The sequence below is a fragment of the Rhineura floridana genome, chromosome 5, assembly GCF_030035675.1.
Source record: "Rhineura floridana isolate rRhiFlo1 chromosome 5, rRhiFlo1.hap2, whole genome shotgun sequence".
NCBI lineage: Eukaryota > Metazoa > Chordata > Lepidosauria > Squamata > Rhineuridae > Rhineura > Rhineura floridana.
In genome coordinates, this window is record NC_084484.1 from 59,679,596 (window position 1) to 59,967,953 (window position 288,358).

A 288,358-nucleotide genomic window follows, 5' to 3' on the forward strand; every position below is an offset into this window, starting at 1 on the left:
TGTCCTGTTCTCCTCACCCTGACTATAAAAGTTGTAAGCTGTGGCCCATGAAGGACCCTGCTTCTTGCCAATAAAGGTCGTCGCTTCTGGCCGATAACGGAACCAGCTTAAGACTATGAAGGAAACAGGTTTTTTCCCCAGCATCAAGTATGATGCAAACTAAACCTTTGTGGGGCAGTTTGTCACCAGCAATGTCCTCTTTGCCTCAACCTGACAATAAAAGATGTAAGCTGTGGCCCATGAAGGACCCTGCTTCTAGCTCATCAAGGACCTCACTTCTGGCCCATAAAGGAACCAGGTTTTCGCCCCAGCACCAAGTATGATGCAAGCTAAAGCATTGTGGGGCAGTTAGACACCAACAATGTCCTCTTTGCCTCAAGCTGACAATAAAAGAAGTAACCTGTGGCCCATGAAGGACCTCGCTTCTGGCCCATGAAAGAACCAGGTTTTAACTCCAGCACCAAGAATTATGCAACCTAAATCATTGTGGGGCAGTTAACAATCAACAATGTCCTGTTCTCCTCACCCTGACAATAACAGTTGTAAGCTGTGGCCCATGAAGGACCCTGCTTCTGTCCGATAAAGGACCCCGCTTCTGGCCTATGAAGGAAACAGGTTTTTGCCCCAGCACCAAGCATGATGCAAACTAAACGATTGTGGGGCTGTTAGACACCAGCAATGTCCTCTTTCCCTCAACCTGACAATAAAAGATGTAAGCTGTGCCCCATGAAGGACCCTGCTTCTGGCCCATAAAGGACCTCGCTTCTGGCCCATAAAGGACCCCGCTTAAGCCTATGAAGGAAACAGGTTTTTGCCCCAGCACCAAGCATGATGCAAACTAAACCATTGTGGGGCAGTTAGCCACAAGCAATGTCCTCTTTGCCTCAACCTGACAATAAAAGTTGTAAGCTGTGGCCCATGAAGGACCCCGCTTCTGGCTCATCAAGGACCTCGCTTCTGGCCCATAATGGAACCAGGTTTTCGCCCCAGCACCAAGTATGATGCAAGCTAAATCATTGTGGGTTAGTTAACTGTCAACAATGTCCTGTTCTCAACCTGACAATAAAAGTTGTAAGCTGTGCCCCATGAAGGACCCTGCTTCTGGCCCATAAAGGACCTCGCTTCTGGCCCATAAAGGACCCCGCTTAAGCCTATGAAGGAAACAGGTTTTTGCCCCAGCACCAAGCATGTTGCAAACTAAACCATTGTGGGGCAGTTAGCCACCAGCGATGTCTTCTTTGCCTCAACCTGACAATAAAAGATGTAAGCTGTGGCCCATGAAGGACGCCGCTTCTGGCCCATAAAGGATCCCGCGTCTGGCCCATGAAAGAACCAGGTTTTCACTCCAGCACCAAGTATGATGCATGCTAAATCATTGTGGGGCAGTTATCCACCAACAATGTCCTCATTGCCTCAACCTGACAATAAAAGATGTCAGCTGTGGCCCATGAAGGACCCCGCTTCTGGCCCATGAAAGAACCAGGTTTTAACTCCAGCACCAAGTATGATGCAAGCTAAATCAATGTAGGGCAGTTAACCATCAACATTATCCTCTTCTCCTCACCCTGACAATAAAAGATGTAAGCTGTGGCCCATGAAGGACCCCGCTTCTGGCCCATAAAGGGCCCCGCTTCTGGCCCATGAAAGAACCAGGTTTTCACTCCAGCACCAAGTATGATGAAAGCTAAATCATTGTGGGGCAGTTAACCATCAACAGTGTCCTGTTCTCCTCAACCTGGCAATAACAGATGTAATCTGTGGCCCATGAAGGACCCTGCTTCTGGCTCATCCAGGACCTCGATTATGGCCCATAATGGAACCAGGTTTTCGCCCCAGCACCAAATATGATGCAAGCTAAACCATTGTGGGGCAGTTAAACATCAACAATGTCCTGTTCTCCTCACCCTGACAATAAAAGTTGTAAGCTGTGGCCCATGAAGGACCCTGCTTTTGGCCTATAAAGGACCTCGCTTCTGGCCCATTAAGGACCCCGCTTAAGCCTATGAAGGAAACAGGTTTCTGCCCCAGCATCAAGTATGATGCAAACTAAACCTTTGTGGGGCAGTTAGTCACCAGCAATGTCCTCTTTGCCTCAACCTGACAATAAAAGATGAAAGCTGTGGCCCATGAAGGACCCTGCTTCTAGCTCATCAAGGACGTCGCTTCTGGCCCATAAAGGACCCCGCTTAAGCCCATGAAGGAACCAGGTTTTTGCCCCAGCACCAAGTATGATGCAAGCTAAACCACTGTGGGGCAGTTAGCCACCAACAATGTCCTCTTTGCCTCAACCTGACAATAAAAGATGTAAGCTGTGGCCCATGAAGGACCCCGCTTCTGGCCCATAAAGGACCCCGCTTCTGGCCCATGAAAGAACTAGGTTTTCACTCCAGCACCAAGTATGATGCATGCTAAATCATTGTGGGGCAGTTAGCCACCAACAATGTCCTCTTTGCCTCAACCTGACAATAAAAGATGTCAGCTGTGGCCCATGAAGGACCCCGCTTCTGGCCCATGAAAGAACCAGGTTTTAACTCAAGCACCAAGTATGATGCAATCTAAATCAATGTAGGGCAGTTAACCATCAACAATATCCTCTTCTCCTCACCCTGACAATAAAAGTTGTAAGCTGTGGCCCATGAAGGACCCTGCTTCTGGCCCATAAAGCACCTCGCTTCTGGCCCATAAATGACCCCACTTAAGCCTATGAAGGAAACAGGTTTTTTCCCCAGCACCAAGTATGATGCAAGCTAAACCATTGTGGGGAAGTTAGCCACCAACAATGTCCTCTTTGACTCAACCTGACAACAAAATACGTAAGCTGTGGCCAATGAAGGACCCTGCTTCTGGCCAATAAAGGACCCCGCTTCTGGCCCATGAAAGAACCAGGTTTTCACTCCAGCACCAAGTATGATGCAAGCTAAATCACTGTGGGGCAGTTAACAATCAACAATGTCCTGTTCTCCTCACCTTGACAATAAAAGTTGTAAGCTGTGGCCCATGAAGGACCCTGCTTCTGGCCCATAAAGGACCTCGCTTCTGGCCCATAAAGGACCCCGCTTCTGGCCTATGAGGAAAACAGGTTTTTGCCCCAGCACCAAGCATGATGCAAACTAAACCATTGTGGGGCAGTTAGTCACCAGGAATGTCCCCTTTGCCTCATCCTGACAATAAAAGATGTAAGCTGTGGCCCATGAAGGACCCTGCTTCTGGCCCATAAAGGACCTTGCTTCTGGCCCATAAAGGACCCCGCTTGTGGCCTATGAAGGACACAGGTTTTTGCCCCGGCACCAACCTTGATGCAAACTAAACCATTGTGGGGCAGTTAGGCACCAGTAATATCCTCTTTCCCTCAACCTGACAATAAAAGATGTAAGCTGTGGCCCATGAAGGACTCCGCTTCTGGCCCATAAAGGACCGCGCTTCTGGCCCATGAAAGAACCAGGTTTTCACTCCAGTACCAAGTATGATGCAAGCTAAATCATTGTAGGGCACTTAACCATCAACAATGTCCTGTTCTCCTCACCCTGACAATAAAAGTTGTAAGCTGTGGCCCATGTAGGACCCTGCTTCTGGCCCATAAAGGACTGTGCTTATAGCCCATAAAGGACCCCGCTTCTGGCCTATGAAGGAAACAGGTTTTTGCTCTAGCACCAAGCATGATGCAAACTAAACCACTGTGGGGCAGTTAGCCACCAGCAATGTCTTCTTTGCGTCAACCTGACAATAAAAGATGTCAGCTGTGGCCCATGAAGGACCCCGCTTCTGGCCCATAAAGGGCCCCGCTTCTGGCCCATAAAGGAACCAGCTTTTCGCCCCAGCACCAAGTATTATGCAAGCTAAATCATTCTGGGTTAGTTAACCATCAACCATGTCCTGTTCTTCTCACCCTGACAATAAAAGTTGTAAGCTGTGGCCCATAAAGGACCCTGCTTCTGGCCCATAAAGGACCTCGCATCTTACCCATACAGGACCCTGCTTGTGGCCTATGAAGGAAACAGGTTTTTGCCCCAGCACCAAGTATGATGCAAACTAAACCATTGTGGGGCAGTTAGCCACCAGCAATGTCTTCTTTGCCTCAACCTGACAATAAAAGATGTACGCTGTGGCCCATGAAGTATCGTGCTTCTGGCCAATAAAGGACCTCGCTTCTGGCCCAGAAAGAAACCAGGTTTTCGCCCCAGCACCAAGTATGATGCAAGCTAAACCATTGTGGGGCAGGTAGCCACCAACAATGTCCTCTTTGCGTCAACCTGACAATAAAAGATGTAAGCTGTCGCCCATGAAGGACCCCGCTTCTGGCCCATAAAGGACCCTGTTTCAGGACCATGAAAGAACAAGGTTTTCACTCCAGCACCAAGTATGATGCAAGCTATATCATTGTGGGGCAGTTAACAATCAACAATTTCCTGTTCTCCTCAACCTGACAATAAAAGTTGTAAGCTGTGGCCCATGAAGGACCCTGCTTCTGGCCCATAAAAGACTATGCTTCTGGCCCATAAAGGACCCCGCTTCTGGCCTATGAAGGAAACAGGTTTTTGCCCCAGCACCAAGCATGATGCAAACTAAACCATTGTGGGGCAGTTAGCCACCAGCAATGTCTTCTTTGCCTCAACCTGACAATAAAAGATGTAAGCTGTGGCCCATGAAGGACCCCGATTCTGGCCCATAAAGGACCCCGCTTCTGGCCCATAAAGGACCCCGCTTCTGGCCCATGAAAGAACCTGGTTTTCACTCCAGCACCAAATATGATGCAAGCTAAATCATTGTGGGGCAGTTATCCACCAACAATGTCCTCATTGCCTCAACCTGACAATAAAAGATGTCAGCTGTGGCCCATGAAGGACCCCGCTTCTGGCCCATAAAGGGCCCCGCTTCTGGCCCATGAAAGAACCAGGTTTTAACTCCAGCACCAAGTATGATGCAAGCTAAATCAATGTAGGGCAGTTAACCATCAACAATGTCCTGTTCTCCTTACCCTGACAGTAAAAGTTGTAAGCTGTGGCCCATGAAGGACCCTGCTTCTGGCCCATCAAGGACCCCGCTTCTCCCCTATAAAGGAAACAGGTCTTTGCAGCAGCACCAAGCATAATTCAAACTAAACCATTGTGGGGCAGTTACGCACCAGCAATGTCCTCTTTCCTTCATCCTGACAATAAAAGATGTAAGCTGTGGCCCATGAAGGACCCCGCTTCTGGCCCATAAAGGACCCCGCTTCTCGCCCATGAAAGAATCAGGTTTTCACTCCAGCACCAAGTATGATGCAAGCTATATCATTGTGGGGCAGTTAACAATCAACAATGTCCTGTTCTCCTCACCCTGACAATAAAAGTTGTAAACTTTGGCCCATAAAGGACCCTGCTTCTGGCCCATAAAGGACTGTGCTTATGGCCCATAAAGGACCCCGCTTGTGGCCTATGAAGGAAACAGGGTTTTGCCCCAGCACCAAGCATGATGCAAACTAAACCATTGTGGGCAGTCGGCCACCAGCAATGTCTTCTTTGCCTCAACCTGACAATAAAAGATATAAGCTGTGGCCCATGAAGGACCCCGCTTCTGGCCCATAAAGGACCGGGCTTCTGGCCCATGAAAGGCCCCGCTTCTGGCCCATAAAGGGCCCCGCTTCTGGCCCATGAAAGAACCAGGTTTTCACTCCAGCACCAAGTATGATGCAAGCTAAATCACTGTGGGGAGTTAACAATCAACAATGTCCTGTTCTCCTCACCTTGACAATAAAAGTTGTAAGCAGTGGCCCATGAAGGACCCTGCTTCTGGCCCATAAAGGACCTCGCTTCTGGCCCATAAAGGACCCTGCTTCTGGCCTATGAGGTAAACAGGTTTTTGCCCCAGCACCAAGCATGATGCAAATTAAACCACTGTGGGGCAGTTAGTCACCAGCAATGTCCCATTTGCCTCATCCTGACAATAAAAGATGTAAGCTGTGGCCAATGAAGGACCCTGCTTCTGGCCCGTAAAGGACCTTGCTTCTGGCCCATAAAGGACCCCGCTTCTGGCCTATGAAGGACACAGGTTTTTGCCCCAGCACCAGGCTTGATGCAAACTAAACCATTGTGGGGCAGTTAGGCACCAGTAATATCCTCTTTCCCTCAACCTGACAATAAAAGATGTAAGCTGTGGCCCATGAAGGACTCCGCTTCTGGCCCATAAAGGACCGCGCTTCTGGCCCATGAAAGAACCAGGTTTTCACTCCAGTACCAAGTATGATACAAGCTAAATCATTGTAGGGCACTTAACCATTAACAATGTCCTGTTCTCCTCACCCTGACAATAAAAGTTGTAAGCTGTGGCCCATGTAGGACCCTGCTTCTGGCCCATAAAGGACTGTCCTTATAGCCCATAAAGGACCCCGCTTCTGGCCTATGAAGGAAACAGGTTTTTGCTCCAGCACCAAGCATGATGCAAACTAAACCATTATGCGGCAGTTAGCCATCAGCAATGTCTTCTTTGCCTCAACCTGACAATAAAAGATGTAAGCTGTGGCCCATGAAGGACCCCGCTTCTGGCCCATAAAGGACCTCGCTTCTGGCCCATAAAGGAACCAGGTTTTCGCCCCAGCACCAAGTATGATGCAAGCTAAACTAACGGTTAGTTAACCGTCAACAATGTCCTGTTCTTCTCACCCTGACAATAAAAGTTGTAAGCTGTGGCCCACGAAGGACCCTGCTTCTGGCCCATAAAGGACCTCGCTTCTGGCCCATAAAGGAACCAGGTTTTCGCCACAGCACCAAGTATGATGCAAGCTAAACCATATTGGGGCAGTTAACCATCAACAATGGCCTGTTCTCCTCACCCTGACAATAAAAGTTGTAAGCTGTGGCCCATAAAGGACTCTGCTTCTGGCCCATAAAGGACCTCGCTTCTGGCCCATAAAGGACCCCGCTTAAGCCTATGAAGGAAACAGGTTTTTGCCCCAGCACCAAGCATGATACAAACTAAACCATTGTGGGGCAGTTAGCCACCAGCAATGTCTTCTTTGCCTCAACCTGACAATAAAAGATGTAAGCTATGGCCCATGAAGGACCCCGCTTCTGGCCCATAAAGGACCCCGCTTCTGGCCCATGAAGGAACCAGGTTTTCACTCCAGCACCAAGTATGATGAAAGCTAAATCATTGTGGGGCAGTTAACAATCAACAATGTCCTGTTCTCCTCAACCTGACAATAAAATATGTAAGCTGTGGCCCATGAAGGACCCTGCTTCTGGCCTATAAAGGACTGTGCTTATGGCCCATAAAGGACCCCACTTCTGGCCTATGAAAGAAACAGGTTTTTGACCCAGCACCAAGCATGATGCAAACTAAACCATTGTGGGGCAGTTAGCCACCAGCAATGTCTTCTTTGCCTCAACCTGACAATAAAAGATGTCAGCTGTGGCCCATGAAGGACCCCGCTTCTGGCCCATAAAGGGCCCCGCTTTTGGCCCATAAAGGGCCCCGCTTCTGGCCCATAAAGGGCCCCGCTTCTGGCCCATAAAGGGCCCCGCTTCTGGCCCATGAATGAACCTGGTTTTAACTCCAGCACCAAGTATGATGCAAGCTAAATCAATGTAGGGCAGTTAACCATCAACAATGTCCTGTTCTCCTCACCCTGACAATAAAAGTTGTAAGCTGTGGCCCATGAAGGACCCTGCTTCTGGCCCATAAAAGACCCCGCTTCTGGCCTATGAAGGAAACAGGTTTTTGCCCTAGCACCATGCATGATGCAAACTAAACCATTGTGGGGCAGTTAGCCACAAGCAATGTCCTCTTTGCCTCAACCTGACAATAAAAGTTGTAAGCTGTGGCCCATGAAGGACCCCGCTGCTGGCTCATGAAGGACCTCACTTCTGGCCCATAAAGGAACCAGGTTTTCGCCCCAGCACCAAGTATGATGCAAGCTAAACCATTGTGGGGCAGTTAGCTACCAGCAATGTCCTCTTTGCCTCAACCTGACAATAAAAGATGTAACCTGTGGCCCATGAAGGACCCCGCTTCTAGCTTATCAAGGACCTCACTTCTGGCCCATAAAGGAACCAGGTTTTAGCCCCAGCACCAAGTATGATGAAATCTAAACCATTGTGGGGCAGTTAGCCACCAACAATGTCCTCTTTGCGTCAACCTGACAATAAAAGATGTAAGCTGTGGCCCATGAAGGACCCCGCTTCTTGCCTATACAGGACCCCGCTTCTGGCCCATGAAAGAACCAGGTTTTCACTCCAGCACCAAGTATGATGCAAGCTAAATCTTTGTGCGGCAGTTAATCATCAACAATGTCCTCTTCTCCTCAACCTGAGAATAAAAGTTGTAAGCTGTGGCCCATGAAGGACCCTGCTTCTGGCGCATAAAGCACCTGGGTTCTGGCCCATAAAGGACCCCGCTTCTGGCCTATGAAGGAAACAGGTTTTTGCTCCAGCACCAAGCATGATGCAAACTAAACCATTGTGGGGCAGTTAGCCACAAGCAATGTCCTCTTTGCCTCAACCTGACAATAAAAGTTGTAAGCTGTGGCCCATGAAGGACCCCGCTTCTGGCTCATCAAGGACCTCGCTTCTGGCCCATAAAAGAACCAGGTTTTTGCCCCAGCACCAAGTATGATGCAACCCAAATCATTGTGGGGCAGTTAATTATCAACAATGTCCTCTTTGCCTCAACCTGACAATAAAAGATGTAAGCTGTGGCCCATGAAGGACCCTGCTTCTGGCCCATAAAGGACTTCGCTTCTGGCCCATAAAGGAACCAGGTTTTCGCCCCAGCACCAAGTATGATACAAGCTGAACCATTGTGGGGCAGATAACCATCAACAATGTCCTGTTCTCCTCACCCTGACAATAAAAGTTGTAAGCTATGGCACATGAAGGACTCTACTTATTGCCCATAAAGGACCTCGCTTCTGGCCCACAAAGGACCCCGCTTAAGCCTATGAAGGAAACACGTTTTTGCCCCAGCACCAAGCATGATGCAAACTAAACCATTGTGGGGCAGTTAACCACCAGCAATGTCTTCTTTGCCTCAACCTGACAATAAAAGATGTCAGCTGTGGCCCATGAAGGACCCCGCTTCTGGCCCATAAAGGGCCCCGCTTCTGGCCCATGAAGGGCCCCGCTTCTGGCCCATAAAGGGCCCCGCTTCTGGCCCATAAAGGGCCCCGCTTCTGGCCCATAAAGGGCCCCGCTTCTGGCCCATAAAGGGCCCCGCTTCTGGCCCATGAAAGAACCTGGTTTTAACTCCAGCACCAAGTATGATGCAAGCTAAATCAATGTAGGGCAGTTAACCATCAACAATGTCCTGTTCTCCTCACCCTGACAATAAAAGTTGTAAGCTGTGGCCCATGAAGGACCCTGCTGCTGGCTCATAAAGGACCCCACTTCAGGCCTATGAAGGAAACAGGTTTTTGCCCCAGCACCATGCATGATGCAAACTAAACCATTTTGGGGCAGTTAGCCACAAGCAATGTCCTCTTTGCCTCAACCTGACAATAAAAGTTGTAAGCTGTCGCCCATGAAGGACCCCGCTTCTGGCTCATCAAGGACCTCACTTCTGGCCCATAAAGGAACCAGGTTTTCGCCCCAGCATCAAGTATGATGCAAGCTAAACCATTGTGGGGCAGTTAGCTACCAGCAATGTCCTCTTTGCCTCAACCTGACAATAAAAGATGTAAGCTGTGGCCCATGGAGTACCCTGCTTCTGGCCTATAAAGAACCCTGCTTCTGGCCCATGAAAGAACCAGGTTTTCACTACAGCACCAAGTATGATGCAAGCCAAACCTTTGTGGGGCAGTTAACTATCAACAATGTCCTCTTTGCCTCAACCTGACAATAAAAGTTGTAAGCTGAGGCCCATGAAGGACCCTGCTTCTGGCCCATAAACGACCTCGCTCCTGGCCCATAAAGGAACCAGGTTTTCGCCCCAGCACCAAGTATGATGCAAGCTAAACCATTGTGGGGCAGTTAACCATCAACAATGTCCTGTTCTCCTCACCCTGACAATAAAAGTTGTAAGCTGTGGCCCATGAAGGACGCTGCTTCTCGCCCATAAATGACCTGGCTTCTGGCCTATAAAGGACCCCGCTTAAGCCTATGAAGGAAACAGGTTTTTGCCCCAGCACCAAGCATGATGCAAACTAAACCATTGTGGGGCAGTTAGCCACCAGCGATGTCTTCATTGCCTCAACCTGACAATAAAAGATGTAAGCTGTGGCCCATGAAGGACGCCGCTTCTGGCCCATAAAGGATCCCGCTTCTGGCTCATGAAAGAACCAGGTTTTCACTCCAGCACCAAGTATGATGCAAGCTAAATCATTGTGGGGCAGTTATCCACCAACAATGTCCTCATTGCCTCAACCTGACAATAAAAGATGTCAGCTGTGGCCCATGAAGGACCCCGCTTCTGGCCCATGAAAGAACCAGGTTTTAACTCCAGCACCAAGTATGATGCAAGCTAAATCAATGTAGGGCAGTTAACCATCAACAATATCCTGTTCTCCTCACCCTGACAATAAAAGTTGTAAGCTGTGGCCCATGAAGGACCCTGCTTCTGGCCCATAAAGCACCTCGCTTCTGGCCCATAAAGGACCCCGCTTAAGCCTATGAAGGAAACAGGTTTTTTCCCCAGCACCAAGTATGATGCAAGCTAAACCACTGTGGGGAAGTTAGCCACCAACAATGTCCTGTTCTCCTCACCTTGACAATAAAAGTTGTAAGCTGTGGCCCATGAAGGACCCTGCTTCTGGCCCATAAAGGACCTTGCTTCTGGCCCATAAAGGACCCCCTTCTGGCCTATGAAGGACACAGGTTTTTGCCCCAGCACCAAGCTTGATGCAAACTAAACCATTGTGGGGCAGTTAGGCACCAGTAATATCCTCTTTCCCTCAACCTGACAATAAAAGATGTAAGCTGTGGCCCATGAAGGACTCCGCTTCTAGCCCATAAAGGACCGCGCTCCTGGCCCATGAAAGAACCCGGTTTCCGCTCCAGTACCAAGTATGATGCAAGCTAAATCATTGTAGGGCACTTAACCATCAACAATGTCCTGTTCTCCTCACCCTGACAATAAAAGTTGTAAGCTGTGGCCCATGTAGGACCCTGCTTCTGGCCCATAAAGGACTGTGCTTATAGCCCATAAAGGACCCCGCTTCTGGCCTATGAAGGAAACAGGTTTTTGCTCTAGCACCAAGCATGATGCAAACTAAACCATTGTGGGGCAGTTAGCCAACAGCAATGTCTTCTTTGCCTCAACCTGACAATAAAAGATGTAAGCTGTGGCCCATGAAGGACCCCGCTTCTGGCCCATAAAGGACCCCGCTTCTGGCCCATGAAAGAACCAGGTTTTCACTCCAGCACCAAGTATGATGCATGCTAAATCATTGTGGGGCAGTTATCCACCAACAATGTACTCATTACCTCAACCTGACAATAAAAGATGTCAGCTGTGGCCCATGAAGGACCCCGCTTCTGGCCCATAATGAACCAGGTTTTCGCCCCAGCACCAAGTATGATGCAAGCTAAATCATTCTGGGTTAGTTAACCGTCAACCATGTCCTGTTCTTCTCACCCTGACAATAAAAGTTGTAAGCTGTGGCCCATAAAGGACCCTGCTTCTGGCCCATAAAGGACCTCGCATCTTACCCATACAGGACCCTGCTTGTGGCCTATGAAGGAAACAGGTTTTTGCCCCAGCAGCAAGTATGATGCAAACTAAACCATTGTGGGGCAGTTAGCCACCAGCAATCTCCTCTTTGCCTCAGCCTGACAATAAAAGATGTACGCTGTGGCCCATGAAGTACCGTACTTCTGGCCAATAAAGGACCTCGCTTCTGGCCCAGAAAGGAACCAGGTTTTCGCCCCAGCACCAAGTATGATGCAAGCAAAACCATTGTGGGGCAGTTAGCCACCAAGAATGTCCTCTTTGCGTCAACCTGACAATAAAAGATGTAAGCTGTGGCCCATGTAGGACCCTGCTTCTGGCCAATAAAGGACTGTGCTTCTGGCACATAAAGGACCCCGCTTCTGGCCTATGAAGGAAACAGGTTTTTGCCCCAGCACCAAGCATGATGCAAACTAAACCATTGTGGGGCAGTTAGCCACCAGCAATGTCTTCTTTGCCTCAACCTGACAATAAAAGATGTAAGCTGTGGCCCATGAAGGACCCCGCTTCTGGCCCATAAAGGACCCCGCTTCTGGCCCATGAAAGAACCTGGTTTTCACTCCAGCACCAAATATGATGCAAGCTAAATCATTGTGGGGCAGTTATCCACCAACAATGTAATCATTGCCTCAACCTGATAATAAAAGATGTCAGCTGTGGCCCATGAAGGACCCCGCTTCAGGCCCATAAAGGGCCCCGCTTCTGGCCCATGAAAGAACCAGGTTTTAACTCCAGCACCAAGTATGATGCAAGCTAAATCAATGTAGGGCAGTTAACCATCAAAAATGTCCTGTTCTCCTCACCCTGACAATAAAACTTGTAAGCTGTGGCCCATGAAGGACCCTGCTTCTGGCCCATAAAGGACCTCTCTTCTGGCCCATAAAGGACCCCGCTTCTGGCCTATAAAGGAAACAGGTTTTTGCAGCAGCACCAAGCATGATGCAAACTAAACCATTGTGGGGCAGTTACTCACCAGCAATGTCCTCTTTGCCTCATCCTGACAATAAAAGATGTAAGCTGTGGCCCATGAAGGATCCCGCTTCTGGCCCATAAAGGACCCCGCTTCTGGCCCATGAAAGAACCAGGTTTTCACTCCAGCACCAAGTATGATGCAAGCTAAATCACTGTGGGGCAGTTAAATATCAACAATGTCCTGTTCTCCTCACCTTGACATTAAAAGTTGTAAGCTGTGGCTCATGAAGGACCTCACTTCTGGCCCATAAAGGACCCCGCTTCTGGCCTATGAGGTAAACAGGTTTTTGCCCCAGCACCAAGCATGATGCAAACTAAACCATTGTGGGGCAGTTAGTCACCAGCAATGTCCCATTTGCCTCATCTTGACAATAAAAGATGTAACCTGTGGCCCATGAAGGACCCTGCTTCTGGCCCATAAAGGACCTTGCTTCTGGCCCATAGAGGACCCCGCTTCTGGCCTACGAAGGACACAGGTTTTTGCCCCAGCACCAAGCTTGACGCAAACTAAACCATTGTGGGGCAGTTAGGCACCAGTAATATCCTATTTCCCTCAACCTGACAATAAAAGATGTAAGCTGGGGCCCATGAAGGACTCCGCTTCTGGCCCATAAAGGACCGCGCTTCTGGCCCATGAAAGAACCAGGTTTTCACTCCAGCACCAAGTATGATGCAAGCTAAATCAATGTAGGGCAGTTAACCATCAACAATGTCCTGTTCTCCTCACCCTGACAATAAAAGTTGTAATCTGTGGCCCATGAAGGACCCTGCTTCTGGCCCATAAAGGACCTCGCTTCTGGCCCATAAAGGACCCCGCTTCTGGCCTATAAAGGAAACAGGTTTTTGCAGCAGCACCAAGCATGATGCAAACTAAACCATTGTGGGGCAGTTACTCACCAGCAATGTCCTCTTTGCCGCATCCTGACAATAAAAGATGTAACCTGTGGCCCATGAAGGACCCCGCTTCTGGCACATAAAGGAAACAGGGTTTCGCCCCAGCACCAAGTATGATGAAATCTAAACCATTGTGGGGCAGTTAGCCACCAACAATGTCCTCTTTGCGTCAACCTGACAATAAAAGATGTAAGCTGTGGCCCATGAAGGACCCCGCTTCTTGCCTATACAGGACCCCGCTTCTGGCCCATGAAAGAACCAGGATTTCACTCCAGCACCAAGTATGATGCAAGCTAAATCTTTGTGCGGCAGGTAATCATCAACAATGTCCTCTTCTCCTCAACCTGAGAATAAAAGTTGTAAGCTGTGGCCCATGAAGGACCCTGCTTCTGGCCCATAAAGCACCTGGCTTCTGGCCCATAAAGGACCCCGCTTCTGGCCTATGAAGGAAACAGGTTTTTGCCCCAGCACCAAGCATGATGCAAACTAAACCATTGTGGGGCAGTTAGCCACCAGCAACGTCTTCTTCGCCTCAACCTGACAATAAAAGTTGTAAGCTGTGGCCCATGAAGGACCCCGCTTCTGGCCCATAAAGGACCCCGCTTCTGGCCCAGTAAAGAACCAGGTTTTCACTCCAGCACCAAGTATGATGCAAGCTAAATCATTGTGGGGCAGTTATCCACCAACAATGTTCTCATTGCCTCAACCTGACAATAAAAGATGTCAGCTGTGGCCCATAAAGGGCCCCGCTTCTGGCCCATAAAGGGACCCGCTTCTGGCCCATGAAAGAACCAGGTTTTCGCTCCAGCACCAAGTATGATGCAAGCTAAATCAATGTAGGGCAGTTAACCATCAACAATGTCCTGTTCTCCTCACCCTGACAATAAAAGTTGTAATCTGTGGCCCATGAAGGACCCTGCTTCTGGCCCATAAAGGACCTCGCTTGTGGCCCATAAAGGACCCCGCTTCTGGCCTATAAAGGAAACGGGTTTTTGCAGCAGCACCAAGCATGATGCAAACTAAACCATTGTGGGGCAGTTGGCCACCAACAATGTCCTCTTTGCGTCAACCTGACAATAAAAGATGTAAGCAGTGGCCCATGAAGGACCCCGCTTCTGGCCCATAAAGGACCCCGCTTCTGGCCCATGAAAGAACCAGGTTTTCACTCCAGCACCAAGTATGATGCAAGCTAAATCACTGTGGGGCAGTTAACAATCAACAATGTCCTGTTCTCCTCATCTTGACAATAAAAGTTGTAAGCTGTGGCCCATGAAGGACCCTGCTTCTGGCCCATAAAGGACCTCGCTTCTGTCCCATAAAGGACCTCGCTTCTGGCCTATGAAGGACACAGGTTTTTGCCCCAGCACCAAGCTTGATGCAAACTAAACCATTGTGAGGCAGTTAGGCACCAGTAATATCCTCTTTCCCTCAACCTGACAATAAAAGATGTAAGCTGTGGCCCATGAAGGACTCCGCTTCTGGCCCATAAAGGGCCTCGCTTCTGGCCCATAAAGGAACCAGGTTTTCACCCCAGCACCAAGTATGATGCAAGCTGAACCATTGTGGGGCAGTTAACCATCAACAATGTCCTGTTCTCCTCACCCTGACAATAAAAGTTGTAAGCTGTGGCCCATGAAGGGCCCCGCTTCTGGCCCATAAAGGGCCCCGCTTCTGGCCCATAAAGGGCCCCGCTTCTGGCCCATAAAGGGCCCCGCTTCTGGCCCATAAAGGGCCCCGCTTCTGGCCCATAAAGGGCCCCGCTTCTGGCCCATGAAAGAACCTGGTTTTAACTCCAGCACCAAGTATGATGCAAGCTAAATCAATGTAGGGCAGTTAACCATCAACTATGTCCTGTTCTGCTTACACTGACAATAAAAGTTGTAAGCTGTGGCCCATGAAGGACCCTGCTTCTGGCCCATAAAGGACCCCGCTTCAGGCCTATGAAGGAAACAGGATTTTGCCCCAGCACCATGCATGATGCAAACTAAACCATTGTGGGGCAGTTAGCCACAAGCAATGTCCTCTTTGCCTCAACCTGACAATAAAAGTTGTAAGCTGTGGCCCATGAAGGACCCCGCTTCTGGCTCATCAAGGACCTCACTTCTGGCCCATAAAGGAACCAGGTTTTCGCCCCAGCACCAAGTATGATGCAAGCTAAACCATTGTGGGGCAGTTAGCTACCAGAATGTCCTCTTTGCCTCAACCTGACAATAAAAGTTGTAAGCTGTGGCCCATGAAGTACCCTGCTTCTAGCCTATAAAGGACCCTGCTTCTGGCCCATGAAAGAACAAGGTTTTCACTCCAGCACCAAGTATGATGCAAGCCAAATCTTTGTGGGGCACGTAACTATGAACAATGTCCTCTTTCCCTCAACCTGACAATAAAAGTTGTAAGCTGTGGCCCATGAAGGACCCTGCTTCTGGCCCATAAACGACCTCGCTTCTGGCCCATAAAGGAACCAGGTTTTTGCCCCAGCAACAAGTATGATTCAAGCTAAACCACTGTGGGGCAGTTAACCATCAACAATGTCCTGTTCTCCTCACCCTGACAATAAAAGTTGTAAGCTGTGGCCCATGACAGACACTGCTTCTGGCCCATAAAGGACCCCGCTTAAGCCTATGAAGGAAACAGGTTTTTGCCCCAGCACCAAGCATGATGCAAACAAAACCATTGTGCGGCAGTTAGCCACCAGCGATGTCTTCTTTGCCTCAACCTGACAATAAAAGATGTAAGCTGTGGCCCATGAAGGACGCCACTTCTGGCCCATAAAGGATCCCGCTTCTGGCCCATGAAAGAACCAGGTTTTCACTCCAGCACCAAGTATCATGCATGCTAAATCATTGTGGGGCAGTTAGCCACCAGCAATGTCCCCTTTGCCTCATCCTGACAATAAAAGCTGTAAGCTGTGGCCCATGAATGACCCTGCTTCTGGCCTATGAAGGACACAGGTTTTTGCCCCAGCACCAAGCATGATGCAAACTAAATCATTGTGGGGCAGTTATGCACCAGTAATATCCTCTTTCCCTCGACCTGACAATAAAAGATGTAAGCTGTGGCCCATGAAGGACTCCGCTTCTGGCCCATAAAGGACCCCGCTTCTGGCCCATGAAAGAACCAGGTTTTCACTCCAGTACCAAGTATGATGCAAGCTAAATCATTGTAGGGCACTTAACCATCAACAATGTCCTGTTCTCCTCACCCTGACAATAAAAGTTGTAAGCTGTGGCCCATGAAGGACCCTGCTTCTGGCCCATAAAGGACCTCGCTTCTGGCCCATTAAGGACCCCGCTTAAGCCTATGAAGGAAACAGGTTTCTGCCCCAGCACCAAGTATGATGCAAACTAAACCTTTGTGGGGCAGTTAGCCACCAACAATGTCCTCTTTGCCTCAACGTGACAATAAAAGATGTAAGCTGTGGCCCATGAAGGACCCCGCTTCTGGCCCATAAAGGACCCTGCTTCTGGCCCATGAAAGAACTAGGTTTTAACTGCAGCACCAAGTATGATGCAAGCTAAATCATTGTGGGGCAGTTAACAATCAACAATGTCCTGTTCTCCTCACCCTGAAAATAAAAGTTGTAACCAGTGGCCCATGAAGGACCCTGCTTCTGGCCCATAAAGGACCTTGCTTCTGGCCCATAAAGGACCCCGCTTCTGGCCTATGAAGGACACAGGTTTTTGCCCCAGCACCAAGCTTGATGCAAACTAAACCATTGTGGGGCAGTTAGGCACCAGTAATATCCTCTTTCCCTCAACCTGACAATAAAAGATGTAAGCTGTGGCCCATGAAGGACTCCGCTTCTGGCCCATAAAGGACCGCGCTTCTGGCCCATGAAAGAACCAGGTTTTCACTCCAGCACCAAGTATAATGCAAGCTAAATCATTGTAGGGCACTTAACAATCAACAATCTCCTGTTCTCCTCACCTTGACAATAAAAGTTGTAAGCTGTGGCCCATGAAGGACCCTGCTTCTGGCCCATAAAGGACTGTGCTTATAGCCCATAAAGGTCCCCGCTTCTGGCCTATGAAGGAAACAGGTTTTTGCCCCAGCACCAAACATGATGCAAACTAAACCATTGAGGGGCAGTTAGCCACCAGTAATGTCTTCTTTGCCTCAACCTGACAATAAAAGATGTAAGCTGTGGCCCATCAAGGACCCCGCTTCTGGCCCATAAAGGACCCCGCTTCTGGCCCATAAAGGACCCCGCTTCTGGCCCATGAAAGAACCAGGTTTTCACTCCAGCACCAAGTATTATGCAAGCTAAATCACTGTGGGGCAGTTAACAATCAACAATGTCCTGTTCTCCTCATCTTGACAATAAAAGTTGTAAGCTGTGGCCCATGAAGGACCCTGCTTCTGGCCCATAAAGGACCTCGCTTCTGTCCCATAAAGGACCCCGCTTCTGGCCTATGAAGGACACAGGTTTTTGCCCCAGCACCAAGCTTGATGCAAACTAAACCATTGTGAGGCAGTTAGGCACCAGTAATATCCTCTTTCCCTCAACCTGACAATAAAAGATGTAAGCTGTGGCCCATGAAGGACTCCGCTTCTGGCCCATAAAGGACCGCGCTTCTGGCCCATGAAAGAACCAGGTTTTCACTCCAGTACCAAGTATGATGCAAGCTAAATCATTGTAGGGCACATAACCATCAACAATGTCCTGTTCTCCTCACCCTGACAATAAAAGTTGTACGCTGTGGCCCATGTAGGACCCTGCTTCTGGCCCATAAAGGACTGTGCATATAGCCCGTAAAGGACCCCGCTTCTGGCCTATGAAGGAAACAGGTTTTTGCTCCAGCACCAAGCATGATGCAAACTAAACCATTCTGGGGCAGTTAGCCACCACCAATGTCTTCTTTGCCTCAACCTGACAATAAAAGATTTAAGCTGTGGCCCATGAAGGACCCCGCTTCTGGCCCATAAAGGACCCTGCTTATGGCCCATGAAAGAACCAGGTTTTCACTCCAGCACCAAGTATGATGCATGCTAAATCATTGTGGGGCAGTTATCCACCAACAATGTCCTCATTACCTCAACCTGACAATAAAAGATTTCAGCTGTGGCCCATGAAGGACCCCACTTCTGGCCCATAAAGGGCCCCGCTTCTGGCCCATAAAGGAACCAGGTTTTTGCCCCAGCACCATGCATGATGCAAACTAAACCATTGTGGGGCAGTTAGCCACAAGCAATGTCCTCTTTGCCTCAACCTGACAATAAAAGTTGTAAGCTGTGGCCCATGAAGGACCCCGCTTCTGGCTCATCAAGGACCTCACTTCTGGCCCATAAAGGAACCAGGTTTTCGCCCCTGCACCAAGTATGATGCAAGCTAAACCATTGTGGGGCAGTTAGCTACCAGCAATGTCCTCTTTGCCTCAACCTGACAATAGAAGATGTAAGCTGTGGCCCATGAAGGACCCCGCTTCTAGCTTATCAAGGACCTCACTTCTGGCCCATAAAGGAACCAGGTTTTTGCCCCAGCACCAAGTATGATGAAAGCTAAACCATTGTGGGGCAGTTAGACACCAACAATGTCCTCTTTGCGTCAACCTGACAATAAAAGATGTAAGCTGTGGCCCATGAAGGACCCTGCTTCTGGCCCATAAAGGGCCTCGCTTCTGGCCCATAAAGGAACCAGGTTTTCGCCCCAGCACCAAGTATGATGCAAGCTGAACCATTGTGGGGCAGTTAACCATCAACAATGTCCTGTTCTGCTCACCCTGACAATAAAAGTTGTAAGCTGTGGCCCATGAAGGGCCCCGCTTCTGGCCCATAAAGGGCCCCGCTTCTGGCCCATAAAGGGCCCCGCTTCTGGCGCATAAAGGGCCCCGCTTCTGGCCCATAAAGGGCCCCGCTTCTGGCCCATGAAAGAACCTGGTTTTAACTCCAGCACCAAGTATGATGCAAGCTAAATCAATGTAGGGCAGTTAACCATCAACTATGTCCTGTTCTGCTTACACTGACAATAAAAGTTGTAAGCTGTGGCCCATGAAGGACCCTGGTTCTGGCCCATAAAGGACCCCGCTTCAGGCCTATGAAGGAAACAGGATTTTGCCCCAGCACCATGCATGATGCAAACTAAACCATTGTGGGGCAGTTAGCCACAAGCAATGTCCTCTTTGCCTCAACCTGACAATAAAAGTTGTAAGCTGTGGCCCATGAAGGACCCCGCTTTTGGCTCATCAAGGACCTCACTTCTGGCCCATAAAGGAACCAGGTTTTCGCCCCAGCACCAAGTATGATGCAAGCTAAACCATTGTGGGGCAGTTAGCTACCAGAATGTCCTCTTTGCCTCAACCTGACAATAAAAGTTGTAAGCTGTGGCCCATGAAGTACCCTGCTTCTAGCCTATAAAGGACCCTGCTTCTGGCCCATGAAAGAACCAGGTTTTCACTCCAGCACCAAGTATGATGCAAGCCAAATCTTTGTGGGGCACGTAACTATGAACAATGTCCTCTTTCCCTCAACCTGACAATAAAAGTTGTAAGCTGTGGCCCATGAAGGACCCTGCTTCTGGCCCGTAAACGACCTCGCTTCTGGCCCATAAAGGAACCAGGTTTTTGCCCCAGCACCAAGTATGATTCAAGCTAAACCATTGTGGGGCAGTTAACCATCAACAATGTCCTGTTCTCCTCACCCTGACAATAAAAGTTGTAAGCTGTGGCCCATGACAGACACTGCTTCTCGCCCATAAAGGACCTCGCTTCTGGCCCATAAAGGACCCCGCTTAAGCCTATGAAGGAAACAGGTTTTTGCCCCAGCACCAAGCATGATGCAAACAAAACCATTGTGGGGCAGTTAGCCACCAGCGATGTCTTCTTTGCCTCAACCTGACAATAAAAGATGTAAGCTGTGGCCCATGAAGGACGCCACTTCTGGCCCATAAAGGATCCCGCTTCTGGCCCATGAAAGAACCAGGTTTTCACTCCAGCACCAAGTATCATGCATGCTAAATCATTGTGGGGCAGTTAGCCACCAGCAATGTCCCCTTTGCCTCATCCTGACAATAAAAGCTGTAAGCTGTGGCCCATGAATGACCCTGCTTCTGGCCTATGAAGGACACAGGTTTTTGCCCCAGCACCAAGCATGATGCAAGCTAAACCATTGTGGGGCACTTAACAATCAACAATGTCCTGTTCTCCTCACCCTGAAAATAAAAGTTGTAACCAGTGGCCCATGAAGGACCCTGCGTCTGGCCCATAAAGGACCTTGCTTCTGGCCCATAAAGGACCCCGCTTCTGGCCTATAAAGGACACAGGTTTTTGCCCCAGCACCAAGCTTGATGCAAACTAAATCATTGTGGGGCAGTTATGCACCAGTAATATCCTCTTTCCCTCGACCTGACAATAAAAGATGTAAGCTGTGGCCCATGAAGGACTCCGCTTCTGGCCCATTAAGGACCGCGCTTCTGGCCCATGAAAGAACCAGGTTTTCACTCCAGTACCAAGTATGATGCAAGCTAAATCATTGTAGGGCACTTAACCATCAACAATGTCCTGTTCTCCTCACCCTGACAATAAAAGTTGTAAGCTGTGGCCCATGAAGGACCCTGCTTCTGGCCCATAAAGGACCTCGCTTCTGGCCCATTAAGGACCCCGCTTAAGCCTATGAAGGAAACAGGTTTCTGCCCCAGCACCAAGTATGATGCAAACTAAACCTTTGTGGGGCAGTTAGCCACCAACAATGTCCTCTTTGCCTCAACGTGACAATAAAAGATGTAAGCTGTGGCCCATGAAGGACCCCGCTTCTGGCCCATAAAGGACCCTGCTTCTGGCCCATGAAAGAACTAGGTTTTAACTGCAGCACCAAGTATGATGCAAGCTAAATCATTGTGGGGCAGTTAACAATCAACAATGTCCTGTTCTCCTCACCTTGACAATAAAAGTTGTAAGCTGTGGCCCATGAAGGACCCTGCTTCTGGCCCATAAAGGACTGTGCTTATAGCCCATAAAGGTCCCCGCTTCTGGCCTATGAAGGAAACAGGTTTTTGCCCCAGCACCAAACATGATGCAAACTAAACCATTGAGGGGCAGTTAGCCACCAGTAATGTCTTCTTTGCCTCAACCTGACAATAAAAGATGTAAGCTGTGGCCCATCAAGGACCCCGCTTCTGGCCCATAAAGGACCCCGCTTCTGGCCCATAAAGGACCCCGCTTCTGGCCCATGAAAGAACCAGGTTTTCACTCCAGCACCAAGTATGATGCAAGCTAAATCACTGTGGGGCAGTTAACAATCAACAATGTCCTGTTCTCCTCATCTTGACAATAAAAGTTGTAAGCTGTGGCCCATGAAGGACCCTGCTTCTGGCCCATAAAGGACCTCGCTTCTGTCCCATAAAGGACCCCGCTTCTGGCCTATGAAGGACACAGGTTTTTGCCCCAGCACCAAGCTTGATGCAAACTAAACCATTGTGAGGCAGTTAGGCACCAGTAATATCCTCTTTCCCTCAACCTGACAATAAAAGATGTAAGCTGTGGCCCATGAAGGACTCCGCTTCTGGCCCATAAAGGACCGCGCTTCTGGCCCATGAAAGAACCAGGTTTTCACTCCAGTACCAAGTATGATGCAAGCTAAATCATTGTAGGGCACATAACCATCAACAATGTCCTGTTCTCCTCACCCTGACAATAAAAGTTGTACGCTGTGGCCCATGTAGGACCCTGCTTCTGGCCCATAAAGGACTGTGCATATAGCCCGTAAAGGACCCCGCTTCTGGCCTATGAAGGAAACAGGTTTTTGCTCCAGCACCAAGCATGATGCAAACTAAACCATTCTGGGGCAGTTAGCCACCACCAATGTCTTCTTTGCCTCAACCTGACAATAAAAGATTTAAGCTGTGGCCCATGAAGGACCCCGCTTCTGGCCCATAAAGGACCCTGCTTATGGCCCATGAAAGAACCAGGTTTTCACTCCAGCACCAAGTATGATGCATGCTAAATCATTGTGGGGCAGTTATCCACCAACAATGTCCTCATTACCTCAACCTGACAATAAAAGATTTCAGCTGTGGCCCATGAAGGACCCCACTTCTGGCCCATAAAGGGCCCCGCTTCTGGCCCATAAAGGAACCAGGTTTTTGCCCCAGCACCATGCATGATGCAAACTAAACCATTGTGGGGCAGTTAGCCACAAGCAATGTCCTCTTTGCCTCAACCTGACAATAAAAGTTGTAAGCTGTGGCCCATGAAGGACCCCGCTTCTGGCTCATCAAGGACCTCACTTCTGGCCCATAAAGGAACCAGGTTTTCGCCCCTGCACCAAGTATGATGCAAGCTAAACCATTGTGGGGCAGTTAGCTACCAGCAATGTCCTCTTTGCCTCAACCTGACAATAGAAGATGTAAGCTGTGGCCCATGAAGGACCCCGCTTCTAGCTTATCAAGGACCTCACTTCTGGCCCATAAAGGAACCAGGTTTTTGCCCCAGCACCAAGTATGATGAAAGCTAAACCATTGTGGGGCAGTTAGACACCAACAATGTCCTCTTTGCGTCAACCTGACAATAAAAGATGTAAGCTGTGGCCCATGAAGGACCCTGCTTCTGGCCCATAAAGGGCCTCGCTTCTGGCCCATAAAGGAACCAGGTTTTCGCCCCAGCACCAAGTATGATGCAAGCTGAACCATTGTGGGGCAGTTAACCATCAACAATGTCCTGTTCTGCTCACCCTGACAATAAAAGTTGTAAGCTGTGGCCCATGAAGGGCCCCGCTTCTGGCCCATAAAGGGCCCCGCTTCTGGCCCATAAAGGGCCCCGCTTCTGGCCCATAAAGGGCCCCGCTTCTGGCCCATAAAGGGCCCCGCTTCTGGCCCATAAAGGGCCCCGCTTCTGGCCCATGAAAGAACCTGGTTTTAACTCCAGCACCAAGTATGATGCAAGCTAAATCAATGTAGGGCAGTTAACCATCAACTATGTCCTGTTCTGCTTACACTGACAATAAAAGTTGTAAGCTGTGGCCCATGAAGGACCCTGGTTCTGGCCCATAAAGGACCCCGCTTCAGGCCTATGAAGGAAACAGGATTTTGCCCCAGCACCATGCATGATGCAAACTAAACCATTGTGGGGCAGTTAGCCACAAGCAATGTCCTCTTTGCCTCAACCTGACAATAAAAGTTGTAAGCTGTGGCCCATGAAGGACCCCGCTTCTGGCTCATCAAGGACCTCACTTCTGGCCCATAAAGGAACCAGGTTTTCGCCCCAGCACCAAGTATGATGCAAGCTAAACCATTGTGGGGCAGTTAGCTACCAGAATGTCCTCTTTGCCTCAACCTGACAATAAAAGTTGTAAGCTGTGGCCCATGAAGTACCCTGCTTCTAGCCTATAAAGGACCCTGCTTCTGGCCCATGAAAGAACCAGGTTTTCACTCCAGCACCAAGTATGATGCAAGCCAAATCTTTGTGGGGCACGTAACTATGAACAATGTCCTCTTTCCCTCAACCTGACAATAAAAGTTGTAAGCTGTGGCCCATGAAGGACCCTGCTTCTGGCCCGTAAACGACCTCGCTTATGGCCCATAAAGGAACCAGGTTTTTGCCCCAGCACCAAGTATGATTCAAGCTAAACCATTGTGGGGCAGTTAACCATCAACAATGTCCTGTTCTCCTCACCCTGACAATAAAAGTTGTAAGCTGTGGCCCATGACAGACACTGCTTCTCGCCCATAAAGGACCTCGCTTCTGGCCCATAAAGGACCCCGCTTAAGCCTATGAAGGAAACAGGTTTTTGCCCCAGCACCAAGCATGATGCAAACAAAACCATTGTGGGGCAGTTAGCCACCAGCGATGTCTTCTTTGCCTCAACCTGACAATAAAAGATGTAAGCTGTGGCCCATGAAGGACGCCACTTCTGGCCCATAAAGGATCCCGCTTCTGGCCCATGAAAGAACCAGGTTTTCACTCCAGCACCAAGTATCATGCATGCTAAATCATTGTGGGGCAGTTAGCCACCAGCAATGTCCCCTTTGCCTCATCCTGACAATAAAAGCTGTAAGCTGTGGCCCATGAATGACCCTGCTTCTGGCCTATGAAGGACACAGGTTTTTGCCCCAGCACCAAGCATGATGCAAGCTAAACCATTGTGGGGCACTTAACAATCAACAATGTCCTGTTCTCCTCACCCTGAAAATAAAAGTTGTAACCAGTGGCCCATGAAGGACCCTGCGTCTGGCCCATAAAGGACCTTGCTTCTGGCCCATAAAGGACCCCGCTTCTGGCCTATAAAGGACACAGGTTTTTGCCCCAGCACCAAGCTTGATGCAAACTAAATCATTGTGGCGCAGTTATGCACCAGTAATATCCTCTTTCCCTCGACCTGACAATAAAAGATGTAAGCTGTGGCCCATGAAGGACTCCGCTTCTGGCCCATTAAGGACCGCGCTTCTGGCCCATGAAAGAACCAGGTTTTCACTCCAGTACCAAGTATGATGCAAGCTAAATCATTGTAGGGCACTTAACCATCAACAATGTCCTGTTCTCCTCACCCTGACAATAAAAGTTGTAAGCTGTGGCCCATGAAGGACCCTGCTTCTGGCCCATAAAGGACCTCGCTTCTGGCCCATTAAGGACCCCGCTTAAGCCTATGAAGGAAACAGGTTTCTGCCCCAGCACCAAGTATGATGCAAACTAAACCTTTGTGGGGCAGTTAGCCACCAACAATGTCCTCTTTGCCTCAACGTGACAATAAAAGATGTAAGCTGTGGCCCATGAAGGACCCCGCTTCTGGCCCATAAAGGACCCCGCTTCTGGCCCATGAAAGAACTAGGTTTTAACTGCAGCACCAAGTATGATGCAAGCTAAATCATTGTGGGGCAGTTAACAATCAACAATGTCCTGTTCTCCTCACCCTGAAAATAAAAGTTGTAACCAGTGGCCCATGAAGGACCCTGCTTCTGGCCCATAAAGGACCTTGCCTCTGGCCCATAAAGGACCCCGCTTCTGGCCTATGAAGGACACAGGTTTTTGCCCCAGCACCAAGCTTGATGCAAACTAAACCATTGTGGGGCAGTTAGGCACCAGTAATATCCTCTTTCCCTCAACCTGACAATAAAAGATGTAAGCTGTGGCCCATGAAGGACTACGCTTCTGGCCCATAAAGGACCGCGCTTCTGGCCCATGAAAGAACCAGGTTTTCACTCCAGCACCAAGTATAATGCAAGCTAAATCATTGTAGGGCACTTAACAATCAACAATGTCCTGTTCTCCTCACCTTGACAATAAAAGTTGTAAGCTGTGGCCCATGAAGGACCCTGCTTCTGGCCCATAAAGGACTGTGCTTATAGCCCATAAAGGTCCCCGCTTCTGGCCTATGAAGGAAACAGGTTTTTGCCCCAGCACCAAACATGATGCAAACTAAACCATTGAGGGGCACTTAGCCACCAGCAATGTCTTCTTTGCCTCAACCTGACAATAAAAGATGTAAGCTGTGGCCCATCAAGGACCCCGCTTCTGGCCCATAAAAGACCCCGCTTCTGGCCCATAAAGGACCCCGCTTCTGGCCCATGAAAGAACCAGGTTTTCACTCCATCACCAAGTATGATGCATGCTAAATCATTGTGGGGCAGTTATCCACCAACAATGTCCTCATTGCCTCAACCTGACAATAAGAGATGTCACCTGTGGCCCATCAAGGACCCCTCTTCTGGCCCATAAAGGGCCCCGCTTCTGGCCCATGAAAGAACCAGGTTTTCGCCACAGCACCAAGTATGATGCAAGCTAAATCAATGTACGGCAGTTAACCATCAACAATGTCCTGTTCTCTTCACCCTGACAATAAAAGTTGTAAGCTGTGGCCCATGAAGGACCCTGCTTCTGGCCCATAAAGCACCTCGCTTCTGGCCCATAAAGGACCCCGCGTCTGGCCTATGAAGGAAACAGGTTTTTGCCCCAGCACCAAGCATGATGCAAACTAAACCATTGTGGGGCAGTTAGCCACAAGCAATGTCCTCTTTGCCTCAACCTGACAATAAAAGTTGTAAGCTGTGGCCCATGAAGGACCCCGCTTCTGGCTCATCAAGGACCTCGCTTCTGGCCCATAATGGAACCAGGTTTTCGCCCCAGCACCAAGTATGATGCAAGCTAAATCATTGTGGGTTAGTTAACTGTCAACAATGTCCTGTTTTCAACCTGACAATAAAAGTTGTAAGCTGTGGCCCATGAAGGACCCTGCTTCTGGCCCATAAAGGACCTCGCTTCTGGCCCATAAAGGACCCCGCTTCTGGCCTATGAAGAAAACAGGTTTTTGCACCAGCACCATGCATGATGCAAACTAAACCATTGTGGGGCAGTTAGTCACCAGCAATGTCCTCTTTGCCTCATCCTGACAATAAAAGATGTAACCTGTGGACCATAAAGGACCCCGCTTCTAGCTCATCAAGTACCTCACTTCTGACCCATAAAGGAACCAGGTTTTCACCCCAGCACCAAGTATGATGCAACCTAAACCATTGTGGGGCAGGTAGCCACCAACAATATCCTCATTGCCCCAACCTGACAATAAAAGATGTCAGCTGTGGCCCATGAAGGACCCCGCTTCTGGCCCATGAAAGAACCAGGTTTTCACTCCAGCACCAAGAATTATGCAACCTAAATCATTGTGGGGGAGTTAACAATCAACAATGTCCTGTTCTCCTCACTCTGACAATAAAAGTTGTAAGCTGTGGCCCATGAAGGACCCTGCTTCTGGCCCATAAAGGAACCCGCTTCTGGCCTATGAAGGAAACAGGTTTTTGCCCCAGCACCAAGCATGATGCAAACTAAACCACTGTGGGGCTATTAGACACCAGCAATGTCCTCTTTCCCTCAACCTGACAATAAAAGATGTAAGCTGCGGCCCATGAAGGACCCTGATTCTGGCCCATAAAGGACCCCGCTTCTGGCACATGAAAGAACCAGGATTTCACTCCAGCACCAAGTATGATGCATGCTAAATCATTGTGGGGCAGTTAGCCACCAACAATGTCCTCTTTGCCTCAACCTGACAATAAAAGATGTAAGCTGTGGCCCATGAAGGACCCCGCTTCTGGCCCATAAAGGGCCCCGCTTCTGGCTCATGAAAGAACCAGGTTTTCACTCCAGCACCAAGTATGATGAAAGCTAAATCATTGTGGGGCAGTTAACCATCAACAATGTCCTGTTCTCCTCAACCTGACAATAAAAGATGTAAGCTGTGGCCCAGGAAGGACCCTGCTTCTGGCTCATCAAGGACCTCGCTTCTGGCCCATAAAGGAACCAGGTTTTCGCCCCAGCACCAAGTATGCTGCAAGCTAAATCATTGTGGGGCAGTTAACCATCAATAATGTCCTGTTCTCCTCACCCTGACTATAAAAGTTGTAAGCTGTGGCCCATGAAGGACCCTGCTTCTTGCCAATAAAGGTCGTCGCTTCTGGCCGATAACGGAACCAGCTTAAGACTATGAAGGAAACAGGTTTTTGCCCCACCATCAAGTATGATGCAAACTAAACCTTTGTGGGGCAGTTTGTCACCAGCAATGTCCTCTTTGCCTCAACCTGACAATAAAAGTTGTAAGCTGTGGCCCATGAAGGACCCCGCTTCTGGCTCATCAAGGACCTCACTTCTGGCCCATAAAGGAACCAGGTTTTCGCCCCTGCACCAAGTATGATGCAAGCTAAACCATTGTGGGGCAGTTAGCTACCAGCAATGTCCTCTTTGCCTCAACCTGACAATAAAAGATGTAACCTGTGGCCCATGAAGGACCCCGCTTCTAGCTCATCAAGGACCTCACTTCTGGCCCATAAAGGAATCAGGTTTTCGACCCAGCACCAAGTATGATGCAAGCTAAAGCATTGTGGGGCAGTTAGACACCAACAATGTCCTCTTTGCCTCAACCTGACAATAAAAGAAGTAACCTGTGGCCCATGAAGGACCTCGCTTTTGGTCCATGAAAGAACCAGGTTTTAACTCCAGCACCAAGAATTATGTAACCTAAATCATTGTGGGGCAGTTAACAATCAACAATGTCCTGTTCTCCTCACCCTGACAATAACAGTTGTAAGCTGTGGCCCATGAAGGACCCTGCTTCTGTCCGATAAAGGACCCCGCTTCTGGCCTATGAAGGAAACAGGATTTTGCCCCAGCACCAAGCATGATGCAGACTAAACATTTGTGGGGCATTTAGCCACCAACAATGTCCTCTTTGCCTCAACCTGACAATAAAAGATGTAAGCTGTGGCCCATGAAGGACCCTGCTTCTGGCCCATAAAGGACCTCGCTTCTGGCCCATAAAGGACCCCGCTTCTGGCCTATGAAGGAAACAGGTTTTTGCCCCAGCACCAAGCATGATGCAAACTAAAGCATTGTGGGGCTGTTAGACACCAGCAATGTCCTCTTTCCCTCAACCTGACAATAAAAGATGTAAGCTATGGTCCATGAAGGACCCTGATTCTGGCCCATAAAGGACCCCGCTTCTGGCCCATGAAAGAACCAGGTTTTCACTCCAGCACCAAGTATGATGCATGCTAAATCATTGTGGGGCAGTTATCCACCAACAATGTCCTCATTGCCTCAACCTGACAATAAAAGATTTCAGCTGTGGCCCATGAAGGACCCCGCTTCTGGCCCATGAAAGAACCAGGTTTTAACTCAAGCACCAAGTATGATGCAAGCTAAATCAATGTAGGGCACTCAACCATCAACCATATCCTCTTCTCCTCACCCTGACAATAAAAGTTGTAAGCTGTGGCCCATGAAGGACCCTGCTTCTGGCCCATAAAGCACCTCGCTTCTGGCCCATAAAGGACCCCGCTTAAGCCTATGAAGGAAACAGTTTTTTTCCCAAGCACCAAGTATGATGCAAGCTAAAACACTGTGGGTAAGTTAGCCACCAACAATGTCCTCTTTGACTCAACCTGACAATAAAATACGTAAGCTGGGGCCAATGCAGGACCCTGCTTCTGGCCAATAAAGGACCCCGCTTCTGGCCCATGAAAGAACCAGGTTTTCACTCCAGCACCAAGTATGATGCAAGCTAAATCACTGTGGGGCAGTTAACAATCAACAATGTCCTGTTCTCCTCACCTTGACAATAAAAGTTGTAAGCTGTGGCCCATGAAGGACCCAGCTTCTGGCCCATAAAGGACCTCGCTTCTGGCCCATAAAGGACCCCGCTTCTGGCCTATGAAGGACACAGGTTTTTGCCCCAGCACCAAGCTTGATGCAAACTAAACCATTGTGGGGCAGTTAGTCACCAGCAATGTCCCCTTTGCCTCATCCTGACAATAAAAGATGTAAGCTGTGGCCTATGAAGGACCCTGCTTCTGGCCCATAAAGGACCTTGCTTCTGGCCCATAAAGGACCCCGCTTCTGGCCTATGAAGGACACAGGTTTTTGCCCCAGCACCAAGCTTGATGCAAACTAAACCATTGTGGGGCAGTTAGGCACCAGTAATATCCTCTTTCCCTCAACCTGACAATAAAAGATGTAAGCTGTGGCCCATGAAGGACTCCGCTTCTGGCCCATAAAGGACCGCGCTTCTGGCCCATGAAAGAACCAGGTTTTCACTCCAGTACCAAGTATGATGCAAGCTAAATCATTGTAGGGCACTTAACCATCAACAATGTCCTGTTCTCCTCACCCTGACTATAAAAGTTGTAAGCTGTGGCTCATGTAGGACCCTGCTTCTGGCCCATAAAGGTCCCCGCTTCTGGCTTATGAAGGAAACAGGTTTTTGCTCTAGCACCAAGCATGATGCAAACTAAACCATTGTGGGGCAGTTAGCCACCAGCAATGTCTTCTTTGCGTCAACCTGACAATAAAAGATGTCAGCTGTGGCCCATGAAGGACCCCGCTTCTGGCCCATAAAGGGCCCCGCTTCTGGCCCATAAAGGAACCAGGTTTTCGCCCCAGCACCAAGTATGATGCAAGCTAAATCATTCTGGGTTAGTTAACCGTCAACCATGTCCTGTTCTTCTCATGCTGACAATAAAAGTTGTAAGCCGTGGCCAATGAAGGACCCTGCTTCTGGCCCATAAAGGACCTCGCATCTTACCCATACAGGACCCTGCTTGTGGCCTATGAAGGAAACAGGTTTTTGCCCCAGCACCAAGTATGATGCAAACTAAACCATTGTGGGGCAGTTAGCCACCAGCAATGTCCTCTTTGCCTCAACCTGACAATAAAAGATGTACGCTGTGGCCCATGAAGGACCCCGCTTCTGGCCCATAAAGGACCCCGTTTCAGGACCATGAAAGAACAAGGTTTTCACTCCAGCACCAAGTATGATGCAAGCTATATCATTGTGGGGCAGTTAACAATCAACAATGTCCTGTTCTCCTCAACCTGACAATAAAAGTTGTAAGCTGTGGCCCATGAAGGACCCTGCTTCTGGCCCATAAAAGACTGTGCTTCTGGCCCATAAAGGACCCCGCTTCTGGCCTATGAAGGAAACAGGTTTTTGCCCCAGCACCAAGCATGATGCAAACTAAACCATTGTGGGGCAGTTAGCCACCAGCAATGTCCTCTTTGCCTCATCCTGACAATGAAAGATGTAAGCTGTGGCCCATGAAGGACCCCGCTTCTGGCCCATACAGGACCCCGCTTCTGGCCCGTGAAAGAACCTGGTTTTCACTCCAGCACCAAATATGATGCAAGCTAAATCATTGTGGGGCAGTTATCCACCAACAATGTCCTCATTGCCTCAACCTGACAATAAAAGATGTCAGCTGTGGCCCATGAAGGACTCCGCTTCTGGCCCATAAAGGGCCCCGCTTCTGGCCCATGAAAGAACCAGGTTTTAACTCCAGCACCAAGTATGATGCAAGCTAAATCAATGTAGGGCAGTTAACCATCAACAATGTCCTATTCTCCTCACCCTGACAATAAAAGTTTTAAGCTGTGGCCCATGAAGGACCCTGCTTCTGGACCATAAAGGACCCCGCTTCTGGCCTATAAAGGAAACAGGTTTTTGCAGCAGCACCAAGCATGATTCAAACTAAACCATTGTGGGGCAGTTACTCACCAGCAATGTCCTCTTTCCCTCATCCTGACAATAAAAGATGTAAGCTGTGGCCCATGAAGGACCCCGCTTCTGGCCCATAAAGGACGCCGCTTCTGGCCCATGAAAGAACCAGGTTTTCTCTCCAGCACCAAGCATGATGCAAGCTATATCATTGTGGGGCAGTTAACAATCAACAATGTCCTGTTCTCCTCACCCTGACAATAAAAGTTGTAAGCTGTGGCCCATAAAGGACCCTGCTTCTGGCCCATAAAGGACTGTGCTTATGGCCCATAAAGGACCCCGCTTCTGGCCTATGAAGGAAACAGGTTTTTGCCCCAGCACCAAGCATGATGCAAACTAAACCATTGTGGGGCAGTTAGCCACCAGCAATGTCTTCTTTGCCTCAACGTGACAATAAAAGATGTAAGCTGTGGCCCATGAAGGACCCCGCTTCTGGCCCATAAAGGACCCTGCTTCTGGCCCATGAAAAAACCAGGTTTTCACTCCAGCACTAAGTATGATGCAAGCTTAATCATTGTGGGGCAGTTATCCACCAACAATGTCCTCATTGCCTCAACCTGACAATAAAAGATGTCAGCTGTGGCCCATAAAGGACCCCGCTTCTGGCCCATAAAAGGCCCCGCTTCTGGCCCATAAAGGGCCCCGCTTCTGGCCCATGAAAGAACCAGGTTTTCACTCCAGCACCAAGTATGATGCAAGCTAAATCACTGTGGGGCAGTTAACAATCAACAATGTCCTGTTCTCCTCACCTTGACAATAAAAGTTGTAAGCTGTGGCCCATGAAGGACCCTGCTTCTGGTCCATAAAGGACCTCGCTTCTGGCCCATAAAGGACCCTGCTTCTGGCCTATGAGGTAAACAGGTTTTTGCCCCAGCACCAAGCATGATGCAAACTAAACCACTGTGGGGCAGTTAGTCAACAGCAATGTCCCATTTGCCTCATCCTGACAATAAAAGATGTAAGCTGTGGCCAATGAAGGACCCTGCTTCTGGCCCATAAAGGACCTTGCTTCTGGCCGATAAAGGACCCCGCTTCTGGCCTATGAAGGACACAGGTTTTTGCCCCAGCTCCAGGCTTGATGCAAACTAAACCATTGTGGGGCAGTTAGGCACCAGTAATATCCTCTTTCCCTCAACCTGACAATAAAAGATGTAAGCTGTGGCCCATGAAGGACTCCGCTTCTGGCCCATAAAGGACCGCGCTTCTGGCCCATGAAAGAACCAGGTTTTCACTCCAGTACCAAGTATGATGCAAGCTAAATCATTGTAGGGCACTTAACCATCAACAATGTCCTGTTCTCCTCACCCTGAAAATAAAAGTTGTAAGCTGTGGCCCATGTAGGACCCTGCTTCTGGCCCATAAAGGACTGTGCTTATAGCCCATAAAGGACCCCGCTTCTGGCCTATGAAGGAAACTGGTTTTTGCTCCAGCACCAAGCATGATGCAAACTAAACCATTATGGGGCAGTTAGACACCAGCAATGTCTTCTTTGCCTCAACCTGACAATAAAAGATGTAAGCTGTGGCCCATGAAGGACCCCGCTTCTGGCCCATAAAGGACCCCGCTTCTGGCCCATAAAGGAACCAGGTTTTCGCCCCAGCACCAAGTATGATGCAAGCTAAACTAACGGTTAGTTAACCGTCAACAATGTCCTGTTCTTCTCACCCTGACAATAAAAGTTGTAAGCTGTGGCCCATGAAGGACCCTGCTTCTGGCCCATAAAGGACCTCGCTTCTGGCCCATAAAGGAACCAGGTTTTCGCCACAGCACCAAGTATGATGCAAGCTAAACCATTGTGGGGCAGTTAACCATCAACAATGTCCTGTTCTCCTCACCCTGACAATAAAAGTTGTAAGCTGTGGCCCATAAAGGACCTCGCTTCTGGCCCATAAAGGACCCCGCTTAAGCCAATGAAGGAAACAGGTTTTTGCCCCAGCACCAAGCATGATACAAACTAAACCATTGTGGGGCAGTTAGCCACCAGCAATGTCTTCATTGCCTCAACCTGACAATAAAAGATGTAAGCTATGGCCCATGAAGGACCCCGCTTCTGGCCCATGAAAGAACCAGGTTTTCACTCCAGCACCAAGTATGATGCAAGCTAAATCATTGTGGGGCAGTTAACAATCAACAATGTCCTGTTCTCCTCAACCTGACAATAAAACATGTAAGCTGTGGCCCACGAAGGACCCTGCTTCTGGCCCATAAAGGACTGTGCTTATGGCCCATAAAGGACCCCACTTCTGGCCTATGAAGGAAACAGGTTTCTGCCCCAGCACCAAGCATGATGCAAACTAAACCATTATGGGGCAGTTAGACACAAGCAATGTCTTCTTTGCCTCAACCTGACAATAAAAGATGTCAGCTGTGGCCCATGAGGGACCGCGCTTCTGGCCCATAAAGGGCCCCGCTTTTGGCCCATAAAGGGCCCCGCTTCTGGCCCATAAAGGGCCCCGCTTCTGGCCCATAAAGGGCCCCGCTTCTGGCCTTGAAAGAACCTGGTTTTAACTCCAGCACCAAGTATGATGCAAGCTAAATCAATGTAGGGCAGTTAACCATCAACAATGTCCTGTTCTCCTCACCCTGACAATAAAAGTTGTAAGCTGTGGCCCATGAAGGACCCTGCTTCTGGCCCATAAAGGACCCCGCTTCTGGCCTATGAAGGAAACAGGTTTTTGCCCCAGCACCATGCATGATGCAAACTAAACCATTGTGGGGCAGTTAGCCACAAGCAATGTCCTCTTTGCCTCAACCTGACAATAAAAGTTGTAAGCTGTGGCCCATGAAGGACCCCGCTTCTGGCTCATCAAGGACCTCACTTCTGGCCCATAAAGGAACCAGGTTTTCGCCCCAGCACCAAGTATGATACAAGCTAAACCATTGTGGGGCAGTTAGCTACCAGCAATGTCCTCTTTGCCTCAACCTGACAATAAAAGATGTAACCTGTGGCCCATGAAGGACCCCGCTTCTAGCTTATCAAGGACCTCACTTCTGGCCCATAAAGGAACCAGGTTTTCGCCCCAGCACCAACTATGATGAAATCTAAACCATTGTGGGGCAGTTGGCCACCAACAATGTCCTCTTTGCGTCAACCTGACAATAAAAGATGTAAGCTGTGGCCCATGAAGGACCCCGCTTCTTGCCTATACAGGACCCCGCTTCTGGCCCATGAAAGAACCAGGTTTTCACTCCAGCACCAAGTATGATGCAAGCTAAACCTTTGTGCGGCAGTTAATCATCAACAATGTCCTCTTCTCCTCAACCTGAGAATAAAAGTTGTAAGCTGTGGCCCATGAAGGACCCTGCTTCTGGCCCATAAAGCACCTGGCTTCTGGCCCATAAAGGACCCCGCTTCTGGCCTATGAAGGAAACAGGTTTTTGCCCCAGCACCAAGCATGATGCAAACTAAACCATTGTGGGGCAGTTAGCCACAAGCAATGTCCTCTTTGCCTCAACCTGACAATAAAAGTTGTAAGCTGTGGCCCATGAAGGACCCCGCTTCTGGCTCATCAAGGACCTCGCTTCTGGCCCATAAAAGAACCAGGTTTCTGTCCCAGCACCAAGTATGATGCAACCCAAATCATTGTGGGGCAGTTAACTATCAACAATGTCCTCTTTGCCTCAACCCGACAATAAAAGATGTAAGCTGTGGCCCATGAAGGACCCTGCTTCTGGCCCATAAAGGACTTCGCTTCTGGCCCATAAAGGAACCAGGTTTTCGCCCCAGCACCAAGTATGATGCAAGCTGAACCATTGTGGGGCAGTTAACCATCAACAATGCCCTGTTCTCCTCACCCTGAAAATAAAAGTTGTAAGCTGTGGCCCATGAAGGACACTACTTATGGCCCATAAAGGACCTCGCTTCTGGCCCACAAAGGACCCTGCTTAAGCCTATGAAGGAAACAGGTTTTTGCCCCAGCACCAAGCATGATGCAAACTAAACCATTGTGGGGCAGTTAGCCACCAGCAATGTCTTCTTTGCCTCAACCTGACAATAAAAGATGTCAGCTGTGGCCCATGAAGGACCCCGCTTCTGGCCCATAAAGGACCCCGCTTCTGGCCCATAAAGGACCCCGCTTCTGGCCCATAAAGGACCCCGCTTCTGGCCCATAAAGGGCCCCGCTTCTGGCCCATAAAGGGCCCCGCTTCTGGCCCATAAAGGGCCCCGCTTGTGGCCCATGAAAGAACCTGGTTTTAACTCCAGCACCAAGTATGATGCAAGCTAAATCAATGTAGGGCAGTTAACCATCAACAATGTCCTGTTCTCCTCACCCTGACAATAAAAGTTGTAAGCTGTGGCCCATGAAGGACCCTGCTTCTGGCCCATAAGGGACCCCACTTCAGGCCTATGAAGGAAACAGGTTGTTGCCCCAGCACCATGCATGATGCAAACTAAACCATTGTGGGGCAGTTAGCCACAAGCAATGTCCTCTTTGCCTCAACCTGACAGTAAAAGTTGTAAGCTGTGGCCCATGAAGGACCCTGCTTCTGGCCCATAAGGGACCCCACTTCAGGCCTATGAAGGAAACAGGTTGTTGCCCCAGCACCAAGTATGATGCAAGCTAAACCATTGTGGGGCAGTTAGCTACCATCAATCTCCTCTTTGCCTCAACCTGACAATAAAAGATGTAAGCTGTGGCCCATGAAGTACCCTGCTTCTGGCCTATAAAGAACCCTGCTTCTGGCCCATTAAAGAACCAGGTTTTCACTCCAGCACCAAGTATGATGAAAGCCAAATCTTTGTGGGGCAGTTAACTATCAACAATGTCCTCTTTGCCTCAACCTGACAATAAAAGTTGTAAGCTGTGGCACATGAAGGACCCTGCTTCTGGCCCATAAACGACCTCGCTTCTGGCCCATAAAGGAACCAGGTTTTCGCCCCAGCACCAAGTATGATGCAAGCTACACCATTGTGGGGCAGTTAACCATCAACAATGTCCTGTTCTCCTCACCCTGACAATAAAAGTTGTAAGCTGTGGCCCATGAAGGACGCTGCTTCTCGCCCATAAAGGACCTCGCTTCTGGCCCATAAAGGACCCCGCTTAAGCCTATGAAGGAAACAGGTTTTTGCCCCAGCACCAAGCATGATGCAAACTAAACCATTGTGGGGCAGTTATCCACCAGCGATGTCTTCTTTGCCTCAACCTGACAATAAAAGATGTAAGCTGTGGCCCATGAAGGACACCGCTTCTGGCCCATAAAGGATCCCGCTTCTGGCTCATGAAAGAACCAGGTTTTCACTCCAGCACCAAGTATGATGCAAGCTAAATCAATGTAGGGCAGTTAACCATCAACAATGTCCTCATTGCCTCAACCTGACAATAAAAGATGTCAGCTGTGGCCCATGAAGGACCCCGCTTCTGGCCCATGAAAGAACCAGGTTTTAACTCCAGCACCAAGTATGATGCAAGCTAAATCAATGTAGGGCAGTTAACCATCAACAATATCCTGTTCTGCTCACCCTCACAATAAAAGTTGTAAGCTGTGGCCCATGAAGAACCCTGCTTCTGGCCCATAAAGCACCTCGCTTCTGGCCCATAAAGGACCCCGCTTAAGCCTATGAAGGAAACAGGTTTTTGCCCCAGCACCAAGTATGATGCAAGCTAAACCACTGTGGGGAAGTTAGCCACCAACAATGTCCTCTTTGACTCAACCTGAAAATAAAATACGTAAGCTGTGGCCCATGAAGGACCCTGCTTCTGGCCAATAAAGGACCCCGCTTCTGGCCAATGAAAGAACCAGGTTTTAACTCCAGCACCAAATATGATGCAAGCTAAATCACTGTGGGGCAGTTAACAATCAACAATGTCCTGTTCTCCTCACCTTGACAATAAAAGTTGTAAGCTGTGGCCCATGAAGGACCCTGCTTCTGGCCCATAAAGAACCTCGCTTCTGGCCCATAAATGACCCCGCTTCTGGCCCATGAAAGAACCAGGTTTTCACTCCAGTACCAAGTATGATGCAAGCTAAATCATTGTAGGGCACATAACCATCAACAATGTCCTGTTCTCCTCACCCTGACAATAAAAGTTGTAAGCTGTGGCCCATGTACGACCCTGCTTCTGGCCCATAAAGGACTGTGCTTATAGCCCATAAAGGACCCCGCTTCTGGCCTATGAAGGAAACAGGTTTTTGCTCCAGTACCAAGCATGATGCAAACTAAACCATTGTGGGGCAGTGAGCCACCAGCAATGTCTTCTTTGCCTCAACCTGACAATAAAAGATGTAAGCTGTGGCCCATGAAGGACCCCGCTTCTGGCCCATAAAGGACCCCGCTTCTGGCCCATGAAAGAACCAGGTTTTCACTCCAGCACCAAGTATGATGCATGCTAAATCATTGTGGGGCAGTTATACACCAACAATGTCCTCATTACCTCAACCTGACAATAAAAGATGTCAGCTGTGGCCCATGAAGGACCCCGCTTCTGGCCCATAAAGGGCCCCGCTTCTGGCCCATAAAGGAACCAGGTTTTCGCCCCAGCACCAAGTATGATGCAAGCTAAATCATTCTGGGTTAGTTAACCGTCAACAACGTCCTGTTCTTCTCCCCTGACAATAAAAGATGTAAGCTGTGGCCCATGAAGGACCCCTCTTCTGGCCGATGAAAGAACCAGGTTTTCACTCCAGCACCAAGTATGATGCAAGCTAAATCATTGTGGGGCAGTTATCCACCAACAATGTCCTGTTCTCCTCACCCTGACAATTAAAGTTGTAAGCTGTGCCCATGAAGGACCCTGATTCTGGCCCATAAAGGTCCCCGCTTCTGGCCCATGAAAGAACCAGTTTTTAACTCCAGCACCAAGTATGATGCAAGCAAAATCAATTTAGGGCAGTTAACCATCAACAATGTCCTGTTCTCCTCACCCTGACAATAAAAGTTGTAAGCTGTGGCCCATGAAGGACCCTGCTTCTGGCCCATAAAGGACCTCGCTTCTGGCACATAAAGGACCCCGCTTCTGGCCTATAAAGGAAACAGGTTTTTGCAGCAGCACCAAGCATGATGCAAACTAAACCATTGTGGGGCAGTTACTCACCAGCAATGTCCTCTTTGCCTCATCCTGACAATAAAAGATGTAAGCTGTGGCCCATGAAGGACCCCGCTTCTAGCTCATCAAGGACCTCACTTCTGGCCCATAAAGGAACCAGGTTTTTGCCCCAGCACCAAGCATGATGCAAACTAAAAAATTGTGGGGCAGTTAGCCACCAGCGATGTCTTCTTTGCCTCAACCTGACAATAAAAGATGTAAGCTGTGGCCCATGAAGGACGCCGCTTCTGGCCCATGAAGGATCCCGCTTCTGGCCCATGAAAGAACCAGGTTTTAACTCCAGCACCAAGTATGATGCAAGCAAAATCAATTTAGGGCAGTTAACCATCAACAATGTCCTGTTCTCCTCACCCTGACAATAAAAGTTGTAAGCTGTGGCCCATGAAGGACCCTGCTTCTGGCCCATAAAGCACCTCGCTTCTGGCCCATAAAGGACCCCGCTTAAGCCTATGAAGGAAACAGGTTTTTGCCCCAGCACCAAGTATGATGCAAGCTAAACCATTGTGGGGAAGTTAGCCAAAAACAATGTCCTCTTTGACTCAACCTGAAAATAAAATACGTAAGCTGTGGCCCATGAAGGACCCTGCTTCTGGCCCATAAAGGACCTCGCTTCTGGCACATAAATGACCCCGCTTCTGGCCTATGAGGTAAACAGGTTTTTGCCCCAGCACCAAGCATGATGCAAACTAAACCATTGTGGGGCAGTTAGTCACCACCAATGTCCCCTTTGCCTCATCCTGACAATAAAAGATGTAAGCTGTGGCCCATGAAGGACTCCGCTTCTGGCCCATAAAGGACCGCGCTTCTGGCCCATGAAAGAACCAGGTTTTCACTCCAGTACCAAGTATGATGCAAGCTAAATCATTGTAGGGCACATAACCATCAACAATGTCCTGTTCTCCTCACCCTGACAATAAAAGTTGTAAGCTGTGGCCCATGTAGGACCCTGCTTCTGGCCCATAAAGGACTGTGCTTATAGCCCATAAAGGACCCCGCTTCTGGCCTATGAAGGAAACAGGTTTTTGCTCCAGCACCAAGCATGATGCAAACTAAACCATTGTGGGGCACTTAGCCACCAGCAATGTCTTCTTTCGCTCAACCTGACAATAAAAGATGTAAGCTGTGGCCCATGAAGGACCCCGCTTCTGGCCAATAAAGGACCCCGCTTCTGGCCCATGAAAGAACCAGGTTTTCACTCCAGCACCAAGTATGATGCATGCTAAATCATTGTGGGGCAGTTATCCACCAACAATGTCCTCATTACCTCAACCTGACAATAAAAGATGTCAGCTGTGGCCCATGAAGGACCCCGCTTCTGGCCCATAAAGGGCCCCGCTTCTGGCCCATAAAGGAACCAGGTTTTCGCCCCAGCACCAAGTATGATGCAAGCTAAATCATTCTGGGTTAGTTAACCGTCAACAATGTCCTGTTCTTCTCCACAGACAATAAAAGTTGTAAGCTGTGGCATATGAAGGACCCTGCTTCTGGCCCATAAAGGACCTTGCTTCTGGCCCATAAAGGACCCCGCTTCTGGCCTATGAAGGACACAGGTTTTTGCCCCAGCACCAAGCTTGATGCAAACTAAACCATTGTGGGGCAGTTAGGCACCAGTAATATCCTCTTTCCCTCAACCTGACAATAAAAGATGTAAGCTGTGGCCCATGAAGGACTCCGCTTCTAGCCCATAATGGACCGCGCTTCTGGCCCATGAAAGAACCAGGTTTTCACTCCAGTACCAAGTATGATGCAAGCTAAATCATTGTAGGGCAGTTAACCATCAACAATGTCCTGTTCTCCTCACCCTGACAATAAAAGTTGTAAGCTGTGGCCCATGTAGGACCCTGCTTCTGGCCCATAAAGGACTGTGCTTATAGCCCATAAAGGACCCCGCTTCTGGCCTATGAAGGAAACAGGTTTTTGCTCCAGCACCAAGCATGATGCAAACTAAACCATTGTGGGGCAGTTAGCCACCAGCAATGTCTTCTTTCCCTCAACCTGACAATAAAAGATGTAAGCTGTGGCCCATGAAGGACCCCGCTTCTGGCCCATAAAGGACCCCGCTTCTGGCCCATGAAAGAACCAGGTTTTCACTCCAGCACCAACTATGATGCATGCTAACTCATTGTGGGGCAGTTATCCACCAACAATGTCCTCATTACCTCAACCTGACAATAAAAGATGTCAGCTGTGGCCCATGAAGGACCCCGCTTCTGGCCCATAAAGGGCCCCGCTTCTGGCCCATAAAGGAACCAGGTTTTCGGCCCAGCACCAAGTATGATGCAAGTTAAATCATTCTGGGTTAGTTAACCGTCAACCATGTCCTGTTCTTCTCACCCTGACAATAAAAGTTGTAAGCTGTGGCCCATGAAGGACCCTGCTTCTGGCCCATAAAGGACCTCGCATCTTACCCATACAGGACCCTGCTTGTGGCCTATGAAGGAAACAGGTTTTTGCCCCAGCACCAAGCATGATGCAAACTAAACCATGGTGGGGCAGTTAGCCACAAGCAATCTCCTCTTTGCCTCAGCCTGACAATAAAAGATGTACGCTGTGGCCCATGAAGTACCGTGCTTCTGGCCAATAAAGGACCTCGCTTCTGGCCCAGAAAGGAACCAGGTTTTCGCCCCAGCACCAAGTATGATGCAAGCTAAACCATTGTGGGGCAGTTAGCCACCAAGAATGTCCTCTTTGCGTCAACCTGACAATAAAAGATGTAAGCTGTGGCCCATGAAGGACCCCGCTTCTGGCCCATAAAGGACCCCGTTTCTGGCCCATGAAAGAAAAAGGTTTTCACTCCAGCACCAAGTATGATGCAAGCTATATCATTGTGGGGCAGTTAACAATCAACAATGTCCTGTTCTCCTCAACCTGACAATAAAAGTTGTAAGCTGTGGCCCATGAAGGACCCTGCTTCTGGCCAATAAAGGACTGTGCTTCTGGCCCATAAAGGACCCCGCTTCTGGCCTATGAAGGAAACAGGTTTTTGCCCCAGCACCAAGCATGATGCAAACTAAACCATTGTGGGGCAGTTAGCCTCCAGCAATGTCCTATTTGCCTCAACCTGACAATAAAAGATGTAAGCTGTGGCCCATGAAGGACCCCGCTTCTGGCCCATAAAGGACCCCGCTTCTGGCCCATGAAAGAACCTGGTTTTCACTCCAGCACCAAATATGATGCAAGCTAAATCATTGTGGGGCAGTTATCCACCAACAATGTCCTCATTGCCTCAACCTGACAATAAAAGATGTCAGCTCTGGCCCATGAAGGACCCCGCTTCTGGCCCATGAAAGAACCAGGTTTTAACTCCAGCACCAAGTATGATGCAAGCTAAATCAATGTAGGGCAGTTAACCATCAACAATGTCCTGTTCTGCTCACCCTGACAATAAAAGTTGTAAGCTGTGGCCCATGAAGGACCCTGCTTCTGGCCCATAAAGGACCTCGCTTATGGCCCATAAAGGACTCCGCTTCTGGCCTATAAAGGAAACAGGTTTTTGCAGCAGCACCAAGCATGATGCAAACTAAACCATTGTGGGGCAGTTACTCACCAGCAATATCCTCTTTGCCTCATCCTGACAATAAAAGATGTAAGCTGTGGCCCATGAAGGACCCTGCTTCTGGCCCATAAAGGACCCCGCTTCTGGCCCATGAAAGAACCAGGTTTTAACTCCAGCACCAAGTATGATGCAAGCTAAATCACTGTGGGGCAGTTAAAAATCAACAATGTCCTGTTCTCCTCACCTTGACAATAAAAGTTGTAAGCTGTGGCCCATGAAGGACCCTGCTTCTGGCCCATAAAGGACCTCGCTTCTGGCCCATAAAGGACCCCGCTTCTGGCCTATGAGGTAAACAGGTTTTTGCCCCAGCACCAAGCATGATGCAAACTAAACCATTGTGGGGCAGTTAGTCACCAGCAATGTGCCATTTGCCTCATCTTGACAATAAAAGATGTAACCTGTGGCCCATGAAGGACCCTGCTTCTGGCCCATAAAGGACCTTGCTTCTGGCCCATAAAGGACCCCGCTTCTGGCCTATGAAGGACACAGGTTTTTGCCCCAGCACCAAGCTTGACGCAAATTAAACCATTGTGGGGCAATTAGGCACCAGTAATATCCTCTTTCCCTCAACCTGACAATAAAAGATGTAAGCTGTGGCCCATGAAGGACTCCGCTTCTGGCCCATAAAGGACCGCGCTTCTGGCTCATGAAAGAACCAGGTTTTCACTCCAGCACCAAATATGATGCAAGCTAAATCATTGTGGGGCAGTTATCCACCAACAATGCCCTCATTGCCTCAACCTGACAATAAAAGATGTCAGCTGTGGCCCATGAAGGACCCCGCTTCAGGCCCATAAAGGGCCCCGCTTCTGGCCCATGAAAGAACCAGGTTTTAACTCCAGCACCAAGTATGATGCAAGCTAAATCAATGTAGGGCAGTTAACCATCAACAATGTCCTGTTCTGCTCACCCTGACAATAAAAGTTGTAAGCTGTGGCCCATGAAGGACCCTGCTTCTGGCCCATAAAGGACCTCGCTTATGGCCCATAAAGGACTCCGCTTCTGGCCTATAAAGGAAACAGGTTTTTGCAGCAGCACCAAGCATGATGCAAACTAAACCATTGTGGGGCAGTTACTCACCAGCAATATCCTCTTTGCCTCATCCTGACAATAAAAGATGTAAGCTGTGGCCCATGAAGGACCCCGCTTCTGGCCCATAAAGGACCCCGCTTCTGGCCCATGAAAAAACCAGGTTTTAACTCCAGCACCAAGTATGATGCAAGCTAAATCACTGTGGGGCAGTTAAAAATCAACAATGTCCTGTTCTCCTCACCTTGACAATAAAAGTTGTAAGCTGTGGCCCATGAAGGACCCTGCTTCTGGCCCATAAAGGACCTCGCTTCTGGCCCATGAAGGACCCCGCTTCTGGCCTATGAGGTAAACAGGTTTTTGCCCCAGCACCAAGCATGATGCAAACTAAACCATTGTGGGGCAGTTAGTCACCAGCAATGTGCCATTTGCCTCATCTTGACAATAAAAGATGTAACCTGTGGCCCATGAAGGACCCTGCTTCTGGCCCATAAAGGACCTTGCTTCTGGCCCATAAAGGACCCCGCTTCTGGCCTATGAAGGACACAGGTTTTTGCCCCAGCACCAAGCTTGACGCAAATTAAACCATTGTGGGGCAATTAGGCACCAGTAATATCCTCTTTCCCTCAACCTGACAATAAAAGATGTAAGCTGTGGCCCATGAAGGACTCCGCTTCTGGCCCATAAAGGACCGCGCTTCTGGCCCATGAAAAAACCAGGTTTTCACTCCAGTACCAAGTATGATGCAAGCTAAATCATTGTAGGGCACTTAACCATCAATAATGTCCTGTTCTCCTCACCCTGACAATAAAAGTTGTAAGCTGTGGCCCATGTAGGACCCTGCTTCTGGCCCATAAAGGACTGTGCTTATAGCCCATAAAGGACCCCGCTTCTGGCCTATGAAGGAAACAGCTTTTTGCTCCAGAACCAAGCATGATGCAAACTAAACCATTGTGGGGCAGTTAGCCACCAGCAATGTCTTCTTTGCCTCAACCTGACAATAAAAGATGTAAGCTGTGGCCCATGAAGGATTCCGCTTCTGGCCCATAAAGGACACCGCTTCTGGCCCATGAAAGAACCAGGTTTTCACTCCAGCACCAACTATGATGCATGCTAAATCATTGTGGGGCAGTTATCCACCAACAATGTCCTCATTACCTCAACCTGACAATAAAAGATGTCAGCTGTGGCCCATGAAGGACCCCGCTTCTGGCCCATAAAGGGCCCCGCTTCTGGCCCATAAAGGAACCAGGTTTTCAGCCCAGCACCAAGTATGATGCAAGCTAAATCATTCTGGGTTAGTTAACCGTCAACAATGTCCTGTTCTTTTCACCCTGACAATAAAAGTTGTAAGCTGTGGCCCATAAAGGACCCTCCTTCTGGCCCATAATGGACCTCACTTCTCACCCATACAAGACCCTGCTTGTGGCCTATGAAGGAAACAGGTTTTTGCCCCAGCACCAAGTTTGATGCAAGCTAAACCATTGTGGGGCAGTTAGCCACCAAGAATGTCCTCTTTGCCTCAACCTGACAATAAAAGATGTAAGCTGTGGCCCATGAAGGACCCCGCTTCTGGCCCATAAAGGACCCCGTTTCTGGCCCATGAAAGAACCAGGTTTTCACTCCAGCACCAAGTATGATGCAAGCTATATCTTTGTGGGGCAGTTAACAATCAACAATGTCCTGTTCTCCTCAACCTGACAATAAAAGTTGTAAGCTGTGGCCCATAAAGGACCCTGCTTCTGGCCCATAAAGGACTGTGCTTATGGCCCATAAAGGACCCCGCTTATGGCCTATGAAGGAAACAGGTTTTTGCCCCAGCACCAAGCATGATGCAAACTATACCATTGTGGGGCAGTTAGCCACCAGCAATGTCTTCTTTGCCTCAACCTGACAATAAAAGATGTAAGCTGTGGCCCATGAAGGACCCCGCTTCTGGCCCATAAAGGACCCCGCTTCTGGCCCAGGAAAGAACCAGGTTTTCACTCCAGCACCAAGTATGATGCAAGCTAAATCACTGTGGGGCAGTTATCCACCAACAATGTCCTCATTGCCTCAACCTGACAATAAAAGATGTCAGCTGTGGCCCTTAAAGGACCCGGCTTCTGGCCCATAGAAGGCCCCGCTTCTGGCCCATAAAGGGCCCCGCTTTTGGCCCATGAAAGAACCAGGTTTTAACTCCAGCACCAAGTATGATGCAAGCTAAATCAATGTAGGGCAGTTAACCATCAACAATGTCCTGTTCTCCTCACCCTGACAATAAAAGTTGTAATCTGTGGCCCATGAAGGACCCTGCTTCTGGCCCATAAAGGACCCTGCTTCTGGCCCATAAAGGACCTCGCTTCTGGCCCATAAAGGACCCCGCTTCTGGCCTATAAAGGAAACAGGTTTTTGCAGCAGCACCAAGCATGATGCAAACTAAACCATTGTGGGGCAGTTACTCACCAGCAATGTCCTCTTTGCCGCATCCTGACAATAAAAGATGTAACCTGTGGCCCATGAAGGACCCCGCTTCTAGCTCATCAAGGACCTCACTTCCGGCCCATAAAGGAAACAGGGTTTCACCCCACCACCAAGTATGATGAAAGCTAAACCATTGTGGGGCAGTTAGCCACCAACAATGTCCTCTTTGCGTCAACCTGACAATAAAAGATGTAAGCAGTGGCCCATGAAGGACCCCGCTTCTGGCCCATAAAGGACCCCGCTTCTGGCCCATGAAAGAACCAGGTTTTCACTCCAGCACCAAGAATGATGCAAGCTAAATCACTGTGGGGCAGTTAACAATCAACAATGTCCTGTTCTCCTCACCTTGACAATAAAAGTTGTAAGCTGTGGCCCATGAAGGACCCTGCTTCTGGCCCATAAAGGACCTCGCTTCTGGCCCATAAAGGACCCCGCTTCTGGCCTATGAAGGACACAGGTTTTTGCCCCAGCACCAAGCTTGATGCAAACTAAACCATTGTGGGGCAGTTAGGCACCAGTAATATCCTCTTTCCCTCAACCTGACAATAAAAGATGTAAGCTGTGGCCCATGAAGGACTCCGGTTCTGGCCCATAAAGGACCGCGCTTCTGGCCCATGAGAGAACCAGGTTTTCACTTCAGTACCAAGTATGATGAAAGCTAAATCATTGTAGGGCACTTAACCATCAAAAATGTCCTGTTCTCCTCACCCTGACAATAAAAGTTGAAAGCTGTGGCCCATGTAGGACCCTGCTTCTGGCCCATAAAGGACTGTGCATATAGCCCATAAAGGACCCCGCTTCTGGCCTATGAAGGAAACAGGTTTTTGCTCCAGCATCTAGCATGATGCAAACTAAACCATTGTGGGGCAGTTAGCCACCAGCAATGTCTTCTTTCCCTCAACCTGACAATAAAAGATTTAAGCTGTGGCCCATGAAGGACCCCGCTTCTGGCCCATAAAGGACCCTGCTTCTGGCCCATGAAAGAACCAGGTTTTCACTCCAGCACCAAGTATGATGCATGCTAAATCATTGTGGGGCAGTTATCCACCAACAATGTCCTCATTACCTCAACCTGACAATAAAAGATTTCAGCTGTGGCCCATGAAGGACCCCGCTTCTGGCCCATAAAGGGCCCCGCTTCTGGCCCATAAAGGAACCAGGTTTTTGCCCCAGCACCATGCATGATGCAAACTAAACCATTGTGGGGCAGTTAGCCACAAGCAATGTCCTCTTTGCCTCAACCTGACAATAAAAGTTGTAAGCTGTGGCCCATGAAGGACCCCGCTTATGACCCATAAAGGACCCCGTTTCTGGCCCATGAAAGAACCAGGTTTTCACTCCAGCACCAAGTATGATGCAAGCTATATCATTGTGGGGCAGTTAACAATCAACAATGTCCTGTTCTCCTCAACCTGACAATAAAAGTTGTAAGCTGTGGCCCATGAAGGACCCTGCTTCTGGCCCATAAAGGACTGGGCTTATGGCCCATAAAGGACCCCGCTTCTGGCCTATGAAGGAAACACGTTTTTGCCCCAGCACCAAGCATGATGCAAACTAAATCATTGTGGGGCAGTTAGCCACCAGCAATGTCTTCTTTGCCTCAACCTGACAATAAAAGATGTAAGCTGTAGCCCATGAAGGACGCCGCTTCTGGCCCATAAAGGACCCCGCTTCTGGCCCAGGAAAGAGCCAGGTTTTCACTCCAGCACCAAGTATGATGCAAGCTAAATCATTGTGGGGCAGTTATCCACCAACAATGTCCTCATTGCCTCAACCTGACAATAAAAGTTGTCAGCTGTGGCCCATGAAGGACCCCGCTTCCGGCCCATAAAGGGCCCCGCTTCTGGCCCATAAAGGGCCCCGCTTCTGGCCCATGAAAGAACCAGGTTTTAACTCCAGCACCAAGTATGATGCAAGCTAAATCAATGTAGGGCAGTTAACCATCAACAATGTCCTGTTCTCCTCACCCTGACAATAAAAGTTGTAATCTGTGGCCCATGAAGGACCCCGCTTCTGGCTCATCAAGGACCTCGCTTCTGCCCATAAAGGAACCAGGTTTTCGCCCCAGCACCAAGTATGATGCAAGCCAAATTATTGTGGGGCAGTTAACTATCAACAATGTCCTCTATGCCTCAACCAGACAATAAAAGATGTAAGCTTTGGCCCATGGAGGACACCGATTCTGGCCCATAAAGGACCCCGCTTCTGGCCCATGAAAGAACCATGTTTTCACTCCAGCACCAAGTATGATGCATGCTAAATCATTGTGGGGCAGTTATCCACCAACAATGTTCTCTTTGCCTCAACCTGACAATACAAGATGTAAGCTGTGGCCCATGAAGGACCCCGCTTCTGGCCCATGAAAGAACCTGGTTTTCACTCCAGCACCAAATATGATGCAAGCTAAATCATTGTGGGGCAGTTATCCACCAACAATGCCCTCATTGCCTCAACCTGACAATAAAAGATGTCAGCTGTGGCCCATGAAGGACCCCGCTTCAGGCCCATAAAGGGCCCCGCTTCTGGCCCATGAAAGAACCAGGTTTTAACTCCAGCACCAAGTATGATGCAAGCTAAATCAATGTAGGGCAGTTAACCATCAACAATGTCCTGTTCTGCTCACCCTGACAATAAAAGTTGTAAGCTGTGGCCCATGAAGGACCCTGCTTCTGGCCCATAAAGGACCTCGCTTATGGCCCATAAAGGACTCCGCATCTGGCCTATAAAGGAAACAGGTTTTTGCAGCAGCACCAAGCATGATGCAAACTAAACCATTGTGGGGCAGTTACTCACCAGCAATATCCTCTTTGCCTCATCCTGACAATAAAAGATGTAAGCTGTGGCCCATGAAGGACCCCGCTTCTGGCCCATAAAGGACCCAGCTTCTGGCCCATGAAAGAACCAGGTTTTAACTCCAGCACCAAGTATGATGCAAGCTAAATCACTGTGGGGCAGTTAAAAATCAACAATGTCCTTTTTCTCCTCACCTTGACAATAAAAGTTGTAAGCTGTGGCCCATGAAGGACCCTGCTTCTGGCCCATAAAGGACCTCGCTTCTGGCCCATAAAGGACCCCGCTTCTGGCCTATGAGGTAAACAGGTTTTGGCCCCAGCACCAAGCATGATGCAAACTAAACCATTGTGGGGCAGTTAGTCACCAGCAATGTGCCATTTGCCTCGTCTTCACAATAAAAGATGTAACCTGTGGCCCATGAAGGACCCTGCTTCTGGCCCATGAAGGACCCTGCTTCTGGCCCATGAAGGACCTTGCTTCTGGCCCATAAAGGACCCAGGTTTTTGCCCCAGCACCAAGCTTGACGCAAATTAAACCATTCTGGGGCAATTAGGCACCAGTAATATCCTCTTTCCCTCAACCTGACAATAAAAGATGTAAGCTGTGGCCCATGAAGGACTCCGCTTCTGGCCCATAAAGGACCGCGCTTCTGGCCCATGAAAGAACCAGGTTTTCACTCCAGTACCAAGTATGATGCAAGCTAAATCATTGTAGGGCACTTAACCTTCAATAATGTCCTGTTCTCCTCACCCTGACAATAAAAGATGTAAGCTGTGGCCCATGAAGGACTCCGCTTCTGGCCCATAAAGGACCGCGCTTCTGGCCCATGAAAGAACCAGGTTTTCACTCCAGCACCAAGTATGATGCAAGCTAAATCATTGTAGGGCACTTAACCTTCAATAATGTCCTGTTCTCCTCACCCTGACAATAAAAGTTGTAAGCTGTGGCCCATGTAGGACCCTGCTTCTGGCCCATAAAGGACTGTGCTTATAGCCCATAAAGGACCCCGCTTCTGGCCTATGAAGGAAACAGCTTTTTGCTCCAGAACCAAGCATGATGCATACTAAACCATTGTGGGGCAGTTAGCCACCAGCAATGTCTTCTTTGCCTCAACCTGACAATAAAAGATGTAAGCAGTGGCCCATGAAGGATTCCGCTTCTGGCCCATAAAGGACACCGCTTCTGGCCCATGAAAGAACCAGGTTTTCACTCCAGCACCAACTATGATGCATGCTAAATCATTGTGGGGCAGTTATCCACCAACAATGTCCTCATTACCTCAACCTGACAATAAAAGATGTCAGCTGTGGCCCATGAAGGACCCCGCTTCTGGCCCATAAAGGGCCCCGCTTCTGGCCCATAAAGGAACCAGGTTTTCACCCCAGCACCAAGTATGATGCAAGCTAAATCATTCTGGGTTAGTTAACCGTCAACAATGTCCTGTTCTCCTCACCCTGACAATAAAAGTTGTAATCTGTGGCCCATGAAGGACCCTGCTTCTGGCCCATAAAGGACCTCGCTTCTGGCCTATAAACGAAACAGGTTTTTGCAGCAGCACCAAGCATGATGCAAACTAAACCATTGTGGGGCAGTTACTCACCAGCAATGTCCTCTTTGCCGCATCCTGACAATGAAAGATGTAACCTGTGGCCCATGAAGGACCCCGCTTCTAGTTCATCAAGGACCTCACTTCCGGCCCATAAAGGAAACAGGGTTTCACCCCAGCACCAAGTATGATGAAAGCTAAACCATTGTGGGGCAGTTAGCCACCAACAATGTCCTCTTTGCGTCAACCTGACAATAAAAGATGTAAGCAGTGGCCCATGAAGGACCCCGCTTCTGGCCCATAAAGGACCCCGCTTCTGGCCCATGAAAGAACCAGGTTTTCACTCCAGCACCAAGTATGATGCAAGCTAAATCACTGTGGGGCAGTTAACAATCAACAATGTCCTGTTCTCCTCACCTTGACAATAAAAGTTGTAAGCTGTGGCCCATGAAGGACCCTGCTTCTGGCCCATAAAGGACCTCGCTTCTGGCCCATAAAGGACCCCGCTTCTGGCCTATGAAGGACACAGGTTTTTGCCCCAGCACCAAGCTTGATGCAAACTAAACCATTGTGGGGCAGTTAGGCACCAGTAATATCCTCTTTCCCTCAACCTGACAATAAAAGATGTAAGCTGTGGCCCATGAAGGACTCCGCTTCTGGCCCATAAAGGACCGCGCTTCTGGCCCATGAGAGAACCAGGTTTTCACTCCAGTACCAAGTATGATGCAAGCTAAATCATTGTAGGGCACTTAACCATCAACAATGTCCTGTTCTCCTCACCCTGACAATAAAAGTTGTAAGCTGTGGCCCATGTAGGACCCTGCTTCTGGCCCCTAAAGGACTGTGCATATAGCCCATAAAGGACCCCGCTTCTGGCCTATGAAGGAAACAGGTTTTTGCCCCAGCATCTAGCATGATGCAAACTAAACCATTGTGGGGCAGTTAGCCACCAGCAATGTCTTCTTTCCCTCAACCTCACAATAAAAGATTTCAGCTGTGGCCCATGAAGGACCCCGCTTCTGGCCCATAAAGGATCCTGCTTCTGGACCATGAAAGAACCAGGTTTTTGCCCCAGCACCATGCATGATGCAAACTAAACCATTGTGGGGCAGTTAGCCACAAGCAATGTCCTCTTTGCCTCAACCTGACAATAAAAGTTGTAAGCTGTGGCCCATGAAGGACCCCGCTTATGGCCCATAAAGGACCCCGTTTCTGGCCCATGAAAGAACCAGGTTTTCACTCCAGCACCAAGTATGATGCAAGCTATATCATTGTGGGGCAGTTAACAATCAACAATGTCCTGTTCTCCTCAACCTGACAATAAAAGTTGTAAGCTGTGGCCCATGAAGGACCCTGCTTCTGGCCCATAAAGTACTGGGCTTATGGCCCATAAAGGACCCCGCTTCTGGCCTATGAAGGAAACACGTTTTTGCCCCAGCACCAAGCATGATGCAAACTAAATCATTGTGGGGCAGTTAGCCACCAGCAATGTCTTCTTTGCCTCAACCTGACAATAAAAGATGTAAGCTGTAGCCCATGAAGGACGCCGCTTCTGGCCCATAAAGGACCCCGCTTCTGGCCCAGGAAAGAACCAGGTTTTCACTCCAGCACCAAGCTTGATGCAAGCTAAATCATTGTGGGGCAGTTATCCACCAACAATGTCCTCATTGCCTCAACCTGACAATAAAAGTTGTCAGCTGTGGCCCATGAAGGACCCCGCTTCCGGCCCATAAAGGACCCCGCTTCTGGCCTATGAAGGAAACACGTTTTTGCCCCAGCACCAAGCATGATGCAAACTAAATCATTGTGGGGCAGTTAGCCACCAGCAATGTCTTCTTTGCCTCAACCTGACAATAAAAGATGTAAGCTGTAGCCCATGAAGGACGCCGCTTCTGACCCATAAAGGACCCCGCTTCTGGCCCAGGAAAGAACCAGGTTTTCACTCCAGCACCAAGTATGATGCAAGCTAAATCATTGTGGGGCAGTTATCCACCAACAATGTCCTCATTGCCTCAAACTGACAATAAAAGTTGTCAGCTGTGGCCCATGAAGGACCCCGCTTCCGGCCCATAAAGGGCCCCGCTTCTGGCCCATAAAGGGCCCCGCTTCTGGCCCATGAAAGAACCAGGTTTTAACTCCAGCACCAAGTATGATGCAAGCTAAATCAATGTAGGGCAGTTAACCATCAACAATGTCCTGTTCTCCTCACCCTGACAATAAAAGTTGTAATCTGTGGCCCATGAAGGACCCCGCTTCTGGCTCATCAAGGACCTCGCTTCTGCCCATAAAGGAACCAGTTTTTCGCCCCAGCACCAAGTATGATGCAAGCCAAATCATTGTGGGGCAGTTAACTATCAACAATGTCCTCTTTGCCTCAACCAGACAATAAAAGATGTAAGCTCTGGCCCATGGAGCACACCGATTCTGGCCCATAAAGGACCCCGCTTCTGGCCCATGAAAGAACCATGTTTTCACTCCAGCACCAAGTATGATGCAAGCTAAATCATTGTGGGGCAGTTATCCACCAACAATGTCCTCTTTGCCTCAACCTGACAATAAAAGATGTAAGCTGTGGCCCATGAAGGACCCTGCTTCTGGCCCAAAAAGGAACCAGGTTTTTGCCCCAGCACCAAGTATGATGCAAGCTAAACCATTGTGGGGCAGTTAACCATCAACAATGTCCTCTTGTCCTCACCCTGACAATAAAAGTTGTAAGCTGTGGCCCATGAAGGACGCTGCTTCTGGCCCATAAGGGACCTCGCTTCTGGCGCATAAAGGACCCCGCTTAAGCCTATGAAGGAAACAGGTTTTTGCCCCAGCACCAAGTATGATGCAACCTAAACCATTGTGTGGCAGGTAGCCACCAAGAATGTCCTCATTGCCTCAACCTGACAATAAAAGATGTCAGCTGTGGCCTATGAAGGACCCCGCTTCTGGCCCATAAAGGACCACGCTTCTGGCCCATGAAAGAACCAGGTTTTCACTCCAGCACCAAGTATGATGCAAGTTAAATCAATGTAGGGCAGTTAACCATCAACAATGTCCTGTTCTCCTCAACCTGACAATAAAAGTTATAAGCTGTGGCCCATGAAGGACCCTGCTTCTCACCCATAAAGGACCTCGCTTCTGGCCCATAAAGGACCCCGCTTCTTGCCTATGAAGGAAACAGGTTTTTCTCCAGCACCAAGCATGATGCAAACTAAACCATTTTGGGGCAGTAACCCACCAGCAATGTCCTCCTTGCCTCAACCTGACAATAAAAGTTGTAAGCTGTGGCCCATGAAGGACCCCGCTTCTGGCTCATCAAGGACCTCGCTTCTGGCCCATAAAGGAACCAGGTTTTTGCCCCAGCACCAAGTATGATGCAAGCTAAACCACTGTGGGGCAGTTAGCAACCAGCGATGTCTTCTTTGCCTCAACCTGACAATAAAAGATGTAGGCTGTGGCCTATGAAGGACCCCGCTTCTGGCCCATAAAGGACCCCGCTTCTGGCCCATGAAAGAACCAGGTTTTAACTCCAGCACCAAGTATGATGCAAGCTAAATCAATGTAGGGCAGTTAACCATCAACAATATCCTGTTCTCCTCACCCTGACAATAAAAGTTGTAAGCTGTGGCCCATGAAGAACCCTGCTTCTGGCCCATAAAGCACCTCGCTTCTGGCCCATAAAGGACTCCGCTTAAGCATATGAAGGAAACAGGTTTTTTCCCCAGCACCAAGTATGATGCAAGCTAAACCATTGTGGGGAAGTTAGCCACCAACAATGTCGTCTTTGACTCAACCTGACAATAAAATACGTAAGCTGTGGCCCATGAAGGACCCCGCTTCTGGCTCATCAAGGACCTCGCTTCTGGCCCATAAAGGAACCAGGTTTTCGCCCCAGCACCAAGTATGATGCAAGCCAAATCATTGTGGGGCAGTTAACTATCAACAATGTCCTCTTTGCCTCAACCTGACAATAAAAGATGTAAGCTGTGGCCCATGAAGGACCCTGCTTCTGGCCCATAAAGGACCTCGCTTCTGGCCCATAAAGGAACCAGGTTTTCGCCCCAGCACCAAGTATGATGCAAGCTAAACCATTGTGGGGCAGTTAACCATCAACAATGTCCTGTTCTCCTCACCCTGACAATAAAAGTTGTAAGCTGTGGCCCATGAAGGACGCTGCTTCTGGCCCATAAACGACCTCACTTCTGGCCCATAAAGGACCCCACTTAAGCCTATGAAGGAAACAGGTTTTTCCCCAGCACCAAGTATGATGCAACCTAAACCATTGAGGGGCAGGTAGCCACCAAGAATGTCCTCATTGCCTCAACCTGAAAATAAAAGATGTCAGCTGTGGCCTATGAAGGACCCCGCTTCTGGCCCATAAAGGACCCCGCTTCTGGCCCATGAAAGAACCAGGTTTTCACTCCAGCACCAAGTATGATGCAAGCTAAATCAATGTAGGGCAGTTAACCATCAACAATGTCCTGTTCTCCTCACCCTGACAATCAAAGTTGGAAGCTGTGGCCCATGAAGGACTCGGCTTCTGGCCCATAAAGCACCTCGCTTCTAGCCCATAAAGGACCCCGCTTCTGGCCTATGAAGGAAACAGGTTTTTGCTCCAGCCCCAAGCATGATGGAAACTAAACCATTGTGGGGCAGTTAGCCACAAGCCATGTCCTCTTTGCCTCAACCTGACAATAAAAGTTGTAAGCTGTGGCCCATGAAGGACCCTGCTTCTGGCCCATGAAGGACCTCGCTTCTGGCCCATAAAGGAACTAGGTTTTCGCCCCAGCACCAAGTATGATGCAAGCTAAACCATTGTGGGGCAGTTAACCATCAACAATGTCCTGTTCTCCTCACCCTCACAATAAAAGTTGTAAGCTGTGGCCCATGAAGGACGCTGCTTCTCGCCCATAAAGGACCTCGCTTCTGACCCATAAAGGACCCCGCTTAAGCCTATGAAGGAAACAGGTTTTTGCCCCAGCACCAAGCATGATGCAAACTCAACCATTGTGGGGCAGTTAGCCACCAGGGATGTCTTCTTTGCCTCAACCTGACAATAAAAGATGTAAGCTGTGGCCCATGAAGGACCCCGCTTCTGGTCCATAAAGGACCCCGCTTCTGGCCCATGAAAGAACCAGGTTTTCACTCCAGCACCAAGTATGATGCATGCTAAATCATTCTGGGGCAGTTATCCACCAACAATGTCCTCATTGCCTCAACCTGACAATAAAAGATGTCAGCTGTGGCCCATGAAGAACCCTGCATCTGGCTCATCAAGGACCTCGCTTCTGGCCCATAAAGGAACCAGGTTTTTGCCCCAGCACCAAGTATGATGCAAGCTAAATCATTGTGGGTTAGTTAACCGTCAACAATGTCCTGTTTTTCTCACCCTGAAAATAAAAGTTGGAAGCTGGGGCCCATGAAGGACTCTGCTTCTGGCCCATAAAGGACCTCGCTTCTTGCCCATACAGGACCCCGCTTCTGGCCTATGAAGGAAACAGGTTTTTGCCCCAGCACCAAGTATGATGCAAACTAAACCATTGTGGGGCAGTTAGCCACCAGCAATGTCCTCTTTGCCTCAACCAGACAATAAAAGATGTAAGCTGTGGCCCATGAAGTACCCTGCTTCTGGCCTATAAAGGACCCGGCTTCTGGCCCATGAAAGAACCAGGTTTTCACTCCAGCACCAAGTATGATGCAAGCCAAATCTTTGAGGGGCAGTTAACTATCAACAATGTCCTCTTTGTCTCAACCTGACAATAAAAGTTGTAAGCTGTGGCCCATGAAGGACCCTGCTTCTGGCCGATAAACGACCTTGCTTCTGGCCAATAAAGGAACCAGGTTTTCGCCCCAGCACCAAGTATGATTCAAGCTAAACTATTGTGGGGCAGTTAACCATCAACAATGTCCTGTTCTCCTCACCCTGACAATAAAAGTTGTAAGCTGTGGCCCATGACGGACGCTGCTTCTCGCCCATAAAGGACCTCGCTTCTGGCCCATAAAGGACCCCGCTTAAGCCTATGAAGGAAACAGGTTTTTGCCCCAGCACCAAGCATGATGCAAACTAAACCATTGTGGGACAGTTAGCCACCAGCGATGTCTTCTTTGCCTCAACCTGACAATAAAAGATGTAAGCTGTGGCCCATGAAGGACGCCACTTCTGGCCCATAAAGGATCCCGCTTCTGGCCCATGAAAGAACCAGGTTTTCACTCCAGCACCAAGTATGATGCAAGCTAAATCAATGTAGGGCAGTTAACCATCAACAATGTCCTGTTCTCCTCACCCTGACAATAAAAGATGTAAGCTGTGGCCCATGAAGGACCCTGCTTCTGGTCCATAAATGACCTTGCTTCTGGCCCATAAAGAACCCCGCTTCTGGCCGATCAAGGAAACAGGTTTTTGCCCCAGCACAAAGCATGATGCAAACTAAACCATTGTGGGGCAGATACCCACCAGCAATGTCCTCTTTGCCTCAACCTGACAAGAAAAGTTGTAAGCTGTGGCCCATGAAGGACCCCGCTTCTGGCTCATCAAGGACCTCACTTCTGGCCCATAAAGGAACCAGGTTTTCGCCCCAGCACCAAGTATGATGCAAGCTAAACCACTGTGGGGCAGTTAGCCACCAACAGTGTCCTCTTTGCCTCAACCTGACAATAAAAGATGTAAGCTGTGGTCTGTGAAGGACCCCGCTTCTGGCCCATGAAGGACCCCGCTTCTAGCCAATGAAAGAACAAGGTTTTAACTCCAGCACCAAGTATGATGCAAGCGAAATCATTGTGGGGCAGTTATCAATCAACCATGTCCTGTTCTCCTCACCCTGACAATAAAGTTGTAAGCTGTGGCCCATGTAGGACCCTGCTACTGGCCCATAAAGGACCTCGCTTCTGGCCCATAAAGGACCCCGCTTCTGGCCTATGAAGGAAACAGGTTTTTGCCACAGCACCAAGCATGATGCAACCTAAACCATTGTGGGGCAGTTAGCCACCAGCAATGTCCTCTTTGCCTCAACCTGACAATAAAAGATGTAAGCTGTGGCCCATGAAGGACCCCGCTTCTGGCCCATAAAGGACCCCGCTTCTGGATCATGAAAGAACCAGGTTTTCACTCCAGCACCAAGTATGATGCATGCTAAATCATTGTGGGGCAGTTATCCACCAACAATGTCCTCATTGCCTCAACCTGACAATAAAAGATGTAAGCTGTGGCCCATGAAGGACCCTGCTTCTGGCCCATAAAGGACCTCGCTTCTGGCCCATAAAGGACCCCGCTTCTGGCCTATGAAGGAAACAGGTTTTTGCCCCAGCACCAAGCATGATGCAAACTAAAGCATTGTGGGGCTGTTAGACACCAGCAATGTCCTCTTTCCCTCAACCTGACAATAAAAGATGTAAGCTATGGTCCATAAAGGACCCTGATTCTGGCCCATAAAGGACCCCGCTTCTGGCCCATGAAAGAACCAGGTTTTCACTCCAGCACCAAGTATGATGCATGCTAAATCATTGTGGGGCAGTTATCCACCAACAATGTCCTCATTGCCTCAACCTGACAATAAAAGATTTCAGCTGTGGCCCATGAAGGACCCCGCTTCTGGCCCATGAAAGAACCAGGTTTTAACTCAAGCACCAAGTATGATGCAAGCTAAATCAATGTAGGGCACTTAACCATCAACCATATCCTCTTCTCCTCACCCTGACAATAAAAGTTGTAAGCTGTGGCCCATGAAGGACCCTGCTTCTGGCCCATAAAGCACCTCGCTTCTGGCCCATAAAGGACCCCGCTTAAGCCTATGAAGGAAACAGGTTTTTTCCCCAGCACCAAGTATGATGCAAGCTAAAACACTGTGGGTAAGTTAGCCACCAACAATGTCCTCTTTGACTCAACCTGACAATAAAATACGTAAGCTGTGGCCAATGCAGGACCCTGCTTCTGGCCAATAAAGGACCCCGCTTCTGGCCCATGAAAGAACCAGGTTTTCACTCCAGCACCAAGTATGATGCAAGCTAAATCACTGTGGGGCAGTTAACAATCAACAATGTCCTGTTATCCTCACCTTGACAATAAAAGTTGTAAGCTGTGGCCCATGAAGGACCCAGCTTCTGGCCCATAAAGGACCTCGCTTCTGGCCCATAAAGGACCCCGCTTCTGGCCTATGAGGTAAACAGGTTTTTGCCCCAGCACCAAGCATGATGCAAACTAAACCATTGTGGGGCAGTTAGTCACCAGCAATGTCCCCTTTGCCTCATCCTGACAATAAAAGATGTAAGCTGTGGCCTATGAAGGACCCTGCTTCTGGCCCATAAAGGACCTTGCTTCTGGCCCATAAAGGACCCCGCTTCTGGCCTATGAAGGACACAGGTTTTTGCCCCAGCACCAAGCTTGATGCAAACTAAACCATTGTGGGGCAGTTAGGCACCAGTAATATCCTCTTTCCCTCAACCTGACAATAAAAGATGTAAGCTGTGGCCCATGAAGGACTCCGCTTCTGGCCCATAAAGGACCGCGCTTCTGGCCCATGAAAGAACCAGGTTTTCACTCCAGTACCAAGTATGATGCAAGCTAAATCATTGTAGGGCACTTAACCATCAACAATGTCCTGTTCTCCTCACCCTGACTATAAAAGTTGTAAGCTGTGGCTCATGTAGGACCCTGCTTCTGGCCCATAAAGGTCCCCGCTTCTGGCTTATGAAGGAAACAGGTTTTTGCTCTAGCACCAAGCATGATGCAAACTAAACCATTGTGGGGCAGTTAGCCACCAGCAATGTCTTCTTTGCGTCAACCTGACAATAAAAGATGTCAGCTGTGGCCCATGAAGGACCCCGCTTCTGGCCCATAAAGGGCCCCGCTTCTGGCCCATAAAGGAACCAGGTTTTCGCCCCAGCACCAAGTATGATGCAAGCTAAATCATTCTGGGTTAGTTAACCGTCAACCATGTCCTGTTCTTCTCATGCTGACAATAAAAGTTGTAAGCCGTGGCCAATGAAGGACCCTGCTTCTGGCCCATAAAGGACCTCGCATCTTACCCATACAGGACCCTGCTTGTGGCCTATGAAGGAAACAGGTTTTTGCCCCAGCACCAAGTATGATGCAAACTAAACCATTGTGGGGCAGTTAGCCACCAGCAATGTCCTCTTTGCCTCAACCTGACAATAAAAGATGTACGCTGTGGCCCATGAAGTACCGTGCTTCTGGCCAATAAAGGACCTCGCTTCTGGCCCAGAAAGGAACCAGGTTTTCGCCCCAGCACCAAGGAAGATGCAAGCTAAACCATTGTGGGGCAGGTAGCCACCAACAATGTCCTCTTTGCGTCAACCTGACAATAAAAGATGTAAGCTGTGGCCCATGAAGGACCCCGCTTCTGGCCCATAAAGGACCCCGTTTCAGGACCATGAAAGAACAAGGTTTTCACTCCAGCACCAAGTATGATGCAAGCTATATCATTGTGGGGCAGTTAACAATCAACAATATCCTGTTCTCCTCAACCTGACAATAAAAGTTGTAAGCTGTGGCCCATGAAGGACCCTGCTTCTGGCCCATAAAAGACTGTGCTTCTGGCCCATAAAGGACCCCGCTTCTGGCCTATGAAGGAAACAGGTTTTTGCCCCAGCACCAAGCATGATGCAAACTAAACCATTGTGGGGCAGTTAGCCACCAGCAATGTCCTCTTTGCCTCATCCTGACAATGAAAGATGTAAGCTGTGGCCCATGAAGGACCCCGCTTCTCGCCCATACAGGACCCCGCTTCTGGCCCATGAAAGAACCAGGTTTTAACTCCAGCACCAAGTATGATGCAAGCTAAATCATTGTGGGGCAGTTATCCACCAACAATGTCCTCATTGCCTCAACCTGACAATAAAAGATGTCAGCTGTGGCCCATGAAGGACTCCGCTTCTGGCCCATAAAGGGCCCCGCTTCTGGCCCATGAAAGAACCAGGTTTTAACTCCAGCACCAAGTATGATGCAAGCTAAATCAATGTAGGGCAGTTAACCATCAACAATGTCCTATTCTCCTCACCCTGACAATAAAAGTTTTAAGCTGTAGCCCATGAAGGACCCTGCTTCTGGACCATAAAGGACCCCGCTTCTGGCCTATAAAGGAAACAGGTTTTTGCAGCAGCACCAAGCATGATTCAAACTAAACCATTGTGGGGCAGTTACTCACCAGCAATGTCCTCTTTCCCTCATCCTGACAATAAAAGATGTAACCTGTGGCACATGAAGGACCCCGCTTCTGGCCCATAAAGGACGCCGCTTCTGGCCCATGAAAGAACCAGGTTTTCTCTCCAGCACCAAGCATGATGCAAGCTATATCATTGTGGGGCAGTTAACAATCAACAATGTCCTGTTCTCCTCACCCTGACAATAAAAGTTGTAAGCTGTGGCCCATAAAGGACCCTGCTTCTGGCCCATAAAGGACTGTGCTTATGGCCCATAAAGGACCCCGCTTCTGGCCTATGAAGGAAACAGGTTTTTGCCCCAGCACCAAGCATGATGCAAACTAAACCATTGTGGGGCAGTTAGCCACCAGCAATGTCTTCTTTGCCTCAACGTGACAATAAAAGATGTAAGCTGTGGCCCATGAAGGACCCCGCTTCTGGCCCATAAAGGACCCTGCTTCTGGCCCATGAAAGAACCAGGTTTTCACTCCAGCACCAAGTATGATGCAAGCTAAATCATTGTGGGGCAGTTATCCACCAACAATGTCCTCATTGCCTCAACCTGACAATAAAAGATGTCAGCTGTGGCCCATAAAGGACCCCGCTTCTGGCCCATAAAAGGCCCCGCTTCTGGCCCATAAAGGGCCCCGCTTCTGGCCCATGAAAGAACCAGGTTTTCACTCCAGCACCAAGTATGATGCAAGCTAAATCACTGTGGGGCAGTTAACAATCAACAATGTCCTGTTCTCCTCACCTTGACAATAAAAGTTGTAAGCAGTGGCCCATGAAGGACCCTGCTTCTGGTCCATAAAGGACCTCGCTTCTGGCCCATAAAGGACCCTGCTTCTGGCCTATGAGGTAAACAGGTTTTTCCCCCAGCACCAAGCATGATGCAAACTAAACCACTGTGGGGCAGTTAGTCAACAGCAATGTCCCATTTGCCTCATCCTGACAATAAAAGATGTAAGCTGTGGCCAATGAAGGACCCTGCTTCTGGCCCATAAAGGACCTTGCTTCTGGCCGATAAAGGACCCCGCTTCTGGCCTATGAAGGACACAGGTTTTTGCCCCAGCTCCAGGCTTGATGCAAACTAAACCATTGTGGGGCAGTTAGGCACCAGTAATATCCTCTTTCCCTCAACCTGACAATAAAAGATGTAAGCTGTGGCCCATGAAGGACTCCGCTTCTGGCCCATAAAGGACCGCGCTTCTGGCCTATGAAAGAACCAGGTTTTCACTCCAGTACCAAGTATGATGCAAGCTAAATCATTGTAGGGCACTTAACCATCAACAATGTCCTGTTCTCCTCACCCTGAAAATAAAAGTTGTAAGCTGTGGCCCATGTAGGACCCTGCTTCTGGCCCATAAAGGACTGTGCTTATAGCCCATAAAGGACCCCGCTTCTGGCCTATGAAGGAAACTGGTTTTTGCTCCAGCACCAAGCATGATGCAAACTAAACCATTATGGGGCAGTTAGACACCAGCAATGTCTTCTTTGCCTCAACCTGACAATAAAAGATGTAAGCTGTGGCCCATGAAGGACCCCGCTTCTGGCCCATAAAGGACCCCGCTTCTGGCCCATAAAGGAACCAGGTTTTCGCCCCAGCACCAAGTATGATGCAAGCTAAACTAACGGTTAGTTAACCGTCAACAATGTCCTGTTCTTCTCACCCTGACAATAAAAGTTGTAAGCTGTGGCCCATGAAGGACCCTGCTTCTGGCCCATAAAGGACCTCGCTTCTGGCCCATAAAGGAACCAGGTTTTCGCCACAGCACCAAGTATGATGCAAGCTAAACCATTGTGGGGCAGTTAACCATCAACAATGTCCTGTTCTCCTCACCCTGACAATAAAAGTTGTAAGCTGTGGCCCATAAAGGACCTCGCTTCTGGCCCATAAAGGACCCCGCTTAAGCCAATGAAGGAAACAGGTTTTTGCCCCAGCACCAAGCATGATACAAACTAAACCATTGTGGGGCAGTTAGCCACCAGCAATGTCTTCATTGCCTCAACCTGACAATAAAAGATGTAAGCTATGGCCCATGAAGGACCCCGCTTCTGGCCCATGAAAGAACCAGGTTTTCACTCCAGCACCAAGTATGATGCAAGCTAAATCATTGTGGGGCAGTTAACAATCAACAATGTCCTGTTCTCCTCAACCTGACAATAAAACATGTAAGCTGTGGCCCACGAAGGACCCTGCTTCTGGCCCATAAAGGACTGTGCTTATGGCCCATAAAGGACCCCACTTCTGGCCTATGAAGGAAACAGGTTTCTGCCCCAGCACCAAGCATGATGCAAACTAAACCATTGTGGGGCAGTTAGCCACCAGCAATGTCTACTTTGCCTCAACCTGACAATAAAAGATGTCAGCTGTGGCCCATGAAGGACCGCGCTTCTGGCCCATAAAGGGCCCCGCTTTTGGCCCATAAAGGGCCCCGCTTCTGGCCCATAAAGGGCCCCGCTTCTGGCCCATAAAGGGCCCCGCTTCTGGCCCATAAAGGGCCCCGCTTCTGGCCCATAAAGGGCCCCGCTTCTGGCCTTGAAAGAACCTGGTTTTAACTCCAGCACCAAGTATGATGCAAGCTAAATCAATGTAGGGCAGTTAACCATCAACAATGTCCTGTTCTCCTCACCCTGACAATAAAAGTTGTAAGCTGTGGCCCATGAAGGACCCTGCTTCTGGCCCATAAAGGACCCCGCTTCTGGCCTATGAAGGAAACAGGTTTTTGCCCCAGCACCATGCATGATGCAAACTAAACCATTGTGGGGCAGTTAGCCACAAGCAATGTCCTCTTTGCCTCAACCTGACAATAAAAGTTGTAAGCTGTGGCCCATGAAGGACCCCGCTTCTGGCTCATCAAGGACCTCACTTCTGGCCCATAAAGGAACCAGGTTTTCGCCCCAGCACCAAGTATGATGCAAGATAAACCATTGTGGGGCAGTTAGCTACCAGCAATGTCCTCTTTGCCTCAACCTGACAATAAAAGATGTAACCTGCGGCCCATGAAGGACCCCGCTTCTAGCTTATCAAGGACCTCACTTCTGGCCCATAAAGGAACCAGGTTTTCGCCCCAGCACCAACTATGATGAAATTTAAACCATTGTGGGGCAGTTGGCCACCAACAATGTCCTCTTTGCGTCAACCTGACAATAAAAGATGTAAGCTGTGGCCCATGAAGGACCCCGCTTCTTGCCTATACAGGACCCCGCTTCTGGCCCATGAAAGAACCAGGTTTTCACTCCAGCAAAAAGTATGATGCAAGCTAAACCTTTGTGCGGCAGTTAATCATCAACAATGTCCTCTTCTCCTCAACCTGAGAATAAAAGTTGTAAGCTGTGGCCCATGAAGGACCCTGCTTCTGGCCCATAAAGCACCTGGCTTCTGGCCCATAAAGGACCCCGCTTCTGGCCTATGAAGGAAACAGGTTTTTGCCCCAGCACCAAGCATGATGCAAACTAAACCATTGTGGGGCAGTTAGCCACAAGCAATGTCCTCTTTGCCTCAACCTGACAATAAAAGTTGTAAGCTGTGGCCCATGAAGGACCCCGCTTCTGGCTCATCAAGGACCTCGCTTCTGGCCCATAAAAGAACCAGGTTTTTGTCCCAGCACCAAGTATGATGCAACCCAAATCATTGTGGGGCAGTTAACTATCAACAATGTCCTCTTTGCCTCAACCCGACAATAAAAGATGTAAGCTGTGGCCCATGAAGGACCCTGCTTCTGGCCCATAAAGGACTTCGCTTCTGGCCCATAAAGGAACCAGGTTTTCGCCCCAGCACCAAGTATGATGCAAGCTGAACCATTGTGGGGCAGTTAACCATCAACAATGCCCTGTTCTCCTCACCCTGAAAATAAAAGTTGTAAGCTGTGGCCCATGAAGGACACTACTTATGGCCCATAAAGGACCTCGCTTCTGGCCCACAAAGGACCCTGCTTAAGCCTATGAAGGAAACAGGTTTTTGACCCAGCACCAAGCATGATGCAAACTAAACCATTGTGGGGCAGTTAGCCACCAGCAATGTCTTCTTTGCCTCAACCTGACAATAAAAGATGTCAGCTGTGGCCCATGAAGGACCCCGCTTCTGGCCCATAAAGGACCCCGCTTCTGGCCCATAAAGGACCCCGCTTCTGGCCCATAAAGGGCCCCGCTTCTGGCCCATAAAGGGCCCCGCTTCTGGCCCATAAAGGGCCCCGCTTCTGGCCCATAAAGGGCCCCGCTTGTGGCCCATGAAAGAACCTGGTTTTAACTCCAGCACCAAGTATGATGCAAGCTAAATCAATGTAGGGCAGTTAACCATCAACAATGTCCTGTTCTCCTCACCCTGACAATAAAAGTTGTAAGCTGTGGCCCATGAAGGACCCTGCTTCTGGCCCATAAGGGACCCCACTTCAGGCCTATGAAGGAAACAGGTTGTTGCCCCAGCACCATGCATGATGCAAACTAAACCATTGTGGGGCAGTTAGCCACAAGCAATGTCCTCTTTGCCTCAACCTGACAGTAAAAGTTGTAAGCTGTGGCCCATGAAGGACCCTGCTTCTGGCCCATAAGGGACCCCACTTCAGGCCTATGAAGGAAACAGGTTGTTGCCCCAGCACCAAGTATGATGCAAGCTAAACCATTGTGGGGCAGTTAGCTACCATCAATCTCCTCTTTGCCTCAACCTGACAATAAAAGATGTAAGCTGTGGCCCATGAAGTACCCTGCTTCTGGCCTATAAAGAACCCTGCTTCTGGCCCATTAAAGAACCAGGTTTTCACTCCAGCACCAAGTATGATGAAAGCCAAATCTTTGTGGGGCAGTTAACTATCAACAATGTCCTCTTTGCCTCAACCTGACAATAAAAGTTGTAAGCTGTGGCACATGAAGGACCCTGCTTCTGGCCCATAAACGACCTCGCTTCTGGCCCATAAAGGAACCAGGTTTTCGCCCCAGCACCAAGTATGATGCAAGCTACACCATTGTGGGGCAGTTAACCATCAACAATGTCCTGTTCTCCTCACCCTGACAATAAAACTTGTAAGCTGTGGCCCATGAAGGACGCTGCTTCTCGCCCATAAAGGACCTCGCTTCTGGCCCATAAAGGACCCCGCTTAAGCCTATGAAGGAAACAGGTTTTTGCCCCAGCACCAAGCATGATGCAAACTAAACCATTGTGGGGCAGTTATCCACCAGCGATGTCTTCTTTGCCTCAACCTGACAATAAAAGATGTAAGCTGTGGCCCATGAAGGACACCGCTTCTGGCCCATAAAGGATCCCGCTTCTGGCTCATGAAAGAACCAGGTTTTCACTCCAGCACCAAGTATGATGCAAGCTAAATCAATGTAGGGCAGTTAACCATCAACAATGTCCTCATTGCCTCAACCTGACAATAAAAGATGTCAGCTGTGGCCCATGAAGGACCCCGCTTCTGGCCCATGAAAGAACCAGGTTTTAACTCCAGCACCAAGTATGATGCAAGCTAAATCAATGTAGGGCAGTTAACCATCAACAATATCCTGTTCTGCTCACCCTCACAATAAAAGTTGTAAGCTGTGGCCCATGAAGAACCCTGTTTCTGGCCCATAAAGCACCTCGCTTCTGGCCCATAAAGGACCCCGCTTAAGCCTATGAAGGAAACAGGTTTTTGCCCCAGCACCAAATATGATGCAAGCTAAACCACTGTGGGGAAGTTAGCCACCAACAATGTCCTCTTTGACTCAACCTGAAAATAGAATACGTAAGCTGTGGCCCATGAAGGACCCTGCTTCTGGCCAATAAAGGACCCCGCTTCTGGCCAATGAAAGAACCAGGTTTTAACTCCAGCACCAAATATGATGCAAGCTAAATCACTGTGGGGCAGTTAACAATCAACAATGTCCTGTTCTCCTCACCTTGACAATAAAAGTTGTAAGCTGTGGCCCATGAAGGACCCTGCTTCTGGCCCATAAAGAACCTCGCTTCTGGCCCATAAATGACCCCGCTTCTGGCCCATGAAAGAACCAGGTTTTCACTCCAGTACCAAGTATGATGCAAGCTAAATCATTGTAGGGCACATAACCATCAACAATGTCCTGTTCTCCTCACCCTGACAATAAAAGTTGTAAGCTGTGGCCCATGTACGACCCTGCTTCTGGCCCATAAAGGACTGTGCTTATAGCCCATAAAGGACCCCGCTTCTGGCCTATGAAGGAAACAGGTTTTTGCTCCAGTACCAAGCATGATGCAAACTAAACCATTGTGGGGCAGTGAGCCACCAGCAATGTCTTCTTTGCCTCAACCTGACAATAAAAGATGTAAGCTGTGGCCCATGAAGGACCCCGCTTCTGGCCCATAAAGGACCCCGCTTCTGGCCCATGAAAGAACCAGGTTTTCACTCCAGCACCAAGTATGATGCATGCTAAATCATTGTGGGGCAGTTATCCACCAACAATGTCCTCATTACCTCAACCTGACAATAAAAGATGTCAGCTGTGGCCCATGAAGGACCCCGCTTCTGGCCCATAAAGGGCCCAGCTTCTGGCCCATAAAGGAACCAGGTTTTCGCCCCAGCACCAAGTATGATGCAAGCTAAATCATTCTGGGTTAGTTAACCGTCAACAACGTCCTGTTCTTCTCCCCTGACAATAAAAGATGTAAGCTGTGGCCCATGAAGGACCCCTCTTCTGGCCGATGAAAGAACCAGGTTTTCACTCCAGCACCAAGTATGATGCAAGCTAAATCATTGTGGGGCAGTTATCCACCAACAATGTCCTGTTCTCCTCACCCTGACAATTAAAGTTGTAAGCTGTGCCCATGAAGGACCCTGATTCTGGCCCATAAAGGTCCCCGCTTCTGGCCCATGAAAGAACCAGTTTTTAACTCCAGCACCAAGTATGATGCAAGCAAAATCAATTTAGGGCAGTTAACCATCAACAATGTCCTGTTCTCCTCACCCTGACAATAAAAGTTGTAAGCTGTGGCCCATGAAGGACCCTGCTTCTGGCCCATAAAGGACCTCGCTTCTGGCACATAAAGGATCCCGCTTCTGGCCTATAAAGGAAACAGGTTTTTGCAGCAGCACCAAGCATGATGCAAACTAAACCATTGTGGGGCAGTTACTCACCAGCAATGTCCTCTTTGCCTCATCCTGACAATAAAAGATGTAAGCTGTGGCCCATGAAGGACCCCGCTTCTAGCTCATCAAGGACCTCACTTCTGGCCCATAAAGGAACCAGGTTTTTGCCCCAGCACCAAGCATGATGCAAACTAAAAAATTGTGGGGCAGTTAGCCACCAGCGATGTCTTCTTTGCCTCAACCTGACAATAAAAGATGTAAGCTGTGGCCCATGAAGGACGCCGCTTCTGGCCCATGAAGGATCCCGCTTCTGGCCCATGAAAGAACCAGGTTTTAACTCCAGCACCAAGTATGATGCAAGCAAAATCAATTTAGGGCAGTTAACCATCAACAATGTCCTGTTCTCCTCACCCTGACAATAAAAGTTGTAAGCTGTGGCCCATGAAGGACCCTGCTTCTGGCCCATAAAGCACCTCGCTTCTGGCCCATAAAGGACCCCGCTTAAGCCTATGAAGGAAACAGGTTTTTGCCCCAGCACCAAGTATGATGCAAGCTAAACCATTGTGGGGAAGTTAGCCAAAAACAATGTCCTCTTTGACTCAACCTGAAAATAAAATACGTAAGCTGTGGCCCATGAAGGACCCTGCTTCTGGCCCATAAAGGACCTCGCTTCTGGCCCATAAATGACCCCGCTTCTGGCCTATGAGGTAAACAGGTTTTTGCCCCAGCACCAAGCATGATGCAAACTAAACCATTGTGGGGCAGTTAGTCACCACCAATGTCCCCTTTGCCTCATCCTGACAATAAAAGATGTAAGCTGTGGCCCATGAAGGACTCCGCTTCTGGCCCATAAAGGACCGCGCTTCTGGCCCATGAAAGAACCAGGTTTTCACTCCAGTACCAAGTATGATGCAAGCTAAATCATTGTAGGGCACATAACCATCAACAATGTCCTGTTCTCCTCACCCTGACAATAAAAGTTGTAAGCTGTGGCCCATGTAGGACCCTGCTTCTGGCCCATAAAGGACTGTGCTTATAGCCCATAAAGGACCCCGCTTCTGGCCTATGAAGCAAACAGGTTTTTGCTCCAGCACCAAGCATGATGCAAACTAAACCATTGTGGGGCACTTAGCCACCAGCAATGTCTTCTTTCCCTCAACCTGACAATAAAAGATGTAAGCTGTGGCCCATGAAGGACCCCGCTTCTGGCCCATAAAGGACCCCACTTCTGGCCCATGAAAGAACCAGGTTTTCACTCCAGCACCAAGTATGATGCATGCTAAATCATTGTGGGGCAGTTATCCACCAACAATGTCCTCATTACCTCAACCTGACAATAAAAGATGTCAGCTGTGGCCCATGAAGGACCCCGCTTCTGGCCCATAAAGGGCCCCGCTTCTGGCCCATAAAGGAACCAGGTTTTCGCCCCAGCACCAAGTATGATGCAAGCTAAATCATTCTGGGTTAGTTAACCGTCAACAATGTCCTGTTCTTCTCCACAGACAATAAAAGTTGTAAGCTGTGGCATATGAAGGACCCTGCTTCTGGCCCATAAAGGACCTCGCTTCTTACCCATACAGGACCCTGCTTGTGGCCTATGAAGGAAACAGGTTTTTCCCCAGCACCAAGTATGATGCAAACTAAACCATTGTGGGGCAGTTAGCCACCAGCAATGTCCTCTTTCCCTCAACCTGACAATAAAAGATCTACGCTGTGGTGCATGAAGTACCCTGCTTCTGGCCAATAAAGGACCTCGCTTCTGGCCCATAAAGGAACCAGGTTTTCGCCCCAGCACCAAGTATGATGCAAGCTAAACCATAGTGGGGCAGTTAGCCACCAAGAATGTCCTCTTTGCGTCAACCTGACAATAAAAGATGTAAGCTCTGGCCCCTGAAGGACCCCGCTTCTGGCCCATAAATGACCCCGCTTCTGGCCCATGAAAGAACCAGGTTTTCACTCCAGCACCAAGTATGATGCAAGCTATATCATTGTGGGGCAGTTAACAATCAACAATGTCCTGTTCTCCTCAACGTGACAATAAAATATGTAAGCTGTGGCACATGAAGGACCCTGCTTCTGGCCCATAAAGGACTGTGCTTATGGCCCATAAAGGACCCCACTTCTGGCCTATGAAGGAAACAGGTTTCTGCCCCAGCACCAAGCATGATGCAAACTAAACCATTGTGGGGCAGTTAGCCACCAGCAATGTCTACTTTGCCTCAACCTGACAATAAAAGATGTCAGCTGTGGCCCATGAAGGACCCCGCTTCTGGCCCATAAAGGACCCCGCTATTGGCCCATAAAGGGCCCCGCTTCTGGCCCATAAAGGGCCCCGCTTCTGGCCCATAAAGGGCCCCGCTTCTGGCCCATAAAGGGCCCCGCTTCTGGCCCATAAAGGGCCCCGCTTCTGGCCCATTAAAGAACCTGGTTTTAACTCCAGCACCAAGTATGATGCAAGGTAAATCAATGTAGGGCAGTTAACCATCAACAATGTCCTGTTCTCCTCACCCTGACAATAAAAGTTGTAAGCTGTGGCCCATGAAGGACCCTGCTTCTGGCCCATAAAGGACCCTGCTTCTGGCCTATGAAGGAAACAGGTTTTTGCCCCAGCACCATGCATGATGCAAACTAAACCATTGTGGGGCAGTTAGCCACAAGCAATGTCCTCTTTGCCTCAACCTGACAATAAAAGTTGTAAGCTGTGGCCGATGAAGGACCCCGCTTCTGGCTCATCAAGGACCTCACTTCTGGCCCATAAAGGAACCAGGTTTTCGCCCCAGCACCAAGTATGATGCAACCTAAACCATTGTAGGGCAGTTAGCTACCAGCAATGTCCTCTTTGCCTCAACCTGACAATAAAAGATGTAACCTGTGGCCCATGAAGGACCCCGCTTCTCGCTTATCAAGGACCTCACCTCTGGCCCATAAAGGAACCAGGTTTTCGCCCCAGCACCAAGTATGATGAAATCTAAACCATTGTGGGGCAGTTAGCCACCAACAATGTCCTCTTTCCGTCAACCTGACAATAAAAGATGTAAGCTGTGACCCATGAAGGACCCCGCTTCTTGCCTATACAGGACCCCGCTTCTGGCCCATGAAAGAACCAGGTTTTCACTCCAGCACCAAGTATGATGCAAGTTAAATCTTTGTGCGGCAGTTAATCATCAACAATGTCCTCTTCTCCTCAACCTGAGAATAAAAGTTGTAAGCTGTGGCCCATAAAGCACCTGGCTTCTGGCCCATAAAGGACCCCGCTTCTGGCCTATAAAGGAATCAGGTTATTGCCCCAGCACCAAGCATGATGCAAACTAAACCATTGTGGGGCAGTTAGCCACAAGCAATGTCCTCTTTGCCTCAACCTGACAATAAAAGTTGGAAGCTGTGGCCCATGAAGGACCCCGCTTCTGGCTCATCAAGGACCTCGCTTCTGGCCCATAAAAGAACCAGGTTTTTCCCCCAGCACCAAGTATGATGCAACCCAAATCATAGTGGGGCAGTTAACTAACAACAATGTCCTCTTTGCCTCAACCTGACAATAAAAGATGTAAGCTGTGGCCCATGAAGGACCCTGCTTCTGGCCCATAAAGGACTTCGCTTCTGGCCCATAAAGGAACCAGGTTTTCGCCCCAGCACCAAGTATGATGCAAGCTGAACCATTGTGGGGCAGTTAACCATCAACAATGTCCTGTTCTCCTCACCCTGACAATAAAAGTTGTAAGCTGTGGCCCATGAAGGACTCTACTTATGGCCCAGAAAGGACCTCGCTTCTGGCCCACAAAGGACCCTGCTTAAGCCTATGAAGGAAACAGGTTTTTGCCCCAGCACCAAGCATGATACAAACTAAACCATTGTGGGGCAGTTAGCCACCAGCAATGTCTTCTTTGCCTCAACCTGACAATAAAAGATGTCAGCTGTGGCCCATGGAGGACCCCGCTTCTGGCCCATAAAGGGCCCCGCTTCTGGCCCATAAAGGGCCCCGCTTCTGGCCCATAAAGGGCCCCGCTTCTGGCCCATAAAGGGCCCCGCTTCTGGCCCATAAAGGGCCCCGATTCTGGCCCATGAAAGAACCTGGTTTTAACTACAGCACCAAGTATGCTGCAAGCTAAATCAATGTAGGGCAGTTAACCATCAACAATGTCCTGTTCTCCTCACCCTGACAATAAAAGTTGTAAGCTGTGGCCCATGAAGGACGCTGCTTCTCGCCCATAAAGGACCTCGCTTCTGGCCCATAAAGGACCCCGCTTCTGGCCCATAAAGGGCCCCGCTTCTGGCCCATAAAGGGCCCCGCTTCTGGCCCATAAAGGGCCCCGATTCTGGCCCATGAAAGAACCTGGTTTTAACTCCAGCACCAAGTATGATGCAAGCTAAATCAATGTAGGGCAGTTAACCATTAACAATGTCCTGTTCTCCTCACCCTGACAATAAAAGTTGTAAGCTGTGGCCCATGAAGGACGCTGCTTCTCGCCCATGAAGTACCCTGCTTCTGGCCTATAAAGAACCCTGCTTCTGGCCCATGAAAGAACCAGGTTTTCACTCCAGCACCAAGTATGATGCAAGCCAAATCTTTGTGGGGCAGTTAACTATCAACAATGTCCTCTTTGCCTCAAACTGACAATAAAAGTTGTAAGCTGTGGCCCATGAAGGACCCTGCTTCTGGCCCATAAACGACCTCGCTTCTGGCCCATAAAGGAACCAGGTTTTCGCCCCAGCACCAAGTATGATGCAAGCTAAACCATTGTGGGGCAGTTAACCATCAACAATGTCCTGTTCTCCTCACCCTGACAATAAAAGTTGTAAGCTGTGGCCCATGAAGGACGCTGCTTCTCGCCCATAAAGGACCTCGCTTCTGGCCCATAAAGGACCCCGCTTAAGCCTATGAAGGAGACAGGTTTTTTCCCCAGCACCAAGTATGATGCAAGCTAAACCATTGTGGGGAAGTTAGCCACCAACAATGTCCTCTTTGATTCAACCTGACAATAAAATACGTAAGCTGCGGCCAATGAAGGACCCTGCTTCTGGCCAATAATGACCCCGCTTCTGGCCCATGAAAGAACCAGGTTTTCACTCCAGCACCAAGTATGATGCAAGCTAAATCACTGTGGGGCAGTTAACAATCAACAATGTCCTGTTCTCCTCACCTTGACAATAAAAGTTGTAAGCTGTGGCCCATGAAGGACCCTGCTTCTGGCCCATAAAGCACCTCGCTTCTGGCCCATAGAGGACCCCGCTTCTGGCCTATGAGGTAAACAGGTTTTTGCCCCAGCACCAACCATGATGGAAACTAAACCACTGTGGGGCAGTTACTCACCAGAAATGTCCCCTTTGCCTCATCATGACAATAAAAGATGTAAGCTGTGGCCCATGAAGGACCCTGCTTCTGGCCCATAAAGGACCTTGCTTCTGGCCCATAAAGGACCCCGCTTCTGGCCTATGAAGGACACAGGTTTTTGCCCCAGCACCAAGCTTGATGCAAACTAAACCATTGTGGGGCAGTTAGGCACCAGTAATATCCTCTTTCCCTCAACCTGACAATAAAAGATGTAAGCTGTGGCCCATGAAGGACTCCGCTTCTAGCCCATAATGGACCGCGCTTCTGGCCCATGAAAGAACCAGGTTTTCATTCCAGTACCAAGTATGATGCAAGCTAAATCATTGTAGGGCAGTTAACCATCAACAATGTCCTGTTCTCCTCACCCTTACAATAAAAGTTGTAAGCTGTGGCCCATGTAGGACCCTGCTTCTGGCCCATAAAGGACTGTGCTTATAGCCCATAAAGGACCCCGCTTCTGGCCTATGAAGGAAACAGGTTTTTGCTCCAGCACCAAGCATGATGCAAACTAAACCATTGTGGGGCAGTTAGCCACCAGCAATGTCTTCTTTCCCTCAACCTGACAATAAAAGATGTAAGCTGTGGCCCATGAAGGACCCCGCTTCTGGCCCATAAAGGACCCCGCTTCTGGCCCATGAAAGAACCAGGTTTTCACTCCAGCACCAACTATGATGCATGCTAACTCATTGTGGGGCAGTTATCCACCAACAATGTCCTCATTACCTCAACCTGACAATAAAAGATGTCAGCTGTGACCCATGAAGGACCCCGCTTCTGGCCCATAAAGGGCCCCGCTTCTGGCCCATAAAGGAACCAGGTTTTCGGCCCAGCACCAAGTATGATGCAAGCTAAATCATTCTGGGTTAGTTAACCGTCAACCATGTCCTGTTCTTCTCACCCTGACAATAAAAGTTGTAAGCTGTGGCCCATGAAGGACCCTGCTTCTGCCCCATAAAGGACCTCGCATCTTACCCATACAGGACCCTGCTTGTGGCCTATGAAGGAAACAGGTTTTTGCCCCAGCACCAAGCATGATGCAAACTAAACCATGGTGGGGCAGTTAGCCACAAGCAATCTCCTCTTTGCCTCAGCCTGACAATAAAAGATGTACGCTGTGGCCCATGAAGTACCGTGCTTCTGGCCAATAAAGGACCTCGCTTCTGGCCCAGAAAGGAACCAGGTTTTCGCCCCAGCACCAAGTATGATGCAAGCTAAACCATTGTGGGGCAGTTAGCCACCAAGAATGTCCTCTTTGCGTCAACCTGACAATAAAAGATGTAAGCTGTGGCCCATGAAGGACCCCGCTTCTGGCCCATAAAGGACCCCGTTTCTGGCCCATGAAAGAAAAAGGTTTTCACTCCAGCACCAAGTATGATGCAAGCTATATCATTGTGGGGCAGTTAACAATCAACAATGTCCTGTTCTCCTCAACCTGACAATAAAAGTTGTAAGCTGTGGCCCATGAAGGACCCTGCTTCTGGCCAATAAAGGACTGTGCTTCTGGCCCATAAAGGACCCCGCTTCTGGCCTATGAAGGAAACAGGTTTTTGCCCCAGCACCAAGCATGATGCAAACTAAACCATTGTGGGGCAGTTAGCCTCCAGCAATGTCCTATTTGCCTCAACCTGACAATAAAAGATGTAAGCTGTGGCCCATGAAGGACCCCGCTTCTGGCCCATAAAGGACCCCGCTTCTGGCCCATGAAAGAACCTGGTTTTCACTCCAGCACCAAATATGATGCAAGCTAAATCATTGTGGGGCAGTTATCCACCAACAATGCCCTCATTGCCTCAACCTGACAATAAAAGATGTCAGCTCTGGCCCATGAAGGACCCCGCTTCAGGCCCATAAAGGGCCCCGCTTCTGGCCCATGAAAGAACCAGGTTTTAACTCCAGCACCAAGTATGATGCAAGCTAAATCAATGTAGGGCAGTTAACCATCAACAATGTCCTGTTCTGCTCACCCTGACAATAAAAGTTGTAAGCTGTGGCCCATGAAGGACCCTGCTTCTGGCCCATAAAGGACCTCGCTTATGGCCCATAAAGGACTCCGCTTCTGGCCTATAAAGGAAACAGGTTTTTGCAGCAGCACCAAGCATGATGCAAACTAAACCATTGTGGGGCAGTTACTCACCAGCAATATCCTCTTTGCCTCATCCTGACAATAAAAGATGTAAGCTGTGGCCCATGAAGGACCCTGCTTCTGGCCCATAAAGGACCCCGCTTCTGGCCCATGAAAGAACCAGGTTTTAACTCCAGCACCAAGTATGATGCAAGCTAAATCACTGTGGGGCAGTTAAAAATCAACAATGTCCTGTTCTCCTCACCTTGACAATAAAAGTTGTAAGCTGTGGCCCATGAAGGACCCTGCTTCTGGCCCATAAAGGACCTCGCTTCTGGCCCATAAAGGACCCCGCTTCTGGCCTATGAGGTAAACAGGTTTTTGCCCCAGCACCAAGCATGATGCAAACTAAACCATTGTGGGGCAGTTAGTCACCAGCAATGTGCCATTTGCCTCATCTTGACAATAAAAGATGTAACCTGTGGCCCATGAAGGACCCTGCTTCTGGCCCATAAAGGACCTTGCTTCTGGCCCATAAAGGACCCCGCTTCTGGCCTATGAAGGACACAGGTTTTTGCCCCAGCACCAAGCTTGACGCAAATTAAACCATTGTGGGGCAATTAGGCACCAGTAATATCCTCTTTCCCTCAACCTGACAATAAAAGATGTAAGCTGTGGCCCATGAAGGACTCCGCTTCTGGCCCATAAAGGACCGCGCTTCTGGCTCATGAAAGAACCAGGTTTTCACTCCAGCACCAAATATGATGCAAGCTAAATCATTGTGGGGCAGTTATCCACCAACAATGCCCTCATTGCCTCAACCTGACAATAAAAGATGTCAGCTGTGGCCCATGAAGGACCCCGCTTCAGGCCCATAAAGGGCCCCGCTTCTGGCCCATGAAAGAACCAGGTTTTAACTCCAGCACCAAGTATGATGCAAGCTAAATCAATGTAGGGCAGTTAACCATCAACAATGTCCTGTTCTGCTCACCCTGACAATAAAAGTTGTAAGCTGTGGCCCATGAAGGACCCTGCTTCTGGCCCATAAAGGACCTCGCTTATGGCCCATAAAGGACTCCGCTTCTGGCCTATAAAGGAAACAGGTTTTTGCAGCAGCACCAAGCATGATGCAAACTAAACCATTGTGGGGCAGTTACTCACCAGCGATATCCTCTTTGCCTCATCCTGACAATAAAAGATGTAAGCTGTGGCCCATGAAGGACCCTGCTTCTGGCCCATAAAGGACCCCGCTTCTGGCCCATGAAAGAACCAGGTTTTAACTCCAGCACCAAGTATGATGCAAGCTAAATCACTGTGGGGCAGTTAAAAATCAACAATGTCCTGTTCTCCTCACCTTGACAATAAAAGTTGTAAGCTGTGGCCCATGAAGGACCCTGCTTCTGGCCCATAAAGGACCTCGCTTCTGGCCCATAAAGGACCCCGCTTCTGGCCTATGAAGGAAACAGCTTTTTGCTCCAGAACCAAGCATGATGCATACTAAACCATTGTGGGGCAGTTAGCCACCAGCAATGTCTTCTTTGCCTCAACCTGACAATAAAAGATGTAAGCAGTGGCCCATGAAGGATTCCGCTTCTGGCCCATAAAGGACACCGCTTCTGGCCCATGAAAGAACCAGGTTTTCACTCCAGCACCAACTATGATGCATGCTAAATCATTGTGGGGCAGTTATCCACCAACAATGTCCTCATTACCTCAACCTGACAATAAAAGATGTCAGCTGTGGCCCATGAAGGACCCCGCTTCTGGCCCATAAAGGGCCCCGCTTCTGGCCCATAAAGGAACCAGGTTTTCACCCCAGCACCAAGTATGATGCAAGCTAAATCATTCTGGGTTAGTTAACCGTCAACAATGTCCTGTTCTCCTCACCCTGACAATAAAAGTTGTAATCTGTGGCCCATGAAGGACCCTGCTTCTGGCCGATAAAGGACCTCGCTTCTGGCCTATAAACGAAACAGGTTTTTGCAGCAGCACCAAGCATGATGCAAACTAAACCATTGTGGGGCAGTTACTCACCAGCAATGTCCTCTTTGCCGCATCCTGACAATAAAAGATGTAACCTGTGGCCCATGAAGGACCCCGCTTCTAGCTCATCAAGGACCTCACTTCCGGCCCATAAAGGAAACAGGGTTTCACCCCAGCACCAAGTATGATGAAAGCTAAACCATTGTGGGGCAGTTAGCCACCAACAATGTCCTCTTTGCGTCAACCTGACAATAAAAGATGTAAGCAGTGGCCCATGAAGGACCCCGCTTCTGGCCCATAAAGGACCCCGCTTCTGGCCCATGAAAGAACCAGGTTTTCACTCCAGCACCAAGTATGATGCAAGCTAAATCACTGTGGGGCAGTTAACAATCAACAATGTCCTGTTCTCCTCACCTTGACAATAAAAGTTGTAAGCTGTGGCCCATGAAGGACCCTGCTTCTGGCCCATAAAGGACCTCGCTTCTGGCCCATAAAGGACCCCGCTTCTGGCCTATGAAGGACACAGGTTTTTGCCCCAGCACCAAGCTTGATGCAAACTAAACCATTGTGGGGCAGTTAGGCACCAGTAATATCCTCTTTCCCTCAACCTGACAATAAAAGATGTAAGCTGTGGCCCATGAAGGACTCCGCTTCTGGCCCATAAAGGACCGCGCTTCTGGCCCATGAGAGAACCAGGTTTTCACTCCAGTACCAAGTATGATGCAAGCTAAATCATTGTAGGGCACTTAACCATCAACAATGTCCTGTTCTCCTCACCCTGACAATAAAAGTTGTAAGCTGTGGCCCATGTAGGACCCTGCTTCTGGCCCCTAAAGGACTGTGCATATAGCCCATAAAGGACCCCGCTTCTGGCCTATGAAGGAAACAGGTTTTTGCCCCAGCATCTAGCATGATGCAAACTAAACCATTGTGGGGCAGTTAGCCACCAGCAATGTCTTCTTTCCCTCAACCTGACAATAAAAGATTTCAGCTGTGGCCCATGAAGGACCCCGCTTCTGGCCCATAAAGGATCCTGCTTCTGGACCATGAAAGAACCAGGTTTTTGCCCCAGCACCATGCATGATGCAAACTAAACCATTGTGGGGCAGTTAGCCACAAGCAATGTCCTCTTTGCCTCAACCTGACAATAAAAGTTGTAAGCTGTGGCCCATGAAGGACCCCGCTTATGGCCCATAAAGGACCCCGTTTCTGGCCCATGAAAGAACCAGGTTTTCACTCCAGCACCAAGTATGATGCAAGCTATATCATTGTGGGGCAGTTAACAATCAACAATGTCCTGTTCTCCTCAACCTGACAATAAAAGTTGTAAGCTGTGGCCCATGAAGGACCCTGCTTCTGGCCCATAAAGTACTGGGCTTATGGCCCATAAAGGACCCCGCTTCTGGCCTATGAAGGAAACACGTTTTTGCCCCAGCACCAAGCACGATGCAAACTAAATCATTGTGGGGCAGTTAGCCACCAGCAATGTCTTCTTTGCCTCAACCTGACAATAAAAGATGTAAGCTGTAGCCCATGAAGGACGCCGCTTCTGGCCCATAAAGGACCCCGCTTCTGGCCCAGGAAAGAACCAGGTTTTCACTCCAGCACCAAGTATGATGCAAGCTAAATCATTGTGGGGCAGTTATCCACCAACAATGTCCTCATTGCCTCAACCTGACAATAAAAGTTGTCAGCTGTGGCCCATGAAGGACCCCGCTTCCGGCCCATAAAGGACCCCGCTTCTGGCCTATGAAGGAAACACGTTTTTGCCCCAGCACCAAGCATGATGCAAACTAAATCATTGTGGGGCAGTTAGCCACCAGCAATGTCTTCTTTGCCTCAACCTGACAATAAAAGATGTAAGCTGTAGCCCATGAAGGACGCCGCTTCTGACCCATAAAGGACCCCGCTTCTGGCCCAGGAAAGAACCAGGTTTTCACTCCAGCACCAAGTATGATGCAAGCTAAATCATTGTGGGGCAGTTATCCACCAACAATGTCCTCATTGCCTCAACCTGACAATAAAAGTTGTCAGCTGTGGCCCATGAAGGACCCCGCTTCCGGCCCATAAAGGGCCCCGCTTCTGGCCCATGAAGGACCCTGCTTCTGGCCCAAAAAGGAACCAGGTTTTCGCCCCAGCACCAAGTATGATGCAAGCTAAACCATTGTGGGGCAGTTAACCATCAACAATGTCCTCTTGTCCTCACCCTGACAATAAAAGTTGTAAGCTGTGGCCCATGAAGGACGCTGCTTCTGGCCCATAAGGGACCTCGCTTCTGGCGCATAAAGGACCCCGCTTAAGCCTATGAAGGAAACAGGTTTTTGCCCCAGCACCAAGTATGATGCAACCTAAACCATTGTGTGGCAGGTAGCCACCAAGAATGTCCTCATTGCCTCAACCTGACAATAAAAGATGTCAGCTGTGGCCTATGAAGGACCCCGCTTCTGGCCCATAAAGGACCACGCTTCTGGCCCATGAAAGAACCAGGTTTTCACTCCAGCACCAAGTATGATGCAAGTTAAATCAATGTAGGGCAGTTAACCATCAACAATGTCCTGTTCTCCTCAACCTGACAATAAAAGTTATAAGCTGTGGCCCATGAAGGACCCTGCTTCTGGACCATAAAGGACCTCGCTTCTGGCCCATAAAGGACCCCGCTTCTTGCCTATGAAGGAAACAGGTTTTTCTCCAGCACCAAGCATGATGCAAACTAAACCATTTTGGGGCAGTAACCCACCAGCAATGTCCTCCTTGCCTCAACCTGACAATAAAAGTTGTAAGCTGTGGCCCATGAAGGACCCCGCTTCTGGCTCATCAAGGACCTCGCTTCTGGCCCATAAAGGAACCAGGTTTTCGCCCCAGCACCAAGTATGATGCAAGCTAAACCACTGTGGGGCAGTTAGCCACCAGCGATGTCTTCTTTGCCTCAACCTGACAATAAAAGATGTAAGCTGTGGCCCATGAAGGACCCCGCTTCTGGTCCATAAAGGACCCCGCTTCTGGCCCATGAAAGAACCAGGTTTTCACTCCAGGACCAAGTATGATGCATGCTAAATCATTCTGGGGCAGTTATCCACCAACAATGTCCTCATTGCCTCAACCTGACAATAAAAGATGTCAGCTGTGGCCCATGAAGGACCCTGCATCTGGCTCATCAAGGACCTCGCTTCTGGCCCATAAAGGAACCAGGTTTTTGCCCCAGCACCAAGTATGATGCAAGCTAAATCATTGTGGGTTAGTTAACCGTCAACAATGTCCTGTTTTTCTCACCCTGAAAATAAAAGTTGGAAGCTGGGGCCCATGAAGGACTCTGCTTCTGGCCCATAAAGGACCTCGCTTCTTGCCCATACAGGACCCCGCTTCTGGCCTATGAAGGAAACAGGTTTTTGCCCCAGCACCAAGTATGATGCAAACTAAACCATTGTGGGGCAGTTAGCCACCAGCAATGTCCTCTTTGCCTCAACCAGACAATAAAAGATGTAAGCTGTGGCCCATGAAGTACCCTGCTTCTGGCCTATAAAGGACCCGGCTTCTGGCCCATGAAAGAACCAGGTTTTCCTTCCAGCACCAAGTATGATGCAAGCCAAATCTTTGAGGGGCAGTTAACTATCAACAATGTCCTCTTTGTCTCAACCTGACAATAAAAGTTGTAAGCTGTGGCCCATGAAGGACCCTGCTTCTGGCCGATAAACGACCTTGCTTCTGGCCAATAAAGGAACCAGGTTTTCGCCCCAGCACCAAGTATGATTCAAGCTAAACTATTGTGGGGCAGTTAACCATCAACAATGTCCTGTTCTCCTCACCGTGACAATAAAAGTTGTAAGCTGTGGCCCATGACGGACGCTGCTTCTCGCCCATAAAGGACCTCGCTTCTGGCCCATAAAGGACCCCGCTTAAGCCTATGAAGGAAACAGGTTTTTGCCCCAGCACCAAGCATGATGCAAACTAAACCATTGTGGGGCAGTTAGCCACCAGCGATGTCTTCTTTGCCTCAACCTGACAATAAAAGATGTAAGCTGTGGCCCATGAAGGACGCCACTTCTGGCCCATAAAGGATCCCGCTTCTGGCCCATGAAAGAACCAGGTTTTCACTCCAGCACCAAGTATGATGCAAGCTAAATCAATGTAGGGCAGTTAACCATCAACAATGTCCTGTTCTCCTCACCCTGACAATAAAAGATGTAAGCTGTGGCCCATGAAGGACCCTGCTTCTGGTCCATAAATGACCTCGCTTCTGGCCCATAAAGAACCCCGCTTCTGGCCGATCAAGGAAACAGGTTTTTGCCCCAGCACAAAGCATGATGCAAACTAAACCATTGTGGGGCAGATACCCACCAGCAATGTCCTCTTTGCCTCAACCTGAAAAGAAAAGTTGTAAGCTGTGGCCCATGAAGGACCCCGCTTGTGGCTCATCAAGGACCTCACTTCTGGCCCATAAAGGAACCAGGTTTTCGCCCCAGCACCAAGTATGATGCAAGCTAAACCACTGTGGGGCAGTTAGCCACCAACAGTGTCCTCTTTGCCTCAACCTGACAATAAAAGATGTAAGCTGTGGTCTGTGAAGGACCCCGCTTCTGGCCCATGAAGGACCCCGCTTCTAGCCAATGAAAGAACAAGGTTTTAACTCCAGCACCAAGTATGATGCAAGCGAAATCATTGTGGGGCAGTTATCAATCAACCATGTCCTGTTCTCCTCACCCTGACAATAAAGTTGTAAGCTGTGGCCCATGTAGGACCCTGCTACTGGCCCATAAAGGACCTCGCTTCTGGCCCATAAAGGACCCCGCTTCTGGCCTATGAAGGAAACAGGTTTTTGCCACAGCACCAAGCATGATGCAACCTAAACCATTGTGGGGCAGTTAGCCACCAGCAATGTCCTCTTTGCCTCAACCTGACAATAAAAGATGTAAGCTGTGGCCCATGAAGGACCCCGCTTCTGGCCCATAAAGGACCCCGCTTCTGGATCATGAAAGAACCAGGTTTTCACTCCAGCACCAAGTATGATGCATGCTAAATCATTGTGGGGCAGTTATCCACCAACAATGTCCTCATTGCCTCAACCTGACAATAAAAGATGTCAGCTGTGGCCAATGAAGGACCCCACTTCTGGCCCATAAAGGGCCCCGCTTCTGGCCCATGAAAGAACCAGGTTTTAACTCCAGCACCAAGTATGATGCAAGCTAAATCACTGTGGGGCAGTTAAAAATCAACAATGTCCTTTTTCTCCTCACCTTGACAATAAAAGTTGTAAGCTGTGGCCCATGAAGGACCCTGCTTCTGGCCCATAAAGGATCTCGCTTCTGGCCCATAAAGGACCCCGCTTCTGGCCTATGAGGTAAACAGGTTTTTGCCCCAGCACCAAGCATGATGCAAACTAAACCATTGTGGGGCAGTTAGTCACCAGCAATGTGCCATTTGCCTCGTCTTCACAATAAAAGATGTAACCTGTGGCCCATGAAGGACCCTGCTTCTGGCCCATGAAGGACCCTGCTTCTGGCCCATGAAGGACCTTGCTTCTGGCCCATAAAGGACCCAGGTTTTTGCCCCAGCACCAAGCTTGACGCAAATTAAACCATTCTGGGGCAATTAGGCACCAGTAATATCCTCTTTCCCTCAACCTGACAATAAAAGATGTAAGCTGTGGCCCATGAAGGACTCCGCTTCTGGCCCATAAAGGACCGCGCTTCTGGCCCATGAAAGAACCAGGTTTTCACTCCAGTACCAAGTATGATGCAAGCTAAATCATTGTAGGGCACTTAACCTTCAATAATGTCCTGTTCTCCTCACCCTGACAATAAAAGTTGTAAGCTGTGGCCCATGTAGGACCCTGCTTCTGGCCCATAAAGGACTGTGCTTATAGCCCATAAAGGACCCCACTTCTGGCCTATGAAGGAAACAGCTTTTTGCTCCAGAACCAAGCATGATGCATACTAAACCATTGTGGGGCAGTTAGCCACCAGCAATGTCTTCTTTGCCTCAACCTGACAATAAAAGATGTAAGCAGTGGCCCATGAAGGATTCCGCTTCTGGCCCATAAAGGACACCGCTTCTGGCCCATGAAAGAACCAGGTTTTCACTCCAGCACCAACTATGATGCATGCTAAATCATTGTGGGGCAGTTATCCACCAACAATGTCCTCATTACCTCAACCTGACAATAAAAGATGTCAGCTGTGGCCCATGAAGGACCCCGCTTCTGGCCCATAAAGGGCCCCGCTTCTGGCCCATAAAGGAACCAGGTTTTCACCCCAGCACCAAGTATGATGCAAGCTAAATCATTCTGGGTTAGTTAACCGTCAACAATGTCCTGTTCTCCTCACCCTGACAATAAAAGTTGTAATCTGTGGCCCATGAAGGACCCTGCTTCTGGCCCATAAAGGACCTCGCTTCTGGCCTATAAACGAAACAGGTTTTTGCAGCAGCACCAAGCATGATGCAAACTAAACCATTGTGGGGCAGTTACTCACCAGCAATGTCCTCTTTGCCGCATCCTGACAATAAAAGATGTAACCTGTGGCCCATGAAGGACCCCGCTTCTAGCTCATCAAGGACCTCACTTCCGGCCCATAAAGGAAACAGGGTTTCACCCCAGCACCAAGTATGATGAAAGCTAAACCTTTGTGGGGCAGTTAGCCACCAACAATGTCCTCTTTGCGTCAACCTGACAATAAAAGATGTAAGCAGTGGCCCATGAAGGACCCCGCTTCTGGCCCATAAAGGACCCCGCTTCTGGCCCATGAAAGAACCAGGTTTTCACTCCAGCACCAAGTATGATGCAAGCTAAATCACTGTGGGGCAGTTAACAATCAACAATGTCCTGTTCTCCTCACCTTGACAATAAAAGTTGTAAGCTGTGGCCCATGAAGGACCCTGCTTCTGGCCCATAAAGGACCTCGCTTCTGGCCCATAAAGGACCCCGCTTCTGGCCTATGAAGGACACAGGTTTTTGCCCCAGCACCAAGCTTGATGCAAACTAAACCATTGTGGGGCAGTTAGGCACCAGTAATATCCTCTTTCCCTCAACCTGACAATAAAAGATGTAAGCTGTGGCCCATGAAGGACTCCGCTTCTGGCCCATAAAGGACCGCGCTTCTGGCCCATGAGAGAACCAGGTTTTCACTCCAGTACAAAGTATGATGCAAGCTAAATCATTGTAGGGCACTTAACCATCAACAATGTCCTGTTCTCCTCACCCTGACAATAAAAGTTGTAAGCTGTGGCCCATGTAGGACCCTGCTTCTGGCCCCTAAAGGACTGTGCATATAGCCCATAAAGGACCCCGCTTCTGGCCTATGAAGGAAACAGGTTTTTGCCCCAGCATCTAGCATGATGCAAACTAAACCATTGTGGGGCAGTTAGCCACCAGCAATGTCTTCTTTCCCTCAACCTGACAATAAAAGATTTCAGCTGTGGCCCATGAATGACCCCGCTTCTGGCCCATAAAGGATCCTGCTTCTGGACCATGAAAGAACCAGGTTTTTGCCCCAGCACCATGCATGATGCAAACTAAACCATTGTGGGGCAGTTAGCCACAAGCAATGTCCTCTTTGCCTCAACCTGACAATAAAAGTTGTAAGCTGTGGCCCATGAAGGACCCCGCTTATGGCCCATAAAGGACCCCGTTTCTGGCCCATGAAAGAACCAGGTTTTCACTCCAGCACCAAGTATGATGCAAGCTATATCATTGTGGGGCAGTTAACAATCAACAATGTCCTGTTCTCCTCAACCTGACAATAAAAGTTGTAAGCTGTGGCCCATGAAGGACCCTGCTTCTGGCCCATAAAGTACTGGGCTTATGGCCCATAAAGGACCCCGCTTCTGGCCTATGAAGGAAACACGTTTTTGCCCCAGCACCAAGCACGATGCAAACTAAATCATTGTGGGGCAGTTAGCCACCAGCAATGTCTTCTTTGCCTCAACCTGACAATAAAAGATGTAAGCTGTAGCCCATGAAGGACGCCGCTTCTGGCCCATAAAGGACCCCGCTTCTGGCCCAGGAAAGAACCAGGTTTTCACTCCAGCACCAAGTATGATGCAAGCTAAATCATTGTGGGGCAGTTATCCACCAACAATGTCCTCATTGCCTCAACCTGACAATAAAAGTTGTCAGCTGTGGCCCATGAAGGACCCCGCTTCCGGCCCATAAAGGACCCCGCTTCTGGCCTATGAAGGAAACACGTTTTTGCCCCAGCACCAAGCATGATGCAAACTAAATCATTGTGGGGCAGTTAGCCACCAGCAATGTCTTCTTTGCCTCAACCTGACAATAAAAGATGTAAGCTGTAGCCCATGAAGGACGCCGCTTCTGACCCATAAAGGACCCCGCTTCTGGCCCAGGAAAGAACCAGGTTTTCACTCCAGCACCAAGTATGATGCAAGCTAAATCATTGTGGGGCAGTTATCCACCAACAATGTCCTCATTGCCTCAACCTGACAATAAAAGTTGTCAGCTGTGGCCCATGAAGGACCCCGCTTCCGGCCCATAAAGGGCCCCGCTTCTGGCCCATGAAGGACCCTGCTTCTGGCCCAAAAAGGAACCAGGTTTTCGCCCCAGCACCAAGTATGATGCAAGCTAAACCATTGTGGGGCAGTTAACCATCAACAATGTCCTCTTGTCCTCACCCTGACAATAAAAGTTGTAAGCTGTGGCCCATGAAGGACGCTGCTTCTGGCCCATAAGGGACCTCGCTTATGGCGCATAAAGGACCCCGCTTAAGCCTATGAAGGAAACAGGTTTTTGCCCCAGCACCAAGTATGATGCAACCTAAACCATTGTGTGGCAGGTAGCCACCAAGAATGTCCTCATTGCCTCAACCTGACAATAAAAGATGTCAGCTGTGGCCTATGAAGGACCCCGCTTCTGGCCCATAAAGGACCACGCTTCTGGCCCATGAAAGAACCAGGTTTTCACTCCAGCACCAAGTATGATGCAAGTTAAATCAATGTAGGGCAGTTAACCATCAACAATCTCCTATTCTCCTCAACCTGACAATAAAAGTTATAAGCTGTGGCCCATGAAGGACCCTGCTTCTGGACCATAAAGGACCTCGCTTCTGGCCCATAAAGGACCCCGCTTCTTGCCTATGAAGGAAACAGGTTTTTCTCCAGCACCAAGCATGATGCAAACTAAACCATTTTGGGGCAGTAACCCACCAGCAATGTCCTCCTTGCCTCAACCTGACAATAAAAGTTGTAAGCTGTGGCCCATGAAGGACCCCGCTTCTGGCTCATCAAGGACCTCGCTTCTGGCCCATAAAGGAACCAGGTTTTCGCCCCAGCACCAAGTATGATGCAAGCTAAACCACTGTGGGGCAGTTAGCAACCAGCGATGTCTTCTTTGCCTCAACCTGACAATAAAAGATGTAGGCTGTGGCCTATGAAGGACCCCGCTTCTGGCCCATAAAGGACCCCGCTTCTGGCCCATGAAAGAACCAGGTTTTAACTCCAGCACCAAGTATGATGCAAGCTAAATCAATGTAGGGCAGTTAACCATCAACAATATCCTGTTCTCCTCACCCTGACAATAAAAGTTGTAAGCTGTGGCCCATGAAGAACCCTGCTTCTGGCCCATAAAGCACCTCGTTTCTGGCCCATAAAGGACCCCGCTTAAGCATATGAAGGAAACAGGTTTTTTCCCCAGCACCAAGTATGATGCAAGCTAAACCATTGTGGGGAAGTTAGCCACCAACAATGTCGTCTTTGACTCAACCTGACAATAAAATACGTAAGCTGTGGCCCATAAAGGACCCCGCTTCTGGCTCATCAAGGACCTCGCTTCTGGCCCATAAAGGAACCAGGTTTTCGCCCCAGCACCAAGTATGATGCAAGCCAAATCATTGTGGGGCAGTTAACTATCAACAATGTCCTCTTTGCCTCAACCTGACAATAAAAGATGTAAGCTGTGGCCCATGAAGGACCCTGCTTCTGGCCCATAAAGGACCTCGCTTCTGGCCCATAAAGGAACCAGGTTTTCGCCCCAGCACCAAGTATGATGCAAGCTAAACCATTGTGGGGCAGTTAACCATCAACAATGTCCTGTTCTCCTCACCCTGACAATAAAAGTTGTAAGCTGTGGCCCATGAAGGACGCTGCTTCTGGCCCATAAACGACCTCACTTCTGGCCCATAAAGGACCCCACTTAAGCCTATGAAGGAAACAGGTTTTTCCCCAGCACCAAGTATGATGCAACCTAAACCATTGAGGGGCAGGTAGCCACCAAGAATGTCCTCATTGCCTCAACCTGAAAATAAAAGATGTCAGCTGTGGCCTATGAAGGACCCCGCTTCTGGCCCATAAAGGACCCCGCTTCTGGCCCATGAAAGAACCAGGTTTTCACTCCAGCACCAAGTATGATGCAAGCTAAATCAATGTAGGGCAGTTAACCATCAACAATGTCCTGTTCTCCTCACCCTGACAATCAAAGTTGGAAGCTGTGGCCCATGAAGGACTCTGCTTCTGGCCCATAAAGCACCTCGCTTCTAGCCCATAAAGGACCCCGCTTCTAGCCTATGAAGGAAACAGGTTTTTGCTCCAGCCCCAAGCATGATGGAAACTAAACCATTGTGGGGCAGTTAGCCACAAGCCATGTCCTCTTTGCCTCAACCTGACAATAAAAGTTGTAAGCTGTGGCCCATGAAGGACCCTGCTTCTGGCCCATGAAGGACCTCGCTTCTGGCCCATAAAGGAACCAGGTTTTCGCCCCAGCACCAAGTATGATGCAAGCTACACCATTGTGGGGCAGTTAACCATCAACAATGTCCTGTTCTCCTCACCCTGACAATAAAACTTGTAAGCTGTGGCCCATGAAGGACGCTGCTTCTCGCCCATAAAGGACCTCGCTTCTGGCCCATAAAGGACCCCGCTTAAGCCTATGAAGGAAACAGGTTTTTGCCCCAGCACCAAGCATGATGCAAACTAAACCATTGTGGGGCAGTTAGCCACCAGCGATGTCTTCTTTGCCTCAACCTGACAATAAAAGATGTAAGCTGTGGCCCATGAAGGACCCCGCTTCTGGTCCATAAAGGACCCCGCTTCTGGCCCATGAAAGAACCAGGTTTTCACTCCAGGACCAAGTATGATGCATGCTAAATCATTCTGGGGCAGTTATCCACCAACAATGTCCTCATTGCCTCAACCTGACAATAAAAGATGTCAGCTGTGGCCCATGAAGGACCCTGCATCTGGCTCATCAAGGACCTCGCTTCTGGCCCATAAAGGAACCAGGTTTTTGCCCCAGCACCAAGTATGATGCAAGCTAAATCATTGTGGGTTAGTTAACCGTCAACAATGTCCTGTTTTTCTCACCCTGAAAATAAAAGTTGGAAGCTGGGGCCCATGAAGGACTCTGCTTCTGGCCCATAAAGGACCTCGCTTCTTGCCCATACAGGACCCCGCTTCTGGCCTATGAAGGAAACAGGTTTTTGCCCCAGCACCAAGTATGATGCAAACTAAACCATTGTGGGGCAGTTAGCCACCAGCAATGTCCTCTTTGCCTCAACCAGACAATAAAAGATGTAAGCTGTGGCCCATGAAGTACCCTGCTTCTGGCCTATAAAGGACCCGGCTTCTGGCCCATGAAAGAACCAGGTTTTCCTTCCAGCACCAAGTATGATGCAAGCCAAATCTTTGAGGGGCAGTTAACTATCAACAATGTCCTCTTTGTCTCAACCTGACAATAAAAGTTGTAAGCTGTGGCCCATGAAGGACCCTGCTTCTGGCCGATAAACGACCTTGCTTCTGGCCAATAAAGGAACCAGGTTTTCGCCCCAGCACCAAGTATGATTCAAGCTAAACTATTGTGGGGCAGTTAACCATCAACAATGTCCTGTTCTCCTCACCCTGACAATAAAAGTTGTAAGCTGTGGCCCATGACGGACGCTGCTTCTCGCCCATAAAGGACCTCGCTTCTGGCCCATAAAGGACCCCGCTTAAGCCTATGAAGGAAACAGGTTTTTGCCCCAGCACCAAGCATGATGCAAACTAAACCATTGTGGGGCAGTTAGCCACCAGCGATGTCTTCTTTGCCTCAACCTGACAATAAAAGATGTAAGCTGTGGCCCATGAAGGACGCCACTTCTGGCCCATAAAGGATCCCGCTTCTGGCCCATGAAAGAACCAGGTTTTCACTCCAGCACCAAGTATGATGCAAGCTAAATCAATGTAGGGCAGTTAACCATCAACAATGTCCTGTTCTCCTCACCCTGACAATAAAAGATGTAAGCTGTGGCCCATGAAGGACCCTGCTTCTGGTCCATAAATGACCTCGCTTCTGGCCCATAAAGAACCCCGCTTCTGGCCGATCAAGGAAACAGGTTTTTGCCCCAGCACAAAGCATGATGCAAACTAAACCATTGTGGGGCAGATACCCACCAGCAATGTCCTCTTTGCCTCAACCTGAAAAGAAAAGTTGTAAGCTGTGGCCCATGAAGGACCCCGCTTCTGGCTCATCAAGGACCTCACTTCTGGCCCATAAAGGAACCAGGTTTTCGCCCCAGCACCAAGTATGATGCAAGCTAAACCACTGTGGGGCAGTTAGCCACCAACAGTGTCCTCTTTGCCTCAACCTGACCATAAAAGATGTAAGCTGTGGTCTGTGAAGGACCCCGCTTCTGGCCCATGAAGGACCCCGCTTCTAGCCAATGAAAGAACAAGGTTTTAACTCCAGCACCAAGTATGATGCAAGCGTAATCATTGTGGGGCAGTTATCAATCAACCATGTCCTGTTCTCCTCACCCTGACAATAAAGTTGTAAGCTGTGGCCCATGTAGGACCCTGCTACTGGCCCATAAAGGACCTCGCTTCTGGCCCATAAAGGACCCCGCTTCTGGCCTATGAAGGAAACAGGTTTTTGCCACAGCACCAAGCATGATGCAACCTAAACCATTGTGGGGCAGTTAGCCACCAGCAATGTCCTCTTTGCCTCAACCTGACAATAAAAGATGTAAGCTGTGGCCCATGAAGGACCCCGCTTCTGGCCCATAAAGGACCCCGCTTCTGGATCATGAAAGAACCAGGTTTTCACTCCAGCACCAAGTATGATGCATGCTAAATCATTGTGGGGCAGTTATCCACCAACAATGTCCTCATTGCCTCAACCTGACAATAAAAGATGTCAGCTGTGGCCAATGAAGGACCCCACTTCTGGCCCATAAAGGGCCCCGCTTCTGGCCCATGAAAGAACCAGGTTTTAACTCCAGCACCAAGTATGATGCAAGCTAAATCAATGTAGGGCAGTTAACTATCAACAATGTCCTGGTCTCCTCAACCTGTCAATAAAAGTTGTAACCTGTGGCCCATGAAGGACCCTGCTTCTGACCCATAAAGCACATCGCTTCTGGCCCATAAAGAACCACGCTTAAGCCTATGAAGGAAACAGGTTTTTGCCCCAGCACCAAGTATGATGCAAGCTAAACCGTTGTGGGGAAGTTAGCCACCAAGAATGTCCTCTTTGCCGCAACCTGACAATAAAATACGTAAGCTGTGGCCCATGAAGGACCCTGCTTCTGGCCCATAAAGGACCTCGCTTCTGGCCATAAAGGACCCCGCTTCTGACCTATGAAGGAAACAGGTTTTTGCTCCAGCACCAAGCATGATGCAAACTAAACCATTGTGGGGCAGTTAGCCACAATCAATGTCCTCTTTGCCTCAACCTGACAATAAAAGTTGTAAGCTGTGGCCCATGTAGGACCCCGCTGCTGGCTCATCAAGGACCCCGCTTCTATCCCATAAACGACCCCGCTTCTGGCCGATTAAAGAACCAGGTTTTCACTCCAGCACCAAGTATGATGCAAGCTAAATCATTCTGGGGCAGTTATACACCAACAATGCCCTCATTGCCTCAACCTGACAATAAAAGATGTCAGCTGTGGCCCATGAAGGACACCGCTTCTGGCCCATAAAGGATCCCGCCTCTGGCCCATGAAAGAACCAGGTTTTCACTCCAGCACCAAGTATGATGCATGCTAAATCATTGTGGGGCAGTTATCCACCAACAATGTCCTCATTGCCTCAACCTGACAATAAAACATGTCAGCTGTGGCCCATGAAGGACCCCGCTTCTGGCCCATGAAAGAACCAGGTTTTAACTCCAGCACCAAGTATGATGCAAGCTAAATCAATGTAGGGCAGTTAACCATCAACAATGTCCCGTTCTTCTCACCCTGAAAATAAAAGTTGGAAGCTGTGGCCCATGAAGGACTCTGCTTCTGGCCAATAAAGGACCTCGCTTCTTGCCCATACAGGACCCCGCTTCTGGCCTATGAAGGAAACAGTTTTTGCCCCAGCACCAAGTATGATGCAAACTAAACCATTGTGGGGCAGTTAGCAACCAGCAATGTCCTCTTTGCCTCAACCAGACAATAAAAGATGTAAGCTGTGGCCCATGAAGTACCCTGCTTCTGGCCAATAAAGGACCCCACTTCTGGCCCATGAAAGAACCAGGTTTTCACTCCAGCACCAAGTATGATGCAAGCCAAATCTTTGTGGGGCAGTTAACTATCAACAATGTCCTCTTTGCCTCAACCTGACAATAAAAGTTGTAAGCTGTGGCCCATGAAGGACCCTGCTTCTGGCTGATAAACGACCTCGCTTCTGGCCCATAAAGGAACCAGGTTTTCGCCCCAGCACCAAGTATGATGCAAGCTAAACTATTGTGGGGAAGTTAACCATCAACAATGTCCTGTTCTCCTCACCCTGACAATAAAAGTTGTAAGCTGTGGCCCATGACGGACGCTGCTTCTCGCCCATAAAGGACCTCGCTTCTGGCCCATAAAGGACCCCGCTTAAGCCTATGAAGGAAACAGGTTTTTGCCCCAGCACCAAGCATGATGCAAACTAAACCATTGTGGGGCAGTTAGCCACCAGCGATGTCTTCTTTGCCTCAACCTGACAATAAAAGATGTAAGCTGTGGCCCATGAAGGACCCCGCTTCTGGCCCATGAAAGAACCAGGTTTTAACTCCAGCACCAAGTATGATGCAAGTTAAATCAATGTAGGGCAGTTAACCATCAACAATATCCTGTTCTCCTCACCCTGACAATAAAAGTTGTAAGCTGTGGCCCATGAGGAACCCTGCTTCTGGCCCATAAAGCACCTCGCTTCTGGCCCATAAAGGAACCAGGTTTTTGCCCCAGCACCATGCATGATGCAAACTAAACCATTGTGGGGCAGTTAGCCACAAGCAATGTCCCCTTTGCCTCATCCTGACAATAAAAGATGTAAGCTGTGGCCCATGAAGGACTCCGCTTCTGGCCCATAAAGGACCGCGCTTCTGGCCCATGAAAGAATCAGGTTTTCACTCCAGTACCAAGTATGATGCAAGCTAAATCATTGTAGGGCACATAACCATCAACAATGTCCTGTTCTCCTCACCCTGACAATAAAAGTTGTAAGCTGTGGCCCATGTAGGACCCTGCTTCTGGCCTATGAAGGAAACAGGTTTTTGCTCCAGCACCAAGCATGATGCAACTAAACCATTGTGGGGCAGTTAGCCACCAGCAATGTCTTCTTTCCCTCAACCTGACAATAAAAGATGTAAGCTGTGGCCCATGAAGGACCCCGCTTCTGGCCCATAAAGGACCCCGCTTCTGGCCCATCAAAGAACCAGGTTTTTACTCCAGCACCAAGTATTATGCATGCTAAATCATTGTGGGGCAGTTATCCACCAACAATGTCCTCATTACTTCAACCTGACAATAAAAGATGTCAGCTGTGGCCCATGAAGGACCCTGCTTCTGGCCCATAAAGGACCTCGCTTCTTACCCATACAGGACCCTGCTTGTGGCCTATGAAGGAAACAGGTTTTTCCCCAGCACCAAGTATGATGCAAACTAAACCATTGTGGGGCAGTTAGCCACCAGCAATATCCTCTTTCCCTCAACCTGACAATAAAAGATCTACGCTGTGGCGCATGAAGTACCCTGCTTCTGGCCAATAAAGGACCTCGCTTCTGGCCCATAAAGGAACCAGGTTTTCGCCCCAGCACCAAGTATGATGCAAGCTAAACCATTGTGGGGCAGTTAGCCACCAAGAATGTCCTCTTTGAGTCAACCTGACAATAAAAGATGTAAGCTCTGGCCCCTGAAGGACCCCGCTTCTGGCCCATAAATGACCCCGCTTCTGGCCCATGAAAGAACCAGGTTTTCACTCCAGCACCAAGTATGATGCAAGCTATATCATTGTGGGGCAGTTAACAATTAACAATGTCCTGTTCTCCTCAACCTGACAATAAAAGTTGTAAGCTGTGGCCCATGAAGGACCCTGGTTCTGGCCCATAAAGGACCTCGCTTATGGCCCATAAAGGACCCCGCTTATGGCCTATGAAGGAAACAAGTTTTTGCACCAGCACCAAGCATGATGCAAACTAAACCATTGTGGGGCAGTTAGCCACCAACAATGTCCTATTTGCCTCAACCTGACAATAAAAGATGTAAGCTGTGGCCCATGAAGGACCCCGCTTCTGGCCCATAAAGGACCCCGCTTCTAGCCCATGAAAGAACCAGGTTTTCGCTCCAGCACCAAGTATGATGCAAGCTATATCATTGTGGGGCAGTTAATAATCAACAATGTCCTGTTATCCTCAACCTGACAATAAAAGTTGTAGGCTGTGGCCCATGAAGGACCCTGCTTCTGGCCCATAAAGGACCTTGCTTCTGGCCCATAAACGACCCCGCTTCTGGCCTATGAAGGAAACAAGTTTTTGCACCAGCACCAAGCATAATGCAAACTAAACCATTGTGGGGCAGTCAGCCACCAACAATGTCCTATTTGCCTCAACCTGACAATAAAAGATGTAAGCTGTGGCCCATGAAGGACCCTGCTTCTGGCCAATAAAGGACCCCGCTTCTGGCCCATGAAAGAACCAGGTTTTAACTCCAGCACCACGTATGATGCAAGCTAAATCATTGTGGGGCAGTTAACAATCAACAATGTCCTGTTCTCCTCACCTTGACAATAAAAATTGTAAACTGTGGCACATGAAGGACCCTGCTTCTGGCCCATAAAGGACCTCGCTTCTGGCCCATAAAGGACCTTACTTCTGGCCTATGAAAAAAACAGGTTTTTGCCCCAGCATCAAGCATGATGCAAACTAAACCATTGTGGGGCAGTTAGTCACCAGCAATGTCCTCTTTGCCTCATCCTGACAATAAAAGATGTAAGCTGTGGCCCATGAAGGACCCCGCTTCTAGCTCATGAAGGACCTCGCTTCTGGCCCATAAAGGAACCAGGTTTTCACCCCAGCACCAAGTATGATGCAACCTAAACCATTGTGGGGCAGGTAGCCACCAAGAATGTCCTCATTGCCTCAACCTGACAATAAAAGATGTCAGCTGTGGCCCATGAAGGACCCTGCTTCTGGCCCATAAAGGACCCCGCTTCTGGCCCATGAAAGAACCAGGTTTTCACTCCAGCACCAAGTATGATGCAAGCTAAATCAATGTAGGGCAGTTAACCATCAACAATGTCCTGTTCTCCTCAACCTGACAATAAAAGTTGTAAGCTGTGGCCCATGAAGGACCCTGCTTCTGGCCCATAAAGGACCTCGCTTCTGGCCCATAAAGGACCCCGCTTCTGGCCTATGAAGGAAACAGGTTTTTGCCCCAGCACCAAGCATGATGCAAACTAAACCATTGTGGGGCAGTTACCCACCAGCAATATCCTCTTTGCCTCATCCTGACAATAAAAGATGTAAGCTGTAGTCCATGAAGGACCCCGCTTCTGGCTCATCAAGGACCTCGCTTCTGGCCCATAAAGGAACCAGGTTTTTGCCCCACAACCAAGTATGATGCAAGCTAAACCACTGTGGGGCAGTTAGCCACCAACAGTGTCCTCTTTGCCTCAACCTGACAATAAAGGATGTAAGCTGTGGCCCATGAAGGACCCCGCTTCTGGCCCATAAAGGACCCCGCTTCTGGCCAATGAAAGAACCAGGTTTTAACTCCAGCACCAACTATGATGCAAGCGAAATCATTGTGGGGCAGTTAACAATCAACAATGTCCTGTTCTCCTCACCCTGACAATAAAAGTTGTAAGCTGTGGCCCATGTAGGACCCTGCTTCTGGCCCATAAAGGACCTCTCTTCTGGCCCATAAAGGACCCCGCTTCTGGCCTATGAAGGAAACAGGTTTTTGCCCCAGCACCAAGCATGATGCAAACTAAACCATTGTGGGGCAGTTAGCCACCAGCAATGACCTCTTTGCCTCACCCTGATAATAAAAGATGTAGGCTGTGGCCCATGAAGGACCCTGCTTCTGGCCCATAAACGACCCCGCTTCTGGCCTATGAAGGAAACAAGTTTTTGCACCAGCACCAAGCATGTTGCAAACTAAACCATTGTGGGGCAGTTAGCCACCAACAATGTCCTATTTGCCTCAACCTGACAATAAAAGATGTAAGCTGTGGCCCATGAAGGACCCTGCTTCTGGCCAATAAAGGACCCCGCTTCTGGCCCATGAAAGAACCAGGTTTTAACTCCAGCACCATGTATGATGCAAGCTAGATCATTGTGGGGCAGTTAACAATCAACAATGTCCTGTTCTCCTCACCTTGACAATAAAACTTGTAAGCTGTGGCCCATGAAGGACCCTGCTTCTGCCCATAAAGGACCTCGCTTCTGGCCCATAAAGGACCCCACTTCTGGCCTATGAAGAAAACAGGTTTTTGCCCCAGCATCAAGCATGATGCAAACTAAACCATTGTGGGGCAGTTACTCACCAGCAATGTCCTCTTTGCCTCATCCTGACAATAAAAGATGTAAGCTGTGGCCCATGAAGGACCCGCTTCTAGCTCATCAAGGACCTCGCTTCTGGCCCATAAAGGAACCAGGTTTTCACCCCAGCACCAAGTATGATGCAACCTAGACCATTGTGGGGCAGGTAGCCACCAAGAATGTCCTCATTGCCTCAATCTGACAATAAAAGATGTCAGCTGTGGCCCATGAAGGACCCCGCTTCTGGCCCATAAAGGACCCCGCTTCTGGCCCATGAAAGAACCAGGTTTTCACTCCAGCACCAAGTATGATGCAAGCTAAATCAATGTAGGGCAGTTAACCATCAACAATGTCCTGTTCTCCTCAACCTGACAATAAAAGTTGTAAGCTGTGGCCCATGAAGGACCCTGCTTCTGGCCCATAAATGACCTCGCTTCTGGCCCATAGAGGACCCCGCTTAAGCCTATGAAGGAAACTGGTTTTTGCCCCAGCACCAAGTATGATGCAACCTAAACCACTGTGGGGCAGGTAGCCACCAAGAATGTCCTCATTGCCTCAACCTGACAATAAAAGATGACAGCTGTGGCCCATAAAGGGCCCCGCTTCTGGCCCATAAAGGGCCCCGCTTGTGGCTCATGAAAGAACCTGGTTTTAACTCCAGCACCAAGTATGATGCAAGCTAAATCAATGTAGGGCAGTTAACCATCAACAATGTCCTGTTCTCTTCACCCTGACAATAAAAGTTGTAAGCTGTGGCCCATGAAGGACCCTGCTTCTGGCCCATAAAGGACCCCACTTCAGGCCTATGAAGGAAACAGGTTTTTGCCCCAGCACCATGCATGATGCAAACTAAACCATTGTGGGGCAGTTAGCCACAAGCAATGTCCTCTTTGCCTCAACCTGACAATAAAAGTTGTAAGCTGTGGCCCATGAAGGACCCCGCTTCTGGCTCATCAAGGACCTCACTTCTGGCCCATAAAGGAACCAGATTTTCGCCCCAGCACCAAGTATGATGCAAGCTAAACCATTGTGGGGCAGTTAACCATCAACAATGTCCTGTTCTCCTCACCCTCACAATAAAAGTTGTAAGCTGTGGCCCATGAAGGACGCTGCTTCTCACCCATAAAGGACCTCGCTTCTGACCCATAAAGGACCCCGCTTAAGCCTATGAAGGAAACAGGTTTTTGCCCCAGCACCAAGCATGATGCAAACTCAACCATTGTGGGGCAGTTAGCCACCAGCGATGTCCTCTTTGCCTCAACCTGACAATAAAAGATGTAAGCTGTGGCCCATGAAGGACCCCGCTTCTGGCCCATAAAGGACCCCGCTTCTGCCCCATGAAAGAACCAGGTTTTCACTCCAGCACCAAGTATGATGCATGCTAAATCATTCTGGGGCAGTTATCCACCAACAATGTCCTCATTGCCTCAACCTGACAATAAAAGATGTCAGCTGTGGCCCATGAAGGACCCTGCATCTGGCTCATCAAGGACCTCGCTTCTGGCCCATAAAGGAACCAGGTTTTTGCCCCAGCACCAAGTATGATGCAAGCTAAATCATTGTGGGTTAGTTAACCGTCAACAATGTCCTGTTCTTCTCACCCTGAAAATAAAAGTTAGAAGCTGTGGCCCATGAAGGACTCTGCTTCTGGCCCATAAAGGACCTCGCTTCTTGCCCATACAGGACCCCGCTTCTGGCCTATGAAGGAAACAGGTTTTTGCCCCAGCACCAAGTATGATGTAAACTAAACCATTGTGGGGCAGTTAGCCACCAGCAATGTCCTCTTTGCCTCAACCAGACAATAAAAGATGTAAGCTGTGGCCCATGAAGTACCCTGCTTCTGGCCTATAAAGGACCCGGCTTCTGGCCCATGAAAGAACCAGGTTTTCACTCCAGCACCAAGTATGATGCAAGCCAAATCTTTGAGGGGCAATTAACTATCAACAATGTCCTCTTTGCCTCAACCTGACAATAAAAGTTGTAAGCTGTGGCCCATGAAGGACCCTGCATCTGGCTCATCAAGGACCTCGCTTCTGGCCCATAAAGGAACCAGGTTTTTGCCCCAGCACCAAGTATGATGCAAGCTAAATCATTGTGGGTTAGTTAACCATCAACAATGTCCTGTTCTCCTCACCCTGACAATAAAAGTTGTAAGCTGTGGCCCATGACGGACGCTGCTTCTCGCCCATAAAGGACCTCGCTTCTGGCCCATAAAGGACCCCGCTTAAGCCTATGAAGGAAACAGGTTTTTGCCCCAGCACCAAGCATGATGCAAACTAAACCATTGTGGGGCAGTTAGCCACCAGCGATGTCTTCTTTGCCTCAACCTGACAATAAAAGATGTAAGCTGTGGCCCATGAAGGACGCCACTTCTGGCCCATAAAGGATCCCGCTTCTGGCCCATGAAAGAACCAGGTTTTCACTCCAGCACCAAGTATGATGCAAGCTAAATCAATGTAGGGCAGTTAACCATCAACAATGTCCTGTTCTCCTCACCCTGACAATAAAAGTTGTAAGCTGTGGCCCATGAAGGACCCTGCTTCTGGTCCATCAATGACCTCGCTTCTGGCCCATAAAGGACCCCGCTTCTGGCCTATCAAGGAAACAGGTTTTTGCTCCAGCACCAAGCATGATGCAAACTAAACCATTGTGGGGCAGTTAGCCACCAGCAATGTCCTCTTTGCCTCAACCTGACAATAAAAGATGTAAGCTATGGCCCATGAAGGACCCCGCTTCTGGCCCATAAAGGACCCCGCTTCTGGACCATGAAAGAACCAGGTTTTCACTCCAGCACCAAGTATGATGCAAGCTAAACCACTGTGGGGCAGTTAGTCACCAACAGTGTCCTCTTTGCCTCAACCTGACAATAAAAGATGTAAGCTGTGGTCCGTGAAGGACCCCGCTTCTGGCCCATAAAGGACCCCGCTTCTAGCCAATGGAAGAACAAGGTTTTAACTCCAGCACCAAGTATGATGCAAGCGAAATCATTGTGGGGCAGTTATCAATCAACCATGTCCTGTTCTCCTCATCCTGACAATAAAGTTCTAAGCTGTGGCCCATGTAGGACCCTGCTTCTGGCCCATAAAGGACCTCGCTTCTGGCCCATAAAGGACCCCGCTTCTCGCCTATGAAGGAAACAGGTTTTTGCTCCAGCACCAAGCATGATGCAAACTAAACCATTGTGGGGCAGTTAGCCACCAGCAATGTCCTCTTTGCCTCAACCTGACAATAAAAGATGTAAGCTGTGGCCCATGAAGGACCCCGCTTCTGGCCCATAAAGGACCCCGCTTCTGGACCATGAAAGAACCAGGTTTTCACTCCAGCACCAAGTATGATGCAAGCTAAATCAATGTAGGGCAGTTAACCATCAACAATGTCCTGTTCTCCTCACCCTGACAATCACAGTTGGAAGCTGTGGCCCATGAAGGACTCTGCTTCTGGCCCATAAAGCACCTCACTTCTGGCCCATAAAGGACCCCGCTTCTGGCCTATGAAGGAAACAGGTTTTTGCCCCAGCCCCAAGCATGATGCAACCTAAACCATTGTGGGGCAGTTAGTCACCAGCAATGTCCTCTTCGCCTCAACCTGACAATAAAAGTTGTCAGCTGTGGCCCATGACGGACCCCGCTTCTGGCCCATAAAGGACCCCGCTTCTGGTCCATGAAAGAACCAGGTTTTCACACCAGCACCAAGTATGATGAAAGCTAAATCAATGTAGGGCAGTTAACCATCAACAATGTCCTGGTCTCCTCAACCTGTCAATAAAAGTTGTAAGCTGTGGCCCATGAAGGACCCTGCTTCTGGCCCATAAAGCACCTCGCTTCTGGCCCATAAAGAACCCCGCTTAAGCCTATGAAGGAAACAGGTTTTTGCCCCAGCACCAAGTATGATGCAAGCTAAACCGTTGTGGAGAAGTTAGCCACCAAGAATGTCCTCTTTGCTGCAACCTGACAATAAAATACGTAAGCTGGGGCCCATGAAGGACCCTGCTTCTGGCCCATAAAGGACCTCACTTCTGGCCCATAAAGGACCCCGCTTCCGGCCTATGAAGGAAACAGGTTTTTGCTCCAGCACCAAGCATGATGCAAACTAAACCATTGTAGGGCAGTTAGCCACAAGCAATGTCCTCTTTGCCTCAACCTGACAATAAAAGTTGTAAGCTGTAGGCCCATGAGGGACCCCGCTGCTGGCTCATCAAGGACCCCGCTTCTGGCCCATAAACGACCCCGCTTCTGGCCCATGAAAGAACCAGGTTTTCACTCCAGCACCAAACATGATGCATGCTAAATCATTCTGGGGCAGTTATACACCAACAATGTCCTCATTGCCTCAACCTGACAATAAGAGATGTCAGCTGTGGCCCATGAAGGACGCCGCTTCTGGCCCATAAAGGATCCCGCCTCTGGCCCATGAAAGAACCAGGTTTTCACTCCAGCACCAAGTATGATGCATGCTAAATCATTGTGGGGCAGTTATCCACCAACAATGTCCTCATTGCCTCAACCTGACAATAAAACATGTCAGCTGTGGCCCATGAAGGACTCTGCTTCTGGCCCATAAAGTACCTCGCTTCTGGCCCATAAAGGACCCCGCTGAAGCCTATGAAGGAAACAGATTTTTGCCCCAGCACCAAGTATGATGCAAGCTAAACGACTGTGGGGAAGTTAGCCACCAACAATGTCCTCTTTGACTCAACCTGAAAATAAAATACGTAAGCTGTGGCCCATGAAGGACCCTGCTTCTGGCCAATAAAGGACCCCGCTTCTGGCCAATGAAAGAACCAGGTTTTAACTCCAGCACCAAATATGATGCAAGCTAAATCACTGTGGGGCAGTTAACAATCAACAATGTCCTGTTCTCCTCACCTTGACAATAAAAGTTGTAAGCTGTGGCCCATGAGGGACCCTGCTTCTGGCCCATAAAGAACCTCGCTTCTGGCCCATATATGACCCCGCTTCTGGCCTATGAGGTAAACAGGTTTTTGCCCCAGCACCAAGCATGATGCAAACTAAACCATTGTGGGGCAGTTAGTCACCAGCAATGTCCCCTTTGCCTCATCCTGACAATAACAGATGTAAGCTGTGGCCCATGAAGGACTCCGCTTCTGGCCCATAAAGGACCGCGCTTCTGGCCCATGAAAGAACCAGGTTTTCACTCCAGTACCAAGTATGATGCAAGCTAAATCATTGTAGGGCACATAACCATCAACAATGTCCTGTTCTCCTCACCCTGACAATAAAAGTTGTAAGCTGTGGCCCATGTAGGACCCTGCTTCTGGCCCATAAAGGACTGTGCTTATAGCCCATAAAGGACCCCGCTTCTGGCCTATGAAGGAAACAGGTTTTTGCTCCAGTACCAAGCATGATGCAAACTAAACCATTGTGGGGCAGTTAGCCACCAGCAATGTCTTCTTTGCCTCAACCTGACAATAAAAGATGTAAGCTGTGGCCCATGAAGGACCCCGCTTCTGGCCCATAAAGGACCCCGCTTGTGGCCCATGAAAGAACCAGGTTTTCACTCCAGCACCAAGTATGATGCATGCTAAATCATTGTGGGGCAGTTATCCACCAACAATGTCCTCATTACCTCAACCTGACAATAAAAGATGTCAGCTGTGGCCCATGAAGGACCCCGCTTCTGGCCCATAAAGGGCCCCGCTTCTGCCCATAAAGGAACCAGGTTTTCGCCCCAGCACCAAGTATGATGCAAGCTAAATCATTCTGGGTTAGTTAACCGTCAACAATGTCCTGTTCTTCTCCCGACAATAAAAGATGTAAGCTGTGGCCCATGAAGGACCCCGCTTCTGCCCATAAAGGACCCCGCTTCTGGCCGATGAAAGAACCAGGTTTTCACTCCAGCACCAAGCATGATGCAAGCTAAATCATTGTGGGGCAGTTATCCACCAACAATGTCCTGTTCTCCTCACCCTGACAATTAAAGTTGTAAGCTGTGGCCCATGAAGGACCCTGATTCTGGCCCATAAAGGGCCCCGCTTCTGGCCCATGAAAGAACCAGTTTTTAACTCCAGCACCAAGTATGATGCAAGCAAAATCAATTTAGGGCAGTTAACCATCAACAATGTCCTGTTCTCCTCACCCTGACAATAAAAGTTGTAAGCTGTGGCCCATGAAGGACCCTGCTTCTGGCCCATAAAGGACCTCGCTTCTGGCACATAAAGGACCCCGCTTCTGGCCTATAAAGGAAACAGGGTTTTGCAGCAGCACCAAGCATGATGCAAACTAAACCATTGTGGGGCAGTTACTCACCAGCAATGTCCTCTTTGCCTCATCCTGACAATAAAAGATGTAAGCTGTGGCCCATGAAGGACCCCGCTTCTAGCTCATCAAGGACCTCATTTCTGGCCCATAAAGGAACCAGGTTTTTGCCCCAGCACCAAGCATGATGCAAACTAAAAAATTGTGGGGCAGTTAGCCACCAGCGATGTCTTCTTTGCCTCAACCTGACAATAAAAGATGTAAGCTGTGGCCCATGAAGGACGCCGCTTCTGGCCCATAAAGGATCCCGCTTCTGGCCCATGAAAGAACCAGGTTTTCACTCCAGCACCAAGTATGATGCATGCTAAATCATTGTGGGGCAGTTATCCACCAACAATGTCCTCATTGCCTCAACCTGACAATAAAACATGTCAGCTGTGGCCCATGAAGGACCCCGCTTTTGGCCCATGAAAGAACCAGGTTTTAACTCCAGCACCAAGTATGATGCAAGCTAAATCAATGTAGGGCAGTTAACCATCAACAATATCCTGTTCTCCTCACCCTGACAATAAAAGTTGTAAGCTGTGGCCCATGAGGGACCCTGCTTCTGGCCCATAAAGCACCTCGATTCTGCCCCATAAAGGACCCCGCTTAAGCCTAAGAAGGAAACAGGTTTTTGCCCCAGCACCAAGTATGATGCAAGCTAAACCATTGTGGGGAAGTTAGCCAAAAACAATGTCCTCTTTGACTCAACCTGAAAATAAAATACGTAAGCTGTGGCCCATGAAGGACCCTGCTTCTGGCCAATAAAGGACCCCGCTTCTGGCCAATGAAAGAACCAGGTTTTAACTCCAGCACCAAATATGATGCAAGCTAAATCACTGTGGGGCAGTTAACAATCAACAATGTCCTGTTCTCCTCACCTTGACAATAAAAGTTGTAAGCTGTGGCCCATGAAGGACCCTGCTTCTGGCCCATAAAGGACCTCGCTTCTGGCCCATAAATGACCCCGCTTCTGGCCTATGAGGTAAACAGGTTTTTGCCCCAGCACCAAGCATGATGCAAACTAAACCATTGTGGGGCAGTTAGTCACCAGCAATGTCCCCTTTGCCTCATCCTGACAATAAAAGATGTAAGCTGTGGCCCATGAAGGACTCCGCTTCTGGCCCATAAAGGACCGCTCTTCTGGCTCATGAAAGAATCAGGTTTTCACTCCAGTACCAAGTATGATGCAACCTAAATCATTGTAGGGCACATAACCATCAACAATGTCCTGTTCTCCTCACCCTGACAATAAAAGTTGTAAGCTGTGGCCCATGTAGGACCCTGCTTCTGGCCCATAAAGGACTGTGCTTATAGCCCATAAAGGACCCCGCTTCTGGCCTATGAAGGAAACAGGTTTTTGCTCCAGCACCAAGCATGATGCAAACTAAACCATTGTGGGGCAGTTAGCCACCAGCAATGTCTTCTTTCCCTCAACCTGACAATAAAAGATGTAAGCTGTGGCCCATGAAGGACCCCGCTTCTGGCCCATAAAGGACCCCGCTTCTGGCCCATAAAGGAACCAGGTTTTCGCCCCAGCACCAAGTATGATGAAAGCTAAACCATTGTGGGGCAGTTAGCCACCAACAATGTCCTCTTTGCGTCAACCTGACGATAAAAGATGTAAGCTGTGGCCCATGAAGGACCCCGCTTCTGGCCCATAAAGGACCCCGCTTCTAGCCCATGAAAGAACCAGGTTTTTGCTCCAGCACCAAGTATGATGCAAGCTATATCATTGTGGGGCAGTTAACAATCAACAATGTCCTGTTCTCCTCAACCTGACAACAAAAGTTGTAAGCTGTGGCCCATGTAGGACCCTGCTTCTGGCCCATAAAGGACCTCTCTTCTGGCCCATAAAGGACCCCGCTTCTGGCCTATGAAGGAAACAGGTTTTTGCCCCAGCACCAAGCATGATGCAAACTAAACCATTGTGGGGCAGTTAGCCACCAGCAATGACCTCTTTGCCTCACCCTGACAATAAAAGATGTAAGCTGTGGCCCATGAAGGACCCCGCTTCTGGCCCATAAAGGACCCCGCTTCTAGCCCATTAAAGAACCAGGTTTTCGCTCCAGCACCAAGTATGATGCAAGCTATATCATTGTGGGGCAGTTAACAATCAACAATGTCCTGTTATCCTCAACCTGACAATAAAAGTTGTAGGCTGTGGCCCATGAAGGACCCTGCTTCTGGCCCATAAACAACCCCGCTTCTGGCCTATGAAGGAAACAAGTTTTTGCACCAGCACCAAGCATGTTGCAAACTAAACCATTGTGGGGCAGTTAGCCACCAACAATGTCCTATTTGCCTCAACCTGACAATAAAAGATGTAAGCTGTGGCCCATGAAGGACCCTGCTTCTGGCCAATAAAGGACCCCGCTTCGGGCCCATGAAAGAACCAGGTTTTAACTCCAGCACCAAGTATGATGCAAGCTAAATCATTGTGGGGCAGTTAACAATCAACAATGTCCTGTTCTCCTCACCTTCACAATAAAACTTGTAAGCTGTGGCCCATGAAGGACCCTGCTTCTGGCCCATAAAGGACCTCGCTTCTGGCCCATAAAGGACCCCACTTCTGGCCTATGAAGAAAACAGGTATTTGCCCCAGCATCACGCATGATGCAAACTAAACCATTGTGGGGCAGTTAGTCACCAGCAATGTCCTCTTTGCCTCATCCTGACAATAAAAGATGTAAGCTGTGGCCCATGAAGGACCCCGCTTCTAGCTCATCAAGGACCTCGCTTCTGGCCCATGAAAGAACCAGGTTTTCACTCCAGCACCAAGTATGATGCATGCTAAATCATTGTCGGGCAGTTATCCACCAACAATGTCCTCATTGCCTCAACCTGACAATAAAACATGTCAGCTGTGGCCCATGAAGGACCCCGCTTTTGGCCCATGAAAGAACCAGGTTTTAACTCCAGCACCAAGTATGATGCAAGCTAAATCAATGTAGGGCAGTTAACCATCAACAATATCCTGTTCTCCTCACCCTGACAATAAAAGTTGTAAGCTGTGGCCCATGAAGGACCCTGCTTCTGGCCCATAAAGCACCTCGCTTCTGCCCCATAAAGGACCCCGCTTAAGCCTAAGAAGGAAACAGGTTTTTGCCCCAGCACCAAGTATGATGCAAGCTAAACCATTGTGGGGAAGTTAGCCAAAAACAATGTCCTCTTTGACTCAACCTGAAAATAAAATACGTAAGCTGTGGCCCATGAAGGACCCTGCTTCTGGCCAATAAAGGACCCCGCTTCTGGCCAATGAAAGAACCAGGTTTTAACTCCAGCACCAAATATGATTCAAGCTAAATCACTGTGGGGCAGTTAACAATCAACAATGTCCTGTTCTCCTCACCTTGACAATAAAAGTTGTAAGCTGTGGCCCATGAAGGACCCTGCTTCTGGCCCATGAAGGACCCTGCTTCTGGCCCATAAAGGACCTCGCTTCTGGCCCATAAATGACCCCGCTTCTGGCCTATGAGGTAAACAGGTTTTTGCCCCAGCACCAAGCATGATGCAAACTAAACCATTGTGGGGCAGTTAGTCACCAGCAATGTCCCCTTTGCCTCATCCTGACAATAAAAGATGTAAGCTGTTGCCCATGAAGGACTCCGCTTCTGGCCCATAAAGGACCGCGCTTCTGGCCCATGAAAGAATCAGGTTTTCACTCCAGTACCAAGTATGATGCAAGCTAAATCATTGTAGGGCACATAACCATCAACAATGTCCTGTTCTCCTCACCCTGACAATAAAAGTTGTAAGCTGTGGCCCATGTAGGACCCTGCTTCTGGCCCATAAAGGACTGTGCTTATAGCCCATAAAGGACCCCGCTTCTGGCCTATGAAGGAAACAGGTTTTTGCTCCAGCACCAAGCATGATGCAAACTAAACCATTGTGGGGCAGTTAGCCACCAGCAATGTCTTCTTTCCCTCAACCTGACAATAAAAGATGTAAGCTGTGGCCCATGAAGGACCCCGCTTCTGGCCCATAAAGGACCCCGCTTCTGGCCCATAAAGGAACCAGGTTTTCGCCCCAGCACCAAGTATGATGAAAGCTAAACCATTGTGGGGCAGTTAGCCACCAACAATGTCCTCTTTGCGTCAACCTGACGATAAAAGATGTAAGCTGTGGCCCATGAAGGACCCCGCTTCTGGCCCATAAAGGACCCCGCTTCTAGCCCATGAAAGAACCAGGTTTTTGCTCCAGCACCAAGTATGATGCAAGCTATATCATTGTGGGGCAGTTAACAATCAACAATGTCCTGTTCTCCTCAACCTGACAACAAAAGTTGTAAGCTGTGGCCCATGTAGGACCCTGCTTCTGGCCCATAAAGGACCTCTCTTCTGGCCCATAAAGGACCCCGCTTCTGGCCTATGAAGGAAACAGGTTTTTGCCCCAGCACCAAGCATGATGCAAACTAAACCATTGTGGGGCAGTTAGCCACCAGCAATTACCTCTTTGCCTCACCCTGACAATAAAAGATGTAAGCTGTGGCCCATGAAGGACCCCGCTTCTGGCCCATAAAGGACCCCGCTTCTAGCCCATGAAAGAACCAGGTTTTCGCTCCAGCACCAAGTATGATGCAAGCTATATCATTGTGGGGCAGTTAACAATCAACAATGTCCTGTTATCCTCAACCTGACAATAAAAGTTGTAGGCTGTGGCCCATGAAGGACCCTGCTTCTGGCCCATAAACAACCCCGCTTCTGGCCTATGAAGGAAACAAGTTTTTGCACCAGCACCAAGCATGTTGCAAACTAAACCATTGTGGGGCAGTTAGCCACCAACAATGTCCTATTTGCCTCAACCTGACAATAAAAGATGTAAGCTGTGGCCCATGAAGGACCCTGCTTCTGGCCAATAAAGGACCCCGCTTCGGGCCCATGAAAGAACCAGGTTTTAACTCCAGCACCAAGTATGATGCAAGCTAAATCATTGTGGGGCAGTTAACAATCAACAATGTCCTGTTCTCCTCACCTTCACAATAAAACTTGTAAGCTGTGGCCCATGAAGGACCCTGCTTCTGGCCCATAAAGGACCTCGCTTCTGGCCCATAAAGGACCCCACTTCAGGCCTATGAAGAAAACAGGTATTTGCCCCAGCATCACGCATGATGCAAACTAAACCATTGTGGGGCAGTTAGTCACCAGCAATGTCCTCTTTGCCTCATCCTGACAATAAAAGATGTAAGCTGTGGCCCATGAAGGACCCCGCTTCTAGCTCATCAAGGACCTCGCTTCTGGCCCATAAAGGAACCAGGTTTTTGGCCCAGCACCAAGTATGATGCAACCTAAACCATTGTGGGGCAGGTAGCCACCAAGAATGTCCTCATTGCCTCAACCTGACAATAAAAGATGTAAGCTGTGGCCTATGAAGGACCCCGCTTCTGGCCCATAAAGGACCCCGCTTCGGGCCCATGAAAGAACCAGGTTTTACCTCCCGCACCAAGTATGATGCAAGCTAAATCAATGTAGGGCAGTTAACCATCAACAATGTCCTGTTCTCCTCAACCTGACAATGAAAGTTGTAAGCTGTGGCCCATGAAGGACCCTGCTTCTGGCCCATAAAGGACCTCGCTTCTGGCCCATAAAGGACCCCGCTTCTGGCCTATGAAGGAAACAGGTTTTTGCCCCAGCACCAAGCATGATGCAAACTAAACCATTTTGAGGCAGTTAGCCACAAGCAATGTCCTCTTTCCCTCAACCTGACAATAAAAGTTGTAAGCTGTGGCCCATGAAGGACCCTGCTTCTGGCTCATCAAGGACCTCGCTTCTGGCCCATAAAGGAACCAGGTTTTCACCCCAGCACCAAGTATGATGCCAACTAAACCATTGTGGGGCAGTTAGCCACCAGCAATGTCCTCTTTCCCTCAACCTGACAATAAAAGATCTACGCTGTGGCGCATGAAGTACCCTGCTTCTGGCCAATAAAGGACCTCGCTTCTGGCCCATAAAGGAACCAGGTTTTCGCCCCAGCACCAAGTATGATGCAACCTAAACCATTGTGGGGCAGTTAGCCACCAACAGTGTCCTCTTTGCCTCAACCTGACAATAAAAGATGTAAGCTGTGGCCCATGAAGGACCCTGCTTCTGGCCTATAAAGGACCCCGCTTCTGGCCCATCAAAGAACCAGGTTTTCACTCCAGCACCAAGTATGATGCAAGCTAAATCAATGAAGGGCAGTTAACCATCAACAATGTCCTGTTCTCCGCAACCTGACAATAAAAGTTGTAAGCGGTGGCCCATGAAGGACCCTCCTTCTGGCCCATAAAGGACCTCGCTTCTGGCCCATAAAGGACCCCGCTTCTGGCCTATGAAGGAAACAGGTTTTTGCCCCAGCACCAAGCATGATGCAAACTAAACCATTGTGGGGCAGTTACCCACCAGCAATGTCCTCTTTGCCTCAACCTGACAAGAAAAGTTGTAAGCTGTGGCCCATGAAGGACCCCGCTTCTGGCTCATCAAGGACCTCGCTTCTGGCCCATAAAGGAACCAGGTTTTCGCCCCACAACCAAGTATGATGCAAGCTAAACCACTGTGGGGCAGTTAGCCACCAACAGTGTCCTCTTTGCCTCGACCTGACAATAAAAGATGTAAGCTGTGGCCCATGAAGGACCCCGCTTCTGGCCCATAAAGGACCCCGCTTCTGGCCAATGAAAGAACCAGGTTTTAACTCCAGCACCAAGTATGATGCAAGCGAAATCATTGTGGGGCAATTAACAATCAACAATGTCCTGTTCTCCTCACCCTGACAATAAATTTGTAAGCTGTGCCCATGTAGGACCCTGCTTCTGGCCCATAAAGGACCCCGCTTCTGGCCTATGAAGGAAACAGGTTTTTGCCCCAGCACCAAGCATGATGCAAACTAAACCATTGTGCGGCAGTTAGCCACCAGCAATGACCTCTTTGCCTCACCCTGACAATAAAAGATGTAAGCTGTGGCCCATGAAGGACCGCGCTTCTGGCCCATAAAGGACCCCGCTTCTAGCCCATGAAAGAACCAGGTTTTCGCTCCAGCAGCAAGTATGATGCAAGCTATATCATTGTGGGGCAGTTAACAATCAACAATGTCCTGTTATCCTCAACCTGACAATAAAAGTTGTAAGCTGTGGCCCATGAAGGACCCTGCTTCTGGCCCATAAAGGACCTCGCTTATGGCCCATAAAGGACCCCGCTTATGGCCTATGAAGGAAACAGGTTTTTGCCCCAGCACCAAGCATGATGCAAACTAAACCATTGTGGGGCAGTTAGCCACCAGCAACGTCTTCTTTGCCTCAACCTGACAATAAAAGATGTAAGCTGTGGCCCATGAAGGACCCCGCTTCTGGCCCATAAAGGACCCCGCTTCTGGCCCATGAAAGAACCAGGTTTTCACTCCAGCACCAAGTATGATGCAACCTAAACCATTGTGGGGCAGGTAGCCACCAACAATGTCCTCATTGCCTCAACATGACAATAAAAGATGTCAGCTGTGGCCCATGAAGGACCCCGCTTCTGGCCCATAAAGGACCCCGCTTCTGGCCCACGAAAGAACCAGGTTTTCACTCCAGCACCAGGTATGATGTAAGCGAAATCAATGTAGGGCAGTTAACCATCAACAATATCCTGTTCTCCTCACCCTAACAATAAAAGTTGTAAGCTGTGGCCCATGAAGGACCCTGCTTCTGGCCCATAAAGGACCTCGCTTCTGGCACATAAAGGACCCCGCTTCTGGCCTATAAAGGAAACAGGTTTTTGCAGCAGCACCAAGCATGATGCAAACTAAACCATTGTGGGGCAGTTACTCACCAGCAATGTCCTCTTTGCCTCATCCTGACAATAAAAGATGTAAGCTGTGGCCCATGAAGGACCCCGCTTCTAGCTCATCAAGGACCTCGCTTCTGGCCCATAAAGGAACCAGGTTTTCACCCCAGCACCAAGTATGATGCAACCTAAACCATTGTGGGGCAGGTAGCCACCAACAATGTCCTCATTGCCTCAACCTGACAATAAAAGATGTCAGCTGTGGCCCATGAAGGATCCCGCTTCTGGCCCATAAAGGACCCCGCTTCTGGCACACGAAAGAACCAGGTTTTCACTCCAGCACCAAGTATGATGCAAGCTAAATCAATGTAGGGCAGTTAACCATCAACAATGTCCTGTTCTCCTCAACCTGACAATAAAAGTTGTAAGCTGTGGCCCATGAAGGACCCTGCTTCTGGCTCATAACTGACCTCGCTTCTGGCCCATAAAGGACCCCGCTTAAGCCTATGAAGGAAACTGGTTTTTGCCCCAACACCAAGTATGATGCAACCTAAACCATTGTGGGGCAGGTAGCCACCAAGAATGTCCTCATTGCCTCAACCTGACAATAAAAGATGTCATCTGTGGCCCATGAAGGACCCTGCTTCTGGCCCATAAAGGACCTCGCTTCTGGCCCATAAAGGACCCCGTTTCTGGCCTAAGAAGGAAGCAGGTTTTTGCCCCAGCAGCAAGCATGATGCAAACTAAACCATTGTGAGGCAGTTAGCCACAAGCAATGTCCTCTTTGCCTCAACCTGGCAATAAAAGTCGTAAGCTGTGGCCCATGAAGGACCCCGCTTCTGGCTCATCAAGGACCTCGCTTCTGGCCCATAAAGGAACCAGGTTTTCGCCCCACAACCAAGTATGATGCAAGCTAAACCACTGTGGGGCAGTTAGCCACCAACAGTGTCCTCTTTGCCTCAACCTGACAATAAAAGATGTAAGCTGTGGCCCATGAAGGACCCCGCTTCTGGCCCATAAAGGACCCCGCTTCTGGCCCATGAAAGAAACAGGTTTTAACTCCAGCACCAAGTATGATGCAAGCGAAATCATTGTGGGGCAGTTAACAATCAACAATGTCCTGTTCTCCTCACCCTGACAATAAAAGTTGTAAGCTGTGGCCCATGTAGGACCCTGCTTCTGGCCCATAAAGGACCTCTCTTCTGGCCCATAAAGGACCCCGCTTCTGGCCTATGAAGGAAACAGGTTTTTGCCCCAACACCAAGCATGATGCAAACTAAACCATTGTGGGGCAGTTAGCCACCAGCAATGACTTCTTTGCCTCACCCTGACAATAAAAGATGTAAGCTGTGGCCCATGAAGGACCACGCTTCTAGCCCATAAAGGACCCCGCTTCTAGCCCATGAAAGAACCAGGTTTTCGCTCCAGCACCAAGTATGATGCAAGCTATATCATTGTGGGGCAGTTAACAATCAACAATGTCCTGTTATCCTCAACCTGACAATAAAAGTTGTAGGCTGTGGCCCATGAAGGACCCTGCTTCTGGCCCATAAAGGGCCCGGCTTCTGGCCCATTAAGGAACCAGGTTTTCGCCCCAGCACCAAGTATGATGCAAGCTAAATCATTCTGGGTTAGTTAACCGTCAACAATGTCCTGTTCTTCTCCCCTGACAATAAAAGATGTAAGCTGTGGCCCATGAAGGACCCCGCTTCTGGCCCATAAAGGACCCCGCTTCTGGCCGATGAAAGAACCAGGTTTTCACTCCAGCACCAAGTATGATGCAAGCTAAATCATTGTGGGGCAGTTATCCACCAACAATGTCCTGTTCTCCTCACCCTGACAATTAAAGTTGTAAGCTGTGGCCCATGAAGGACCCTGATTCTGGCCCATAAAGGGCCCCGCTTCTGGCCAATGAAAGAACCAGTTTTTAACTCCAGCACCAAGTATTATGCAAGCAAAATCAATTTAGGGCAGTTAACCATCAACAATGTCCTGTTCTCCTCACCCTGACAATAAAAGTTGTAAGCTGTGGCCCATGAAGGACCCTGCTTCTGGCCCATAAAGGACCTCGCTTCTGGCACATAAAGGACCCCGCTTCTGGCCTATAAAGGAAACAGGTTTTTGCAGCAGCACCAAGCATGATGCAAACTAAACCATTGTGGGGCAGTTACTCACCAGCAATGTCCTCTTTGCCTCATCCTGACAATAAAAGATGTAAGCTGTGGCCCATGAAGGACGCCGCTTCTGGCCCATAAAGGATCCCGCTTCTGGCCCATGAAAGAACCAGGTTTTCACTCCAGCACCAAGTATAATGCATGCTAAATCATTGTGGGGCAGTTATCCACCAACAATGTCCTCATTGCCTCAACCTGACAATAAAACATGTCAGCTGTGGCCCATGAAGGACCCCGCTTCTGGCCCATGAAAGAACCAGGTTTTAACTCCAGCACCAAGTATGATGCAAGCTAAATCAATGTAGGGCAGTTAACCATCAACAATATCCTGTTCTCCTCACCCTGACAATAAAAGTTGTAAGCTGTGGCCCATGAAGGACCCTGCTTCTAGCCCATAAAGCACCTCACTTCTGGCCCATAAAGGACCCCGCTTAAGCCTATGAAGGAAACAGGTTTTTGCCCCAGTACCAAGTATGATGCAAGCTAAACCATTGTGGGGAAGTTAGCCAAAAACAATGTCCTCTTTGACTCAACCTGAAAATAAAATACGTAAACTGTGGCCCATGAAGGACCCTGCTTCTGGCCAATAAAGGACCCCGCTTCTGGCCAATGAAAGAACCAGGTTTTAACTCCAGCACCAAATATGATGCAAGCTAAATCACTGTGGGGCAGTTAACAATCAACAATGTCCTGTTCTCCTCACCTTGACAATAAAAGTTGTAAGCTGTGGCCCATGAAGGACCCTGCTTCTGGCCCATAAAGGACCTCGCTTCTGGCCCATAAATGACCCCGCTTCTGGTCTATGAGGTAAACAGGTTTTTGCCCCAGCACCAAGCATGATGCAAACTAAACCATTGTGGGGCAGTTAGTCACCAGCAATGTCCCCTTTGCCTCATTCTGACAATAAAAGATGTAAGCTGCGGCCCATGAAGGACTCTGCTTCTGGCCCATAAAGGACCGCGCTTCCGGCCCATGAAAGAACCAGGTTTTCACTCCAGTACCAAGTATGATGCAAGCTAAATCATTGTAGGGCACTTAACCATCAACAATGTCCTGTTCTCCTCACCCTGACAAAAAAAGTTGTAAGCTGTGGCCCATGTAGGACCCTGCTTCTGGCCCATAAAGGACTGTGCTTATAGCCCATAAAGGACCCCGCTTCTGGCCTATGAAGGAAACAGGTTTTTGCTCCAGCACCAAGCATGATGCAAACTAAACCATTGTGGGGCAGTTAGCCACCAGCAATGTCTTCTTTGCCTCAACCTGACAATAAAAGATGTAAGCTGTGGCCCATGAAGGACCCCGCTTCTGGCCCATAAAGGACCCCGCTTCTGGCCCATGAAAGAACCAGGTTTTCACTCCAGCACCAAGTATGATGCATGCTAAATCATTGTGGGGCAGTTATCCACCAACAATGTCCTCATTACCTCAACCTGACAATAAAAGATGTCAGCTGTGGCCCATGAAGGACCCCGCTTCTGCCCATAAAGGGCCCCGCTTCTGGCCCATAAAGGAACCAGGTTTTCGCCCCAGCACCAAGTATGATGCAAGCTAAATCATTCTGTGTTAGTTAACCGTCAACAATGTCCTGTTCTTCTCCACAGACAATAAAAGTTGTAAGCTGTGGCCCATGAAGGACCCTGCTTCTGGCCCATAAAGGACCTCACTTCTTACCCATACAGGACCCTGCTTGTGGCCAATGAAGGAAACAGGTTTTTGCCCCAGCACCAACTATGATGCAAACTAAACCGTTGTGGGGCAGTTAGCCACCAGCAATGTCCTCTTTCCCTCAACCTGACAATAAAAGATCTACGCTGTGGCGCATGAAGTACCCTGCTTCTGGCCAATAGAGGACTTCGCTTCTGGCCCATAAAGGAACCAGGTTTTCGCCCCAGCACCAAGTATGATGCAAGCTAAACCATTGTGGGGCAGTTAGCCACCAAGAATGTCCTCTTTGCGTCAACCTGACAATAAAAGATGTATGCTGTGGCCCATGAAGGACCCCGCTTCTGGCCCATAAATGACCCCGTTTCTGGCCCATGAAAGAACCAGGTTTTCACTCCAGCACCAAGTATGATGCAAGCTATATCATTGTGGGGCAGTTAACAATCAACAATGTCCTCCTCAACCTGACAATAAAAGTTGTAAGCTGTGGCCCATGAAGGACCCTGGTTCTGGCCCATAAAGGACCTCGCTTATGGCCCATAAAGGACCTCGCTTATGGCCTATGAAGGAAACAGGTTTTTGCCGCAGCACCAAGCATGATGCAAACTAAACCATTCTGGGGCAGTTAGCCACCAGTAATGTCTTCTTTGCCTCAACCTGACAATAAAAGATGTAAGCTGTGGCCCATGTAGGACCCCGCTTCTGGCCCATGAAGGACCCCGCTTCTGGCCCATAAAGGACCCCGCTTCTGGCCCATGAAAGAACCAGGTTTTAACACCAGCACCAAGTATGATGCAAGCTAAATCAATGTGGGGCAGTTATCCACCAACAATGTCCTGTTCTCCTCACCCTGACAATTAAAGTTGTAAGCTGTGGCCCATGAAGGACCCTGCTTCTGGCCCATAAAGGGCCCCGCTTCTGGCCCATGAAAGAACCAGGTTTTAACACCAGCACCAAGTATGATGCAAGCGAAATCAATGTAGGGCAGTTAACCATCAACAATGTCCTGTTCTCCTCACCCTGACAATAAAAGATGTAAGCTGTGGCCCATGAAGGACGCCGCTGCTGGCCCATAAAGGATCCCGCTTCTGGCCCATGAAAGAACCAGGTTTTCACTCCAGCACCAAGTATGATGCATGCTAAATCATTGCGGGGCAGTTATCCACCAACAATGTCCTCATTGCCTCAACCTGACAATAAAACATGTCAGCTGTGTCCCATGAAGGACCCCGCTTCTGGCCCATGAAAGAACCAGGTTTTAACTCCAACACCAAGTATGATGCAAGCTAAATCAATGTAGGGCAGTTAACCATCAACAATGTCCCGTTCTTCTCACCTTGAAAATAAAAGTTGGAAGCTGTGGCCCATGAAGGACTCTGCTTCTGGCCCATAAAGGACTGTGCTTATAGCCCATAGAGGACCCCGCTTCTGGCCTATGAAGGAAACAGGTTTTTGCTCCAGTACCAAGCATGATGCAAACTAAACCATTGTGGGGCAGTTAGCCACCAGCAATGTCATCTTTCCCTCAACCTGACAATAAAAGATGTAAGCTGTGGCCCATGAAGGACCCCGCTTCTGGCCCATAAAGGACCCCGCTTCTGGCCCATGAAAGAACCAGGTTTTCACTCCAGCACCAAGTATGATGCATGCTAAATCATTGTGGGGCAGTTATCCACCAACAATGTCCTCATTACCTCAACCTGACAATAAAAGATGTCAGCTGTGGCCCATGAAGGACCCCGCTTCTGGCCGATAAAGGGCCCCGCTTCTGGCCCATAAAGGAACCAGGTTTTCGCCCCAGCACCAAGTATGATGCAAGCTAAATCATTCTGGGTTAGTTAACCGTCAACAATGTCCAGTTCTTCTCCCCTGACAATAAAAGATGTAAGCTGTGGCCCATGAAGGACCCCGCTTCTGGCCCATAAAGGACCCCGCTTCTGGCCCATGAAAGAACCAGGTTTTCACTCCAGCACCAAGTATGATGCAAGCTAAATCATTGTGGGGCAGTTATCCACCAACAATGTCCTGTTCTCCTCACCCTGACAATTAAAGTTGTAAGCTGTGGCCCATGAAGGACCCTGCTTCTGGCCCATAAAGGGCCCCGCTTCTGGCACATAAAGGACCCCGCTTCTGGCCGATCAAGGAAACAGGTTTTTGCAGCAGCACCAAGCATGATGCAAACTAAACCATTGTGGGGCAGTTACTCACCAGCAAAGTCCTCTTTGCCTCATCCTGACAATAAAAGATGTAAGCTGTGGCCCATGAAGGACCCCGCTTCTAGCTCATCAAGGACCTCACTTCTGGCCCATAAAGGAACCAGGTTTTCGCCCCAGCACCAAGTATGATGCAAGCTAAACCATTGTGGGGCAGTTAGCCACCAAGAATGTCCTCTTTGCCTCAACCTGACAATAAAAGATGTAAGCTCTGGCCCCTGAAGGACCCCGCTTCTGGCCCATAAATGACCCCGCTTCTGGCCCATAAACGACCCCGCTTCTGGCCTATGAAGGAAACAAGTTTTTGCACCAGCACCAAGCATAATGCAAACTAAACCATTGTGGGGAAGTTAGCCACCAACAATGTCCTATTTGCCTCAACCTGACAATAAAAGATGTAAGCTGTGGCCCATGAAGGACCCTGCTTCTGGCCCATAAAGGACCCCGCTTCTGGCCCATGAAAGAACCAGGTTTTAACTCCAGCACCAAGTATGATGCAAGCTAAATCATTGTGGGGCAGTTAACAATCAACAATGTCCTGTTCTCCTCACCTTGACAATAAAAGTTGTAAACTGCGGCACATGAAGGACCCTGCTTCTGGCCCATAAAGGACCTCGCTTCTGGCCCATAAAGGACCCCGCTTCTGGCCTATGAAGAAAACAGGTTTTTGCCCCCGCATCAAGCATGATTCAAACTAAACCATTGTGGGGCAGTTTGTCACCAGCAATGTCCTCTTTGCCTCATCCTGACAATAAAAGATGTAAGCTGTGGCCCATGAAGGACCCCGCTTCTAGCTCATCAAGGACCTCGCTTCTGGCCCATAAAGGAACCAGGTTTTCACCCCAGCACCAAGTATGATGCAACCTAAACCATTGTGGGGCAGTTAGCCACCAACAGAGTCCTCTTTGCCTCAACCTGACAATAAAAGATGTAAGCTGTGGCCCATGAAGGACCCTGCTTCTGGCCCATAAAGGACCCCGCTTCTGGCCCATGAAAGAACCAGGTTTTCACTCCAGCACCAAGTATGATGCAAGCTAAATCAATGTAGGGCAGTTAACCATCAACAATGTCCTGTTCTCCTCAACCTGACAATAAAAGTTGTAAGCTGTGGCCCATGAAGGACCCTGCTTCTGGCCCATAAAGGACCTCGCTTCAGGCCCATAAAGGACCCCGCTTCAGGCCTATGAAGGAAACAGGTTTTTGCTCCAGCACCAAGCATGATGCAAACTAAACCATTGTGGGGCAGTTAGCCACCAGCAATGTCTTCTTTCCCTCAACCTGACAATAAAAGATGTAAGCTGTGGCCCATGAAGGACCCCGCTTCTGGCCCATAAAGGACCCCGCTTCTGGCCCATTAAAGAACCAGGTTTTCACTCCAGCACCAAGTATGATGAATGCTAAATCATTGTGGGGCAGTTATCCACCAACAATGTCCTCATTACCTCAACCTGACAATAAAAGATGTCAGCTGTGGCCCATGAAGGACCCCGCTTCTGGCCCATAAAGGGCCCCGCTTCTGGCCCATAAAGGAACCAGGTTTTCGCCCCAGCACCAAGTATGATGCAAGCTAAATCATTCTTGGTTAGTTAACCGTCAACAATGTCCTGTTCTTCTCCCCTGACAATAAAAGATGTAAGCTGTGGCCCATGAAGGACCCCGCTTCTGCCCATAAAGGACCCCGCTTCTGGCCGATGAAAGAACCAGGTTTTCACTCCAGCACCAAGTATGATGCAAGCTAAATCATTGTGGGGCAGTTATCCACCAACAATGTCCTGTTCTCCTCACCCTGACAATTAAAGTTGTAAGCTGTGCCCATGAAGGACCCTGCTTCTGGCCCATAAAGGACCTCGCTTCTTACCCATACAGGACCCTGCTTGTGGCCTATGAAGGAAACAGGTTTTTCCCCAGCACCAAGTATGATGCAAACTAAACCATTGTGGGGCAGTTAGCCACCAGCAATGTCCTCTTTCCCTCAACCTGACAATAAAAGATCTACGCTGTGGCGCATGAAGTACCCTGCTTCTGGCCAATAAAGGACCTCGCTTCTGGCCCATAAAGGAACCAGGTTTTCGCCCCAGCACCAAGTATGATGCAAGCTAAACCATTGTGGGGCAGTTAGCCACCAAGAATGTCCTCTTTGCCTCAACCTGACAATAAAAGATGTAAGCTCTGGCCCCTGAAGGACCCCGCTTCTGGCCCATAAATGACCCCGCTTCTGGCCCATGAAAGAACCAGGTTTTCACTCCAGCACCAAGTATGATGCAAGCTATATCATTGTGGGGCAGTTAACAATCAACAATGTCCTGTTCTCCTCAACCTGACAATAAAAGTTGTAAGCTGTGGCCCATGAAGGACCCTGGTTCTGGCCCATAAAGGACCTCGCTTCTGGCCCATAAAGGACCCCACTTATGGCCTAGGAAGGAAACAGGTTTTTGCCCCAGCACCAAGCATGATGCAAACTAAACCATTGTGGGGCAGTTAGCCACCAGCAACGTCTTCTTCGCCTCAACCTGACAATAAAAGATGTTAGCTGTGGCCCATGAAGGACCCCGCTTCTGGCCCATAAAGGACCCCGCTTCTGGCCCATGAAAGAACCAGGTTTTCACTCCAGCACCAAGTATGATGCAAGCTAAATCATTGTGGGGCAGTTATCCACCAACAATGTCCTGTTCTCCTCACCCTGACAATTAAAGTTGTAAGCTGTGGCCCATGAAGGACCCTGCTTCTGGCCCATAAAGGGCCCCGCTTCTGGCACATAAAGGACCCCGCTTCTGGCCGATCAAGGAAACAGGTTTTTGCAGCAGCACCAAGCATGATGCAAACTAAACCATTGTGGGGCAGTTACTCACCAGCAAAGTCCTCTTTGCCTCATCCTGACAATAAAAGATGTAAGCTGTGGCCCATGAAGGACTCCGCTTCTAGCTCATCAAGGACCTCACTTCTGGCCCATAAAGGAACCAGGTTTTCGCCCCAGCACCAGGTATGATGAAAGCTAAACCATTGTGGGGCAGTTAGCCACCAACAATGTCCTCTTTGCGTCAACCTGACGATAAAAGATGTAAGCTGTGGCCCATGAAGGACCCCGCTTCTGGCCCATAAAGGACCCCGCTTCTAGCCCATGAAAGAACCAGGTTTTCGCTCCAGCACCAAGTATGATGCAAGCTATATCATTGTGGGGCAGTTAACAATCAACAATATCCTGTTATCCTCAACCTGACAATAAAAGTTGTAACCTGTGGCCCATGAAGGACCCTGCTTCTGGCCCATAAAGGACCTTGCTTCTGGCCCATAAACGACCCCGCTTCTGGCCTATGAAGGAAACAAGTTTTTGCGCCAGCACCAAGCATGATGCAAACTAAACCATTGTGGGGCAGTTACCCACCAACAATGTCCTATTTGCCTCAACCTGACAATAAAAGATGTAAGCTGTGGCCCATGAAGGACCCCGCTTCTGGCCCATAAAGGACCCCGCTTCTGGCCCATGAAAGAATCAGGTTTTCGCTCCAGCACCAAGTATGATGCAAGCTATATCATTGTGGGGCAGTTAATAATCAACAATGTCCTGTTATCCTCAACCTGACAATAAAAGTTGTAGGCTGTGGCCCATGAAGGACCCTGCTTCTGGCCCATAAAGGACCTTGCTTCTGGCCCATAAACGACCCCGCTTCTGGCCTATGAAGGAAACAAGTTTTTGCACCAGCACCAAGCATAATGCAAACTAAACCATTGTGGGGCAGTTAGTCACCAGCAATGTCCTCTTTGCCTCATCCTGACAATAAAAGATGTAAGCTGTGGCCCATGAAGGACCCCGCTTCTAGCTCATCAAGGACCTCGCTTCTGGCCCATAAAGGAACCAGGTTTTCACCCCAGCACCAAGTATGATGCAACCTAAACCATTGTGGGGCAGTTAGCCACCAACAGAGTCCTCTTTGCCTCAACCTGACAATAAAAGATGTAAGCTGTGGCCCATGAAGGACCCTGCTTCTGGCCCATAAAGGACCCCGCTTCTGGCCCATGAAAGAACCAGGTTTTCACTCCAGCACCAAGTATGATGCAAGCTAAATCAATGTAGGGCAGTTAACCATCAACAATGTCCTGTTCTCCTCAACCTGACAATAAAAGTTGTAAGCTGTGGCCCATGAAGGACCCTGCTTCTGGCCCATAAAGGACCTCGCTTCTGGCCCATAAAGGACCCCGCTTCTGGCCTATGAAGGAAACAGGTTTTTGCCCCAGCACCAAGCATGATGCAAACTAAACCATTGTGGGGCAGTTACCCACCAGCAATGTCCTCTTTGCCTCAACCTCACAAGAAAAGTTGTAAGCTGTGGCCCATGAAGGACCCCGCTTCTGGCTCATCAAGGACCTCGCTTCTGGCCCATAAAGGAACCAGGTTTTCGCCCCACAACCAAGTATGATGCAAGCTAAACCACTGTGGGGCAGTTAGCCACCAACAGTGTCCTCTTTGCGTCAACCTGACGATAAAAGATGTAAGCTGTGGCCCATGAAGGACCCTGCTTCTGGCCCATAAAGGACCCCGCTTCTAGCCCATGAAAGAACCAGGTTTTCGCTCCAGCACCAAGTATGATGCAAGCTATATCATTGTGGGGCAGTTAACAATCAACAATATCCTGTTATCCTCAACCTGACAATAAAAGTTGTAAGCTGTGGCCCATGAAGGACCCTGCTTCTGGCCCATAAAGGACCTTGCTTCTGGCCCATAAACGACCCCGCTTCTGACCTATGAAGGAAACAAGTTTTTGCGCCAGCACCAAGCATGATGCAAACTAAACCATTGTGGGGCAGTTAGCCACCAACAATGTCCTATTTGCCTCAACCTGACAATAAAAGATGTAAGCTGTGGCCCATGAAGGACCCCGCTTCTGGCCCATAAAGGACCCCGCTTCTAGCCCATGAAAGAACCAGGTTTTCGCTCCAGCACCAAGTATGATGCAAGCTATATCATTGTGGGGCAGTTAATAATCAACAATGTCCTGTTATCCTCAACCTGACAATAAAAGTTGTAGGCTGTGGCCCATGAAGGACCCTGCTTCTGGCCCATAAAGGACCTTGCTTCTGGCCCATAAACGACCCCGCTTCTGGCCTATGAAGGAAACAAGTTTTTGCACCAGCACCAAGCATAATGCAAACTAAACCATTGTGGGGCAGTTAGCCACCAACAATGTCCTATTTGCCTCCACCTGACAATAAAAGATGTAAGCTGTGGCCCATGAAGGACCCTGCTTCTGGCCAATAAAGGACCCCGCTTCTGGCCCATGAAAGAACCAGGTTTTAACTCCAGCACCAAGTATGATGCAAGCTAAATCATTGTGGGGCAGTTAACAATCAACAATGTCCTGTTCTCCTCACCTTGACAATAAAAGTTGTAAACTGTGGCCCATGAAGGACACTGCTTCTGGCCCATAAAGGACCTCGCTTCTGGCCCATAAAGGACCCCGCTTCTGGCCTATGAAGAAAACAGGTTTTTGCCCCAGCATCAAGCATGATGCAAACTAAACCATTGTGGGGCAGTTAGTCACCAGCAATGTCCTCTTTGCCTCATCCTGACAATAAAAGATGTAAGCTGTGGCCCATGAAGGACCCCGCTTCTAGCTCATCAAGGACCTCGCTTCTGGCCCATAAGGGAACCAGGTTTTCACCCCAGCACCAAGTATGATGCAACCTAAACCATTGTGGGGCAGTTAGCCACCAACAGTGTCCTCTTTGCCTCAACCTGACAATAAAAGATGTAAGCTGTGGCCCATGAAGGACCCTGCTTCTGCCCCATAAAGGACCCCGCTTCTGGCCCATGAAAGAACCAGGTTTTCACTCCAGCACCAAGTATGATGCAAGCTAAATCAATGAAGGGCAGTTAACCATCAACAATGTCCTGTTCTCCTCAACCTGACAATAAAAGTTGTAAGCTGTGGCCCATGAAGGACCCTGCTTCTGGCCCATAAAGGACCTCGCTTCTGGCCCATAAAGGACCCCGCTTCTGGCCTATGAAGGAAACAGGTTTTTGCCCCAGCACCAAGCATGATGCAAACTAAACCATTGTGGGGCAGTTACCCACCAGCAATGTCCTCTTTGCCTCAACCTGACAAGAAAAGTTGTAAGCTGTGGCCCATGAAGGACCCCGCTTCTGGCTCATCAAGGACCTCGCTTCTGGCCCATAAAGGAACCAGGTTTTCGCCCCACAACCAAGTATGATGCAAGCTAAACCACTGTGGGGCAGTTAGCCACCAACAGTGTCCTCTTTGCCTCAACCTGACAATAAAAGATGTAAGCTGTGGCCCATGAAGGACCCCGCTTCTGGCCCATAAAGGACCCCGCTTCTGGCCAATGAAAGAACCAGGTTTTAACTCCAGCACCAAGTATGATGCAAGCGAAATCATTGTGGGGCAATTAACAATCAACAATGTCCTGTTCTCCTCACCCTGACAATAAATTTGTAAGCTGTGGCCCATGTAGGACCCTGCTTCTGGCCCATAAAGGACCTCTCTTCTGGCCCATAAAGGACCCCGCTTCTGGCCTATGAAGGAAACAGGTTTTTGCCCCAGCACCAAGCATGATGCAAACTAAACCATTGTGCGGCAGTTAGCCACCAGCAATGACCTCTTTGCCTCACCCTGACAATAAAAGATGTAAGCTGTGGCCCATGAAGGACCCCGCTTCTGGCCCATAAAGGACCCCGCTTCTAGCCCATGAAAGAACCAGGTTTTCGCTCCAGCACCAAGTATGATGCAAGCTATATCATTGTGGGGCAGTTAACAATCAACAATGTCCTGTTATCCTCAACCTGACAATAATAGTTGTAGGCTGTGGCCCATGAAGGACCCTGCTTCTGGCCCATAAACGACCCCGCTTCTGGCCTATGAAGGAAACAAGTTTTTGCACCAGCACCAAGCATGTTGCAAACTAAACCATTGTGGGGCAGTTAGCCACCAACAATGTCCTATTTGCCTAAACCTGACAATAAAAGATGTAAGCTGTGGCCCATGAAGGACCCTGCTTCTGGCCAATAAAGGACCCCGCTTCTGGCCCATGAAAGAACCAGGTTTTAACTCCAGCACCAAGTATGATGCAAGCTAAACCATTGTGGGGCAGTTAACAATCAACAATGTCCTGTTCTCCTCAACTTGACAATAAAACTTGTAAGCTGTGGCCCATGAAGGACCCTGCTTCTGGCCCATAAAGGACCTCGCTTCTGGCCCATAAAGGACCCCACTTCTGGCCTATGAAGAAAACAGGTTTTTGCCCCAGCATCAAGCATGATGCAAACTAAACCATTGTGGGGCAGTTAGTCACCAGCAATGTCCTCTTTGCCTCATCCTGACAATAAAAGATGTAAGCTGTGGCCCATGAAGGACCCCGCTTCTAGCTCATCAAGGACCTCGCTTCTGGCCCATAAAGGAACCAGGTTTTCACCCCAGCACCAAGTATGATGCAACCTAAACCATTGTGGGGCAGGTAGCCACCAAGAATATACTCATTGCCTCAACCTGACAATAAAAGATGTCAGCTGTGGCCCATGAAGGACCCCGCTTCTGGCCCATAAAGGACCCCGCTTCTGGCCCATGAAAGAACCAGGTTTTCACTCCAGCACCAAGTATGATGCAAGCTAAATCAATGTAGGGCAGTTAACCATCAACAATGTCCTGTTCTCCTCAACCTGACAATAAAAGTTGTAAGCTGTGGCCCATGAAGGACCCTGCTTCTGGCCCATAAATGACCTCCCTTCTGGCCCATAGAGGACCCCGCTTAAGCCTATGAAGGAAACTGGTTTTTGCCCCAGCACCAAGTATGATGCAACCTAAACCATTGTGGGGCAGGTAGCCACCAAGAATGTCCTCATTGCCTCAACCTGACAATAAAAGATGTCATCTGTGGCCTATGAAGGACCCCGCTTCTGGCCCATAAAGGACCCCGCTTTTGGCCCATGAAAGAACCAGGTTTTACCTCCAGCACCAAGTATGATGCAAGCTAAATCAATGTAGGGCAGTTAACCATCAACAATGTCCTGTTCTCCTCAACCTGACAATGAAAGTTGTAAGCTGTGGCCCATGAAGGACCTTGCTTCTGGCCCATAAAGGACCTCGCTTCTGGCCCATAAAGGACCCCGCTTCTGGCCTATGAAGGAAACAGGTTTTTGCCCCAGCACCAAGCATGATGCAAACTAAACCATTTTGAGGCAGTTAGCCACAAGCAATGTCCTCTTTCCCTCAACCTGACAATAAAAGTTGTAAGCTGTGGCCCATGAAGGACCCCGCTTCTGGCTCATCAAGGACCTCGCTTCTGGCCCATAAAGGAACCAGGTTTTCACCCCAGCACCAAGTATGATGCAACCTAAACCATTGTGGGGCAGGTAGCCACCAAGAATGTCCTCATTGCCTCAACCTGACAATAAAAGATGTCAGCTGTGGCCCATAAAGGGCCCCGCTTCTGGCCCATAGAGGGCCCCGCTTCTGGCCCATGAAAGAACCAGGTTTTCACCCCAGCACCAAGTATGATGCAACCTAAACCACTGTGGGGCAGTTAGCCACCAACAGTGTCCTCTTTGCCTCAACCTGACAATAAAAGATGTAAGCTGTGGCCCATGAAGGACCCCGCTTCTGGCCCATAAAGGACCCCGCTTCTGGCCCATGAAAGAACCAGGTGTTAACTCCAGCACCAAGTATGATGCAAGAGAAATCATTGTGGGGCAGTTAACAATCAACAATGTCCTGTTCTCCTCACCCTGACAATAAAAGTTGTAAGCTGTGGCCCATGTAGGACCCTGCTTCTGGCACATAAAGGACCTCTCTTCTGGCCCATAAAGGACCCCGCTTCTGGCCTATGAAGGAAACAGCTTTTTGCCCCAACACCAAGCATGATGCAAACTAAACCATTGTGGGGCAGTTAGACACCAGCAATGACCTCTTTGCCTCACCCTGACAATAAAAGATGTAAGCTGTGGCCCATGAAGGACCCCGCTTCTAGCCCATAAAGGACCCCGCTTCTAGCCCATAAAAGAACCAGGTTTTCGCTCCAGCACCAAGTATGATGCAAGCTATATCATTGTGGGGCAGTTAACAATCAACAATGTCCTGTTATCCTCAACCTGACAATAAAAGTTGTAGGCTGTGGCCCATGAAGGACCCTGCTTCTGGCCCATAAAGGGCCCGGCTTCTGGCCCATTAAGGAACCAGGTTTTCGCCCCAGCACCAAGTATGATGCAAGCTAAATCATTGTGGGGCAGTTATCCACCAACAATGTCCTGTTCTCCTCACCCTGACAATTAAAGTTGTAAGCTGTGGCCCATGAAGGACCCTGATTCTGGCCCATAAAGGGCCCCGCTTCTGGCCAATGAAAGAACCAGTTTTTAACTCCAGCACCAAGTATTATGCAAGCAAAATCAATTTAGGGCAGTTAACCATCAACAATGTCCTGTTCTCCTCACCCTGACAATAAAAGTTGTAAGCTGTGGCCCATGAAGGACCCTGCTTCTGGCCCATAAAGGACCTCGCTTCTGGCACATAAAGGACCCCGCTTCTGGCCTATAAAGGAAACAGGTTTTTGCAGCAGCACCAAGCATGATGCAAACTAAACCATTGTGGGGCAGTTACTCACCAGCAATGTCCTCTTTGCCTCATCCTGACAATAAAAGATGTAAGCTGTGGCCCATGAAGGACGCCGCTTCTGGCCCATAAAGGATCCCGCTTCTGGCCCATGAAAGAACCAGGTTTTCACTCCAGCACCAAGTATAATGCATGCTAAATCATTGTGGGGCAGTTATCCACCAACAATGTCCTCATTGCCTCAACCTGACAATAAAACATGTCAGCTGTGGCCCATGAAGGACCCCGCTTCTGGCCCATGAAAGAACCAGGTTTTAACTCCAGCACCAAGTATGATGCAAGCTAAATCAATGTAGGGCAGTTAACCATCAACAATATCCTGTTCTCCTCACCCTGACAATAAAAGTTGTAAGCTGTGGCCCATGAAGGACCCTGCTTCTAGCCCATAAAGCACCTCACTTCTGGCCCATAAAGGACCCCGCTTAAGCCTATGAAGGAAACAGGTTTTTGCCCCAGCACCAAGTATGATGCAAGCTAAACCATTGTGGGGAAGTTAGCCAAAAACAATGTCCTCTTTGACTCAACCTGAAAATAAAATACGTAAACTGTGGCCCATGAAGGACCCTGCTTCTGGCCAATAAAGGACCCCGCTTCTGGCCAATGAAAGAACCAGGTTTTAACTCCAGCACCAAATATGATGCAAGCTAAATCACTGTGGGGCAGTTAACAATCAACAATGTCCTGTTCTCCTCACCTTGACAATAAAAGTTGTAAGCTGTGGCCCATGAAGGACCCTGCTTCTGGCCCATAAAGGACCTCGCTTCTGGCCCATAAATGACCCCGCTTCTGGTCTATGAGCTAAACAGGTTTTTGCCCCAGCACCAAGCATGATGCAAACTAAACCATTGTGGGGCAGTTAGTCACCAGCAATGTCCCCTTTGCCTCATTCTGACAATAAAAGATGTAAGCTGCGGCCCATGAAGGACTCTGCTTCTGGCCCATAAAGGACCGCGCTTCCGGCCCATGAAAGAACCAGGTTTTCACTCCAGTACCAAGTATGATGCAAGCTAAATCATTGTAGGGCACTTAACCATCAACAATGTCCTGTTCTCCTCACCCTGACAAAAAAAGTTGTAAGCTGTGGCCCATGTAGGACCCTGCTTCTGGCCCATAAAGGACTGTGCTTATAGCCCATAAAGGACCCCGCTTCTGGCCTATGAAGGAAACAGGTTTTTGCTCCAGCACCAAGCATGATGCAAACTAAACCATTGTGGGGCAGTTAGCCACCAGCAATGTCTTCTTTGCCTCAACCTGACAATAAAAGATGTAAGCTGTGGCCCATGAAGGACCCCGCTTCTGGCCCATAAAGGACCCCGCTTCTGGCCCATGAAAGAACCAGGTTTTCACTCCAGCACCAAGTATGATGCATGCTAAATCATTGTGGGGCAGTTATCCACCAACAATGTCCTCATTACCTCAACCTGACAATAAAAGATGTCAGCTGTGGCCCATGAAGGACCCCGCTTCTGCCCATAAAGGGCCCCGCTTCTGGCCCATAAAGGAACCAGGTTTTCGCCCCAGCACCAAGTATGATGCAAGCTAAATCATTCTGTGTTAGTTAACCGTCAACAATGTCCTGTTCTTCTCCACAGACAATAAAAGTTGTAAGCTGTGGCCCATGAAGGACCCTGCTTCTGGCCCATAAAGGACCTCACTTCTTACCCATACAGGACCCTGCTTGTGGCCAATGAAGGAAACAGGTTTTTGCCCCAGCACCAACTATGATGCAAACTAAACCGTTGTGGGGCAGTTAGCCACCAGCAATGTCCTCTTTCCCTCAACCTGACAATAAAAGATCTACGCTGTGGCGCATGAAGTACCCTGCTTCTGGCCAATAGAGGACTTCGCTTCTGGCCCATAAAGGAACCAGGTTTTCGCCCCAGCACCAAGTATGATGCAAGCTAAACCATTGTGGGGCAGTTAGCCACCAAGAATGTCCTCTTTGCGTCAACCTGACAATAAAAGATGTATGCTGTGGCCCATGAAGGACCCCGCTTCTGGCCCATAAATGACCCCGTTTCTGGCCCATGAAAGAACCAGGTTTTCACTCCAGCACCAAGTATGATGCAAGCTATATCATTGTGGGGCAGTTAACAATCAACAATGTCCTCCTCAACCTGACAATAAAAGTTGTAAGCTGTGGCCCATGAAGGACCCTGGTTCTGGCCCATAAAGGACCTCGCTTATGGCCCATAAAGGACCTCGCTTATGGCCTATGAAGGAAACAGGTTTTTGCCGCAGCACCAAGCATGATGCAAACTAAACCATTCTGGGGCAGTTAGCCACCAGTAATGTCTTCTTTGCCTCAACCTGACAATAAAAGATGTAAGCTGTGGCCCATGTAGGACCCCGCTTCTGGCCCATGAAGGACCCCGCTTCTGGCCCATAAAGGACCCCGCTTCTGGCCCATGAAAGAACCAGGTTTTAACACCAGCACCAAGTATGATGCAAGCTAAATCAATGTGGGGCAGTTATCCACCAACAATGTCCTGTTCTCCTCACCCTGACAATTAAAGTTGTAAGCTGTGGCCCATGAAGGACCCTGCTTCTGGCCCATAAAGGGCCCCGCTTCTGGCCCATGAAAGAACCAGGTTTTAACACCAGCACCAAGTATGATGCAAGCGAAATCAATGTAGGGCAGTTAACCATCAACAATGTCCTGTTCTCCTCACCCTGACAATAAAAGATGTAAGCTGTGGCCCATGAAGGACGCCGCTGCTGGCCCATAAAGGATCCCGCTTCTGGCCCATGAAAGAACCAGGTTTTCACTCCAGCACCAAGTATGATGCATGCTAAATCATTGCGGGGCAGTTATCCACCAACAATGTCCTCATTGCCTCAACCTGACAATAAAACATGTCAGCTGTGTCCCATGAAGGACCCCGCTTCTGGCCCATGAAAGAACCAGGTTTTAACTCCAACACCAAGTATGATGCAAGCTAAATCAATGTAGGGCAGTTAACCATCAACAATGTCCCGTTCTTCTCACCTTGAAAATAAAAGTTGGAAGCTGTGGCCCATGAAGGACTCTGCTTCTGGCCCATAAAGGACTGTGCTTATAGCCCATAGAGGACCCCGCTTCTGGCCTATGAAGGAAACAGGTTTTTGCTCCAGTACCAAGCATGATGCAAACTAAACCATTGTGGGGCAGTTAGCCACCAGCAATGTCATCTTTCCCTCAACCTGACAATAAAAGATGTAAGCTGTGGCCCATGAAGGACCCCGCTTCTGGCCCATAAAGGACCCCGCTTCTGGCCCATGAAAGAACCAGGTTTTCACTCCAGCACCAAGTATGATGCATGCTAAATCATTGTGGGGCAGTTATCCACCAACAATGTCCTCATTACCTCAACCTGACAATAAAAGATGTCAGCTGTGGCCCATGAAGGACCCCGCTTCTGGCCGATAAAGGGCCCCGCTTCTGGCCCATAAAGGAACCAGGTTTTCGCCCCAGCACCAAGTATGATGCAAGCTAAATCATTCTGGGTTAGTTAACCGTCAACAATGTCCAGTTCTTCTCCCCTGACAATAAAAGATGTAAGCTGTGGCCCATGAAGGACCCCGCTTCTGGCCCATAAAGGACCCCGCTTCTGGCCCATGAAAGAACCAGGTTTTCACTCCAGCACCAAGTATGATGCAAGCTAAATCATTGTGGGGCAGTTATCCACCAACAATGTCCTGTTCTCCTCACCCTGACAATTAAAGTTGTAAGCTGTGGCCCATGAAGGACCCTGCTTCTGGCCCATAAAGGGCCCCGCTTCTTGCACATAAAGGACCCCGCTTCTGGCCGATCAAGGAAACAGGTTTTTGCAGCAGCACCAAGCATGATGCAAACTAAACCATTGTGGGGCAGTTACTCACCAGCAAAGTCCTCTTTGCCTCATCCTGACAATAAAAGATGTAAGCTGTGGCCCATGAAGGACCCCGCTTCTAGCTCATCAAGGACCTCACTTCTGGCCCATAAAGGAACCAGGTTTTCGCCCCAGCACCAAGTATGATGAAAGCTAAACCATTGTGGGGCAGTTAGCCACCAACAATGTCCTCTTTGCGTCAACCTGACGATAAAAGATGTAAGCTGTGGCCCATGAAGGACCCCGCTTCTGGCCCATAAAGGACCCCGCTTCTAGCCCATGAAAGAACCAGGTTTTCGCTCCAGCACCAAGTATGATGCAAGCTATATCATTGTGGGGCAGTTAACAATCAACAATATCCTGTTATCCTCAACCTGACAATAAAAGTTGTAACCTGTGGCCCATGAAGGACCCTGCTTCTGGCCCATAAAGGACCTTGCTTCTGGCCCATAAACGACCCCGCTTCTGGCCTATGAAGGAAACAAGTTTTTGCGCCAGCACCAAGCATGATGCAAACTAAACCATTGTGGGGCAGTTACCCACCAACAATGTCCTATTTGCCTCAACCTGACAATAAAAGATGTAAGCTGTGGCCCATGAAGGACCCCGCTTCTGGCCCATAAAGGACCCCGCTTCTGGCCCATGAAAGAATCAGGTTTTCGCTCCAGCACCAAGTATGATGCAAGCTATATCATTGTGGGGCAGTTAATAATCAACAATGTCCTGTTATCCTCAACCTGACAATAAAAGTTGTAGGCTGTGGCCCATGAAGGACCCTGCTTCTGGCCCATAAAGGACCTTGCTTCTGGCCCATAAACGACCCCGCTTCTGGCCTATGAAGGAAACAAGTTTTTGCACCAGCACCAAGCATAATGCAAACTAAACCATTGTGGGGCAGTTAGTCACCAGCAATGTCCTCTTTGCCTCATCCTGACAATAAAAGATGTAAGCTGTGGCCCATGAAGGACCCCGCTTCTAGCTCATCAAGGACCTCGCTTCTGGCCCATAAAGGAACCAGGTTTTCACCCCAGCACCAAGTATGATGCAACCTAAACCATTGTGGGGCAGTTAGCCACCAACAGAGTCCTCTTTGCCTCAACCTGACAATAAAAGATGTAAGCTGTGGCCCATGAAGGACCCTGCTTCTGGCCCATAAAGGACCCCGCTTCTGGCCCATGAAAGAACCAGGTTTTCACTCCAGCACCAAGTATGATGCAAGCTAAATCAATGTAGGGCAGTTAACCATCAACAATGTCCTGTTCTCCTCAACCTGACAATAAAAGTTGTAAGCTGTGGCCCATGAAGGACCCTGCTTCTGGCCCATAAAGGACCTCGCTTCTGGCCCATAAAGGACCCCGCTTCTGGCCTATGAAGGAAACAGGTTTTTGCCCCAGCACCAAGCATGATGCAAACTAAACCATTGTGGGGCAGTTACCCACCAGCAATGTCCTCTTTGCCTCAACCTCACAAGAAAAGTTGTAAGCTGTGGCCCATGAAGGACCCCGCTTCTGGCTCATCAAGGACCTCGCTTCTGGCCCATAAAGGAACCAGGTTTTCGCCCCACAACCAAGTATGATGCAAGCTAAACCACTGTGGGGCAGTTAGCCACCAACAGTGTCCTCTTTGCGTCAACCTGACGATAAAAGATGTAAGCTGTGGCCCATGAAGGACCCTGCTTCTGGCCCATAAAGGACCCCGCTTCTAGCCCATGAAAGAACCAGGTTTTCGCTCCAGCACCAAGTATGATGCAAGCTATATCATTGTGGGGCAGTTAACAATCAACAATATCCTGTTATCCTCAACCTGACAATAAAAGTTGTAAGCTGTGGCCCATGAAGGACCCTGCTTCTGGCCCATAAAGGACCTTGCTTCTGGCCCATAAACGACCCCGCTTCTGACCTATGAAGGAAACAAGTTTTTGCGCCAGCACCAAGCATGATGCAAACTAAACCATTGTGGGGCAGTTAGCCACCAACAATGTCCTATTTGCCTCAACCTGACAATAAAAGATGTAAGCTGTGGCCCATGAAGGACCCCGCTTCTGGCCCATAAAGGACCCCGCTTCTAGCCCATGAAAGAACCAGGTTTTCGCTCCAGCACCAAGTATGATGCAAGCTATATCATTGTGGGGCAGTTAATAATCAACAATGTCCTGTTATCCTCAACCTGACAATAAAAGTTGTAGGCTGTGGCCCATGAAGGACCCTGCTTCTGGCCCATAAAGGACCTTGCTTCTGGCCCATAAACGACCCCGCTTCTGGCCTATGAAGGAAACAAGTTTTTGCACCAGCACCAAGCATAATGCAAACTAAACCATTGTGGGGCAGTTAGCCACCAACAATGTCCTATTTGCCTCCACCTGACAATAAAAGATGTAAGCTGTGGCCCATGAAGGACCCTGCTTCTGGCCAATAAAGGACCCCGCTTCTGGCCCATGAAAGAACCAGGTTTTAACTCCAGCACCAAGTATGATGCAAGCTAAATCATTGTGGGGCAGTTAACAATCAACAATGTCCTGTTCTCCTCACCTTGACAATAAAAGTTGTAAACTGTGGCCCATGAAGGACACTGCTTCTGGCCCATAAAGGACCTCGCTTCTGGCCCATAAAGGACCCCGCTTCTGGCCTATGAAGAAAACAGGTTTTTGCCCCAGCATCAAGCATGATGCAAACTAAACCATTGTGGGGCAGTTAGTCACCAGCAATGTCCTCTTTGCCTCATCCTGACAATAAAAGATGTAAGCTGTGGCCCATGAAGGACCCCGCTTCTAGCTCATCAAGGACCTCGCTTCTGGCCCATAAGGGAACCAGGTTTTCACCCCAGCACCAAGTATGATGCAACCTAAACCATTGTGGGGCAGTTAGCCACCAACAGTGTCCTCTTTGCCTCAACCTGACAATAAAAGATGTAAGCTGTGGCCCATGAAGGACCCTGCTTCTGCCCCATAAAGGACCCCGCTTCTGGCCCATGAAAGAACCAGGTTTTCACTCCAGCACCAAGTATGATGCAAGCTAAATCAATGAAGGGCAGTTAACCATCAACAATGTCCTGTTCTCCTCAACCTGACAATAAAAGTTGTAAGCTGTGGCCCATGAAGGACCCTGCTTCTGGCCCATAAAGGACCTCGCTTCTGGCCCATAAAGGACCCCGCTTCTGGCCTATGAAGGAAACAGGTTTTTGCCCCAGCACCAAGCATGATGCAAACTAAACCATTGTGGGGCAGTTACCCACCAGCAATGTCCTCTTTGCCTCAACCTGACAAGAAAAGTTGTAAGCTGTGGCCCATGAAGGACCCCGCTTCTGGCTCATCAAGGACCTCGCTTCTGGCCCATAAAGGAACCAGGTTTTCGCCCCACAACCAAGTATGATGCAAGCTAAACCACTGTGGGGCAGTTAGCCACCAACAGTGTCCTCTTTGCCTCAACCTGACAATAAAAGATGTAAGCTGTGGCCCATGAAGGACCCCGCTTCTGGCCCATAAAGGACCCCGCTTCTGGCCAATGAAAGAACCAGGTTTTAACTCCAGCACCAAGTATGATGCAAGCGAAATCATTGTGGGGCAATTAACAATCAACAATGTCCTGTTCTCCTCACCCTGACAATAAATTTGTAAGCTGTGGCCCATGTAGGACCCTGCTTCTGGCCCATAAAGGACCTCTCTTCTGGCCCATAAAGGACCCCGCTTCTGGCCTATGAAGGAAACAGGTTTTTGCCCCAGCACCAAGCATGATGCAAACTAAACCATTGTGCGGCAGTTAGCCACCAGCAATGACCTCTTTGCCTCACCCTGACAATAAAAGATGTAAGCTGTGGCCCATGAAGGACCCCGCTTCTGGCCCATAAAGGACCCCGCTTCTAGCCCATGAAAGAACCAGGTTTTCGCTCCAGCACCAAGTATGATGCAAGCTATATCATTGTGGGGCAGTTAACAATCAACAATGTCCTGTTATCCTCAACCTGACAATAATAGTTGTAGGCTGTGGCCCATGAAGGACCCTGCTTCTGGCCCATAAACGACCCCGCTTCTGGCCTATGAAGGAAACAAGTTTTTGCACCAGCACCAAGCATGTTGCAAACTAAACCATTGTGGGGCAGTTAGCCACCAACAATGTCCTATTTGCCTAAACCTGACAATAAAAGATGTAAGCGGTGGCCCATGAAGGACCCTGCTTCTGGCCAATAAAGGACCCCGCTTCTGGCCCATGAAAGAACCAGGTTTTAACTCCAGCACCAAGTCTGATGCAAGCTAAACCATTGTGGGGCAGTTAACAATCAACAATGTCCTGTTCTCCTCAACTTGACAATAAAACTTGTAAGCTGTGGCCCATGAAGGACCCTGCTTCTGGCCCATAAAGGACCTCGCTTCTGGCCCATAAAGGACCCCACTTCTGGCCTATGAAGAAAACAGGTTTTTGCCCCAGCATCAAGCATGATGCAAACTAAACCATTGTGGGGCAGTTAGTCACCAGCAATGTCCTCTTTGCCTCATCCTGACAATAAAAGATGTAAGCTGTGGCCCATGAAGGACCCCGCTTCTAGCTCATCAAGGACCTCGCTTCTGGCCCATAAAGGAACCAGGTTTTCACCCCAGCACCAAGTATGATGCAACCTAAACCATTGTGGGGCAGGTAGCCACCAAGAATGTCCTCATTGCCTCAACCTGACAATAAAAGATGTCAGCTGTGGCCCATGAAGGACCCCGCTTCTGGCCCATAAAGGACCCCGCTTCTGGCCCATGAAAGAACCAGGTTTTCACTCCAGCACCAAGTATGATGCAAGCTAAATCAATGTAGGGCAGTTAACCATCAACAATGTCCTGTTCTCCTCAACCTGACAATAAAAGTTGTAAGCTGTGGCCCATGAAGGACCCTGCTTCTGGCCCATAAATGACCTCCCTTCTGGCCCATAGAGGACCCCGCTTAAGCCTATGAAGGAAACTGGTTTTTGCCCCAGCACCAAGTATGATGCAACCTAAACCATTGTGGGGCAGGTAGCCACCAAGAATGTCCTCATTGCCTCAACCTGACAATAAAAGATGTCATCTGTGGCCTATGAAGGACCCCGCTTCTGGCCCATAAAGGACCCCGCTTTTGGCCCATGAAAGAACCAGGTTTTACCTCCAGCACCAAGTATGATGCAAGCTAAATCAATGTAGGGCAGTTAACCATCAACAATGTCCTGTTCTCCTCAACCTGACAATGAAAGTTGTAAGCTGTGGCCCATGAAGGACCTTGCTTCTGGCCCATAAAGGACCTCGCTTCTGGCCCATAAAGGACCCCGCTTCTGGCCTATGAAGGAAACAGGTTTTTGCCCCAGCACCAAGCATGATGCAAACTAAACCATTTTGAGGCAGTTAGCCACAAGCAATGTCCTCTTTCCCTCAACCTGACAATAAAAGTTGTAAGCTGTGGCCCATGAAGGACCCCGCTTCTGGCTCATCAAGGACCTCGCTTCTGGCCCATAAAGGAACCAGGTTTTCACCCCAGCACCAAGTATGATGCAACCTAAACCATTGTGGGGCAGGTAGCCACCAAGAATGTCCTCATTGCCTCAACCTGACAATAAAAGATGTCAGCTGTGGCCCATAAAGGGCCCCGCTTCTGGCCCATAGAGGGCCCCGCTTCTGGCCCATGAAAGAACCAGGTTTTCACCCCAGCACCAAGTATGATGCAACCTAAACCACTGTGGGGCAGTTAGCCACCAACAGTGTCCTCTTTGCCTCAACCTGACAATAAAAGATGTAAGCTGTGGCCCATGAAGGACCCCGCTTCTGGCCCATAAAGGACCCCGCTTCTGGCCCATGAAAGAACCAGGTGTTAACTCCAGCACCAAGTATGATGCAAGCGAAATCATTGTGGGGCAGTTAACAATCAACAATGTCCTGTTCTCCTCACCCTGACAATAAAAGTTGTAAGCTGTGGCCCATGTAGGACCCTGCTTCTGGCACATAAAGGACCTCTCTTCTGGCCCATAAAGGACCCCGCTTCTGGCCTATGAAGGAAGCAGCTTTTTGCCCCAACACCAAGCATGATGCAAACTAAACCATTGTGGGGCAGTTAGACACCAGCAATGACCTCTTTGCCTCACCCTGACAATAAAAGATGTAAGCTGTGGCCCATGAAGGACCCCGCTTCTAGCCCATAAAGGACCCCGCTTCTAGCCCATAAAAGAACCAGGTTTTCGCTCCAGCACCAAGTATGATGCAAGCTATATCATTGTGGGGCAGTTAACAATCAACAATGTCCTGTTATCCTCAACCTGACAATAAAAGTTGTAGGCTGTGGCCCATGAAGGACCCTGCTTCTGGCCCATAAAGGGCCCGGCTTCTGGCCCATTAAGGAACCAGGTTTTCGCCCCAGCACCAAGTATGATGCAAGCTAAATCATTCTGGGTTAGTTAACCGTCAACAATGTCCTGTTCTTCTCCCCTGACAATAAAAGATGTAAGCTGTGGCCCATGAAGGACCCCGCTTCTGGCCCATAAAGGACCCCGCTTCTGGCCGATGAAAGAACCAGGTTTTCACTCCAGCACCAAGTATGATGCAAGCTAAATCATTGTGGGGCAGTTATCCACCAACAATGTCCTGTTCTCCTCACCCTGACAATTAAAGTTGTAAGCTGTGGCCCATGAAGGACCCTGATTCTGGCCCATAAAGGGCCCCGCTTCTGGCCAATGAAAGAACCAGTTTTTAACTCCAGCACCAAGTATTATGCAAGCAAAATCAATTTAGGGCAGTTAACCATCAACAATGTCCTGTTCTCCTCACCCTGACAATAAAAGTTGTAAGCTGTGGCCCATGAAGGACCCTGCTTCTGGCCCATAAAGGACCTCGCTTCTGGCACATAAAGGACCCCGCTTCTGGCCTATAAAGGAAACAGGTTTTTGCAGCAGCACCAAGCATGATGCAAACTAAACCATTGTGGGGCAGTTACTCACCAGCAATGTCCTCTTTGCCTCATCCTGACAATAAAAGATGTAAGCTGTGGCCCATGAAGGACGCCGCTTCTGGCCCATAAAGGATCCCGCTTCTGGCCCATGAAAGAACCAGGTTTTCACTCCAGCACCAAGTATAATGCATGCTAAATCATTGTGGGGCAGTTATCCACCAACAATGTCCTCATTGCCTCAACCTGACAATAAAACATGTCAGCTGTGGCCCATGAAGGACCCCGCTTCTGGCCCATGAAAGAACCAGGTTTTAACTCCAGCACCAAGTATGATGCAAGCTAAATCAATGTAGGGCAGTTAACCATCAACAATATCCTGTTCTCCTCACCCTGACAATAAAAGTTGTAAGCTGTGGCCCATGAAGGACCCTGCTTCTAGCCCATAAAGCACCTCACTTCTGGCCCATAAAGGACCCCGCTTAAGCCTATGAAGGAAACAGGTTTTTGCCCCAGCACCAAGTATGATGCAAGCTAAACCATTGTGGGGAAGTTAGCCAAAAACAATGTCCTCTTTGACTCAACCTGAAAATAAAATACGTAAACTGTGGCCCATGAAGGACCCTGCTTCTGGCCAATAAAGGACCCCGCTTCTGGCCAATGAAAGAACCAGGTTTTAACTCCAGCACCAAATATGATGCAAGCTAAATCACTGTGGGGCAGTTAACAATCAACAATGTCCTGTTCTCCTCACCTTGACAATAAAAGTTGTAAGCTGTGGCCCATGAAGGACCCTGCTTCTGGCCCATAAAGGACCTCGCTTCTGGCCCATAAATGACCCCGCTTCTGGTCTATGAGGTAAACAGGTTTTTGCCCCAGCACCAAGCATGATGCAAACTAAACCATTGTGGGGCAGTTAGTCACCAGCAATGTCCCCTTTGCCTCATTCTGACAATAAAAGATGTAAGCTGCGGCCCATGAAGGACTCTGCTTCTGGCCCATAAAGGACCGCGCTTCCGGCCCATGAAAGAACCAGGTTTTCACTCCAGTACCAAGTATGATGCAAGCTAAATCATTGTAGGGCACTTAACCATCAACAATGTCCTGTTCTCCTCACCCTGACAAAAAAAGTTGTAAGCTGTGGCCCATGTAGGACCCTGCTTCTGGCCCATAAAGGACTGTGCTTATAGCCCATAAAGGACCCCGCTTCTGGCCTATGAAGGAAACAGGTTTTTGCTCCAGCACCAAGCATGATGCAAACTAAACCATTGTGGGGCAGTTAGCCACCAGCAATGTCTTCTTTGCCTCAACCTGACAATAAAAGATGTAAGCTGTGGCCCATGAAGGACCCCGCTTCTGGCCCATAAAGGACCCCGCTTCTGGCCCATGAAAGAACCAGGTTTTCACTCCAGCACCAAGTATGATGCATGCTAAATCATTGTGGGGCAGTTATCCACCAACAATGTCCTCATTACCTCAACCTGACAATAAAAGATGTCAGCTGTGGCCCATGAAGGACCCCGCTTCTGCCCATAAAGGGCCCCGCTTCTGGCCCATAAAGAACCCAGGTTTTCGCCCCAGCACCAAGTATGATGCAAGCTAAATCATTCTGTGTTAGTTAACCGTCAACAATGTCCTGTTCTTCTCCACAGACAATAAAAGTTGTAAGCTGTGGCCCATGAAGGACCCTGCTTCTGGCCCATAAAGGACCTCACTTCTTACCCATACAGGACCCTGCTTGTGGCCAATGAAGGAAACAGGTTTTTGCCCCAGCACCAACTATGATGCAAACTAAACCGTTGTGGGGCAGTTAGCCACCAGCAATGTCCTCTTTCCCTCAACCTGACAATAAAAGATCTACGCTGTGGCGCATGAAGTACCCTGCTTCTGGCCAATAGAGGACTTCGCTTCTGGCCCATAAAGGAACCAGGTTTTCGCCCCAGCACCAAGTATGATGCAAGCTAAACCATTGTGGGGCAGTTAGCCACCAAGAATGTCCTCTTTGCGTCAACCTGACAATAAAAGATGTATGCTGTGGCCCATGAAGGACCCCGCTTCTGGCCCATAAATGACCCCGTTTCTGGCCCATGAAAGAACCAGGTTTTCACTCCAGCACCAAGTATGATGCAAGCTATATCATTGTGGGGCAGTTAACAATCAACAATGTCCTCCTCAACCTGACAATAAAAGTTGTAAGCTGTGGCCCATGAAGGACCCTGGTTCTGGCCCATAAAGGACCTCGCTTATGGCCCATAAAGGACCTCGCTTATGGCCTATGAAGGAAACAGGTTTTTGCCGCAGCACCAAGCATGATGCAAACTAAACCATTCTGGGGCAGTTAGCCACCAGTAATGTCTTCTTTGCCTCAACCTGACAATAAAAGATGTAAGCTGTGGCCCATGTAGGACCCCGCTTCTGGCCCATAAAGGACCCCGCTTCTGGCCCATGAAAGAACCAGGTTTTAACACCAGCACCAAGTATGATGCAAGCTAAATCAATGTGGGGCAGTTATCCACCAACAATGTCCTGTTCTCCTCACCCTGACAATTAAAGTTGTAAGCTGTGGCCCATGAAGGACCCTGCTTCTGGCCCATAAAGGGCCCCGCTTCTGGCCCATGAAAGAACCAGGTTTTAACACCAGCACCAAGTATGATGCAAGCGAAATCAATGTAGGGCAGTTAACCATCAACAATGTCCTGTTCTCCTCACCCTGACAATAAAAGATGTAAGCTGTGGCCCATGAAGGACGCCGCTGCTGGCCCATAAAGGATCCCGCTTCTGGCCCATGAAAGAACCAGGTTTTCACTCCAGCACCAAGTATGATGCATGCTAAATCATTGCGGGGCAGTTATCCACCAACAATGTCCTCATTGCCTCAACCTGACAATAAAACATGTCAGCTGTGTCCCATGAAGGACCCCGCTTCTGGCCCATGAAAGAACCAGGTTTTAACTCCAACACCAAGTATGATGCAAGCTAAATCAATGTAGGGCAGTTAACCATCAACAATGTCCCGTTCTTCTCACCTTGAAAATAAAAGTTGGAAGCTGTGGCCCATGAAGGACTCTGCTTCTGGCCCATAAAGGACTGTGCTTATAGCCCATAGAGGACCCCGCTTCTGGCCTATGAAGGAAACAGGTTTTTGCTCCAGTACCAAGCATGATGCAAACTAAACCATTGTGGGGCAGTTAGCCACCAGCAATGTCATCTTTCCCTCAACCTGACAATAAAAGATGTAAGCTGTGGCCCATGAAGGACCCCGCTTCTGGCCCATAAAGGACCCCGCTTCTGGCCCATGAAAGAACCAGGTTTTCGCTCCAGCACCAAGTATGATGCATGCTAAATCATTGTGGGGCAGTTATCCACCAACAATGTCCTCATTACCTCAACCTGACAATAAAAGATGTCAGCTGTGGCCCATGAAGGACCCCGCTTCTGGCCGATAAAGGGCCCCGCTTCTGGCCCATAAAGGAACCAGGTTTTCGCCCCAGCACCAAGTATGATGCAAGCTAAATCATTCTGGGTTAGTTAACCGTCAACAATGTCCAGTTCTTCTCCCCTGACAATAAAAGATGTAAGCTGTGGCCCATGAAGGACCCCGCTTCTGGCCCATAAAGGACCCCGCTTCTGGCCCATGAAAGAACCAGGTTTTCACTCCAGCACCAAGTATGATGCAAGCTAAATCATTGTGGGGCAGTTATCCACCAACAATGTCCTGTTCTCCTCACCCTGACAATTAAAGTTGTAAGCTGTGGCCCATGAAGGACCCTGCTTCTGGCCCATAAAGGGCCCCGCTTCTTGCACATAAAGGACCCCGCTTCTGGCCGATCAAGGAAACAGGTTTTTGCAGCAGCACCAAGCATGATGCAAACTAAACCATTGTGGGGCAGTTACTCACCAGCAAAGTCCTCTTTGCCTCATCCTGACAATAAAAGATGTAAGCTGTGGCCCATGAAGGACCCCGCTTCTAGCTCATCAAGGACCTCACTTCTGGCCCATAAAGGAACCAGGTTTTCGCCCCAGCACCAAGTATGATGAAAGCTAAACCATTGTGGGGCAGTTAGCCACCAACAATGTCCTCTTTGCGTCAACCTGACGATAAAAGATGTAAGCTGTGGCCCATGAAGGACCCCGCTTCTGGCCCATAAAGGACCCCGCTTCTAGCCCATGAAAGAACCAGGTTTTCGCTCCAGCACCAAGTATGATGCAAGCTATATCATTGTGGGGCAGTTAACAATCAACAATATCCTGTTATCCTCAACCTGACAATAAAAGTTGTAAGCTGTGGCCCATGAAGGACCCTGCTTCTGGCCCATAAAGGACCTTGCTTCTGGCCCATAAACGACCCCGCTTCTGGCCTATGAAGGAAACAAGTTTTTGCGCCAGCACCAAGCATGATGCAAACTAAACCATTGTGGGGCAGTTAGCCACCAACAATGTCCTATTTGCCTCAACCTGACAATAAAAGATGTAAGCTGTGGCCCATGAAGGACCCCGCTTCTGGCCCATAAAGGACCCCGCTTCTGGCCCATGAAAGAACCAGGTTTTCGCTCCAGCACCAAGTATGATGCAAGCTATATCATTGTGGGGCAGTTAATAATCAACAATGTCCTGTTATCCTCAACCTGACAATAAAAGTTGTAGGCTGTGGCCCATGAAGGACCCTGCTTCTGGCCCATAAAGGACCTTGCTTCTGGCCCATAAACGACCCCGCTTCTGGCCTATGAAGGAAACAAGTTTTTGCACCAGCACCAAGCATAATGCAAACTAAACCATTGTGGGGAAGTTAGCCACCAACAATGTCCTATTTGCCTCAACCTGACAATAAAAGATGTAAGCTGTGGCCCATGAAGGACCCTGCTTCTGGCCCATAAAGGACCCCGCTTCTGGCCCATGAAAGAACCAGGTTTTAACTCCAGCACCAAGTATGATGCAAGCTAAATCATTGTGGGGCAGTTAACAATCAACAATGTCCTGTTCTCCTCACCTTGACAATAAAAGTTGTAAACTGCGGCACATGAAGGACCCTGCTTCTGGCCCATAAAGGACCTCGCTTCTGGCCCATAAAGGACCCCGCTTCTGGCCTATGAAGAAAACAGGTTTTTGCCCCCGCATCAAGCATGATTCAAACTAAACCATTGTGGGGCAGTTTGTCACCAGCAATGTCCTCTTTGCCTCATCCTGACAATAAAAGATGTAAGCTGTGGCCCATGAAGGACCCCGCTTCTAGCTCATCAAGGACCTCGCTTCTGGCCCATAAAGGAACCAGGTTTTCACCCCAGCACCAAGTATGATGCAACCTAAACCATTGTGGGGCAGTTAGCCACCAACAGAGTCCTCTTTGCCTCAACCTGACAATAAAAGATGTAAGCTGTGGCCCATGAAGGACCCTGCTTCTGGCCCATAAAGGACCCCGCTTCTGGCCCATGAAAGAACCAGGTTTTCACTCCAGCACAAAGTATGATGCAAGCTAAATCAATGTAGGGCAGTTAACCATCAACAATGTCCTGTTCTCCTCAACCTGACAATAAAAGTTGTAAGCTGTGGCCCATGAAGGACCCTGCTTCTGGCCCATAAAGGACCTCGCTTCAGGCCCATAAAGGACCCCGTTTCAGGCCTATGAAGGAAACAGGTTTTTGCTCCAGCACCAAGCATGATGCAAACTAAACCATTGTGGGGCAGTTAGCCACCAGCAATGTCTTCTTTCCCTCAACCTGACAATAAAAGATGTAAGCTGTGGCCCATGAAGGACCCCGCTTCTGGCCCATAAAGGACCCCGCTTCTGGCCCATTAAAGAACCAGGTTTTCACTCCAGCACCAAGTATGATGAATGCTAAATCATTGTGGGGCAGTTATCCACCAACAATGTCCTCATTACCTCAACCTGACAATAAAAGATGTCAGCTGTGGCCCATGAAGGACCCCGCTTCTGGCCCATAAAGGGCCCCGCTTCTGGCCCATAAAGGAACCAGGTTTTCGCCCCAGCACCAAGTATGATGCAAGCTAAATCATTCTTGGTTAGTTAACCGTCAACAATGTCCTGTTCTTCTCCCCTGACAATAAAAGATGTAAGCTGTGGCCCATGAAGGACCCCGCTTCTGCCCATAAAGGACCCCGCTTCTGGCCGATGAAAGAACCAGGTTTTCACTCCAGCACCAAGTATGATGCAAGCTAAATCATTGTGGGGCAGTTATCCACCAACAATGTCCTGTTCTCCTCACCCTGACAATTAAAGTTGTAAGCTGTGGCCCATGAAGGACCCTGCTTCTGGCCCATAAAGGACCTTGCTTCTGGCCCATAAACGACCCCGCTTCTGGCCTATGAAGGAAACAAGTTTTTGCACCAGCACCAAGCATGATGCAAACTAAACCATTGTGGGGCAGTTAGCCACCAACAATGTCCTATTTGCCTCAACCTGACAATAAAAGATGTAAGCTGTGGCCCATGAAGGACCCCGCTTCTGGCCCATAAAGGACCCCGCTTCTGGCCCATGAAAGAACCAGGTTTTCGCTCCAGCACCAAGTATGATGCAAGCTATATCATTGTGGGGCAGTTAATAATCAACAATGTCCTGTTATCCTCAACCTGACAATAAAAGTTGTAGGCTGTGGCCCATGAAGGACCCTGCTTCTGGCCCATAAAGGACCTTGCTTCTGGCCCATAAACGACCCCGCTTCTGGCCTATGAAGGAAACAAGTTTTTGCACCAGCACCAAGCATAATGCAAACTAAACCATTGTGGGGCAGTTAGTCACCAGCAATGTCCTCTTTGCCTCATCCTGACAATAAAAGATGTAAGCTGTGGCCCATGAAGGACCCCGCTTCTAGCTCATCAAGGACCTCGCTTCTGGCCCATAAAGGAACCAGGTTTTCACCCCAGCACCAAGTATGATGCAACCTAAACCATTGTGGGGCAGTTAGCCACCAACAGAGTCCTCTTTGCCTCAACCTGACAATAAAAGATGTAAGCTGTGGCCCATGAAGGACCCTGCTTCTGGCCCATAAAGGACCCCGCTTCTGGCCCATGAAAGAACCAGGTTTTCACTCCAGCACCAAGTATGATGCAAGCTAAATCAATGTAGGGCAGTTAACCATCAACAATGTCCTGTTCTCCTCAACCTGACAATAAAAGTTGTAAGCTGTGGCCCATGAAGGACCCTGCTTCTGGCCCATAAAGGACCTCGCTTCTGGCCCATAAAGGACCCCGCTTCTGGCCTATGAAGGAAACAGGTTTTTGCCCCAGCACCAAGCATGATGCAAACTAAACCATTGTGGGGCAGTTACCCACCAGCAATGTCCTCTTTGCCTCAACCTCACAAGAAAAGTTGTAAGCTGTGGCCCATGAAGGACCCCGCTTCTGGCTCATCAAGGACCTCGCTTCTGGCCCATAAAGGAACCAGGTTTTCGCCCCACAACCAAGTATGATGCAAGCTAAACCACTGTGGGGCAGTTAGCCACCAACAGTGTCCTCTTTGCGTCAACCTGACGATAAAAGATGTAAGCTGTGGCCCATGAAGGACCCTGCTTCTGGCCCATAAAGGACCCCGCTTCTAGCCCATGAAAGAACCAGGTTTTCGCTCCAGCACCAAGTATGATGCAAGCTATATCATTGTGGGGCAGTTAACAATCAACAATATCCTGTTATCCTCAACCTGACAATAAAAGTTGTAAGCTGTGGCCCATGAAGGACCCTGCTTCTGGCCCATAAAGGACCTTGCTTCTGGCCCATAAACGACCCCGCTTCTGACCTATGAAGGAAACAAGTTTTTGCGCCAGCACCAAGCATGATGCAAACTAAACCATTGTGGGGCAGTTAGCCACCAACAATGTCCTATTTGCCTCAACCTGACAATAAAAGATGTAAGCTGTGGCCCATGAAGGACCCCGCTTCTGGCCCATAAAGGACCCCGCTTCTAGCCCATGAAAGAACCAGGTTTTCGCTCCAGCACCAAGTATGATGCAAGCTATATCATTGTGGGGCAGTTAATAATCAACAATGTCCTGTTATCCTCAACCTGACAATAAAAGTTGTAGGCTGTGGCCCATGAAGGACCCTGCTTCTGGCCCATAAAGGACCTTGCTTCTGGCCCATAAACGACCCCGCTTCTGGCCTATGAAGGAAACAAGTTTTTGCACCAGCACCAAGCATAATGCAAACTAAACCATTGTGGGGCAGTTAGCCACCAACAATGTCCTATTTGCCTCCACCTGACAATAAAAGATGTAAGCTGTGGCCCATGAAGGACCCTGCTTCTGGCCAATAAAGGACCCCGCTTCTGGCCCATGAAAGAACCAGGTTTTAACTCCAGCACCAAGTATGATGCAAGCTAAATCATTGTGGGGCAGTTAACAATCAACAATGTCCTGTTCTCCTCACCTTGACAATAAAAGCTGTAAACTGTGGCCCATGAAGGACACTGCTTCTGGCCCATAAAGGACCTCGCTTCTGGCCCATAAAGGACCCCGCTTCTGGCCTATGAAGAAAACAGGTTTTTGCCCCAGCATCAAGCATGATGCAAACTAAACCATTGTGGGGCAGTTAGTCACCAGCAATGTCCTCTTTGCCTCATCCTGACAATAAAAGATGTAAGCTGTGGCCCATGAAGGACCCCGCTTCTAGCTCATCAAGGACCTCGCTTCTGGCCCATAAGGGAACCAGGTTTTCACCCCAGCACCAAGTATGATGCAACCTAAACCATTGTGGGGCAGTTAGCCACCAACAGTGTCCTCTTTGCCTCAACCTGACAATAAAAGATGTAAGCTGTGGCCCATGAAGGACCCTGCTTCTGCCCCATAAAGGACCCCGCTTCTGGCCCATGAAAGAACCAGGTTTTCACTCCAGCACCAAGTATGATGCAAGCTAAATCAATGAAGCGCAGTTAACCATCAACAATGTCCTGTTCTCCTCAACCTGACAATAAAAGTTGTAAGCTGTGGCCCATGAAGGACCCTGCTTCTGGCCCATAAAGGACCTCGCTTCTGGCCCATAAAGGACCCCGCTTCTGGCCTATGAAGGAAACAGGTTTTTGCCCCAGCACCAAGCATGATGCAAACTAAACCATTGTGGGGCAGTTACCCACCAGCAATGTCCTCTTTGCCTCAACCTGACAAGAAAAGTTGTAAGCTGTGGCCCATGAAGGACCCCGCTTCTGGCTCATCAAGGACCTCGCTTCTGGCCCATAAAGGAACCAGGTTTTCGCCCCACAACCAAGTATGATGCAAGCTAAACCACTGTGGGGCAGTTAGCCACCAACAGTGTCCTCTTTGCCTCAACCTGACAATAAAAGATGTAAGCTGTGGCCCATGAAGGACCCCGCTTCTGGCCCATAAAGGACCCCGCTTCTGGCCAATGAAAGAACCAGGTTTTAACTCCAGCACCAAGTATGATGCAAGCGAAATCATTGTGGGGCAATTAACAATCAACAATGTCCTGTTCTCCTCACCCTGACAATAAATTTGTAAGCTGTGGCCCATGTAGGACCCTGCTTCTGGCCCATAAAGGACCTCTCTTCTGGCCCATAAAGGACCCCGCTTCTGGCCTATGAAGGAAACAGGTTTTTGCCCCAGCACCAAGCATGATGCAAACTAAACCATTGTGCGGCAGTTAGCCACCAGCAATGACCTCTTTGCCTCACCCTGACAATAAAAGATGTAAGCTGTGGCCCATGAAGGACCCCGCTTCTGGCCCATAAAGGACCCCGCTTCTAGCCCATGAAAGAACCAGGTTTTCGCTCCAGCACCAAGTATGATGCAAGCTATATCATTGTGGGGCAGTTAACAATCAACAATGTCCTGTTATCCTCAACCTGACAATAATAGTTGTAGGCTGTGGCCCATGAAGGACCCTGCTTCTGGCCCATAAACGACCCCGCTTCTGGCCTATGAAGGAAACAAGTTTTTGCACCAGCACCAAGCATGTTGCAAACTAAACCATTGTGGGGCAGTTAGCCACCAACAATGTCCTATTTGCCTAAACCTGACAATAAAAGATGTAAGCTGTGGCCCATGAAGGACCCTGCTTCTGGCCAATAAAGGACCCCGCTTCTGGCCCATGAAAGAACCAGGTTTTAACTCCAGCACCAAGTATGATGCAAGCTAAACCATTGTGGGGCAGTTAACAATCAACAATGTCCTGTTCTCCTCAACTTGACAATAAAACTTGTAAGCTGTGGCCCATGAAGGACCCTGCTTCTGGCCCATAAAGGACCTCGCTTCTGGCCCATAAAGGACCCCACTTCTGGCCTATGAAGAAAACAGGTTTTTGCCCCAGCATCAAGCATGATGCAAACTAAACCATTGTGGGGCAGTTAGTCACCAGCAATGTCCTCTTTGCCTCATCCTGACAATAAAAGATGTAAGCTGTGGCCCATGAAGGACCCCGCTTCTAGCTCATCAAGGACCTCGCTTCTGGCCCATAAAGGAACCAGGTTTTCACCCCAGCACCAAGTATGATGCAACCTAAACCATTGTGGGGCAGGTAGCCACCAAGAATGTCCTCATTGCCTCAACCTGACAATAAAAGATGTCAGCTGTGGCCCATGAAGGACCCCGCTTCTGGCCCATAAAGGACCCCGCTTCTGGCCCATGAAAGAACCAGGTTTTCACTCCAGCACCAAGTATGATGCAAGCTAAATCAATGTAGGGCAGTTAACCATCAACAATGTCCTGTTCTCCTCAACCTGACAATAAAAGTTGTAAGCTGTGGCCCATGAAGGACCCTGCTTCTGGCCCATAAATGACCTCCCTTCTGGCCCATAGAGGACCCCGCTTAAGCCTATGAAGGAAACTGGTTTTTGCCCCAGCACCAAGTATGATGCAACCTAAACCATTGTGGGGCAGGTAGCCACCAAGAATGTCCTCATTGCCTCAACCTGACAATAAAAGATGTCATCTGTGGCCTATGAAGGACCCCGCTTCTGGCCCATAAAGGACCCCGCTTTTGGCCCATGAAAGAACCAGGTTTTACCTCCAGCACCAAGTATGATGCAAGCTAAATCAATGTAGGGCAGTTAACCATCAACAATGTCCTGTTCTCCTCAACCTGACAATAAAAGTTGTAAGCTGTGGCCCATGAAGGACCTTGCTTCTGGCCCATAAAGGACCTCGCTTCTGGCCCATAAAGGACCCCGCTTCTGGCCTATGAAGGAAACAGGTTTTTGCCCCAGCACCAAGCATGATGCAAACTAAACCATTTTGAGGCAGTTAGCCACAAGCAATGTCCTCTTTCCCTCAACCTGACAATAAAAGTTGTAAGCTGTGGCCCATGAAGGACCCCGCTTCTGGCTCATCAAGGACCTCGCTTCTGGCCCATAAAGGAACCAGGTTTTCACCCCAGCACCAAGTATGATGCAACCTAAACCACTGTGGGGCAGTTAGCCACCAACAGTGTCCTCTTTGCCTCAACCTGACAATAAAAGATGTAAGCTGTGGCCCATGAAGGACCCCGCTTCTGGCCCATAAAGGACCCCGCTTCTGGCCCATGAAAGAACCAGGTGTTAACTCCAGCACCAAGTATGATGCAAGCGAAATCATTGTGGGGTAGTTAACAATCAACAATGTCCTGCTCTCCTCACCCTGACAATAAAAGTTGTAAGCTGTGGCCCATGTAGGACCCTGCTTCTGGCACATAAAGGACCTCTCTTCTGGCCCATAAAGGACCCCGCTTCTGGCCTATGAAGGAAACAGCTTTTTGCCCCAACACCAAGCATGATGCAAACTAAACCATTGTGGGGCAGTTAGACACCAGCAATGACCTCTTTGCCTCACCCTGACAATAAAAGATGTAAGCTGTGGCCCATGAAGGACCCCGCTTCTAGCCCATAAAGGACCCCGCTTCTAGCCCATAAAAGAACCAGGTTTTCGCTCCAGCACCAAGTATGATGCAAGCTATATCATTGTGGGGCAGTTAACAATCAACAATGTCCTGTTATCCTCAACCTGACAATAAAAGTTGTAGGCTGTGGCCCATGAAGGACCCTCCTTCTGGCCCATAAAGGAACCAGGTTTTCGCCCAGCACCAAGTATGATGCAAGCTAAATCATTCTGGGTTAGTTAACCGTCAACAATGTCCTGTTCTTCTCCCCTGACAATAAAAGATGTAAGCTGTGGCCCATGAAGGACCCCGCTTCTGGCCCATAAAGGACCCCGCTTCTGGCCGATGAAAGAACCAGGTTTTCACTCCAGCACCAAGTATGATGCAAGCTAAATCATTGTGGGGCAGTTATCCACCAACAATGTCCTGTTCTCCTCACCCTGACAATTAAAGTTGTAAGCTGTGGCCCATGAAGGACCCTGATTCTGGCCCATAAAGGGCCCCGCTTCTGGCCAATGAAAGAACCAGTTTTTAACTCCAGCACCAAGTATTATGCAAGCAAAATCAATTTAGGGCAGTTAACCATCAACAATGTCCTGTTCTCCTCACCCTGACAATAAAAGTTGTAAGCTGTGGCCCATGAAGGACCCTGCTTTTTGCCCATAAAGGACCTCGCTTCTGGCACATAAAGGACCCCGCTTCTGGCCTATAAAGGAAACAGGTTTTTGCAGCAGCACCAAGCATGATGCAAACTAAACCATTGTGGGGCAGTTAGCCACCAGCGATGTCTTCTTTGCCTCAACCTGACAATAAAACATGTAAGCTGTGGCCCATGAAGGACGCCGCTTCTGGCCCATAAAGGATCCCGCTTCTGGCCCATGAAAGAACCAGGTTTTCACTCCAGCACCAAGTATAATGCATGCTAAATCATTGTGGGGCAGTTATCCACCAACAATGTCCTCATTGCCTCAACCTGACAATAAAACATGTCAGCTGTGGCCCATGAAGGACCCCGCTTCTGGCCCATGAAAGAACCAGGTTTTAACTCCAGCACCAAGTATGATGCAAGCTAAATCAATCATCACCCTGACAATAAAAGTTGTAAGCTGTGGCCCATGAAGGACCCTGCTTCTGGCCCATGTAGGACCCTGCTTCTGGCCCATAAAGGACCCCGCTTAAGCCTATGAAGGAAACAGGTTTTTGCCCCAGCACCAAGTATGATGCAAGCTAAACCATTGTGGGGAAGTTAGCCAAAAACAATGTCCTCTTTGACTCAACCTGAAAATAAAATACGTAAGCTGTGGCCCATGAAGGACCCTGCTTCTGGCCAATAAAGGACCCCGCTTCTGGCCAATGAAAGAACCAGGTTTTAACTCCAGTACCAAATATGATGCAAGCTAAATCACTGTGGGGCAGTTAACAATCAACAGTGTCCTGTTCTCCTCACCCTGAAAATAAAAGTTGTAACCAGTGGCCCATGAAGGACCCTGCTTCTGGCCCATAAAGGACCTCGCTTCTGGCCCATAAATGACCCCGCTTCTGGCCTATGAGGTAAACAGGTTTTTGCCCCAGCAGCAAGCATGATGCAAACTAAACCATTGTGGGGCAGTTCGTCACCAGCAATGTCCCCTTTGCCTCATCCTGACAATAAAAGATGTAAGCTGCGGCCCATGAAGGACTCTGCTTCTGGCCCATAAAGGACCGCGCTTCCGGCCCATGAAAGAACCAGGTTTTCACTCCAGTACCAAGTATGATGCAAGCTAAATCATTGTAGGGCACTTAACCATCAACAATGTCCTGTTCTCCTCACCCTGACAAAAAAAGTTGTAAGCTGTGGCCCATGTAGGACCCTGCTTCTGGCCCATAAAGGACTGTGCTTATCGCACATAAAGGACCCCGCTTCTGGCCTATGAAAGAAACAGGTTTTTGCTCCAGCACCAAGCATGATGCAAACTAAACCATTGTGGGGCAGTTAGCCACCAGCAATGTCTTCTTTGCCTCAACCTGACAATAAAAGATGTAAGCTGTGGCCCATGAAGGACCCCGCTTCTGGCCCATAAAGGACCCCGCTTCTGGCCCATAAAGGAACCAGGTTTTCGCCCCAGCACCAAGTATGATGCAAGCTAAATCATTCTGGGTTAGTTAACCGTCAACAATGTCCTGTTGTAAGCTGTGGCCCATGAAGGACCCTGCTTCTGGCCCATAAAGGACCTCACTTCTTACCCATATAATTGAGGGGCAGTTAACAATCAACAATATCCTGTTCTCCTCACCCTGACAATAAAAGTTGTAGGCTGTGGCCCATGAAGGACCCTGCTTCTGGCCCATAAAGGACCTTGCTTCTGGCCCATAAACGACCCCGCTTCTGGCCTATGAAGGAAACAAGTTTTTGCACCAGTACCAAGCATGATTCAAACTAAACCATTGTGGGGCAGTTAGCCACCAAAAATGTCCTCTTTGCGTTAACCTGACAATAAAAGATGTAAGCTGTGGCCCATGAAGGACCCCGCTTCTGGCCCATAAAGGACCCCGCTTCTAGCCCATGAAAGAACCAGGTTTTAACTCCAGCACCAAGTATGATGCAAGCTAAATCAATGTAGGGCAGTTAACCATCAACAATATCCTGTTCTCCTCACCCTGACAATAAAAGTTGTAAGCTGTGGCCCATGAAGGACCCCGCTTAAGCCTATGAAGGAAACAGGTTTTTGCCCCAGCACCAAATATGATGCAAGCTAAACCATTGTGGGGAAGTTAGCCAAAAACAATGTCCTCTTTGACTCAACCAAAAATAAAATACGTAAGCTGTGGCCCATGAAGGACCCTGCTTCTGGCCAATAAAGGACCCTGCTTCTGGCCCATGAAGGACCCTGCTTCTGGCCCATAAAGGACCTCGCTTCTGGCCCATAAATGACCCCGCTTCTGGCCTATGAGGTAAACAGGTTTTTGCCCCAGCACCAAGCATGATGCAAACTAAACCATTGTGGGGCAGTTAGTCACCAGCAATGTCCCCTTTGCCTCATCCTGACAATAAAAGATTTAAGCTGTGGCCCATGAAGGACTCCGCTTCTGGCCCATAAAGGACCGCGCTTCTGGCCCATGAAAGAACCAGGTTTTCACTCCAGTACCAAGTATGATGAATGCTAAATCATTGTAGGGCAGTTAACAATCAACAATGTCCCGCTTCTGGGGCAGTTATCCACCAACAAGGTCCTCATTACCTCAACCTGACAATAAAAGATGTCAGCTGTGGCCCATAAATGACCCCGTTTCTGGCCCATGAAAGAACCAGGTTTTCACTCCAGCACCAAGTATGATGCAAGCTATATCATTGTGGGGCAGTTAACAATCAACAATGTCCTGTTCTCCTCAACCTGACAATAAAAGTTGTAAGCTGTGGCCCATGAAGGACCCTGCTTCTGGCCCATAAAGGACCTCGCTTCTTACCCATACAGGACCCTGCTTGTGGCCTATGAAGGAAACAGGTTTTTGCCCCAGCACCAAGTATGATGCAAACTAAACCATTGTGGGGCAGTTAGCCACCAGCAATGTCCTCTTTCCCTCAACCAGACAATAAAAGATGTACGCTGTGGCGCATGAAGTACCCTGCTTCTGGCCAATAGAGGACCTCGCTTCTGGCCCATAAAGGAACCAGGTTTTCACCCCAGCACCAAGTATGATGCAAGCTAAACCATTGTGGGGCAGTTAGCCACCAAGAATGTCCTCTTTGCGTCAACCTGACAATAAAAGATGTAAGCTGTGGCCCATGAAGGACCCCGCTTCTGGCCCATAAAGGACCCCGCTTCTGGCCCATGAAAGAACCAGGTTTTCACTCCAGCACCAAGTATGATGCATGGTAAATCATTGTTGGGCAGTTATCCACCAACAATGTCCTCATTGCCTCAACCTGACAATAAAAGATGTCAGCTGTGGCCCATGAAGGACCCCGCTTCTGGCCCATAAAGGGCCCCGCTTCTGGCCCATGAAAGAACCAGGTTTTCACTCCAGCACCAAGTATGATGCAAGCTAAATCAATGTAGGGCAGTTAACCATCAACAATGTCCTGTTCTCCTCAACCTGACAATAAAAGTTGTAAGCTGTGGCCCATGAAGGACCCTGCTTCTGGCCCATAAATGACCTCGCTTCTGGCCGATAAAGGACCCCGCTTAAGCCTATGAAGGAAACTGGTTTTTGCCCCAGCACCAAGTATGATGCAACCTAAACCATTGTGGGGCAGGTAGGCACCAAGAATGTCCTCATTGCCTCAACCTGACAATAAATGATGTTAGCTGTGGCCTATGAAGGACCCCGCTTCTGGCCCATAAAGGACCCCGCTTCTGGCCCATGAAAGAACCAGGTTTTCACTCCAGCACCAAGTATGATGCAAGCTAAATCAATGTAGCGCAGTTAACCATCAACAATGTCCTGTTCTCCTCAACCTGACAATAAAAGTTGTAAGCTGTGGCCCATGAAGGACCCTGCTTCTGGCCCATAAAGGACCTCGCTTATGGCCCATAAAGGACCCCGCTTCTGGCCTATGATGGAAACAGGTTTTTGCCCCAGCACCAAGCATGATGCAAACTAAACCATTGTGGGGCAGTTACCCACCAACAATGTCCACTTTGCGTTAACCTGACAATAAAAGATGTAAGCTGTGGCCCATGAAGCACCCCGCTTCTGGCCCATAAAGGACCCCGCTTCTAGCCCATGAAAGAACCAGGTTTTCACTCTAGCACCAAGTATGATGCAAGCTAAATCATTGTGGGGCAGTTAACAATGAACAATGTCCTGTTCTCCTCACCTTGACAATAAAAGTTGTAAGCTGTGGCCCATGAAGGACCCTGCTTCTGGCCCATAAAGGACCTCGCTTCTGGCCCATAAAGGACCCCGCTTCTGGCCTATGAAGAAAACAGGTTTTTGCCCCAACATCAAGCATGATGCAAACTAAACCATTGTGGGGCAGTTAGTCACCAGCAATGTCCTCTTTGCCTCATCCTGACAATAAAAGATGTAAGTTGTGGCCCATGAAGGACCCCGCTTCTAGCTCATCAAGGACCTCGCTTCTGGCCCATAAAGGAACCAGGTTTTCACCCCAGCACCAAGTATGATGCAACCTAAACCATTGTGGGGCAGGTAGCCACCAAGAATGTCCTCATTGCCTCAACCTGACAATAAAAGATGTCAGCTGTGGCCCATGAAGGACCCCGCTTCTGGCCCATAAAGGACCCCGCTTCTCGCCCATGAAAGAACCAGGTTTTCACTCCAGCACCAAGTATGATGCAAGCTAAATCAATGTAGGGCAGTTAACCATCAACAATGTCCTGTTCTCCTCAACCTGACAATAAAAGTTGTAAGCTGTGGCCCATGAAGGACCCTGCTTCTGGCCCATAAATGACCTCACTTCTGGCCCATGAAGGACCCCGCTTCTGGCCCATAAAAGACCCCGCTTCTGGCCAATGAAAGAACCAGGTTTTAACTCCAGCACCAAGTATGATGCAAGCGAAATCATTGTGGGGCAGTTAACAATCAACAATGTCCTGTTCTCCTCACCCTGACAATAAAACTTGTAAGCTGTGGCCCATGTAGGACCCTGCTTCTGGCCCATAAAGGACCTCGCTTCTGGCCCATAAACGACCCCGCTTCTGGCCTATGAAGGAAACAGGTTTTTGCCCCAGCACCAAGCATGATGCAAACTAAACCATTGTGGGGCAGTTAGCCACCAGCAATGACCTCTTTGCCTCAACCTGACAATAAAAGATGTAAGCTGTGGCCCATGAAGGACCCCGCTTTTGGCCCATAAAGGACCCCGCTTCTAGCCCATGAAAGAACCAGGTTTTCGCTCCAGCACCAAGTATGATGCAAGCTATATCATTGTGGGGCAGTTAACAATCAACAATGTCCTGTTATCCTCAACCTGACAATAAAAGTTGTAGGCTGTGGCCCATGAAGGACCCTGCTTCTGGCCCATAAAGGACCTTGCTTCTGGCCCATAAACGACCCCGCTTCTGGCCTATGAAGGAAACAAGTTTTTGCACCAGCACCAAGCATGATGCAAACTAAACCATTGTGGGGCAGTTAGCCACCAACAATGTCCTCTTTGCGTTAACCTGACAATAAAAGATGTAAGCTGTGGCCCATGAAGGACCCCGCTTCTGGCCCATAAAGGACCCCGCTTCTAGCCCATGAAAGAACCAGGTTTTAACTCCAGCACCAAGTATGATGCAAGCTAAATCATTGTGGGGCAGTTAACAATCAACAATGTCCTGTTCTCCTCACCTTGACAATAAAAGTTGTAAGCTGTGGCCCATGAAGGACCCTGCTTCTGGCCCATAAAGGACCTCGCTTCTGGCCCATAAAGGACCCCGCTTCTGGCCTATGAAGAAAACAGGTTTTTGCCCCAACATCAAGCATGATGCAAACTAAACCATTGTGGGGCAGTTAGTCACCAGCAATGTCCTCTTTGCCTCATCCTGACAATAAAAGATGTAAGTTGTGGCCCATGAAGGACCCCGCTTCTAGCTCATCAAGGACCTCGCTTCTGGCCCATAAAGGAACCAGGTTTTCACCCCAGCACCAAGTATGATGCAACCTAAACCATTGTGGGGCAGGTAGCCACCAAGAATGTCCTCATTGCCTCAACCTGACAATAAAAGATGTCAGCTGTGGCCCATGAAGGACCCCGCTTCTGGCCCATAAAGGACCCCGCTTCTCGCCCATGAAAGAACCAGGTTTTCACTCCAGCACCAAGTATGATGCAAGCTAAATCAATGTAGGGCAGTTAACCATCAACAATGTCCTGTTCTCCTCAACCTGACAATAAAAGTTGTAAGCTGTGGCCCATGAAGGACCCTGCTTCTGGCCCATAAATGACCTCGCTTCTGGCCCATAAAGGACCCCGCTTAAGCCTATGAAGGAAACTGGTTTTTGCCCCAGCACCAAGTATGATGCAACCTAAACCATTGTGGGGCAGGTAGCCACCAAGAATGTCCTCATTGCCTCAACCTGACAATAAAAGATGTCAGCTGTGGCCTATGAAGGACCCCGCTTCTGGCCCATAAAGGACCCCGCTTCTGGCCCATGAAAGAACCAGGTTTTCACTCCAGCACCAAGTATGATGCAAGCTAAATCAATGTAGCGCAGTTAACCATCAACAATGTCCTGTTCTCCTCAACCTGACAATAAAAGTTGTAAGCTGTGGCCCATGAAGGACCCTGCTTCTGGCCCATAAATGACCTCTCTTCTGGCCCATAAAGGACCCCGCTTCTGGCCTATGATGGAAACAGGTTTTTGCCCCAGCACCAAGCATGATGCAAACTAAACCATTGTGGGGCAGTTACCCACCAGCAATGTCTTCTTTGCCTCAACCTGACAAGAAAAGATGTAAGCTGTGGCCCATGAAGGACCCCGCTTCTGGCCCATAAAGGACCCCGCTTCTGGCCCATGAAAGAACCAGGTTTTCACTCCAGCACCAAGTATGATGCATGCTAAATCATTGTGGGGCAGTTATCCACCAACAATGTCCTCATTGCCTCAACCTGACAATAAAAGATGTCAGCTGTGGCCCATGAAGGACCCCGCTTCTGGCCCATAAAGGGCCCCGCTTCTGGCCCATGAAAGAACCAGGTTTTCACTCCAGCACCAAGTATGATGCAAGCTAAATCAATGTAGGGAAGTTAACCATCAACAATGTCCTGTTCTCCTCAACCTGACAATAAAAGTTGTAAGCTGTGGCCCATGAAGGACCCTGCTTCTGGCCCATAAATGACCTCGCTTCTGGCCCATAAAGGACCCCGCTTAAGCCTATGAAGGAAACTGGTTTTTGCCCCAGCACCAAGTATGATGCAACCTAAACCATTGTGGGGCAGGTAGCCACCAAGAATGTCCTCATTGCCTCAACCTGACAATAAAAGATGTCAGCTGTGGCCTATGAAGGACCCCGCTTCTGGCCCATAAAGGACCCCGCTTCTGGCCCATGAAAGAACCAGGTTTTCACTCCAGCACCAAGTATGATGCAAGCTAAATCAATGTAGGGAAGTTAACAATCAACAATGTCCTGTTCTCCTCACCCTGAGAATAAAAGTTGTAAGCTGTGGCTCATGAAGGACCCCGCTTCTGGCTCATCAAGGACCTCGCTTCTGGCCCATAAAGGAACCAGGTTTTCGCCCCAGCACCAAGTATGATGCAAGCTAAATCATTGTGGGTTAGTTAACCGTCAACAATGTCCTGTTCTTCTCACCCTGACAATAAAAGTTGTAAGCTGTGGCCCATGAAGGACTCTGCTTCTGGCCCATAAAGGACCTCGCTTCTTGCCCATACAGGACCCCGCTTCTGGCCTATGAAGGAAACAGGTTTTTGCCCCAGCACCAAGTATGATGCAAACTAAACCATAGTGGGGCAGTTAGCCACCAGCAATTTCCTCTTTGCCTCAACCTGACAACAAAAGATGTAAGCTGTGGCCCATGAAGGACCCCGCTTCTCGCTCATCAAGGACCTCGCTTCTGGCCCATAAAGGAACCAGGTTTTCGCCCCAGCACCAAGTATGATGCAAGCTAAACCATTGTGGGGCAGGTAGCCACCAACAATGTCCTCTTTGCATTAACCTGACAATAAAAGATGTAAGCTGTGGCTCATGAAGGACCCCGCTTCTGGCCCATAAAGGACCCCGCTTCTAGCCCATGAAAGAACCAGGTTTTCGCTCCAGCACCAAATATGATGCAAGCTATATCATTGTGGGGCAGTTAACAATCAACAATGTCCTGTTCTCCTCAACCTGACAATAAATGTTGTAAGCTGTGGCCCATGAAGGACCCTGCTTCTGGCCCATAAAGGACCCCGCTTCTGGCCTATGAAGGAAACAGGTTTTTGCCCCAGCACCAAGCATGATGCCAAGTAAACTATTGTGGGGCAGTTAGCCACCAGCAATGTCCTCTTTGCCTCAACCTGACAATAAAAGATGTAAGCTGTGGCCCATGAAGGACCCTGCTTCTGGCCCATAAAGGACTCCGCTTCTGGCCCATGAAAGAACCAGGTTTTCACTCCAGCACCAGGTATGATGCAACTTAATTCATTGTGGGGCAGTTAACAATCAACAATCTCCTGTTCTCCTCACCCTGACAATAAAAGTTGTAAGCTGTGGCCCATGTAGGACCCTGCTTCTTGCCCATAAAGGACCTCGCTTCTGGCCCATAAAGGACCCCGCTTAAGCCTATGAAGGAAACAGGTTTTTGCCCCAGCACCAAGCATGATGCAAACTAAACCGTTGTGGGGCAGTTAGGCACCAGCAATATCCTCTTTCCCTCAACCTGTCAATAAAAGATGTAAGCTGTGGCCCATGAAGGACTCCGCTTCTGGCCCATAAAGGACCTCGCTTCTGGCCCATGAAAGAACCAGGTTTTCACTCCAGCACCAAGTATGATGCAAGCTAAATCACTGTACGGCAGTTAATTATCAACAATGTCCTCTTTGCCTCAACCTGACAATCAAAGTTGTAAGCTGTGGCCCATGAAGGACCCCGCTTCTGGCTCATCAAGGACCTCGCTTCTGGCCCATAAAGGAACCAGGTTTTCGCCCCAGCACCAAGTATGATGCAAGCTAAATCATTGTGGGGTAGTTAACCGTCAACGATGTCCTGTTCTCACCCTGACAATAAAAGTTGTAAGCTGTGGCCCATGAAGGACCCTGCTTCTGGCCCATAAAGGACCTCGCTTCTGGCCCATACAGGACCTTACTTCTGGCCTATGAAGGAAACAGGTTTTTGCCCCAGCACCAAGTATGATGCAAACTTAACCATTGTGGGGCAGTTAGCCACCAGCAATGTCCTCTTTGCCTCAACCTGACAATAAAAGATGTAAGCTGTGGCCCATGAAGTACCCTGCTTCTGGCCTATAAAGGACCCCGCTTCTGGCCCATGAAAGAACCAGGTTTTCACTCCAGCACCAAGTATGATACAAGCCAAATCATTGTTGGGCAGTTAACCTTCAACAATGTCCTGTTATCCTCAACCTGACAATAAAAGATGTAAGCTGTGGCCCATGAAGGACCCTGCTTCTGGCTCATCAAGGACCTCGCTTCTGGCCCATAAAGGAACCAGGTTTTCGCCCCAGCACCAAGTATGATGCAAGCTAAACCATTGTGGGGCAGTTAACCATCAACAATGTCCTGTTCTCCTCACCCTGACCATAAAAGTTGTAAGCTTTGGCCCATGAAGGACGCTGCTTCTGGCCCATAAAGGACCTCACTTCTGGCCCATAAAGGACCCCGCTTAAGCCTATGAAGGAAACAGGTTTTTGCTCCAGCACGAAGTATGATGCAAGCTAAACCATTGTGGGGCAGTTATCCACCAACCATGTCCTGTTCTCCTCACCCTGACAATAAAAGTTGTAAGCTGTGGCCCATGAAGGACCCTGCTGCTGGCCCATAAAGGACCCCGCTTCAGAGATTTGCTCATCTCTGTGCAGCTCTTACCTTCTATGTCAAGTGTCGTGCATCAAACTTAGACACACCTGATGGTCAAACACATGTTAATGGCTGCCTCCATTAGAAACTGCTGTCAGAAGTAGCTGCATCACCTGGTTTTATGGTAACACAAACCTGCCTTGTAGGCTTGTAATGTTTTGATTATTTATTTGTTTATTATTTGATTTATATCCTGCCCTTCCTCCCAGCAGGAGCCCAGGGTGGCAAATACGCTACGGTTCGGATGGTTAGACTTCATGGTTAGACTAGATCAGGATCCAATACTCTAGATCAGGATGGTTACACTTCAAGTTTTTGGTATTGATTTTTTTATTATTATTATTACTACAAAAACCCAAGATCCACCAACCAGAGCAAGCCACAAAATATATGCACTTAAGAGTTAAGTAATTCTTAGCCGAGTAATTTGTTTGGAGTTCCAAAATTGAACTGAGCTCACAGTCTTTCCACACAAAAATCCACTCTGATTACCCCCCACTTCCTTCATTTCAGCAGTATAATGGTGGGGTGGTCATTTTCTTGTTTTCACTGTGAAACAGGAGTCTCAAATCCTCACTGATCTTCTGTGAGTCATGCTGAGGTACACCAATACATTTTGATCTACATTCTGCCCACCCTGCTTTTAAGTGCTATCCAAAAGCTAAATATTATGACATAGATCAGTGGTTCCCAACCTGGGGTGTGTGAAGTAATCCGGAAGGGGCTGCAAACAGTAAAGAAATTAATTATTAATTTTTTAAAAAAGTCTTCACTCCCTAGACACTGTCTGCTCCCCACTGCCGCTGCAGATGACACCTCCTCCTTGCTCCAAATGAGAAGGGAGGACTTTTGCTCGAGTGCTAGAGCATCTTTCGGGCGCACCAAAGGCAGGCATCTGCCTCTAAAATACATGGCAGGCACCAAAGGAGACTGAGGTGGAGCTACCAGAAAGAAGGAGGAATTACTACCACTGACTGCCGTCTCCTCACACTACCACTACTGATGACGTCCTTACTCAGAACGAGAGGGCTTTTTGTGAAGCAAAAAGGACCAAGGCTGCATTGAAAGGCCGCTTTCCCCCATCCTTCCTGGCAGCCAAGCTGCCTTCCTGGACGGAGGAGGTCACAAAAACTTTTGAGCTTATAAAGGGGGTTCCATACTCATAAAGGTTGGGAATCACTGACATAGATCATAAAAAAAGCTACTGATGATCACTTTTTGATACTGAGCTACAAACATTTCTACTGAAAAACCACAGCCCAGAGCTTTCCTGTTTCCCAAATACCAGGAAAGGCTTTCCAGGGGACAGAGTATGTTACAGTGGGAGCAGTAGGCTGGAAAGCCCAACTGATAAATATTTTTTTCCCCACATTTATATTTTGAGTGTAGTTTTGTGTATTAAAACGGATGATATCCTCAAGAAAGAATCAGGTGTACCATGTTGGAAGAATAGTTTCAGTTCATAATCTTTTAAGCAGCTTGTTTTTGTTGCAGCCCCCTCAAAATATTTTCATATATAAATATTCAATATATTTAGGTCTGCACTTTCACACATTTATCTATGAGTCCTATTGATCTCTATAGGACTGTATAGACATGTATAGGATTGATCCATGAAAGCCTACATCAAAACCCATACATTCTCTAATAACAGACAATGAAAAATGCAATATTTTAATAACTACATTTATGATAGTTACAGGTTAGTATTTTCTTTTTAAAAGTTGGTGTTTTGATTTTAAAAACTTAAGAATCTGCAGGAAAAATGAAAAGAGTAAAACTACATTCCTGCTTCTGCCAACACTCTTTCTATTGAATGCACCCCTTGACAAGAAACAGTTTGAGGAAGTATAACAGACCCAGCATGCCTTGCCTTGTTGCCAGTAAAAGGGAATTGCTTCAATGGCGCATTTATAAGTGTCATTGAAGCCATTTTCTTTCCCTGGCAGCAAATATGTATATAACAGACTGTACACTCGTTGAATGTTACATGTCAATAACTGTACGAGTGTACAGCGCAGCTACTTCTGTACCAGGATACACAGACTGTACACTCGTTGACTGTAACGTGTGAACAGGGCCGTGGTGATTTCAAAAATCACCACGTGTACAGGTACCCTGAAAAAAGACGTCTTCTACTCACGTGGTGATTCTCCCTGCATGCTGTCCACGTGGAGCTGATCCTGAGCAATTAGTTTTCCTCCCCGGGGACAGCCTGAGCCTTCGTTCTGGTAGCAGCAGCAGCAGCCAATCAGAAATGGGCTCAAGGAAACGTCAGTTGCTGGAGCCATGGAGCGGGAAAGAAGAATAAAGCTAAAATGGAAGCAAGGGAAGATTTGTAGTTAATTGGCAAGCGCTTCTGGCTTCCAGTTGTTTAACAATAGCAACAAAAGGACACACATCCGTTTGGAAATTTGACAGCTGAAATTAAGAATACTTGTGGTAGGAATAGATCTAGGTGTGGAAAGACTGTGAGCTCATCTCAGTTCTGATAACCCTGTGCTCAGCAGCTTCTCAGACACCATGTTCTTTCATACTAGACGTACGTCTTTTGCAGCTGGTGGTTCTTGAGGTTCTAGTAAAATGCAGGGTGGATCCCTGACTCTGCAATAGCAGTGCTCTCTCAGTAATGGCAACATTGCCACTCACTGAATGAGACAAGGTGCCTGCAAGTTCAGGGCTGGTGGCTCCACCATCCTGCAGCACGTGGGCATGCCCCTGCAAGCTTGTGCTGCATTCCACCAAAGTACCCCCAACCTTGCCGTGTCTGTGCCACTGCCATTCCGAAAGGACCCATCTAGTCCAGCCTCATGTTCTCACAGTGGCCAACCAGATGCCCCAATGGGAAGCCCGCAAGCAGGACCTGAGCGCAAGAGCACTCTCCCCCTCCTGTAGTTTCCAGCAACTGGTATTTGGAAGCATACCACCTCTGGCCATGGAGGCAGAGCGTAGCCACCCACCCCCTCCTCTGACAGTTCCATGGGTTCATCATCAGGTATCGACCCAAAGGGGCCCTCAAGGGGGCCATCAGCATTGGATTCAGGGTGTGGCTGCCTGCTCCCCAAGGTCCTCAATCTGTGGAGTGTCTGGTACCAGGTCAGGGCTAGGCATGACAGATCCTGGGTGTGAGGAACATGATGCACAGCCACTGGACCACCACCCCTCCCATTTTCACTTCATCAACAACTGGCCTGGTATCCAAGATGGAAACTGCCCTGCCTCCTGCTCCATCTTGCAGCTCACAAAGGCTGCAACCCAATACATGCTTACCCGGGAGTAAGTCCCATTGAACCTAGTGGAGCTTACTTCTCAGTAGACACATATTAGATTGCAGCCTAAGCTGTTTGTCCCTGACACACACACACTGCATCTCTTTATGGCTGCAATCTCGTACACATCCCTATTTAAAGAATAATTTAATTAAGTGGAAGAAAGTGTAATTAATTTTATTTATTTATTTATTTATTTATTTATTAAATTTATATACCGCCCGACTAGCAATAGCTCTCTGGGCGGTGAACATAAAATAGCATAAAAATACAATGAATAACAAAATGATACTAAAATACAATCATCAATCCAATACAATAAACATTTTAAAAAGTAAATCAGTGTAACTTAAAATGCTTCAGAGAATAGGAAGGTTTTGACCTGGCGCCGGAAGGAGAGCAGAGTCGGCGCCAGGCGTACTTCCTCGGGGAGACTGTTCCATAGTTCGGGGGCCACCACTGAGAAGGCCCTAGATCTTGTCATCACCCTCCGGGCCTCCCTGTGAGTTGGAACCCGGAGGAGGGCCTTCGTAGCAGAACGTAGTGCACGGGCCGGTTCATATTGAGTGTAACCCCATCCAGGACAGGGTATATATCCACCATCCGATCAGAGAACCCGTCCACCAACAGCATCTCAGTCTTGTCTGGATTGAGCTTCAGTTTGTTAACTCTCATCCAGTCCATTGTCGCGGCCAGGCAACGGTTCAGCAAATCGACAGCCTCACCTGAAGATGAAAAGGAGAAGTAGAGCTGCGTGTCATCAGCATACTGATGACAACGCACTCCAAAACTCCTGATGACCTCTCCCAACGGCTAATTTTAATTGTTGATGATCATTCATTTTCCCTTTATTAATATATCTATCTATCTATCAGTGCCCAGTTAATGTTGTATAATAGGCTTATTAAATTCTCTTATAAGAACTAGTTAATCTTCAAATGCTTTGGACGTGGCAGAGCTCAATGACCCTTGGGGGCTTTGTCTGAGATTGGGATTGACTCCAACAGCTGTCAGGAATCAGAGAAGAGTGTCTCTGAACATAGGCAAAGTTAGGCACAAGAGTGGACGGGGAGGAGTGAACATGTACACTACAATACCTCTATAATTCCAATATACATTACCCACTATACTTCTCTTCCTTGGTCTTTTAAAACCTATTGAAATCAATGGTAAGGTAAATTCAGTGATACATGGGGGGGGAGAATGGCAGTGGCACAGAGATGGCAAGGTTGGGGGTACTTTGGTGGAATGCAGCACAAGCTTGCAGGTGTGTGCCCACGTGCTGCAGGATGGTGGTGCCACCAGCCCTGAACTTGCAGGCACCTTGTCTCATTCAGTGAGTGGCAATATTGCCATTACTGAGAGAGCACTGCTATTGCAGAGTCAGGGATCCACCCTGCATTTTACTAGAACCTCAAGAACCACCAACTGCAGCCAGCTGCAAAAGACATACGTCTAGTATGAAAGAACATGGTGTCTGAGAAGCTGCTGAGCACAGGGTTATCAGAACTGAGATGAGCAAACAGTCTTTCCACACATAGACCTATTCCTACTTTCCACAAGTATTCTTAATTTCAGCTGTCAAATTTCCAAACGGATGTGTGTCCTTTTGTTGCTATTGTTAAACAACTGGAAGCCAGAAGCGCTTGCCAATTGACTACAAATCTCCCAGGGATCTACCAATACATTACAGTCTATCTTCTGGCCATCCCTGCACTAAATCATTTGTATGGGCACAGACCTACCTTGCAGGGTTGTTGTAGCATGGTTCAAAGGAGTGCTTGCAAGAATGAAACTACAATAGCAGAGGTAAGACTCTTCAAAACATTGCCAAAGAAGGCATTCTCAAAAAAGCAGTGTCACCTTTCTACTGTGTATCCAGAAATTGAGAAGGAAAAAATTGTGGATTTGCTCATCTCTGTGCCACTGCCATTCTCCCACCCCCCATGTATCACTGCCGACCTATGTCATCAAATTATTGGAAGAGTCTTGGCTACATTTCTCTTCCTTGACCTTTAGGAGGAAATAGAAAGCACACAACAGAATTTACCTTACCATTGATTTCAATCGGTTTTAAAAGACCAAGGAAGAGAAGTATAGTGGGTAATGTATATTGGAATTATAGAGGTATTGTAGTGTACAAGTTCTACAAAAGCCAGTGTGGTGTAGTGATAAGAGTACTGGGCTAGGGCCTGGGAGACCTGGATTCAAACCCTAATTCAGCCATGAAACTCACTGGGTGACTTCTGGGCTAGTCACCTTCTCAGCCTAAACTACCTCATAGGGCTATTCTGAGGATATATTTGAGAGGTGCAGGACTACGTATGCCACACTGAGCTCTTTGCAGGAAAGTTGAGACGTAAAGGAAATAAGGCATTAAATAAGATTAAGGCTACAATCCTTTGCACAATTACTTGAGAGTAAACTCCATTGAACTATGAAAGTTACTTTCGATAAACCTGCTTGGGATTATGTTGTTAAGATACAAGGGATAGCTATTATTTATTTATTTATTTTATTTATTAATTATATTTCTATACCGCCCAATAGCCGAAATTCTCTGGGCGGTTCACAGCAGAAGACATCCAGTATACAATTAAAAACATATCAAACAACTTAAAACAATATATCAAAATAGCTAGAATAATTAAACACATAAATAACTACAGACACAATCCCAAAATGTTAAATATAAAAACGTATTAAATCAGTTAAAAGTATTAAGATGTTAAATGTTAAAAATTACTAAAATATTAAGATTGTAAGTGTTAGATGTAGGTGTTAAAAGCAGATGTTAAAAATATTAAAATGCCTGGGAGAACAAAAAGGGTTTTACCTGGCGCCGAAAGGATAACAATGTTGGCGCCAGGCATACCTCATCAGGGAGAGTTCCATAATTCAAAATTTCTATTATTTATTGATAACTATCCTTTCTGAGCAATGTGTTACCTAGCCATTAAGTTATTTTATCATTGCAGTTGTGATAGCAGCTATTATTCATTACCTGCACAGGGGGGCTGGAGCAAGTTTTGGAATATCTTTGTGGCACTATCCTGAATAGTAGGTGTACAACTCCTAACAAGAAACAATAAGAGTCACATGATGACACATTGAACATTTAACAGACATTATAAATTCTATAATATTTATTGATAAATCACCTAGTATTTAAAGGAAAGGATTGAATTTAGAAGTTAAAGGCTGTAATTCTATATTCACATTCACTCCAGGAGTAAGCCCCATTAAACTCAGTGGAACTTACTTCTGGGTAAACATGGCTAGGATTGGACTCGACTGTGAGCAGACACAGAGGCAAACTCCCCTCCCTTTCTCTGCCCCGCCCCCAACTGTTTATTTTAAGGGGCTGGAATCCTAATGCTTCTTACCTGGGAGAAAGTCCCACCAAACTGAATGGAATTTGCTTTGGAGTAGGCATGGGGTTAGGATTGTACTTTAACCATGTAAACAGTCCTGCCTAGCTCTAGCTTCTCTGACAGAACACTTGCTTTTTTTTAGGCAATCCTAACTCCACTTACCTGTGAGTAAGCCCCATTGAACTAAGTGAGACTTACTTCTGAGTAGACATCTTTAGCATTACAGTGCGAGCCCTCAGAATCTCTGCCCTTTTCTCTTCACTCGCTGATTGCTCCTTCCTTCTGCCCTTCTCTCAAAACAGCAGTTTCCATTTGTCTGAGCCCACAAGAGGCTTCAACTCCATTTAAGTTTGTAAAACAAACTTATTTTTTAAACCTAGCTTCCTGACAAGTCTCTCACATTTTTAGTCACTCCATTTACCTGGGAGTAAGCCCTATTGAACTCAGTGGGATTTACTTCTGAGTTCTTTTGCCTGCTTCCTTCCCCTCAGGCTTATTGCTAGCACACAGAAGCTCTGCTCCATTTACATTGGAGTAAGCCCCACTGAACTCAGTGGGATTTACTTCTGAGTAGACATTTTTAAAATTCAAATGTGAATCCTGCAAAGCTCTCCCCTCTCCATTTTTTCCTCTGTCCTTTCCTCAAACTCACTCATTGCCAGCACACAGAAGCACTGCACTCAATGGGACTTACTTCTGAGTAGACTTTTTAAAAATTGCAGTGAGTCCTTCACAGCTCCTCCCACCACACACATTTTTTGCCTCTTTCCTTCCCTCAAGCTCATTTGTTGCTTCAGGCTGGTCTCCCTTCCCTTCCCTCCATTTTAGCTTTATTCTTCTTGCCCGCTCCCTGGCTCCAGCAACTGATGTTTCCTTCAGCCCACTTCTGATTGGCTGCTGCTGCTGCTGCTCCTAGAAGGAAGGCTCAGGCTGTCCCCAGAGAGAAGAACTAATTGCTCAGGTGGACAGCATGCACGGAGAATCACACTGATGACACATTGAACATTTAACAGACATTATAAATTTTATAATATTTATTGATAAATCACCTAGTATTTAAAGGAAAGGATTGAATTTAGAAGTTAAAGGCTGTAATTCTATATTCACATTCACTTCAGGAGTAAGCCCCATTAAACTCAGTGGAACTTACTTCTGGGTAAACATGGCTAGGATTGGACTGGACTGTGAGCAGACGGGTGACCTAAGTGGTTAAGACTACCTTTTACCAGCTTCAGCTGTTTCTGGACCAAGATAGCCCGACCACTGCTGTACTGGTAACCTCCAGGCTGGATTACTGTAATGTGCTCTGTGTGGGGCTGTCCTTGAGGTTAATCTGGAAGCTGCAGCTGGTGCAAAATTTGGTGGCATGCCTGCTCACTGGGGCAGGGTATCTTCAACATGTTATCCTGCTGCTGAAAGAATTGCACTGGCTGCCCATTAGTTACTGGGCCAAATTCAAGGTTCTGGTTTTGGTGTACAAAGCCATATACAACTTGGGACCAGGATACCTGAAAGATATTACCCGTTATATACCCACTTGATCACTGCGCTCTGCAGGCTGGGGCCTCCTGCAGATACCATTTTATGAGGAGATCCGTTCCATACCACATAGGAAATGGACCTTTAGTGTTGTGGCACCTACCCTTTGGAATTCCCTTCCCTCAAAAATTAGACAGGCGCCATCTCTGTTATCTTTTCAGTGCCTACCGAAGACCTTCCTCTTTCAACAAGCCTTTTAAATACAGACCTTATCCCAGTCTGTGTCTGTGTTGGAATTACTTTTTCAGATGTTTTTCAAGCTTTGTTTTAAAAAAAAAATGTTTTAAAAGATGTTTTGGTTTAATATGTTTTAAAGTCTTTTGTTTCAAGATGTTTTAGAGTGTTTTTAGTGTTTTTGTTTGCTGCCCTGGGCTCCTTCTCGAAGGAAGATCAGGATACAAATAAAACAAACAAACATTATATATTGTGAATGGCTCCTTGTATATTCCAGGTAATCCTGCAGAGGGCTGAACTCAACTCTAAAAGAGTTAATCAGCAGGTGTCTAAAAATGGAAAGCAATTGTGCCAGAACAGAACAGACATATTCTCATTATAATTAATACTATATATATATATATATATATATATATATATATATATATAAATGACAGGGATAACCCTTCGTGACTAGCTGATTTGCATTTCTTCACACTGACTTAATCCAGCTCATTTATCTTAATCCTTGTATTATTTCTGGTGACTGGTTCCTTCTGCTGACTCCAGCAAGCCTTGCAATTTGGCTATTGTGCCCCAATGGCTACATTTTCAAAGAACAGTCAAGAGAGATGCTGTTGCTACACATGGGAACATGGCCCAGTAATTCCCATGAGCATCAATGAGGTTTGTGTAGGTGAATATTAGCGCCCTGCCCTGAAAACTCACCTTTGCTTTATCAGGTCTAATCTGTTGTGCCTGTGGACTGTAGCACAGATGGTAAGTAACATCACATACCTTTGGGGAATCTGTCTGACAGCTGAGTACAAATTGCTTGCCAAAGGATAGGGAAGAATAGGTCACTGTGGGATTTCTCCTTAAACAGAGCAAGTTGGGTTCTATTGTCTTGATTTTTGTTGTAGTCAGAATGTATAATAAAAATATGCGTAGTTTGTAACAGTTTTACTTAATTACAAGGAGCCAGCTCATACACCTGGCCTTATACTGAATCAGACAATTGGTCCCATGCCTCCTTAAACATGTCTACATTTCATTGGATGCCAGGATTGGACACCCTCCCTGCCTCCCATTATGAATAGAGGAGATGTGCAAAGAGCTTCTCTCTGTGAGTGAGAGCAGGGGTGACTGATGTAGGTGTCTTTTTTCCACGGGGGGGGGGGGGACTGAGGGGGTGTGCCTACACCATTTTGTGGTCCTGTCTCTTTTTCTGCTGTTTTACATGTGACAGCCATTTTGTGTTTTCCACACACTCCATGGCAGCCATTTTGTGTTATGCCACACACTCTATGAAAGCTAGGGTTGCCAGGTCAGAAGCATCCCAAACCCTGAGATTTCAGGAGTGGGCCCTAGTGATGTCACAGGGTGGGGCCTTAGTGATATCACAGGGGCAGGGCCCTAGTGATGTCATTAAGCATGATATTAACCACAGTTGCTTGGAGCATACCACTCAAACAAAGAAAATCTCTGATTGGAAATTAAGATAGAAATCTTAGCTAAATGAGGGTGTTCCCAGGTCCTGCTGAAGTGACAGGATCATTCCTTTTCATCTGTTTAGGGATCTTGGGTAGGGAACCCTTTGCCAGCCTTTTAATGTGGCTGCTCCAAACATGTTTGGGAAATGAATAAGAGTTAAGAAGTTTGGGAAATGAATAAGAGTTAAGATGATTCTCTAGTCTTTTTCCAGAGACTGGATTTTGGACCTGTGCATACAAAGCATGTGCTCTACCACTGAGCTACAGCCCTTCTCCTGTTTAAAAAATATCTTTTAAAATTGCTCTTTTCAATTCACTAATGAAGCACAACATACCTAGGGCAGATCCACGTCATGCATTTAAAGCACATTCAACACTTATTTGAAGCACATGAATTCCAGCACAGAATCATGGGAACTGTAGTTTGTTAAGGGTGGTGAGGACTATAACTTCCCAGGTCTTTCTTTGGGGGATGTCATGTGCTTTAAATGCAAGTCGGATGTGCTTTAAATGTATTAACTGAATCTGCATTACTTCATAAACTTTGGGAGGAAAGGCGGGATATAAATAAAATAATAAATAAATAAAATAAACTTGCCCTGTGTATAAATCATTTTAATTAATTTTTAAAATGGAAATCGTCTACAAAGTTTACTGGGTGACCATGGGCTACTCACCATCTCTCAACCTAATCTACCCCTCAAGGTGAAAATAATGAAGAGGGACCATGACCACTCCAAGGAACAAGAGCATGTTTAAAATGTAGAGGAAATAATGTACAGCCATAGTATGAAATCAGATACTTATCAGGACATAGTATGAAGAAATATTTATATAAGCACGACTATGAAAGATGTTTATTATTTACACAAATCCGGACTCCAAACCCTGCCGCAGATCACGAGAAGGAGCTCCCAGCCCCCCCCCCACTGCGCAGGCCCACAATACCCTCCTGCATGCTCCACTTACCTCTCCCTTGACATAAACGCTGGTCACTCTGCGGGCACAACCCTGCCATCAACCAAGATGGTGACTGAGGTTTCCCTAAGGGGCTGATGCCCCTCCCACCATCTTGGTTGATGGCAGGGATGTGCGCATGTAGCATGCAAGCATGCCATCAACCAAAGTGGCGGCGGAGGCATCAGCTCCTTAGGGAAGCCTCAGCTGCCATCTTGGTTGATAGCAGGGTTGCGCCCGCAGTGCAACCAGCATTTTTGTCAAGGGAGAGGTAGGTAGGTGGAATGTGTGTGCATGTGTTGGGGCAGGCTGGTGCGGGCCCTGAGTACTGCCCACCTTGCCCTCCCCGTGCATCTCCTTTTCTCCTCACCAGTCTGTGCAGCTCAGCGCCCGCCCAGAAAATCTGGGCCACCTAATGGGCTAAGCAGGTGCGGGTAGCAGGGCTATAATCTGGGGGAAACCTGGCTAACCAAGCAATATGGCAACCCTACTCTTAAAGTGGTTGCTTCACTCAGCATAATAGTAAGGACTGGCTCTCACTGAATGTGTACACATGCTATACACACAGGGGCCTGGTCAGACTCAACAGATATTCATGCAGGGACTCTCTTCAGGCATTCTGTAGTTGCTCATAGGGGAAGGGCTGAGACTGCTGCCATGATAGTCAACTGGTAATAGCCACCTGGTGATCTGCTTAAAGTTTTTTAAATTGTATTATAATTGTGTAAATTGCTTTGATATTTTTATTTTTAATGAAATTGCAGTAAACAAATAGTTTTTGTAAATAAATGAAGGAAGGAATAAAACAAATAATGCCAACCTCCTTTTCCCACAAACAAGCCTTCATTGAAAGCCATGTGTTTTGAACTCTTGAATAGTGCTATAGTTGGTGAACAAATTTTTGTGCTAAGAAAGTGATTCATATTAAGCCCTGGGATCCATCCAGAATACAATCAAGTTTACTCTGAGGCAAATAGTAGAGAATTGCCTACTCACACTCCATAATTTTAAAGTCTTTCCAAGCTTATCAGCCCCATTTAGTTTGGAGCAAAAATGTTAACAGCACTTTTTCAAGTCAGATTTTGTCAAATCACACAAAGGCTTGGGCCTTCAGCATCAACAAACAGAGGAACAGACCAGTGACATTACAAAGAATATTAGGGTAACTTACTAGGGTTTCCAATTGACCAGAAAAATGAACAAACCACCCTGGTCTGCTCCTATGCTTGAACATCAGCTTGATCTGAAAAACAAGCACCTGAAGCTTTTGACAGCATGGAGATCAGCACTGTCACCTCTTTGAGGCTGCTGTAAAAGAAAGAGCAATAGAAGACAGTAAAAGTTGTCCACCCTAGTTACTACATTGAAGTAATGCTTACTGCAAGTCCAGTGAAGAGGGGGACATTCATCACCTGCATCTTACATTTAAATAAGCAGACTTGAGCTCAATCTCAATCATGTCTATTGATTTCAATAGTTATCATTTCCAACCAAGATGATGATTTTCTTAAATTTCTATCCTGCTCTTCCTGCCAAAGGGGCTCAGAGTGGCAAACAACAAAGGAGCAAAACCAATACAATTAACATACAACAAAACATCTAAAAACAATTAAGAATGTCTAAAAATAGCCACATACCCTCCCAACTAATAATGTCAAGGTTGCCTAGAACAGTAGATTTCAGTCATCAGATGTCTGGGTGAACAGGAATATTTATAAATTCCTCCTGAATGTTAATGATAAGGAAGGGAGATGCACCTCACCAGGGAGGGCACTTCCACAAATGGGGAACTGCCACCAAGAAGGCCCTGTCATGGGTCAGCTCCACCCAGCAGCAGCACCATCTACTGGGCTTCTCCTGCCAATCATAGAGCCAACGATGGTTGATATTCAGGATTACAGCCTGGCTGATATTCACGATGGCAGTTGATACTCATGATTCAACTTACATCAGCCACAGTAGCTGAAGTGCCATGTAAGCATACTGAGGAAGATGAGGAAGTAATTTCAAGAAACCCCAAATTCAATTAGAACCTCCCATCCCAGTTTTTAAAAGTCCATCTGAGTCATCTTGTCCAGTTTCTACCGCTCTTTTTCGATCCTCTGTGATTTCACTGTGAAATAATTTGGCACATTCTATGCCTGTCTGTATTAATATTTTCTTTTCTGATAGGCAGGGTTTTGTTTGCTTCTAATCGGTTAAGAGCCATCAAAGTACTTTGAACTGAACAGGCACATACTGAAATCTTCCCTTCCGTCTGTTCCCTTTTGGGTTCCTTTTTTCTTAAATAAATAATAAAAGTCTTTTTGCACAGCTAAACCCTTTCACGGAAGACATTAGTCTGCCTTGTGTGATAGTGGAAAACTCTAACAGATGTTGATTTTTAAAAAAATAACCAGTATATTTGGCTTTGATAGTTCATGCCTGTTAATTAAACAATCTGACAATAGTTTGCTATGATGGGTGCTAGCAAGGACAAACCATTGATGCTTGCATAAGGAAAGGAGAAAGGGTGGGAAAATCCTTATTGAAAGAACTTATACACAGCAATAAATGATTACAGGATCTGGGGTAGCCTATTCTGGGACCTCACACTGATCTGTTGGAGTTAGTTGTAGCTGTGTTAGTGTAGAGACGAAGAAATACAATGAAGTTTTTTCATTGGATTGATAATATAACTGGAAGAATTTACCGACTCTAATTCAAAGCTAGGGATGCATCTGCAATTCTGAGCAGAACCAGCATCAGCAGCAAATGCCAGGGCCTCAGAGCCCTGGCTGGGCCCACTGTTGATGCCAGCCCATCCAACACCCAGCCAGCATCCAACATTGGGGGGAAACCACAGTAACAGTTTTTGGGGTGTATTTTCTACCCCAATGCGATTTCCAATGTATGGTGGGGTGATATTTTGTCTCAAGGCAGCATTTGTGTCTGAGTGTCAGGAGTGGTGTGCTTGACAATATCCAACAACCAGAGCCACAAAACCCTTATCCAGAGGAGGCAGAATTTTCTGGGTAGCAAATGCTTGCGCCTCCCCCTACATATTGAGTAAACAACACAATTTCTGTTCCTTTAGTAAGCTATTGTTTTTATTTTCAACAATAAAAAATAAAGTAAAATGTTATGAAAATATTGTAAGCTGTCTAGAAAAAAACTTTATTACAACTGATAAGTTAGTGGTTTCGTGGGGTGTTTTCCAACCCCATTAAGAAACTTGCAAGAAAACTATCCTTGGTTAGAGAAATGTCCCCAAACAACATTATATGGTTTGTTCCAACCTACTGAAAATCCCAGTTAATTTCCACCATGCTGTGGACCCCACTACAGAACTTCCCACAGTCGTTGCACCATTTGCTGGTATTCTTTTCCTGTGCTTTTAAAGCTTTTTTTTTTTTAAGATGTTTTGTTTTAATGTGTTTTTAAGGATTCTTTGTTGTAATACATTTTAAAGTCTGTTTTTATGATGTTTTAGAGTATTTTTAGTGCTTTTGTTTGCCACCCTAGGCTCCCACTGGCAGGAAGAGCGGGATATAAATCTAATAAACAAACAAACAAACAGACAAATATTCTTTTCTGTATGTGTTGCTTTCCAAATGAAGTTGTGTGCAGTGATAAAAGGTCAAACAGTCAATCAATCAATCCCATTTTTATTATTATTATGTCATAGCATAACTAAGAGATATTACAACATTCAGATATACTGCCAGTTTTTCTGTAATGGATTAGACCCCTCAAGGAAGATAGTTAAAAGGATCCCTAAGGATTGACCAGGAAACCACCTCATAAGGAGATAAATTATGTATTGTCTAGCCCCTTGATAAAACCTACGGTAAAAAAAACACATGAAAAACTGTGTCAAGCTCTAAATGGTTGCAAGGACAGCACTTATCTTAATGGAAACTTTAGCAAATCTGCCATCTAGCATCTTGGAGGGTAAAACGTTAAAACATGCCACCAAAACTGCTCTTCTGTATTTAGGTATTGCTGGCAAATATAAATATGGCATACATTTGTTAGAGGCAACCAAGTCAGGCCCAGTGATCACGGTGTACATAGCTCGTCAGCGAACTCTTGCCAATCCATATCTGATTAAAGATCATTAAAAGGAACTGTGCAAAAGGAACCAAGATGCAATTATACATATCAAGATTGCCTCTTTTTTTTTTTAAGGGGAAATGTTCGATTCACACATATGTATTAACAAACAGAGGGAAAATATGTCGGCACAGGAAGGAACTGAAAATTGCAGCAATCTGTACATACTCCACTTCCAGAAATGTTCCTAGTTTAACCAGACTTTATAAAGAGTAGGGACATCAGAAGCTGCCTTATACGCAGACCATTGAAGATCGGTAATTAAAAACTGTGGAAAGATGAGCCCAAATCAACTGTAGCCAGGCTTTATTGGTATGCATGTATTTCTGTTTTATGTCTACCAAGCTCCACATTTGTCCTTCTCTGGAAATCTACCCAGAGGTAGTGATGGTGTAATCTGATATGCAGAAAAATCCATCTCCTTTTCTTAACAGCAATAGGAGCTCCTCATGACGTAACTGATCATCTTGGCAAATGGGCTAGGTTTCACCAAGACCATTCCCACAAGACAGGTGAGCAGAAAATGGCACTTTTATTGATGTGAACGATATTTTTAGGCTTCAATAAAACAGCAATCAATACACTTATAAATGCAATGATATATATGAGGAATTCACATAGTTAATAGCTTCTGTATGCTGGCATATGAACAAAGACAGAAGTAATCTAATAGACTGATGACTTATTTTCTACAGTTTGGACAAATGTATGGATAAATTTGAACCCTACCTGTATTGGAGTATATTTAAAGGTGTTAAGAGAAGAGCTGCAAAACAACATTTAACAGGCATTACATAGCCCCTGGAAGTTTAAAAGAAGGTGTATTGTCAACAATTGTCTGGGAGTTTGTTCTAAGTCAAGAGGCTACAGCAAAAAACGACTTCTACACAGACGATGCAGATTTCACCAAGAAGTGAGCGCACCTAAGGGAATGTCACACCAAGTGACTTGCCACTGATGCTGATTCTGTGCTGAAATTCGAACCCAAGTGCACTTCAAATAAGCCATCCATTGGACCATAATAGCTGCAGGATTTATTGCGATCAGACTCAGGCATTTGGGGAACTTTTGAGGTTGTTTATTATGACAAGCAAATAAAAGGAAAACATCCCTTTTAAATTTAGAGCTAAAGTGTCGGTACCGTAAAAAAGATGGATAGAAGATCTTCTAGGCTCATTATGGTCCTTGCCAAAGATCTTGATCCGTGGCATAAGCCAAGCGAATGCTGTTTGCTTCTGGCTCATAAAGGAACCAGGTTTTCGCCCCAGCACCAAGTACGATGCAAGCTAAACCATTGTGGGGCAGTTAGCCACCAACAATGTCCTCTTTGCCTCAACCTGACAATAAAAGATGTAAGCTGTGGCCCATGAAGGACCCTGCTTCTGGCTCATCAAGGACCTCGCTTCTCGCCCATAAAGGAACCAGGTTTTCGCCCCAGGACCAAGTATGATGCAAGTTAAACCATTGTGTGGCACTTAACCATCAACAATGTCCTCTTCTCCTCACCCTGACAATAAAAGTTGTAAGCTGTGGCCCATGAAGGACCCTGCTTCTGGCCCATAAAGGACCTCGCTTCTGGCCAATAAAGGACCCTGCTTAAGCCTATGAAGGAAACAGGTTTTCCCCCAGCACCAACTATGATGCAAACTAAACCTTTGTGGGGCAGTTAGTCACAAGCAATGTCCTCTTTGCCTCAACATGACAATAAAAGATGTAAGCTGTGGCCCATGAAGGACCCCGCTTCTACCTCATCAAGGACCTCGCTTCTGGCCCATAAAGGAACCAGGTTTTCGCCCCAGCACCAAGTATGATGCAAGCTAAACCATTGTGGGGCGGTTAGCCAACAACAATGTCCTCTTTGCCTCAACATGACAATAAAAGAAGTAAGCTGTGGCCCATGAGGGACCCTGCTTCTGGCCCATAAAGGACCTCGCTTCTGGCCCATGAAAGAACCAGGTTTTCACTCCAGCACCAAGTATGATGCAAGCTAAACCATTGTGGGGCAGTTAACCATCGACAATGTCCTGTTCTCCTCACCCTGGCAATAAAAGTTGTAAGCTGTGGCCCATGAAGGACCCTGCTTCTGGCCCATAAAGGACCCCGCTTCTGGCCTATGAAGGAAACAGGTTTTTGCCCCAGCACCAAGTATGATGCAAACTAAACCTTTGTGGGGCAGTTTGTCACCAGCAATGTCCTCTTTGCCTGAAGCTGACAATAAAAGATGTAAGTTGTGGCCCATGAAGGACCCCGCTTCTAGCTCATCAAGGACCTCGCTTCTGGCCCATAAAGGAACCAGGTTTTTGCCCCAGCACCAAGTATGATGCAAGCTAAACCATTGTGGGGCAGTTAACCATCAACAATGTCCTGTTCTCACACTGACAATAAAAGATGTAAGCTGTGGCCCATGAAGGACCCTACTTCTGGCCCATAAAGGACCTCGCTTCTGGCCTATGAAGGAACCAGGGTTTCGCCCCAGCTCCAAGTATGATGCAAACTAAATCATTGTGGGGCAGTTAGCCACCAGCAATGTCCTCTTTGCCTCAACCTGAAAATAAAAGATGTAAGCTGTGGCCCATGAAGGACCCCGCTTCTGGCACATGAAAGAACCAGGTTTTCACTCCAGCACCAAGTATGATGCAAGCTAACCCATTGTGGGGCAGTTAACCATCAACAATGTCCTCTTTGCCTCAACCTGACAATAAAAGATGTAAGCTGTGGCCCATGAAGGACCCCACTTCTGGCCCATAAAGGACCCTGCTTCTGGCCTATGAAGGAAACAGGTTTTTGCCCCAGCACCAAGTATGGTGCAAACTAAACCTTTGTGGGGCAGTTAGCCACCAGCAATGTTCTCTTTGCCTCAACCTTACAATAAAAGATGTAAGCTGTGACCCATGAAGGACCCTGCTTCTGGCTCATCAAGGACCTCGCTTCTGGCCCATAAAGGAACCAGGGTTTCGCCCCAGCTCCAAGTATGATGCAAGCTAAACCATCGTGGGGCAGTTAACCATCAACAATGTCCTGTTCTCCTCACCCTGACAATAAAAGTTGTAAGCTGTGGCCCATGAAGGACCCTGCTTCTGGCCCATAAAGGACCTCGCTTCTGGCCCATAAAGGACCCCACTTCTGGCCTATAAACGAAACGGGTTTTTGCAGCAGCACCAAGCATGATGCAAACTAAACCATTGTGGGGCAGTTACTCACCAGCAATGTCCTCTTTGCCTCATCCTGACAATAAAAGATGTAACCTGTGGCCCATGAAGGACCCCGCTTCTAGCTTATCAAGGACCTCACCTCTGGCCCATAAAGGAACCAGGTTTTCGCCCCAGCACCAAGTATGATGAAAGCTAAACCATTGTGGGGCAGTTAGCCACCAATAATGTCCTCTTTGCGTCAACCTGAAAATAAAAGATGTAAGCTGTGGCCCATGAAGGACCCCGCTTCTTGCCTATACAGGACCCCGCATCTGGCCCATGAAAGAACCAGGTTTTCACTCCAGCACCAAGTATGATGCAAGCTAAATCTTTGTGCGGCAGTTAAACATCAACAATGTCCTCAACCTGACAATAAAAGTTGTAAGCTGTGGCCCATGAAGGACCCTGCTTCTGGCCCATAAAGCACCTCGCTTCTGGCCCATAAAGGACCCCGCTTCTGGCCTATGAAGGAAACAGTTTTTTGCCCCAGCACCAAGCATGATGCAAACTAAACCATTGTGGGGCAGTTAGCCACAAGCAATGTCCTCTTTGCCTCAACCTGACAATAAAAGTTGTAAGCTGTGGCCCATGAAGGACCCCGCTTCTGGCTCATCAAGGACCTCGCTTCTGGCCCATAAAAGAACCAGGTTTTTGCCCCAGCACCAAGTATGATGCAAGCCAAATCATTGTGGGGCAGTTAACTATCAACAATCTCCTCTTTGCCTCAACCTGACAATAAAAGATGTAAGCTGTGGCCCATGAAGGACCCTGCTTCTGGCCCATAAAGGACCTCGCTTCTGGTCCATAAAGGAAACAGGTTGTCGCCCCAGCACCAAGTATGATGCAAGCTAAACCATTGTGTGGCACTTAACCATCAACAATGTCCTCTTCTCCTCACCCTGACAATAAAAGTTGTAAGCTGTGGCCCATGAAGGACCCTGCTTCTGGCCCATAAAGGACCTCGCTTCTGGCCAATAAAGGACCCTGCTTAAGCCTATGAAGGAAACAGGTTTTCCCCCAGCACCAACTATGATGCAAACTAAACCTTTGTGGGGCAGTTAGTCACAAGCAATGTCCTCTTTGCCTCAACATGACAATAAAAGATGTAAGCTGTGGCCCATGAAGGACCCCGCTTCTACCTCATCAAGGACCTCGCTTCTGGCCCATAAAGGAACCAGGTTTTCGCCCCAGCACCAAGTATGATGCAAGCTAAACCATTGTGGGGCGGTTAGCCAACAACAATGTCCTCTTTGCCTCAACATGACAATAAAAGAAGTAAGCTGTGGCCCATGAGGGACCCTGCTTCTGGCCCATAAAGGACCTCGCTTCTGGCCCATGAAAGAACCAAGTTTTCACTCCAGCACCAAGTATGATGCAAGCTAAACCATTGTGGGGCAGTTAACCATCGACAATGTCCTGTTCTCCTCACCCTGGCAATAAAAGTTGTAAGCTGTGGCCCATGAAGGACCCTGCTTCTGGCCCATAAAGGACCCCGCTTCTGGCCTATGAAGGAAACAGGTTTTTGCCCCAGCACCAAGTATGATGCAAACTAAACCTTTGTGGGGCAGTTTGTCACCAGCAATGTCCTCTTTGCCTGAAGCTGACAATAAAAGATGTAAGTTGTGGCCCATGAAGGACCCCGCTTCTAGCTCATCAAGGACCTCGCTTCTGGCCCATAAAGGAACCAGGTTTTTGCCCCAGCACCAAGTATGATGCAAGCTAAACCATTGTGGGGCAGTTAACCATCAACAATGTCCTGTTCTCACACTGACAATAAAAGATGTAAGCTGTGGCCCATGAAGGACCCTACTTCTGGCCCATAAAGGACCTCGCTTCTGGCCTATGAAGGAACCAGGGTTTCGCCCCAGCTCCAAGTATGATGCAAACTAAATCATTGTGGGGCAGTTAGCCACCAGCAATGTCCTCTTTGCCTCAACCTGAAAATAAAAGATGTAAGCTGTGGCCCATGAAGGACCCCACTTCTGGCCCATAAAGGACCCTGCTTCTGGCCTATGAAGGAAACAGGTTTTTGCCCCAGCACCAAGTATGGTGCAAACTAAACCTTTGTGGGGCAGTTAGCCACCAGCAATGTTCTCTTTGCCTCAACCTTACAATAAAAGTTGTAAGCTGTGGCCCATGAAGGACCCTGCTTCTGGCCCATAAAGCACCTCGCTTCTGGCCCATAAAGGACCCCGCTTCTGGCCTATGAAGGAAACAGTTTTTTGCCCCAGCACCAAGCATGATGCAAACTAAACCATTGTGGGGCAGTTAGCCACAAGCAATGTCCTCTTTGCCTCAACCTGACAATAAAAGTTGTAAGCTGTGGCCCATGAAGGACCCCGCTTCTGGCTCATCAAGGACCTCGCTTCTGGCCCATAAAAGAACCAGGTTTTTGCCCCAGCACCAAGTATGATGCAAGCCAAATCATTGTGGGGCAGTTAACTATCAACAATCTCCTCTTTGCCTCAACCTGACAATAAAAGATGTAAGCTGTGGCCCATGAAGGACCCTGCTTCTGGCCCATAAAGGACCTCGCTTCTGGTCCATAAAGGAAACAGGTTTTCGCCCCAGCACCAAGTATGATGCAAGCTAAACCATTGTGGGGCAGTTAACCATCAACAATGTCCTGTTCTCCTCACCCTGACAATAAAAGTTGTAAGCTGTGGCCCATGAAGGACTCTGCTTCTGGCCCATAAAGGACCTCGCTTCTGGCCCATAAAGGACCCCGCTTAAGCCTATGAAGGAAACAGGTTTTTGCCCCAGCACCAAGCATGATGCAAACTAAACCATTGTGGGGCAGTTAGCCACCAGCAATGTCTTCTTTGCCTCAACCTGACAATAAAAGATGTAAGCTGTGGCCCATGAAGGACCCCGCTTCTGGCCCATAAAGGACCCCGCTTCTGGCCCATGAAAGAACCAGGTTTCCACTCCAGCACCAAGTATGATGCATGCTAAATCATTGTGGGGGAGTTAGCCACCAACAATGTCCTCTTTGCCTCAACCTGACATTAAAAGATGTAAGCTGTGGCCCATGAAGGACCCCGCTTCTGGCCCATAAAGGGCCCCGCTTCTGGCCCATGAAAGAACCAGGTTTTCACTACAGCACCAAGTATGATGAAAGCTAAATCATTGTGGGGCAGTTAACCATCAACAATGTCCTGTTCTCCTCAACCTGACAATAAAAGATGTAATCTGTGGCCCATGAAGGACCCTGCTTCTGGCTCATCAAGGACCTCGATTCTGGCCCAAAATGGAACCAGGTTTTCGCCCCAGCACCAAATATGATGTAAGCTAAACCATTGTGGGGCAGTTAAACATCAACAATGTCCTGTTCTCCTCACCCTGACAATAAAAGTTGTAAGCTGTGGCCCATGAAGGACCCTGCTTCTGGCCCATAAAGGACTGTGCTTCTGGCCCATAAAGGACCCCGCTTCTGGCCTAGGAAGGAAACAGGTTTTTGCCCCAGCACCATGCATGATGCAAACTAAACCATTGTGGGGCAGTTAGCCACAAGCAATGTCCTCTTTGCCTCAACCTGACAATAAAAGTTGTAAGCTGTGGCCCATGAAGAACCCCACTTCTGGCTCATCAAGGACCTCACTTCTGGCCCATAAAGGAACCAGGTTTTCACCCCAGCAAACAAGTATGATGCAAGCTAAACCATTGTGGGGCAGTTAGCTACCAGCAATGTCCTCTTTGCCTCAACCTGACAATAAAAGATGTTACCTGTGGCCCATGAAGGACCCCGCTACTAGCTCATCAAGGACCTCACTTCTGGCCCATAAAGGAACCAGGTTTTCGCCCCAGCACCAAGTATGATGAAAGCTAAACCATTGTGGGGCAGTTAGCCACCAACAATGTCCTCTTTGCGTCAACCTGACAATAAAAGATGTAAGCTGTGGCCTATGAAGGACCCCGCTTCTTGCCTATACAGGACCCCGCTTCTGGCCCATGAAAGAACCAGGTTTTCACTCCAGCACCAAGTATGATGCAAGCTAAATCATTGTGGGGCAGTTAACCATCAACAATGTCCTGTTCTCCTCAACCTGACAATAAAAGTTGTAAGCTGTGGCCCATGAAGGACCCTGCTTCTGGCCCATAAAGCACCTCGCTTCTGGCCCATAAAGGACCCCGCTTCTGGCCTATGAAGGAAACAGGTTTTTGCCCCAGCACCAAGCATGTTGCAAACTAAACCATTGTGGGGCAGTTAGCCACAAGCAATGTCCTCTTTGCCTCAACCTGACAATAAAAGTTGTAAGCTGTGGCCCATGAAGGACCCCGCTTCTGGCTCATCAAGGACCTCGCTTCTGGGCCATAAAAGAACCAGGTTTTTGCCCCAGCACCAAGTATGATGAAGCCAAATCATTGTGGGGCAGTTAACTATCAACAATGTCCTCTTTGCCTCAACCTGACAATAAAAGATGTAAGCTGTGGCCCATGAAGGATCCTGCTTCTGGCCCATAAAGGACCTGGCTTCTGGCCCATAAAGGAACCAGGTTTTCACCCCAGCACCAAGTATGATGCAAGCTAAACCATTGTGGGGCAGTTAACCATCAACAATGTCCTGTTCTCCTCACCCTGACAATAAAAGTTGTAAGCTGTGGCCCATGAAGGACTCTGCTTCTGGCCCATAAAGGACCTCGCTTCCAGCCCATAAAGGACCCCGCTTAAGCCTATGAAGGAAACAGGTTTTTGCCCCAGCACCAAGCATGATGCAAACTAAACCATTGTGGGGCAGTTAGCCACCAGCAATGTCTTCTTTGCCTCAACCTGACAATAAAAGATGTAAGCTGTGGGCCATGAAGGACCCCGCTTCTGGCCCATAAAGGACCCCGCTTCTGGCCCATGAAAGAACCAGGTTTTCACTCCAGCACCAAGTATGATGCAAGCTAAATCATTGCGGGGCAGTTAACAATCAACAATGTCCTGTTCTCCTCAACCTGACAATAAAATATGTAAGCTGTGGCCCATGAAGGACCCTGCTTCTGGCCCATAAAGGACTGTGCTTATGGACCATGAAGGACCCTGCTTCTGGCCCATAAAGGAACCCGCTTCTGGACTATGAAGGAAACAGGTTTTTGCCCCAGCACCAAGCATGATGCAAACTAAACCATTGTGGGGCAGTTAGCCACCAGCAATGTCTTCTTTGCCTCAACCTGACAATAAACGATGTAAGCTGTGGCCCATGAAGGACCCCGCTTCTGGCCCATAAAGGACCCCGCTTCTGGCCCATGAAAGAACCAGGTTTTCACTCCAGCACCAAGTATGATGCATGCTAAATCATTGTGGGGGAGTTAGCCACCAACAATGTCCTCTTTGCCTCAACCTGACAATAAAAGATGTAAGCTGTGGCCCATGAAGGACCCCACGTCTGGCCCATAAAGGGCCCCGCTTCTGGCCCATGAAAGAACCAGGTTTTCACTCCAGCACCAAGTATGATGAAAGCTAAATCATTTTGGGGCAGTTAACCATCAACAATGTCCTGTTCTCCTCACCCTGACAATAAAAGATGTAATCTGTGGCCCATGAAGGACCCTGCTTCTGGCTCATCAAGGACCTCGATTCTGGCCCATAATGGAACCAGGTTTTCGCCCCAGCACCAAATACGATGTAAGCTAAACCATTGTGGGGCAGTTAAACATCAACAATGTCCTGTTCTCCTCAACCTGACAATAAAAGTTGTAAGCTGTGGCCCATGAAGGACCCTGCTTCTGGCCCATAAAGCACCTCGCTTCTGGCCCATAAAGGACCCCGCTTCTGGCCTATGAAGGAAACAGGTTTTTGCCCCAGCACCAAGCATGTTGCAAACTAAACCATTGTTGGGCAGTTAGCCACAAGCAATGTCCTCTTTGCCTCAACCTGACAATAAAAGTTGTAAGCTGTGGCCCATGAAGGACCCCGCTACTGGCTCATCAAGGACCTCGCTTCTGGGCCATAAAAGAACCAGGTTTTTGCCCCAGCACCAAGTATGATGAAGCCAAATCATTGTGGGGCAGTTAACTATCAACAATGTCCTCTTTGCCTCAACCTGACAATAAAAGATGTAAGCTGTGGCCCATGAAGGACCCTGCTTCTGGCCCATAAAGGACCTCGCTTCTGGCCCATAAAGGAACCAGGTTTTCACCCCAGCACCAAGTATGATGCAAGCTAAACCATTGTGGGGCAGTTAACCATCAACAATGTCCTGTTCTCCTCACCCTGACAATAAAAGTTGTAAGCTGTGGCCCATGAAGGACTCTGCTTCTGGCCCATAAAGGACCTCGCTTCCGGCCCATAAAGGACCCCGCTTAAGCCTATGAAGGAAACAGGTTTTTGCCCCAGCACCAAGCATGATGCAAACTAAACCATTGTGGGGCAGTTAGCCACCAGCAATGTCTTCTTTGCCTCAACCTGACAATAAAAGATGTAAGCTGTGGGCCATGAAGGACCCCGCTTCTGGCCCATAAAGGACCCCGCTTCTGGCCCATGAAAGAACCAGGTTTTCACTCCAGCACCAAGTATGATGCAAGCTAAATCATTGCGGGGCAGTTAACAATCAACAATGTCCTGTTCTCCTCAACCTGACAATAAAATATGTAAGCTGTGGCCCATGAAGGACCCTGCTTCTGGCCCATAAAGGACTGTGCTTATGGACCATGAAGGACCCTGCTTCTGGCCCATAAAGGAACCCGCTTCTGGCCTATGAAGGAAACAGGTTTTTGCCCCAGCACCAAGCAGGATGCAAACTAAACCATTGTGGGGCAGTTAGCCACCAGCAATGTCTTCTTTGCCTCAACCTGACAATAAAAGATGTAAGCTGTGGCCCATCAAGGACCCCGCTTGTGGCCCATAAAGGACCCCGCTTCTGGCCCATGAAAAACCAGGTTTTCACTCCAACACCAAGTATGATGCATGCTAAATCATTGTGGGGCAGTTATCCACCAACAATGTCCTCATTGCCTCAACCTGACAATAAGAGATGTCAGCTGTGGCCCATCAAGGACCCCGCTTCTGGCCCATAAAGGGCCCCGCTTCTGGCCCATGAAAGAACCAGGTTTTCGCCCCAGCACCAAGTATGATGCAACCTAAATCAATGTAGGGCAGTTAACCATCAACAATGTCCTGTTCTCTTCACCCTGACAATAAAAGATGTCAGCTGCGGCCCATGAAGGACCCCGCTTCTGGCCCATGAAAGAACCAGGTTTTAACTCCAGCACCAAGTATGATGCAAGCTAAATCAATGTAGGGCAGTTAACCATCAACAATATCCTGTTCTCCTCACCCTGACAATAAAAGTTGTAAGCTGTGGCCCATGAAGGACCCCGCTTCTGGCTCATCAAGGACCTCGCTTCTGGCCCATAAAAGAACCAGGTTTTTGCCCCAGCACCAAGTATGATGCAAGCCAAATCATTGTGGGGCAGTTAACTATCAACAATCTCCTCTTTGCCTCAACCTGACAATAAAAGATGTAAGCTGTGGCCCATGAAGGACCCTGCTTCTGGCCCATAAAGGAACCAGGTTTTCGCCCCAGCACCAAGTATGATGCAAGCTAAACCATTGTGGGGCAGTTAACCATCAACAATGTCCTGTTCTCCTCACCCTGACAATAAAAGTTGTAAGCTGTGGCCCATGAAGGACCCCGCTTCTGGCCTATGAAGGAAACAGGTTTTTGCCCCAGCACCATGCATGATGCAAACTAAACCATTGTGGGGCAGTTAGCCACAAGCAATGTCCTCTTTGCCTCAACCTGACAATAAAAGTTGTAAGCTGTGGCCCATGACGAACCCCGCTTCTGGCTCATCAAGGACCTCACTTCTGGCCCATAAAGGAACCAGGTTTTCGCCCCAGCACCAAGTATGATGCAAACTAAACCATTGTGGGGCAGTTAGCTACCAGCAATGTCCTCTTTGCCTCAACCTGACAATAAAAGATGTTACCTGTGGCCCATGAAGGACCCCGCTACTAGCTCATCAAGGACCTCACTTCTGGCCCATAAAGGAACCAGGTTTTCGCCCCAGCACCAAGTATGATGAAAGCTAAACCATTGTGGGGCAGTTAGCCACCAACAATGTCCTCTTTGCGTCAACCTGACAATAAAAGATGTAAGCTGTGGCCCATGAAGGACCCCGCTTCTTGCCTATACAGGACCCCGCTTCTGGCCCATGAAAGAACCAGGTTTTCACTCCAGCACCAAGTATGATGCAAGCTAAATCTTTGTGCGGCAGTTAATTATCAACAATGTCCTCTTCTCCTCAACCTGACAATAAAAGTTGTAAGCTGTGGCCCATGAAGGACCCTGCTTCTGGCCCATAAAGCACCTCGCTTCTGGCCCATAAAGGACCCCGCTTCTGGCCTATGAAGGAAACAGGTTTTTGCCCCAGCACCAAGCATGTTGCAAACTAAACCATTGTGGGGCAGTTAGCCACAAGCAATGTCCTCTTTGCCTCAACCTGACAATAAAAGTTGTAAGCTGTGGCCCATGAAGGACCCCGCTTCTGGCTCATCAAGGACCTCGCTTCTGGGCCATAAAAGAACCAGGTTTTTGCCCCAGCACCAAGTATGATGAAGCCAAATCATTGTGGGGCAGTTAACTATCAACAATGTCCTCTTTGCCTCAACCTGACAATAAAAGATGTAAGCTGTGGCCCATGAAGGACCCTGCTTCTGGCCCATAAAGGACCTCGCTTCTGGCCCATAAAGGAACCAGGTTTTCACCCCAGCACCAAGTATGATGCAAGCTAAACCATTGTGGGGCAGTTAACCATCAACAATGTCCTGTTCTCCTCACCCTGACAATAAAAGTTGTAAGCTGTGGCCCATGAAGGACTCTGCTTCTGGCCCATAAAGGACCTCGCTTCCGGCCCATAAAGGACCCCGCTTAAGCCTATGAAGGAAACAGGTTTTTGCCCCAGCACCAAGCATGATGCAAACTAAACCATTGTGGGGCAGTTAGCCACCAGCAATGTCTTCTTTGCCTCAACCTGACAATAAAAGATGTAAGCTGTGGGCCATGAAGGACCCCGCTTCTGGCCCATAAAGGACCCCGCTTCTGGCCCATGAAAGAACCAGGTTTTCACTCCAGCACCAAGTATGATGCAAGCTAAATCATTGCGGGGCAGTTAACAATCAACAATGTCCTGTTCTCCTCAACCTGACAATAAAATATGTAAGCTGTGGCCCATGAAGGACCCTGCTTCTGGCCCATAAAGGAACCCGCTTCTGGCCTATGAAGGAAACAGGTTTTTGCCCCAGCACCAAGCAGGATGCAAACTAAACCATTGTGGGGCAGTTAGCCACCAGCAATGTCTTCTTTGCCTCAACCTGACAATAAAAGATGTAAGCTGTGGCCCATCAAGGACCCCGCTTCTGGCCCATAAAGGACCCCGCTTCTGGCCCATGAAAGAACCAGGTTTTCACTCCAACACCAAGTATGATGCATGCTAAATCATTGTGGGGCAGTTATCCACCAACAATGTCCTCATTGCCTCAACCTGACAATAAGAGATGTCAGCTGTGGCCCATCAAGGACCCCGCTTCTGGCCCATAAAGGGCCCCGCTTCTGGCCCATGAAAGAACCAGGTTTTCGCCCCAGCACCAAGTATGATGCAACCTAAATCAATGTAGGGCAGTTAACCATCAACAATGTCCTGTTCTCTTCACCCTGACAATAAAAGATGTCAGCTGCGGCCCATGAAGGACCCCGCTTCTGGCCCATGAAAGAACCAGGTTTTAACTCCAGCACCAAGTATGATGCAAGCTAAATCAATGTAGGGCAGTTAACCATCAACAATATCCTGTTCTCCTCACCCTGACAATAACAGTTGTAAGCTGTGGCCCATGAAGGACCCTGCTTCTGGCCCATAAAGCACCTCGCTTCTGGCCCATAAAGGACCCCGCTTCTGGCCTATGAAGGAAACAGGTTTTTGCCCCAGCACCAAGCATGATGCAAACTAAACCATTTTAGGCAGTTAGCCACAAGCAATGTCCTCTTTGCCTCAACCTGATAATAAAAGTTGTAAGCTGTGGCCCATGAAGGACCCCGCTTCTGGCTCATCAAGGACCTCGCTTCTGGCCCATAAAGGAACCAGGTTTTCGCCCAGGCACCAAGTATGATGCAAGCTAAATCATTGTGGGTTAGTTAACTGTCAACAATGTCCTGTTCTCAACCTGACAATAAAAGTTGTAAGCTGTGGCCCATGAAGGACCCTGTTTCTGGCCCATAAAGGACCTCGCTTCTTGCCCACACAGGACGCCGCTTCTGGCCTATGAAGGAACATGGTTTTTGCCCCAGCACCAAGTACGATGCAAACTAAACTATTGTGGGGCAGTTAGTCACCAGCAATCTCCACTTTGTCTCAGCCTGACAATAAAAGATGTCAGCTGTGGCCCATGAAGGACCCCGCTTCCGGCCCATAAAGGGCCCCGCTTCTGGCCCATAAATGGCCCCGCTTCTGGCCCATGAAAGAACCAGGTTTTAACTGCAGCACCAAGTATGATGCAAGCTAAATCAATGTAGGGCAGTTAACCATCAACAATGTCCTGTTCTCCTCACCCTGACAATAAAAGTTGTAAGCTGTGGCCCATGAAGGACCCTGCTTCTGGCCCATAAAGGAACTCGCTTCTGGCCCATAAAGGACCCCACTTCTGGCCTATAAAGGAAACAGGTTTTTGCAGCAGCACCAAGCATGATGCAAACTAAACCATTGTGGGGCAGTTACTCACAAGCAATGTCCTCTTTGCCTCATCCTGACAATAAAAGATGTAACCTGTGGCCCATGAAGGACCCCGCTTCTAGCTCATCAAGGACCTCACTTCTGGCCCATAAAGGAACCAGGTTTTCGCCCCAGCACCAAGTATGATGAAAGCTAAACCATTGTGGGGCAGTTAGCCACCAATAATGTCCTCTTTGCGTCAACCTGAAAATAAAAGATGTAAGCTGTGGCCCATGAAGGACCCCGCTTCTTGCCTATACAGGTCCCCGCATCTGGCCCATGAAAGAACCAGGTTTTCACTCCAGCACCAAGTATGATGCAAGCTAAATCTTTGTGCGGCAGTTAAACATCAACAATGTCCTCCTCAACCTGACAATAAAAGTTGTAAGCTGTGGCCCATGAAGGACCCTGCTTCTGGCCCATAAAGCACCTCGCTTCTGGCCCATAAAGGACCCCGCTTCTGGCCTCTGAAGGAAACAGGTTTTTGCCCCAGCACCAAGCATGATGCAAACTAAACCATTGTGGGACAGTTAGCCACAAGCAATCTCCTCTTTGCCTCAACCTGACAATAAAAGTTGTAAGCTGTGGCCCATGAAGGACCCCGTTTCTGGCTCATCAAGGACCTCGCTTCTGGCCCATAAAAGAACCAGGTTTTTGCCACAGCACCAATTATGATGCAAGCCAAATCATTGTGGGGCAGTTAACTATCAACAATGTCCTCTTTGCCTCAACCTGACAATAAAAGATGTAAGCTGTGGCCCATGAAGGACCCTGCTTCTGGGCCATAAAGGACCTCGCTTCTGGGCCATAAATGGCCCCGCTTCTGGCCCATGAAAGAACCAGGTTTTCGCCCCAGCACCAAGTATGATGCAAGCTAAACCATTGTGGGGCAGTTAACCATCAACAATGTCCTGTTCTCCTCACCCTGACAATAAAAGTTGTAAGCTGTGGCCCATGAAGGACTCTGCTTCTGGCCCATAAAGGACCTCGCTTCTGGCCCATAAAAGACCCCGCTTAAGCCTATGAAGGAAACAGGTTTTTGCCCCAGCACCAAGCATGATGCAAACTAAAACATTGTGGGGCAGTTAGCCACCAGCAATGTCTTCTTTGCCTCAACCTGACCATAAAAGATGTAAGCTGTGGCCCATGAAGGACCCCGCTTCTGGCCCATAAAGGACCCCGCTTCTGGCCCATGAAAGAACCAGGTTCTCACTCCAGCACCAAGTATGATGCAAGCTAAATCATTGTGGGGCAGTTAACAATCAACAGTGTCCTGTTCTCCTCAACCTGACAATAAAATATGTAAGCTGTGGCCCATGAAGGACCCTGCTTCTGGCCCATAAAGGACTGTGCTTCTGGCCCATAAAGGACCCCGCTTCTGGCCTATGAAGGAAACAGGTTTTTGCCCCAGCACCATGCATGATGCAAACTAAACCATTGTGGGGCAGTTAGCCACAAGCAATGTCCTCTTTGCCTCAACCTGACAATAAAAGTTGTAAGCTGTGGCCCATGAAGAACCCCGCTTCTGGCTCATCAAGGACCTCGCTTCTGGCCCATGAAAGAACCAGGTTTTCACTCCAGCACCAAGTATGATGCAAGCTAAATCTTTGAGCGGCAGTTAATCATCAACAATGTCCTCTTCTCCTCAACCTGACAATAAAAGTTGTAAGCTGTGGCCCATGAAGGACCCTGCTTCTGGCCCATAAAGCACCTCGCTTCTGGCCCATAAAGGACCCCGCTTCTGGCCTATGAAGGAAACAGGTTTTTGCCCCAGCACCAAGCATGTTGCAAACTAAACCATTGTGGGGCAGTTAGCCACAAGCAATGTCCTCTTTGCCTCAACCTGACAATAAAAGTTGTAAGCTGTGGCCCATGAAGGACCCCGCTTCTGGCTCATCAAGGACCTCGCTTCTGGGCCATAAAAGAACCAGGTTTTTGCCCCAGCACCAAGTATGATGAAGCCAAATCATTGTGGGGCAGTTAACTATCAACAATGTCCTCTTTGCCTCAACCTGACAATAAAAGATGTAAGCTGTGGCCCATGAAGGACCCTGCTTCTGGCCCATAAAGGACCTCGCTTCTGGCCCATAAAGGAACCAGGTTTTCACCCCAGCACCAAGTATGATGCAAGCTAAACCATTGTGGGGCAGTTAACCATCAACAATGTCCTGTTCTCCTCACCCTGACAATAAAAGTTGTAAGCTGTGGCCCATGAAGGACTCTGCTTCTGGCCCATAAAGGACCTCGCTTCCGGCCCATAAAGGACCCCGCTTAAGCCTATGAAGGAAACAGGTTTTTGCCCCAGCACCAAGCATGATGCAAACTAAACCATTGTGGGGCAGTTAGCCACCAGCAATGTCTTCTTTGCCTCAACCTGACAATAAAAGATGTAAGCTGTGGGCCATGAAAGACCCCGCTTCTGGCCCATAAAGGACCCCGCTTCTGGCCCATGAAAGAACCAGGTTTTCACTCCAGCACCAAGTATGATGCAAGCTAAATCATTGCGGGGCAGTTAACAATCAACAATGTCCTGTTCTCCTCAACCTGACAATAAAATATGTAAGCTGTGGCCCATGAAGGACCCTGCTTCTGGCCCATAAAGGACTGTGCTTATGGACCATGAAGGACCCTGCTTCTGGCCCATAAAGGACTCCGCTTCTGGCCCATAAAGGACCCCGCTTCTGGCCTCTGAAGGAAACAGGTTTTTGCCCCAGCACCAAGCATGATGCAAACTAAACCATTGTGGGACAGTTAGCCACAAGCAATCTCCTCTTTGCCTCAACCTGACAATAAAAGTTGTAAGCTGTGGCCCATGAAGGACCCCGTTTCTGGCTCATCAAGGACCTCGCTTCTGGCCCATAAAAGAACCAGGTTTTTGCCACAGCACCAAGTATGATGCAAGCCAAATCATTGTGGGGCAGTTAACTATCAACAATGTCCTCTTTGCCTCAACCTGACAATAAAAGATGTAAGCTGTGGCCCATGAAGGACCCTGCTTCTGGGCCATAAAGGACCTCGCTTCTGGCCCATAAATGGCCCCGCTTCTGGCCCATGAAAGAACCAGGTTTTCGCCCCAGCACCAAGTATGATGCAAGCTAAACCATTGTGGGGCAGTTAACCATCAACAATGTCCTGTTCTCCTCACCCTGACAATAAAAGTTGTAAGCTGTGGCCCATGACGGACTCTGCTTCTGGCCCATAAAGGACCTCGCTTCTGGCCCATAAAAGACCCCGCTTAAGCCTATGAAGGAAACAGGTTTTTGCCCCAGCACCAAGCATGATGCAAACTAAAACATTGTGGGGCAGTTAGCCACCAGCAATGTCTTCTTTGCCTCAACCTGACAATAAAAGATGTAAGCTGTGGCCCATGAAGGACCCCGCTTCTGACCCATAAAGGACCCCGCTTCTGTCCCATGAAAGAACCAGGTTTTCACTCCAGCACCAAGTATGATGCAAGCTAAATCATTGTGGGGCAGTTAACAATCAACAATGTCCTGTTCTCCTCAACCTGACAATAAAATATGTAAGCTGTGGCCCATGAAGGACCCTGCTTCTGGCCCATAAAGGACTGTGCTTCTGGCCCATAAAGGACCCCGCTTCTGGCCTATGAAGGAAACAGGTTTTTGCCCCAGCACCATGCATGATGCAAACTATACCATTTTAGGCAGTTAGCCACAAGCAATGTCCTCTTTGCCTCAACCTGACAATAAAAGTTGTAAGCTGTGGCCCATGAAGAACCCCGCTTCTGGCTCATCAAGGACCTCGCTTCTGGCCCATAAAGGAACCAGGTTTTCGCCCAGGCACCAAGCATGATGCAAGCTAAATCATTGTGGGTTAGTTAACTGTCAACAATGTCCTGTTCTCAACCTGACCATAAAAGTTGGAAGCTGTGGCCCATGAAGGACCCTGTTTCTGGCCCATAAAGGACCTCGCTTCTTGCCCACATAGGACGCCGCTTCTGGCCTATGAAGGAACATGGTTTTTGCCCCAGCACCAAGTACGATGCAAACTAAACTATTGTGGGGCAGTTAGTCACCAGCAATCTCCACTTTGTCTCAGCCTGACAATAAAAGATGTCAGCTGTGGCCCATGAAGTACCCCGCTTCTGGCCCATAAAGGGCCCGGCTTCTGGCCCATAAACGGCCCCGCTTCTGGCCCATGAAAGAACCAGGTTTTAACTGCAGCACCAAGTATGATGCAAGCTAAATCAATGTAGGGCAGTTAACCATCAACAATGTCCTCTTTGCCTCATCCTGACAATAAAAGATGTAACCTGTGGCCCATGAAGGACCCCGCTTCTGGCTCATCAATGACCTCACTTCTGGCCCATAAAGGAACCAGGTTTTCGCCCCAGCACCAAGTATGATGAAACCTAAACCATTGTGGGGCAGTGAGCCACCAATAATGTCCTCTTTGCGTCAACCTGAAAATAAAAGATGTAAGCTGTGGCCCATGAAGGACCCCGCTTCTTGCCTATACAGGACCCCGCATCTGGCCCATGAAAGAACCAGGTTTTCACTCCAGCACCAAGTATGATGCAAGCTAAATCTTTGTGCGGCAGTTAAACATCAACAATGTCCTCCTCAACCTGACAATAAAAGTTGTAAGCTGTGGCCCATGAAGGACCCTGCTTCTGGCCCATAAAGCACCTCGCTTCTGGCCCATAAAGGACCCCGCTTCTGGCCTCTGAAGGAAACAGGTTTTTGCCCCAGCACCAAGCATGATGCAAACTAAACCATTGTGGGGCAGTTAGCCACAAGCAATGTCCTCTTTGCCTCAACCTGACAATAAAAGTTGTAAGCTGTGGCCCATGAAGGACCCCGCTTCTGGCTCATCAAGGACCTCGCTTCTGGCCCATAAAAGAACCAGGTTTTTGCCCCAGCACCAAGTATGATGCAAGCCAAATCATTGTGGGGCAGTTAACTATCAACAATGTCCTCTTTGCCTCAACCTGACAATAAAAGGTGTAAGCTGTGGCCCATGAAGGACCCTGCTTCTGGCCCATAAAGGACCTCGCTTCTGGTCCATAAAGGAACCAGGTTTTCGCCCCAGCACCAAGTATGATGCAAGCTAAACCATTGTGGGGCAGTTAACCATCAACAATGTCCTGTTCTCCTCACCCTGACAATAAAAGTTGTAAGCTGTGGCCCATGAAGGACTCTGCTTCTGGCCCATAAAGGACCTTGCTTCTGGCCCATAAAGGACCCCGCTTAAGCCTATGAAGGAAACAGGTTTTTGCCCCAGCACCAAGCATGATGCAAACTAAACCATTGTGGGGCAGTTAGCCACCAGCAATGTCTTCTTTGCCTCAACCTGACAATAAAAGATGTAAGCTGTGGCCCATGAAGGACCCCGCTTCTGGCCCATAAAGGACCCCGCTTCTGGCCCATGAAAGAACCAGGTTTTCACTCCAGCACCAAGTATGATGCAAGCTAAATCATTGTGGGGCAGTTAACCATCAACAATGTCCTGTTCTCCTCAACCTGACAATAAAATATGTAAGCTGTGGCCCATGAAGGACCCTGCTTCTGGCCCATAAAGGACTGTGCTTATGGACCATGAAGGACCCTGCTTCTGGCCCATAAAGGACCCCGCTTCTGGCCTATGAAGGAAACAGGTTTTTGCCCCAGCACCAAGCATGATGCAAAGTAAACCATTGTGGGGCAGTTAGCCACCAGCAATGTCTTCTTTGCCTCAACCTGACAATAAAAGATGTAAGCTGTGGCCCATCAAGGACCCCGCTTCTGGCCCATAAAGGACCCCGCTTCTGGCCCATGAAAGAACCAGGTTTTCACTCCAACACCAAGTATGATGCATGCTAAATCATTGTGGGGCAGTTATCCACCAACAATGTCCTCATTGCCTCAACCTGACAATAAGAGATGTCAGCTGTGGCCCATCAAGGACCCCGCTTCTGGCCCATAAAGGGCCCCGCTTCTGGCCCATGAAAGAACCAGGTTTTCGCCCCAGCACCAAGTATGATGCAACCTAAATCAATGTAGGGCAGTTAACCATCAACAATGTCCTGTTCTCTTCACCCTGACAATAAAAGATGTCAGCTGTGGCCCATGAAGGACCCCGCTTCTGGCCCATGAAAGAACCAGGTTTTAACTCCAGCACCAAGTATGTTGCAAGCTAAATCAATGTAGGGCAGTTAACCATCAACAATATCCTGTTCTCCTCACCCTGACAATAAAAGTTGTAAGCTGTGGCCCATGAAGGACCCTGCTTCTGGCCCATAAAGGACCCCGCTTCTCGCCCATGAAAGAACCAGGTTTTCACTCCAGCACCAAGTATAATGCAAGCTAAATCATTGTGGGGCAGTTAACAATCAACAATGTCCTGTTCTCCTCAACCTGACAATAAAATATGTAAGCTGTGGCCCATGAAGGACCCTGCTTCTGGCCCATAAAGGACTGTGCTTATGGACCATGAAGGACCCTGCTTCTGGCCCATAAAGGACCCCGCTTCTGGCCTATGAAGGAAACAGGTTTTTGCCCCAGCACCAAGCATGATGCAAACTAAATCATTGTGGGGCAGTTAGCCACCAGCAATGTCCTCATTGCCTCAACCTGACAATAAGAGATGTCAGCTGTGGCCCATCAAGGACCCCGCTTCTGGCCCATAAAGGGCCCCGCTTCTGGCCCATGAAAGAACCAGGTTTTCGCCCCAGCACCAAGTATGATGCAACCTAAATCAATGTAGGGCAGTTAACCATCAACAATGTCCTGTTCTCTTCACCCTGACAATAAAAGATGTCAGCTGTGGCCCATGAAGGACCCCGCTTCTGGCCCATGAAAGAACCAGGTTTTCACTCCAGCACCAAGTATGATGCAAGCTAAATCAATGTAGGGCAGTTAACCATCAACAATATCCTGTTCTCCTCACCCTGACAATAAAAGTTGTAAGCTGTGGCCCATGAAGGACCCTGCTTCTGGCCCATAAAGCACCTCGCTTCTGGCCCATCTAGGACCCCGCTTCTGGCCTATGAAGGAAACAGGTTTTTGCCCCAGCACCAAGCATGATGCAAACTAAACCATTTTAGGCAGTTAGCCACAAGCAATGTCCTCTTTGCCTCAACCTGACAATAAAAGTTGTAAGCTGTGGCCCATGAAGGACCCCGCTTCTGGCTCATCAAGGACCTCGCTTCTGGCCCATAAAGGAACCAGGTTTTCACTCCAGCACCAAGTATGATGAAAGCTAAATCATTGTGGGGCAGTTAACCATCAACAATGTCCTGTTCTCCTCAACCTGACAATAAAAGTTGTAAGCTGTGGCCCATGAAGGACCCTGCTTCTGGCCCATAAAGCACCTCGCTTCTGGCCCATCTAGGACCCCGCTTCTGGCCTATGAAGGAAACAGGTTTTTGCCCCAGCACCAAGCATGATGCAAACTAAACCATTTTAGGCAGTTAGCCACAAGCAATGTCCTCTTTGCCTCAACCTGACAATAAAAGTTGTAAGCTGTGGCCCATGAAGGACCCCGCTTCTGGCTCATCAAGGACCTCGCTTCTGGCCCATAAAGGAAACAGGTTTTCGCCCCAGCACCAAGTATGATGCAAGCTAAATCATTGTGGGTTAGTTAACTGTCAACAATGTCCTGTTCTCAACCTGACAATAAAAGTTGTAAGCTGTGGCCCATGAAGGACCCTGCTGCTGGCCCATAAAGGACCTCGCTTCTTGCCCACACAGGACCCCGCTTCTGGCCTATGAAGGAACCTGGTTTTTGCCCCAGCACCAAGTACGATGCAAACTAAACTATTGTGGGGCAGTTAGCCACCAGCAATGTCCTCTTTGCCTCAACCTGACAATAAAAGATGTAAGCTGTGGCCCATGAAGTACCCTGCTTCTCGCCTATAAAGGACCCCGCTTCTGGCCCATGAAAGAACCAGGTTTTCACTCCAGCACCACGTATGATGCAAGCCAAATCATTGTGGGGCAGTTAACTATCAACAATGTCCTCTTTGCCTCAACCTGACAATAAAAGATGTAAGCTGTGGCCCATGAAGGACCCTGCTTCTGGCCATAAAGGACCTCGCTTTTGTCCCATAAAGGACATAAAGGTTTTCGCCCCAGCACCAAGTATGATGCAAGCTAAACCATTGTGGGGCAGTTAACCATCAACAATGTCCTGTTCTCCTCACCCTAACAATAAAAGTTGTAAGCTGTGGCCCATGAAGTACCCTGCTTCTCGCCTATAAAGGATCCCGCTTCTGGCCCATGAAAGAACCAGGTTTTCACTCCAGCACCAAGTATGGTGCATGCTAAATGATTGTGGGGCAGTTATCCACCAACAATGTCCTCATTGCCTCAACCTGACAATAAAAGATGTCAGCTTTGGCCCATGAAGGACCCCACTTCTGGCGCATAAAGGACCTCGCTTCTGGTCCATAAAGGAACCAGGTTTTCGACCCAGCACCAAGTATGATGCAAGCTAAATCATTGTGGGTTAATTAACCGTCAACAATGTCCTGTTCTTCTCACCCTGACAATAAAAGTTGTAAGCTGTGGCCCATGAAGGACCTTACTTCTAGCCCATAAAGGAACCAGGTTTTCACCCCAGCACCAAGAATCATACAAGCTAAACCATTTTGGGGCAGTTAGCCACCAAGAATGTCCTCTTTACGTCAACCTGACAATAAAAGATGAAAGCTGTGGCCCATGAAGGACCCTGCTTCTGGCCCATAAAGGACTCTGCTTATGGCCCATAAAGGACCCCGCTTCTGGCCTATGACGGAAACAGGTTTTTGCCCCAGCACCAACCATGATGCAAACTAAACCATTGTGGGGCAGTTAGCCACAAGCAATGTCCTCTTTGCCTCAACCTGACAATAAAAGTTGTAAGCTGTGGCCCATGAAGGACCCCGCTTCTGGCTCATCAAGGACCTCGCTTCTGGCCCATAAAAGAACCAGGTTTTTGCCCCAGCACCAAGTATGATGCAAGCCAAATCATTGTGGGGCAGTTAACTATCAACAATGTCCTCTTTGCCTCAACCTGACAATAAAAGGTGTAAGCTGTGGCCCATGAAGGATCCTGCTTCTGGCCCATAAAGGACCTCGCTTCTGGTCCATAAAGGAACCAGGTTTTCGCCCCAGCACCAAGTATGATGCAAGCTAAACCATTGTGGGGCAGTTAACCATCAACAATGTCCTGTTCTCCTCACCCTGACAATAAAAGTTGTAAGCTGTGGCCCATGAAGGACTCTGCTTCTGGCCCATAAAGGACCTCGCTTCTGGCCCATAAAGGACCCCGCTTAAGCCTATGAAGGAAACAGGTTTTTGCCCCAGCACCAAGCATGATGCAAACTAAACCATTGTGGGGCAGTTAGCCACCAGCAATGTCTTCTTTGCCTCAACCTGACAATAAAAGATGTAAGCTGTGGCCCATGAAGGACCCCGCTTCTGGCCCATAAAGGACCCCGCTTCTGGCCCATGAAAGAACCAGGTTTTCACTCCAGCACCAAGTATGATGCAAGCTAAATCATTGTGGGGCAGTTAACCATCAACAATGTCCTGTTCTCCTCAACCTGACAATAAAATATGCAAGCTGTGGCCCATGAAGGACCCTGCTTCTGGCCCATAAAGGACTGTGCTTATGGACCATGAAGGACCCTGCTTCTGGCCCATAAAGGACCCCGCTTCTGGCCTATGAAGGAAACAGGTTTTTGCCCCAGCACCAAGCATGATGCAAAGTAAACCATTGTGGGGCAGTTAGCCACCAGCAATGTCTTCTTTGCCTCAACCTGACAATAAAAGATGTAAGCTGTGGCCCATCAAGGACCCCGCTTCTGGCCCATAAAGGACCCCGCTTCTGGCCCATGAAAGAACCAGGTTTTCACTCCAACACCAAGTATGATGCATGCTAAATCATTGTGGGGCAGTTATCCACCAACAATGTCCTCATTGCCTCAACCTGACAATAAGAGATGTCAGCTGTGGCCCATCAAGGACCCCGCTTCTGGCCCATAAAGGGCCCCGCTTCTGGCCCATGAAAGAACCAGGTTTTCGCCCCAGCACCAAGTATGATGCAACCTAAATCAATGTAGGGCAGTTAACCAACAACAATGTCCTGTTCTCTTCACCCTGACAATAAAAGATGTCAGCTGTGGCCCATGAAGGACCCTGCTTCTGGCCCATAAAGGACCCCGCTTCTCGCCCATGAAAGAACCAGGTTTTCACTCCAGCACCAAGTATGATGCAAGCTAAATCATTGTGGGGCAGTTAACAATCAACAATGTCCTGTTCTCCTCAACCTGACAATAAAATATGTAAGCTGTGGCCCATGAAGGACCCTGCTTCTGGCCCATAAAGGACTGTGCTTATGGACCATGAAGGACCCTGCTTCTGGCCCATAAAGGACCCCGCTTCTGGCCTATGAAGGAAACAGGTTTTTGCCCCAGCACCAAGCATGATGCAAACTAAATCATTGTGTGGCAGTTAGCCACCAGCAATGTCCTCATTGCCTCAACCTGACAATAAGAGATGTCAGCTGTGGCCCATCAAGGACCCCGCTTCTGGCCCATAAAGGGCCCCGCTTCTGGCCCATGAAAGAACCAGGTTTTCGCTCCAGCACCAAGTATGATGCAACCTAAATCAATGTAGGGCAGTTAACCATCAACAATGTCCTGTTCTCTTCACCCTGACAATAAAAGATGTCAGCTGTGGCCCATGAAGGACCCCGCTTCTGGCCCATGAAAGAACCAGGTTTTAACTCCAGCACCAAGTATGATGCAAGCTAAATCAATGTAGGGCAGTTAACCATCAACAATATCCTGTTCTCCTCACCCTGACAATAAAAGTTGTAAGCTGTGGCCCATGAAGGACCCTGCTTCTGGCCCATAAAGCACCTCGCTTCTGGCCCATCTAGGACCCCGCTTCTGGCCTATGAAGGAAACAGGTTTTTGCCCCAGCACCAAGCATGATGCAAACTAAACCATTTTAGGCAGTTAGCCACAAGCAATGTCCTCTTTGCCTCAACCTGACAATAAAAGTTGTAAGCTGTGGCCCATGAAGGACCCCGCTTCTGGCTCATCAAGGACCTCGCTTCTGGCCCATAAAGGAACCAGGTTTTCACTCCAGCACCAAGTATGATGAAAGCTAAATCATTGTGGGGTAGTTAACCATCAACAATGTCCTGTTCTCCTCAACCTGACAATAAAAGTTGTAAGCTGTGGCCCATGAAGGACCCTGCTTCTGGCCCATAAAGCACCTCGCTTCTGGCCCATCTAGGACCCCGCTTCTGGCCTATGAAGGAAACAGGTTTTTGCCCCAGCACCAAGCATGATGCAAACTAAACCATTTTAGGCAGTTAGCCACAAGCAATGTTCTCTTTGCCTCAACCTGACAATAAAAGTTGTAAGCTGTGGCCCATGAAGGACCCCGCTTCTGGCTCATCAAGGACCTCGCTTCTGGCCCATAAAGGAAACAGGTTTTCGCCCCAGCACCAAGTATGATGCAAGCTAAATCATTGTGGGTTAGTTAACTGTCAACAATGTCCTGTTCTCAACCTGACAATAAAAGTTGTAAGCTGTGGCCCATGAAGGACCCTGCTGCTGGCCCATAAAGGACCTCGCTTCTTGCCCACACAGGACCCCGCTTCTGGCCTATGAAGGAACCTGGTTTTTGCCCCAGCACCAAGTACGATGCAAACTAAACTATTGTGGGGCAGTTAGCCACCAGCAATGTCCTCTTTGCCTCAACCTGACAATAAAAGATGTAAGCTGTGGCCCATGAAGTACCCTGCTTCTCGCCTATAAAGGACCCCGCTTCTGGCCCATGAAAGAACCAGGTTTTCACTCCAGCACCACGTATGATGCAAGCCAAATCATTGTGGGGCAGTTAACTATCAACAATGTCCTCTTTGCCTCAACCTGACAATAAAAGATGTAAGCTGTGGCCCATGAAGGACCCTGCTTCTGGCCATAAAGGACCTCGCTTTTGTCCCATAAAGGACATAAAGGTTTTCGGCCCAGCACCAAGTATGATGCAAGCTAAACCATTGTGGGGCAGTTAACCATCAACAATGTCCTGTTCTCCTCACCCTAACAATAAAAGTTGTAAGCTGTGGCCCATGAAGTACCCTGCTTCTCGCCTATAAAGGACCCCGCTTCTGGCCCATGAAAGAACCAGGTTTTCACTCCAGCACCAAGTATGGTGCATGCTAAATGATTGTGGGGCAGTTATCCACCAACAATGTCCTCATTGCCTCAACCTGACAATAAAAGATGTCAGCTTTGGCCCATGAAGGACCCCGCTTCTGGCGCATAAAGGACCTCGCTTCTGGTCCATAAAGGAACCAGGTTTTCGACCCAGCACCAAGTATGATGCAAGCTAAATCATTGTGGGTTAGTTAACCGTCAACAATGTCCTGTTCTTCTCACCCTGACAATAAAAGTTGTAAGCTGTGGCCCATGAAGGACCTTACTTCTAGCCCATAAAGGAACCAGGTTTTCACCCCAGCACCAAGTATCATACAAGCTAAACCATTTTGGGGCAGTTAGCCACCAAGAATGTCCTCTTTACGTCAACCTGACAATAAAAGATGAAAGCTGTGGCCCATGAAGGACCCTGCTTCTGGCCCATAAAGGACTCTGCTTATGGCCCATAAAGGACCCCGCTTCTGGCCTATGACGGAAACAGGTTTTTGCCCCAGCACCAAGCATGATGCACACTAAACCATTGTGGGCAGTTAGCCACCAGCAATGTCTTCTTTGCCTCAACCTGACAATAAAAGTTGTAAGCTGTGGCCCATGAAGGACCCCGCTTCTGGCCCATAAAGGACCCTGCTTCTGGCCCATGAAAGAACCAGGTTTTTACTCCAGCACCAAGTATGATGCAAGCTACATCATTGTGGGACAGTGAACAATCAACAATGTCCTGTTCTCCTCAACCTGACAATAAAAGATGTCAGCTGTGGCCCATGAAGGACCCTGCTTCTGGCCCATAAAGGACTGTAATTATGGCGCATAAAGGACCCCGCTTCTGGCCTATGAAGGAAACAGGTTTTTGCCCCAGCACCAAGCATGATGCAAACTAAACCATTGTGGGGCAGTTAGCCACCAGCAATGTCTACTTTGCCTCAACTTGACAATAAAAGATGTCAGCTATGACCCATGAAGGACCCCGCTTCTGGCCCATGAAAGAACCAGGTTTTAACTCCAGCACCAAGTATGATGCAAGCTAAATCATTGTGGGGCAGTTAGCCACCAACAATGTCCTCTTTGCCTCAACCTGACAATAAGAGATGTCAGCTGTGGCCCATCAAGGACCCCGCTTCTGGCCCATAAAGGGCCCCGCTTCTGGCCCATGAAAGAACCAGGTTTTCGCCCCAGCACCAAGTATGCTGCAACCTAAATCAATGTAGGGCAGTTAACCATCAACAATGTCCTGTTCTCTTCACCCTGACAATAAAAGGTGTCAGCTGTGGCCCATGAAGGACCCTGCTTCTGGCCCATAAAAGACCCCGCTTCTCGCCCATGAAAGAACCAGGTTTTCACTCCAGCACCAAGTATGATGCAAGCTAAATCATTGTGGGGCAGTTAACAATCAACAATGTCCTGTTCTCCTCAACCTGACAATAAAATATGTAAGCTGTGGCCCATGAAGGACCCTGCTTCTGGCCCATAAAGGACTGTGCTTATGGACCATGAAGCACCCTGCTTCTGGCCCATAAAGAACCCCGCTTCTGGCCTATAAAGGAAACAGGTTTTTGCCCCAGCACCAAGCATGATGCAAACTAAACCATTGTGGGGCAGTTAGCCACCAGCAATGTCTTCTTTGCCTCAACCTGACAATAAAAGATGTAAGCTGTGGCCCATCAAGGACCCCGCTTCTGGCCCATGAAAGAACCAGGTTTTCACTCCAACACTAAGTATGATGCATGCTAAATCATTGTGGGGCAGTTATCCACCAACAATGTCCTCATTGCCTCAACCTGACAATAAGAGATGTCAGCTGTGGCCCATCAAGGACCCCGCTTCTGGCCCATAAAGGGCCCCGCTTCTGGCCCATGAAAGAACCAGGTTTTCGCCCCAGCACCAAGTATGATGCAACCTAAATCAATGTAGGGCAGTTAACCATCAACAATGTCCTGTTCTCTTCACCCTGACAATAAAAGATGTCAGCTGTGGCCCATGAAGGACCCCGCTTCTGGCCCATGAAAGAACCAGGTTTTAACTCCAGCACCAAGTATGATGCAAGCTAAATCAATGTAGGGCAGTTAACCATCAACAATATCCAGTTCTCCTCACCCTGACAATAAAAGTTGTAAGCTGTGGCCCATGAAGGACCCTGCTTCTGGCCCATAAAGCACCTCGCTTCTGGCCCATCTAGGACCCCGCTTCTGGCCTATGAAGGAAACAGGTTTTTGCCCCAGCACCAAGCATGATGCAAACTAAACCATTTTAGGCAGTTAGCCACAAGCAATTTCCTCTTTGCCTCAACCTGACAATAAAAGTTGTAAGCTGTGGCCCATGAAGGACCCCGCTTCTGGCTCATCAAGGACCTCGCTTCTGGCCCATAAAGGAACCAGGTTTTCGCCCCAGCACCAAGTATGATGCAAGCTAAATCATTGTGGGTTAGTTAACTGTCAACAATGTCCTGTTCTCAACCTGACAATAAAAGTTGTAAGCTGTGGCCCATGAAGGACCCTGCTGCTGGCCCATAAAGGACCTCGCTTCTTGCCCACACAGGACCCCGCTTCTGGCCTATGAAGGAACCTGGTTTTTGCCCCAGCACCAAGTACGATGCAAACTAAACTATTGTGGGGCAGTTAGCCATCAACAATGTCCTGTTCTCCTCAACCTGACAATAAAATATGTAAGCTGTGGCCCATGAAGGACCCTGCTTCTGGCCCATAAAGGACTGTGCTTCTGGCCCATAAAGGACCCCGCTTCTGTCCTATGAAGGAAACAGGTTTTTGCCCCAGCACCATGCATGATGCAAACTAAACCATTGTGGGGCAGTTAGCCACAAGCAATGTCCTCTTTGCCTCAACCTGACAATAAAAGTTGTAAGCTGTGGCCCATGAAGAACCCCGCTTCTGGCTCGTCAAGGACCTCCCTTCTGGCCCATAAAGGAACCAGGTTTTCGCCCCAGCACCAAGTATGATGCAAGCTAAACCATTGTGAGGCAGTTAGCTACCAGCAATGTCCTCTTTGCCTCAACCTGACAATAAAAGATGTTACCTGTGGCCCATGAAGGACCCCGCTACTAGCTCATCAAGGACCTCACTTCTGGCCCATAAAGGAACCAGGTTTTTGCCCCAGCACCAAGTATGATGAAAGCTAAACCATTGTGGGGCAGTTAGCCACCAACAATGTCCTCTTTGCGTCAACCTGACAATAAAAGATGTAAGCTGTGGCCCATGAAGGACCCCGCTTCTTGCCTATACAGGACCCCGCTTCTGGCCCATGAAAGAACCAGGTTTTCACTCCAGCACCAAGTATGATGCAAGCTAAATCTTTTTGCGGCAGTTAATCATCAACAATGTCCTCTTCTCCTCAACCTGACAATAAAAGTTGTAAGCTGTGGCCCATGAAGGACCCTGCTTCTGGCCCATAAAGCACCTCGCTTCTGGCCCATAAAGGACCCCGCTTCTGGCCTATGAAGGAAACAGGTTTTTGACCCAGCACCAAGCATGATGCAAACTAAACCATTTTAGGCAGTTAGCCACAAGCAATGTCCTCTTTGCCTCAACCTGACAATAAAAGTTGTAAGCTGTGGCCCATGAAGGACCCCGCTTCTGGCCCATTAAGGACCTCGCTTCTGGCCCATAAAGGAACCAGGTTTTCGCCCCAGCACCAAGTATGATGCAAGCTAAATCATTGTGGGTTAGTTAACTGTCAACAATATCCTGTTCTCAACCTGACAATAAAAGTTGTAAGCTGTGGCCCATGAAGGACCCTGTTTCTGGCCCATAAAGGACCTCGCTTCTTGCCCACACAGGACGCCGCTTCTGGTCTATGAAGGAACATGGTTTTTGCCCCAGCACCAAGTACGATGCAAATTAAACTATTGTGGGGCAGTTAGTCACCAGCAATCTCCACTTTGTCTCAGCCTGACAATAAAAGATGTTAGCTGTGGCCCATGAAGGATCCCGCTTCTGGCCCATAAAGGGCCCCGCTTCTGGCCCATAAATGGCCCTGCTTCTGGCAAATGAAAGAACCAGGTTTTAACTGCAGCACCAAGTATGATGCAAGCTAAATCAATGTAGGGCAGTTAACCATCAACAATGTCCTGTTCTCCTCACCCTGACAATAAAAGTTGTAAGCTGTGGCCCATGAAGGACCCTGCTTCTGGCCCATAAAGGAACTCGCTTCTGGCCTATAAAGGACCCCGCTTCTGGCCCATGACGGAAACAGGTTTTTGCCCCAGCACCAAGCATGATGCAAACTAAACCATTGTGGGGCAGTTAGCCACCAGCAATGTCTTCTTTGCCTCAACCTGACAATAAAAGTTGTAAGCTGTGGCCCATGAAGGACCCCGCTTCTGGCCCATAAAGGACCCCGCTTCTGGCCCATGAAAGAACCAGGTTTTTACTCCTGCACCAAGTATGATGCAAGCTACATCATTGTGGGGCAGTGAACAATCAACAATGTCCTGTTCTCCTCAACCTGACAATAAAAGATGTCAGCTGTGGCCCATAAAGGACTGTAATTATGGCGCATAAAGGACCCCGCTTCTGGCCTATGAAGGAAACAGGTTTTTGCCCCAGCACCAAGCATGATGCAAACTAAACCATTGTGGGGCAGTTAGCCACCAGCAATGTCTACTTTGCCTCAACCTGACAATAAAAGATGTCAGCTATGGCCCATGAAGGACCCCGCTTCTGGCCCATAAAGGGCCCCCCTTCTGGCCCATGAAAGAACCTGGTTTTAACTCCAGCACCAAGTATGATGCAAGCTAAATCAATGTAGGGCAGTTAACCATCAACAATGTCCTGTTATCTTCACCCTGACAATAAAAGTTCTAAGCTGTGGCCCATGAAGGACCCTGCTTCTGGCCCATAAAGGACCCCGCTTCTGGCCTATGAAGGAAACAGGTTTTTGCCCCAGCACAATGCATGATGCAAACTAAACCATTGTGGGGCAGTTAGCCACAAGCAATGTCCTCTTTCCCTCAACCTGACAATAAAAGATGTAAAGCTGTGGCCCATGAAGAACCCCGCTTCTGGCCCATAAAGGACCCCGCTTCTGGCCCATGAAAGAACCAGGTTTTCACTCCAGCACCAAGTCTGATGCAAGCTAAATCATTGTGCGGCACTTAATCATCAACATTGTCCTCTTCTCCTCAACCTGACAATAAAAGTTGTAAGCTGTGGCCCATGAAGGACCCTGCTTCTGGCCCATAAAGGACCCCGCTTCTGGCCTATGAAGGAAACAGGTTTTTGCCCCAGCACAATGCATGATGCAAACTAAACCATTGTGGGGCAGTTAGCCACAAGCAATGTCCTCTTTGCCTCAACCTGACAATAAAAGATGTAAGCTGTGGCCCATGAAGTACCCTGCTTCTCGCCTATAAAGGACCCCGCTTCTGGCCCATGAAAGAACCAGGTTTTCACTCCAGCACCACGTATGATGCAAGCCAAATCATTGTGGGGCAGATAAATATCAACAATATCCTCTTTGCCTCAACCTGACAATAAAAGATGTAAGCTGTGGCCCATGAAGGACCCTGCTTCTGGCCATAAAGGACCTCGCTTCTGTCCCATAAAGGAACCAGGTTTTCGCCCCAGCACCAAGTATAATGCAAGCTAAACCATTGTGGGGCAGTTAACCATCAACAATCTCCTGTTCTCCTCACCCTGACAATAAAAGTTGTAAGCTGTGGCCCATGAAGGACGCTGCTTCTGGCCCATAAAGGACCTCGCTTCTGGCCCATAAAGGACCCCGCTTAAGCCTATGAAGGAAACAGGTTTTTGCCCCAGCAGCAAGCATGATGCAAATTAAACCATTGCGGAGCAGTTAGCCACCAACAATGTCCTCATTGCCTCAACCTGACAATAAAAGATGTCAGCTGTGGCCCATGAAGGACCCCGCTTCTGGCGCATAAAGGACCTCGCTTCTGGCCCATAAAGGAACCAGGTTTTCGCCCCAGCACCAAGTATGATGCAAGCTAAATCATTGTGGGTTAGTTAACCGTCAACAATGTCCTGTTCTTCTCACCCTGACAATAAAAGTTGTAAGCTGTGGCCCATGAAGGACCTTACTTCTAGCCCATAAAGGAACCAGGTTTTCACCCCAGCACCAAGTATGATACAAGCTAAACCATTGTGGGGCAGTTAGCCACCAAGAATGTCCTCTTTACGTCAACCTGACAATAAAAGATGTAAGCTGTGGCCCATGAAGGACCCTGCTTCTGGCCCATAAAGGACTCTGCTTATGGCCCATAAAGGACCCCGCTTCTGGCCTATGACGGAAACAGGTTTTTGCACCAGGACCAAGCATGATGCAAACTAAACCATTGTGGGGCAGTTAGCCACCAGCAATGTCTTCTTTGCCTCAACCTGACAATAAAAGTTGTACGCTGTGGCCCATGAAGGACCCCGCTTCTGGCCCATAAAGGACCCCGCTTCTGGCCCATGAAAGAACCAGGTTTTTACTCCAGCACCAAGTATGATGCAAGCTACATCATTGTGGGGCAGTTAACAATCAACAATGTCCTGTTCTCCTCCACCTGACAATAAAAGTTGTAAGCTGTGGCCCATGAAGGACCCTGGTTCTGGCCCATAAAGGACCTCGCTTATGGCCCATAAAGGAAACAGGTTTTTGCCCCAGTACCAAGTATGATGCAAACAAAACCTTTGTGGGGCAGTTAGTCACCAGCAATGTCCTCTTTGCCTCAACCTGACAATAAAAGATGTAAGCTGTGGCCCATGAAGGACCCTGCTTCTAGCTCATCAAGGACCTCACTTCTGGCCCATAAAGGAACCAGGTTTTCGCCCCAGCACCAAGTATGATGAAAGTTAACCCGTTGTGGGGCAGTTAGCCACCAACAATGTCCTCTTTGCGTCAACCTGACAATAAAAGATGTAAGCTGTGGCCCATGAAGGACCCCGCTTCTGGCCTATGAAGGAAACAGGTTTTTGCCCCAGCACCATGCATGATGCAAACTAAACCATTGTGGGGCAGTTAGCCACAAGCAATGTCCTCTTTGCCTCAACCTGACAATAAACGTTGTAAGCTGTGGCCCATGAAGGACCTCACTTCTGGCTCATCAAGGACCTCACTTCTGGCCCATAAAGGAACCAGTTTTTCGCCCCAGCACCAAGTATGATGCAAGCTAAACCATTGTGGGGCAGTTAGCTACCAGCAATGTCCTCGTTGCCTCAACCTGACAATAAAAGATGTAAGCTGTGGCCCATGAAGGACCCTGCTTCTGGCCTATAAAGGACCCTGCTTCTGGCCCATAAAAGAACCAGGTTTTCGCCCCAGCACCAAGTATGATGCAAGCTAAATCATTGTGGGTTAGTTAACCGTCAACAATGTCCTGTTCTTCTCACCCTGACAATAAAAGTTGTAAGCTGTGGCCCATGAAGGACCTCGCTTCTAGCCCATAAAGGAACCAGGTTTTCGCCCCAGCACCAAGTATGATACAAGCTAAACCATTGTGGGGCAGTTAGCCACCAAGAATTTCCTCTTTGCGTCAACCTGACAATAAAAGATGTAAGCTGTGGCCTATGAAGGACCCCGCTTCTGGCCCATAAAGGACCCCGTTTCTGGCCCTTGAAAGAACCAGGTTTTCACTCCAGCACCAAGTATGATGCAAGCTATATCATTGTGGGGCAGTTAACAATCAACAATGTCCTGTTTTCCTCAACCTGTCAATAAAAGTTGTAAGCTGTGGCCCATGAAGGACCCTGCTTCTGGCCCATAAAGGACTGTGCTTATGGCCCATAAAGGACCCCGCTTCTGGCCTATGAAGGAAACAGGTTTTTGCCCCAGCACCAAGCATGATGCAAACTAAACCATTGTGGGGCAGTTAACAATCAACAATGTCCTGTTCTCCTCACCCTGACAATAACAGTTGTAAGCTGTGGCCCATGAAGGACCCTGCTTCTGGCCCATAAAGGACCTCGCTTCTGGCCCATAAAGGACCCCGCTTAAGCCTATGAAGGAAACAGGTTTCTGCCCCAGCACCAAGTATGATGCAGACTAAACCTTTGTGGGGCATTTAGCCACCAACAATGTCCTCTTTGCCTCAACCTGACAATAAAAGATGTAAGCTGTGGCCCATGAAGGACCCCGCTTCTGGCCCATAAAGGACCCCGCTTCTGGCCCATGAAAGAACCAGTTTTTCACTCCAGCACCAAGTATAATGGAACCTAAATCATTGTGGGGCAGTTTACAATCAACAATGTCCTGTTCTCCTCACCCTGACTACAAAACTTGTAAGCTGTGGCCCATGAAGGACCCTGCTTCTGGCCCATAAAGGACCTCGTTTCTGGCCCATAAAGGACCCCGCTTCTGGCCTATGAAGGAAACAGGTTTTTGCCCCAGCACCAAGCATGATGCAAACTAAACCATTGTGTGGCAGTTAGCCACAAGCAATGTCCTCTTTGCCTCAACCTGACAATAAAAGTTGTAAGCTGTGGCCCATGAAGGACCCCGCTTCTGGCTCATCAAGGACCTCACTTCTGGCCCATAATGGAACCAGGTTTTCGCCCCAGCACCAAGTATGATGCAAGCTAAATCATTGTGGGTTAGTTAACTGTCAACAATGTCCTGTTCTCAACCTGACAATAAAAGTTGTAAGCTGTGGCCCATGAAGGACCCTGCTTCTGGCCCATAAAGGACCTCGCTTCTTGCCCACACAGGACCCCGCTTCTGGCCTATGAAGGAACCTGGTTTTTGCCCCAGCACCAAGTACGATGCAAACTAAACTATTGTGGGGCAGTTAGCCACCAGCAATGTCTTCTTTGCCTCAACCTGACAATAAAAGATGTAAGCTGTGGCCCATGAAGTACCCTGCTTCTCGCCTATAAAGGACCCCGCTTCTGGCCCATGAAAGAACCAGGTTTTCACTCCAGCACCACGTATGATGCAAGCCAAATCATTGTGGGGCAGTTAACTATCAACAATGTCCTCTTTGCGTCAACCTGACAATAAAAGATGTAAGCTGTGGCCCATGAAGGACCCTGCTTCTGGCCATAAAGGACCTCGCTTCTGTCCCATAAAGGAACCAAGTTTTCGCCCCAGCACCAAGTATGATGCAAGCTAAACCATTGTGGGGCAGTTAACCATCAACAATGTCCTGTTCTCCTCACCCTGACAATAAAAGTTGTAAGCTGTGGCCCATGAAGGACGCTGCTTCTGACCCATAAAGGACCTCGCTTCTGGCCCATAAAGGACCCCGCTTAAGCCTATGAAGGAAACAGGTTTTTGCCGCAGCAGCAAGCATGATGCAAACTAAACCATTCCGGAGCAGTTAGCCACCAGCAATGTCTTCTTTGCCTCATCCTGACAATAAAAGATATAAGCTGTGGCCCATGAAGGACCCCGCTTCTGGCCCATAAAGGACCCCGCTTCTGGCCCATGAAAGAACCAGGTTTTCACTCCAGCACCAAGTATGATGCATGCTAAGTCATTGTGGGGCAGTTATCCACCAACAATGTCCTCATTGCCTCAACCTGACAATAAAAGATGTCAGCTGTGGCCCATGAAGGACCCCGCTTCTGGCGCATAAAGGACCTCGCTTCTGGCCCATAAAGGAACCAGGTTTTCGCCCCAGCACCAAGTATGATGCAAGCTAAATCACTGTGGGTTAGTTAACCGTCAACAATGTCCTGTTCTTCTCACCCTGACAATAAAAGTTGTAAGCTGTGGCCCATGAAGGACCTCGCTTCTGGCCCATAAAGGAACCAGGTTTTCGCCCCAGCACCAAGTATGATACAAGCTAAACCATTGTGGGGCAGTTAGCCACCAAGAATTTCCTCTTTGCGTCAACCTGACAATAAAAGATGTAAGCTGTGGCCTATGAAGGACCCCGCTTCTGGCCCATAAAGGACCCCGTTTCTGGCCCTTGAAAGAACCAGGTTTTCACACCAGCACCAAGTATGATGCAAGCTATATCATTGTGGGGCAGTTAACAATCAACAATGTCCTGTTTTCCTCAACCTGTCAATAAAAGTTGTAAGCTGTGGCCCATGAAGGACCCTGCTTCTGGCCCATAAAGGACTGTGCTTATGTCCCATAAAGGACCCCGCTTCTGGCCTATGAAGGAAACAGGTTTTTGCCCCAGCACCAAGCATGATGCAAACTAAACCATTGTGGGGCAGTTAACAATCAACAATGTCCTGTTCTCCTCACCCTGACAATAACAGTTGTAAGCTGTGGCCCATGAAGGACCCTGCTTCTGGCCCATAAAGGACCTCGCTTCTGGCCCATAAAGGACCCCGCTTAAGCCTATGAAGGAAACAGGTTTCTACCCCAGCACCAAGTATGATGCAGACTAAACCTTTGTGGGGCATTTAGCCACCAACAATGTCCTCTTTGCCTCAACCTGACAATAAAAGATGTAAGCTGTGGCCCATGAAGGACCCCGCTTCTGGCCCATAAAGGACCCCGCTTCTGGCCCATGAAAGAACCAGTTTTTAACTCCAGCACCAAGTATAATGGAACCTAAATCATTGTGGGGCAGTTTACAATCAACAATGTCCTGTTCTCCTCACCCTGACTACAAAAGTTGTAAGCTGTGGCCCATGAAGGACCCTGCTTCTGGCCCATAAAGGACCTCGCTTCTGGCCTATAAAGGACCCCGCTTCTGGACTATGAAGGAAACAGGTTTTTGCCCCAGCACCAAGCATGATGCAAACTAAACCATTGTGGGGCTGTTAGACACCGGCAATGTCCTCTTTCCCTCAACCTGACAATAAAAGATGTAAGCTGTGGCCCAAGAAGGACCCTGATTCTGGCCCATAAAGGACCCCGCTTCTGGCCTATGAAAGAACCAGTTTTTCACTCCAGCACCAACTATGATGCATGCTAAATCATTGTGGGGGAGTTAGCCACCAACAATGTCCTCTTTGCCTCAACCTGACAATAAAAGATGTAAGCTGTGGCCCATGAAGGAGCCCGCTTCTGGCCCATAAAGAGCCCCGCTTCTGGCCCATGAAAGAACCAGGTTTTCACTCCAGCACCAAGTATGATGAAAGCTAAATCATTGTGGGGCAGTTAACCATCAACAATGTCCTGTTCTCCTCAACCTGACAATAAAAGATGTAATCTGTGGCCCATGAAGGACCCTGCTTCTGGCTCATCAAGGACCTCGATTCTGGCCCATAATGGAACCAGGTTTTCGCCCCAGCACCAAATATGATGCAAGCTAAACCATTGTGGGGCAGTTAAACATCAACAATGTCCTGTGCTCCTCACCCTGACAATAAAAGTTGTAAGCTGTGGCCCATGAAGGACCCTGCTTCTGGCCCATAAAGGACCTCGCTTCTGGCCCATTAAGGACCCCGCTTAAGCCTATGAAGGAAACAGGTTTCTGCCCCAGCACCAAGTATGATGCAAACTAAACCTTTGTGGGGCAGTTAGTCACCAGCAATGTCCTCTTTGCCTCAACCTGACAATAAAAGATGTAAGCTGCGGCCCATGAAGGACCCTGCTTCTAGCTCATCAAGGACCTCGCTTCTGGCCCATGAAGGAACCAGGTTTTTGCCCCAGCACCAAGTATGATGCAAGCTAAACCACTGTGGGGCAGTTAGCCACCAACAATGTCCTCTTTGCCTCAACCTGACAATAAAAGATGTAAGCTGTGGCCCATGAAGGACCCCACTTCTGGCCCATAAAGGACCCCGCTTCTGGCCCATGATAGAACTAGGTTTTAACTGCAGCACCAAGTATGATGCAAGCTAAATCATTGTGGGGCAGTTAACAATCAACAATGTCCTGTTCTCCTCACCCTGAAAATAAAAGTTGTAACCAGTGGCCCATGAAGGACCCTGCTTCTGGCCCATAAAGGACCTCGCTTCTGGCCCATAAAGGACCCCGCTTCTGGCCTATGAAGAAAACAGGTTTTTGCACCAGCACCATGCATGATGCAAACTAAACCATTGTGGGACAGTTAGTCACCAGCAATGTCCTCTTTGCCTCATCCTGACAATAAAAGATGTAACCTGTGGCCCATAAAGGACCCCGCTTCTAGCTCATCAAGTACCTCGCTTCTGGCCCATAAAGGAACCAGGTTTTCACGCCAACACCAAGTATGATACAACCTAAACCATTGTGGGGCAGGTAGCCACCAAGAATGTCCTCATTGCTTCAACCTGATAATAAAAGATGTCAGCTGTGGCCCATGAAGGACCCCGCTTCTGGCCCATAAAGGACCCCGCTTCTGGCCCATGAAAGAACCAGGTTTTCACTCCAGCACCAACTATGATACAAGCTAAATCAATGTAGGGCAGTTAACCATCAACAATGTCCTGTTCTCCTCAACCTGACAATAAAAGTTGTAAGCTGTGGCCCATGAAGGACTCTGCTTCTGGCCCATAAAGGACCTGGCTTCTGGCCCATAAAGGACCCCGCTTCTAGCCTATGAAGGAAACAGGTTTTTGCCCCAGCACCAAGCATGATGCAAACGAAACCATTGTGGGGAAGTTAACCACAAGCAATGTCCTCTTTGCCTCAACCTGACAATAAAAGTTGTAAGCTGTGGCCCATGAAGGACCCCGCTTCTGGCTCATCAAGGACCTCACTTCTGGCCCATAAAGGAACCAGGTTTTCGCCCCACCACCAAGTATGATGCAAGCTAAACCATTGTGGGGCAGTTAACCATCAACAATGTCCTGTTCTCCTCACCCTGACAATAAAAGTTGTAAGCTGTGGCCCATGAAGGACTCTGCTTCTGGCCCATAAAGGACCTCGCTTCTGGCCCATAAAGGACCCCGCTTAAGCCTATGAAGGAAACAGGTTTTCGCCCCAGTACCAAGCATGATGCAAACTAAACCTTTGTGGGGCAGTTAGTCACCAGCAATATCCTCTTTGCCTCAACCTGACAATAAAAGAAGTAACCTGTGGCCCATGAAGGACCCCACTTCTAGCCCATGAAAGAACCAGGTTTTAACTCCAGCACCAAGAATTATGCAACCTAAATCATTGTGGGGGAGTTAACAATCAACAATGTCCTGTTCTCCTCACTCTGACAATAAAAGTTGTAAGCTGTGGCCCATGAACGACCCTGCTTCTGGCCCATAAAGGACCCCGCTTCTGGTCTATGAAGGAAACAGGTTTTTGCCCCAGCACCAAGCATGATGCAAACTAAACCACTGTGGGGCTATTAGACACCAGCAATGTCCTCTTTCCCTCAACCTGACAATAAAATATGTAAGCTGTGGCCCATGAAGGACCCTGATTCTGGCCCATAAAGGACCCCGCTTCTGGCACATGAAAGAACCAGGTTTTCACTCCAGTACCAAGTATGATGCATGCTAAATCATTGTGGGGCAGTTAGCCACCAACAATGTCCTCATTGCCTCAACCTGACAATAAAAGATGTAAGCTGTGGCCAATGAAGGACCCCGCTTCTGGCCCATAAAGGGCCCCGCTTCTGGCCCATGAAAGAACCAGGTTTTCACTCCAGCACCAAGTATGATGAAAGCTAAATCATTGTGGGGCAGTTAACCATCAACAATCTCCTGTTCTCCTCAACCTGACAATAAAAGATGTAAGCTGTGGCCCATGAAGGACCCTGCTTCTGGCTCATCAAGGACCTCGCTTCTGGCCCATAAAGGAACCAGGTTTTCGCCCCAGCACCAAGTATGATGCAAGCTAAATCATTGTGGGGCAATTAACCATCAATAATGTCCTGTTCTCCTCACCCTGACTATAAAAGTTGTAAGCTGTGGCCCATGAAGGACCCTGCTTCTTGCCAATAAAGGTCGTCGCTTCTGGCCGATAACGGAACCAGCTTAAGACTATGAAGGAAACAGGTTTTTGCCCCAGCATCAAGTATGATGCAAACTAAACCTTTGTGGGGCAGTTTGTCACCAGCAATGTCCTCTTTGCCTCAACCTGACAATAAAAGATGTAAGCTGTGGTCCATGAAGGACCCCGCTTCTGGCCCATGAAGGACCCCGCTTCTGGCCCATGAAAGAACCAGTTTTTAACTCCAGCACCAAGTATAATGGAACCTAAATCATTGTGGGGCAGTTTACAATCAACAATGTACTGTTCTCCTCACCCTGACAATAAAAGTTGTAAGCTGTGGCCCATGAAGGACCCTGCTTCTGGCCCATGAAGGACCACGCTTCTGGCCCATAAAGGACACCGCTTCTGGCCTATGAAGGTCACAGGTTTTTGCCCAAGCACCAAGCATGATGCAAACTAAACCATTGTGGGGCTGTTAGACACCAGCAATGTCCTCTTTCCCTCAACCTGACAATAAAAGAAGTAAGCTGTGGCCCATAAAGGACCCAGCTTCTGGCCTATGAAAGAACCAGGTTTTCACTCCGGCACCAAGTATGATGCATGCTAAACCATTGTGGGAGAGTTAGCCACCAACAATGTCCTCTTTGCCTCAACCTGACAATAAAAGATGTAAGCTGTGGCCCATGAAGGACCCCGCTTCTGGCCCATAAAGGGCCCCGCTTCTGGCCCACGAAAGAACCAGGTTTTCACTCCAGCACCAAGTATGATGAAAGCTAAATCATTGTGGGGCAGTTAACCATCAACAATGTCCTGTTCTCCTCAACCTGGCAATAAAAGATGTAATCTGTGGCCCATGAAGGACCCTGCTTCTGGCTCATCAAGGACCTCGATTATGGCCCATAATGGAACCAGGTTTTCGCCCCAGCACCAAATATGATGCAAGCTAAACCATTGTGGGGCAGTTAAACATCAACAATGTCCTGTTCTCCTCACCCTGAAAATAAAAGTTGTAACCAGTGGCCCATGAAGGACCCTGCTTCTGGCCCATAAAGGACCTCGCTTCTGGCCCATAAAGGACCCCGCTTCTGGCCTATGAAGAAAACAGGTTTTTGCACCAGCACCATGCATGATGCAAACTAAACCATTGTGGGACAGTTAGTCACCAGCAATGTCCTCTTTGCCTCATCCTGACAATAAAAGATGTAACCTGTGGCCCATAAAGGACCCCGCTTCTAGCTCATCAAGTACCTCGCTTCTGGCCCATAAAGGAACCAGGTTTTCACGCCAACACCAAGTATGATACAACCTAAACCATTGTGGGGCAGGTAGCCACCAAGAATGTCCTCATTGCTTCAACCTGATAATAAAAGATGTCAGCTGTGGCCCATGAAGGACCCCGCTTCTGGCCCATAAAGGACCCCGCTTCTGGCCCATGAAAGAACCAGGTTTTCACTCCAGCACCAACTATGATACAAGCTAAATCAATGTAGGGCAGTTAACCATCAACAATGTCCTGTTCTCCTCAACCTGACAATAAAAGTTGTAAGCTGTGGCCCATGAAGGACTCTGCTTCTGGCCCATAAAGGACCTGGCTTCTGGCCCATAAAGGACCCCGCTTCTAGCCTATGAAGGAAACAGGTTTTTGCCCCAGCACCAAGCATGATGCAAACGAAACCATTGTGGGGAAGTTAACCACAAGCAATGTCCTCTTTGCCTCAACCTGACAATAAAAGTTGTAAGCTGTGGCCCATGAAGGACCCCGCTTCTGGCTCATCAAGGACCTCACTTCTGGCCCATAAAGGAACCAGGTTTTCGCCCCACCACCAAGTATGATGCAAGCTAAACCATTGTGGGGCAGTTAACCATCAACAATGTCCTGTTCTCCTCACCCTGACAATAAAAGTTGTAAGCTGTGGCCCATGAAGGACTCTGCTTCTGGCCCATAAAGGACCTCGCTTCTGGCCCATAAAGGACCCCGCTTAAGCCTATGAAGGAAACAGGTTTTCGCCCCAGTACCAAGCATGATGCAAACTAAACCTTTGTGGGGCAGTTAGTCACCAGCAATATCCTCTTTGCCTCAACCTGACAATAAAAGAAGTAACCTGTGGCCCATGAAGGACCCCACTTCTAGCCCATGAAAGAACCAGGTTTTAACTCCAGCACCAAGAATTATGCAACCTAAATCATTGTGGGGGAGTTAACAATCAACAATGTCCTGTTCTCCTCACTCTGACAATAAAAGTTGTAAGCTGTGGCCCATGAACGACCCTGCTTCTGGCCCATAAAGGACCCCGCTTCTGGTCTATGAAGGAAACAGGTTTTTGCCCCAGCACCAAGCATGATGCAAACTAAACCACTGTGGGGCTATTAGACACCAGCAATGTCCTCTTTCCCTCAACCTGACAATAAAATATGTAAGCTGTGGCCCATGAAGGACCCTGATTCTGGCCCATAAAGGACCCCGCTTCTGGCACATGAAAGAACCAGGTTTTCACTCCAGTACCAAGTATGATGCATGCTAAATCATTGTGGGGCAGTTAGCCACCAACAATGTCCTCATTGCCTCAACCTGACAATAAAAGATGTAAGCTGTGGCCAATGAAGGACCCCGCTTCTGGCCCATAAAGGGCCCCGCTTCTGGCCCATGAAAGAACCAGGTTTTCACTCCAGCACCAAGTATGATGAAAGCTAAATCATTGTGGGGCAGTTAACCATCAACAATCTCCTGTTCTCCTCAACCTGACAATAAAAGATGTAAGCTGTGGCCCATGAAGGACCCTGCTTCTGGCTCATCAAGGACCTCGCTTCTGGCCCATAAAGGAACCAGGTTTTCGCCCCAGCACCAAGTATGATGCAAGCTAAATCATTGTGGGGCAATTAACCATCAATAATGTCCTGTTCTCCTCACCCTGACTATAAAAGTTGTAAGCTGTGGCCCATGAAGGACCCTGCTTCTTGCCAATAAAGGTCGTCGCTTCTGGCCGATAACGGAACCAGCTTAAGACTATGAAGGAAACAGGTTTTTGCCCCAGCATCAAGTATGATGCAAACTAAACCTTTGTGGGGCAGTTTGTCACCAGCAATGTCCTCTTTGCCTCAACCTGACAATAAAAGATGTAAGCTGTGGTCCATGAAGGACCCCGCTTCTGGCCCATGAAGGACCCCGCTTCTGGCCCATGAAAGAACCAGTTTTTAACTCCAGCACCAAGTATAATGGAACCTAAATCATTGTGGGGCAGTTTACAATCAACAATGTACTGTTCTCCTCACCCTGACAATAAAAGTTGTAAGCTGTGGCCCATGAAGGACCCTGCTTCTGGCCCATGAAGGACCACGCTTCTGGCCCATAAAGGACACCGCTTCTGGCCTATGAAGGTCACAGGTTTTTGCCCAAGCACCAAGCATGATGCAAACTAAACCATTGTGGGGCTGTTAGACACCAGCAATGTCCTCTTTCCCTCAACCTGACAATAAAAGAAGTAAGCTGTGGCCCATAAAGGACCCAGCTTCTGGCCTATGAAAGAACCAGGTTTTCACTCCGGCACCAAGTATGATGCATGCTAAACCATTGTGGGAGAGTTAGCCACCAACAATGTCCTCTTTGCCTCAACCTGACAATAAAAGATGTAAGCTGTGGCCCATGAAGGACCCCGCTTCTGGCCCATAAAGGGCCCCGCTTCTGGCCCACGAAAGAACCAGGTTTTCACTCCAGCACCAAGTATGATGAAAGCTAAATCATTGTGGGGCAGTTAACCATCAACAATGTCCTGTTCTCCTCAACCTGGCAATAAAAGATGTAATCTGTGGCCCATGAAGGACCCTGCTTCTGGCTCATCAAGGACCTCGATTATGGCCCATAATGGAACCAGGTTTTCGCCCCAGCACCAAATATGATGCAAGCTAAACCATTGTGGGGCAGTTAAACATCAACAATGTCCTGTTCTCCTCACCCTGAAAATAAAAGTTGTAACCAGTGGCCCATGAAGGACCCTGCTTCTGGCCCATAAAGGACCTCGCTTCTGGCCCATAAAGGACCCCGCTTCTGGCCTATGAAGAAAACAGGTTTTTGCACCAGCACCATGCATGATGCAAACTAAACCATTGTGGGACAGTTAGTCACCAGCAATGTCCTCTTTGCCTCATCCTGACAATAAAAGATGTAACCTGTGGCCCATAAAGGACCCCGCTTCTAGCTCATCAAGTACCTCGCTTCTGGCCCATAAAGGAACCAGGTTTTCACGCCAACACCAAGTATGATACAACCTAAACCATTGTGGGGCAGGTAGCCACCAAGAATGTCCTCATTGCTTCAACCTGATAATAAAAGATGTCAGCTGTGGCCCATGAAGGACCCCGCTTCTGGCCCATAAAGGACCCCGCTTCTGGCCCATGAAAGAACCAGGTTTTCACTCCAGCACCAACTATGATACAAGCTAAATCAATGTAGGGCAGTTAACCATCAACAATGTCCTGTTCTCCTCAACCTGACAATAAAAGTTGTAAGCTGTGGCCCATGAAGGACTCTGCTTCTGGCCCATAAAGGACCTGGCTTCTGGCCCATAAAGGACCCCGCTTCTAGCCTATGAAGGAAACAGGTTTTTGCCCCAGCACCAAGCATGATGCAAACGAAACCATTGTGGGGAAGTTAACCACAAGCAATGTCCTCTTTGCCTCAACCTGACAATAAAAGTTGTAAGCTGTGGCCCATGAAGGACCCCGCTTCTGGCTCATCAAGGACCTCACTTCTGGCCCATAAAGGAACCAGGTTTTCGCCCCACCACCAAGTATGATGCAAGCTAAACCATTGTGGGGCAGTTAACCATCAACAATGTCCTGTTCTCCTCACCCTGACAATAAAAGTTGTAAGCTGTGGCCCATGAAGGACTCTGCTTCTGGCCCATAAAGGACCTCGCTTCTGGCCCATAAAGGACCCCGCTTAAGCCTATGAAGGAAACAGGTTTTCGCCCCAGTACCAAGCATGATGCAAACTAAACCTTTGTGGGGCAGTTAGTCACCAGCAATATCCTCTTTGCCTCAACCTGACAATAAAAGAAGTAACCTGTGGCCCATGAAGGACCCCACTTCTAGCCCATGAAAGAACCAGGTTTTAACTCCAGCACCAAGAATTATGCAACCTAAATCATTGTGGGGGAGTTAACAATCAACAATGTCCTGTTCTCCTCACTCTGACAATAAAAGTTGTAAGCTGTGGCCCATGAACGACCCTGCTTCTGGCCCATAAAGGACCCCGCTTCTGGTCTATGAAGGAAACAGGTTTTTGCCCCAGCACCAAGCATGATGCAAACTAAACCACTGTGGGGCTATTAGACACCAGCAATGTCCTCTTTCCCTCAACCTGACAATAAAATATGTAAGCTGTGGCCCATGAAGGACCCTGATTCTGGCCCATAAAGGACCCCGCTTCTGGCACATGAAAGAACCAGGTTTTCACTCCAGTACCAAGTATGATGCATGCTAAATCATTGTGGGGCAGTTAGCCACCAACAATGTCCTCATTGCCTCAACCTGACAATAAAAGATGTAAGCTGTGGCCAATGAAGGACCCCGCTTCTGGCCCATAAAGGGCCCCGCTTCTGGCCCATGAAAGAACCAGGTTTTCACTCCAGCACCAAGTATGATGAAAGCTAAATCATTGTGGGGCAGTTAACCATCAACAATCTCCTGTTCTCCTCAACCTGACAATAAAAGATGTAAGCTGTGGCCCATGAAGGACCCTGCTTCTGGCTCATCAAGGACCTCGCTTCTGGCCCATAAAGGAACCAGGTTTTCGCCCCAGCACCAAGTATGATGCAAGCTAAATCATTGTGGGGCAATTAACCATCAATAATGTCCTGTTCTCCTCACCCTGACTATAAAAGTTGTAAGCTGTGGCCCATGAAGGACCCTGCTTCTTGCCAATAAAGGTCGTCGCTTCTGGCCGATAACGGAACCAGCTTAAGACTATGAAGGAAACAGGTTTTTGCCCCAGCATCAAGTATGATGCAAACTAAACCTTTGTGGGGCAGTTTGTCACCAGCAATGTCCTCTTTGCCTCAACCTGACAATAAAAGATGTAAGCTGTGGTCCATGAAGGACCCCGCTTCTGGCCCATGAAGGACCCCGCTTCTGGCCCATGAAAGAACCAGTTTTTAACTCCAGCACCAAGTATAATGGAACCTAAATCATTCTGGGGCAGTTTACAATCAACAATGTACTGTTCTCCTCACCCTGACAATAAAAGTTGTAAGCTGTGGCCCATGAAGGACCCTGCTTCTGGCCCATAAAGGACCACGCTTCTGGCCCATAAAGGACCCCGCTTCTGGCCTATGAAGGTCACAGGTTTTTGCCCAAGCACCAAGCATGATGCAAACTAAACCACTGTGGGGCTGATAGACACCAGCAATGTCCTCTTTCCCTCAACCTGACAATAAAAGAAGTAAGCTGTGGCCCATAAAGGACCCAGCTTCTGGCCTATGAAAGAACCAGGTTTTCACTCCAGCACCAAGTATGATGCATGCTAAACCATTGTGGGAGAGTTAGCCACCAACAATGTCCTCTTTGCCTCAACCTGACAATAAAAGATGTAAGCTGTGGCCCATGAAGGACCCCGCTTCTGGCCCATAAAGGGCCCCGCTTCTGGCCCACGAAAGAACCAGGTTTTCACTCCAGCACCAAGTATGATGAAAGCTAAATCATTGTGGGGCAGTTAACCATCAACAATGTCCTGTTCTCCTCAACCTGGCAATAAAAGATGTAATCTGTGGCCCATGAAGGACCCTGCTTCTGGCTCATCAAGGACCTCGATTATGGCCCATAATGGAACCAGGTTTTTGCCCCAGCACCAAATATGATGCAAGCTAAACCATTGTGGGGCAGTTAAACATCAACAATGTCCTGTTCTCCTCACCCTGACAATAAAAGTTGTAAGCTGTGGCCCATGAAGGACCCTGCTTCTGGCCCATAAAGGACCTCGCTTCTGGCCCATTAAGGACCCCGCTTAAGCCTATGAAAGAAACAGGTTTCTCCCCAGCATCAAGTATGATGCAAACTAAACCTTTGTGGGGCAGTTAGTCACCAGCAATGTCCTCTTTGCCTCAACCTGACAATAAAAGATGTAAGCTGTGGCCCTTGAAGGACCCTGCTTCTAGCTCATCAAGGACCTCGCTTCTGGCCCATGAAGGAACCAGGTTTTTGCCCCAGCACCAAGTATGATGCAAGCTAAACCACTGTGGGGCAGTTAGCCACCAACAATGTCCTCTTTGCCTCAACCTGACAATAAAAGATGTAAGCTGTGGCCCATGAAGGACCCCGCTTCTGGCCCATAAAGGACCCCGCTTCTGGCCCATGAAAGAACTAGGTTTTCACTCCAGCACCAAGTATGATGCATGCTAAATCATTGTGGGGCAGTTAGCCACCAACAATGTCCTCTTTGCCTCAACCTGACAATAAAAGATGTAAGCTGTGGCCCATGAAGGACCCCGCTTCTGGCTCATCAAGGACGTCGCTTCTGGCCCATAAAGGAACCAGGTTCTCGCCCCAGCACCAAGTATGATGCAAGCTAAACGATTGTGGGGCAGTTAACCATCAACAATGTCCTGTTCTCCTCACCCTGACAATAAAAGTTGTAAGCTGTGGCCCATGAAGGACTCTGCTTCTGGCCCATAAAGGACCTCGCTTCTGGCCCATAAAGGACCCCGCTTAAGCCTATGAAGGAAACAGGTTTTCGCCCCAGCACCAAGCATGATGCAAACTAAACCTTTCTGGGGCAGTTAGTCACCAGCAATATCCTCTTTGCCTCAACCTGACAATAAAAGATGTAAGCTGTGGCCCATGAAGGACCCCGCTTCTGGCTCATCAAGGACCTCGCTCCTGGCCCATAAAGGAATCAGGTTTTCGCCCCAGCACCAAGTATGATGCAAGCTAAAGCATTGTGGGGCAGTTAGACACCAACAATGTCCTCTTTGCCTCAACCTGACAATAAAAGAAGTAACCTGTGGCCCATGAAGGACCCCACTTCTGGCCCATGAAAGAACCAGGTTTTAACTCCAGCACCAAGAATTATGCAACCTAAATCATTGTGGGGGAGTTAACAATCAACAATGTCCTGTTCTCCTCACTGACAATAAAAGTTGTAAGCTGCGGCCCATGAATGACCGTGCTTCTGGCCCATAAAGGACCTCGCTTCTGGTCTATGAAGGAAACAGGTTTTTGCCCCAGCACCAAGCATGATGCAAACTAAACCACTGTGGGGCTACTAGACACCAGCAATGTCCTCTTTCCCTCAACCTGACAATAAAAGATGTAAGCTGTGGCCCATGAAGGACCCTGATTCTGGCACATAAAGGACCCCGCTTCTGGCCCATAAAGGAACCAGGTTTTCACTCCAGCACCAAGTATGATGCAAGCTAAATCAATGTGGGGCAGTTAACCATCAATAATGTCCTGTTCTCCTCACACTGACTATAAAAGTTGTAAGCTGTGGCCCATGAAGGACCCTGCTTCTTGCCAATAAAGGTCGTCGCTTCTGGCCCATGAAAGAACCAGGTTTTCACTCCAGCACCAAGTATGATGAAAGCTAAATCATTGTGGGGCAGTTAACCATCAACAATGTCCTGTTCTCCTCAACCTGACAATAAAAGATGTAAGCTGTGGCCCATGAAGGACCCTGCTTCTGGCTCATCAAGGACCTCGATTCTGGCCCATAAAGGAACCAGGTTTTTGCCCCAGCACCAAGTATGATGCAAGCTAAATCATTGCGGGGCAGTTAACCATCAATAATGTCCTGTTCTCCTCACCCTGACTATAAAAGTTGTAAGCTGTGGCCCATGAAGGACCCTGCTTCTTGCCAATAAAGGTCGTCGCTTCTGGCCGATAACGGAACCAGCTTAAGACTATGAAGGAAACAGGTTTTTTCCCCAGCATCAAGTATGATGCAAACTAAACCTTTGTGGGGCAGTTTGTCACCAGCAATGTCCTCTTTGCCTCAACCTGACAATAAAAGATGTAAGCTGTGGCCCATGAAGGACCCTGCTTCTAGCTCATCAAGGACCTCACTTCTGGCCCATAAAGGAACCAGGTTTTCGCCCCAGCACCAAGTATGATGCAAGCTAAAGCATTGTGGGGCAGTTAGACACCAACAATGTCCTCTTTGCCTCAAGCTGACAATAAAAGAAGTAACCTGTGGCCCATGAAGGACCTCGCTTCTGGCCCATGAAAGAACCAGGTTTTAACTCCAGCACCAAGAATTATGCAACCTAAATCATTGTGGGGCAGTTAACAATCAACAATGTCCTGTTCTCCTCACCCTGACAATAACAGTTGTAAGCTGTGGCCCATGAAGGACCCTGCTTCTGTCCGATAAAGGACCCCGCTTCTGGCCTATGAAGGAAACAGGTTTTTGCCCCAGCACCAAGCATGATGCAAACTAAACGATTGTGGGGCTGTTAGACACCAGCAATGTCCTCTTTCCCTCAACCTGACAATAAAAGATGTAAGCTGTGCCCCATGAAGGACCCTGCTTCTGGCCCATAAAGGACCTCGCTTCTGGCCCATAAAGGACCCCGCTTAAGCCTATGAAGGAAACAGGTTTTTGCCCCAGCACCAAGCATGATGCAAACTAAACCATTGTGGGGCAGTTAGCCACAAGCAATGTCCTCTTTGCCTCAACCTGACAATAAAAGTTGTAAGCTGTGGCCCATGAAGGACCCCGCTTCTGGCTCATCAAGGACCTCGCTTCTGGCCCATAATGGAACCAGGTTTTCGCCCCAGCACCAAGTATGATGCAAGCTAAATCATTGTGGGTTAGTTAACTGTCAACAATGTCCTGTTCTCAACCTGACAATAAAAGTTGTAAGCTGTGCCCCATGAAGGACCCTGCTTCTGGCCCATAAAGGACCTCGCTTCTGGCCCATAAAGGACCCCGCTTAAGCCTATGAAGGAAACAGGTTTTTGCCCCAGCACCAAGCATGTTGCAAACTAAACCATTGTGGGGCAGTTAGCCACCAGCGATGTCTTCTTTGCCTCAACCTGACAATAAAAGATGTAAGCTGTGGCCCATGAAGGACGCCGCTTCTGGCCCATAAAGGATCCCGCGTCTGGCCCATGAAAGAACCAGGTTTTCACTCCAGCACCAAGTATGATGCATGCTAAATCATTGTGGGGCAGTTATCCACCAACAATGTCCTCATTGCCTCAACCTGACAATAAAAGATGTCAGCTGTGGCCCATGAAGGACCCCGCTTCTGGCCCATGAAAGAACCAGGTTTTAACTCCAGCACCAAGTATGATGCAAGCTAAATCAATGTAGGGCAGTTAACCATCAACATTATCCTCTTCTCCTCACCCTGACAATAAAAGATGTAAGCTGTGGCCCATGAAGGACCCCGCTTCTGGCCCATAAAGGGCCCCGCTTCTGGCCCATGAAAGAACCAGGTTTTCACTCCAGCACCAAGTATGATGAAAGCTAAATCATTGTGGGGCAGTTAACCATCAACAGTGTCCTGTTCTCCTCAACCTGGCAATAACAGATGTAATCTGTGGCCCATGAAGGACCCTGCTTCTGGCTCATCCAGGACCTCGATTATGGCCCATAATGGAACCAGGTTTTCGCCCCAGCACCAAATATGATGCAAGCTAAACCATTGTGGGGCAGTTAAACATCAACAATGTCCTGTTCTCCTCACCCTGACAATAAAAGTTGTAAGCTGTGGCCCATGAAGGACCCTGCTTTTGGCCTATAAAGGACCTCGCTTCTGGCCCATTAAGGACCCCGCTTAAGCCTATGAAGGAAACAGGTTTCTGCCCCAGCATCAAGTATGATGCAAACTAAACCTTTGTGGGGCAGTTAGTCACCAGCAATGTCCTCTTTGCCTCAACCTGACATTAAAAGATGAAAGCTGTGGCCCATGAAGGACCCTGCTTCTAGCTCATCAAGGACGTCGCTTCTGGCCCATAAAGGACCCCGCTTAAGCCCATGAAGGAACCAGGTTTTTGCCCCAGCACCAAGTATGATGCAAGCTAAACCACTGTGGGGCAGTTAGCCACCAACAATGTCCTCTTTGCCTCAACCTGACAATAAAAGATGTAAGCTGTGGCCCATGAAGGACCCCGCTTCTGGCCCATAAAGGACCCCGCTTCTGGCCCATGAAAGAACTAGGTTTTCACTCCAGCACCAAGTATGATGCATGCTAAATCATTGTGGGGCAGTTAGCCACCAACAATGTCCTCTTTGCCTCAACCTGACAATAAAAGATGTCAGCTGTGGCCCATGAAGGACCCCGCTTCTGGCCCATGAAAGAACCAGGTTTTAACTCAAGCACCAAGTATGATGCAATCTAAATCAATGTAGGGCAGTTAACCATCAACAATATCCTCTTCTCCTCACCCTGACAATAAAAGTTGTAAGCTGTGGCCCATGAAGGACCCTGCTTCTGGCCCATAAAGCACCTCGCTTCTGGCCCATAAATGACCCCACTTAAGCCTATGAAGGAAACAGGTTTTTTCCCCAGCACCAAGTATGATGCAAGCTAAACCATTGTGGGGAAGTTAGCCACCAACAATGTCCTCTTTGACTCAACCTGACAACAAAATACGTAAGCTGTGGCCAATGAAGGACCCTGCTTCTGGCCAATAAAGGACCCCGCTTCTGGCCCATGAAAGAACCAGGTTTTCACTCCAGCACCAAGTATGATGCAAGCTAAATCACTGTGGGGCAGTTAACAATCAACAATGTCCTGTTCTCCTCACCTTGACAATAAAAGTTGTAAGCTGTGGCCCATGAAGGACCCTGCTTCTGGCCCATAAAGGACCTCGCTTCTGGCCCATAAAGGACCCCGCTTCTGGCCTATGAGGAAAACAGGTTTTTGCCCCAGCACCAAGCATGATGCAAACTAAACCATTGTGGGGCAGTTAGTCACCAGGAATGTCCCCTTTGCCTCATCCTGACAATAAAAGATGTAAGCTGTGGCCCATGAAGGACCCTGCTTCTGGCCCATAAAGGACCTTGCTTCTGGCCCATAAAGGACCCCGCTTGTGGCCTATGAAGGACACAGGTTTTTGCCCCGGCACCAACCTTGATGCAAACTAAACCATTGTGGGGCAGTTAGGCACCAGTAATATCCTCTTTCCCTCAACCTGACAATAAAAGATGTAAGCTGTGGCCCATGAAGGACTCCGCTTCTGGCCCATAAAGGACCGCGCTTCTGGCCCATGAAAGAACCAGGTTTTCACTCCAGTACCAAGTATGATGCAAGCTAAATCATTGTAGGGCACTTAACCATCAACAATGTCCTGTTCTCCTCACCCTGACAATAAAAGTTGTAAGCTGTGGCCCATGTAGGACCCTGCTTCTGGCCCATAAAGGACTGTGCTTATAGCCCATAAAGGACCCCGCTTCTGGCCTATGAAGGAAACAGGTTTTTGCTCTAGCACCAAGCATGATGCAAACTAAACCACTGTGGGGCAGTTAGCCACCAGCAATGTCTTCTTTGCGTCAACCTGACAATAAAAGATGTCAGCTGTGGCCCATGAAGGACCCCGCTTCTGGCCCATAAAGGGCCCCGCTTCTGGCCCATAAAGGAACCAGCTTTTCGCCCCAGCACCAAGTATTATGCAAGCTAAATCATTCTGGGTTAGTTAACCATCAACCATGTCCTGTTCTTCTCACCCTGACAATAAAAGTTGTAAGCTGTGGCCCATAAAGGACCCTGCTTCTGGCCCATAAAGGACCTCGCATCTTACCCATACAGGACCCTGCTTGTGGCCTATGAAGGAAACAGGTTTTTGCCCCAGCACCAAGTATGATGCAAACTAAACCATTGTGGGGCAGTTAGCCACCAGCAATGTCTTCTTTGCCTCAACCTGACAATAAAAGATGTACGCTGTGGCCCATGAAGTATCGTGCTTCTGGCCAATAAAGGACCTCGCTTCTGGCCCAGAAAGAAACCAGGTTTTCGCCCCAGCACCAAGTATGATGCAAGCTAAACCATTGTGGGGCAGGTAGCCACCAACAATGTCCTCTTTGCGTCAACCTGACAATAAAAGATGTAAGCTGTCGCCCATGAAGGACCCCGCTTCTGGCCCATAAAGGACCCTGTTTCAGGACCATGAAAGAACAAGGTTTTCACTCCAGCACCAAGTATGATGCAAGCTATATCATTGTGGGGCAGTTAACAATCAACAATTTCCTGTTCTCCTCAACCTGACAATAAAAGTTGTAAGCTGTGGCCCATGAAGGACCCTGCTTCTGGCCCATAAAAGACTATGCTTCTGGCCCATAAAGGACCCCGCTTCTGGCCTATGAAGGAAACAGGTTTTTGCCCCAGCACCAAGCATGATGCAAACTAAACCATTGTGGGGCAGTTAGCCACCAGCAATGTCTTCTTTGCCTCAACCTGACAATAAAAGATGTAAGCTGTGGCCCATGAAGGACCCCGATTCTGGCCCATAAAGGACCCCGCTTCTGGCCCATAAAGGACCCCGCTTCTGGCCCATGAAAGAACCTGGTTTTCACTCCAGCACCAAATATGATGCAAGCTAAATCATTGTGGGGCAGTTATCCACCAACAATGTCCTCATTGCCTCAACCTGACAATAAAAGATGTCAGCTGTGGCCCATGAAGGACCCCGCTTCTGGCCCATAAAGGGCCCCGCTTCTGGCCCATGAAAGAACCAGGTTTTAACTCCAGCACCAAGTATGATGCAAGCTAAATCAATGTAGGGCAGTTAACCATCAACAATGTCCTGTTCTCCTTACCCTGACAGTAAAAGTTGTAAGCTGTGGCCCATGAAGGACCCTGCTTCTGGCCCATCAAGGACCCCGCTTCTCCCCTATAAAGGAAACAGGTCTTTGCAGCAGCACCAAGCATAATTCAAACTAAACCATTGTGGGGCAGTTACGCACCAGCAATGTCCTCTTTCCTTCATCCTGACAATAAAAGATGTAAGCTGTGGCCCATGAAGGACCCCGCTTCTGGCCCATAAAGGACCCCGCTTCTCGCCCATGAAAGAATCAGGTTTTCACTCCAGCACCAAGTATGATGCAAGCTATATCATTGTGGGGCAGTTAACAATCAACAATGTCCTGTTCTCCTCACCCTGACAATAAAAGTTGTAAACTTTGGCCCATAAAGGACCCTGCTTCTGGCCCATAAAGGACTGTGCTTATGGCCCATAAAGGACCCCGCTTGTGGCCTATGAAGGAAACAGGGTTTTGCCCCAGCACCAAGCATGATGCAAACTAAACCATTGTGGGCAGTCGGCCACCAGCAATGTCTTCTTTGCCTCAACCTGACAATAAAAGATATAAGCTGTGGCCCATGAAGGACCCCGCTTCTGGCCCATAAAGGACCGGGCTTCTGGCCCATGAAAGGCCCCGCTTCTGGCCCATAAAGGGCCCCGCTTCTGGCCCATGAAAGAACCAGGTTTTCACTCCAGCACCAAGTATGATGCAAGCTAAATCACTGTGGGGAGTTAACAATCAACAATGTCCTGTTCTCCTCACCTTGACAATAAAAGTTGTAAGCAGTGGCCCATGAAGGACCCTGCTTCTGGCCCATAAAGGACCTCGCTTCTGGCCCATAAAGGACCCTGCTTCTGGCCTATGAGGTAAACAGGTTTTTGCCCCAGCACCAAGCATGATGCAAATTAAACCACTGTGGGGCAGTTAGTCACCAGCAATGTCCCATTTGCCTCATCCTGACAATAAAAGATGTAAGCTGTGGCCAATGAAGGACCCTGCTTCTGGCCCGTAAAGGACCTTGCTTCTGGCCCATAAAGGACCCCGCTTCTGGCCTATGAAGGACACAGGTTTTTGCCCCAGCACCAGGCTTGATGCAAACTAAACCATTGTGGGGCAGTTAGGCACCAGTAATATCCTCTTTCCCTCAACCTGACAATAAAAGATGTAAGCTGTGGCCCATGAAGGACTCCGCTTCTGGCCCATAAAGGACCGCGCTTCTGGCCCATGAAAGAACCAGGTTTTCACTCCAGTACCAAGTATGATACAAGCTAAATCATTGTAGGGCACTTAACCATTAACAATGTCCTGTTCTCCTCACCCTGACAATAAAAGTTGTAAGCTGTGGCCCATGTAGGACCCTGCTTCTGGCCCATAAAGGACTGTCCTTATAGCCCATAAAGGACCCCGCTTCTGGCCTATGAAGGAAACAGGTTTTTGCTCCAGCACCAAGCATGATGCAAACTAAACCATTATGCGGCAGTTAGCCATCAGCAATGTCTTCTTTGCCTCAACCTGACAATAAAAGATGTAAGCTGTGGCCCATGAAGGACCCCGCTTCTGGCCCATAAAGGACCTCGCTTCTGGCCCATAAAGGAACCAGGTTTTCGCCCCAGCACCAAGTATGATGCAAGCTAAACTAACGGTTAGTTAACCGTCAACAATGTCCTGTTCTTCTCACCCTGACAATAAAAGTTGTAAGCTGTGGCCCACGAAGGACCCTGCTTCTGGCCCATAAAGGACCTCGCTTCTGGCCCATAAAGGAACCAGGTTTTCGCCACAGCACCAAGTATGATGCAAGCTAAACCATATTGGGGCAGTTAACCATCAACAATGGCCTGTTCTCCTCACCCTGACAATAAAAGTTGTAAGCTGTGGCCCATAAAGGACTCTGCTTCTGGCCCATAAAGGACCTCGCTTCTGGCCCATAAAGGACCCCGCTTAAGCCTATGAAGGAAACAGGTTTTTGCCCCAGCACCAAGCATGATACAAACTAAACCATTGTGGGGCAGTTAGCCACCAGCAATGTCTTCTTTGCCTCAACCTGACAATAAAAGATGTAAGCTATGGCCCATGAAGGACCCCGCTTCTGGCCCATAAAGGACCCCGCTTCTGGCCCATGAAGGAACCAGGTTTTCACTCCAGCACCAAGTATGATGAAAGCTAAATCATTGTGGGGCAGTTAACAATCAACAATGTCCTGTTCTCCTCAACCTGACAATAAAATATGTAAGCTGTGGCCCATGAAGGACCCTGCTTCTGGCCTATAAAGGACTGTGCTTATGGCCCATAAAGGACCCCACTTCTGGCCTATGAAAGAAACAGGTTTTTGACCCAGCACCAAGCATGATGCAAACTAAACCATTGTGGGGCAGTTAGCCACCAGCAATGTCTTCTTTGCCTCAACCTGACAATAAAAGATGTCAGCTGTGGCCCATGAAGGACCCCGCTTCTGGCCCATAAAGGGCCCCGCTTTTGGCCCATAAAGGGCCCCGCTTCTGGCCCATAAAGGGCCCCGCTTCTGGCCCATAAAGGGCCCCGCTTCTGGCCCATGAATGAACCTGGTTTTAACTCCAGCACCAAGTATGATGCAAGCTAAATCAATGTAGGGCAGTTAACCATCAACAATGTCCTGTTCTCCTCACCCTGACAATAAAAGTTGTAAGCTGTGGCCCATGAAGGACCCTGCTTCTGGCCCATAAAAGACCCCGCTTCTGGCCTATGAAGGAAACAGGTTTTTGCCCTAGCACCATGCATGATGCAAACTAAACCATTGTGGGGCAGTTAGCCACAAGCAATGTCCTCTTTGCCTCAACCTGACAATAAAAGTTGTAAGCTGTGGCCCATGAAGGACCCCGCTGCTGGCTCATGAAGGACCTCACTTCTGGCCCATAAAGGAACCAGGTTTTCGCCCCAGCACCAAGTATGATGCAAGCTAAACCATTGTGGGGCAGTTAGCTACCAGCAATGTCCTCTTTGCCTCAACCTGACAATAAAAGATGTAACCTGTGGCCCATGAAGGACCCCGCTTCTAGCTTATCAAGGACCTCACTTCTGGCCCATAAAGGAACCAGGTTTTAGCCCCAGCACCAAGTATGATGAAATCTAAACCATTGTGGGGCAGTTAGCCACCAACAATGTCCTCTTTGCGTCAACCTGACAATAAAAGATGTAAGCTGTGGCCCATGAAGGACCCCGCTTCTTGCCTATACAGGACCCCGCTTCTGGCCCATGAAAGAACCAGGTTTTCACTCCAGCACCAAGTATGATGCAAGCTAAATCTTTGTGCGGCAGTTAATCATCAACAATGTCCTCTTCTCCTCAATCTGAGAATAAAAGTTGTAAGCTGTGGCCCATGAAGGACCCTGCTTCTGGCGCATAAAGCACCTGGGTTCTGGCCCATAAAGGACCCCGCTTCTGGCCTATGAAGGAAACAGGTTTTTGCTCCAGCACCAAGCATGATGCAAACTAAACCATTGTGGGGCAGTTAGCCACAAGCAATGTCCTCTTTGCCTCAACCTGACAATAAAAGTTGTAAGCTGTGGCCCATGAAGGACCCCGCTTCTGGCTCATCAAGGACCTCGCTTCTGGCCCATAAAAGAACCAGGTTTTTGCCCCAGCACCAAGTATGATGCAACCCAAATCATTGTGGGGCAGTTAATTATCAACAATGTCCTCTTTGCCTCAACCTGACAATAAAAGATGTAAGCTGTGGCCCATGAAGGACCCTGCTTCTGGCCCATAAAGGACTTCGCTTCTGGCCCATAAAGGAACCAGGTTTTCGCCCCAGCACCAAGTATGATACAAGCTGAACCATTGTGGGGCAGATAACCATCAACAATGTCCTGTTCTCCTCACCCTGACAATAAAAGTTGTAAGCTATGGCACATGAAGGACTCTACTTATTGCCCATAAAGGACCTCGCTTCTGGCCCACAAAGGACCCCGCTTAAGCCTATGAAGGAAACACGTTTTTGCCCCAGCACCAAGCATGATGCAAACTAAACCATTGTGGGGCAGTTAACCACCAGCAATGTCTTCTTTGCCTCAACCTGACAATAAAAGATGTCAGCTGTGGCCCATGAAGGACCCCGCTTCTGGCCCATAAAGGGCCCCGCTTCTGGCCCATGAAGGGCCCCGCTTCTGGCCCATAAAGGGCCCCGCTTCTGGCCCATAAAGGGCCCCGCTTCTGGCCCATAAAGGGCCCCGCTTCTGGCCCATAAAGGGCCCCGCTTCTGGCCCATGAAAGAACCTGGTTTTAACTCCAGCACCAAGTATGATGCAAGCTAAATCAATGTAGGGCAGTTAACCATCAACAATGTCCTGTTCTCCTCACCCTGACAATAAAAGTTGTAAGCTGTGGCCCATGAAGGACCCTGCTGCTGGCTCATAAAGGACCCCACTTCAGGCCTATGAAGGAAACAGGTTTTTGCCCCAGCACCATGCATGATGCAAACTAAACCATTTTGGGGCAGTTAGCCACAAGCAATGTCCTCTTTGCCTCAACCTGACAATAAAAGTTGTAAGCTGTCGCCCATGAAGGACCCCGCTTCTGGCTCATCAAGGACCTCACTTCTGGCCCATAAAGGAACCAGGTTTTCGCCCCAGCATCAAGTATGATGCAAGCTAAACCATTGTGGGGCAGTTAGCTACCAGCAATGTCCTCTTTGCCTCAACCTGACAATAAAAGATGTAAGCTGTGGCCCATGGAGTACCCTGCTTCTGGCCTATAAAGAACCCTGCTTCTGGCCCATGAAAGAACCAGGTTTTCACTACAGCACCAAGTATGATGCAAGCCAAACCTTTGTGGGGCAGTTAACTATCAACAATGTCCTCTTTGCCTCAACCTGACAATAAAAGTTGTAAGCTGAGGCCCATGAAGGACCCTGCTTCTGGCCCATAAACGACCTCGCTCCTGGCCCATAAAGGAACCAGGTTTTCGCCCCAGCACCAAGTATGATGCAAGCTAAACCATTGTGGGGCAGTTAACCATCAACAATGTCCTGTTCTCCTCACCCTGACAATAAAAGTTGTAAGCTGTGGCCCATGAAGGACGCTGCTTCTCGCCCATAAATGACCTGGCTTCTGGCCTATAAAGGACCCCGCTTAAGCCTATGAAGGAAACAGGTTTTTGCCCCAGCACCAAGCATGATGCAAACTAAACCATTGTGGGGCAGTTAGCCACCAGCGATGTCTTCATTGCCTCAACCTGACAATAAAAGATGTAAGCTGTGGCCCATGAAGGACGCCGCTTCTGGCCCATAAAGGATCCCGCTTCTGGCTCATGAAAGAACCAGGTTTTCACTCCAGCACCAAGTATGATGCAAGCTAAATCATTGTGGGGCAGTTATCCACCAACAATGTCCTCATTGCCTCAACCTGACAATAAAAGATGTCAGCTGTGGCCCATGAAGGACCCCGCTTCTGGCCCATGAAAGAACCAGGTTTTAACTCCAGCACCAAGTATGATGCAAGCTAAATCAATGTAGGGCAGTTAACCATCAACAATATCCTGTTCTCCTCACCCTGACAATAAAAGTTGTAAGCTGTGGCCCATGAAGGACCCTGCTTCTGGCCCATAAAGCACCTCGCTTCTGGCCCATAAAGGACCCCGCTTAAGCCTATGAAGGAAACAGGTTTTTTCCCCAGCACCAAGTATGATGCAAGCTAAACCACTGTGGGGAAGTTAGCCACCAACAATGTCCTGTTCTCCTCACCTTGACAATAAAAGTTGTAAGCTGTGGCCCATGAAGGACCCTGCTTCTGGCCCATAAAGGACCTTGCTTCTGGCCCATAAAGGACCCCCTTCTGGCCTATGAAGGACACAGGTTTTTGCCCCAGCACCAAGCTTGATGCAAACTAAACCATTGTGGGGCAGTTAGGCACCAGTAATATCCTCTTTCCCTCAACCTGACAATAAAAGATGTAAGCTGTGGCCCATGAAGGACTCCGCTTCTAGCCCATAAAGGACCGCGCTCCTGGCCCATGAAAGAACCCGGTTTCCGCTCCAGTACCAAGTATGATGCAAGCTAAATCATTGTAGGGCACTTAACCATCAACAATGTCCTGTTCTCCTCACCCTGACAATAAAAGTTGTAAGCTGTGGCCCATGTAGGACCCTGCTTCTGGCCCATAAAGGACTGTGCTTATAGCCCATAAAGGACCCCGCTTCTGGCCTATGAAGAAAACAGGTTTTTGCTCTAGCACCAAGCATGATGCAAACTAAACCATTGTGGGGCAGTTAGCCAACAGCAATGTCTTCTTTGCCTCAACCTGACAATAAAAGATGTAAGCTGTGGCCCATGAAGGACCCCGCTTCTGGCCCATAAAGGACCCCGCTTCTGGCCCATGAAAGAACCAGGTTTTCACTCCAGCACCAAGTATGATGCATGCTAAATCATTGTGGGGCAGTTATCCACCAACAATGTACTCATTACCTCAACCTGACAATAAAAGATGTCAGCTGTGGCCCATGAAGGACCCCGCTTCTGGCCCATAATGAACCAGGTTTTCGCCCCAGCACCAAGTATGATGCAAGCTAAATCATTCTGGGTTAGTTAACCGTCAACCATGTCCTGTTCTTCTCACCCTGACAATAAAAGTTGTAAGCTGTGGCCCATAAAGGACCCTGCTTCTGGCCCATAAAGGACCTCGCATCTTACCCATACAGGACCCTGCTTGTGGCCTATGAAGGAAACAGGTTTTTGCCCCAGCAGCAAGTATGATGCAAACTAAACCATTGTGGGGCAGTTAGCCACCAGCAATCTCCTCTTTGCCTCAGCCTGACAATAAAAGATGTACGCTGTGGCCCATGAAGTACCGTACTTCTGGCCAATAAAGGACCTCGCTTCTGGCCCAGAAAGGAACCAGGTTTTCGCCCCAGCACCAAGTATGATGCAAGCAAAACCATTGTGGGGCAGTTAGCCACCAAGAATGTCCTCTTTGCGTCAACCTGACAATAAAAGATGTAAGCTGTGGCCCATGTAGGACCCTGCTTCTGGCCAATAAAGGACTGTGCTTCTGGCACATAAAGGACCCCGCTTCTGGCCTATGAAGGAAACAGGTTTTTGCCCCAGCACCAAGCATGATGCAAACTAAACCATTGTGGGGCAGTTAGCCACCAGCAATGTCTTCTTTGCCTCAACCTGACAATAAAAGATGTAAGCTGTGGCCCATGAAGGACCCCGCTTCTGGCCCATAAAGGACCCCGCTTCTGGCCCATGAAAGAACCTGGTTTTCACTCCAGCACCAAATATGATGCAAGCTAAATCATTGTGGGGCAGTTATCCACCAACAATGTAATCATTGCCTCAACCTGATAATAAAAGATGTCAGCTGTGGCCCATGAAGGACCCCGCTTCAGGCCCATAAAGGGCCCCGCTTCTGGCCCATGAAAGAACCAGGTTTTAACTCCAGCACCAAGTATGATGCAAGCTAAATCAATGTAGGGCAGTTAACCATCAAAAATGTCCTGTTCTCCTCACCCTGACAATAAAACTTGTAAGCTGTGGCCCATGAAGGACCCTGCTTCTGGCCCATAAAGGACCTCTCTTCTGGCCCATAAAGGACCCCGCTTCTGGCCTATAAAGGAAACAGGTTTTTGCAGCAGCACCAAGCATGATGCAAACTAAACCATTGTGGGGCAGTTACTCACCAGCAATGTCCTCTTTGCCTCATCCTGACAATAAAAGATGTAAGCTGTGGCCCATGAAGGATCCCGCTTCTGGCCCATAAAGGACCCCGCTTCTGGCCCATGAAAGAACCAGGTTTTCACTCCAGCACCAAGTATGATGCAAGCTAAATCACTGTGGGGCAGTTAAATATCAACAATGTCCTGTTCTCCTCACCTTGACATTAAAAGTTGTAAGCTGTGGCTCATGAAGGACCTCACTTCTGGCCCATAAAGGACCCCGCTTCTGGCCTATGAGGTAAACAGGTTTTTGCCCCAGCACCAAGCATGATGCAAACTAAACCATTGTGGGGCAGTTAGTCACCAGCAATGTCCCATTTGCCTCATCTTGACAATAAAAGATGTAACCTGTGGCCCATGAAGGACCCTGCTTCTGGCCCATAAAGGACCTTGCTTCTGGCCCATAGAGGACCCCGCTTCTGGCCTACGAAGGACACAGGTTTTTGCCCCAGCACCAAGCTTGACGCAAACTAAACCATTGTGGGGCAGTTAGGCACCAGTAATATCCTATTTCCCTCAACCTGACAATAAAAGATGTAAGCTGGGGCCCATGAAGGACTCCGCTTCTGGCCCATAAAGGACCGCGCTTCTGGCCCATGAAAGAACCAGGTTTTCACTCCAGCACCAAGTATGATGCAAGCTAAATCAATGTAGGGCAGTTAACCATCAACAATGTCCTGTTCTCCTCACCCTGACAATAAAAGTTGTAATCTGTGGCCCATGAAGGACCCTGCTTCTGGCCCATAAAGGACCTCGCTTCTGGCCCATAAAGGACCCCGCTTCTGGCCTATAAAGGAAACAGGTTTTTGCAGCAGCACCAAGCATGATGCAAACTAAACCATTGTGGGGCAGTTACTCACCAGCAATGTCCTCTTTGCCGCATCCTGACAATAAAAGATGTAACCTGTGGCCCATGAAGGACCCCGCTTCTGGCACATAAAGGAAACAGGGTTTCGCCCCAGCACCAAGTATGATGAAATCTAAACCATTGTGGGGCAGTTAGCCACCAACAATGTCCTCTTTGCGTCAACCTGACAATAAAAGATGTAAGCTGTGGCCCATGAAGGACCCCGCTTCTTGCCTATACAGGACCCCGCTTCTGGCCCATGAAAGAACCAGGATTTCACTCCAGCACCAAGTATGATGCAAGCTAAATCTTTGTGCGGCAGGTAATCATCAACAATGTCCTCTTCTCCTCAACCTGAGAATAAAAGTTGTAAGCTGTGGCCCATGAAGGACCCTGCTTCTGGCCCACAAAGCACCTGGCTTCTGGCCCATAAAGGACCCCGCTTCTGGCCTATGAAGGAAACAGGTTTTTGCCCCAGCACCAAGCATGATGCAAACTAAACCATTGTGGGGCAGTTAGCCACCAGCAACGTCTTCTTCGCCTCAACCTGACAATAAAAGTTGTAAGCTGTGGCCCATGAAGGACCCCGCTTCTGGCCCATAAAGGACCCCGCTTCTGGCCCAGTAAAGAACCAGGTTTTCACTCCAGCACCAAGTATGATGCAAGCTAAATCATTGTGGGGCAGTTATCCACCAACAATGTTCTCATTGCCTCAACCTGACAATAAAAGATGTCAGCTGTGGCCCATAAAGGGCCCCGCTTCTGGCCCATAAAGGGACCCGCTTCTGGCCCATGAAAGAACCAGGTTTTCGCTCCAGCACCAAGTATGATGCAAGCTAAATCAATGTAGGGCAGTTAACCATCAACAATGTCCTGTTCTCCTCACCCTGACAATAAAAGTTGTAATCTGTGGCCCATGAAGGACCCTGCTTCTGGCCCATAAAGGACCTCGCTTGTGGCCCATAAAGGACCCCGCTTCTGGCCTATAAAGGAAACGGGTTTTTGCAGCAGCACCAAGCATGATGCAAACTAAACCATTGTGGGGCAGTTGGCCACCAACAATGTCCTCTTTGCGTCAACCTGACAATAAAAGATGTAAGCAGTGGCCCATGAAGGACCCCGCTTCTGGCCCATAAAGGACCCCGCTTCTGGCCCATGAAAGAACCAGGTTTTCACTCCAGCACCAAGTATGATGCAAGCTAAATCACTGTGGGGCAGTTAACAATCAACAATGTCCTGTTCTCCTCATCTTGACAATAAAAGTTGTAAGCTGTGGCCCATGAAGGACCCTGCTTCTGGCCCATAAAGGACCTCGCTTCTGTCCCATAAAGGACCCCGCTTCTGGCCTATGAAGGACACAGGTTTTTGCCCCAGCACCAAGCTTGATGCAAACTAAACCATTGTGAGGCAGTTAGGCACCAGTAATATCCTCTTTCCCTCAACCTGACAATAAAAGATGTAAGCTGTGGCCCATGAAGGACTCCGCTTCTGGCCCATAAAGGGCCTCGCTTCTGGCCCATAAAGGAACCAGGTTTTCACCCCAGCACCAAGTATGATGCAAGCTGAACCATTGTGGGGCAGTTAACCATCAACAATGTCCTGTTCTCCTCACCCTGACAATAAAAGTTGTAAGCTGTGGCCCATGAAGGGCCCCGCTTCTGGCCCATAAAGGGCCCCGCTTCTGGCCCATAAAGGGCCCCGCTTCTGGCGCATAAAGGGCCCCGCTTCTGGCCCATAAAGGGCCCCGCTTCTGGCCCATAAAGGGCCCCGCTTCTGGCCCATGAAAGAACCTGGTTTTAACTCCAGCACCAAGTATGATGCAAGCTAAATCAATGTAGGGCAGTTAACCATCAACTATGTCCTGTTCTGCTTACACTGACAATAAAAGTTGTAAGCTGTGGCCCATGAAGGACCCTGCTTCTGGCCCATAAAGGACCCCGCTTCAGGCCTATGAAGGAAACAGGATTTTGCCCCAGCACCATGCATGATGCAAACTAAACCATTGTGGGGCAGTTAGCCACAAGCAATGTCCTCTTTGCCTCAACCTGACAATAAAAGTTGTAAGCTGTGGCCCATGAAGGACCCCGCTTCTGGCTCATCAAGGACCTCACTTCTGGCCCATAAAGGAACCAGGTTTTCGCCCCAGCACCAAGTATGATGCAAGCTAAACCATTGTGGGGCAGTTAGCTACCAGAATGTCCTCTTTGCCTCAACCTGACAATAAAAGTTGTAAGCTGTGGCCCATGAAGTACCCTGCTTCTAGCCTATAAAGGACCCTGCTTCTGGCCCATGAAAGAACAAGGTTTTCACTCCAGCACCAAGTATGATGCAAGCCAAATCTTTGTGGGGCACGTAACTATGAACAATGTCCTCTTTCCCTCAACCTGACAATAAAAGTTGTAAGCTGTGGCCCATGAAGGACCCTGCTTCTGGCCCATAAACGACCTCGCTTCTGGCCCATAAAGGAACCAGGTTTTTGCCCCAGCAACAAGTATGATTCAAGCTAAACCACTGTGGGGCAGTTAACCATCAACAATGTCCTGTTCTCCTCACCCTGACAATAAAAGTTGTAAGCTGTGGCCCATGACAGACACTGCTTCTGGCCCATAAAGGACCCCGCTTAAGCCTATGAAGGAAACAGGTTTTTGCCCCAGCACCAAGCATGATGCAAACAAAACCATTGTGCGGCAGTTAGCCACCAGCGATGTCTTCTTTGCCTCAACCTGACAATAAAAGATGTAAGCTGTGGCCCATGAAGGACGCCACTTCTGGCCCATAAAGGATCCCGCTTCTGGCCCATGAAAGAACCAGGTTTTCACTCCAGCACCAAGTATCATGCATGCTAAATCATTGTGGGGCAGTTAGCCACCAGCAATGTCCCCTTTGCCTCATCCTGACAATAAAAGCTGTAAGCTGTGGCCCATGAATGACCCTGCTTCTGGCCTATGAAGGACACAGGTTTTTGCCCCAGCACCAAGCATGATGCAAACTAAATCATTGTGGGGCAGTTATGCACCAGTAATATCCTCTTTCCCTCGACCTGACAATAAAAGATGTAAGCTGTGGCCCATGAAGGACTCCGCTTCTGGCCCATAAAGGACCCCGCTTCTGGCCCATGAAAGAACCAGGTTTTCACTCCAGTACCAAGTATGATGCAAGCTAAATCATTGTAGGGCACTTAACCATCAACAATGTCCTGTTCTCCTCACCCTGACAATAAAAGTTGTAAGCTGTGGCCCATGAAGGACCCTGCTTCTGGCCCATAAAGGACCTCGCTTCTGGCCCATTAAGGACCCCGCTTAAGCCTATGAAGGAAACAGGTTTCTGCCCCAGCACCAAGTATGATGCAAACTAAACCTTTGTGGGGCAGTTAGCCACCAACAATGTCCTCTTTGCCTCAACGTGACAATAAAAGATGTAAGCTGTGGCCCATGAAGGACCCCGCTTCTGGCCCATAAAGGACCCTGCTTCTGGCCCATGAAAGAACTAGGTTTTAACTGCAGCACCAAGTATGATGCAAGCTAAATCATTGTGGGGCAGTTAACAATCAACAATGTCCTGTTCTCCTCACCCTGAAAATAAAAGTTGTAACCAGTGGCCCATGAAGGACCCTGCTTCTGGCCCATAAAGGACCTTGCTTCTGGCCCATAAAGGACCCCGCTTCTGGCCTATGAAGGACACAGGTTTTTGCCCCAGCACCAAGCTTGATGCAAACTAAACCATTGTGGGGCAGTTAGGCACCAGTAATATCCTCTTTCCCTCAACCTGACAATAAAAGATGTAAGCTGTGGCCCATGAAGGACTCCGCTTCTGGCCCATAAAGGACCGCGCTTCTGGCCCATGAAAGAACCAGGTTTTCACTCCAGCACCAAGTATAATGCAAGCTAAATCATTGTAGGGCACTTAACAATCAACAATCTCCTGTTCTCCTCACCTTGACAATAAAAGTTGTAAGCTGTGGCCCATGAAGGACCCTGCTTCTGGCCCATAAAGGACTGTGCTTATAGCCCATAAAGGTCCCCGCTTCTGGCCTATGAAGGAAACAGGTTTTTGCCCCAGCACCAAACATGATGCAAACTAAACCATTGAGGGGCAGTTAGCCACCAGTAATGTCTTCTTTGCCTCAACCTGACAATAAAAGATGTAAGCTGTGGCCCATCAAGGACCCCGCTTCTGGCCCATAAAGGACCCCGCTTCTGGCCCATAAAGGACCCCGCTTCTGGCCCATGAAAGAACCAGGTTTTCACTCCAGCACCAAGTATTATGCAAGCTAAATCACTGTGGGGCAGTTAACAATCAACAATGTCCTGTTCTCCTCATCTTGACAATAAAAGTTGTAAGCTGTGGCCCATGAAGGACCCTGCTTCTGGCCCATAAAGGACCTCGCTTCTGTCCCATAAAGGACCCCGCTTCTGGCCTATGAAGGACACAGGTTTTTGCCCCAGCACCAAGCTTGATGCAAACTAAACCATTGTGAGGCAGTTAGGCACCAGTAATATCCTCTTTCCCTCAACCTGACAATAAAAGATGTAAGCTGTGGCCCATGAAGGACTCCGCTTCTGGCCCATAAAGGACCGCGCTTCTGGCCCATGAAAGAACCAGGTTTTCACTCCAGTACCAAGTATGATGCAAGCTAAATCATTGTAGGGCACATAACCATCAACAATGTCCTGTTCTCCTCACCCTGACAATAAAAGTTGTACGCTGTGGCCCATGTAGGACCCTGCTTCTGGCCCATAAAGGACTGTGCATATAGCCCGTAAAGGACCCCGCTTCTGGCCTATGAAGGAAACAGGTTTTTGCTCCAGCACCAAGCATGATGCAAACTAAACCATTCTGGGGCAGTTAGCCACCACCAATGTCTTCTTTGCCTCAACCTGACAATAAAAGATTTAAGCTGTGGCCCATGAAGGACCCCGCTTCTGGCCCATAAAGGACCCTGCTTATGGCCCATGAAAGAACCAGGTTTTCACTCCAGCACCAAGTATGATGCATGCTAAATCATTGTGGGGCAGTTATCCACCAACAATGTCCTCATTACCTCAACCTGACAATAAAAGATTTCAGCTGTGGCCCATGAAGGACCCCACTTCTGGCCCATAAAGGGCCCCGCTTCTGGCCCATAAAGGAACCAGGTTTTTGCCCCAGCACCATGCATGATGCAAACTAAACCATTGTGGGGCAGTTAGCCACAAGCAATGTCCTCTTTGCCTCAACCTGACAATAAAAGTTGTAAGCTGTGGCCCATGAAGGACCCCGCTTCTGGCTCATCAAGGACCTCACTTCTGGCCCATAAAGGAACCAGGTTTTCGCCCCTGCACCAAGTATGATGCAAGCTAAACCATTGTGGGGCAGTTAGCTACCAGCAATGTCCTCTTTGCCTCAACCTGACAATAGAAGATGTAAGAATTGGCCCATGAAGGACCCCGCTTCTAGCTTATCAAGGACCTCACTTCTGGCCCATAAAGGAACCAGGTTTTTGCCCCAGCACCAAGTATGATGAAAGCTAAACCATTGTGGGGCAGTTAGACACCAACAATGTCCTCTTTGCGTCAACCTGACAATAAAAGATGTAAGCTGTGGCCCATGAAGGACCCTGCTTCTGGCCCATAAAGGGCCTCGCTTCTGGCCCATAAAGGAACCAGGTTTTCGCCCCAGCACCAAGTATGATGCAAGCTGAACCATTGTGGGGCAGTTAACCATCAACAATGTCCTGTTCTGCTCACCCTGACAATAAAAGTTGTAAGCTGTGGCCCATGAAGGGCCCCGCTTCTGGCCCATAAAGGGCCCCGCTTCTGGCCCATAAAGGGCCCCGCTTCTGGCGCATAAAGGGCCCCGCTTCTGGCCCATAAAGGGCCCCGCTTCTGGCCCATGAAAGAACCTGGTTTTAACTCCAGCACCAAGTATGATGCAAGCTAAATCAATGTAGGGCAGTTAACCATCAACTATGTCCTGTTCTGCTTACACTGACAATAAAAGTTGTAAGCTGTGGCCCATGAAGGACCCTGGTTCTGGCCCATAAAGGACCCCGCTTCAGGCCTATGAAGGAAACAGGATTTTGCCCCAGCACCATGCATGATGCAAACTAAACCATTGTGGGGCAGTTAGCCACAAGCAATGTCCTCTTTGCCTCAACCTGACAATAAAAGTTGTAAGCTGTGGCCCATGAAGGACCCCGCTTCTGGCTCATCAAGGACCTCACTTCTGGCCCATAAAGGAACCAGGTTTTCGCCCCAGCACCAAGTATGATGCAAGCTAAACCATTGTGGGGCAGTTAGCTACCAGAATGTCCTCTTTGCCTCAACCTGACAATAAAAGTTGTAAGCTGTGGCCCATGAAGTACCCTGCTTCTAGCCTATAAAGGACCCTGCTTCTGGCCCATGAAAGAACCAGGTTTTCACTCCAGCACCAAGTATGATGCAAGCCAAATCTTTGTGGGGCACGTAACTATGAACAATGTCCTCTTTCCCTCAACCTGACAATAAAAGTTGTAAGCTGTGGCCCATGAAGGACCCTGCTTCTGGCCCGTAAACGACCTCGCTTCTGGCCCATAAAGGAACCAGGTTTTTGCCCCAGCACCAAGTATGATTCAAGCTAAACCATTGTGGGGCAGTTAACCATCAACAATGTCCTGTTCTCCTCACCCTGACAATAAAAGTTGTAAGCTGTGGCCCATGACAGACACTGCTTCTCGCCCATAAAGGACCTCGCTTCTGGCCCATAAAGGACCCCGCTTAAGCCTATGAAGGAAACAGGTTTTTGCCCCAGCACCAAGCATGATGCAAACAAAACCATTGTGGGGCAGTTAGCCACCAGCGATGTCTTCTTTGCCTCAACCTGACAATAAAAGATGTAAGCTGTGGCCCATGAAGGACGCCACTTCTGGCCCATAAAGGATCCCGCTTCTGGCCCATGAAAGAACCAGGTTTTCACTCCAGCACCAAGTATCATGCATGCTAAATCATTGTGGGGCAGTTAGCCACCAGCAATGTCCCCTTTGCCTCATCCTGACAATAAAAGCTGTAAGCTGTGGCCCATGAATGACCCTGCTTCTGGCCTATGAAGGACACAGGTTTTTGCCCCAGCACCAAGCATGATGCAAGCTAAACCATTGTGGGGCACTTAACAATCAACAATGTCCTGTTCTCCTCACCCTGAAAATAAAAGTTGTAACCAGTGGCCCATGAAGGACCCTGCGTCTGGCCCATAAAGGACCTTGCTTCTGGCCCATAAAGGACCCCGCTTCTGGCCTATAAAGGACACAGGTTTTTGCCCCAGCACCAAGCTTGATGCAAACTAAATCATTGTGGGGCAGTTATGCACCAGTAATATCCTCTTTCCCTCGACCTGACAATAAAAGATGTAAGCTGTGGCCCATGAAGGACTCCGCTTCTGGCCCATTAAGGACCGCGCTTCTGGCCCATGAAAGAACCAGGTTTTCACTCCAGTACCAAGTATGATGCAAGCTAAATCATTGTAGGGCACTTAACCATCAACAATGTCCTGTTCTCCTCACCCTGACAATAAAAGTTGTAAGCTGTGGCCCATGAAGGACCCTGCTTCTGGCCCATAAAGGACCTCGCTTCTGGCCCATTAAGGACCCCGCTTAAGCCTATGAAGGAAACAGGTTTCTGCCCCAGCACCAAGTATGATGCAAACTAAACCTTTGTGGGGCAGTTAGCCACCAACAATGTCCTCTTTGCCTCAACGTGACAATAAAAGATGTAAGCTGTGGCCCATGAAGGACCCCGCTTCTGGCCCATAAAGGACCCTGCTTCTGGCCCATGAAAGAACTAGGTTTTAACTGCAGCACCAAGTATGATGCAAGCTAAATCATTGTGGGGCAGTTAACAATCAACAATGTCCTGTTCTCCTCACCTTGACAATAAAAGTTGTAAGCTGTGGCCCATGAAGGACCCTGCTTCTGGCCCATAAAGGACTGTGCTTATAGCCCATAAAGGTCCCCGCTTCTGGCCTATGAAGGAAACAGGTTTTTGCCCCAGCACCAAACATGATGCAAACTAAACCATTGAGGGGCAGTTAGCCACCAGTAATGTCTTCTTTGCCTCAACCTGACAATAAAAGATGTAAGCTGTGGCCCATCAAGGACCCCGCTTCTGGCCCATAAAGGACCCCGCTTCTGGCCCATAAAGGACCCCGCTTCTGGCCCATGAAAGAACCAGGTTTTCACTCCAGCACCAAGTATGATGCAAGCTAAATCACTGTGGGGCAGTTAACAATCAACAATGTCCTGTTCTCCTCATCTTGACAATAAAAGTTGTAAGCTGTGGCCCATGAAGGACCCTGCTTCTGGCCCATAAAGGACCTCGCTTCTGTCCCATAAAGGACCCCGCTTCTGGCCTATGAAGGACACAGGTTTTTGCCCCAGCACCAAGCTTGATGCAAACTAAACCATTGTGAGGCAGTTAGGCACCAGTAATATCCTCTTTCCCTCAACCTGACAATAAAAGATGTAAGCTGTGGCCCATGAAGGACTCCGCTTCTGGCCCATAAAGGACCGCGCTTCTGGCCCATGAAAGAACCAGGTTTTCACTCCAGTACCAAGTATGATGCAAGCTAAATCATTGTAGGGCACATAACCATCAACAATGTCCTGTTCTCCTCACCCTGACAATAAAAGTTGTACGCTGTGGCCCAGGTAGGACCCTGCTTCTGGCCCATAAAGGACTGTGCATATAGCCCGTAAAGGACCCCGCTTCTGGCCTATGAAGGAAACAGGTTTTTGCTCCAGCACCAAGCATGATGCAAACTAAACCATTCTGGGGCAGTTAGCCACCACCAATGTCTTCTTTGCCTCAACCTGACAATAAAAGATTTAAGCTGTGGCCCATGAAGGACCCCGCTTCTGGCCCATAAAGGACCCTGCTTATGGCCCATGAAAGAACCAGGTTTTCACTCCAGCACCAAGTATGATGCATGCTAAATCATTGTGGGGCAGTTATCCACCAACAATGTCCTCATTACCTCAACCTGACAATAAAAGATTTCAGCTGTGGCCCATGAAGGACCCCACTTCTGGCCCATAAAGGGCCCCGCTTCTGGCCCATAAAGGAACCAGGTTTTTGCCCCAGCACCATGCATGATGCAAACTAAACCATTGTGGGGCAGTTAGCCACAAGCAATGTCCTCTTTGCCTCAACCTGACAATAAAAGTTGTAAGCTGTGGCCCATGAAGGACCCCGCTTCTGGCTCATCAAGGACCTCACTTCTGGCCCATAAAGGAACCAGGTTTTCGCCCCTGCACCAAGTATGATGCAAGCTAAACCATTGTGGGGCAGTTAGCTACCAGCAATGTCCTCTGTGCCTCAACCTGACAATAGAAGATGTAAGCTGTGGCCCATGAAGGACCCCGCTTCTAGCTTATCAAGGACCTCACTTCTGGCCCATAAAGGAACCAGGTTTTTGCCCCAGCACCAAGTATGATGAAAGCTAAACCATTGTGGGGCAGTTAGACACCAACAATGTCCTCTTTGCGTCAACCTGACAATAAAAGATGTAAGCTGTGGCCCATGAAGGACCCTGCTTCTGGCCCATAAAGGGCCTCGCTTCTGGCCCATAAAGGAACCAGGTTTTCGCCCCAGCACCAAGTATGATGCAAGCTGAACCATTGTGGGGCAGTTAACCATCAACAATGTCCTGTTCTGCTCACCCTGACAATAAAAGTTGTAAGCTGTGGCCCATGAAGGGCCCCGCTTCTGGCCCATAAAGGGCCCCGCTTCTGGCCCATAAAGGGCCCCGCTTCTGGCCCATAAAGGGCCCCGCTTCTGGCCCATAAAGGGCCCCGCTTCTGGCCCATAAAGGGCCCCGCTTCTGGCCCATGAAAGAACCTGGTTTTAACTCCAGCACCAAGTATGATGCAAGCTAAATCAATGTAGGGCAGTTAACCATCAACTATGTCCTGTTCTGCTTACACTGACAATAAAAGTTGTAAGCTGTGGCCCATGAAGGACCCTGGTTCTGGCCCATAAAGGACCCCGCTTCAGGCCTATGAAGGAAACAGGATTTTGCCCCAGCACCATGCATGATGCAAACTAAACCATTGTGGGGCAGTTAGCCACAAGCAATGTCCTCTTTGCCTCAACCTGACAATAAAAGTTGTAAGCTGTGGCCCATGAAGGACCCCGCTTCTGGCTCATCAAGGACTTCACTTCTGGCCCATAAAGGAACCAGGTTTTCGCCCCAGCACCAAGTATGATGCAAGCTAAACCATTGTGGGGCAGTTAGCTACCAGAATGTCCTCTTTGCCTCAACCTGACAATAAAAGTTGTAAGCTATGGCCCATGAAGTACCCTGCTTCTAGCCTATAAAGGACCCTGCTTCTGGCCCATGAAAGAACCAGGTTTTCACTCCAGCACCAAGTATGATGCAAGCCAAATCTTTGTGGGGCACGTAACTATGAACAATGTCCTCTTTCCCTCAACCTGACAATAAAAGTTGTAAGCTGTGGCCCATGAAGGACCCTGCTTCTGGCCCGTAAACGACCTCGCTTATGGCCCATAAAGGAACCAGGTTTTTGCCCCAGCACCAAGTATGATTCAAGCTAAACCATTGTGGGGCAGTTAACCATCAACAATGTCCTGTTCTCCTCACCCTGACAATAAAAGTTGTAAGCTGTGGCCCATGACAGACACTGCTTCTCGCCCATAAAGGACCTCGCTTCTGGCCCATAAAGGACCCCGCTTAAGCCTATGAAGGAAACAGGTTTTTGCCCCAGCACCAAGCATGATGCAAACAAAACCATTGTGGGGCAGTTAGCCACCAGCGATGTCTTCTTTGCCTCAACCTGACAATAAAAGATGTAAGCTGTGGCCCATGAAGGACGCCACTTCTGGCCCATAAAGGATCCCGCTTCTGGCCCATGAAAGAACCAGGTTTTCACTCCAGCACCAAGTATCATGCATGCTAAATCATTGTGGGGCAGTTAGCCACCAGCAATGTCCCCTTTGCCTCATCCTGACAATAAAAGCTGTAAGCTGTGGCCCATGAATGACCCTGCTTCTGGCCTATGAAGGACACAGGTTTTTGCCCCAGCACCAAGCATGATGCAAGCTAAACCATTGTGGGGCACTTAACAATCAACAATGTCCTGTTCTCCTCACCCTGAAAATAAAAGTTGTAACCAGTGGCCCATGAAGGACCCTGCGTCTGGCCCATAAAGGACCTTGCTTCTGGCCCATAAAGGACCCCGCTTCTGGCCTATAAAGGACACAGGTTTTTGCCCCAGCACCAAGCTTGATGCAAACTAAATCATTGTGGCGCAGTTATGCACCAGTAATATCCTCTTTCCCTCGACCTGACAATAAAAGATGTAAGCTGTGGCCCATGAAGGACTCCGCTTCTGGCCCATTAAGGACCGCGCTTCTGGCCCATGAAAGAACCAGGTTTTCACTCCAGTACCAAGTATGATGCAAGCTAAATCATTGTAGGGCACTTAACCATCAACAATGTCCTGTTCTCCTCACCCTGACAATAAAAGTTGTAAGCTGTGGCCCATGAAGGACCCTGCTTCTGGCCCATAAAGGACCTCGCTTCTGGCCCATTAAGGACCCCGCTTAAGCCTATGAAGGAAACAGGTTTCTGCCCCAGCACCAAGTATGATGCAAACTAAACCTTTGTGGGGCAGTTAGCCACCAACAATGTCCTCTTTGCCTCAACGTGACAATAAAAGATGTAAGCTGTGGCCCATGAAGGACCCCGCTTCTGGCCCATAAAGGACCCCGCTTCTGCCCCATGAAAGAACTAGGTTTTAACTGCAGCACCAAGTATGATGCAAGCTAAATCATTGTGGGGCAGTTAACAATCAACAATGTCCTGTTCTCCTCACCCTGAAAATAAAAGTTGTAACCAGTGGCCCATGAAGGACCCTGCTTCTGGCCCATAAAGGACCTTGCCTCTGGCCCATAAAGGACCCCGCTTCTGGCCTATGAAGGACACAGGTTTTTGCCCCAGCACCAAGCTTGATGCAAACTAAACCATTGTGGGGCAGTTAGGCACCAGTAATATCCTCTTTCCCTCAACCTGACAATAAAAGATGTAAGCTGTGGCCCATGAAGGACTACGCTTCTGGCCCATAAAGGACCGCGCTTCTGGCCCATGAAAGAACCAGGTTTTCACTCCAGCACCAAGTATAATGCAAGCTAAATCATTGTAGGGCACTTAACAATCAACAATGTCCTGTTCTCCTCACCTTGACAATAAAAGTTGTAAGCTGTGGCCCATGAAGGACCCTGCTTCTGGCCCATAAAGGACTGTGCTTATAGCCCATAAAGGTCCCCGCTTCTGGCCTATGAAGGAAACAGGTTTTTGCCCCAGCACCAAACATGATGCAAACTAAACCATTGAGGGGCACTTAGCCACCAGCAATGTCTTCTTTGCCTCAACCTGACAATAAAAGATGTAAGCTGTGGCCCATCAAGGACCCCGCTTCTGGCCCATAAAGGACCCCGCTTCTGGCCCATAAAGGACCCCGCTTCTGGCCCATGAAAGAACCAGGTTTTCACTCCATCACCAAGTATGATGCATGCTAAATCATTGTGGGGCAGTTATCCACCAACAATGTCCTCATTGCCTCAACCTGACAATAAGAGATGTCACCTGTGGCCCATCAAGGACCCCTCTTCTGGCCCATAAAGGGCCCCGCTTCTGGCCCATGAAAGAACCAGGTTTTCGCCACAGCACCAAGTATGATGCAAGCTAAATCAATGTACGGCAGTTAACCATCAACAATGTCCTGTTCTCTTCACCCTGACAATAAAAGTTGTAAGCTGTGGCCCATGAAGGACCCTGCTTCTGGCCCATAAAGCACCTCGCTTCTGGCCCATAAAGGACCCCGCGTCTGGCCTATGAAGGAAACAGGTTTTTGCCCCAGCACCAAGCATGATGCAAACTAAACCATTGTGGGGCAGTTAGCCACAAGCAATGTCCTCTTTGCCTCAACCTGACAATAAAAGTTGTAAGCTGTGGCCCATGAAGGACCCCGCTTCTGGCTCATCAAGGACCTCGCTTCTGGCCCATAATGGAACCAGGTTTTCGCCCCAGCACCAAGTATGATGCAAGCTAAATCATTGTGGGTTAGTTAACTGTCAACAATGTCCTGTTTTCAACCTGACAATAAAAGTTGTAAGCTGTGGCCCATGAAGGACCCTGCTTCTGGCCCATAAAGGACCTCGCTTCTGGCCCATAAAGGACCCCGCTTCTGGCCTATGAAGAAAACAGGTTTTTGCACCAGCACCATGCATGATGCAAACTAAACCATTGTGGGGCAGTTAGTCACCAGCAATGTCCTCTTTGCCTCATCCTGACAATAAAAGATGTAACCTGTGGACCATAAAGGACCCCGCTTCTAGCTCATCAAGTACCTCACTTCTGACCCATAAAGGAACCAGGTTTTCACCCCAGCACCAAGTATGATGCAACCTAAACCATTGTGGGGCAGGTAGCCACCAACAATATCCTCATTGCCCCAACCTGACAATAAAAGATGTCAGCTGTGGCCCATGAAGGACCCCGCTTCTGGCCCATGAAAGAACCAGGTTTTCACTCCAGCACCAAGAATTATGCAACCTAAATCATTGTGGGGGAGTTAACAATCAACAATGTCCTGTTCTCCTCACTCTGACAATAAAAGTTGTAAGCTGTGGCCCATGAAGGACCCTGCTTCTGGCCCATAAAGGAACCCGCTTCTGGCCTATGAAGGAAACAGGTTTTTGCCCCAGCACCAAGCATGATGCAAACTAAACCACTGTGGGGCTATTAGACACCAGCAATGTCCTCTTTCCCTCAACCTGACAATAAAAGATGTAAGCTGCGGCCCATGAAGGACCCTGATTCTGGCCCATAAAGGACCCCGCTTCTGGCACATGAAAGAACCAGGATTTCACTCCAGCACCAAGTATGATGCATGCTAAATCATTGTGGGGCAGTTAGCCACCAACAATGTCCTCTTTGCCTCAACCTGACAATAAAAGATGTAAGCTGTGGCCCATGAAGGACCCCGCTTCTGGCCCATAAAGGGCCCCGCTTCTGGCTCATGAAAGAACCAGGTTTTCACTCCAGCACCAAGTATGATGAAAGCTAAATCATTGTGGGGCAGTTAACCATCAACAATGTCCTGTTCTCCTCAACCTGACAATAAAAGATGTAAGCTGTGGCCCAGGAAGGACCCTGCTTCTGGCTCATCAAGGACCTCGCTTCTGGCCCATAAAGGAACCAGGTTTTCGCCCCAGCACCAAGTATGCTGCAAGCTAAATCATTGTGGGGCAGTTAACCATCAATAATGTCCTGTTCTCCTCACCCTGACTATAAAAGTTGTAAGCTGTGGCCCATGAAGGACCCTGCTTCTTGCCAATAAAGGTCGTCGCTTCTGGCCGATAACGAAACCAGCTTAAGACTATGAAGGAAACAGGTTTTTGCCCCACCATCAAGTATGATGCAAACTAAACCTTTGTGGGGCAGTTTGTCACCAGCAATGTCCTCTTTGCCTCAACCTGACAATAAAAGTTGTAAGCTGTGGCCCATGAAGGACCCCGCTTCTGGCTCATCAAGGACCTCACTTCTGGCCCATAAAGGAACCAGGTTTTCGCCCCTGCACCAAGTATGATGCAAGCTAAACCATTGTGGGGCAGTTAGCTACCAGCAATGTCCTCTTTGCCTCAACCTGACAATAAAAGATGTAACCTGTGGCCCATGAAGGACCCCGCTTCTGGCTCATCAAGGACCTCACTTCTGGCCCATAAAGGAATCAGGTTTTCGACCCAGCACCAAGTATGATGCAAGCTAAAGCATTGTGGGGCAGTTAGACACCAACAATGTCCTCTTTGCCTCAACCTGACAATAAAAGAAGTAACCTGTGGCCCATGAAGGACCTCGCTTTTGGTCCATGAAAGAACCAGGTTTTAACTCCAGCACCAAGAATTATGTAACCTAAATCATTGTGGGGCAGTTAACAATCAACAATGTCCTGTTCTCCTCACCCTGACAATAACAGTTGTAAGCTGTGGCCCATGAAGGACCCTGCTTCTGTCCGATAAAGGACCCCGCTTCTGGCCTATGAAGGAAACAGGATTTTGCCCCAGCACCAAGCATGATGCAGACTAAACATTTGTGGGGCATTTAGCCACCAACAATGTCCTCTTTGCCTCAACCTGACAATAAAAGATGTAAGCTGTGGCCCATGAAGGACCCTGCTTCTGGCCCATAAAGGACCTCGCTTCTGGCCCATAAAGGACCCCGCTTCTGGCCTATGAAGGAAACAGGTTTTTGCCCCAGCACCAAGCATGATGCAAACTAAAGCATTGTGGGGCTGTTAGACACCAGCAATGTCCTCTTTCCCTCAACCTGACAATAAAAGATGTAAGCTATGGTCCATGAAGGACCCTGATTCTGGCCCATAAAGGACCCCGCTTCTGGCCCATGAAAGAACCAGGTTTTCACTCCAGCACCAAGTATGATGCATGCTAAATCATTGTGGGGCAGTTATCCACCAACAATGTCCTCATTGCCTCAACCTGACAATAAAAGATTTCAGCTGTGGCCCATGAAGGACCCCGCTTCTGGCCCATGAAAGAACCAGGTTTTAACTCAAGCACCAAGTATGATGCAAGCTAAATCAATGTAGGGCACTCAACCATCAACCATATCCTCTTCTCCTCACCCTGACAATAAAAGTTGTAAGCTGTGGCCCATGAAGGACCCTGCTTCTGGCCCATAAAGCACCTCGCTTCTGGCCCATAAAGGACCCCGCTTAAGCCTATGAAGGAAACAGTTTTTTTCCCCAGCACCAAGTATGATGCAAGCTAAAACACTGTGGGTAAGTTAGCCACCAACAATGTCCTCTTTGACTCAACCTGACAATAAAATACGTAAGCTGGGGCCAATGCAGGACCCTGCTTCTGGCCAATAAAGGACCCCGCTTCTGGCCCATGAAAGAACCAGGTTTTCACTCCAGCACCAAGTATGATGCAAGCTAAATCACTGTGGGGCAGTTAACAATCAACAATGTCCTGTTCTCCTCACCTTGACAATAAAAGTTGTAAGCTGTGGCCCATGAAGGACCCAGCTTCTGGCCCATAAAGGACCTCGCTTCTGGCCCATAAAGGACCCCGCTTCTGGCCTATGAAGGACACAGGTTTTTGCCCCAGCACCAAGCTTGATGCAAACTAAACCATTGTGGGGCAGTTAGTCACCAGCAATGTCCCCTTTGCCTCATCCTGACAATAAAAGATGTAAGCTGTGGCCTATGAAGGACCCTGCTTCTGGCCCATAAAGGACCTTGCTTCTGGCCCATAAAGGACCCCGCTTCTGGCCTATGAAGGACACAGGTTTTTGCCCCAGCACCAAGCTTGATGCAAACTAAACCATTGTGGGGCAGTTAGGCACCAGTAATATCCTCTTTCCCTCAACCTGACAATAATAGATGTAAGCTGTGGCCCATGAAGGACTCCGCTTCTGGCCCATAAAGGACCGCGCTTCTGGCCCATGAAAGAACCAGGTTTTCACTCCAGTACCAAGTATGATGCAAGCTAAATCATTGTAGGGCACTTAACCATCAACAATGTCCTGTTCTCCTCACCCTGACTATAAAAGTTGTAAGCTGTGGCTCATGTAGGACCCTGCTTCTGGCCCATAAAGGTCCCCGCTTCTGGCTTATGAAGGAAACAGGTTTTTGCTCTAGCACCAAGCATGATGCAAACTAAACCATTGTGGGGCAGTTAGCCACCAGCAATGTCTTCTTTGCGTCAACCTGACAATAAAAGATGTCAGCTGTGGCCCATGAAGGACCCCGCTTCTGGCCCATAAAGGGCCCCGCTTCTGGCCCATAAAGGAACCAGGTTTTCGCCCCAGCACCAAGTATGATGCAAGCTAAATCATTCTGGGTTAGTTAACCGTCAACCATGTCCTGTTCTTCTCATGCTGACAATAAAAGTTGTAAGCCGTGGCCAATGAAGGACCCTGCTTCTGGCCCATAAAGGACCTCGCATCTTACCCATACAGGACCCTGCTTGTGGCCTATGAAGGAAACAGGTTTTTGCCCCAGCACCAAGTATGATGCAAACTAAACCATTGTGGGGCAGTTAGCCACCAGCAATGTCCTCTTTGCCTCAACCTGACAATAAAAGATGTACGCTGTGGCCCATGAAGGACCCCGCTTCTGGCCCATAAAGGACCCCGTTTCAGGACCATGAAAGAACAAGGTTTTCACTCCAGCACCAAGTATGATGCAAGCTATATCATTGTGGGGCAGTTAACAATCAACAATGTCCTGTTCTCCTCAACCTGACAATAAAAGTTGTAAGCTGTGGCCCATGAAGGACCCTGCTTCTGGCCCATAAAAGACTGTGCTTCTGGCCCATAAAGGACCCCGCTTCTGGCCTATGAAGGAAACAGGTTTTTGCCCCAGCACCAAGCATGATGCAAACTAAACCATTGTGGGGCAGTTAGCCACCAGCAATGTCCTCTTTGCCTCATCCTGACAATGAAAGATGTAAGCTGTGGCCCATGAAGGACCCCGCTTCTGGCCCATACAGGACCCCGCTTCTGGCCCGTGAAAGAACCTGGTTTTCACTCCAGCACCAAATATGATGCAAGCTAAATCATTGTGGGGCAGTTATCCACCAACAATGTCCTCATTGCCTCAACCTGACAATAAAAGATGTCAGCTGTGGCCCATGAAGGACTCCGCTTCTGGCCCATAAAGGGCCCCGCTTCTGGCCCATGAAAGAACCAGGTTTTAACTCCAGCACCAAGTATGATGCAAGCTAAATCAATGTAGGGCAGTTAACCATCAACAATGTCCTATTCTCCTCACCCTGACAATAAAAGTTTTAAGCTGTGGCCCATGAAGGACCCTGCTTCTGGACCATAAAGGACCCCGCTTCTGGCCTATAAAGGAAACAGGTTTTTGCAGCAGCACCAAGCATGATTCAAACTAAACCATTGTGGGGCAGTTACTCACCAGCAATGTCCTCTTTCCCTCATCCTGACAATAAAAGATGTAAGCTGTGGCCCATGAAGGACCCCGCTTCTGGCCCATAAAGGACGCCGCTTCTGGCCCATGAAAGAACCAGGTTTTCTCTCCAGCACCAAGCATGATGCAAGCTATATCATTGTGGGGCAGTTAACAATCAACAATGTCCTGTTCTCCTCACCCTGACAATAAAAGTTGTAAGCTGTGGCCCATAAAGGACCCTGCTTCTGGCCCATAAAGGACTGTGCTTATGGCCCATAAAGGACCCCGCTTCTGGCCTATGAAGGAAACAGGTTTTTGCCCCAGCACCAAGCATGATGCAAACTAAACCATTGTGGGGCAGTTAGCCACCAGCAATGTCTTCTTTGCCTCAACGTGACAATAAAAGATGTAAGCTGTGGCCCATGAAGGACCCCGCTTCTGGCCCATAAAGGACCCTGCTTCTGGCCCATGAAAGAACCAGGTTTTCACTCCAGCACTAAGTATGATGCAAGCTTAATCATTGTGGGGCAGTTATCCACCAACAATGTCCTCATTGCCTCAACCTGACAATAAAAGATGTCAGCTGTGGCCCATAAAGGACCCCGCTTCTGGCCCATAAAAGGCCCCGCTTCTGGCCCATAAAGGGCCCCGCTTCTGGCCCATGAAAGAACCAGGTTTTCACTCCAGCACCAAGTATGATGCAAGCTAAATCACTGTGGGGCAGTTAACAATCAACAATGTCCTGTTCTCCTCACCTTGACAATAAAAGTTGTAAGCTGTGGCCCATGAAGGACCCTGCTTCTGGTCCATAAAGGACCTCGCTTCTGGCCCATAAAGGACCCTGCTTCTGGCCTATGAGGTAAACAGGTTTTTGCCCCAGCACCAAGCATGATGCAAACTAAACCACTGTGGGGCAGTTAGTCAACAGCAATGTCCCATTTGCCTCATCCTGACAATAAAAGATGTAAGCTGTGGCCAATGAAGGACCCTGCTTCTGGCCCATAAAGGACCTTGCTTCTGGCCGATAAAGGACCCCGCTTCTGGCCTATGAAGGACACAGGTTTTTGCCCCAGCTCCAGGCTTGATGCAAACTAAACCATTGTGGGGCAGTTAGGCACCAGTAATATCCTCTTTCCCTCAACCTGACAATAAAAGATGTAAGCTGTGGCCCATGAAGGACTCCGCTTCTGGCCCATAAAGGACCGCGCTTCTGGCCCATGAAAGAACCAGGTTTTCACTCCAGTACCAAGTATGATGCAAGCTAAATCATTGTAGGGCACTTAACCATCAACAATGTCCTGTTCTCCTCACCCTGAAAATAAAAGTTGTAAGCTGTGGCCCATGTAGGACCCTGCTTCTGGCCCATAAAGGACTGTGCTTATAGCCCATAAAGGACCCCGCTTCTGGCCTATGAAGGAAACTGGTTTTTGCTCCAGCACCAAGCATGATGCAAACTAAACCATTATGGGGCAGTTAGACACCAGCAATGTCTTCTTTGCCTCAACCTGACAATAAAAGATGTAAGCTGTGGCCCATGAAGGACCCCGCTTCTGGCCCATAAAGGACCCCGCTTCTGGCCCATAAAGGAACCAGGTTTTCGCCCCAGCACCAAGTATGATGCAAGCTAAACTAACGGTTAGTTAACCGTCAACAATGTCCTGTTCTTCTCACCCTGACAATAAAAGTTGTAAGCTGTGGCCCATGAAGGACCCTGCTTCTGGCCCATAAAGGACCTCGCTTCTGGCCCATAAAGGAACCAGGTTTTCGCCACAGCACCAAGTATGATGCAAGCTAAACCATTGTGGGGCAGTTAACCATCAACAATGTCCTGTTCTCCTCACCCTGACAATAAAAGTTGTAAGCTGTGGCCCATAAAGGACCTCGCTTCTGGCCCATAAAGGACCCCGCTTAAGCCAATGAAGGAAACAGGTTTTTGCCCCAGCACCAAGCATGATACAAACTAAACCATTGTGGGGCAGTTAGCCACCAGCAATGTCTTCATTGCCTCAACCTGACAATAAAAGATGTAAGCTATGGCCCATGAAGGACCCCGCTTCTGGCCCATGAAAGAACCAGGTTTTCACTCCAGCACCAAGTATGATGCAAGCTAAATCATTGTGGGGCAGTTAACAATCAACAATGTCCTGTTCTCCTCAACCTGACAATAAAACATGTAAGCTGTGGCCCACGAAGGACCCTGCTTCTGGCCCATAAAGGACTGTGCTTATGGCCCATAAAGGACCCCACTTCTGGCCTATGAAGGAAACAGGTTTCTGCCCCAGCACCAAGCATGATGCAAACTAAACCATTATGGGGCAGTTAGACACAAGCAATGTCTTCTTTGCCTCAACCTGACAATAAAAGATGTCAGCTGTGGCCCATGAGGGACCGCGCTTCTGGCCCATAAAGGGCCCCGCTTTTGGCCCATAAAGGGCCCCGCTTCTGGCCCATAAAGGGCCCCGCTTCTGGCCCATAAAGGGCCCCGCTTCTGGCCTTGAAAGAACCTGGTTTTAACTCCAGCACCAAGTATGATGCAAGCTAAATCAATGTAGGGCAGTTAACCATCAACAATGTCCTGTTCTCCTCACCCTGACAATAAAAGTTGTAAGCTGTGGCCCATGAAGGACCCTGCTTCTGGCCCATAAAGGACCCCGCTTCTGGCCTATGAAGGAAACAGGTTTTTGCCCCAGCACCATGCATGATGCAAACTAAACCATTGTGGGGCAGTTAGCCACAAGCAATGTCCTCTTTGCCTCAACCTGACAATAAAAGTTGTAAGCTGTGGCCCATGAAGGACCCCGCTTCTGGCTCATCAAGGACCTCACTTCTGGCCCATAAAGGAACCAGGTTTTCGCCCCAGCACCAAGTATGATACAAGCTAAACCATTGTGGGGCAGTTAGCTACCAGCAATGTCCTCTTTGCCTCAACCTGACAATAAAAGATGTAACCTGTGGCCCATGAAGGACCCCGCTTCTAGCTTATCAAGGACCTCACTTCTGGCCCATAAAGGAACCAGGTTTTCGCCCCAGCACCAACTATGATGAAATCTAAACCATTGTGGGGCAGTTGGCCACCAACAATGTCCTCTTTGCGTCAACCTGACAATAAAAGATGTAAGCTGTGGCCCATGAAGGACCCCGCTTCTTGCCTATACAGGACCCCGCTTCTGGCCCATGAAAGAACCAGGTTTTCACTCCAGCACCAAGTATGATGCAAGCTAAACCTTTGTGCGGCAGTTAATCATCAACAATGTCCTCTTCTCCTCAACCTGAGAATAAAAGTTGTAAGCTGTGGCCCATGAAGGACCCTGCTTCTGGCCCATAAAGCACCTGGCTTCTGGCCCATAAAGGACCCCGCTTCTGGCCTATGAAGGAAACAGGTTTTTGCCCCAGCACCAAGCATGATGCAAACTAAACCATTGTGGGGCAGTTAGCCACAAGCAATGTCCTCTTTGCCTCAACCTGACAATAAAAGTTGTAAGCTGTGGCCCATGAAGGACCCCGCTTCTGGCTCATCAAGGACCTCGCTTCTGGCCCATAAAAGAACCAGGTTTCTGTCCCAGCACCAAGTATGATGCAACCCAAATCATTGTGGGGCAGTTAACTATCAACAATGTCCTCTTTGCCTCAACCCGACAATAAAAGATGTAAGCTGTGGCCCATGAAGGACCCTGCTTCTGGCCCATAAAGGACTTCGCTTCTGGCCCATAAAGGAACCAGGTTTTCGCCCCAGCACCAAGTATGATGCAAGCTGAACCATTGTGGGGCAGTTAACCATCAACAATGCCCTGTTCTCCTCACCCTGAAAATAAAAGTTGTAAGCTGTGGCCCATGAAGGACACTACTTATGGCCCATAAAGGACCTCGCTTCTGGCCCACAAAGGACCCTGCTTAAGCCTATGAAGGAAACAGGTTTTTGCCCCAGCACCAAGCATGATGCAAACTAAACCATTGTGGGGCAGTTAGCCACCAGCAATGTCTTCTTTGCCTCAACCTGACAATAAAAGATGTCAGCTGTGGCCCATGAAGGACCCCGCATCTGGCCCATAAAGGACCCCGCTTCTGGCCCATAAAGGACCCCGCTTCTGGCCCATAAAGGACCCCGCTTCTGGCCCATAAAGGGCCCCGCTTCTGGCCCATAAAGGGCCCCGCTTCTGGCCCATAAAGGGCCCCGCTTCTGGCCCATAAAGGGCCCCGCTTGTGGCCCATGAAAGAACCTGGTTTTAACTCCAGCACCAAGTATGATGCAAGCTAAATCAATGTAGGGCAGTTAACCATCAACAATGTCCTGTTCTCCTCACCCTGACAATAAAAGTTGTAAGCTGTGGCCCATGAAGGACCCTGCTTCTGGCCCATAAGGGACCCCACTTCAGGCCTATGAAGGAAACAGGTTGTTGCCCCAGCACCATGCATGATGCAAACTAAACCATTGTGGGGCAGTTAGCCACAAGCAATGTCCTCTTTGCCTCAACCTGACAGTAAAAGTTGTAAGCTGTGGCCCATGAAGGACCCTGCTTCTGGCCCATAAGGGACCCCACTTCAGGCCTATGAAGGAAACAGGTTGTTGCCCCAGCACCAAGTATGATGCAAGCTAAACCATTGTGGGGCAGTTAGCTACCATCAATCTCCTCTTTGCCTCAACCTGACAATAAAAGATGTAAGCTGTGGCCCATGAAGTACCCTGCTTCTGGCCTATAAAGAACCCTGCTTCTGGCCCATTAAAGAACCAGGTTTTCACTCCAGCACCAAGTATGATGAAAGCCAAATCTTTGTGGGGCAGTTAACTATCAACAATGTCCTCTTTGCCTCAACCTGACAATAAAAGTTGTAAGCTGTGGCACATGAAGGACCCTGCTTCTGGCCCATAAACGACCTCGCTTCTGGCCCATAAAGGAACCAGGTTTTCGCCCCAGCACCAAGTATGATGCAAGCTACACCATTGTGGGGCAGTTAACCATCAACAATGTCCTGTTCTCCTCACCCTGACAATAAAAGTTGTAAGCTGTGGCCCATGAAGGACGCTGCTTCTCGCCCATAAAGGACCTCGCTTCTGGCCCATAAAGGACCCCGCTTAAGCCTATGAAGGAAACAGGTTTTTGCCCCAGCACCAAGCATGATGCAAACTAAACCATTGTGGGGCAGTTATCCACCAGCGATGTCTTCTTTGCCTCAACCTGACAATAAAAGATGTAAGCTGTGGCCCATGAAGGACACCGCTTCTGGCCCATAAAGGATCCCGCTTCTGGCTCATGAAAGAACCAGGTTTTCACTCCAGCACCAAGTATGATGCAAGCTAAATCAATGTAGGGCAGTTAACCATCAACAATGTCCTCATTGCCTCAACCTGACAATAAAAGATGTCAGCTGTGGCCCATGAAGGACCCCGCTTCTGGCCCATGAAAGAACCAGGTTTTAACTCCAGCACCAAGTATGATGCAAGCTAAATCAATGTAGGGCAGTTAACCATCAACAATATCCTGTTCTGCTCACCCTCACAATAAAAGTTGTAAGCTGTGGCCCATGAAGAACCCTGCTTCTGGCCCATAAAGCACCTCGCTTCTGGCCCATAAAGGACCCCGCTTAAGCCTATGAAGGAAACAGGTTTTTGCCCCAGCACCAAGTATGATGCAAGCTAAACCACTGTGGGGAAGTTAGCCACCAACAATGTCCTCTTTGACTCAACCTGAAAATAAAATACGTAAGCTGTGGCCCATGAAGGACCCTGCTTCTGGCCAATAAAGGACCCCGCTTCTGGCCAATGAAAGAACCAGGTTTTAACTCCAGCACCAAATATGATGCAAGCTAAATCACTGTGGGGCAGTTAACAATCAACAATGTCCTGTTCTCCTCACCTTGACAATAAAAGTTGTAAGCTGTGGCCCATGAAGGACCCTGCTTCTGGCCCATAAAGAACCTCGCTTCTGGCCCATAAATGACCCCGCTTCTGGCCCATGAAAGAACCAGGTTTTCACTCCAGTACCAAGTATGATGCAAGCTAAATCATTGTAGGGCACATAACCATCAACAATGTCCTGTTCTCCTCACCCTGACAATAAAAGTTGTAAGCTGTGGCCCATGTACGACCCTGCTTCTGGCCCATAAAGGACTGTGCTTATAGCCCATAAAGGACCCCGCTTCTGGCCTATGAAGGAAACAGGTTTTTGCTCCAGTACCAAGCATGATGCAAACTAAACCATTGTGGGGCAGTGAGCCACCAGCAATGTCTTCTTTGCCTCAACCTGACAATAAAAGATGTAAGCTGTGGCCCATGAAGGACCCCGCTTCTGGCCCATAAAGGACCCCGCTTCTGGCCCATGAAAGAACCAGGTTTTCACTCCAGCACCAAGTATGATGCATGCTAAATCATCGTGGGGCAGTTATACACCAACAATGTCCTCATTACCTCAACCTGACAATAAAAGATGTCAGCTGTGGCCCATGTAGGACCCTGCTTCTGGCCCATAAAGGACTGTGCTTATGGCCCATAAAGGACCCCACTTCTGGCCTATGAAGGAAACAGGTTTCTGCCCCAGCACCAAGCATGATGCAAACTAAACCATTATGGGGCAGTTAGACACAAGCAATGTCTTCTTTGCCTCAACCTGACAATAAAAGATGTCAGCTGTGGCCCATGAGGGACCGCGCTTCTGGCCCATAAAGGGCCCCGCTTTTGGCCCATAAAGGGCCCCGCTTCTGGCCCATAAAGGGCCCCGCTTCTGGCCCATAAAGGGCCCCGCTTCTGGCCTTGAAAGAACCTGGTTTTAACTCCAGCACCAAGTATGATGCAAGCTAAATCAATGTAGGGCAGTTAACCATCAACAATGTCCTGTTCTCCTCACCCTGACAATAAAAGTTGTAAGCTGTGGCCCATGAAGGACCCTGCTTCTGGCCCATAAAGGACCCCGCTTCTGGCCTATGAAGGAAACAGGTTTTTGCCCCAGCACCATGCATGATGCAAACTAAACCATTGTGGGGCAGTTAGCCACAAGCAATGTCCTCTTTGCCTCAACCTGACAATAAAAGTTGTAAGCTGTGGCCCATGAAGGACCCCGCTTCTGGCTCATCAAGGACCTCACTTCTGGCCCATAAAGGAACCAGGTTTTCGCCCCAGCACCAAGTATGATACAAGCTAAACCATTGTGGGGCAGTTAGCTACCAGCAATGTCCTCTTTGCCTCAACCTGACAATAAAAGATGTAACCTGTGGCCCATGAAGGACCCCGCTTCTAGCTTATCAAGGACCTCACTTCTGGCCCATAAAGGAACCAGGTTTTCGCCCCAGCACCAACTATGATGAAATCTAAACCATTGTGGGGCAGTTGGCCACCAACAATGTCCTCTTTGCGTCAACCTGACAATAAAAGATGTAAGCTGTGGCCCATGAAGGACCCCGCTTCTTGCCTATACAGGACCCCGCTTCTGGCCCATGAAAGAACCAGGTTTTCACTCCAGCACCAAGTATGATGCAAGCTAAACCTTTGTGCGGCAGTTAATCATCAACAATGTCCTCTTCTCCTCAACCTGAGAATAAAAGTTGTAAGCTGTGGCCCATGAAGGACCCTGCTTCTGGCCCATAAAGCACCTGGCTTCTGGCCCATAAAGGACCCCGCTTCTGGCCTATGAAGGAAACAGGTTTTTGCCCCAGCACCAAGCATGATGCAAACTAAACCATTGTGGGGCAGTTAGCCACAAGCAATGTCCTCTTTGCCTCAACCTGACAATAAAAGTTGTAAGCTGTGGCCCATGAAGGACCCCGCTTCTGGCTCATCAAGGACCTCGCTTCTGGCCCATAAAAGAACCAGGTTTCTGTCCCAGCACCAAGTATGATGCAACCCAAATCATTGTGGGGCAGTTAACTATCAACAATGTCCTCTTTGCCTCAACCCGACAATAAAAGATGTAAGCTGTGGCCCATGAAGGACCCTGCTTCTGGCCCATAAAGGACTTCGCTTCTGGCCCATAAAGGAACCAGGTTTTCGCCCCAGCACCAAGTATGATGCAAGCTGAACCATTGTGGGGCAGTTAACCATCAACAATGCCCTGTTCTCCTCACCCTGAAAATAAAAGTTGTAAGCTGTGGCCCATGAAGGACACTACTTATGGCCCATAAAGGACCTCGCTTCTGGCCCACAAAGGACCCTGCTTAAGCCTATGAAGGAAACAGGTTTTTGCCCCAGCACCAAGCATGATGCAAACTAAACCATTGTGGGGCAGTTAGCCACCAGCAATGTCTTCTTTGCCTCAACCTGACAATAAAAGATGTCAGCTGTGGCCCATGAAGGACCCCGCATCTGGCCCATAAAGGACCCCGCTTCTGGCCCATAAAGGACCCCGCTTCTGGCCCATAAAGGACCCCGCTTCTGGCCCATAAAGGGCCCCGCTTCTGGCCCATAAAGGGCCCCGCTTCTGGCCCATAAAGGGCCCCGCTTGTGGCCCATGAAAGAACCTGGTTTTAACTCCAGCACCAAGTATGATGCAAGCTAAATCAATGTAGGGCAGTTAACCATCAACAATGTCCTGTTCTCCTCACCCTGACAATAAAAGTTGTAAGCTGTGGCCCATGAAGGACCCTGCTTCTGGCCCATAAGGGACCCCACTTCAGGCCTATGAAGGAAACAGGTTGTTGCCCCAGCACCATGCATGATGCAAACTAAACCATTGTGGGGCAGTTAGCCACAAGCAATGTCCTCTTTGCCTCAACCTGACAGTAAAAGTTGTAAGCTGTGGCCCATGAAGGACCCTGCTTCTGGCCCATAAGGGACCCCACTTCAGGCCTATGAAGGAAACAGGTTGTTGCCCCAGCACCAAGTATGATGCAAGCTAAACCATTGTGGGGCAGTTAGCTACCATCAATCTCCTCTTTGCCTCAACCTGACAATAAAAGATGTAAGCTGTGGCCCATGAAGTACCCTGCTTCTGGCCTATAAAGAACCCTGCTTCTGGCCCATTAAAGAACCAGGTTTTCACTCCAGCACCAAGTATGATGAAAGCCAAATCTTTGTGGGGCAGTTAACTATCAACAATGTCCTCTTTGCCTCAACCTGACAATAAAAGTTGTAAGCTGTGGCACATGAAGGACCCTGCTTCTGGCCCATAAACGACCTCGCTTCTGGCCCATAAAGGAACCAGGTTTTCGCCCCAGCACCAAGTATGATGCAAGCTACACCATTGTGGGGCAGTTAACCATCAACAATGTCCTGTTCTCCTCACCCTGACAATAAAAGTTGTAAGCTGTGGCCCATGAAGGACGCTGCTTCTCGCCCATAAAGGACCTCGCTTCTGGCCCATAAAGGACCCCGCTTAAGCCTATGAAGGAAACAGGTTTTTGCCCCAGCACCAAGCATGATGCAAACTAAACCATTGTGGGGCAGTTATCCACCAGCGATGTCTTCTTTGCCTCAACCTGACAATAAAAGATGTAAGCTGTGGCCCATGAAGGACACCGCTTCTGGCCCATAAAGGATCCCGCTTCTGGCTCATGAAAGAACCAGGTTTTCACTCCAGCACCAAGTATGATGCAAGCTAAATCAATGTAGGGCAGTTAACCATCAACAATGTCCTCATTGCCTCAACCTGACAATAAAAGATGTCAGCTGTGGCCCATGAAGGACCCCGCTTCTGGCCCATGAAAGAACCAGGTTTTAACTCCAGCACCAAGTATGATGCAAGCTAAATCAATGTAGGGCAGTTAACCATCAACAATATCCTGTTCTGCTCACCCTCACAATAAAAGTTGTAAGCTGTGGCCCATGAAGAACCCTGCTTCTGGCCCATAAAGCACCTCGCTTCTGGCCCATAAAGGACCCCGCTTAAGCCTATGAAGGAAACAGGTTTTTGCCCCAGCACCAAGTATGATGCAAGCTAAACCACTGTGGGGAAGTTAGCCACCAACAATGTCCTCTTTGACTCAACCTGAAAATAAAATACGTAAGCTGTGGCCCATGAAGGACCCTGCTTCTGGCCAATAAAGGACCCCGCTTCTGGCCAATGAAAGAACCAGGTTTTAACTCCAGCACCAAATATGATGCAAGCTAAATCACTGTGGGGCAGTTAACAATCAACAATGTCCTGTTCTCCTCACCTTGACAATAAAAGTTGTAAGCTGTGGCCCATGAAGGACCCTGCTTCTGGCCCATAAAGAACCTCGCTTCTGGCCCATAAATGACCCCGCTTCTGGCCCATGAAAGAACCAGGTTTTCACTCCAGTACCAAGTATGATGCAAGCTAAATCATTGTAGGGCACATAACCATCAACAATGTCCTGTTCTCCTCACCCTGACAATAAAAGTTGTAAGCTGTGGCCCATGTACGACCCTGCTTCTGGCCCATAAAGGACTGTGCTTATAGCCCATAAAGGACCCCGCTTCTGGCCTATGAAGGAAACAGGTTTTTGCTCCAGTACCAAGCATGATGCAAACTAAACCATTGTGGGGCAGTGAGCCACCAGCAATGTCTTCTTTGCCTCAACCTGACAATAAAAGATGTAAGCTGTGGCCCATGAAGGACCCCGCTTCTGGCCCATAAAGGACCCCGCTTCTGGCCCATGAAAGAACCAGGTTTTCACTCCAGCACCAAGTATGATGCAAGCTAAATCATTCTGGGTTAGTTAACCGTCAACAACGTCCTGTTCTTCTCCCCTGACAATAAAAGATGTAAGCTGTGGCCCATGAAGGACCCCTCTTCTGGCCGATGAAAGAACCAGGTTTTCACTCCAGCACCAAGTATGATGCAAGCTAAATCATTGTGGGGCAGTTATCCACCAACAATGTCCTGTTCTCCTCACCCTGACAATTAAAGTTGTAAGCTGTGCCCATGAAGGACCCTGATTCTGGCCCATAAAGGTCCCCGCTTCTGGCCCATGAAAGAACCAGTTTTTAACTCCAGCACCAAGTATGATGCAAGCAAAATCAATTTAGGGCAGTTAACCATCAACAATGTCCTGTTCTCCTCACCCTGACAATAAAAGTTGTAAGCTGTGGCCCATGAAGGACCCTGCTTCTGGCCCATAAAGGACCTCGCTTCTGGCACATAAAGGACCCCGCTTCTGGCCTATAAAGGAAACAGGTTTTTGCAGCAGCACCAAGCATGATGCAAACTAAACCATTGTGGGGCAGTTACTCACCAGCAATGTCCTCTTTGCCTCATCCTGACAATAAAAGATGTAAGCTGTGGCCCATGAAGGACCCCGCTTCTAGCTCATCAAGGACCTCACTTCTGGCCCATAAAGGAACCAGGTTTTTGCCCCAGCACCAAGCATGATGCAAACTAAAAAATTGTGGGGCAGTTAGCCACCAGCGATGTCTTCTTTGCCTCAACCTGACAATAAAAGATGTAAGCTGTGGCCCATGAAGGACGCCGCTTCTGGCCCATGAAGGATCCCGCTTCTGGCCCATGAAAGAACCAGGTTTTAACTCCAGCACCAAGTATGATGCAAGCAAAATCAATTTAGGGCAGTTAACCATCAACAATGTCCTGTTCTCCTCACCCTGACAATAAAAGTTGTAAGCTGTGGCCCATGAAGGACCCTGCTTCTGGCCCATAAAGCACCTCGCTTCTGGCCCATAAAGGACCCCGCTTAAGCCTATGAAGGAAACAGGTTTTTGCCCCAGCACCAAGTATGATGCAAGCTAAACCATTGTGGGGAAGTTAGCCAAAAACAATGTCCTCTTTGACTCAACCTGAAAATAAAATACGTAAGCTGTGGCCCATGAAGGACCCTGCTTCTGGCCCATAAAGGACCTCGCTTCTGGCACATATATGACCCCGCTTCTGGCCTATGAGGTAAACAGGTTTTTGCCCCAGCACCAAGCATGATGCAAACTAAACCATTGTGGGGCAGTTAGTCACCACCAATGTCCCCTTTGCCTCATCCTGACAATAAAAGATGTAAGCTGTGGCCCATGAAGGACTCCGCTTCTGGCCCATAAAGGACCGCGCTTCTGGCCCATGAAAGAACCAGGTTTTCACTCCAGTACCAAGTATGATGCAAGCTAAATCATTGTAGGGCACATAACCATCAACAATGTCCTGTTCTCCTCACCCTGACAATAAAAGTTGTAAGCTGTGGCCCATGTAGGACCCTGCTTCTGGCCCATAAAGGACTGTGCTTATAGCCCATAAAGGACCCCGCTTCTGGCCTATGAAGGAAACAGGTTTTTGCTCCAGCACCAAGCATGATGCAAACTAAACCATTGTGGGGCACTTAGCCACCAGCAATGTCTTCTTTCGCTCAACCTGACAATAAAAGATGTAAGCTGTGGCCCATGAAGGACCCCGCTTCTGGCCAATAAAGGACCCCGCTTCTGGCCCATGAAAGAACCAGGTTTTCACTCCAGCACCAAGTATGATGCATGCTAAATCATTGTGGGGCAGTTATCCACCAACAATGTCCTCATTACCTCAACCTGACAATAAAAGATGTCAGCTGTGGCCCATGAAGGACCCCGCTTCTGGCCCATAAAGGGCCCCGCTTCTGGCCCATAAAGGAACCAGGTTTTCGCCCCAGCACCAAGTATGATGCAAGCTAAATCATTCTGGGTTAGTTAACCGTCAACAATGTCCTGTTCTTCTCCACAGACAATAAAAGTTGTAAGCTGTGGCATATGAAGGACCCTGCTTCTGGCCCATAAAGGACCTTGCTTCTGGCCCATAAAGGACCCCGCTTCTGGCCTATGAAGGACACAGGTTTTTGCCCCAGCACCAAGCTTGATGCAAACTAAACCATTGTGGGGCAGTTAGGCACCAGTAATATCCTCTTTCCCTCAACCTGACAATAAAAGATGTAAGCTGTGGCCCATGAAGGACTCCGCTTCTAGCCCATAATGGACCGCGCTTCTGGCCCATGAAAGAACCAGGTTTTCACTCCAGTACCAAGTATGATGCAAGCTAAATCATTGTAGGGCAGTTAACCATCAACAATGTCCTGTTCTCCTCACCCTGACAATAAAAGTTGTAAGCTGTGGCCCATGTAGGACCCTGCTTCTGGCCCATAAAGGACTGTGCTTATAGCCCATAAAGGACCCCGCTTCTGGCCTATGAAGGAAACAGGTTTTTGCTCCAGCACCAAGCATGATGCAAACTAAACCATTGTGGGGCAGTTAGCCACCAGCAATGTCTTCTTTCCCTCAACCTGACAATAAAAGATGTAAGCTGTGGCCCATGAAGGACCCCGCTTCTGGCCCATAAAGGACCCCGCTTCTGGCCCATGAAAGAACCAGGTTTTCACTCCAGCACCAACTATGATGCATGCTAACTCATTGTGGGGCAGTTATCCACCAACAATGTCCTCATTACCTCAACCTGACAATAAAAGATGTCAGCTGTGGCCCATGAAGGACCCCGCTTCTGGCCCATAAAGGGCCCCGCTTCTGGCCCATAAAGGAACCAGGTTTTCGGCCCAGCACCAAGTATGATGCAAGTTAAATCATTCTGGGTTAGTTAACCGTCAACCATGTCCTGTTCTTCTCACCCTGACAATAAAAGTTGTAAGCTGTGGCCCATGAAGGACCCTGCTTCTGGCCCATAAAGGACCTCGCATCTTACCCATACAGGATCCTGCTTGTGGCCTATGAAGGAAACAGGTTTTTGCCCCAGCACCAAGCATGATGCAAACTAAACCATGGTGGGGCAGTTAGCCACAAGCAATCTCCTCTTTGCCTCAGCCTGACAATAAAAGATGTACGCTGTGGCCCATGAAGTACCGTGCTTCTGGCCAATAAAGGACCTCGCTTCTGGCCCAGAAAGGAACCAGGTTTTCGCCCCAGCACCAAGTATGATGCAAGCTAAACCATTGTGGGGCAGTTAGCCACCAAGAATGTCCTCTTTGCGTCAACCTGACAATAAAAGATGTAAGCTGTGGCCCATGAAGGACCCCGCTTCTGGCCCATAAAGGACCCCGTTTCTGGCCCATGAAAGAAAAAGGTTTTCACTCCAGCACCAAGTATGATGCAAGCTATATCATTGTGGGGCAGTTAACAATCAACAATGTCCTGTTCTCCTCAACCTGACAATAAAAGTTGTAAGCTGTGGCCCATGAAGGACCCTGCTTCTGGCCAATAAAGGACTGTGCTTCTGGCCCATAAAGGACCCCGCTTCTGGCCTATGAAGGAAACAGGTTTTTGCCCCAGCACCAAGCATGATGCAAACTAAACCATTGTGGGGCAGTTAGCCTCCAGCAATGTCCTATTTGCCTCAACCTGACAATAAAAGATGTAAGCTGTGGCCCATGAAGGACCCCGCTTCTGGCCCATAAAGGACCCCGCTTCTGGCCCATGAAAGAACCTGGTTTTCACTCCAGCACCAAATATGATGCAAGCTAAATCATTGTGGGGCAGTTATCCACCAACAATGTCCTCATTGCCTCAACCTGACAATAAAAGATGTCAGCTCTGGCCCATGAAGGACCCCGCTTCAGGCCCATAAAGGGCCCCGCTTCTGGCCCATGAAAGAACCAGGTTTTCACTCCAGTACCAAGTATGATGCAAGCTAAATCATTGTAGGGCACATAACCATCAACAATGTCCTGTTCTCCTCACCCTGACAATAAAAGTTGTAAGCTGTGGCCCATGAAGGACCCTGCTTCTGGCCCATAAAGGACCTCGCTTATGGCCCATAAAGGACTCCGCTTCTGGCCTATAAAGGAAACAGGTTTTTGCAGCAGCACCAAGCATGATGCAAACTAAACCATTGTGGGGCAGTTACTCACCAGCAATATCCTCTTTGCCTCATCCTGACAATAAAAGATGTAAGCTGTGGCCCATGAAGGACCCTGCTTCTGGCCCATAAAGGACCCCGCTTCTGGCCCATGAAAGAACCAGGTTTTAACTCCAGCACCAAGTATGATGCAAGCTAAATCACTGTGGGGCAGTTAAAAATCAACAATGTCCTGTTCTCCTCACCTTGACAATAAAAGTTGTAAGCTGTGGCCCATGAAGGACCCTGCTTCTGGCCCATAAAGGACCTCGCTTCTGGCCCATAAAGGACCCCGCTTCTGGCCTATGAGGTAAACAGGTTTTTGCCCCAGCACCAAGCATGATGCAAACTAAACCATTGTGGGGCAGTTAGTCACCAGCAATGTGCCATTTGCCTCATCTTGACAATAAAAGATGTAACCTGTGGCCCATGAAGGACCCTGCTTCTGGCCCATAAAGGACCTTGCTTCTGGCCCATAAAGGACCCCGCTTCTGGCCTATGAAGGACACAGGTTTTTGCCCCAGCACCAAGCTTGACGCAAATTAAACCATTGTGGGGCAATTAGGCACCAGTAATATCCTCTTTCCCTCAACCTGACAATAAAAGATGTAAGCTGTGGCCCATGAAGGACTCCGCTTCTGGCCCATAAAGGACCGCGCTTCTGGCTCATGAAAGAACCAGGTTTTCACTCCAGCACCAAATATGATGCAAGCTAAATCATTGTGGGGCAGTTATCCACCAACAATGCCCTCATTGCCTCAACCTGACAATAAAAGATGTCAGCTGTGGCCCATGAAGGACCCCGCTTCAGGCCCATAAAGGGCCCCGCTTCTGGCCCATGAAAGAACCAGGTTTTAACTCCAGCACCAAGTATGATGCAAGCTAAATCAATGTAGGGCAGTTAACCATCAACAATGTCCTGTTCTGCTCACCCTGACAATAAAAGTTGTAAGCTGTGGCCCATGAAGGACCCTGCTTCTGGCCCATAAAGGACCTCGCTTATGGCCCATAAAGGACTCCGCTTCTGGCCTATAAAGGAAACAGGTTTTTGCAGCAGCACCAAGCATGATGCAAACTAAACCATTGTGGGGCAGTTACTCACCAGCAATATCCTCTTTGCCTCATCCTGACAATAAAAGATGTAAGCTGTGGCCCATGAAGGACCCCGCTTCTGGCCCATAAAGGACCCCGCTTCTGGCCCATGAAAGAACCAGGTTTTAACTCCAGCACCAAGTATGATGCAAGCTAAATCACTGTGGGGCAGTTAAAAATCAACAATGTCCTGTTCTCCTCACCTTGACAATAAAAGTTGTAAGCTGTGGCCCATGAAGGACCCTGCTTCTGGCCCATAAAGGACCTCGCTTCTGGCCCATGAAGGACCCCGCTTCTGGCCTATGAGGTAAACAGGTTTTTGCCCCAGCACCAAGCATGATGCAAACTAAACCATTGTGGGGCAGTTAGTCACCAGCAATGTGCCATTTGCCTCATCTTGACAATAAAAGATGTAACCTGTGGCCCATGAAGGACCCTGCTTCTGGCCCATAAAGGACCTTGCTTCTGGCCCATAAAGGACCCCGCTTCTGGCCTATGAAGGACACAGGTTTTTGCCCCAGCACCAAGCTTGACGCAAATTAAACCATTGTGGGGCAATTAGGCACCAGTAATATCCTCTTTCCCTCAACCTGACAATAAAAGATGTAAGCTGTGGCCCATGAAGGACTCCGCTTCTGGCCCATAAAGGACCGCGCTTCTGGCCCATGAAAAAACCAGGTTTTCACTCCAGTACCAAGTATGATGCAAGCTAAATCATTGTAGGGCACTTAACCATCAATAATGTCCTGTTCTCCTCACCCTGACAATAAAAGTTGTAAGCTGTGGCCCATGTAGGACCCTGCTTCTGGCCCATAAAGGACTGTGCTTATAGCCCATAAAGGACCCCGCTTCTGGCCTATGAAGGAAACAGCTTTTTGCTCCAGAACCAAGCATGATGCAAACTAAACCATTGTGGGGCAGTTAGCCACCAGCAATGTCTTCTTTGCCTCAACCTGACAATAAAAGATGTAAGCTGTGGCCCATGAAGGATTCCGCTTCTGGCCCATAAAGGACACCGCTTCTGGCCCATGAAAGAACCAGGTTTTCACTCCAGCACCAACTATGATGCATGCTAAATCATTGTGGGGCAGTTATCCACCAACAATGTCCTCATTACCTCAACCTGACAATAAAAGATGTCAGCTGTGGCCCATGAAGGACCCCGCTTCTGGCCCATAAAGGGCCCCGCTTCTGGCCCATAAAGGAACCAGGTTTTCAGCCCAGCACCAAGTATGATGCAAGCTAAATCATTCTGGGTTAGTTAACCGTCAACAATGTCCTGTTCTTCTCACCCTGACAATAAAAGTTGTAAGCTGTGGCCCATAAAGGACCCTCCTTCTGGCCCATAATGGACCTCACTTCTCACCCATACAAGACCCTGCTTGTGGCCTATGAAGGAAACAGGTTTTTGCCCCAGCACCAAGTTTGATGCAAGCTAAACCATTCTGGGGCAGTTAGCCACCAAGAATGTCCTCTTTGCCTCAACCTGACAAGAAAAGATGTAAGCTGTGGCCCATGAAGGACCCCGCTTCTGGCCCATAAAGGACCCCGTTTCTGGCCCATGAAAGAACCAGGTTTTCACTCCAGCACCAAGTATGATGCAAGCTATATCTTTGTGGGGCAGTTAACAATCAACAATGTCCTGTTCTCCTCAACCTGACAATAAAAGTTGTAAGCTGTGGCCCATAAAGGACCCTGCTTCTGGCCCATAAAGGACTGTGCTTATGGCCCATAAAGGACCCCGCTTATGGCCTATGAAGGAAACAGGTTTTTGCCCCAGCACCAAGCATGATGCAAACTATACCATTGTGGGGCAGTTAGCCACCAGCAATGTCTTCTTTGCCTCAACCTGACAATAAAAGATGTAAGCTGTGGCCCATGAAGGACCCCGCTTCTGGCCCATAAAGGACCCCGCTTCTGGCCCAGGAAAGAACCAGGTTTTCACTCCAGCACCAAGTATGATGCAAGCTAAATCACTGTGGGGCAGTTATCCACCAACAATGTCCTCATTGCCTCAACCTGACAATAAAAGATGTCAGCTGTGGCCCTTAAAGGACCCGGCTTCTGGCCCATAGAAGGCCCCGCTTCTGGCCCATAAAGGGCCCCGCTTTTGGCCCATGAAAGAACCAGGTTTTAACTCCAGCACCAAGTATGATGCAAGCTAAATCAATGTAGGGCAGTTAACCATCAACAATGTCCTGTTCTCCTCACCCTGACAATAAAAGTTGTAATCTGTGGCCCATGAAGGACCCTGCTTCTGGCCCATAAAGGACCCTGCTTCTGGCCCATAAAGGACCTCGCTTCTGGCCCATAAAGGACCCCGCTTCTGGCCTATAAAGGAAACAGGTTTTTGCAGCAGCACCAAGCATGATGCAAACTAAACCATTGTGGGGCAGTTACTCACCAGCAATGTCCTCTTTGCCGCATCCTGACAATAAAAGATGTAACCTGTGGCCCATGAAGGACCCCGCTTCTAGCTCATCAAGGACCTCACTTCCGGCCCATAAAGGAAACAGGGTTTCACCCCACCACCAAGTATGATGAAAGCTAAACCATTGTGGGGCAGTTAGCCACCAACAATGTCCTCTTTGCGTCAACCTGACAATAAAAGATGTAAGCAGTGGCCCATGAAGGACCCCGCTTCTGGCCCATAAAGGACCCCGCTTCTGGCCCATGAAAGAACCAGGTTTTCACTCCAGCACCAAGAATGATGCAAGCTAAATCACTGTGGGGCAGTTAACAATCAACAATGTCCTGTTCTCCTCACCTTGACAATAAAAGTTGTAAGCTGTGGCCCATGAAGGACCCTGCTTCTGGCCCATAAAGGACCTCGCTTCTGGCCCATAAAGGACCCCGCTTCTGGCCTATGAAGGACACAGGTTTTTGCCCCAGCACCAAGCTTGATGCAAACTAAACCATTGTGGGGCAGTTAGGCACCAGTAATATCCTCTTTCCCTCAACCTGACAATAAAAGATGTAAGCTGTGGCCCATGAAGGACTCCGGTTCTGGCCCATAAAGGACCGCGCTTCTGGCCCATGAGAGAACCAGGTTTTCACTTCAGTACCAAGTATGATGAAAGCTAAATCATTGTAGGGCACTTAACCATCAAAAATGTCCTGTTCTCCTCACCCTGACAATAAAAGTTGAAAGCTGTGGCCCATGTAGGACCCTGCTTCTGGCCCATAAAGGACTGTGCATATAGCCCATAAAGGACCCCGCTTCTGGCCTATGAAGGAAACAGGTTTTTGCTCCAGCATCTAGCATGATGCAAACTAAACCATTGTGGGGCAGTTAGCCACCAGCAATGTCTTCTTTCCCTCAACCTGACAATAAAAGATTTAAGCTGTGGCCCATGAAGGACCCCGCTTCTGGCCCATAAAGGACCCTGCTTCTGGCCCATGAAAGAACCAGGTTTTCACTCCAGCACCAAGTATGATGCATGCTAAATCATTGTGGGGCAGTTATCCACCAACAATGTCCTCATTACCTCAACCTGACAATAAAAGATTTCAGCTGTGGCCCATGAAGGACCCCGCTTCTGGCCCATAAAGGGCCCCGCTTCTGGCCCATAAAGGAACCAGGTTTTTGCCCCAGCACCATGCATGATGCAAACTAAACCATTGTGGGGCAGTTAGCCACAAGCAATGTCCTCTTTGCCTCAACCTGACAATAAAAGTTGTAAGCTGTGGCCCATGAAGGACCCCGCTTATGACCCATAAAGGACCCCGTTTCTGGCCCATGAAAGAACCAGGTTTTCACTCCAGCACCAAGTATGATGCAAGCTATATCATTGTGGGGCAGTTAACAATCAACAATGTCCTGTTCTCCTCAACCTGACAATAAAAGTTGTAAGCTGTGGCCCATGAAGGACCCTGCTTCTGGCCCATAAAGGACTGGGCTTATGGCCCATAAAGGACCCCGCTTCTGGCCTATGAAGGAAACACGTTTTTGCCCCAGCACCAAGCATGATGCAAACTAAATCATTGTGGGGCAGTTAGCCACCAGCAATGTCTTCTTTGCCTCAACCTGACAATAAAAGATGTAAGCTGTAGCCCATGAAGGACGCCGCTTCTGGCCCATAAAGGACCCCGCTTCTGGCCCAGGAAAGAGCCAGGTTTTCACTCCAGCACCAAGTATGATGCAAGCTAAATCATTGTGGGGCAGTTATCCACCAACAATGTCCTCATTGCCTCAACCTGACAATAAAAGTTGTCAGCTGTGGCCCATGAAGGACCCCGCTTCCGGCCCATAAAGGGCCCCGCTTCTGGCCCATAAAGGGCCCCGCTTCTGGCCCATGAAAGAACCAGGTTTTAACTCCAGCACCAAGTATGATGCAAGCTAAATCAATGTAGGGCAGTTAACCATCAACAATGTCCTGTTCTCCTCACCCTGACAATAAAAGTTGTAATCTGTGGCCCATGAAGGACCCCGCTTCTGGCTCATCAAGGACCTCGCTTCTGCCCATAAAGGAACCAGGTTTTCGCCCCAGCACCAAGTATGATGCAAGCCAAATTATTGTGGGGCAGTTAACTATCAACAATGTCCTCTATGCCTCAACCAGACAATAAAAGATGTAAGCTTTGGCCCATGGAGGACACCGATTCTGGCCCATAAAGGACCCCGCTTCTGGCCCATGAAAGAACCATGTTTTCACTCCAGCACCAAGTATGATGCATGCTAAATCATTGTGGGGCAGTTATCCACCAACAATGTTCTCTTTGCCTCAACCTGACAATACAAGATGTAAGCTGTGGCCCATGAAGGACCCCGCTTCTGGCCCATGAAAGAACCTGGTTTTCACTCCAGCACCAAATATGATGCAAGCTAAATCATTGTGGGGCAGTTATCCACCAACAATGCCCTCATTGCCTCAACCTGACAATAAAAGATGTCAGCTGTGGCCCATGAAGGACCCCGCTTCAGGCCCATAAAGGGCCCCGCTTCTGGCCCATGAAAGAACCAGGTTTTAACTCCAGCACCAAGTATGATGCAAGCTAAATCAATGTAGGGCAGTTAACCATCAACAATGTCCTGTTCTGCTCACCCTGACAATAAAAGTTGTAAGCTGTGGCCCATGAAGGACCCTGCTTCTGGCCCATAAAGGACCTCGCTTATGGCCCATAAAGGACTCCGCATCTGGCCTATAAAGGAAACAGGTTTTTGCAGCAGCACCAAGCATGATGCAAACTAAACCATTGTGGGGCAGTTACTCACCAGCAATATCCTCTTTGCCTCATCCTGACAATAAAAGATGTAAGCTGTGGCCCATGAAGGACCCCGCTTCTGGCCCATAAAGGACCCAGCTTCTGGCCCATGAAAGAACCAGGTTTTAACTCCAGCACCAAGTATGATGCAAGCTAAATCACTGTGGGGCAGTTAAAAATCAACAATGTCCTTTTTCTCCTCACCTTGACAATAAAAGTTGTAAGCTGTGGCCCATGAAGGACCCTGCTTCTGGCCCATAAAGGACCTCGCTTCTGGCCCATAAAGGACCCCGCTTCTGGCCTATGAGGTAAACAGGTTTTGGCCCCAGCACCAAGCATGATGCAAACTAAACCATTGTGGGGCAGTTAGTCACCAGCAATGTGCCATTTGCCTCGTCTTCACAATAAAAGATGTAACCTGTGGCCCATGAAGGACCCTGCTTCTGGCCCATGAAGGACCCTGCTTCTGGCCCATGAAGGACCTTGCTTCTGGCCCATAAAGGACCCAGGTTTTTGCCCCAGCACCAAGCTTGACGCAAATTAAACCATTCTGGGGCAATTAGGCACCAGTAATATCCTCTTTCCCTCAACCTGACAATAAAAGATGTAAGCTGTGGCCCATGAAGGACTCCGCTTCTGGCCCATAAAGGACCGCGCTTCTGGCCCATGAAAGAACCAGGTTTTCACTCCAGTACCAAGTATGATGCAAGCTAAATCATTGTAGGGCACTTAACCTTCAATAATGTCCTGTTCTCCTCACCCTGACAATAAAAGATGTAAGCTGTGGCCCATGAAGGACTCCGCTTCTGGCCCATAAAGGACCGCGCTTCTGGCCCATGAAAGAACCAGGTTTTCACTCCAGCACCAAGTATGATGCAAGCTAAATCATTGTAGGGCACTTAACCTTCAATAATGTCCTGTTCTCCTCACCCTGACAATAAAAGTTGTAAGCTGTGGCCCATGTAGGACCCTGCTTCTGGCCCATAAAGGACTGTGCTTATAGCCCATAAAGGACCCCGCTTCTGGCCTATGAAGGAAACAGCTTTTTGCTCCAGAACCAAGCATGATGCATACTAAACCATTGTGGGGCAGTTAGCCACCAGCAATGTCTTCTTTGCCTCAACCTGACAATAAAAGATGTAAGCAGTGGCCCATGAAGGATTCCGCTTCTGGCCCATAAAGGACACCGCTTCTGGCCCATGAAAGAACCAGGTTTTCACTCCAGCACCAACTATGATGCATGCTAAATCATTGTGGGGCAGTTATCCACCAACAATGTCCTCATTACCTCAACCTGACAATAAAAGATGTCAGCTGTGGCCCATGAAGGACCCCGCTTCTGGCCCATAAAGGGCCCCGCTTCTAGCCCATAAAGGAACCAGGTTTTCACCCCAGCACCAAGTATGATGCAAGCTAAATCATTCTGGGTTAGTTAACCGTCAACAATGTCCTGTTCTCCTCACCCTGACAATAAAAGTTGTAATCTGTGGCCCATGAAGGACCCTGCTTCTGGCCCATAAAGGACCTCGCTTCTGGCCTATAAACGAAACAGGTTTTTGCAGCAGCACCAAGCATGATGCAAACTAAACCATTGTGGGGCAGTTACTCACCAGCAATGTCCTCTTTGCCGCATCCTGACAATGAAAGATGTAACCTGTGGCCCATGAAGGACCCCGCTTCTAGTTCATCAAGGACCTCACTTCCGGCCCATAAAGGAAACAGGGTTTCACCCCAGCACCAAGTATGATGAAAGCTAAACCATTGTGGGGCAGTTAGCCACCAACAATGTCCTCTTTGCGTCAACCTGACAATAAAAGATGTAAGCAGTGGCCCATGAAGGACCCCGCTTCTGGCCCATAAAGGACCCCGCTTCTGGCCCATGAAAGAACCAGGTTTTCACTCCAGCACCAAGTATGATGCAAGCTAAATCACTGTGGGGCAGTTAACAATCAACAATGTCCTGTTCTCCTCACCTTGACAATAAAAGTTGTAAGCTGTGGCCCATGAAGGACCCTGCTTCTGGCCCATAAAGGACCTCGCTTCTGGCCCATAAAGGACCCCGCTTCTGGCCTATGAAGGACACAGGTTTTTGCCCCAGCACCAAGCTTGATGCAAACTAAACCATTGTGGGGCAGTTAGGCACCAGTAATATCCTCTTTCCCTCAACCTGACAATAAAAGATGTAAGCTGTGGCCCATGAAGGACTCCGCTTCTGGCCCATAAAGGACCGCGCTTCTGGCCCATGAGAGAACCAGGTTTTCACTCCAGTACCAAGTATGATGCAAGCTAAATCATTGTAGGGCACTTAACCATCAACAATGTCCTGTTCTCCTCACCCTGACAATAAAAGTTGTAAGCTGTGGCCCATGTAGGACCCTGCTTCTGGCCCCTAAAGGACTGTGCATATAGCCCATAAAGGACCCCGCTTCTGGCCTATGAAGGAAACAGGTTTTTGCCCCAGCATCTAGCATGATGCAAACTAAACCATTGTGGGGCAGTTAGCCACCAGCAATGTCTTCTTTCCCTCAACCTCACAATAAAAGATTTCAGCTGTGGCCCATGAAGGACCCCGCTTCTGGCCCATAAAGGATCCTGCTTCTGGACCATGAAAGAACCAGGTTTTTGCCCCAGCACCATGCATGATGCAAACTAAACCATTGTGGGGCAGTTAGCCACAAGCAATGTCCTCTTTGCCTCAACCTGACAATAAAAGTTGTAAGCTGTGGCCCATGAAGGACCCCGCTTATGGCCCATAAAGGACCCCGTTTCTGGCCCATGAAAGAACCAGGTTTTCACTCCAGCACCAAGTATGATGCAAGCTATATCATTGTGGGGCAGTTAACAATCAACAATGTCCTGTTCTCCTCAACCTGACAATAAAAGTTGTAAGCTGTGGCCCATGAAGGACCCTGCTTCTGGCCCATAAAGTACTGGGCTTATGGCCCATAAAGGACCCCGCTTCTGGCCTATGAAGGAAACACGTTTTTGCCCCAGCACCAAGCATGATGCAAACTAAATCATTGTGGGGCAGTTAGCCACCAGCAATGTCTTCTTTGCCTCAACCTGACAATAAAAGATGTAAGCTGTAGCCCATGAAGGACGCCGCTTCTGGCCCATAAAGGACCCCGCTTCTGGCCCAGGAAAGATACAGGTTTTCACTCCAGCACCAAGCTTGATGCAAGCTAAATCATTGTGGGGCAGTTATCCACCAACAATGTCCTCATTGCCTCAACCTGACAATAAAAGTTGTCAGCTGTGGCCCATGAAGGACCCCGCTTCTGGCCTATGAAGGAAACACGTTTTTGCCCCAGCACCAAGCATGATGCAAACTAAATCATTGTGGGGCAGTTAGCCACCAGCAATGTCTTCTTTGCCTCAACCTGACAATAAAAGATGTAAGCTGTAGCCCATGAAGGACGCCGCTTCTGACCCATAAAGGACCCCGCTTCTGGCCCAGGAAAGAACCAGGTTTTCACTCCAGCACCAAGTATGATGCAAGCTAAATCATTGTGGGGCAGTTATCCACCAACAATGTCCTCATTGCCTCAAACTGACAATAAAAGTTGTCAGCTGTGGCCCATGAAGGACCCCGCTTCCGGCCCATAAAGGGCCCCGCTTCTGGCCCATAAAGGGCCCCGCTTCTGGCCCATGAAAGAACCAGGTTTTAACTCCAGCACCAAGTATGATGCAAGCTAAATCAATGTAGGGCAGTTAACCATCAACAATGTCCTGTTCTCCTCACCCTGACAATAAAAGTTGTAATCTGTGGCCCATGAAGGACCCCGCTTCTGGCTCATCAAGGACCTCGCTTCTGCCCATAAAGGAACCAGTTTTTCGCCCCAGCACCAAGTATGATGCAAGCCAAATCATTGTGGGGCAGTTAACTATCAACAATGTCCTCTTTGCCTCAACCAGACAATAAAAGATGTAAGCTCTGGCCCATGGAGCACACCGATTCTGGCCCATAAAGGACCCCGCTTCTGGCCCATGAAAGAACCATGTTTTCACTCCAGCACCAAGTATGATGCAAGCTAAATCATTGTGGGGCAGTTATCCACCAACAATGTCCTCTTTGCCTCAACCTGACAATAAAAGATGTAAGCTGTGGCCCATGAAGGACCCTGCTTCTGGCCCAAAAAGGAACCAGGTTTTTGCCCCAGCACCAAGTATGATGCAAGCTAAACCATTGTGGGGCAGTTAACCATCAACAATGTCCTCTTGTCCTCACCCTGACAATAAAAGTTGTAAGCTGTGGCCCATGAAGGACGCTGCTTCTGGCCCATAAGGGACCTCGCTTCTGGCGCATAAAGGACCCCGCTTAAGCCTATGAAGGAAACAGGTTTTTGCCCCAGCACCAAGTATGATGCAACCTAAACCATTGTGTGGCAGGTAGCCACCAAGAATGTCCTCATTGCCTCAACCTGACAATAAAAGATGTCAGCTGTGGCCTATGAAGGACCCCGCTTCTGGCCCATAAAGGACCACGCTTCTGGCCCATGAAAGAACCAGGTTTTCACTCCAGCACCAAGTATGATGCAAGTTAAATCAATGTAGGGCAGTTAACCATCAACAATGTCCTGTTCTCCTCAACCTGACAATAAAAGTTATAAGCTGTGGCCCATGAAGGACCCTGCTTCTCACCCATAAAGGACCTCGCTTCTGGCCCATAAAGGACCCCGCTTCTTGCCTATGAAGGAAACAGGTTTTTCTCCAGCACCAAGCATGATGCAAACTAAACCATTTTGGGGCAGTAACCCACCAGCAATGTCCTCCTTGCCTCAACCTGACAATAAAAGTTGTAAGCTTTGGCCCATGAAGGACCCCGCTTCTGGCTCATCAAGGACCTCGCTTCTGGCCCATAAAGGAACCAGGTTTTTGCCCCAGCACCAAGTATGATGCAAGCTAAACCACTGTGGGGCAGTTAGCAACCAGCGATGTCTTCTTTGCCTCAACCTGACAATAAAAGATGTAGGCTGTGGCCTATGAAGGACCCCGCTTCTGGCCCATAAAGGACCCCGCTTCTGGCCCATGAAAGAACCAGGTTTTAACTCCAGCACCAAGTATGATGCAAGCTAAATCAATGTAGGGCAGTTAACCATCAACAATATCCTGTTCTCCTCACCCTGACAATAAAAGTTGTAAGCTGTGGCCCATGAAGAACCCTGCTTCTGGCCCATAAAGCACCTCGCTTCTGGCCCATAAAGGACTCCGCTTAAGCATATGAAGGAAACAGGTTTTTTCCCCAGCACCAAGTATGATGCAAGCTAAACCATTGTGGGGAAGTTAGCCACCAACAATGTCGTCTTTGACTCAACCTGACAATAAAATACGTAAGCTGTGGCCCATGAAGGACCCCGCTTCTGGCTCATCAAGGACCTCGCTTCTGGCCCATAAAGGAACCAGGTTTTCGCCCCAGCACCAAGTATGATGCAAGCCAAATCATTGTGGGGCAGTTAACTATCAACAATGTCCTCTTTGCCTCAACCTGACAATAAAAGATGTAAGCTGTGGCCCATGAAGGACCCTGCTTCTGGCCCATAAAGGACCTCGCTTCTGGCCCATAAAGGAACCAGGTTTTCGCCCCAGCACCAAGTATGATGCAAGCTAAACCATTGTGGGGCAGTTAACCATCAACAATGTCCTGTTCTCCTCACCCTGACAATAAAAGTTGTAAGCTGTGGCCCATGAAGGACGCTGCTTCTGGCCCATAAACGACCTCACTTCTGGCCCATAAAGGACCCCACTTAAGCCTATGAAGGAAACAGGTTTTTCCCCAGCACCAAGTATGATGCAACCTAAACCACTGAGGGGCAGGTAGCCACCAAGAATGTCCTCATTGCCTCAACCTGAAAATAAAAGATGTCAGCTGTGGCCTATGAAGGACCCCGCTTCTGGCCCATAAAGGACCCCGCTTCTGGCCCATGAAAGAACCAGGTTTTCACTCCAGCACCAAGTATGATGCAAGCTAAATCAATGTAGGGCAGTTAACCATCAACAATGTCCTGTTCTCCTCACCCTGACAATCAAAGTTGGAAGCTGTGGCCCATGAAGGACTCGGCTTCTGGCCCATAAAGCACCTCGCTTCTAGCCCATAAAGGACCCCGCTTCTGGCCTATGAAGGAAACAGGTTTTTGCTCCAGCCCCAAGCATGATGGAAACTAAACCATTGTGGGGCAGTTAGCCACAAGCCATGTCCTCTTTGCCTCAACCTGACAATAAAAGTTGTAAGCTGTGGCCCATGAAGGACCCTGCTTCTGGCCCATGAAGGACCTCGCTTCTGGCCCATAAAGGAACTAGGTTTTCGCCCCAGCACCAAGTATGATGCAAGCTAAACCATTGTGGGGCAGTTAACCATCAACAATGTCCTGTTCTCCTCACCCTCACAATAAAAGTTGTAAGCTGTGGCCCATGAAGGACGCTGCTTCTCGCCCATAAAGGACCTCGCTTCTGACCCATAAAGGACCCCGCTTAAGCCTATGAAGGAAACAGGTTTTTGCCCCAGCACCAAGCATGATGCAAACTCAACCATTGTGGGGCAGTTAGCCACCAGGGATGTCTTCTTTGCCTCAACCTGACAATAAAAGATGTAAGCTGTGGCCCATGAAGGACCCCGCTTCTGGTCCATAAAGGACCCCGCTTCTGGCCCATGAAAGAACCAGGTTTTCACTCCAGCACCAAGTATGATGCATGCTAAATCATTCTGGGGCAGTTATCCACCAACAATGTCCTCATTGCCTCAACCTGACAATAAAAGATGTCAGCTGTGGCCCATGAAGAACCCTGCATCTGGCTCATCAAGGACCTCGCTTCTGGCCCATAAAGGAACCAGGTTTTTGCCCCAGCACCAAGTATGATGCAAGCTAAATCATTGTGGGTTAGTTAACCGTCAACAATGTCCTGTTTTTCTCACCCTGAAAATAAAAGTTGGAAGCTGGGGCCCATGAAGGACTCTGCTTCTGGCCCATAAAGGACCTCGCTTCTTGCCCATACAGGACCCCGCTTCTGGCCTATGAAGGAAACAGGTTTTTGCCCCAGCACCAAGTATGATGCAAACTAAACCATTGTGGGGCAGTTAGCCACCAGCAATGTCCTCTTTGCCTCAACCAGACAATAAAAGATGTAAGCTGTGGCCCATGAAGTACCCTGCTTCTGGCCTATAAAGGACCCGGCTTCTGGCCCATGAAAGAACCAGGTTTTCACTCCAGCACCAAGTATGATGCAAGCCAAATCTTTGAGGGGCAGTTAACTATCAACAATGTCCTCTTTGTCTCAACCTGACAATAAAAGTTGTAAGCTGTGGCCCATGAAGGACCCTGCTTCTGGCCGATAAACGACCTTGCTTCTGGCCAATAAAGGAACCAGGTTTTCGCCCCAGCACCAAGTATGATTCAAGCTAAACTATTGTGGGGCAGTTAACCATCAACAATGTCCTGTTCTCCTCACCCTGACAATAAAAGTTGTAAGCTGTGGCCCATGACGGACGCTGCTTCTCGCCCATAAAGGACCTCGCTTCTGGCCCATAAAGGACCCCGCTTAAGCCTATGAAGGAAACAGGTTTTTGCCCCAGCACCAAGCATGATGCAAACTAAACCATTGTGGGGCAGTTAGCCACCAGCGATGTCTTCTTTGCCTCAACCTGACAATAAAAGATGTAAGCTGTGGCCCATGAAGGACGCCACTTCTGGCCCATAAAGGATCCCGCTTCTGGCCCATGAAAGAACCAGGTTTTCACTCCAGCACCAAGTATGATGCAAGCTAAATCAATGTAGGGCAGTTAACCATCAACAATGTCCTGTTCTCCTCACCCTGACAATAAAAGATGTAAGCTGTGGCCCATGAAGGACCCTGCTTCTGGTCCATAAATGACCTTGCTTCTGGCCCATAAAGAACCCCGCTTCTGGCCGATCAAGGAAACAGGTTTTTGCCCCAGCACAAAGCATGATGCAAACTAAACCATTGTGGGGCAGATACCCACCAGCAATGTCCTCTTTGCCTCAACCTGACAAGAAAAGTTGTAAGCTGTGGCCCATGAAGGACCCCGCTTCTGGCTCATCAAGGACCTCACTTCTGGCCCATAAAGGAACCAGGTTTTCGCCCCAGCACCAAGTATGATGCAAGCTAAACCACTGTGGGGCAGTTAGCCACCAACAGTGTCCTCTTTGCCTCAACCTGACAATAAAAGATGTAAGCTGTGGTCTGTGAAGGACCCCGCTTCTGGCCCATGAAGGACCCCGCTTCTAGCCAATGAAAGAACAAGGTTTTAACTCCAGCACCAAGTATGATGCAAGCGAAATCATTGTGGGGCAGTTATCAATCAACCATGTCCTGTTCTCCTCACCCTGACAATAAAGTTGTAAGCTGTGGCCCATGTAGGACCCTGCTACTGGCCCATAAAGGACCTCGCTTCTGGCCCATAAAGGACCCCGCTTCTGGCCTATGAAGGAAACAGGTTTTTGCCACAGCACCAAGCATGATGCAACCTAAACCATTGTGGGGCAGTTAGCCACCAGCAATGTCCTCTTTGCCTCAACCTGACAATAAAAGATGTAAGCTGTGGCCCATGAAGGACCCCGCTTCTGGCCCATAAAGGACCCCGCTTCTGGATCATGAAAGAACCAGGTTTTCACTCCAGCACCAAGTATGATGCATGCTAAATCATTGTGGGGCAGTTATCCACCAACAATGTCCTCATTGCCTCAACCTGACAATAAAAGATGTAAGCTGTGGCCCATGAAGGACCCTGCTTCTGGCCCATAAAGGACCTCGCTTCTGGCCCATAAAGGACCCCGCTTCTGGCCTATGAAGGAAACAGGTTTTTGCCCCAGCACCAAGCATGATGCAAACTAAAGCATTGTGGGGCTGTTAGACACCAGCAATGTCCTCTTTCCCTCAACCTGACAATAAAAGATGTAAGCTATGGTCCATGAAGGACCCTGATTCTGGCCCATAAAGGACCCCGCTTCTGGCCCATGAAAGAACCAGGTTTTCACTCCAGCACCAAGTATGATGCATGCTAAATCATTGTGGGGCAGTTATCCACCAACAATGTCCTCATTGCCTCAACCTGACAATAAAAGATTTCAGCTGTGGCCCATGAAGGACCCCGCTTCTGGCCCATGAAAGAACCAGGTTTTAACTCAAGCACCAAGTATGATGCAAGCTAAATCAATGTAGGGCACTTAACCATCAACCATATCCTCTTCTCCTCACCCTGACAATAAAAGTTGTAAGCTGTGGCCCATGAAGGACCCTGCTTCTGGCCCATAAAGCACCTCGCTTCTGGCCCATAAAGGACCCCGCTTAAGCCTATGAAGGAAACAGGTTTTTTCCCCAGCACCAAGTATGATGCAAGCTAAAACACTGTGGGTAAGTTAGCCACCAACAATGTCCTCTTTGACTCAACCTGACAATAAAATACGTAAGCTGTGGCCAATGCAGGACCCTGCTTCTGGCCAATAAAGGACCCCGCTTCTGGCCCATGAAAGAACCAGGTTTTCACTCCAGCACCAAGTATGATGCAAGCTAAATCACTGTGGGGCAGTTAACAATCAACAATGTCCTGTTATCCTCACCTTGACAATAAAAGTTGTAAGCTGTGGCCCATGAAGGACCCAGCTTCTGGCCCATAAAGGACCTCGCTTCTGGCCCATAAAGGACCCCGCTTCTGGCCTATGAGGTAAACAGGTTTTTGCCCCAGCACCAAGCATGATGCAAACTAAACCATTGTGGGGCAGTTAGTCACCAGCAATGTCCCCTTTGCCTCATCCTGACAATAAAAGATGTAAGCTGTGGCCTATGAAGGACCCTGCTTCTGGCCCATAAAGGACCTTGCTTCTGGCCCATAAAGGACCCCGCTTCTGGCCTATGAAGGACACAGGTTTTTGCCCCAGCACCAAGCTTGATGCAAACTAAACCATTGTGGGGCAGTTAGGCACCAGTAATATCCTCTTTCCCTCAACCTGACAATAAAAGATGTAAGCTGTGGCCCATGAAGGACTCCGCTTCTGGCCCATAAAGGACCGCGCTTCTGGCCCATGAAAGAACCAGGTTTTCACTCCAGTACCAAGTATGATGCAAGCTAAATCATTGTAGGGCACTTAACCATCAACAATGTCCTGTTCTCCTCACCCTGACTATAAAAGTTGTAAGCTGTGGCTCATGTAGGACCCTGCTTCTGGCCCATAAAGGTCCCCGCTTCTGGCTTATGAAGGAAACAGGTTTTTGCTCTAGCACCAAGCATGATGCAAACTAAACCATTGTGGGGCAGTTAGCCACCAGCAATGTCTTCTTTGCGTCAACCTGACAATAAAAGATGTCAGCTGTGGCCCATGAAGGACCCCGCTTCTGGCCCATAAAGGGCCCCGCTTCTGGCCCATAAAGGAACCAGGTTTTCGCCCCAGCACCAAGTATGATGCAAGCTAAATCATTCTGGGTTAGTTAACCGTCAACCATGTCCTGTTCTTCTCATGCTGACAATAAAAGTTGTAAGCCGTGGCCAATGAAGGACCCTGCTTCTGGCCCATAAAGGACCTCGCATCTTACCCATACAGGACCCTGCTTGTGGCCTATGAAGGAAACAGGTTTTTGCCCCAGCACCAAGTATGATGCAAACTAAACCATTGTGGGGCAGTTAGCCACCAGCAATGTCCTCTTTGCCTCAACCTGACAATAAAAGATGTACGCTGTGGCCCATGAAGTACCGTGCTTCTGGCCAATAAAGGACCTCGCTTCTGGCCCAGAAAGGAACCAGGTTTTCGCCCCAGCACCAAGGAAGATGCAAGCTAAACCATTGTGGGGCAGGTAGCCACCAACAATGTCCTCTTTGCGTCAACCTGACAATAAAAGATGTAAGCTGTGGCCCATGAAGGACCCCGCTTCTGGCCCATAAAGGACCCCGTTTCAGGACCATGAAAGAACAAGGTTTTCACTCCAGCACCAAGTATGATGCAAGCTATATCATTGTGGGGCAGTTAACAATCAACAATATCCTGTTCTCCTCAACCTGACAATAAAAGTTGTAAGCTGTGGCCCATGAAGGACCCTGCTTCTGGCCCATAAAAGACTGTGCTTCTGGCCCATAAAGGACCCCGCTTCTGGCCTATGAAGGAAACAGGTTTTTGCCCCAGCACCAAGCATGATGCAAACTAAACCATTGTGGGGCAGTTAGCCACCAGCAATGTCCTCTTTGCCTCATCCTGACAATGAAAGATGTAAGCTGTGGCCCATGAAGGACCCCGCTTCTGGCCCATACAGGACCCCGCTTCTGGCCCGTGAAAGAACCTGGTTTTCACTCCAGCACCAAATATGATGCAAGCTAAATCATTGTGGGGCAGTTATCCACCAACAATGTCCTCATTGCCTCAACCTGACAATAAAAGATGTCAGCTGTGGCCCATGAAGGACTCCGCTTCTGGCCCATAAAGGGCCCCGCTTCTGGCCCATGAAAGAACCAGGTTTTAACTCCAGCACCAAGTATGATGCAAGCTAAATCAATGTAGGGCAGTTAACCATCAACAATGTCCTATTCTCCTCACCCTGACAATAAAAGTTTTAAGCTGTAGCCCATGAAGGACCCTGCTTCTGGACCATAAAGGACCCCGCTTCTGGCCTATAAAGGAAACAGGTTTTTGCAGCAGCACCAAGCATGATTCAAACTAAACCATTGTGGGGCAGTTACTCACCAGCAATGTCCTCTTTCCCTCATCCTGACAATAAAAGATGTAACCTGTGGCACATGAAGGACCCCGCTTCTGGCCCATAAAGGACGCCGCTTCTGGCCCATGAAAGAACCAGGTTTTCTCTCCAGCACCAAGCATGATGCAAGCTATATCATTGTGGGGCAGTTAACAATCAACAATGTCCTGTTCTCCTCACCCTGACAATAAAAGTTGTAAGCTGTGGCCCATAAAGGACCCTGCTTCTGGCCCATAAAGGACTGTGCTTATGGCCCATAAAGGACCCCGCTTCTGGCCTATGAAGGAAACAGGTTTTTGCCCCAGCACCAAGCATGATGCAAACTAAACCATTGTGGGGCAGTTAGCCACCAGCAATGTCTTCTTTGCCTCAACGTGACAATAAAAGATGTAAGCTGTGGCCCATGAAGGACCCCGCTTCTGGCCCATAAAGGACCCTGCTTCTGGCCCATGAAAGAACCAGGTTTTCACTCCAGCACCAAGTATGATGCAAGCTAAATCATTGTGGGGCAGTTATCCACCAACAATGTCCTCATTGCCTCAACCTGACAATAAAAGATGTCAGCTGTGGCCCATAAAGGACCCCGCTTCTGGCCCATAAAAGGCCCCGCTTCTGGCCCATAAAGGGCCCCGCTTCTGGCCCATGAAAGAACCAGGTTTTCACTCCAGCACCAAGTATGATGCAAGCTAAATCACTGTGGGGCAGTTAACAATCAACAATGTCCTGTTCTCCTCACCTTGACAATAAAAGTTGTAAGCAGTGGCCCATGAAGGACCCTGCTTCTGGTCCATAAAGGACCTCGCTTCTGGCCCATAAAGGACCCTGCTTCTGGCCTATGAGGTAAACAGGTTTTTGCCCCAGCACCAAGCATGATGCAAACTAAACCACTGTGGGGCAGTTAGTCAACAGCAATGTCCCATTTGCCTCATCCTGACAATAAAAGATGTAAGCTGTGGCCAATGAAGGACCCTGCTTCTGGCCCATAAAGGACCTTGCTTCTGGCCGATAAAGGACCCCGCTTCTGGCCTATGAAGGACACAGGTTTTTGCCCCAGCTCCAGGCTTGATGCAAACTAAACCATTGTGGGGCAGTTAGGCACCAGTAATATCCTCTTTCCCTCAACCTGACAATAAAAGATGTAAGCTGTGGCCCATGAAGGACTCCGCTTCTGGCCCATAAAGGACCGCGCTTCTGGCCTATGAAAGAACCAGGTTTTCACTCCAGTACCAAGTATGATGCAAGCTAAATCATTGTAGGGCACTTAACCATCAACAATGTCCTGTTCTCCTCACCCTGAAAATAAAAGTTGTAAGCTGTGGCCCATGTAGGACCCTGCTTCTGGCCCATAAAGGACTGTGCTTATAGCCCATAAAGGACCCCGCTTCTGGCCTATGAAGGAAACTGGTTTTTGCTCCAGCACCAAGCATGATGCAAACTAAACCATTATGGGGCAGTTAGACACCAGCAATGTCTTCTTTGCCTCAACCTGACAATAAAAGATGTAAGCTGTGGCCCATGAAGGACCCCGCTTCTGGCCCATAAAGGACCCCGCTTCTGGCCCATAAAGGAACCAGGTTTTCGCCCCAGCACCAAGTATGATGCAAGCTAAACTAACGGTTAGTTAACCGTCAACAATGTCCTGTTCTTCTCACCCTGACAATAAAAGTTGTAAGCTGTGGCCCATGAAGGACCCTGCTTCTGGCCCATAAAGGACCTCGCTTCTGGCCCATAAAGGAACCAGGTTTTCGCCACAGCACCAAGTATGATGCAAGCTAAACCATTGTGGGGCAGTTAACCATCAACAATGTCCTGTTCTCCTCACCCTGACAATAAAAGTTGTAAGCTGTGGCCCATAAAGGACCTCGCTTCTGGCCCATAAAGGACCCCGCTTAAGCCAATGAAGGAAACAGGTTTTTGCCCCAGCACCAAGCATGATACAAACTAAACCATTGTGGGGCAGTTAGCCACCAGCAATGTCTTCATTGCCTCAACCTGACAATAAAAGATGTAAGCTATGGCCCATGAAGGACCCCGCTTCTGGCCCATGAAAGAACCAGGTTTTCACTCCAGCACCAAGTATGATGCAAGCTAAATCATTGTGGGGCAGTTAACAATCAACAATGTCCTGTTCTCCTCAACCTGACAATAAAACATGTAAGCTGTGGCCCACGAAGGACCCTGCTTCTGGCCCATAAAGGACTGTGCTTATGGCCCATAAAGGACCCCACTTCTGGCCTATGAAGGAAACAGGTTTCTGCCCCAGCACCAAGCATGATGCAAACTAAACCATTGTGGGGCAGTTAGCCACCAGCAATGTCTACTTTGCCTCAACCTGACAATAAAAGATGTCAGCTGTGGCCCATGAAGGACCGCGCTTCTGGCCCATAAAGGGCCCCGCTATTGGCCCATAAAGGGCCCCGCTTCTGGCCCATAAAGGGCCCCGCTTCTGGCCCATAAAGGGCCCCGCTTCTGGCCCATAAAGGGCCCCGCTTCTGGCCTTGAAAGAACCTGGTTTTAACTCCAGCACCAAGTATGATGCAAGCTAAATCAATGTAGGGCAGTTAACCATCAACAATGTCCTGTTCTCCTCACCCTGACAATAAAAGTTGTAAGCTGTGGCCCATGAAGGACCCTGCTTCTGGCCCATAAAGGACCCCGCTTCTGGCCTATGAAGGAAACAGGTTTTTGCCCCAGCACCATGCATGATGCAAACTAAACCATTGTGGGGCAGTTAGCCACAAGCAATGTCCTCTTTGCCTCAACCTGACAATAAAAGTTGTAAGCTGTGGCCCATGAAGGACCCCGCTTCTGGCTCATCAAGGACCTCACTTCTGGCCCATAAAGGAACCAGGTTTTCGCCCCAGCACCAAGTATGATGCAAGATAAACCATTGTGGGGCAGTTAGCTACCAGCAATGTCCTCTTTGCCTCAACCTGACAATAAAAGATGTAACCTGCGGCCCATGAAGGACCCCGCTTCTAGCTTATCAAGG